This window comes from Scyliorhinus torazame, chromosome 14, assembly GCF_047496885.1.
Source record: "Scyliorhinus torazame isolate Kashiwa2021f chromosome 14, sScyTor2.1, whole genome shotgun sequence".
Taxonomy (NCBI): Eukaryota; Metazoa; Chordata; class Chondrichthyes; order Carcharhiniformes; family Scyliorhinidae; genus Scyliorhinus; species Scyliorhinus torazame.
In genome coordinates this window covers 182,944,708-183,233,065 of record NC_092720.1, presented here as the reverse complement: position 1 = coordinate 183,233,065, position 288,358 = coordinate 182,944,708, and the positions used below count along the sequence as shown (strand labels likewise).

The 288,358-nt window shown below is 57.3% G+C and overlaps 2 protein-coding genes across 7 annotated transcripts; both read right to left on the bottom strand.

Moving 5' to 3' along the window:
• Window positions 1-19,495: 19,495 nt before the first annotated feature.
• Window positions 19,496-43,820, bottom strand: LOC140390258 (major histocompatibility complex class I-related gene protein-like). Of its 5 annotated transcripts, none has more exons than XM_072475263.1 (8): window positions 43,647-43,820; window positions 40,518-40,778; window positions 40,072-40,344; window positions 38,010-38,273; window positions 24,065-24,166; window positions 23,599-23,631; window positions 23,293-23,340; window positions 19,496-21,470 (listed from the first exon to the last, which is right to left on the bottom strand). In XM_072475263.1, the coding sequence occupies exons 1-7, from the start codon at window positions 43,705-43,707 to the stop codon at window positions 23,294-23,296; spliced, it is 1,041 nt and encodes a 346-aa protein (XP_072331364.1). In that variant the 5' UTR covers window positions 43,708-43,820; the 3' UTR covers window positions 19,496-21,470; window position 23,293. The 5 variants fall into 5 exon arrangements, with proteins under 5 accessions (XP_072331364.1, XP_072331365.1, XP_072331368.1 ...); XM_072475264.1 differs by having other exon boundaries at window positions 19,496-21,399; XM_072475267.1 differs by having other exon boundaries at window positions 19,496-21,474; window positions 43,647-43,818.
• A 43,152-nt stretch (window positions 43,821-86,972) lies between these two features.
• Window positions 86,973-262,906, bottom strand: LOC140390257 (class I histocompatibility antigen, F10 alpha chain-like). Of its 2 annotated transcripts, XR_011934600.1 has the most exons (9): window positions 262,752-262,906; window positions 259,805-260,065; window positions 259,349-259,621; window positions 104,370-104,633; window positions 96,952-97,056; window positions 95,400-95,432; window positions 95,106-95,153; window positions 93,991-94,041; window positions 86,973-87,429 (listed from the first exon to the last, which is right to left on the bottom strand). XR_011934600.1 is itself a non-coding variant. In XM_072475262.1 (8 exons), exons 1-7 carry the CDS (start codon window positions 262,810-262,812, stop codon window positions 95,107-95,109), a joined length of 1,044 nt encoding a protein of 347 aa, XP_072331363.1. In that variant the 5' UTR covers window positions 262,813-262,906; the 3' UTR covers window positions 86,973-87,429; window position 95,106. The 2 variants fall into 2 exon arrangements, 1 of the variants encoding a protein (XP_072331363.1); XM_072475262.1 differs by lacking the exon at window positions 93,991-94,041.
• Between the last annotated feature and the right edge of the window lie 25,452 nt (window positions 262,907-288,358).

Genomic DNA, 288,358 nt, shown 5'->3' with positions numbered 1-288,358 from the left:
TGATACCGTCCCTCTCAGTCTATGAGCTGTGTGCTGTACTGATACTGCCCCTCTCAGTCTGTGAGCTGTGTGCTGTACTGTTACGGTCCCTCTCAGTCTGTGAGCTGTGTGCTGTACTGATCCTGTCCCTCTCTCTCTGTGAGCTGCGTGCTGTACTGATACTGTCCCTCTCAGTCTGTGAGCTGTATCCTGCACAGATACTGTCCCTCTCAGTCTGTGAACTGGGTGCTGTACTGATACTGCACTCTCAGTCAGTGAGCTGTGTGCTTTACTGATACCGTCCCTCTCAGTCTGTGAGCTGTGTGCTGTACTGATACTGTCCCTCTCAGTCTGTGAGCTGTGTGCTGCACTGATACTGTCCCTCTCAGTCTGTGAGCTGTGTGCTGTACTGATACTGTCCCTCTCAGTCTGTGAGCTGTGTCCTGCACAGATACTGTCTCTCTCAGTCTGTGAGCTGTGTGCTGTACTGATACTGTCCCTCTCAGTCTGTGAGCTGTGTGCTGTACAGATACTCTCCCTCTCAATCTGTGAGCTGTGTGCTGTACTGATACTGTCCCTCTCAGTCTGTGAGCTGTGTGCTGCACTGATACTGTCCCTCTCAGTCTGTGAGCTGTGTGCTGTACTGATACTGTCCCTCTCAGTCTGTGAGCTGTGTGCTGTACTGATACTGTCCCTCTCAGTCTGTGAGCTGTGTGCTGCACTGATACTGTCCCTCTCAGTCTGTGAGCTGTGTGCTGTACTGATACTGTCCCTCTCAGTCTGTGAGCTGTGTGCTGTACTGATACTGTCCCTCTCAGTCTGTGAGCTGTACTGATACTGTCCCTCTCAGTCTGTGAGCTGTACTGATACTGTCCCTCTCAATCTGTGAGCTGTGTGCTGTACAGATACTGTCCCTCTCAGTCTGTGAGCTGTACTGATACTGTCCCTCTCAGTCTGTGAGCTGTACTGATACTGTCCCTCTCAGTCTGTGAGCTGTGTCCTGCACAGATACTGTCCCTCTCAGTCTGTGAGCTGTGTGCTGCACTGATACTGTCTCTCTCAGTCTGTGAGCTGTGTGCTGCACTGATACTGTCCCTCTCAGTCTGTGAGCTGTGTGCTGTACTGATACTGTGCCTCTCAGTCTGTGAGCTGTGTCCTGCACAGATACTGTCCCTCTCAGTCTGTGAGCTGTGTCCTGCACTGATACTGTCCCTCTCAGTCTGTGAGCTGTATGCTGTACTGATACTGTCCCTCTCAGTCTGTGAGCTGTGTGCTGTACTGATACTGTGCCTCTCAGTCTGTGAGCTGTGTCCTGCACAGATACTGTCCCCTCTCAGTCTGTGAGCTGTGTGCTGTACTGATACTGTGCCTCTCAGTCTGTGAGCTGTGTCCTGCACAGATACTGTCCCCTCTCAGTCTGTGAGCTGTGTCCTGCACAGATACTGTCCCCTCTCAGTCTGTGAGCTGTGTCCTGCACAGATACTGTCCCCTCTCAGTCTGTGACATACATCCTGCACTGATCCTGCTGTTATCTCTCATGTTCTCGGCCGACCGAGGGTTAATACCTCGGCTTGCACTGTCGCTGACACCACATCACCTGCAGAAACACGACACAGTGAAGGATCAGCACTGTGTACGGGTCTTGCCTGTTGATTCCCTTATTTCCTCTGTATTTTTTCCGTTATGATTTTTGATCCAAGGATATTTCATGGACATGTATCTTTCAGTCAAGCAGCAGAGAGAATAAGGAATTTAAAAAGTTGCAACGTCGTATACAGTGCTGCAGAACCCAGACTCTGTGACAGTCGAGAAATGGGGTGGGATTCAGTTCAACTGGTTGGCTGTTGCCCATGAATTGGCCAAAAGTCCATGGGCGGAATTCTCCGGCGGCGGGTGCGGGAATTGTGCCGCGCCAGTCGGGGGCCGTTGGCAGTGCCGGCCCCCCCCCCCCCCCCACCCCCGGCGATTCTCCGGCCCACAATGGGCCAAGTGGCCGCCCGTTTCCGGCCGGTCCCGCCGGCGTATGTTACGACAGGTACTTACCAGTGGGACCTGGCTCTGCGGGTGGCCTTCGGGATCCTTGGGGGAGGCGCGGGCGGATCTAGCCCAAGGGGGTGCCCCATGCTGACCTGGCCCACGATCAGAGCCCAGCGATTCGCGGGCGGGCATGTGCCGTGGGGCACTCTATTCCTCCTCATCGGCCGCTGTAACAGTCCACGATGGCCGACGCGGAGACAAACCACCCCTGCGCATGCGCTGGGATGGCGCCAGCACACGCTGGTGCTCCCGCGCATGCGCCAACATGCGCCGGCCGGCGGAGGCCCTTTGGCACCAGTTGGCGTGGCGCCAAGCCCCTTCCACGCCGGCTGGCGCGACGCAAACCACTCCGCTGCCGGCCAAGCCCCTGAAGGTGCGGAGGATTCCGCACCATCGGGGCGGCTCGACGCCAGAGTAGTTCACACCACTCCTTCGCGCCGGAGTTTCCCGCCCCGCTGGATAGCGGAGAATCCTGCCCCATATTCTGCCCAGTAACAGGTGGTGATTGGATCCTGCCTGAGTGGGATGATTTCCAGAGACCGAAGGAAAGCAGAGGTGAGACCTGGACACAGAGGGACAAGGACCTGCTCCCTCTCTTCTCTCTCACTCTCACTCGATCTATCTCTCTCTCCCTCTCTCTCTCTCCAGAAAGGCTGTGAGTTGATGTATTTCTGAACCTACAGTGAACCTGAATGAATGAATCTACAGCAAATCTATTGCAGACTACAACCAGAGACCTGTATCTGAAAGCTCAATTTGAAGGAAGGTCTGCTGAATAACAACTATCTGAAAAAAACACTCATTTTCCTTTTTCTTATCATTTTCACCCCTGTCCTCTCCTGTCTTGTGTGTCTCTAGTGGGTAGAGGCAATTTAAAGTGGGGATTAGGAATTTAATAATAGTTCACCAATTCTATTTGCTGCATATTTCAGCAAAGATCTTGTTCAGAATAAAAAGTAAGTGTTTACATTTACAAACCTGGTGACTGTAATTATTGGGCAGCCGAGAGCGAAAGACCTGGCATTTTGCGAAGGATCATTAATTAATTTGGCTATTGGTTAATGTTGTGAATCTGGGGAAAGTGGGGCTGGAATTGACCGCACACTAACTCAGGGGGACGTAACAACTATCGGGTCAAGCATTGTTCCCTTCAACAAGCTTGGGGAACAATCTGTGCTCCCCGTCAGTGAATTGTACGTTGTATGATACAGTCCACTCAGTGAGCTGTGTCCTGTACTGATACTGTCCCTCTCAATTGGCGAGCTGTGTGCAGTACTGATACAGTCCCTCTCAGTCGGCGAGCTGTGTGCTGTACTGATACTGTCCCTCTCAATCGGCGAGCTATGTGCTGTACTGATACTGTCCCTCTCAGTCTGTGAGCTGTGTGCTGTACTGATACTGTCCCTCTCAGTCTGTGAGCTGTGTGCTGTACTGATACTGTCCCTCTCAGTCTGTGAGCTGTGTGCTGTACTGATACTGTCCCTCTCAGTCTGTGAGCTGTGTGCTGTACTGATACTGTCCCTCTCAGTCTGTGAGCTGTGTGCTGTACTGATACTGCCCCTCTCAATCGGCGAGCTGTGTGCTGTACTGAAACTTTCCCTCTCAATCAGCGAGCTGTGTGCTGTACTGATACTGTCCCTCTGAGTCTGTGAACTGTGTGCTGTACTGATACTGTCCCTCTCAGTCTGTGAGCTGTATGCTGTACTGATACTGTCCCTCTCAGTCTGTGAACTGTGTGCTGTACTGATACTGTCCCTCTCAGTCTGTGAGCTGTGTGCTGTACTGATACTGTCCCTCTCAGTCTGTGAGCTGTGTGCTGTACTGATACTGTCCCTCTTCGTCTGTGAGCTATGTGCTGTACTGATGTTGTTGCTCTCAGACTGTGAGATTTGTCTATCCTGACCATATCTCTTAGTATTTGAAATGTGGCCATGACTCATATTAAACCCTGTTCCTGTTAAATCTGTTAAATATATTCATATTGATTGAACACAAAGTACCATTGAATCAATCAGAATAAAAAGCGGACTCATGTTGATGAGCCCCATTTGAGCAAGATGCTGTCTTTGAAATAAATAAATTTGATAAGGCATTGTTAAATCAACAGATAAAATCCAGGCTAAGCATGAGAAATGGCAAGTTACATTCACACCACATAAGTGCCAGGCAATGATCATAGAGGGAATCTAACCATCTCCCCTTGACATTCAGTGTCATTACCATCACTGAAGCAACCATTATCAAAACCCTGGTGTTACCTTTGACCAGAAACTGATCTGGACTAGCCATATTGTAAAGAACAACTTTTCAATCCCTGCCTGAACCTGGTTACATTTTTTAATTCCTATCTTGCTGGTTGCAAATTTTGGTTTTAAACTGAACCCCCCACCCACCAGTTTAATGTGTCATCTGAACTGACCCAAGCACTCCCTTCAATCCAGCATGCAAGGTGGCAGGATCCCGTGATATAATTTTGATGGACTTGGCTAGCAGCCAATCAGCCCTTCTCTAATTTCAAGACTTATCCTACTCTCGATGTTGATTGGTCGAGCCTTCAGAAGATTCTGGAAGGAGAACAGTCTTCCTTTTGGTCAGTTCTGTTTAAAGCTCGGAGACAGCAGGTTCTATCAGCTGAGGCTGGTGATTAAAACCCTCTCCAGCCCGGCCAGTGAAGGTTTAACTGCTGAGTAAATGACTGCAAGCAGTAGCCAGGCCTGTGAAAGTAATTTCTGATTGAAATGCTGCAGGCAGTCTCTCCCACCTGGTCTTTGAAGGTAACATGAGTAATTGACTGCAAGCAGTAGTCAGGCCTGTGAAACTTTAATCCTCTGTTTGAAAGGCTGGGACACGCCCAGTCTGGTACTTCGCTTGAGAACCCTAAAAGATCCTGAAGACCATGCCCTTCTCTATCTCTTCATACCACAGCTAGAAAACCCTGCACAAAGGCTAGACAAGCAGTTGAATGGCAGAGTGGACAGTGAACCTGTCAGAATCTCTCAGGTAGAGAATTCTAATATTATCTCAGTGAGATTGACTCAGTGAGAGTCAATCTGGTGGAGGCCCGTACAAGTGAAGGAGACCTTCCAGATGAATTCCTGCAGCCCATAAGATTGAATTGATACTAAAAGGTCCATACCAACTGATAGTTTTGAACACCTCACATTCTGACAAGATCATCGCCCACAAAGACCACAACCTCAGCAGCAAAAATATTCATCTCTCATTCTAAGTGTAATCGCTCTTATTTTGATCCTTCCCTGCCCCCACCATGTGTCTGTCTTGTGTGTGTTTGGGAGGAGGGTGGGACAGCATGAGGGGAATAATAAGATTAGCAGACCGTTGCTCTATTATTGCCATTACATATTTATCTCTCACCTTGTTATAAATAATTTTTAATAACATTTACAAATCTGGTGCATGTAAGTCGATGTAGTAGTCAAGGGTCAAATATCTCATGAAAACATTTGAATTATTGGTTAATTCACTTATGTTCAGACTCTGGGATCTGTGGGGTTGGAATTGACCACGGACTCACCCAACGTGTCGTAACAATATACAAACTATGGCTACAAGAGTGGATCAGAGGCTGGGAATTCTGTGGAGAGTAACTCACCTCCTGACTCCCAAAAGCTTGTTTGACGTAACAAGGCTCGGGTCAAGAGTGTGATGGAATACTTTCCATTTGCCTGGATGAGTCGATCAACACTTAAGAAGCTCAAGACCACCCAGGACAAAGAGGTCTGCTTGATTGGCACCTTATTTACCACCTTCAATATTCACTGACACACAGTAGCAGCAGTGTGTACCATTTAATAAGATGCACTTCAGCATTGCACCAAGGCTCCTTCGACAGCACCTTTCAAACCCATGACCTCTGCCACCAAGAAGGACAAGGTCTAGTTGCATAGGAAAACTACCACCTACAAGTTGGAAATATGTCAGCCATTCCTTGACCATGACCTGGAACTCCCTCCCTTGCAGCATTTTGGGCGTACCCGGACTGCAGCGGTTCAAGAACAAAGCTCCCCACCACTTTCACAAGGGCAACCAGGGATGGCCAATCACTGCTGGCCTATCGAGCAACACCCACATCTGGTGAAAGTATATGTTGATAAGAAGTTATGTAACCCTGTGCTCCTATCTTAGATGTTCTTTTAAGCTTGCAGTTTGTGTTCTGTGAATATCACTGATGGGATTTTACTCTCTGTAATGGAACATAAAGAGGTGGGGAAACTGTCAAGAATTCGATCTGAGAGCAGTGTTAGAGAACCGCTAAATAGAGAGGGAGAGAGATAGAGAGGGAGAGAGAGAGAGAGGGAGAAAGGGAGAGATAGAGAGTGAGAGAGAGAGGGAGAGAGGGGCAAAGAGAGAGAGAGGGAGGGAGGGAGATAGAGAGAGAGAGGGAGAGAGAGAGCGGGGGAGAGAGAGGGCGAGAGAGTGAGAGAGAGGTGTTTGTTGATGATCTATGAATTTTGTGTTGAAGTTGGAAATGATGGCTGAATTGAGGCAGTTTGATGCTGTTGTCCAGATTGTAACAGCGGGGAGACAGATCTGGTGCAATGTCATTGAGATGATTTTAAAAATGAGCTGAGGAATTGATGTTTGTTAGAGAGAGAGAAAGAAAAATATGTTTAAAGTTGAAACCGTCACTGAAGCTGAAGCACCGCCCTCTATCATTCGGATGTAAGAATTTGCAATGTTTCCTTGTTGTTCTTTGTGAAATGCAGTTTTTCCCTAATTTCAGTGACAGACAGTAGTGAAGAAAGAAGGTGTGATGTCATTTATTTTCTCCCCTTTAACAGGCATGTGCTGGGTTTTGAAGATTGAAAAGATTCACAGTAAAACTAGAAGTGTTGTGAGAAAGGAGATGTGTGTGTACAGATGTGTGTGTACAGATGTGTCTGTGTGTAAACTTCCTGTTAGTGACTGAGAAAGGACTATGTGAATGTTCTGTCCTGCTGTTCCTTCAGTCCCGTTCCAACTCTGATGTGTTCGCCTGAAAATCATTCGGTCTAAAGGGGGAGAACAGTTTACAAGTTTTGAAACTGGAGGTTTATTGTCGGCTACAATTAAACTTTTGTGGTGCTGGTGAAAAATGTGGGGGGCGGGATTCCCCACCCAGCGAGACCGGAATCGCAAAATTTTACTGGGCAGAGTATCGCGCGTCCTCGGCCAAAAATAGAGGTCGGCGCTGAGCGTGCAACACAACAGAATGACATGCTCTGGTTCCTCGACAGCAACATGATTGCATTCCACGCTGCATGCCGGCATGCAAATTGTACAGTAAAGGCTATTGGCATATCATTAACGACCTGATCCGGCATTCTCTGGGGCTCCCGCAATGCTCCGTCTCTGCCAAGCGGAATTACCGATGGAAAGGTTCACTTCTGGTGTTGGAAATCGGGCATCAGACAATGTGGTTGCTGAGGGAGAGAGAGGGGGTACAAAAAGTGTCCAACATCGCTATTGTGGGCTGACAGTTATGCCGCTGGCCTGGGGGCATCTTCCAGTGCTGGAGGGGGTAACGGGGGATGGCCAGGAGTTGGGTTGTGGGGTCAGGGTGGCTGGGCACCGATCACCATTGCGCAGCCGGCAAAGCAGCAATGCGGCTGCTCATGCCACTTATTGCCCATTGTGAACTTAGCGCCACGGGTCATATGGGAGCCTCCCCAGGCCACCCCCCTCAGTACCCTCTGACCCCAGCCTACCCATCAACAGTTGGAGTTGGCTGGGGTGGGACCCAATTTGCAATGGCATTGTTGCTGGTGTGCGGGTATTCGCCCTGGCGTTGCTGTGGACACCAAAATGTTGACCGTCATTTAGAATGTTGTTCTGGATGAGGCTCGTGGCTCCGCCTGGTGCAGGTCTTTGGATCTCACTTTGAGGAATTGTGAGGTATCCATGAGAGAATGGAGAAGGCACAGGAGAGAATCATTGTATTTAACAGAGCACTTTCCCTGGTGAGGGCTCACTTTAGATTCGTTGAGGTCCTGCTGCACGGTGTGTCGTCTAGCCTGATGGGTTCGAGAGGCGGTGGCTGAACAAAGAATGTCTGTGAGTCCGCTCCTGGCGAGAAGTGAAGACCGCAGCTGAAAAGAGAACTGGGATGTTCCTCCACAAAACTACAGAACACTGGAATCGCAAACCTGACTACTTGCTGATGTCAACGCAACTGGAACCTTTAGTGGCAATGGCCGGACTGCTTAATCATTTCCTCCTCACATTAGAACATTACAGTGCAGTACAGGCCCTTCGGCCCTCGATGTTGCGCCGAACTGTGAAACCACTCTAAAGCCCAACTCACTATTCCCTTATCGTCCATATGTCTATCCAATGACCATTTAAATGCCCTTAATGTTGGCGAGTTCACTACTGTTGCAGGCAGGGCATTCCACGCCCTTACTGCTCTCTGAGTAAAGAAGCTACCTCTGACATTTGTCCTATATCTATCTCCCCTCAATTTAAAGCTATGTCCCCTCATGCGAGCCATCACCATTCGAGGAAAAAGGCTCTCACTGTCCACCCTATCTAATCCTCTGATCATCTTGCATGCCTCTATTAAGTCACCTCTTAACCTTCTTCTCTCTAATGAAAACAGCCTCAAGTCCCTCAGCCTTTCCTCATAAGATCTTCCCTCCATACCAGGCAACATTCTGATAAATCTCCTCTGCACCCTTTCCAATGCTTCAACATCCTTCCGATAATGCGGTGACCAGAACTGCACGCAATACTCCAAATGCAGCTGCACCAGAGTTTTGTACAGCTGCAACATGACCTCATGGCTCCGAAACTCAATCCCTCTACCAATAAAAGCTAACACACTGTGCGACTTCTTAACAACCCTATCAACCTGGGTGGCAACTTTCAGGGATCTATGCACATGGACACCGAGATCTCTCTGCTCATCCACACTGCCAAGAATCTTACCATTAGCCCAGTACTCAGTCTTTTGACAGTGAGAGCCTTTTTCCTCGGATAGTGATGTCTAGCACGAGGGGACATATCTTTAAATTGAGGGGAGATAGATGTAAGACAGATGTCAGAGGTTGGTTCTTTACTCAGAGTGTAGTAAGGGCGTGGAATGCCCTGCCTGCAACAGTAGTGGACTCGCCAACACTAAGGACATTCAAATGGTCATTAGATAGACATATGGACAGTAAGGGAATCGTGTAGATGGGCTTTAGAGTGGTTTCACAGGTCGGTGCAACATCGAGGGCCGAAGGGCCTGTACTGTGCTGTAATGTTCTATGTTCTATCAACAATCTTACCATTCGCCCAATACACTGTATTCCTGTTACTCCTTCCAAAATGAATCACCTCACACTTTTCTGCATTAAACTCCATTTTACACGTCTCAGCCCAGCTCTGCAGCTTATCTATGTCCCTCTGTAACCTGCAACATCCTTCTGCACTGTCCACAACTCCACCGACTTTAGTGTCATCCACAAATTTACTCACCCATCCTTCTACGCCCTCCACGAGGTCATTTATTAAAATGACAAACAGCAGTGGCCCCAAAACAGATCCTTGTGGTACACCCCTAGTAACTGAACTCCAGGCTGAACCTTTGGCCAGATACCAATAAACAAAGTGTAAAAGGGATCATTTTAGATTAAATCTTATTGAGACCAACTGAGGGGGTGGAATAAGGACAGGAAGCCAGCTCATTCCTCCTGCTCCGGGACTGTAACACTTTGGAAGTGTCCCAGCCAGACTGTGACTAAGTAAGGAGTCCAGCCCGGATTAACAACTTTGCGGAACCTGGATTGAGCTGCAATATTCCTGATCAGTGTGTTAGTTATTATTGTTTTAGTAATTAATAAACTTACTCTTTCTTTGACTTAAGAAAGCCTGGTTAAATGGGGCCATCTAAAAAGTAAATATGTTTGGACTGGGAAATGGTATCCAGAGGGGAAAGGATCACTTTTAAATTAACCTTGTTTTGACCAACCAAGGGGAGTTTGAATAAAGAAGGGGAGACAGCGAGTGCCTCCTCACCTGGGGTCATAACAAATTGGGGTCCCGTTCTGAAAGTTACATTGACGGATTCCTCTTGGAGATATTTGTGTCCATGCTGATTAGCTCTTAAATTTGATCGTCTGGCCACCGCACACTGGACATTCAGGGGAGCAGAAGCAAAGATCATGAGGCAAGATGACCAGCTTTGAACGTTTAAGAAGACAATGAAAGTCTGGAAGGTTTTGCGGGTGGTGCAACTGTGGTGTGATATGCATGACTTCACCAGGAAGAAAATAAGTTCAACGGAGACAGCATGGCTTCAATCTCCTTGAGTTTTCTCAAATGGTGCCTCTGTTTGAAGACAGTGAAAGTTCGGATGATCAAGTTGATTAGCAGGATACACCGCAGAATCCCTAAGGACCTGATAGACTTTGACAAATGCAAAATGAGGCTTTGTGGGAAAGGGCAGAAAGATTATCACTAAGCCATGATGGGTGAAATCACCAAAGCTTCACCAACAGGGAAAACAGTTCAGACCAGTATTCTTATTTCCCTGTTTTACTGGTGTTCCATTGTAAAGTATACAAGACCAGTTCATATTTTTAACAAAAATTTACAGTACCCAATTCATTTTTTCCAATTAAGGGGCAATTTAGCGTGTTCAATCCACCTAACCTGCACATCTTTGGGTTGTGGGGGCGAAACCCACACAAACACGGGGAGAATGTGCAAACTCCACAGGGACAGTGACCCAGAGCCGGGATCGAACCTGGAACCTCAGCGCCGTGAGACTGCAGTGCTAACCCACACAAGACCAGTTCAGACCAGTATTCTTATTTCCCTGTTTTACTGGTGTTCCATTGTAAAGTGTACACTGACAGCTCAGAGCAGTATTCTTGGTTGCAATGCGTTTTCCAGCAGACCGTGCACCCTTGCCTGTAGGTTTCCTGGCAGTGTGTGGTGCCTTCAATGGGAAATCCCATTGACAAGCGGCGGGTGTATTGAATCCTGCCGCCAACGAAAGACGAGTCACCGAGAAACACAAGGTTGGGGGCTCCCAGTTTTACTGATGTTCCATTTTAAAGTGTACAAGATCAGTTCAGAGCAGTAATCTTAATTCTCCGTCTTACTGTTTTTTTCTTCTGGGCTGTAAAATAAATCAATGAAGAGCAACTCCAACAGATGGGAAAATATGTAAAGATGACTTACGAATGTGAAAATCAAACAGAAGATTAAAGCAGGAATTGGAACACTAGTTAGTGTGCAGAAGTGATTCATTCAGTGTCAGTGTAACACGTTACCTGACAAACTGTGACATGAAGCTGTTTATACAACAAAAGAGTAAGAGTAAGAAAACATTTTCAGATGTTCAAGGCACTGACTTATTCTCCATGGAACAACTGACTTGAAGACAATTACAATGTTAATGGTCAGAGGGAGTAGAATCGCAGAATCTCTTCAGTGCAGAAAGAGGTAATTTGGCCCCTCGAGTCTGCACCGACAAGCTGAAAGAGCACCGTAACCTAAGCCCACTCCCCTGCCCTCTCCGCATAACACCACCTAACCTTTGGACAATTTATCATGGCCAATTCACCGAACCTGCACATCTTTGGACTGTGGGAGGAAGACGGAGCACCCGGAGGAAACCCACGTGGAGACGGGAAGAAAGTGCAAACTCCACACAGACACAAGGAGAATATGCAGACTCCACACAGACAGTGACTCAGGTTCGGAATTGAATCTGGGTCCCTGGCGCTGTGAGGCAGCAGTGCTAACCACTGTGCTACCGTGCCGCCAAAAAGGAATTTTGGCTTGGAACAATTGTAGACAAAGGAGATATAATAATTAATAAGAACTATCTACAAAGTGGATAAGGGTGATGGGAGAGCTGGGGATTCTTTAAAGTCCATGGGCGGGATTCTCTGTCAGCGGGATCCTCCGCTTTACTGGCAGTGCATCCACAACCACGGGTTTCCCGACGGCGTGGGCTGGCCACAATGGAAAACCGCATTGGCCGCCTGTGGGAATGGAGAATCTGCTGCCGGTGGGAGCGCTCCAAAAACCGGGGCTGGCGGGACGGAGAATCCCGCCCCATATATTTTCTATGGCTGAATTGCCATAGGGGCTAAAGTATATAATTGCCCCTCAGACCATATACAGGTTAGGTGGGGTTACGGGGTTAGGGTGGGGGAGTGGGCCTAGGTGGCGTGCTCTTTCAGAGGGTCGGTGCAGACTCAATGGGCCGAATAGCCTTCTTTTGCATTGTAGGGACTCTATGGATTCTTTGGATATACGCCGGAATTCTCCGGCCATTCCCTGGTGGTGGGAGTCTCTGCCACCACTAGCAGTGCACCCCTCCCGCAGGTTTTCCAATGGCGTTGGGTGGCCTCTATGAGAATTCCCATTGACCGCGGCGGGACCAGAGAACCTTGCCGCCAATAAATCACGCTACCAGGAAACACGCGGCTGGGAGCCCGAGAACCCCGCCCATAATCTGGTGTTCTATTTGAATGTTACATATGCTGATAGCAAAAAAATTAGCAGCACTCCTGTAAAAGAATAAGAAGTTAGGGAAATGAATTTATACTTTAGAAATAACTATGCTGGTCAAAGGTGAGTTATGAGAATTCATGAAGAATGTTTCCTTCTCAAATGTGGGGGAGAACTATAAGAAATAGGGGACTTCAGAAATTGTGTTTTTAGAATTGTGCAGAATTCGCATGGATTTCTCCATCCCGACTGGCCTCTCTCTCAGAATAAAAAGAACAATTCTAAAGAATCAGTGACGAAGACAGGCTACAGATAAAGGACACAAGGATTGCACTCTCTGTGATGAGGTCACAAGACTCTACAAATATTCCTGAACCAATAGCAGAAGGCCTTTACATGACCAGCATAACCAAGACAGGGTGAACAGTGTCGGGAGGTGAGGACCCTGACATCTTGGATACCGGTCCTGTATCCATTGGTCAGATGGGTTTGAACAGATGATTGACACTGGGCAAACTACATCAGCTCGAGAAATAAAACATGTTAATGACTCCTCGTCAGCGGTCCTCCTCCTTAGAGGGAAGATGGACCAGGGGAGATGGACAAAAACCAAGAGAAGTGTTCTCTAACACTTAGACTGGAGAGAAGGATGCTGTTGTCCCAGATGAACATCCTGTGTAACAGATGTCCATTTGTGCTCTGGGATCAATGAATTGCTCCTCACTGGCATGTGTTTGTTAACATTTCCTGTCGATTGAGTTAATGCACGAGATCCAAACTGTTGCTTCTTCATAAACTTCCATAAAATTACTTAGGAATATTGGACTGTCTATCTTATATTATCTGTCGCTCCAGAACCCGAAATCATGCAAATCAGTGAAATGGGAAAACACTGAGCAACAGAATCTGATGCAGAGAGTGCTTTAAGTGATGTATTTTGTAAGCAAGGATGAGTCTGCACCGACCCTCTGAAAGAGCACCCCACGCAGGCCCACTCCCCAACCACTTGCCGTAACCCCACCTAACCTTCTGGACATAAGGAGCAATTTAGCATGGCCTATCCACCTAACCTGCACATCTTTGGACTGCGGCAAGAAACCGGAGCACTCGGAGGAAACACAAACAGGGAGAAAGTGCAAATTCAGAGGCCAGAACTGAACCCAGGCCCCTGGCACGGCGAGGCAGCAGTGCTAACCGCTGTACCACCATGCCGACCTAGTAAATTAATTTTAAAAAGCACAGACTCAGGTCTCTCAGTCCCTGCACATTTAAACCTGCACTGTTGAGTTTATATTACCTCTTCTCATCCTTCTGGAGCACATGTCTTTAGTTCGGTTGCTGGAATATTTCAGGGCTCTGTGCATTTTCCAGTTCCTTCAGTTATTTCTTTGTATCGTGTGGAGTATCATGTGGAGTGAATCAAATTGGCTGAAAACCGGCAACTATGATGGTGGGGACCTCTGGGGGAGACGGAGATGGATCACCCACTCAGCACTTCTGACTAAAGATTGCTGCAAATTCTTCAGCCTTGTCTTTTGCACTGGGCTCCTCCATCATTGAGGATGTGGGTATTCGTGGAGCCCCCTCCTTCTGTGAGTTATTTGTCCCCCACCATTCACAGCTGGATGGAGGCAGGACTGCAGAGTTTATATCAAATCTATTAATTGTGAAATCGCATAACTCTGTCACTCGATGCTTATGCTGTTTGGCATTGTTGCCTTCTTGACTTTGGGGTGTACCACAAGTTTCTTATATCGACCAAATGACCACACAACCAATATGTTAGCTCAAATACACAGTTTATTAATAGCACAAGACTTGGATCTCTGTGCAATAATACACGCGGCTCCGTACTAAACTACACCTAACGACTTAACGTCGCGTGACCGGCACTGTGCGAGATAAGGTCTTTATCAGGGTCCACGTGGTCGGTTTGGGAGTGGTTGGATTCGTCTCAGCTGGGCTTGTCCTTCAGGAATGGTTGCAGGTCCTGGAACTTGGTTGTTCTGCTGCAGTTGGTCGCACACAGGCCGGTCCCATAAGAGACCGATCTCTAATGCGCAGGGCTTTTTATCCTTCGTCTCTTTCACGCCCTTTTGGGCGGTCCTTACTTCAGGTCCAATGGATCGATAGGGTTTCGATCACCCTCATCAATCTCAGCAGGGGCGGATAGCTGGGCGGGTCCAAGCTATCATTGTCCCAAGCACATTGGCCTTTCCAAATAAGAGGGGGGTGGCGACGGTTAGTCTGCTACTGTTGTAACTCCTTGATTCAAACTCTATTGTCTTGGGGGAAATGGTGATCGACATTTAATGGATACAAGTTTCAGCCAAGTCTGGTTTCTTTGCACAATACACAGAGGCTGTGTACCCGTCTGTGTCCCAAATTGACCACAATTCCCATGGTCCTTTGCAGCTGGCCATTTTACATGGCTACAGAAAGTAAGTGGACCTGTGCTGTGGCTTCACCAGTTTTATATCTCATATTTCGGTATGCCTGCTGTGGTTCCTGGCATGCCCTAGCTTGGTGGGAATGGGAAAGTGGAAGATATGCCAGGCTATGAAGTTACTGATTCTGGTTGAGTCCAATTCTGCTGCTGCTGATGTCCTGCATGCATCATGGATGCCTATGCTCGAGTTGGTAGATATTTTCAAAATCTTTTTCTTTGAGCACGGTGGTAATGCTCCGTGGGATAGATATTTGGATGCAATGGTTGCGATTTGGTTGTAATTTTCCAAATTCTCTCACCCCCCCCCCCATGTACTGATCAGATGCGTCCAGTTGACAATGATAAACTAAGACAAAGCTGCTTTCTTTCCTAGAGTTTATTGACTGAGTTCACAAGCAAAATTACTCCAACCCCCACTGGTGTCCCAGCTGTCCCCATTGATAGTTGTTCAAATACCCATCATCTATTTAATGACGTATTAGTCATTAAATGTTAACAATGTGATTATCATTGGTTCTGTTGAGAGATTCTACCACCATTTATCTCCTTTTTCAAAGACCAAAACACCATCAGTTGTTTAGCGGAGATGAGCGAGGCAGTTTTATTTACGCAGAGGGTGGTGAGTGCCTGGAACGCGTTGCCAGGGGAGGTTGTGGAAGCAGATACATTAACGGCGTTCAAAAGGCTTCTTGACAAACACATGGATAGGATGGGATATGGCACAAGGAGGTGCTGAGGGTTTTGGTCAAGGTTGGTATCGTGACCGGTATAGGCTTGGAGGGCCAAAGGGCCTCTTCCTGTATTGTTCTTTGAAGAGGACAGAAAGTGGAGAGGGTGGAGTTTAAAGAGAAATCTGGTGTTAAGAGGTGAAAATATTCACACGAAGGCCTGAATATAAGTAAAAAAGCAGTTTATGTCAGAATTCTGGGAGAGAAGGTCTCAGACTCCGCAACCTTTGACAGCTCAGGCTCACACAGGTTAATATACAGATGCAAGGGGCGGAATTAGTTGTATTCTCATTTACATACAATCAATCAACTATATTCGTATCACACTTATTACATGCAGTCAATCAATTTTCCTAGCATCCCAGTTATCACATATATAGTTAAAGTGGGTGTTGTCTTACTCGCCCCTAACTTCATACAGAAGTCATCCAAAACTAACATAATTATGTGTCCTGTCTACAGCTGTAGACCTTGCGCTTTATCAAGGATACATTGCATGTCTTGTTCTGTGAAGCTGTTATCAGCGGCTGTTGGGATACTCCCTATACATACCCACAGTTGGTTTCATGAGACAGTTTACAGGGAATGTGGCTTTTTCAGCCATTTTGTGTCTTTAATATCACAAAATAGCGAACAGCCATTTTGTGTCTTTTCTGATATTAACAGCATTGTGTATACACTCTTCATTTCTATGAATTGCCTCTTCTAAACAGGCTTCTATGCCAATGAGTACCTTTTGTTTCATCAGAGTGCTTCAAAAGCAACATAGAAGCACAAATGTAGTTACTGGGCCACCTGTAATTTATATCATAGTCCAGTATCACAAAATGCCCTCTAACATTCCCTTCTGTTGGTCATGGAAGAAGTTTACAGAACTCCAACTGACCACAATGAAATGATATGAGAGCTGCAGAATGCGTTTAATATGGCCTTTGTGGCATGTAACCTCCCAGATGTTCCATACGTACACCGTGCATGGGATTCAATGATCACCCCTTAAACGAACCCATATATGTCACATTTAATGTCTTGATATCAATCATTCCTGCCTCCCTGACCAACTCTGCTGTCATTAAATGATGTTATTCATAGCAGTTTTCAAGTAAGCTCATCCAACAGTCCCACACTCGCTGCCACTGTCACTCTGAAGTAGATCCTGTGTGTGCTTATTTTTCAAAGCGTGGATTTTTTTTGTTAACTGTTAGTAAAGCTTAACTGATTGACTGATCTTCAGTCTTCATTCCCTCAGAGTTTCTGCAAGATGTGGGACCATCTCTGGCTATTTATACTCCTCACTCAAATGATCCTTGCTAGGCCTATAGTGGTGGGCCTAAGGGGTACAAACGTTTTAGCGATAGGTTACGGGATTTTCCTTTTCTTCCATAAACTTAAAATGCATGAGGGCAGGTGTAATCTCTAAGACACAACCATGAGTTCTGATTAACACACATTCATCCAACTCTCCCTGTCCCATCGGGTGGTGGCAACCTGAGGTAGATCCCATATATTATCCCTGCGTATAGCAGAGGTCTCAAAGAGGTAGTACCGGAGGGAGTGTTAGCCCGCATGATTCCAATGTCCTCTAGTTGGTTGTGAGGGTATGGCCCCGAGTCCGGTATGATGATAGGGATCATCAGGACCATCTGTACCCCCGTTATCTCATCCATTTTACAGTCGGGGATCGCGGAGTATACTCTGGTTACGCCCTTCAGAGTACGGTTGTCATTTGGCTAGCTTAGCCAGTTGCGGGCTGTCTATTCAATCAGGCACCTCCCCCCCTTTAGATCAGATCAAGGATGTGTCTTAGCTGCCCCTGTCAGAGCCTTCCAGCTGTCTCCCTTTCTTAGTCGATGAGTTTGTTAATGTTGAATGTCTTCGTGTGTGTACCTAACACTGTTGTCCTATTCAATTATATATCCAGGCCCTCTTCCCCAAGCTGGCTAGACCTTTCTCTGCTTTCCCTAATATTCTCTTCCTTATGCCTGAAAATTGTTCCACCTTTGCATTTAACCTTTGTATGTCTAGTGACTTTACCATAGAAGTTTCTGTGTTAAGTCATGTCACTGCATCATTAATTATGCCTCTTCTAACCCTGTGTAGGTTGTCATGCCCTCAAAATCTAGTGGCACCCGTGTCATTGGCAGCCTGCTTCATAGCTACCTTACTTAAAACACAGTACATATTTATTTCATATTATAAACAATACCAGAATGCGTGAGAAGTACAGACACAAGTTGGATACGCATCCGATGTCTTTCCCCGAATGTAGCTGCAGCCAAGCATTAAAATAAACGATATCATTGTTCCAGTCTCTGGCTGCTGGGATGCGCATCCCGTCAATAAAAGTATATAAAGCACCATAGTTCATATAGCTATGTTTATCCTGTGTATGTTGTAAAATAAATGATGTTTTTGCGCTTTGAAGTGCTTGTAGTTGTTCTGAGATCTCAAGAGCCATCTCGAGTCCCCATAGCTGCTGCTGTCGTTCCAGCCTTTCTTGAATGTTTAACCTAAAAATTAAAAGGAAAAGTGTCCTGGCCGTCACCAGGTGTTAGATGTCGTCCGTATAAAGCTTTTCCTGTAAAGGCTGAACAGTGTGTTATTCAGGGGTTAGTAGCTCTTATATAGTACAACGTTTTCATATCTATTTCCCTCGTGGTTACGCACCTATTTCTGTTGTGCTTGAACCCGACCCTGTTGTGCTTTTAGCCAGTTTACAATAACTCAACTGTCTCAAATTCCTGAAGCTACTGCAAATGTAGTGGCACTTGTAGTTACTTGTAAAGTTCTGCATTGTATGTTCTAACACCAAAGATCCATTCTGCATGGGACAGAGTGGGTTAACTAATCTGAATATATCTGACAACTCAAAATTTAAGATTTGTAAGTTCCAATTAAAAATACATCTTCAGCCGTTTGTTTTTTTAAAATTACTTTCTCCGAATTACAAAGCCAGAGCTCAGAGTGTGGACAGGGGCAAAACCCAGCACGGGTCAATTCTCTGCTGGTTTGAAAAGGGGTGGAGTAAAAGTTGGATTGCTGCCAAGTTCCTGTTATCAAGTGTCTTAGAACGAAGTGTTTCCTTGGAATATAGATTTGCTTTTAATCAGAGTTGTGTGTTTTTCCTTTTTAAAAGCAGCTTCCACATTGTCTGAAGTTTTAATTTCCAAGCTAATTTTGAACATTTATTTTAAAATATCAAACACAATAAGTTATTGAATATATGACTGAACCAATTTTGCGCTGAATCTTGGTTCTCTACCAGACGTCATTTTATCACCACCCTTCTTTTGTTTAAACAAGAAACATGATCATGGACATATTTTATTTACCCGCCTGTCCTTTACACTTAATTCTGCAATCTCAGAAGTAATACATCTACATTGTGTCAGGGAAGTTTTAACCCTGAACTAATGAAACACTGGCATGGTCATATGTCATATGTATTTCAACTGTTATATGTATTTCAACTATCCTAACTTCCAATGAACACCATAAAACTAATATTTTCTTATTCTTACCTACATGATTTTGTACCCTGATTAAAATTCCTTGCGTATCAAAATTACCCTGGAAATGTCAATCATAACAAAGGTTAACTACACGCAAACTATGATCTTTAAATCACAATGTCAGACAATACACCAAAATAAGTTAGGTAAAAATCCTTCTGGAGCCGATTCTAAAATTCCAGATTATAAACCCAAGGATACTTCTCAGAAGATAAATCTTAGTAGATAGATATTAACATTCACAGACCAAACACACACACATTGTCACAGGTCGCAAATATCAGAGTAAAGAGACAGCAATTGCACAATCGTTTAATTAAAATACTGAACAAAAGCTTCCATTCTCCTTCGTCATAAAACTTTATTTGTGTTATTCTATTTTAGTTAATTTCCACTGATTAATTTTATAGACATTAACTATTCTTAGAGACGTACATTTTTTTGTGCAGATGACCTGCTTGCTGAAATGGTTACATTTTTGTACACAATCGAAGGACGCGGAGAACTTGGAAGGATGCCATTTGCGTCTGTTACGCGATCTCAAACATTATTTATTCTTTCCTTTAATGTTACTCAAATTTCTTTCTGGTTCTTTAAACTGAATTCAATTTTCAATGTTCGCTATTTAACCAGTGTTTGAAAGAGATATTACTGGATGTTGATTTTTATCTGGACGGCTTGAAACGATCTGAAGTTATTCTAGACAAGAATCCATTGTTACGTTTTTTACCTTAATCTTGTATCGACTTTTCTCCCCATTTTGTTTTTGTTTTGGGAGGGGGATTTGTCATCCTCAGATATTTCTGAACAAAAAGCTGATTGAGCGTTTCAGCCCCTTTCTGATCTTTTGGACTTCACTCAATTGATCTTTTTTCCCTTTGGACATCTCACCATTCTCTGTTCCACAGGGGCTGCGCAGGATCCCACCAGAGTATTTTGCTCTTACCCGAACGCCAGACTCATGGATCCCCGGGAGACCCCAGAAAAGCGGCCTCATGCCACTCTTTTGCATGATGTGTTAATCGTGTCATCTCTATCACCCACGTATCCGGTGTGTCTAGGCGACTGTGCTCAGAGGCATTACCTATCGTCCACTCCCAAAGGGTGGCGGTCCTGGCTTGTCACTGTGTCACGATAAATTTCGCGACCCGTTATTCACTCAACAGTCTGTGCGTCTCGGATTCCCAACTAACTCTGTCCGTCACGTGAGAGCTCAATTGCCCCCTTAATTCAGGCTCAGCATGGGTTAATGTACAGATTCAAGGGGCGGAATTAGTTGTATTTTCATTTACATACAATCAGTCAACTATATTCGCATCACACTTATTACATGCGGTCAATCAATTTTCCTAGCATCCCAGTTATCTCATATATGTTTAAAGTGGGTGTTGTCTTACTTGCCCCTGACTTCATACAGACGTCATTCAAAACTAACATAATGATGTGTCCTGTCTACAGCTGTAGACCTTGAGCTTTATCAAGGATACATTGCATGTCTTGTTCTGTGAAGCTGTTATCAGCAGCGGCTGTTGGGATACTCCCTATACATACCCACAGTTGGTTTCATGAGACAGTTTACAGAGAATGTGGCTTGGTCAGCCATTTTGTGTCTTTCATATCACAAAATCGCTAACAACCATTTGTGTCTTTTCTGATATTAACAGCATTGTGTATATACTATCTATTTCAACAAATTGCCTCTTCTGAACAGGCTTTTAAGCCAATGAGTACCTTTTGTTTCATCAGAGTGATTCAAAAGTAATATAGGAGCACAAATGTAGTTACAGGGCCACCTGTAATTTATATCATAGTCCAGTATCACAAAATGCCCTCCAACATTTGGAAATCAAACCGAGCATGAAAAAATATAATATTTGCAAGAAAAAAACAATCAACGTGCATCCAAAGATGTTTGTACATAAAGAGGTAACAAAAGGTCAATTGGAGACATAAATATTAACCTGTGTGAGGATGCACAGGGTGTGGTTAGGTTCTCAATGATTTCTTGGCAACTGTCTTCAAAGAGCAGGGAGCTGATGATGACACAATGATGTCATACAGGAAGAAGATCACGGAGGTTTCGATCCTATCAATGGGTTTGATGGCCGAAATCTTCCGTCCTCAATCATAGCTGAGATTTTCCGGTGCCACCGATTCGAATAATCTTTTGCTGGAAAACCAGATTTTCCGGTATCGCTCGCAATGGGTCCGGCCAGGGACGAGATCGAACAATCCCATCCGATGTCTTTCAAAGTAGAAGTTAGAAGAAGCAAGGGAGGAACTTTCAGAGGCTTTGACCATCATTGCATTCCCTACCTGGCTACAGGAGTGATGGAAAAAGATTGAGGGACTGAGGAATGATTGACCAGCTAATATATCAGTCTTGAAAAATTATTGGAATCCATTTTAAGGAACAGTAGACACTTTCATTTAGAAAGGCACAGATTAATCAAGGAAAGTAGCATGGATTTGTTAAGGGAAGCTCATCCCAGACTAAACGTATTGAATTTCTTTGAAGATGAGAAGGAGGGTTGATGAGGGCAGTGTGGTGGACGTTGTCAACATGGATCGCTTTAGACAAGGTTCCACATGGCAGGCTGGCCAGAAAGGACAGTGACAAATTGGATCATAAATTGGTCAGTGGTCGGCAGCAAGGGGTTAAGGGTGATTTTCTGACTGGGAGGCTGTCCCCAGTGGGGGTTCCGCAGGTCACAGCACTCAACCCCTTACTCTTCGTGGTTTATAGAAATTATTTAGATTCAAATGTAGGGGAAATGATAAAAGAAGTTTGTAGATGTACAAACACTCTCCGTGTGGTTGACAGTGACAGGAAAAAGTTCAGACTGCAGGAAGATAGAGATGGTCAAATCAGTTGGGGGAAAAGTAGGAAATGCAATTCAATGCAGAGAAGTGTGAAGTTATGGGTTTCGGAAGGTGCAACAAAGCAAAGGGAATCCCCAATAAATGGGAGAATGGTGAGTAACGTGGAGGGGCAGTGAGCCCTTGGAGTGTATGTCGATAAATTGGGAAAGGTGCCAGGACAGGACCACAATGTGGTTAAGAAGGTGTATAAAATGTTTCCATTATTATCTGAGGAATAGAGCAGTGGTTTTGCTGGAACTGTGAACAACACCAGATAGACGACAGGTGAAGCACTGCAAACCGTCTGGTCAGCATGTTACAGAAAATATGCGACTGTACTGGATAGAATGCAGAGGAGATTGTTTAATGTGGACAGGACTGGAGAATGTTCACTGGGAGGAAAGACCGGAGAGGCTGGAATAGGATTCTTTAGAATGGAGGAGGCAAGAAGGGAATTTTAATTATATATTATGAGAAGCCCTGGTAAATAAGGACATTCTATACCTTAGTAAAGGGATCCAAAAAACCAGAGGGCACACATTTAAAGTAACTGATAGAAGCAACAGACGAGAGATTAGGAAACTGTTTTTCACTCGGGGGGTGGGAGGGATCTGGAACTCTCTGCCTGAAGGATGGGAGAGGCAGAAACTCCCATCACATTTAACAAATTCTTGGATGTCGACTTGAGGAGCTGTGATCTGCAGGGCTGCAGACCGAGGACATGAAGGTGAGATTGGGCTGGGAGCTCTTCATTAATCTGCAGGGACATGATAGGCTGAATGGCCTCTTTAGTGTTGTAAATTTCTAACATTCAATTTCCAATCCTCAAATCAAACCAGCAAACCCCATCAGACCAGCAAAATTCATGAAAACCACCTTACACCACAAACATCCAGCAATCAGACCCATGACAAAACAAGACAAATGCTAAATCCTGGGGGAGTGATACACCCCAGTGAGCAACACTGAGGAAAACTCTGGGAATTCCAACTTCCTTAAGAAAATTCAGCAGCTTAGAGGAGGTTTTCGAGGGTGAGATGTTTCTGGATGTCTCAACACCCACAATATCTCCATCCTCAGACCGTAGAGGACCAACCATTTCTAGAAGACCAGTCACAAAGCTCAGTGCTGAATTGGATGAGTTTCTCTTTAGTGACTATACACGGAGAGACAGACACGGAGCTCACATTCCACCCACCAGATTATACAGTTAACACCAGCGGGAATATCCCCGTTAGAATGATCCACTCCCAATTTTAATCAACATTGCTCATACCTCAGTGATTTGCGGAGGAGCTGGATGAAGAATCCCCTTTATCAGAAGCTGTTAAAGGAAGGAGAGGCATTAAAAAACTGTTCCTTATTAGAGGCAGAGATAGTGCATGAGATAGAAGGGCAGAGAGAAAGAGACAGAGACAGAGCATGAGAGACAAAGGTAGACAGAGACACAACAGGGCAATAGAAAGAGGTTCTCACCCACACATATTCTGATGGTGACACACACAGCAATTATTAGAGAGTATCAGACACAGAATGAAGAATAATTCACACAGATCTAGAGGGTGTTTGATGATCAGCTTACTGTTTGTAGGATTGTAGGCGCTCTTCCCTCTCCCTGTAAAACAAGGAATGTTCACTAAGTGACGAAACTGACAGAAAATCAGGGAGAGTCTGAAACTCCGAGTGAAATGGACAGATGGACCGTTCCTCACACTTAGTCCTACGCCCGGACACGGCACTCACGCCCCCGCCTGGACACGGTACCAACGCTCCCGCCCGGACACGGGACCCGCGCTCCCGCCCAGACACGGGACCCACACTGATCTCTAAACTCTTTGTTCAATCAGAGACCCTTTCCTACATTTCTGACTGTCTGTTTATCATGAGCCCCTTTCTGTCCCTGCCCCAACCCTGGGGCTCTTTCACCCACTGTGTGCTACCCCACACCAACCTGAGACCCACAGACTGAGCCACCCTCACACTGGAATATTCCCTCAGGATCCCTCCAACACCCAGTGTGGAGCTGCTGTTTTCCCTCCAATTCCTACCTTTCTTGTTGTAGATGACGACAGCCACAATGATGAGAGCGATGAGCAGCACCAAGAACCCGAGCACAATCCCGACGGTAACCTGAGAGTGAGACTTTGGCACTGATAGAGAGGGAAAATCAGAGAGACAGAGTGAATCAGGGAGAGAGAAAATGTGAGCATCTGAATTTTAAAGACCTCTATTTGGTCAACCCCAGCCTCTGTTTTGCTGTGAACCGAGACCCAGCCTGTCAACCCTTCCCTGATACGTACACACACTCATTTCTGGTATCATCTCTGGAATTCATCTCTGCAGCCTCTCCTTGGCAGCACGGTAGCACAGTGGTTCGCATTGTTGCTTCACAGCTCCAGGGTCCCAGGTTCAATTCCCGGCTTGGATCACTGTCTGTGCGGAGTCTGCACATTCTCCCTATGTCTGCGTGGGTTTCCTCCGTGTGCTCAGGTTTTCTCCCACAAGTCCTGAAAGACGTGCTGTTAGGTAATTTGGACATTTTGAATTCACCCTCAGTGTACCCGAACATGTGCCGGAATGTGGTGACGAGGGGCTTTTCACAGTAACTTCATTGCAGTGTTAATGGAAGCCTACTTGTGACAATAATAATGATTATTATTATTACTGTAATCTCGGAGGATACACTGGGCCCTGTCGACCCAAAATACACTAGGACATGTCACACTGTAGTATCCCAGGATAGTGTGGGCCCTCTCATACTGTAATATCCTAGGATAGTGTGGGCCCTGTCATACTGTAATATCCCAGGACAGCGTGGGCCCTGTCATACTGTAATATCCTAGGATAGTGTGGGCCCTGTCATACTGTAATATCCCACCCAGTCATACTGTAATATCCCAGGATAGTGCGGGCCCTGTCATACTGTAATATCCCACCCTGTCATACTGTAATATCCCAGGATAGTGTGGGCCCTGTCATTCTGTAATATCCCAGGATAGTGTGGGCCCTGTCATACTGTAATATCCCAGGATAGTGTGGGCCCTGTCATACTGTAATAGCCCAGGATAGTGTGGGCACTGTGATACTGCAATATCCCAGGATAGTGTGGGCCCTGTCATACTGTAATATCCCAGGATCGTGTTGGCCCTGTCATACTGTAATATCCCAGGATCGTGTTGGCCCTGTCATACTGTAGTATCCCAGGATAGTGTGGGCCCTGTCATACTGTAATATCCCAGGATTGTGTGGGCCCTGTCATACTGCAATATCCCAGGATAGTGTGGGCCCTGTCATACTGTAATATCCCAGGATAGTGTGGGCCCTATCATACTGTAATATCCCAGGATAGTGTGGGCCCTGTCATTCTGTAATATCCCAGGATAGTGTGGGCCCCGTCATACTGTAATATCCCAGGAGAGTGTGGGCCCTGTCATACTCTAATATCCCAGGATAGTGTGGGCCCTATCATACTGTAATATCCCAGGATAGTGTGGGCCCTGTCATACTGTAATATCCCAGGATCGTGTTGGCCCTGGCATACTGTAATATCCCAGGATAGTGTGGGCCCAGTCATTCTGTAATATCCCAGGATAGTGTGGGCCCTGTCATACTGTAATATCCCAGGATAGTGTGGGCCCTGTCATACTGTAATATCCCAGGATAGTGTGGGCCCTGTCATACTGTAATATCCCACCCTGTCATACTGTAATATCCCAGGATAGTGTGGGCCCTATCAGACTGTAATATCCCAGGATAGTGTGGGCCCTGTCATACTGTATTATCCCAGGATCGTGTTGGCCCTGTCATACTGTAATATCCCAGGATCGTGTTGGCCCTGTCATACTGCAATATCCCAGAATAGTGTGGGCCCTGTCATACTGTAATATCCCAAAATACACTTGGACATGTCGCACTGTAATATCCCAGGATAATGTGGGCCCTGCCATACTGTAATATCCCAGGATAGTGTGGGCCCCGTCATACTGTAATATCCCAAAATACACCAGGACATGCCGCACTGTAATATCCCAGGATAATGTGGGCCCTGTCATACTGTAATATCCCAGGATAGTGTGGGCCCTGTCATACTGTAATATCCCAGGATAGTGAGGGCCCTGTCATATACTAATATCCCACCCTGTCATACTGTAATATCCCAGGATAGTGTGGGCCCTGTCATACTGTAATATCCCAGGATAGTGTGGGCCCTGTCATTCTGTAATATCCCAGGATAGTGTGGGCCCTGTCATACTGTAATATCCCAGGATCGTGTTGGCCCTGTCATACTGTAATATCCCACCCTGTCATACTGTAATATCCCAGGATAGTGTGGGCCCTGTCATACTGTAATATCCCAGGATCGTGTTGGCCCTGTCATACTGTAATATCCCAGGATAGTGTGGGCCCTGTCATACTGTAATATCCCACCCTGTCATACTGTAATATCCCAGGATAGTGTGGGCCCTGTCATACTGTAATATCCCAGGATAGTGTGGGCCCCATCATACTGTAATATCCCAGGATAGTGTGGGCCCTGTCATACTGTAATATCCCAGGATAGTGTGGGCCCCATCATACTGTAATATCCCAGGATAGTGTGGGCCCTGTCATACTGTAATATCCCAGGATAGTGTGGGCCCTGTCATACTGTAATATCCCAAGATAGTGTGGGCCCTGTCATACTGCAATATCCCAGGATAGTGTGGGCCCTGTCATATACTAATATCCCAAGATACATTGAGCCCGACATACATAACATCTCAGGATACACTGAGCTGACCTACTGTAACGTCCCAGCGTATACTGGACCCTGTCGCATTGTAATATCCCAGGAAACACTGGGTGCTGTTGTATTGTAATAGCCCAGGATACACCGGGCATGTCCTACTGTAATGTCCCAGGATACTTCGGGCTCTGGCCCTCCTACAATATCCCAAGGTGCTCTGGACCCTGTCACACTAATATCACAGGGTACACCGGCATGCGGAGGGATACACCAGGCCTTGCCCCAATAATAATAATAAATAAAAGCAAATTACTGCGGATGCTGGAATCTGAAACGAAAGAGAAAATGCTGGATAATAATAATAATCACTTATTGTCACAAGTAGGCTTCAATGAAGTTACTGTGAAAAGCCCCAAGTCGCCACATTCCGGCCCCCTTCTAACAATATCCCAGGATACATCCCAGGAAACTACAAAATGTTGTGAATGTAGCCCAATCCATCATGCAAACCAGCCTCCCATGCATTGACTGTCTACAATTCCCGATGCCTCGGAAAGGCAACCAGCATAATTAAGGACACCACACACCCCGGACATACTCTCTTCCACCTCTTCTGTCAGGAAAAAGATAGAAAAGTTTGATGTCACGTACCACCGACTCAAGAACAGCTTCTTCCCTGCTGCCATCAGGCTTTTGAATGGACCTACCTCGTATTAAGTTGATTTTTATTCTCTACACCCTGGATATGACTAACTCTGCAATCCCTCCTTCTTTCCCTATGTACAGTATGCGTTGTCTGTACAGCATGCAAGCAACTATACTTTTCACTGTATACCAATACATGTGACAATAATAAATCAAATCAAAAAAGAAAACAGCAGGCACTGTCCATCCTGCAATATCCCAGGTTACACCGGGCACTGTCCATCCTGCAATATCCCAGATTACACCGGGCACTGTCCATCCTGCAATATCCCAGGTTACACCGGGCACTGTCCATCCTGCAATATCCCAGGTTACACCGGGCACTGTCCATCCTGCAATATCCCAGGTTACACCGGGCACTGTCCATCCTGCAATATCCCAGGTTACACCGGGCACTGTCCATCCTGCAATATCCCAGGTTACACCGGGCACTGACCATCCTGCAATATCCCAGGTTACACCGGGCACTGTCCATCCTGCAATATCCCAGGTTACACCGGGCACTGTCCATCCTGCAATATCCCAGGTTACACCGGGCACTGTCCATCCTGCAATATCCCAGGTTACACCGGGCACTGACCATCCTGCAATATCCCAGGTTACACCGGGCACTGTCCATCCTGCAATATCCCAGGTTACACCGGGCACTGTCCATCCTGCAATATCCCAGGTTACACCGGGCACTGTCCATCCTGCAATATCCCAGGTTACACCGGGCACTGTCCATCCTGCAATATCCCAGGTTACACCGGGCACTGTCCATCCTGCAATATCCCAGGTTACACCGGGCACTGTCCATCCTGCAATATCCCAGGTTACACCGGGCACTGTCCATCCTGCAATATCCCAGGTTACACCGGGCACTGACCATCCTGCAATATCCCAGGTTACACCGGGCACTGACCATCCTGCAATATCCCAGGTTACACCGGGCACTGTCCATCCTGCAATATCCCAGGTTACACCGGGCACTGACCATCCTGCAATATCCCAGGTTACACCGGGCACTGTCCATCCTGCAATATCCCAGGTTACACCGGGCACTGTCCATCCTGCAATATCCCAGGTTACACCGGGCACTGTCCATCCTGCAATATCCCAGGTTACACCGGGCACTGACCATCCTGCAATATCCCAGGTTACACCGGGCACTGACCATCCTGCAATATCCCAGGTTACACCGGGCACTGACCATCCTGCAATATCCCAGGTTACACCGGGCGCTGTCCATCCTGCAATATCCCAGGTTACACCGGGCGCTGTCCATCCTGCAATATCCCAGGTTACACCGGGCACTGTCCATCCTGCAATATCCCAGGTTACTCCGGGCACTGTCCATCCTGCAATATCCCAGGTTACACCGGGCACTGTCCATCCTGCAATATCCCAGGTTACACCGGGCACTGTCCATCCTGCAATATCCCAGGTTACACCGGGCACTGTCCATCCTGCAATATCCCAGGTTACACCGGGCACTGACCATCCTGCAATATCCCAGGTTACACCGGGCACTGTTCATCCTGCAATATCCCAGGTTACACCGGGCACTGTCCATCCTGCAATATCCCAGGTTACACCGGGCACTGTCCATCCTGCAATATCCCAGGTTACACCGGGCACTGTCCATCCTGCAATATCCCAGGTTACACCGGGCACTGACCATCCTGTAATATCCCAGGTTACATCAGATCCTGTCGTACTGTAATATCCCTGGACATACCGGGTCTGTCCCTCTGTACTATCCCAGGATACTCTAGGCCCTGTACCTCCTATATTATCTCAGGGTATTCCAGGTACTGTCACACTAATATCACAAGATACACTGTCCCTAAAGGATACGCCAGGCACTGCCGCTTCAGCAATATCTGAGATACACCAGTTACTATCCCTCCTGCAATATTCCAGCATACACCAGGCACTATTCCTCCTGCAATATTCTAGATTACATCAGGCCCTGTCACACAGCAATATCCCAGGATATACCGGGACAATTTGTGCAGTAATTTGCCAGGATACACTGGATCCTGTCATACTGTAATATTCCAGGATCCCATGGGCACTGTCATGCTGTAATATCCAAAAATACCCAGGCCCTGATCTGCTATAATGCACAAAGATACACCAGATACTGCCTTACTCTAATATCCCATGATACACTGGATCCTCTCGACCTTTAATATCCCAGGACACACTGGGCCCAGTTATACTGTAGTACCCCAGGATAAACCAGGCCCAGTCCGACTAATATTCCATGAAACTGAATCCTGTCGCACTGCAATACTCCAGTATACACTGGGCCCTGGCCCTGCTGTTATATCCCAGAATACACTGGGCCCTGTCATACTATAATATAACAGGATACGACAGGCTCTGTCATTCTTCCAATGTCCCAGGATACAGCGGGCCCTGTCCCTGCTGTAATACCTCAGCCTACACCAGGCCCTGACCACCTGGGTGTCATGTCAGAAACATGGGAGGAAAAGATTGTATTTATTATGGTTATGCCCTGAACACTCCTTTTTTCCTTATCCCTGTTTCTTGTGAGATTGAAGAAAGGTTTAAAGGTGTTATAAAGAGGGATCTCAGAATATTTTAAAAATTAATGTTCTGTTTACATTGACCACCCTCACCGTCCACAACATAGGGTAAACCAGGCCAAACCAGGCCCTGTCCTAATGTAATACTCGAGAATACACTGTCCTGTCATATTGTAATATCCCAGAGTACCCCTACCTACTATACTATCCAATTGTTAGGGGCGAGGTGTTTTCAGAACCCCAAAATGTATCATGGAGTTCAACCAGCCTCCCCCTTTAATGTATTTGTTGCTTTTCCTAGCACATGGCTTGTTCCCTAGGTGTGGGATTACAATTATGGACACGTAGGTTTTTAAACACAAAACAATGTTTATTCCATGAACTCAACTTAATATCTTAAATAAACATTGGATCTCTTAACACCCCTTACTTCAAAGATAACTCCGAAAATATTGCAACAGTAAATAATTCCTCAAAATGTTCCTTCAAACTTCCAAGAGACTTAACACCTTTAAACAGAATCACATCAGGTTAAAGGCTTTACTATTGAGTTTAAATCACCCAAATGATCCAGAGATAGTCTTTCATGGCAGAGATCCAGCTCACTGCAAACACAGACACTTCCAAGCTCTTTTCAAACTACAAAATTAAACTGTAAAATGGCTGACCTGACCTCAGCTCCACCCACTCTCTGACATCAGTTTTCTTAAAGGTACATTGCTTAAACATCCATGTCTTAAAGGTACTCTCACATGACACCTCCCCCCAAGAAAAAAAAATAAACCATCAACTTCAAGATGGTTTCATTTTTCACTTTTGCACCATACACTAAGAAATGTACACAGTAAATATACCTTTTCGTTTTTTTTTTTAAACTACACACGCAAACAGGTATAGCAATATAGTCCATTTTTCTTTGTTCTTCTTCCTCCAACTGAAAACCTTCTCAATTGATCACATTCGTGACAAAGCATCGGCTATCACATTTTCTCGTCCGGCCACATGTACTATTTTCAAATGAAATGGCTGTAACAATAAACTCCAGCGAAACAGCCTTGCATTGTTATTCCGGAATCGCTGCAAAAACGTCAAAGCATTATGATCAGTATATATAATGGTGTCAGATGGATTGCTGGTCACATAAATGTGAAAATATTGCAAAGCCAGCACCAAACTCACTCCTTCTCAATCGTCGATTACTTTTTCTGGTGAGAATTCAATTTCTTTGAAAAATAACCAACAGGCCGCTCTAGCCCTTCGTCGTTGTCTTGTAGAAGCACCCACCTACGCCCACATCGCTCGCATCAACAGCCCTTTGAAGTGTTTGGTATAATTTGGGATGACTAACACAGGAGCAGTGGTTAACACAGCCTTCAGGCCATCAAATGCCTGTTGACAGTCCGCTGTCCACTGGAATTTGGTACGCTTCTTGAGCAAGTCTGTCAGACTGCTAAAATTTGGTACAAATTTCCGGTAAAATCCACTCATACCAAGAAATCACATTATTTCCCGTCGTGTTGACGGTATAGGAAACTCCCCAATAACTTTTGTTTTCACATCCCGTGGGACCAGTCGACCCTGTCTGATTGTATGGCCAAGGAAAGTGACTTGGGCTTTTCCAAATTCACTTTTGGCTAGATTTATCACCAAACCCGCCTCCTGAAGTCAATCGAATAACTCCCTCAGATGTTTTAAATGTTCTTTCCATGTCTGGCTGAAAACTACCAGATCGTCAATGTATACCACACAATTGGGTAATCCTGAAATAACTGTATTAGTTAACCGTTGAAATGTTGCTGGGGTGTTTTTCATGCCAAATGGCATAACTTTGAACTGGTATATACCATCTGGAGTCACAAAAGCTGAAATCTCCTTTGCCCTTTCAGATAACGGTACTTGCCAGTAACCATTCAGTAAATCTAATTTGGAAATAAATGCGGATTGTCCCACTTTCTCAATGCAATCCTCCAAACGTGGGATAGGATAAGAGTCCGTTCTTGTAACTGCATTCACCTTTTTATAGTCCACACACAACCATTGGGTACCGTCTGGTTTAGGTACCATCACTATGGGTGAGCTACATTGGCTGCAAGCCACTTCAATTATGGCATTCTTCAGCATACTCTCAATCTCTCTGTTAATCGGTGCCAATTTTAAAGGATTAAGTCTATATGGATGTTGTTTGATCGGAACAGCATTTCCCACATCTACATCATGTATAGCCATTTTAGTACTTCCCAATTTATCTCGACAAACTTGCCCATGTGATATCAATAACTCTTTCAGGTCAGTTTGTTTTTCCTCTGGAAGGTAACTTAATAATTCATCCCAATTTTTCAGAACATCCTCATTTTCAAATTTAATTTATGGTATGTCAAACTCACAGTCATCGGGATTTGGTTCGTCACTTTGAGTTAGAATCATTAAAACTTCCTTTTTCTCTCCTCCCTTTCAAAGTACCTTTTAAGCATATTCACATGACACACTCGGTGAGTCTTCCTTCTATCTGGTGTTTTTACCACATAATTCACCTCACTTCATTTCCTTTCAATCTGATATGGTCCACAAAACCTAGATTTTAAAGGCTCCCCTACCACTGGTAACAACACTAAAACTTTATCCCCACTGGCAAAACTACGAACTTTGGATTTCTTGTCCGCTACCCGTTTCATCACATTTTGTGCAACTTTCAAACGTTTTCTAGCCAATTCACCTGCTCTATTTAATCGTTCCCTAAAATTTGACACATAATCCTATAGTGTATTTTCCGATTTCTCACTCACCAATTTTTCCAAAATCAATTTAAGTGGTCCTCTTACCTCATGACCAAAAATTAGTTCAAAAGGACAACATTTGGTAGACTCATTAGGTGCATCCCTAATTGCAAACAATACGAATGGGATTCCTTTATCCCAATCCTCTGGATAATCTTGACAATACGCCCTCAACATTGTCTTTAATGTCTGATGCCACTTTTCTAACGCTCCCTGTGATTCTGGATGGTACGCAGTTGATTTAAATTGTTTTATTCCAAAGCTATCCATAACTTCTTTGATTAACTTTGAAGTAAAATTTGTTCCTTGATCAGATTGAATTTCTGTGGGTAGTCCATATCGAGTAAAGTATTTAAGTATCCCCTCCACAATCCTTTTTGCTGTAATATTATGTACTGGAACGGCCTCTGGAGGCCTAGTAGACACATCCATTATAGTCAAAAGATATTGATTCCCACTTTTTGTTTTGGGAAGCAGTCCTACACAATCGATTAGCACCCTCGTAAAAGGTTCCTCAAATGCTGGAATGGGTATTAAGGGCGCTGGTTTTATCACTGCTTGAGGGTTCCTTATCACTTGACATGTGTGACATGATTGTCAAAATGTAACTACATCTTTATGTAGTCCAGGCCAATAAAAAAAATTCTGGATTTTAGCTTGCATTTTCCATATTCCCAAATGACCTCCCACTGGTACCTCATGTGCAACTCGCAACACCTCCTTTCTATAGCCTACCGGCAATACTACTTGATGAACTTCTGCCCACTTTTCATCCACCTGCATATGTACAGGTCTCCATTTTCTCATCAAGACATCATTTTTATGGTAATAACACTCTGGTATACTTTCAGATTCCTCTTCTGTGTATGCTTTCTGATATATCCGTTTTATTTCTACATCTTTCTGTTGTAACTCTGCCAATTTTCCGGAACTAAAAATAGCTGCCTCATCCTCCACCTGTTCTTGTTCTTTTTCAACCATCTGATCAAAAATTGTTTCTGACAATTGCACGTCAACTTCATCTTCACTCTTTCACTTCTCCTCTTGTCTTAACCTGTGACTTTGCGACCTTGTTACTACACAATCCGGAAAAATCCCAGGATATTCATCCTTCAACACTTCAGTTGACTGATTTTCCAATGGCTTATCAACCACAGTAGGCATCACTCCCACCTGCGATCCAGCTATATCATTACACAAGATAAACCGTATTCCTGGACAAGATAGTTTATCTATTACTCTTACTACCACTTCACCACTCTTCACTGGACTTTCAACCTTACCTTATATAATGGAATGCTACTCCTCTCACCCTGAATTCCACATATCACCTCCTTTTCTGGCAACATTCTTCCCAAACTACATAATTCCTCATCTCTTACCATTAAAGGTTGACTAGCCCCTGTATCTCTTAAAATTGTGACTTCTTTACCTGCTCCTCCTGATACACACGAGTAAACTTTACCCACACAAGTAAATTCTTCAAAAACATCTGGCACCTTCTTAACAATTACTTTTTGAACAGGCTGTACAATCGTTTGCACCTCCGTCGCTTCCCTTGGGCTTTCCTTTAACACTTTAACAAACCCCACTGTCTTATCCTGTACCACATCAGCCTTCCCAGTGCTTTTCTTCAACCACCAACACTGTGACTTTACATGGCCTAGTTTATTACAGTGAAAACATCTGAAACTTTTCATTTCCTTTCCACCCTCCTGGATTTCTTTTTTAATCTGAGGTACACTCTCTTTATTGTCTCCCATCAGATCACCTTTACCACTTGAGTATTTCTCATGTCCCCAGTTTCTATCCCTCACCGGCTGAAACTGATGTCGGAAATCAATCTTTGATTTATGAACTAATTCATAATCATCTGCCATTTCCGTCGCTAATCTCGCAGTTTCAACCCTCTGTTCTTCCACATGAGTTCTCACTACATCAGGAATTGAATTTTTAAACTCCTCCAAAAGTATAATTTCTCTGAGAGCTTCATACGTTTGGTCCATTTTCAAAACCCTTATCCACCTATCAAAATTACTCTGTTTGAGCCTTTCAAACTCCATGTATGTTTGACCAAATGATTTCCTTAAATTTCTAAACCTTTGTCCGTAAGCTTCAGGCACTCGCTCATATGCACTTAAGATGGATTTCTTCACCTCCTCATACGTTCCAGATGCCTCCTCCGGTAGTGATGCAAACACTTCACTAGCTCTACCTACCAGCTTTGTTTGAATCAGTACCACCCACATGTCCTGTGGCCATTTCATTTGTTTAGCTACCTTCTCAAATGAAATGAAAAAGGCTTCCACTTCCTTCTCGTCAAACCTTGGCAATGCTCGGACATATTTAAATAGATTCCCACCAAGCCTTCGACGATGACGCTCTTTCGCACTATCCTCATCACTATCATCCAACTGTACGTTTCCCTTTACGTCTGCCAATTTTAACTGATTGTCATGTTGCATGGACATTTTCTGAAGTTCAAACTCCCTCTCTTTATCTTTTTCCCTGATCTGTATCTCCCTTTCTTTTTCTTTTTGTTCTGCTAGGGCTATTCTTTCTTTGCTCCTTTCTTCCCTCTCCTTTTCTTTTTCCTCTCTCTCTCTTTCTCTTTCTTTTTCCTCTCTCTCACTCTCGTATTCAAGCTGCTTTAATTCTCTCTCATGTTCCATTTGTTTAATTTGCAACTGAATTTTTGCCATTTCCAATGAGTCAAAGTCTATCTCAGGCAACTTTAAATGCTTAACGACCGCCATAGGTACCTCATCTTTTCGCATTTTGTCAGGTAATGTGAACTGCAATGTTCTAATGTTCTTGCCAAATCTAACAGTCTGCTTTTCGTTTCTGTCCGTAAAGTACTATGTGTGACATTCTCCACCCCAAAAATGCCTGAGCCTCTGAAAGAGCCATTGTTCACAACACTCTCCCCACTTAAACTAAAATACCACACCGGAAAAGCAACAATCCTTCACTGTCTTTAAGCTCACAAACGCCAATCCAATAGATAGACTTTAATCCCCCTCAAGCCCCCAATTGTTATGGGCGAGGCGTTTTCACAACCCCAAATGCATCATGGAGTTCAACCAACCTCCCCCTTTAATGTATTTGTTGCTTTTCCTAGCACACGGCTTGTTCCCTAGGTGTGGGATTACAATTATGGACACATGGGTTTTTAAACACAAAATAAGGTTTATTCCATGAACTCAACTTAACATCTTGAATAAAGATTGGATCTCTGAACACCCCTTACTTCAAAGATAACTTCGAAAATATTGCAACAGTAAATAATTCCTCAAAATGTTCCTTCAAACTTCCAAGAGACTTAACACCTTTAAACAGAATCACATCAGGTTAAAGGCTTTACTATTGAGTTTAAATCACCCAAATGATCCAGAGATAGTCTTTCATGGCAGAGATCCAGCTCACTGCAAACATAGACACTCCCAAGCTCTTTTCAAACTGCAAGACTAAACTGCAAAATGGCTGACGTGACCTCAGCTACACCCACTCGCTGTCATCACTGTTTTCTTAAAGGTACATTGCTTAAACATCCATGTCTTAAAGGTACTCTCACATCACACACCAGAAACTGTCCTATCATAAATTCCCATGACTCACTGGATCCTGTCAACCTGTAATATCCCAGGATACACTGGGCCATGTTGTACTGTAATATCCCAGGGCTGCTCGGTGCCACAGTGGTTAGCACTATTGCCTCACAGTGCCAAGGATCCGGGTTCAATTCTGTACTTGGGTGACTGTCTATGTGGAGCTTGTACATTCTTCCCATGTCTGCGTGGTTTCCTCCAGGTGCTCTGGTTTCCTCCCACAATCCAAAGATGTGCAGGGTAGATGGATTGACCAGGCAAAATTCCCCATTAGTGTCCAAAGGTTAGGTGGGGTTATGGAGAAAGGGCAGGGAATGGGCCTAGGTAGGGGGCTCTTTCAGAGGATCACTGCAGACTCGATGGGTGAATGGCCTCCTTCTGCTCTGTGGTGATTCAATGATTCTTCTACGATACACTGGGCCGTGTTGTGCTGTAATATGTTAAGATAAACCAGGCTCTTTCCTCCCGTAATATCCCAAGGTACACCATGCCTTGTCGGATTGCAATGTCCCAGGATACACTGGACCCGAGGGCCTCTCGCCCTGTAATCACCCAGAATATCCCAGGCCCCGACCAAATATAATGTCCAATGATATATCAGACACTGTCCTACCATAATATCTTATTATACACTGGATCCTGTAAACCTGTAATTTCCCAGGATACAGTACAACATGGCCCAGTGTAATACCCCAGGATAAACCAGGTGCAGTCCTACTGTAATATCCTGAGTTACACTGGATCCTGTCATACTGTGATATTCTATGAAACAATGGATACACTGCAAAATCCCAGGATAACGGAGCCCAGTCGTGCTGTGATATCCCAGGACACACTGGGCCCTATCATCCTGTAATATCCCAGGATACAGAGAGCCCTATCATACTGTAATATCCCAGGATACAGAGAGCCCTATCATACTGTAACATCCTGGATACACTGGGGCCCTGTCATACTGTACTATCCCAGGATACTCCTAACTCTGTCCATTCTTGTAATATCCTAGGATACTCCAGGTCTGTCCCTCTGTACTGCCCCAGGATACTCCAGGCCCTATCCCTCCTTGCAATATTCCAGGGTACATCTGGCCTATCCTATTATACAACTCCATGCCTTGCCCCTCCAACAATATCCCAGATACACCAGAAAGTGTCCATCCTGCAACATTGCATGATACAGCAGGCACTAACCCTCCTGTAATATCCCAGTACACAGCAGGCCCTGTTGTAATGCAACATCCAAGAATATATCTGGACCTTTCATACAGTAATTTTCAGGGTTGACTGGATCCTTTCATACTGTAGCATTCCAGTATGACAGGATCCAGTGCATCCTGGCAAATTACTGTATCAAAGGTCCAGATATAATCTTGGATGTTTCATATCCATTCCAGGGTACAACGGGCCCTGTTTTACTGTAATATCCCAGGAAATATCAGGTCATAATGGGGCATGTTGCACAGTAAATCCCAGGATACACAATTACTGTCCTCCAATAGTAGCTCCATGGTATGTCAGAGTTCAACATTTATTTGCTCTCTGTGTCGTGGGCTACAGGCTGTCCTGGTGACCCTCAACACTGACCCTCCATCCTGCGATCCTAACCTGAGGCTGTGCCTCTCTAACAGTGAGAAATGGTCTTACCATAAATCACCATCAGTGCCTCATTCAGTCCGCTGTGTTCCACCCGACAGGAATACTCGGCCTGGTCCTCCGGATCAAACTCCACCCATTTCCGGATCTGGTAGGTCCTGTCGTGATTGGGTAAGATCCCACTGGACAGGATCTCACCAATCACCACTCCGTCTCTGCACAGATTCACCTCGATGGCTTGAGGGTAAAAGCCGGTGACGACACAGGACAGCCGGTTAGAATCACCCAAACGGGTAAAGGACACGATGGGGGCAACTGAGAGAGAAAGGAAGAGGAATCAGTACAGGAAACCGGAGATAGAGAATCCCAGGCATCACCCCCTTCACCGACTCTCAGTCCCCCCTCACTCCCCCCTCACTCACTGACTCTCAGTCCCCCCCCCACTCACCGAAACTCTGCCCCCCCTCACTCACCGACTCTCAGTCCCCTCCCTCACTCACTGACTCTCAGTCCCCCCCTCACTCACCGAAACTCTGTCCCCCCTCACTCACCGAAACTCTGTCCCCCCTGACTCACCGACACTCAGTCCCCCCCTCACTCACCGACTCTCATACCCCCCTCACTCACCGACACTCAGTCCCCCCCTCACTCACTGACTCTCAGTCCCCCCCTCACTCACCGACTCTCAGCCCCCCCTCACTCACCGACTCTCAGTCCCCCCCTCACTCACCGACACTCAGTCCCACCCCCTCACTCATCGACACTCAGTTCCCCCCTCAGTCAGTCCCCCTCCTCACTCACCGACACTCAGTCCCCCCCTCACTCACCGACACTCAGTCCCCCCGTCACTCACCGACTCACTCCCCCCTAACTCACCGACTCTCAGTCCCCCCCTCACTCACCGACTCTCAGACCCCCCCTCACTCACCGACTCTCAGTCCCCTCTCACTCACCGACTCAGTCCCTCCCTCACTCACCAACTCAGACCCTCCCTCACTCACCGACACTCAGTCCCCCCTGACTCACCGACTTTCAGTCCCACCTCACTCACCGACTCAGTCCCCCCCGACTCACCGACTCTCAGTCTCCCCCCCCCTCACCGACACTCAGTCCGCCCCCTCACTCACCGACACTCAGTCCCCCCCCACACTCACCGACACTCAGTCCCCCCCACACTCACCGACACTCAGTCCCCCCTCACTCACCGACTCTCAGTCCCCCCCTCACTCACCGACTCTCAGTCCCCCACTCACTCACCGACACTCAGTCCCCCCTCACTCACCGACTCTCAGTCCCCCCTCACTCACCGTCACTCAGTCCCCCCCCCTCACTCACCGACTCTCAGTCCCCCCTCACTCACCGACTCTCAGTCCCCCCCTCACTCACCGACTCTCAGTCCCCCCCTCACTCACCGACTCTCAGTCCCCCCCTCACTCACCGACTCTCAGTCCCCCCTCACTCACCGACTCTCAGTCCCCCCCTCACTCACCGACTCAGTCCCCCCTCACTCACCGACTCAGTCCCCCCTCACTCACCGACTCAGTCCCCCCTCACTCACCGACTCAGTCCCCCCCTCACTCACGGCTCTAAGTCCCTCCCTCACTCACCGACTCAGTCCCCCCCTCACTCACCGATTCAGTCTCTCCCTCACTCACCGACTCTCAGTCCCCCCCTCACTCACGACTCTAAGTCCCCCCCTCACTCACGACTCTAAGTCCCCCCCTCACTCACCGACTCTCAGTCCCCCCCTCACTCACCGACTCTCAGTCCCCCCTCACTCACCGACTCTCAGTCGCTCCCTCACTCACCGACTCTCAGTCGCTCCCTCACTCACCGACTCTCAGTCCCTCCCTCACTCACAGACTCTCAGTCCCCCCCCTCGCTCACCGACTCTCAGTACCCCCTTCGCTCACCGACTCTCAGTCCCCCCCCTCGCTCACCAACTCTCAGTCCCCCCCTCACCGACTCTCAGTCCCCCCCTCTCACTCACCGACTCTGTCCCCCCCCCTCACTCACCCACTCTCAGTCCCTCCCTCACTCAACGACTCTCAGTCCCTCCCTCACTCAATGACTCAGTCCCCCCCTCACCGACTCTCAGTCCCCCCTCACTCACCGACTCTCAGTTCCCTCTGTCCATACTCCAGATATTTCCTCAGCCACTCGATACACTCCACCTCCAGGTAATCTTTCCATGCCTGATTGTAGGCCGTGTTCCGGTTCCACCTGTTTTTGATGCTCTCTCCCCAGGGGACCGGGGTTACCCACACGTTGTTACTCCTGTCGTAGTTGATGAAATCTTGTCCATCCCACCCCCTCTGGTTAAATCCAGTCGTTGACCCGTCATCCCTCAGTTCACAGCCAGTCATCGTCTGGTAAACATGGATCCCTGTTGATCAAAAACACAATTCACCAATCAGAGCCTTTCATACCAGGAGGCCCCATTCACAATACAAACCCAGCCAATGGGATTTGCTGCCTATTCCACAGCCAATCAGCCCGTTTCCTAGATCTCGATCCACTCAGGGCTTCTCCACATTGGCTGGGAGATTGAGGACTCACCTCCTGACTGGTTGGTCCTGGACATGATGATTCCAACATGAAATTTGCAACTCGCCTCCCGGTCCCGTGCGAGATACTTCTTCCGTTCCCAGGACTCAGGCCCCTCACTGTCCACCATCCACTGCTCCCGGGGAATCAACTCCTTCCGATCGCTGTCGTACATAATAAACTGGACACCATCCACATAACCGACAGCCACAAACTCCGGGAATCCAGGGATTGGAGTTATCCCCGTGAGGAAATACCGGAGAGAGTGAGAGCCTGAAAAACACACAGAGACATCAGGGCATGAACCCCAAAACACCCACACAGAGAGACATCAGGGTCTGAACCCCAACACCCCCACAGAGACACATCAGGGTCAACCCCAAAACACCAACACCCACACAGAGAGACATCAGGGTCTGAACCCCAACACCCACACAGAGACACATCAGGGTCTGAACCCCAAAACAGCAACACCCACACAGAGAGACATCAGGGTCTGAACCCCAACACCCCCACACAGAGAGACATCAGGGTCTGAACCCCAACACCCCCACACAGAGAGACATCAGGGTCTGAACCCCAAAACAGCAACACCCACACAGAGAGACATCAGGGTATGAACCCCAAAACACCAACACCCACACAGAGAGACATCAGGGTCTGAACCCCAAAACACCAACACTCACACAGAGAGAGACATCAGGGTCTGAACCCCAACACCCACACAGAGAGACATCAGGGTCTGAACCCCAAAACACCAACACCCACACAGAGAGACATCAGGGTCTGAACCCCAACACCCCCACAGAGACACATCAGGGTCAACCCCAAAACACCAACACCCACACAGAGAGACATCAGGGTCTGAACCCCAACACCCACACAGAGACACATCAGGGTCTGAACCCCAAAACAGCAACACCCACACAGAGAGACATCAGGGTCTGAACCCCAACACCCCCACACAGAGAGACATCAGGGTCTGAACCCCAACACCCCCACACAGAGAGACATCAGGGTCTGAACCCCAAAACAGCAACACCCACACAGAGAGACATCAGGGTATGAACCCCAAAACACCAACACCCACACAGAGAGACATCAGGGTCTGAACCCCAAAACACCAACACTCACACAGAGAGAGACATCAGGGTCTGAACCCCAACACCCACACAGAGAGACATCAGGGTCTGAACCCCAAAACACCAACACCCACACAGAGAGACATCAGGGTCTGAACCCCAAAACACCAACTCTCACACAGAGCGAGACATCAGGGTCTGAACCCCAACACCCACACAGAGAGACATTGGGGTGTGAACCCCAAAACACCCACACCCACACAGAGACATCAGGGTCTGAACCCCAAACACCAACGCCGACATTTGCAATGTTCCTCAGAACGTCAGCGTGGGAATTGTAGAAATGCTGGAGTCTCCGGCTGGGTCTGATGTCTTCTGCCGCTCTCTCTCTCGCTCCCTCTCTTTCTCTTATCCTCCGTTGGAGTCTCTACCCGGGTCTTTGCGATTTCTCTGCTCTCTCTTTCACTCTCTCTCTTCGTCATGGCTGCTGTCTGGTGTCTTTAACCAGGAACCTCCTCACCAAAACAGTAGTAGAAATCTGAAACTCTTGTCATGATATTCAAACACACACATCATGATAGACACACCAACAGACAAATCAGAACACACAACACCACAACCAATCACAGACAAAGACAGGAAACATATAAAAGCACAAACACGACACCTGGTGGACAGTATTAGCTGGAGACGAGGACAAGGACAGACCTGCTACACGACACACTCAGTGAGACAGCACGTGCAGAGTATCCAGAATGAACTGTATATAAGAGTTAAAATAAAATAGTTGTACCACATACAACTGTGTTGGCTCATCTGTGCACCAAAGCACCCAACACCACAACTCTCTTCCTCAAAAGCTGTAATGTTGGGAATCAACTGGAACTTTCATAATTGAGATGGATTCTTGTTTTGGAAGGAATATAGAGCACACGGGGGGAAATTGGAGTTTAGATACAAATCCAGCAGGATTTAATTGCGTGACAAATCAGTCTGAATATTCCCTCTTCACTGTCCAGCCCCATGCATCTGTTCTCAGATCCCTCGCAACCCACAGTTTCCCTCCCTACACAACCCCAATATCCAGCCTGGCTCTGCCCCTCTCACACCCCATCACTCACTGACCCAGGGTTAATGCTTTAAATTGAGGGGAGATAGATATAAGACAGATGTCAGAGGTAGATTCTTTACTCAAGAGTAGTAAGGGCGTGGAATGCCCTGCCTGCAACAGTAGTGAACTCGCCAACACTTAGGGCATTCAAATGGTCATTGGGTAGACATATGGACAATAAGGGAATAGTGAGTTGGGCTTTAGAGTGGTTTCACAGGTCGGCGCAACATCGAGGGCCGAAGGGCCTGTACTGCGCTGTAATGTTCTAATGCCCCAGTACCCAGCCTGGCTCTGCCCCCCTCACACCCCATCACTCACTGACCCAGGGTTAATGCCCCAGTACCCAGCCTGGCTCTGCCCCTCTCACACCCCATCACTAACTGACCCAGGGTTAATGCCCCAGTACCCAGCCTGGCTCTGCCCCTCTCACACCCCATCACTCACTGACCCAGGGTTAATGCCCCAGTACCCAGCCTGGCTCTGCCCCTCTCACGCCCCATCACTCACTGACCCAGGGTTAATGACCCAGTACCCAGCCTGGCTCTGCGCCCCTCACACCCTATCACTCACTGACCCAGGGTTAATGCCCCAGTACCCAGCCTGGCTCTGCACCTCTCACACCCCATCACTCACTGACCCAGGGTTAATGCCCCAGTACCCAGCCTGACTCTGCCCCTCTCACACCCCATCACTCACTGACCCAGGGTTAATGCCCCAGTACCCAGCCTGGCTCTGCCCCTCTCACGCTCCATCACTCACTGATCCAGGGTTAATGACCCAGTACCCAGCCTGGCTCTGCCCCCCTCACACCCTATCACTCACTGACCCAGGGTTAATGCCCCAGTACCCAGCCTGGCTCTGCCCCTCTCACACCCCATCACTCACTGACCCAGGGTTGATGCCCCACTACCCAGTCTGGCTCTGCCCCTCTCACGCTCCATCACTCACCTGCAGCCACCTCTCCACACAGAAGGAGCAGCACTATCAGTCCAATCATTGATGCTTCCATCAGAATGGAGGAAACAGTGAAGGGAAATCCTTCGAAAAGAAAAGGGAAATTTTCAGCTCGTGATTTCCGTCTTGTCTTGTTCACATTGAGCCACAATCCGATTGGTCCCAAAATATAATTGAACCGATCAGAATAAAGAGAGTTTGTGAGTCATCAGTTTCCGGCAGAACAGAAACAAAACAGGTTCGAAACAAACATTTCCGCAATATTGTGAACCACCCAATCAGGTAAAAATAACTTGTTACATCATCAGTTGCCGGGCAGAATGAGCTGAAAGGAGTTTGATACAGAGGGAAGGACGGGTTTATACAAACTCCCTTTCAGCTGTGGGATCATTCTGGTGATCAGCACTGCATCCAAGTCCAATCTCCCCTTCCTGAGGGGCGGTGACCAGAACTGAACAGCTACTCCAGATGGGGTCTGACCTGGACTCTGCAAAACTACAGATTCACTTTCATAATTTTGTATCCCAGCTCCCTCAAGGTAAAGATCAATGTTCCATTAGACAGACGGTGAAATGTGCAGACACACGGCAGATAAAGTGCAATTTTGTATAAAGTGATGCATTGAAAGGAAGAATGGGAAGAGGTTATATGAACTGCATGGTACAGTTGTAAATGGAGTGCAGAGTCTGAGAGACCTGAGAGAGTGTGTACACTAATCTCTGAAGGTGGCAGGGGAGTTTGATAAGACTGTTAAAGTAGCACAAATGGAACACTTGACTTCATAATAAAGACACAGAGAACAAACGCAAGGAGGTAATGCTGAACATTTATAAAATATTGCTTAGACCCCAAATGGAGCATTGTGTCCAATTCTGGTCAGAGTGTTTCAGGAAGGATGCCAAGACCGAGGAGAGGGTGCAGAGGAGATTTGCTGAAATATTATTGGATGAGTGACTTATGTCTTCCAACGGAACTATTCAATGTGTTGGGGAAATCAGACCTTTCAGAATTATTACATCTAAAATATGGAAATATATTGCGTCATCCAGATGCTGATCTGGAGATTTTTTTCAAAGAAGATGATGAGTTCACTTTGCGTTGGGAACAAGCCTGCCTTCACCTGACCTACCTTCACCTGACCTGACCTACTTGAGGAAGAGCTGTCTGTTTGTTTGTTTTGAACTGGAATCACTTTAATTGATGAGGGAAAAGACTGAAAAGCAAAGATTAGTGAGTTGCTGCAAAACAGAGCAGGGACAAACGGTATCCTACCTGATTCTCTCCCTCCCTCTGTCTCTGTCTGCTTTGCCTAACATTGGGTGTGGTTCGCAACCTGCTGCCAGAGAATCCTCATCTGAATGTAACTTGTCTGCATTTTGGACCTGCAAAGCTGAAACAAAACAAATTGATGCATCTCTATATTCTCCTCCACACCAAACATTGTTGATGCGAAACTCCTGACATCATGAGACAACACCAGCTCGACAGCATTGAACCCCGACAAACTTTATCCTTTATTTTATAATGCCTAGCCTCTGAAGCCCGTATTTGCAGAGCGATCCTATCTGTTTGTTCTTTGTGTGGGTGTGTGAGTGGGTGTGGCATTGAGAACTGTTCAGGGAGATGGGGCGAATATTATTCAGTCTATCCTTCAGTAACAGCATCCCACTCTCTGATACTGTACAAGGGAAATAAAGAGAGGGCAAAGTGAGAGTTAAACTCATTGTGAGTTAAGGCTGTGAGACACAGATGGGGTAACAAAGTATTGGTTCCAGGAAACGTTGCAAAGTCTGTTTTTTACCGAGAAAATTTCTATCCAAGAGACAGAAGATGCAGTTCCGTTCCTCACTGACATTGAGAGCGATTCAGTGGCCTCGCTGTGCTCGAGCGAGACCGCAACGATGCCGGCGAATCACGGGAGAGTCCAAAAATGAGAACTTACTGTGGCCACCAAACCATTTGCGATGCAACCGGCCCGCTTCCGCAGGCGAAATGGGGATCCCGCCGTAGCGTGGCGAGAAACCAATAATCACCACTTTAGCCCATTTCCATACAATTAACGGGATCCACCCCATATCCAACGGCCTCCCGTGATCTAATCACCTTCCCAGCAAGTGATCTCACGGGCGCCGATTAGTACTTTTTAGTTTTTAAAAACATGTACCTGGCAGATGGGCATCTTCGCTCGCAGGCAGTGAGCTCGGGGGCACTGGGCTTGCTGCCCCTGTTCTCAGAAGTGGGGGGGGGGAGGCTACCAGAGGGGTCCAGCCTTGGTTGGGGTGGTTTGCCAAGGGGGGAGGGCCACCGCGGGCGGGTCCGTCATGCCAACCCCTGGATTGTGTGCATCGTTCCCGGGGCAACCCCAGCCCTTAGCTGTCTCCCCCACCGACCACCCATAACTCCCACTGACCACAGAGGCCTCTGGCCACGTGGCTGAAGTTATTGCTAATAGGGAATTGGCAAGCGGAGTTAAGTCAGCACTTCACACAACCCAAGTGGATTCCCATGGGTAGGCGTGCCATGTAGCATGTGGGCCTTATTGCCAAGCATCCCAATCAGATGGTGATGCCTGGACACTGAGCCTCAACATCTAGGGAGGCAACACCGCAGATGCAGCAGCCAATATCCGAACACCCAGGGGATGGGCCGCAGCCCCGGGGACATGTCCGCTGCCGGAAGGTGGGTGAGTGCCATGGGGAGGGGGCCTGCACCTGGTCCAGGTAACGTTATGTGTGGGTGTCTGGGTGCAGGGTCTGGGGTCCAGTGAGCAAGGGCCGGGTGTGGCCGAATGTGCCTGAGCAGGGTGTAGCTGGGTGGGGGGGGTGGGGGAGGGAGAAGGCCCCAGGATGGAGACCTTCTCCCAATTCCTTACAGATATTGAATGGTATGGAGGATATTTTGGACCCTGCTGAACTTGCCCTAGTCGTGCTGCTGGGAGGCCGGGTGGCCAGGCGCCGGAGAAGGTGGCGGCAGCAGCGTCGGCAGAGCCTCGAGGCGGCGGCCCATGTTCAGGGACCCGCCACACATCCTGAGGAACTGGCCACCCATAAGGCCTGGGTGAGACCCAGAGGAGGAGGCCAGCGACAGCCCAAAGTGTACAAGTGCCACTGGTCTTTCAAGCAGATGACTGACAGCGTGTGGTAGGAGGCTCCGCCTGAACAAGCAGACGGTGCGGCTCCTGTGCCATGTCCTCGCGCACTTTGCACCACATGGAGGAGGAGGGCACCAGCTCCAGTCCTGAACGTTTGCGCCTCAGGATCATTCCAGGCTCGAGCGGGGCCCTGTGCAGTATCTCTCAAGCTGCAGCCCACAGGTTCATATGACAGGTCACGGATGCCCTATTTGCCCAGACCGCAAACTATATAAACTTTGATATGAACTGACGAATGTGATATAAAATAGCTACTTTAGAGATACTAGTTAATGTAATGTAGAAATAAGCCACTTTGATTCTGGCAGTTAGGGAGAAAGGGATTTGAGACCGCATGGAAAAAGCAGGAAGAGGTGTGTCTATGAGAGTGATGCTGCATTGATAGGGGCCAGAGAAAGGGATTGGAAGTGAGCCAATCAGAATAGTTCAAACAGGTCAGGAGGGATATAGGCTGACCTATGGGCGTCGAGTATGTGAAACTTGATACCATTTGAATTGATTTGCAGAGATCCCTTTGTTTCTTTGTTCATTCGCTTTCTGGGATATAGGAGACTGGATGTCTCTTATATTTCTATGAAATGAATCAAGCTTGCAAGCTAAATAAATAACTTCTTTTTACGTGCGAATCCATCTCAACTTTTATTGAGGCCAGACTGACAGAGAAAGAAATTTGGGAATCAACATTTGGTGCCGAAAACCGGGATTTCTCAGGGCGATCCTGATCCAACTGCGAAATCAGAATTAGACTGATTATGAACAGGAGGATGGGGAACAAAGGGCCCTCAATGTAGAACTGGAAAACGACCGCGCATTGATTGTTCCCCTCTTCTTATCGTCTGATTAGTCTGGTCACTCGCGGTTGGCACAGAAAGACCGCCTCGACGAAATCACAGGTCAGTCTGGGGATTAGCAATTTAATTGATGGGATTTCATATTGTTGTTTCGGCTTGGGTTAGGGTTTTGGGTTGATGGGACATCTCAAATGATGATTCAATTCCAAGTATAAGGGTTCAGAGGCTGATGTGACTTCATTAATGAAGGTTCAGTATATTATATGGGTTCAGAGGCTGATGTGACTTCATTAATGAAGGTTCAGTCTATTATATGGGTTCAGGGGCTGATGTGACTTCTTTAATGAAGGTTCAGTCCAGTATAACTGTTTTTAAATCTGAAGATGGTTCAACTCTATGTGTGAGTGTTTTAAATATATAGTTGATTAAGCTAAAATTGTCTCCTTGGACTGTATTGGCGGAAAACGCAGTTCCGAGGTCTAGTTGAGATTGTGAGGAATGCTGCATATTGGTTGAAGCAGAAGTCTCTCAAAGGGTTAACAGCAGCAGGCAAAGTTAAAAACAGACAGTGCTTCTCACTCAGGCTTTGAGATAACAGCAGCAGCCGTAGTGTAATCGGATACCTTTCCTTTGAGTCAGTGAACACCAGCAAAGTTACGTTTTGAATTAATTAAAGGAAACCAGTGGGTTTCTCCACCTCTTTGATAAAAGTTATTATTTTCGAAAGCAATTGATTGAAATTGCCAGAATCTTAAGTTTTACTTACTTGAAATAAGGTTTATCTCATTTTATCTGGAGATTAATAGAAACTTAAAGAAGATCATGGACACCATTTTAAAAAGTGTCAATCTGGAGATGATAGTTGATTTTGCTAATACTTATGTGTATGTAAAAGAAAAGAAAAAACTTGTTAAAAGAAAAATTGTTAAGATAAAGAAATAATTAAGTTGTAAATGTTATACAAGTTTGTGTTAAGCAAATTGTAAATTTAGTTCTGAGTTGAGATCAGAGCTAAGCTTGCAAGTTGCAGTAATTCAATTTGAATATTCAAACATTTTTAAGTTTAAAAAAAGAGAGCAAATAGAGAAAAGAAGGACACAGATCTTGAATGCGTTGAATAGCACATTTCAAAGACCCATAAATCTTTCTGTTATCTTAGACCTAAAACCTAGGAAGATTGAAGAGCCAGAGGAATTTCTGGAGCGTTTTAATGAAATCTACCGGGGGCAGTCAGGCGATTTGCTGTATCAAAATGGTCAGAATTCCCCTCAATACAGTGCTATGTTAATGCATTGCGTACCACCTTCTGTGGTTACTGCTGTGAAATGTAATAACATGAATTGGACAGAGAACGACCCTTCCCAGATGGCAAGGGCAGTCAGATTTTACTGGAAGGAGGGTGTAGGCCAAGAAGGAGGCTCAGTTACAAAGGTTAAGACTGAGTATGTAATGAAAAAGTATGATCTGCGACCCCAACAAGCGGCAGAAATGGTAGTTTACCAGCAGGAGCTCCAATATAGTGACTTTGGGTGGGTGGATCAGCGAAGAGGAGGATGAGACAACAGTGCTATATTTCTATCACCCCCCAGTGGTGGACGTTAGACGTTGAACAGTCACTGCATCACGTTACCCTGGCCTATGACAGAACTGGACGAAACAGGGAGTTGGAGGACAAATACCGGCCATTACTTGAGACCGAATGGCCAGTCAAGGTTACAGCCACAGTCACGGGAAAAGAAGGTACAGCCGATTTTGTTACAATATCACCACATTTATGGCCACAGTCAGCTTCGGTAAGCCCTCATATTACACGTCAGGTCCATGACCAGTACCATGCCAGGGATATGGGGCGAATGGTCAGGAGGGCAGTGGATCATTCGGATCCAACAGACTACGCACTTCAAGTCATGCCGGACGGCACTACCATAAAATATTTTGAGGTCCCTGAAACCATTAACACTCGACTGCAGCATCACAGGGGACATGATGTGTTGGAATATGTCAATCCACAGGTCTGGGCGGAATACCCATCACAAGTGGGAAAGACAAATGTTATACCTATTAAGGTGATGATTAAGGATCATGTAAAGCTCAGTTGCCAATTAGGGCTAGTTTTTATTTTTGTTATTTAATATTTATTTATTTGTTGTTGTTTTCTTTTGTTCTTGTTTAAATAAAAAAGGTCATTATTATCTGTATTGTTATAATGTTGTGTAAAGGATGCACAATGTACTGTGTTGGTTGACCAAAAATTTTCAATAAAATATTATTTAAAAAAAAAAAAAGGATCATGTAAAGCTACCTTCCATTCGACAATCCCCCCTGAAATCTCAAGCTGCTCCATCAATAGATAAATTAATTCAAGAGCTGTTGAAACAGGGTATTTTGGTCCCTTGCCAATCAGAATGTAACACCCCCATACTTGCTGTGCCTAAACCAGCCAAACCAGACCAGTACCGATTAGTACAGGATTTACGTTCAATCAATGCCATCGCATCGCCGTTACATGCTCTCACCCTCCAACAGGATATTACGGTGTATAGCTCCCACTCGGTCATCGCACTACTGAGGCAACTGCAGACTCAGCATCTTACTGCAGCTCGTCAGAATAGGTATGAGATATACCTTTTGAACAATCCACGTCTGACATTTAAATACTGTACCACTATCAATCCAGCCTGTTTTCTTAGTGGTCCCCCTGTCCATGAAGACGCACCTCGCCACGACTGTTTAGCCTTGATTCAGGAAACTACCACAATAAGGGGCGATTTGAGTGACATTTCGTCAGAACAACCTGACATGATTATGTGTGGTCAAATATCCCACCGGGGTTTAGTTAATGACCTACTGCAGGCCCTCCTTATGCCCGCGCAGATTTCCGTTGTTAAATGCGCTGCTCACACGAATGGTACAACCCCAGTTGACGTTGGTAATGAACGAGCAGATTGTGCAGCGCGGACAGCCGCGCAAATTCAGCAAGTGATGGTGCCTAAGATGTTAAGTCAGACTAAACGATCTACTATAAATATGTCTGCTTCTGACAAGTCAATGCCAACCATCCAAGACGTCATAAGGTTACAGGAGGACGCTCCTGAGAGTGATAAACAAATGTGGAAACGGTTAGGTTGTACATATGATTCTGTTTCCTCTTTATGGACCACGCCTGCACATCAGACTTGTATGTCTGATGTGCTGGCTTTATGGGTCATTGAATGTGTACACTTTGCAACTCATTGTGGGGCTCGAGGGACTAGTGATTTGTTGCTGGACACTTGGTGGCACCCTAAAATGCAGGGGTTGGCCCAAAGTATCAGTAATCGGTGTTTGATTTGTCAGCAATATAACACCGGAAAAGGTATCCCTTGTGGGAAGGGGCAAACCCCTTTGCCCAGTGGTCCCTTTGAGACGCTCCAAATGGATTACATTGAGTTGGAAAGGTGTCAATGTTACAAATATGTTTTGGTCATTGTGGATGTGTTCAGCAGATGGGTCGAGGCGTATCCGACTATCGATAATAAAGCTGCTACTGTGGTTAAAGTCTTGATGAGGGAAATCATTCCCCGGTACGGTATACCAGCTCAGTTAAGTTCTGATAATGGGCCTCATTTTATTGGACAAATTAACAAGGAGTTTTGCTCCCAGTTGGGCATACGCCAGCAGTTACACTGTGCTTACAGACCGCAGGCGGCCGGGTTGGTTGAGAGACACAATCAGACCCTCAAAACTAAATTGGCTAAATTAAGAGCAGACACGGGACTGACATGGCTTAAGTTGCTCCCCGTTGCCCTCTTCCAGCTGCGGGACCGGCCCGGCTCTCTCCCGCCGAGATTCTTTATGGCAGGCCTCTTAGAACTCCCTGGAGCCTGCAGGTTCCCAGACTGGTTCAGTTTCATTAGATGACTGAAGAAATTACCGCCTATGTTCTAGCCCTTACGCAAGTGCTCAAGGAACTCCATGGCCAAGTCCGCGCGGCTCACCAGCCATTGCCCCAGTACCTAGCTCACTTTCAGTCCAGCCCGGTAGTTATGTCATGGTCAAAAATTGGACTAGGAAGGGGTCGGAGCCGCGATGGGACGGGCCCTTCCAAGTTCTCCTTACCACCCCCACAGCAGTTAAAGTGGAGGGGCGAAGTGCTTGGGTCCACCTACATCACTGTAAATTGAGTCCATCTCCACTACTGTAAAAGGTCGGATACTAACCTGCCTCCCTTCTCCAGTGCTATTTTACAGGTGTGGAGCATGATGGAGTGGCTACGCATCGTCTGTCTGATATTTGGCCTCACTTCGCTTGGCGTGTTATTGGCGATGGACATGGAAAAGGGGAATATTATGTATCTGTGTAGGCCAACCAATCTACAAGGATACATCAGCTATGCAAAGGTGATGTTCTTCGCTGCCCCCATATACGAGGACATGGTATCGACTCATGGAAGGTCATCAAAGTTAAGGAGAATGCAGGAGTCATGAAGCAGTTGCACCGGTCCCGGCGATAGGAAGGGAACATTATATGGACATTGCCTTGTTTTTGGAATACATGTAAATTTGATTTTGGATGTGTTAAGAGTGGTACAATAAAGGTAAAATCAGGCTGTCAGAAGAGTGTAGGAAGAGGCTATGAGAAAGAGAAAGGGACTAGAGAGAGGACGGGGCGTATGAGAAGGGAAGTACAGCTAGAACGTAGGTTACCGGGAGATACACTTAAGTTAGTTAAAGGCCAAACTGAGAAAAACCCGGGTAGTAAACCTTGGGAGCCCTCGGGGCAATAACCAAGGAGTTGTCTCAGCTACGGTTGTTTGCAATGCAGAACCGGTATGCTCTTGACTATCTTCTGGCCCGTGAGGGTGGGGTATGCACCATAGTACAGGGCAAGTGTATCATGGGTGTTCAGGACTTGACCGCTAACATTACTAAATTTATGGATCGCATACGGGATCACTTGGACGGGATGCAGGATCCTGGCTCTTGGGGTAACTGGGGATTTGGAGGATGGAAGGACTGGTTGATAAATATGGCCATGTATCTCGTGGTAGCTATCGGCTGCATCTTTGTGGGCCTGGCCATCCTTAAATGTGTGATGGGTAGAATGCGGGGTGCACTGGATCAGATCACCGCCCCAATCACCGAAAAAAAATTTAACTGTTAAAATCCATGAGGGTGAGGCAGATGAAGGGGGGCTAAGACAGGAATTGGAAATGCAGCGACGGATCTTTTAGATGAGGAACCGTAGCTATGGATTGGATAGTTCGGTTATCATGGAATGATAAAAGGAGGGAATGACGAATGTGATATAAAATAGTTACTTTAGAGATACTAGTTAATGTAATGTAGAAATAAGCCACTTTGATTCTGGCAGTTAGGGAGAAAGGGATTTGAGACCGCATGGAAAAAGCAGGAAGAGGTGTGTCTATGAGAGTGATGCTGCATTGATAGGGGCCAGTGAAAGGGATTGGAAGTGAACCAATCAGAATAGATCAAACAGGTCAGGAGGGATATAGGCTGACCTATTGGCGTCGAGTATGTGAAACTTGATACCATTTGAATTGATTTGCAGAGATCCCTTTGTTTCTTTGTTCATTCGCTTTCTGGGATATAGGAGACTGGATGTCTCTTATATTTCTATGAAATGAATCAAGCTTGCAAGCTAAATAAATAACTTCTTTTTACGTGCGAATCCATCTCAAATTTATTGAGGCCAGACTGACAGAGAAAGAAATTTGGGAATCAACAGAACCAGGACCAACAAGGTGCCAGGGCAGTAGGATTCTCCACCATCACCGGGGTGCCCCAAGTCCAGGGGCTAATAGATAGCACGCATGTCACCCTGTGTTCACTGGGCCATCAGGGTGACCACCACCTGAAGATCATGCACGTGTGTGCACGTTTCCCAGGGAGTGTGCATGACAGTTACATCCTGGAGCAGTCAGACATCCCCCGCCTCTTCGAGGACCATCCCAGGATGGCCGGCTGCCTCTTGGGGGAAAGGGGACCCGCTGAGGACCTGGCTGAGGATGCCAGTACAGAGGCCAGTGACCTATGTGGAGACCCGATCCAAAGAGGCCCTGCAGCCAGCCAGGCTTTCAGTGAAAAACACATCGGTCTGCTCAAAATGCGGTTCCGACGCCTCGACCACTCCAGTGGTGCCCCGCAGGACACCCCCGAAGAGTTGTCCGCTTTGTGGTGGCCTGCCATGTCCTCCACAACCTGGCACAGCAGCGGAGCGACGTGCTGGAGGTGGAGAAGGAGAAACATGTGGCCGCCTCCGAGGAGGATGAGAATGCGTTGGGCCAGCAGAGGCTTGATGCACTTTCAATTACGACGAGACGAGAGTAGAGAGTAATCAAGGTTTTATTAAGCGGAGATGTGTTGCCTCCTGCAGCTGCTACCGGAAACGGCAGCAGCTCGGTGAGCACACACATTTATACTCCGCCTACTGGCGTAGCCAACAGGCAGGGATCTACCCCCGTACCTGTAGTACAGGAGCCTTACCGTATTACCTCTAATACACATATTATACAAACAGTGGGGACTACCACATTCACCCCCTGTTAAAAAAAGAGTCCAGCGGGGGTGGTGGAAAACTATTTACAGGCATGTGAGAATTTTCAAAGTGTACAGTTTGGTGAAAGTTCACAAATTTAGCCGGTCGGGTGCCTTGATCCTCCGCTGTGAGCGCCGCAGTCCCAGTGGTGATGCAGGCGCCGACTTGGTTGCCTGTGACTCCGGGAGCGTGTAGTCCTCATCTTCATCCCCGGGTGGAACCAATGGGAGGACGGATCGTCCTGGAGCGGGGGCTATAGTGAGGTGCACTGGGGGGAGGATGGGTGGCGCCGGGGCAGTGGGGGGGGGGGGGGTGGTGGTGGCCCAGCTGGTGCCAGGTCCCTGAGGGAGACTGTGTCCTGGCGGCCGTCGGGGCACGCCACGTCAGTGTACTGCATGTTCGCATGCAGCAGCTTTCGACCAACGGGTCCGCCTTGGGGAGCCGCACATGCTTGTGGGTGAGGACTCCTGGAGCTTCCAGCCACGTTGGGAGTGAAACCCCGGAAGTGGACTTCCTAGGGAAGGCAAGGAGCCGTTCATGGGGGGTTTCATTAGTCGCAGTGCAAAGTAGCGATCGGATGGAGTGGAGTGCGTCGGGGAGGACCGGCTGCCAGCGGGAGACCTTTAGACCGCAGGGCCAGCAGGACGGCCGTCCAGACCGTCCCGTCCTCCCTCTCCACCTGCCTGTTTCCCCGGGGGTTGTAGCTGGTCGTCCTGCTTGAGGCAATGCCCTTGATGAGTAGGAACTGACGCAGCTCATCACTCATAAAGGAGGATCCCCGGTCACTGTGGACGTGAGCGGGGAAACCAAACAGGGTGAAGTTTCCAATGTGGGCTTTGATGATTGTGGCAGTGGTCATATCGGGGCATGGGATGGCGAAGGGGAATCTGGAGTATTATCGACCACGTTCAGGAAGTGCGTGTTTCGGTCGGAGGAGGGGAGGGGCCCTTTGAAGGCCACGCTGAGGCTTTCAATGGGACGGGAAGCCTTCACCAGGTGCGCTCGGTCTGGCCGGTAGAAGTGCGGTTTGCACTCCGTGCAGACCTGGTAGTCTTTGCTGACCGCCCTGACTTCTGCAATGGAGTAGGGTAGGTTGCGGGCATTTATGAAGTGAAAGAACCGGGCGACCCCTAGGTGACAGAGACCATCGTGTAGGGCCCGGAGTCGGTCCACTTGTGCGCTGGCACATGTACCTCGGGATAGGGCATGGGGGGGGGGGGGGGGGGGGGTCGGGCACGTTGAGCTTACCGGGGTGATACAAAATCTTGTAATTGTAGGTGCAGAGCTCAATCCTCCACCTTCAGATTTTATCATTTTTGATCTTGCCCCGCAGTGTATATTGAACATGAAGGCAACCGACCGTTGGTCAGTGAGGAGAGTGAATCTCCTGCCGGCCAGGTAATGCCTCCAATGCCGCACAGCTTCTATGATGGCCTGGGCCTCCTTTTCGACAGGGGAGTGCCGAATGTCGGAGGCATGGAGGGTGCGGGAAAAGAATGCCACAGGCCTGCATGCCTGGTTGAGGGTGGCGGCCAGAGCGACGTCTGATACATCGCTCTCGACTTGAAAGGGGAGGGTCTCGTCGACCGCGTGCATTGCGGCCTTGCCGATGTCAGCCTTGATCCAGTTGAAGGCCTGGTGGGCCTCAGCCGTCAGGGGGAAAACTGTGGATTGGATGAGTGGGCGGGCCTTGTCAGCATTTTTCGGGACCCACTGGGCATAATAGGAGAAGAACCCCTGGCATTGTTTGAGGGCCTTGGGGCTGTGGGGGAGGGGGAGTTCCATGAGGGGGCGCTTGCGGTCGGGGTCGGGCACTAGAACTCCGTTTTGCACAACATAGCTGAGGTACCCTCAATAACGACGCTTAGAGTGTAAACGGTAAAGAAGGCTTTATTAGACTAAGAACTATGCTAGAGCTGAGACATGTGCTGACTGCTGCACAGTCCATGAGGCAACCCTTTATATATGGCTCACAGATGGGCGGAGCCAGAGGCGGAGTCCCCAGGGTTCCAAGCCTGGTCTTAAAGGGGACATCACCTTACATGATGATAAGGCAGTAACCGTTCATCACAATGGCCAAGGATGGCTACGCTGTTGGTGCTGAACACGCACTTCTCCTTGTTATACGTGAGGTTCAGGAGTTTGGCGGTGTGGAGAAATTTGAAAAGGTTAGCGCCGTGGTCCTGCTGGTCGTGGCCACAGGTGGTGACGTTATCCAGGTACTGGAAGGTGGCCCGCAGTCCGTACCGGTCAACCATTCGGTCCATCTCCCGTTGGAAGACCGACACCCTGTTAGTGACGCCGAAAGGAACCTTAAGGAAGTGGTAAAGGCGGCCGTGTGCTTCGAACGCAGTGTATTGGCGGTCCGCCTTGCGGATGCGGAGCTGGTGGTAGGCAGATTTCAGGTCCATTGTAGAGAAGACCCGATACTGTGCAATCTGATTGACCATATCAGATATGCGTGGGAGGGGGTACGCGTCGAGCTGCATGTACCGATTAATGGTCTGACTGTAGTCAACAACCATCCTGTGTTTCTCCCCAGTCTTTACAACTACCACTTGGGCTCTCCAGGAGCTGTTGCTGGCCTCGATGATGCCTTCCCGCTGCAGCCGCTGGACCTCCGAACTGATGAAGGTCCTGTCCTGGGCACTGTACCGTCTGCTCCTGGTGGCGATGGGTTTGCAATCCGGGGTGAGGTTTGCAAACAGGGAAGGTGGGCCGACCTTAAGGGTGGTGAGGCCGCATACGTTGAGGGGTGGTAGGGGTCCGCCGAATTTTAGAGTTAGACTTTGGAGGTTGCACTGGAAGTCCAGGCCGAGTAGCAAGGCAACGCAGAGGTTAGGGAGGATGTAGAGCCGGAATTTCTGAACTCTACGCCCTGGACGGTGAGGGTGGCGATGCAGTAACCCCGGATTTCCACGGAGTGGGATCTGGAGGCCAGGGAGATTCTTTGGTTAACGGGGTGTACCGCCAGTGCCTTACCATAGAGTGGTGAATAAAGCTCTCCCTGCTTCCGGAGTCGAGAAGGCAAGGTGTCTTGTGGCCATCGACTTTCACCGTCATTGTCGCAGTTGCAAGGTTGTGTGGCCGGGACTGGTCAAGTGTGATGCAGGCGAGCTGTGGCTGGTGTTGGTGGGCCCGGGCTGGTCGGCGGTGGGCGATGAGCGGCCAGATGAGGTGCCGGATGAGCAGGGGTCCTGAGGCGCCGTCCAAAATGGTGCCGAAGATGGCTGCGCCCACGGGCCGCACGTGTTCTGGTGGGAGGAAGATGGCAGTGCCCACGGGGCGCACGTGGCGGGCAGCGTTAAAGATGGTGGCACCCACAGGCCACACGTGGTCTGATAGGGGGGAGATGGCGGCGCACATGGGCTGTGGGGACGAAAATGGCGGCACCCACGGGACGCACGTGGGGGGAACAGGAACAATGGGCCTGGATACAGCGGCGATCGACCGGGACTGGCACACGGCAGCAAAATGCCCCTTCTTCCCGCAGGTCTTGCAGATTGCACTCCGTGCCGGGCAGCGCTGCCAGGGGTGCTTTGTTTGCCCGCAGAAATAGCACTTGGGGCTCCCCAGGGTTGGCTGGCTGCCACGCGGCGCAGGCTTTGGGTTGGCTGGGGGCGGCCGCTGGTGGGGCCCACGATGTCCATGAGGGGGGGGCGCCGTGTGGTCGGCGGCGTACGATTGTACATTACGCAAGGCTATCGTTATTGAGGTCGCGAGTTGCTTGGTCGCTGCGAGGTCGAGCGTACCCCCTTCTGAAAGGCGCTGGCGGATGTACGCCGACCCCATGCCCGTAATGAAAGCGTCCCTGATTAAGAGTTCAGTATGGTCAACGGCTAAAACTGCCTGGCAATCGCAGTCCCTCGCCAGAATGTGCAGGGCACGCCAGAAATCGTCCAATGACTCACCGGGGAATTGCTGCCGCGTGGAAAGGAGGTGCCTGGCATAGAGTTTCGGCCGGATGTAGTTCCCTTTAAGAAGCGCCCTGGCCTCAGTGTAGTTGGGCACATCCCGGGTTAGGCGAAAAATATTGGACCTCACCCGTGAGTACAGGATCTGGAGTTTCTGTGCTTCTGAGGGTTGTTCTGTCGCTGATCCGATGTAGCTTTCGAAGCAAGCTAGCCAATGGTCGAAGGCCGACGTGGCATTGTCTGCTTGAGGGTGTAGCTGCAGGCGATCTGGTTTGATGCGTAGTTCCATCGCTGAAATATCTCTGCCTAATAAATTGATGCACTATCAATTACGATGAGACGAGAGTAGAGAGTAATCAAGGCTTTATTAAGCAGAGATGTGTTGCCTCCTGCAGCTGCTACCGGAAATGGCAGCAGCTCGGTGAGCACACACATTTATACTCCGCCTACTGGGCAGAGCCAGCAGGCAGGGATCTACCCCCGTACCTGTAGTACAGGAGCCTTACCGTATTACCTCTAATACACGTATTATACAAACAGTGGTGACTACCACAGGGTTGGAGGGAGATCCTGGGGAAGAACTGGATGATAGGCGGCACTGGTGATGATCTGGAAAGCCCAGAGGGCCAGTGAGGCCCTCATGGTTATCTGCTTCACATAGGACGTGACCTCGTCCATCATCGCAACCCCTACCCCTCCCTCCCCTTTCCCTCTCACTCCATCCCTCTGAGCAACTCACCATCCTCCCCTCCTCCCACCCCCTCCTCTCCCGTCCTCCCAGGGTCTGTGTTACATCAATCCAGGGTTCTGGGGCACTGTCCGCAGAACACTGCCGAGGGCAGGGGGGGATGATAACCCAAGAGAACTGAGCGTTGGTGCTTCTCTTTCTCTGTCATAGTCTGACCCCTGCCCATCTCCAGGGGTCAATTCCACCCATCACCTGCAAGCGGTGTGCCAGAAGGGGGGGAGGAGGGGGGTGCAGAGGGTCCAGGGCCCCCATGTCTGGGGAGAAGGCGCATGGGTTTTGTGGTCGGCTCGCAGAGTAGAAGGAAGAGCGAGAGGCGTCATACTGGTTGTGGTAAAGGATTTTTGATGTCTCACAAAAGCGTCCTCCATTTCCCACTCTCCCCTCATCCTCTCACTCCCCCTTCAACCCCTACTTCCCCCCCCCCCCCCCCCCCCGTGCCCTCTCAGTGATTCTCGACGTGCTTAGCCTTCCGTGCTCTACCGCTGTGTCTAGGTGTTTCCCCAGGATACACATCAGAGGTGGAGGCTGCAAATTAGCAAACATGACACCGCTGTTTAAAAAAGGAGGTAGGCAGAAAGCGGGTGATTATAGGCCAGTGAGCTTAACTTCAGGAGTAGGGAAGATGCTGGAATCTATCATCAAGGAAGAAATAGCGAGGCATCTGGATGGAAATTGTCCCATTGGGCAGACGCAGCATGGGTTCATAAAGGGCAGGTCGTGCCCAACTAATTCAGTGGAAATATTTGAGGACATTACCAGTGCGGTAGATAATGGGGATGTGGTATATCTGCATTTCTAAAAAGCCTTTGACAAGGTGCTCCTAGTTCTTATGTTCTTATCCCGTGGCCTTGGGCATCCTCTGCGGGCTCTGGGGCCGAAGTGCCCCGACGCAATTGCTGGCGGCACGTGCACAGCCATGCCGCACTGTACCGGGTGCTGACTGCACGTCGCGGGGTGGTCAAGAGTGTCGAACTGTCGCCACTCCATAGGATGGGTCAAGGTTAGCAACCAGCGCCCCCTTCCCCTGGTCAGTGCCCAAAGGGCCCGAGGGTTCACCTCGGAAGGAGGAGCAGCTGGATTGAGCCCCGAATACCCCTGCGTCATCTGGCCCTGCCACCCATGTCCGCTCCCTGATGTCTGAACCATGATGTTGACACCCTTGGCGATGCTCCTCAGTGACTGGGGCATTCTGTGCAGAAACTCAGCAATGTCTACCTGAGACTGGGATAAGCTTGGCAGCACTTCGGCTATTCCCATTGAGACCGGGACTTGCCCCATAGTGCCTCACCAAGGTCCGGCTGATACTGGTTCACGTCCCCCACTGTGACAGTCTACCGAGGCCCTCAGCCATGGCCGTCACTGTCTGAGCCACACGTTGGACACCTCCAGTCATGCTGCTGACGTGCGCCAGGCACTCCACTGCGGTCACCACCCTAGTTGGCCAGTGTTGGAGTTGGTGCAGGCGCATTCGGAGTGGGTATGGGGGGGGGGCTGGAGGAACACGGGGGCACGGTCTGGTGTGAACTCACCTGTCTGGCCCGGTATTGACCTTCTTGCAGCACTGGGTGTCGCTCCTTCTGGTGACACTGCCCGAGCTGACAGCCGCTGCCACTTCCTCCCAGGTGGCACTGGCTGTCCTGTAACAACCGGAACGGGGAGGTCTCACTGTCTGGGAGACATTATCGCCTATAAGGCGCGCAGAGATAGGGAAGAGAGGGCGGCTTGGCAGCAACTGATCGACTCCATACTGGAGATCGATAGAAGGTACTCAGAGGCCCCGAACGTAGAGCTTCTGGCGGAGAGGGAAAGGTTACAAATGGACTGTACATAGAACATACAGTGGAGAAGGAGGCCATTTGGCCCATCGAGTCTGCACCGACCCACATTAAGCCCTCACTTCCACCCTATCTTCGTAACCCAATAACCCCTCCTAACCTTTTTGGACACTATGGGCAATTTATCATGGCCAATCACCTAACCTGTACACCTTTGGACTGTGGGAGGAAACCGGAGCACCCGGAGGAAACCCACGCAGACACAGGGAGAATGTGCAGACTTCGCACAGACAGTGACCCAGCGGGGAATCGAACCTGGGACCTGGCGCTGTGAAGCCACAGTGCTATCCACTTGTGCTACCGTGCTGCCCTCGACTCGAACCTGCTATCCACCAGGAAAGCAGTGCCAGACATGGGGGAACTTCTACGAACACAGAGAAAAAGCCAGCCGCCTGCTGGTTCACCAGCTGAGAAAGCAGGCAGCCATGAGGGAAATAGCGCAGGTGAAGGAAAGTAAAGGTGGACTGGTAGCTGAACCAAAAAAGGTCAACAAAGCATTTAAGGTCTTGTTTTCACTGGAAAGACGGAGGCTGAGGGGAGACGTGATAGACATCTGCAAAATTCAGAGAGGCCTTTTCCAAATGTGGAAGTGTCAATTACAAAGGGGCACAGGTTCAGGGTGGTGTACGGGGTATGTTTTTCACACAGAGAGTGGTGGGTGCCTTGTACTCTCTGACAGCGGATGTGGTGGAAGCAGGCACATTAGCAACATTTAAGAGGCATCTGGATGGGTACAGGAATAGGGAGGAAATAGAGGGATACGGACTGAGTAAGGGCAGAAGTTTTTCTTTTTAGTTGGGGCATCATGATCGGCACAGGCTTGGAGGGCCGAAGGGCCTGTTTCTGTGCTGTACTTTTCTTTGTTCTTTGTTGTTCTACCAGGGGCTGTACCCCTCAGAACCCCCGACAGAGACTCGGGGATGAAACAGTTCCTCGATGGACTGGACATGCCAGTCGTGGAGGAAGATGGGAGGAGGGGGCTGGAAATACCTCTAGAACTGGGAGACATCATGGAGAGCATCAGCTCCATGCAGGCAGGGAAGGTAACGGACCGTATGTTGGAACACCATTGGTAGATATTGTATATTTCCTATCGTTCAAGCTGTATGGTAGCTCCGCCCTGCAAGGCGGGATATCAGAGCGGTGCCACCCCAGCAGTCTTCATTCTGTACCTGAGCTGCTGGGGGGAACACCTAGCTTTTTCAAGCCTTCAGTTGGACTACAGCCTCGCTTTAGTGGTCATTGATTGAGCACCAATTTAAAAAGCTAGATTTAAAAGGATGGAGCTCCGAATCAAGCTGGAGTGTCTGCAACTCAGCCCCCACGCGGCAAACTCAGCGGCAATCTTCAAGCACTGGCTGGCGTGTTTTAAAGGGTATCTCGGAACGGCCGAAAACACACCCATGGGAGAACAGAAATTGCAAGTCCTGCACTCGAGGGTGAGCCTGGAAATTTACACCCTCATCGAGGACGCGGAAGACTTCGATGCAGCAATGGAGCTGCTAAAAGGACATTCTATTCGCCCGGTAAACCAGGTCTACGCCCGATATCTGCTAGCAACGAGGCGACAAATCCCTGGGGAATCGCTGGAAGAATTCTACCGTGCGCTCCTGGTGTTGGGGAGAAACTGCAGCTGCCCGCAAGTTTCGGCGAGCGACCACACAGAACTCTTGATCCGGGACGCTTTTGTGGCAGGAATGCTGTCCTCCCAAATCCACCAGCGATTGCTGGAAAAAGACACCCTAGGCCTCAAGGAGGCACGGGCCCTTGCAGGCTCCCTGGATGTGGCCTCCCGAAACGCCCGTGCTTATGTTCCGACCGCGTGGCAGCCCCCTGGGCAGCGTGGAACCCCTCCGCAGCCGACCCCGAGACATCCCCCATCCCCCTACAAGCTTGTGCTGCAAGGCGGCCTGGCAACCCCGGGGGGGCCCCGCTGCAACTTTTGCGGGCAGGCCAAGCACCCTCGGCAGCGCTGCCCGGCCGCACATCCACCTGCAAGGGATGCGGTAAAAAGGGCCACTTTGTTGTGGTATGCCAGGCCCGTGCAGTCGCTGCGGTCTCTGGTGGCAAATGCGGACCGCCACCACAAACCTCTCCATAGTCCCCGTGTGGCCAGCAGGTGCCGCCACGTGCGGCCCCCGGGTGCTGCCATTTTGTCCCGCGGACGCCACGTTCGATGGATGGGCGCCGCCATTTTATGCACCCCTAGCCATGTGCGACCAATGGGAGCCACCATCTTGGATGGTCTCCCAGGACCCCAGCTCGGCTGACCGCACACCGCCCGAAGAGAACACTCAACTGCTGCGACTAGCCTCGGTGACCCTGGACCAGTCCCGGCCTTGAACACTCTCAACTGCTACAACAACAGTACTAATCAACGGGCACGAGACGTCCTGCTTTATCGACTCTGGGAGCACGGGGAGCTTCATACACCCAGACACGGTAAGGTGCAGTTCTCTCCTCGTCCACCCCGTTAATCAAAAAATCTCCCTGGCCTCCGGTTTCCATTCAGTAGAGATAAAGGGGTTTTGTGTAGCAAACCTCATGGTCCAGGGTAGGGAGTTTATAAATTACCGGCTCTACGTCCTTCCCCACCTCTGTGCGGCCACACTCCTGGGTTTCGACTTCCAGTGTAATCTCCAAAGCCTAACTTTCAAATTCAGCGGCCCTATACCCGCGCCCCCCCACCCCCCCCCCCACCCGCCTCACTGTCTGCAGCCTTGCGACCCTCAAGGTCGATCTGCCTTCCCTGTTTGCGAACCTCATCCCGGATTGCAAACCCGTCGCCACCAGGAGCAGACGGTACAGTGCCCAGGATCGGATCTTTATTAGGTCAGAGATCCAAAGGCTACTTTGGGAAGGAGTCATTGAAGCTAGCAACAGTCCCTGGAGAGCTCAAGTAGTGGTGGTAAAGATTGGGGAGAAGCATAGGATGGTCATCGACTACAGTCAGACCATCAACAGGTTTACGCAGCTGGACGCGTATCCTCTCCCCCGCATATCCGACATGGTAAACAGGATCGCACAATACAAGGTCTTCTCCACGGTGGATCTTATGTCCGCCTACCACCAGCTCCCCATCCGCACTAGTGACCGCAAATACACGGCCTTTGAGGCAGATGGGCGGCTCTACGACTTCTTAAGGGTTCCCTTCGGTGTCACTAACGGGGTCTCAGTCTTCCAGCGCGAGATGGACCGAATGGTTGACCGGTACGGTTTACGGGCAACATTCCCGTATCTCGATAATGTCACCATCTGCGGCCATGACCAGCAGGAGCATGACATCAACCTCCGAAAATTCCTCCAGACCACAAAGATCCTTAACCTTACATATGACAAGGATAAATGCGTGTTTAGCACCGACCGCCTAGCCATCCTCGGCTATGTAGTGCGAAATGGAGTTATGGGTCCCACCCCCGAACGCATGTGCCCCCTTCTGGGGTTCCCCCTCCCTCACTGCTCCAAGGCCCTGATGCGCTGCCTAGGGTTTTTCTCTTACTATGCCCAATGGGTTCCCAACTATGTGGACAAGGCCCGTCCCCTGATCCAATCCACAGTTTTTCCCCTGTCGATAGAGGCCCGCCAGGCCTTCAGCCGCACCAAAGCAGGCATTTCAAAAGCCACGATGCACGCCATCGACGAATCCCTCCCCTTCCAGGTCGAGAGCGACCCGTCTGACGTAGCTCTGGTGGCCACCCTCAACCACGCGGGCAGACCCGTGGTCTTCTTCTCACGTACCAACCATGCTTTCAAAATCCACAACTCCTCAGTCGAAAAGGAGGCCCAGGCCATAGTAGAAGCTGTGCGACATTGGAGGCATTACCTGGCCGGCAGGAGATTCACTCTCCTCACTGACCAACGGTCGGTTGCCTTCATGTTCGATAATGCACAGCGGGGCAAGATAAAAAAGATAAGATCTTGCGGTGGAGGATAGAACTCTCCACCTACAACTACGAGATCTTGTATCGTCCCGGGAAGCTAAACGAGTCTCCTGATGCCCTGTCCTGTGGCACATGTGCCAACGCACAAGTGGACCGCCTCCGCGCCCTCCACGAGGACCTTTGCCACCCGGGGGTCACTCGCTTTTTCCACTTTATCAAGACCCGCAACCTGCCCTCCTCCATCGAGGAGGTCAGGACAGCCACCAGGGACTGCCAAATCTGTGTGGAGTGCAAACCGCACTTCTACCAGCCAGAGAAAGCACACCCGATAAAGGCTTCCCATCCCTTTGAACGCCTCAGCATGGACTTCAAAGGCCCCCTCCCCTCCACCGACCGCAACACGTACTTTCTGAACGTGATTGACAAGTACTCCAGGTTCCCATTCGCATTCCCTGCGCCGACATGACCGCAACCACCGTCAACAAGGCCCCCCATAACATCTTTGCACTGTTCGGGTTCCCCGCTTACATACATAATGATAGGGGTCCTCCTTTATGAGCGACGAACTGCGTCAATTCCTGCTCAGCAAGGGCATTGCCTCGAGCAGGACGACCAGTTACAACTCCCGGGGTAACGGACAGGTAGAGAGGGAGAACGGAATGGTCTGGAAGACCGTCCTACTGTCCCTACGGTCCAGTAATCTCCCAGTCTCCCGCTGGCAGGATGTCCTCCCGGATGCCCTCCACTCCTCCGATCACTGCTTTGTACCACGACCAACCAAACCACTCACGAACGTCTCCTTGTCTTCCCCAGGAGGTCCTCCTCTGGGACCTCACTCCCGACCTGGCTGGCAACATCCTGCTCCGAAAAGACATGCGGGCGCACAAGTCGGACCCTTTGGTCGAGAGGGTCCATCTTCTCCACGCTAACCCCCAGTGGCATACCCCGACGGCCGACAATATATGGTCTCCCTACGAGACCTGGTACCCACCGGATACCCACGCACAGCCCAGCCACCAGTCCCACCCTCCCTCCCACCGGTGCACCTTACAGGAGGATTGGTCCTTCCGCCGGCCCCGTTTAGGACCCCCCCCACCCACCCACCCCGCAGACGCTCCCTTCCCAGGTCAAACGTTTTCCCCACCAGCGCCATCTAGGGGTGTTGAAGCTTTAGAACATATAGAACGATACAGCGCAGTACAGGCCCTTCGGCCCACAATGTTGCACCGACACAAAAGCCATCTAACCTACACTATGCCATTATCATCCATATGCTTATCCAGTAAACTTTTAAATGCCCTCAATGTTGGCGAGTTCACTACTGTTGCAGGTAGGGCATTCCACGGCCTCACCACTCTTTGCTTAAAGAACCTACCTCTGACCTCTGTCCTATATCTGTTACCCCTCAGTTTAAAGCTATGTCCCCTCGTGCTAGCCATTTCCATCTGAGGGAGAAGGCTCTCACTGTCCACCCTATCTAAACCCCTGATCATTTTGTATGCCTCTATTAAGTCTCCTCTTAACCTTCTTCTCTCCAACAAAAACAACCTCAAGTCCATCAGCCTTTCCTCATAAGATTTTCCCTCCATACTGACGAATGTGATATAAAATAGTTACTTTAGAGATATTAGTTAATGTAATGTAGATATAAGCTACTTTGATTCTGGCAAGTAGAGACAAAGGATTTTAGACCGCATGGAAAAAAGCAGGAAGAGGTGTGTCTATGAGAGTGATGTTGCATTGATAGGGGCCGGAGAAAGGGATTGGAAGTGAGCCAATCAGAATGGATCAAACAAGTCAGGAGGGACATAGGATGACCTATGGGTGTCGAGTATGTGAAACTTGATGCCATTTGAATGTATGAATACTGATCTCTTTGTCTGGGACATTCACTTAGTCCCAGAGCTGCAGAGAGCAACATGTTATCTGTATCACTGTGGACTAGGTAGCTTGCAAACTGAATAAAATAACTTCTTTTTACTTGCAAATCCATCTCGACTTTTATTGAGGCCAGACTGATGGAGAAAGAAATTTGGGATTCAACATTTGGTGCCGAAAACCAGGATTTCTCAGGGCGATCTTGGTCCAACTGCGAAATCAGAATTAGACTGATTATGAACAGGAGGGTGGGGAACGAGGGCCCTCAATGTAGAACTGGAAAATGACCGCGCATTGATTGTTCCCCTCTTCTTATCGTCTGATTAGTCTGGTCACTCGCAGTTGGCACAGAAAGACCGCCTCGACGAAATCACAGGTCAGTCTGGGGATTAGCAATTTAATTGATGGGGTTTCATATTGTTGTTTCGGCTTGGGTTAGGGTTTTGGGTTGATGTGACATCTCAAATGATGATTCAATTCCAAGTATAAGGGTTCAGAGGCTGATGGGACTTCAGTAATGAAGGTTCAGTCTATTATATGGGTTCAGGGGCTGATGGGACTTCAGTAATGAAGGTTCAGTCTATTATATGGGTTCAGGGGCTGATGGGACTTCAGTACTGAAGGTTCAGTCCAGTATAACTGTTTTAAATCTAAAGATGGTTCAACTCTATGTGTGAGTGTTTTAAATATATAGTTGATTAAGCTAAAATTGTCTCCTTGGACTGTATTGGCGTAAAACGCAGTTCCGAGGACTAGTTGAGATTGTGGGGAATGCTGCATATTGGTTGAAGCAGAAGTCTCTCAAAGGGTTAACAACAGCAGGCAAAGTTAAAGACAGACAGTGCTTCTCACTCAGGCCTTGAGATAACAGCACCAGTCTGTAGTGTAATCGGATACCTTTCCTTTGAGTCAATGAACACCAGCAAAGTTACGTTTTGAATTAATTAAAGGAAACCAGTGGGTTTCTCCACCTCTTTGATAAAAGTTATTATATTCGAAAGCAATTGATTGAAATTGCCAGAATCTTAAGTTTTACTTACTTGAAATAACGTTTATCTCATTTTATCTGGAGATTAATAGAAACTTAAAGAAGATCATGGACACCATTTTAAAAAGTGTAAATCTGGAGATGATAGTTGATTTTGCTAATACTTCTGTGAATGTAAAAGAAAAAAAACTTGTTAAAAGAAAAATTGTTAAGATAAAGAAATAATTAAGTTGTAAATGTTATACAAGTTTGTGTTAAGCAAATTGTAAATTTGGTTCTGAGTTGAGATCAGAGCTAAGCTTGCAAGTTGCAGAAATTCAATTTGAATTTTCAAACATTTTTAAGTTTTTTAAAAAAAGCGCAAGTAGAGGAAAGACGCGGGTCAAACAAGAGAGGAGCTACGTAGTTCAATGGCTGGCCTTGAAGTGACAGAAAAAGAAAAATTCAATAATTTGGAAAAGTAAGCATATCACCTAAGTCTCTCCAAACTAAGCAGAAACCACAAGGTTCGGGAACAAAGGAAGCTGAAACAGATTCTTTTGAAGAGAAAGAACTCCCCCAAGTGACAGGGAGAGATGTTGAAGTCCTGGAACAACCAGGGGAAATAGCTAGAGTGCCCCCTGGTGACATTCGGAGACAGTTACCGATTAGGAAGATGCGAAACCCCGATGCAGTGACTGTGGGAGCGAACCCCACGATAGACGTTTACTTCCCATGGACAACCAGTGAGATGATGGCTATTATGTCTACAATCCCAGATAGAAAAAAATCTCCTGCTGCCTTCATGGATTACTTGAGGACTACCATCTCAATTTATCAAGCTGATTCAAGGGACCTCTGGGCCCTAGTCCAGCAGATTTTAACCCCAGCAGAGTACCGCAATTATCTTAACCACCTGAATTATGCAAGTCATGCCGCACTTCAGCAGGCCTATGCGTTAGACGACGATAGAAGGACACAAATCTTGAATGCGTTGAATAGCACATTTCAAAGGCCCATAAATCTTTCTGTTATCTTAGACCTAAAACCTAAGAAGACTGAAGAGCCAGAGGAATTTCTGGAGCGTTTTAATGAAATCTACCGGGGGCAGTCAGGCGATTTGCTGTATCAAAATGGTCAGAATTCCCCTCAATATTGTGCTATGTTAATGCATTGCCTACCACCTTCTGTGGTTACTGCTGTGAAATGTAAGAACATGAACTGGACAGAGAACGACCCTTCCCAGATGGCAAGGGCAGTCAGATTTTATTGGAAGGAGGGTGTAGGCCAAGAAGGAGGCTCAGTTACAAAGGTTAAGACTGAGTATGTAATGAAAAAGGATGATTGGCGATCCCAACAAGCGGCAGAAATGGTAGTTTACCAGCAGGAGCCCCAATATAGTGACTTTGGGTGGGTGGCTCAGCGAAGAGGAGGATACCAAACCCACCCAAAGGGACCCTCACCCCCTTTTTATGGCCCACCGAACGAATCAACAGCTCTACAACCACAGCCCCCTCTGAGGGGCCATTGGTCTACTGGGAGAAGAGGACGGGGCAGCCATGTCTTCTGTGCAATCAGCACTTAAATTACCATTATCCGACCACACGCAGCAATTGTCAGGGTTCCAAGGACAGGTGTGTGAGTATCCTATTTCTGAACCTGTGACAGTCACTTACGAGAATAAGTCTGCAGAGCATCAGGTTGTAGTGACTACTGGATTGGACTGTAACTTGTTGGCCTGAGATTTACTGTGTATCTTCCAGCTACAGCTAGAATGCGGAGATGAGGGGGTAACGGTTACATCATGGAGGATGAGACAACAGTGCTATATTTCTATCACCCCCCAGTGGTGGACGTTAGACGTTGAACAGTCACTGCATCACGTTACCCTGGCCTATGACAGAACTGGACGAAATAGGGAGTTGGAGGACAAATACCGGCCATTATTTGAGACCGAATGGCCAGTCAAGGTTACAGCCACAGTCACGGGAAAAGAAGGTACAGCCGATTTTGTTACAATATCACCACATTTATGGCCACAGTCAGCTTCGGTAAGCCCTCATATTACACGTCAGGTCCATGACCAGTACCATGCCAGGGATATGGGGCGAATGGTCAGGAGGGCAGTGGATCATTCGGATCCAACAGACTACGCACTTCAAGTCATGCCGGACGGCACTACCATAAAAAATGTTTGAGGTCCCTGAAACAATTAACACTCGACTGCAGCATCACAGGGGACATGATGTGTTGGAATATGTCAATCCACAGGTCTGGGCGGAATACCCATCACAAGTGGGAAAGACAAATGTTACACCTATTAAGGTGATGATTAAGGATCATGTAAAGCTACCTTCCATTCGACAATACCCCCTGAAATCTCAAGCTGCTCCATCAATAGATAAATTAATTCAAGAGCTGTTGAAACAGGGTATTTTGGTCCCTTGCCAATCAGAATGTAACACCCCCATACTTGCTGTGCCTAAACCAGCCAAACCAGACCAGTACCGATTAGTGCAGGATTTACGTTCAATCAATGCCATCGCATAGCCGTTACATGCTCTCACCCTCCAACAGGATATTACGGTGTATAGCTCCCACTCGGTCATCGCACTACTGAGGCAACTGCAGACTCAGCATCATACCGCAGCTCGTCAGAATAGGTATGAGATATACCTTTTGAACAATCCACGTCTGACATTTAAATACTGTACCACTATCAATCCAGCCTGTTTTCTTAGTGGTCCCCCTGTCCATGAAGACGCACCTGGCCACGACTGTTTAGCCTTGATTCAGGAAACTACCACAATAAGGGGCGATTTGAGTGACATTTCGTCAGAACAACCTGACATGATTATGTGTGGTCAAATATCCCACCGGGGTTTAGTTAATGACCTACTGCAGGCCCTCCTTATGCCCGCGCAGATTTCCATTATTAAATGCGCTGCCCACACGAATGGTACAACCCCAGTTGACGTTGGTAATGAACGAGCAGATTGTGCAGCGCGAACAGCCGCGCAAATTCAGCAAGTGAGACTAAACGATCTACTATAAATATGTCTGCTTCTGACAAGTCAATGCCAACCATCCAAGACGTCATAAGGTTACAGGAGGACACTCCTGAGAGTGATAAACAAATGTGGAAACGGTTAGGTTGTACATATGATTCTGTTTCCTCTTTATGGACCACACCTGCACATCGGACTTGTATGTCTGATGTGCTGGCTTTATGGGTCATTGAATGTGTACACTTTGCAACTTATTGTGGGGCTCGAGGGACTAGTGATTTGTTGCTGGACACTTGGGGGCACCCTAAAATGCAGGGGTTGGCCCAAAGTATCAGTAATCGGTGTTTGATTTGTCAGCAATATAACACCGGAAAAGGTATCCCTTGTGGGAAGGGGCAAACCCCGTTGCCCAGTGGTCCCTTTGAGACGCTCCAAATGGATTACATTGAGTTGGAAAGGTGTCAATGTTATAAATATGTTTTGATCATTGTGGATGTGTTCAGCAGATGGGTCGAGGCGTATCCGACTATCGATAATAAAGCTGCTACTGTGGTTAAAGTCTTGATGAGGGAAATCATTCCCCGGTACGGTATACCAGCTCAGTTAAGTTCTGATAATGGGCCTCATTTTATTGGACAAATTAACAAGGAGTTTTGCTCCCAGTTGGGCATACGCCAGCAGTTACACTGTGCTTATAGACCGCAGGCGGCCGGGTTGGTTGAAAGACACAATCAGACCCTCAAAACTAAATTGGCTAAATTAAGAGCAGACACGGGACTGACATGGCTTAAGTTGCTCCTCGTTGCCCTCTTCCAGCTGCGGGTTACACCTGCGGGACCGGCCCGGCTCTCTCCCGCCGAGATTCTTTATGGCAGGCCTCTTGGAACTCCCTGGAGCATGCAGGTTCCCAGACTGGTTCAGTTCATCAGATGACTGAAGAGATGACCACCTATGTTCTAGCCCTTACGCAAGTGCTCAAGGAACTCCATGGCCAGGTCCGCGCGGCTCACCAGCCATTGCCCCCAGTACCTAGCTCACTTTCAGTCCAGCCCGGTAGTTATGTCATGGTCAAAACTTGGACTAGGAAGGGGTCGGAGCCGCGATGGGACGGGCCCTTCCAAGTTCTCTTTACCACCCCCACAGCAGTTAAAGTGGAGGGGCGAAGTGCTTGGGTCCACCAACATCACTGTAAATTGAGTCCATCTCCACTACTGTAAAAGGTCGGATACTAACCTGCCTCCCTTCTCCAGTGCTATTTTACAGGTGTGGAGCATGATGGGGTGGCTACGCACCGTCTGTGTAATATTTGGCCTCACTTCGCTTGGCGTGTTATTGGCGATGGACATGGAAAAGGGGAATATTATGTATCTGTGTAGCCCCAACCAATCTACAAGGTTACATCACCTATGCAAAGGTGATGTTCTTCGCTGCCCCCATATACGAGGACATGGTATCGACTCATGGAAGGTCATCAAAGTTAAGGAGAATGCAGGAGTCATGAAGCAGTTGCACCGGTCCCGGCGATGGGAAGGGAACATTATATGGACATTGCCTTGTTTTTGGAATACATGTAAATTTGATTTTGGATGTGTTAAGAGTGGTACAATAAAGGCAAAATCAGGCTGTCAGAAGAGCGTAGGAAGAGGCTATGAGGAAGTGAAAGGGACTAGAGAGAGGATGGGGCGTATGAGAAGGGAAGTACAGCTAGAACGTAGGTTGCCGGGAGATGCACTTAAGTTAGTTAAAGGCCAAACTGAGGAAAACACGGGTAGTAAACCTTGGGAGCCCTCGGGGCAATAACCAAGGAATTGTCTCAGCTACGGTTGTTTGCAATGCAGAACCGGTATGCTCTTGACTATCTTCTGGCCCGTGAGGGTGGGGTATGCGCCATAGTGCAGGGCAAGTGTATCATGGGAGTTTAGGACTTGACCGCTAACATCACTAAATTTATGGATCGCATACGGGATCACTTAGACGGGATGCAGGATCCTGGCTCTTGGGGTAACTGGGGATTTGGAGGTTGGAAGGACTGGTTGATAAATATGGCCATGTATCTAGTGGTAGCTATCAGCTGCATCTTTGTGGGCCTGGCCATCCTTAAATGTGTGATGGGTAGAATGCGGGGTGCACTGGATCAGATCACCGCCCCAAAAAATTTAACTGTTAAAATCCATGAGGGTGAAGCAGATGAAGGGGGGCTAAGACAGGAATTGGAAATTCAGCGACGGATCTTTTTAGATGAGGAACCGTAGCTATGGATTGGATAGTTTGGTTATCATGGAATGATAAAAGGAGGGAATGACGAATGTGATATAAAATAGTTACTTTAGAGATATTAGTTAATGTAATGTAGAAATAAGCCACTTTGATTCTGGCAAGTAGAGACAAAGGATTTTAGACCGCATGGAAAAAAGCAGGAAGAGGTGTGTCTATGAGAGTGATGCTACATTGATAGGGGCCGGAGAAAGGGATTGGAAGTGAGCCAATCAGAATGGATCAAACAAGTCAGGAGGGACATAGGATGACCTATGGGTGTCGAGTATGTGAAACTTGATGCCATTTGAATGTATGAGTACTGATCTCTTTGTCTGGGACATTCACTTAGTCCCGGAGCTGCAGAGAGCAACATGTTATCTGTATCACTGTGGACTAGGTAGCTTGCAAGCTGAATAAAATAACTTCTTTTTACATGCAAATCCATCTCGACTTTTATTGAGGCCAGACTGACGGAGAAAGAAATTTGGGATTCAACAATACCAGGCAACATCCTGGTAAATCTCCTCTGCACCCACTCCAAAGCTTCCACGTCCTTCCTATAATGCGGTGACCAGAACTGTACGCAATACTCCAAATGCGGCCATACCAGAGTTTTGTACCGCTGCAACATGACCTCATGACTCCGGAACTCAATCCCTCTACCAATAAAGGCCAACACTCCATAGGCCTTCTTCACGACCCTATCAACCTGGGTGGCAACTTTCAGGGATCTATGTACATGGACACCTAGATCCCTCTGCTCATCAACACTTCCAAGATCTTTACCATTAGCCAAATATTCCGCATTCTTGTTATTCCTTCCAAAGTGAATCACCTCACACTTCTCTGCATTAAACTCCATTTGCCACCTCTCAGCCCAACTCTGCAGCTTATCTATGTCCCTCTGTAACCTGCTACATCCTTCCGTACTGACGACAACACCACCGACTTTAGTGTCGTCTGCAAATTTACTCACCCACCCTTCTGCGCCCTCCTCTAGGTCATTGATAAAAATGACAAACAGCAACGGCCCCAGAACAGATCCTTGTGGTACGCCACTTGTAACTGAACTCCATTCTGAACATTTCCCATCAACCACTACCCTCTGTCTTCTTTCAGCTAGCCAATTTCTGATCCACATCTCTAAATCACCCTCAATCCCCAGCCTCCGTATTTTATGCAATAGCCTACCGTGGGGAACCTTATCAAACGCTTTACTGAAATCCATATACACCACATCAACTGCTCTACCCTCGTCTACCTGTTCAGTCACCTTCTCAAAGAACTCAATAAGGTTTGTGAGGCATGACGTACCCTTCACAAAGCCATGCTGACTATCCCTGATCATATTATTCCTATCTAGGTGATTATAAATCTTGTCTCTTATAATCCCCTCCAAGACTTTACCCACAACAGACGTGAGGCTCACCGGTCTATAGTTGCCGGGGTTGTCTCTACTCCCTTTTTTGAACAAAGGGACCACATTTGCCATCCTCCAGTCCTCTGGCACTATTCCTGTAGCCAATGATGACATAAAAATCGAAGCCAAAGGCTCAGCATCTCTTCTCTGGCTTCCCAGAGAATCCTAGGATAAATCCCATCAGGCCCCGGGGACTTATCTCTTTTCAGCCTGTCCAGAATTGCCAACACCTCTTCCCTACATACCTCAATGCCATCTATTCTTGACGAATGTGATATAAAATAGTTACTTTCGAGATATTAATTACTGTAATGTAGAGAGATAGGCCAGTCTCATTCTGGTGAGTTCACATACAAAGGATTTCAGACCACATGGCAAAGCAAGGAGGAGGTGTGTCCACCAAAGGAGGAGAAAAGGATGCTGGGTAATAAGGGGGCCAGAGGAAGGGATGAGAAGTGAGCCAATCAGAATGTATGACCAGGTCAGGAGGGGTATAGGATGACCTATGGGAATCGTGTATGTGAAACTTGATACCATTTGAATTTATTTGCAGAAATCCCTTTGTCTCTTTGTTCATTCGCTTTCCGGGGTGTAGGAGACTGGATGTGTCCTATGCTTCTGTGAAATGAATCAGGCTTGCAAGCCAAATAAAATAACTAATGCTGTACCTGCAAATCCATCTCGAATTTTATTGAGGCTAGACTGACGGGTAAAGAAACAAGCGATTTGTCATTTGGTGCCGAAACCCGGGATTTCTCAAGACGGTTCTGACCAACCGCGAAATCAGAATTAGACTGATTATGAACAGGGAGAGTGGGAAGAAGGGGCCCACAATGTATAGCTGGAAAATGATTGCGCATTGATTGTTCCCCTCTTCTTATCGTCTGATTCGCCTGGTCACTCGCGGTTGGTACGGCAAGATCGTCTTGACAAAATCAAAGGTCAGTCTGGGGATTAGAAATTTAATTGATGGGATTTCATATTGTTGATTCGGCTTGGGTTAGGTTTTGGGTTGATGGGACATCTAAAACGATGATTCAATTCCATGTATAAGTGTTTTAAGGCTGATGGGACTTCAGTAGATGAAGGTTCAGTTAAGTGAGTGTTTTTAAGGCTGATGGGACTTCAGTAGATGAAGGTTCAGTTCAATAAGTGTTTTTAAATCTGAAGATGATTCAATTCCATGTGTGAGTGTTTTAAATCTATAGTTGATTAAGCTAAAATTGTACCCTTGGACTGTAGTGGCAAAAAACACAGTTCTGAGGACTAGTTGAGATTGTGGGGAATTGCTTGGATAAATTTCAAGACAAAGAACATCCATAGAGCTGGATGCTGCATGTTGCTTGAAGGAGAAGTCTCTCAAAGGGTTAACAGCAGCAGCCAAAGTTAAAGACGACAGACAGTGCTTCTCACTCAGGCCTTGAGATAACAGCAGCAGCCTGTAGTGTAATCGGATACCTTTCTTTTGAGTCAGTGAACTCCAGCAAAGTTACGTTTTGAATTAATTAAAGGAAACCAGTGGGTTTCTCCACCTCTTTGAAAAAAGTTATTATTTTCGAAAGCAATTGATTAAAATTGCCAGAATCTTAAGTTTTACTTACTTGAAATAATGTTTATCTCATTTTATTTGTGAATTAATAGAAACTTAAAGAAACTCACTGACACCATTTTAAAAAGTGTAAATCTGGAGATGACAGTTGACTTTGCTCCGGTATACATCACCGCAGCTAACTGCTCCCTCATTGATAGCAGCCAACATTTTTGAGAATGTAAGAAAAACTTGTTAAAAGAAAAATTGTTAAGATGAAGAATTAATTAAGTTGCAAATGTTATACAAGTTTGAGTTAAGCAAATCGTAAATTTAGTTCCGAGTTGAGATCAGAGCTAAGCTTGCAAGTTGCAGTAATTCAATTTGAATTTTCAAACATTTTAAGTTTTAAAAGAACACTGTTAGAACCTTTTCATTCGTTTTGCCAAGGAGCAAAAATTGCCATAGGATCACGTTATCAAGTTGGCAGGACAATGCCCTTAAAATGGGAATTCCAATTAGTGAACAGGGTAACCAAAAAACATTACAGGTCTTGAAAAAGGAATGTGCATTCAAAAAAAAAAATGCACAAGTAAAGACAGGAAAGGCTCGGGTCAAACAAAAGATGGGCTACGTAGTTCAATGGCTGGCCTTGAATTGACAGAAAATGACCAATTCGATAATTTGAAAATGTCAGCAAAAGATTTCGACTGCACCGGTAGCATTGTCTGCACTAATTCCAGAACCACCAGAGTATAATAATTTATATCCAGTCACTGCTCCTCAGATCCCAACCATGCCAGTCACTCCAGCCCTTTTGGTTGATAGCGTGGGTCCCGATTTGCCATCTTCACGATCAGTGGGGGAGGAGGAGCTCTGTTCCACAAGCCCAGGTAGCTCTAGGACCCGATCTCGGACAGCGAGAGAAGGGCTTGATCCTAACCAGAAACAATTAAGCATACCACCTAAATCCCTTCAGACCAAGGGGAAACCACAAATTTCGAGAACAAAGGGAGATGCCACAGATGAATTTGAAGAGAAAGAACTTCCTCTAGTGACAGGGAGGGACGTCGAAGTCTCGGAAGAACCAGAGGAAATAGCTAGAGTGCCCCCTGGTGAGACTCGGAGACAGTTGCCGATTAGGAAGATACCAAACCCTGACACGGTGACTGCCGGGGCACAGCCCACGATAGACGTTTATTTCCCACGGACACCCAGTGAGATGATGGCTATTATGGCTACAATCCCAGATAGAAAAAAATCTCCTGCTGCTTTCGTGGATTCCCTGAGAACTACCATCTCAATTTATCACGCTGATTCTAGGGACCTCTGGGCCCTAGTCCAGCAGGTTTTAACCCCAGCAGAGTACCGCAATTATCTTAATCACTTGAATTATGCTAGCCACGCCGCACTTCAGCAAGCCCATGCGTTAGACGACGATAGAAGGACACAGATCCTGAATGCGTTGAATAGCATATTTCAAAAGCCCATAAATATTTCTGCTATCTTAGACCTAAAACCTAAGAAGATTGAAGAGCCAGAGGAATTTCTGGAACGTTTTAATGAAATCTACCGTGGGCAGTCAGGCGACTTGCCATATCAAAATGGTCAGAATTCCCCTCAATATTGTGCTATGTTAATGCATTGCCTACCACCTTCCGTGGCTACTGCTGTGAAATGTAATAACATGAATTGGACAGAGAACGACCCTTCCCAGATGGCAAGGGCAGTCAGATTTTATTGGAAGGAGGGTGTAGGCCAGGAAGGAGGCTCAGTTACAAAGATTAAGACTGAGTATGTAATGAAAAAGGATGATCTGCGACCCCAGCAAGCGGCAGAAATGGTAGCTTACCAGCTGGAGCCCCAATATTGTGACTTTGGGTGGGTGGATCAGCGAGGGGGAGGATATCAAACCCACCCAAAGGGACCCTCAGCTCCTTTTTATGGCCCACCATATGCACCAACAGCTTTACAACCACCGCCCCCTCTGAGGGGCCATTGGTCTACTGGGAGAAGAGGACGGGGCAGATATAGAGGGAGCATGCATGTTTTAATTGCGGCCGTGCAGATCACTGGCAACAGGAATGCCCCTTTAAAAGACAGGCAGCAGAAGGAAGGGGTACCCACCAAGGGGAGGACAGACGAGATACACTGACTTCTCCCAGGTAAACCCTTTCCCAACACAGGATTGACTAGCTAATTTAGTCATAAGGACTCTCCAATCGGACAGGGAACCTATTATCTCTCTGCAGATAGGAGATGAACATCACCGATTTGTAATCGACACTGGAGCAGCCATGTCTTCTCTGCAATCAGAACTTTGCCTACCACTATCTGACCACACCCAGCATTTGTCGGGGTTCCAAGGACAGGTGTGTGAGTATCCTATTTCTGAACCTGTGACAGTCACTTACGAGAATAAGTCTGCAGATCATCAGTTTGTAGTGACTACTGGATTGGACTGTAACTTGTTGGCCCGAGATTTACTGTGTATCTTCCAGCTACAGATAGAGTACGGAGACGAAGGGGTAATGGTCCAATCATGGAGGATGAGACAACAGTGCTATATTTCTATCACCCCCAGTGGTGGACGTTAGACATTGAACATTCACTGCATCATGTTACCCTGGCCTATGACAGAACCGGACAAAACAGGGAGTTGGAGGACAAATACCGGCCATTAATTGGGACCGAATGGCCAGTCAAAGTTACAGCCACGGGAAAAGAAGGTACAGCCGATTTTGTTACAATGCCACCACATTTATGGCCACAGTCAGCTTCGGTAAGCCCTCATATTACACGTCAGGTCCACGACCAGTACCATGCCAGGGATCTGGGACCTATGGTAAAGAGGGCAGTGGATCATTCAGATCCAACAGAGTACGCACTTCAAGTCACGCCAGACGGCACTGCCATAAAACATTTTGAGGTCCCTGAAACGATTAACACTCGACTGCAGCCCTGTCTATGGACAAATTAATCCGAGAGCTGTTGCAACAGGGTATTTTGGTCCCTTACCAATCAGAATGTAACACCCCCATACTTGCTGTGCCTAAACCAGCCAAGCCAGACCAGTACTGATTAGTACAGGATTTACGTTCAATCAATGCCATCGCACAGCCGTTACATGCTCTCACTCTCCAACAGGATATTACGGTGTATAGCTCCCACTCGGTCATCGCACTACTGAGGCAACTGCAGACTCAGCATCATACCGCAGCTTGTCAGAATAGGTATGAGATATACCTTTTGAACAATCCACGTCTGACATTTAAACACTGTACCACTATCAATCCAGCCTGTTTTCTTAGTGGTCCCCCTGTCCATGAAGATGCCCCTGGCCACGACTGTTTAGCCTTGATTCAGGAAACTACCACAATAGGGGACGATTTGAGTGATATTTCTTCAGAACAACCTGACATGATTATGTGTGGTCAAATATCCCACCGGGGTTTAGTTAATGACTTACTGCAGGCCCTCCTTATGCCCGCGCAGATTTCCGTCATTAAATGCGCTGCCCACACAAATGGTAAGACCCCAGTTGACATTGGTAATGAACAAGCAGATTGTGCAGCACGGACAGCCGCGCAAATTCAGCAAGTGATGATGCCTAAAATGTTAAGTCAGACTAAACGTTCTGCAATAAATAGGTCTGCCTCTGACAAGCCAATGCCAACCATCCAAGACGTCATAAGGTTTCAGGAGGACGCTCCTGAGAGTGATAAACAAATGTGGAAACGGTTAGGTTGTACATATGATTCTGTTTCCTCTTTATGGACGACGCCAGCCCATCAGACTTGTATGTCTGATGTGCTGGCTTTATGGGTCACTGAATGTGTACACTTTGCAACTCATTGTGGGGCTCGAGGGACTAGTGATTTGTTGCTGGACACTTGGTGGCACCCTGAAATGCAGGGGTTGGCCCAGAGTATCAGTAATCGGTGTTTGATTTGTCAGCAATATAACCCCGGCAAAGTTATCCCTTGTGGGATGGGGCAAACCCCGTTGCCCAGTGGTCCCTTTGAGACGCGACAAATGGATTACATTGAGTTGGAAAGGTGCCAATGTTATAAATATGTTTTGGTCATTGTGGATGTGTTCAGCAGATGGGTTGAGGCGTATCCGACTACCGATAATAAAGCTGCTACTGTGGTTAAAGTTCTGATGCGGGAAATCATTCCCCGGTACGGTATGCCAGCTCAGTTGAGTTCTGATCACTGGCCTCCTTTTCTTGGGACAGATTAACCTGCCTCCCTTCCCCAGTGCTATTTTACAGGTGTGGAATATGATGGGGTGGCTACACACCGCCTGTGTGATCTACGGCCTCACCTCGCTTGGAGTGTCATCGGGGACGGACATGGAAAAGGGACATATTATCTACATTTGTAACCCCAACCAAACTACAAGGACATTTCGTTTATGCAGAGGTGATGTTCTTCGCTGCCCCCATATACGAGGACATGGTATCGACTCATGGAAGGTCATCAGGATAACGGAAAATGCAGGAGTCATGAAGCAATTGCACCGGTCCCGGCGATGGGAAGGGAACATTATATGGACATTGCCTTGTTTTTGGAGTACATGTCAATTTGATTTTAGATGTGTTAAGATTGGTGCGATAAAGGTAACATCAGACCGTCAGGAGAGCATAGGAAGAGGCTGTGAGAGAGAGGGGGGGGGACTAGAGAGAGGACATAGAACATAGAACATAGAAAATACAGCACAGAACAGGCCCTTCGGCCCACGATGTAGTGCCGAACCTTTGTCCTAGATTAATCATAGATTATCATTTAATTTACAGTGCAGAAGGAGGCCATTCGGCCCTTTGAGTCTGCACCGGCTCTTGGAAAAAGCACCCTACCCAAACTCAACACCTTCACCCAATACCAAGGGCAATTTGGACATTAAGGGCAATTTATCATTGGCCAATTCACCTAACCCGCACATCTTTGGATTGTGGGAGGAAACCGGAGCACCCGGAGGAAACCCACGCAGACACGGGGAGGACGTGCAGACTCCGCACAGTCAGTGACACAAGCCGGAATCGAACCTGGGACCCTGGAGCTGTGAAGCAATTGTGCTATCCACAATGCTACCGTGCTGCCCTTGAGAACAAATAAATCTACACTATATCATTTAACCGTAATCCATGTACCTATCCAATAGCTGCTTGAAGGTCCCTAATGTTTCCGACTCAACTACTTCCACAGGCAGTGCATTCCATGCCCCCACTACTCTCTGGGTAAAGAACCTACCTCTGATATCCCTCCTATATCTTCCACCTTTCACCTTAAATTTATGTCCCCTTGTAATGGTTTGTTCCACCCGGGGAAAAAGTCTCTGACTGTCTACTCTATCTATTCCCCTGATCATCTTATAAACCTCTATCAAGTCGCCCCTCATCCTTCTCCGTTCTAATGAAAAAAGGCCTAGCACCCTCAACCTTTCCTCGTAAGACCTACTCTCCATTCCAGGCAACATCCTGGTAAATCTTCTTTGCACCTTTTCCAAAGCTTCCACATCCTTCCTAAAATGAGGCGACCAGAACTGTACACAGTACTCCAAATGTGGCCTTATCAAAGTTTTGTACAGCTGCATCATCACCTCACGGCTCTTAAATTCAATCCCTCTGTTAATGAACGCGAGCACACCATAGGCCTTCTTCACAGCTCTATCCACTTGAGTGGCAACTTTCAAAGATGTATGAACATAGACCCCAAGATCTCTCTGCTCCTCCACATTGCCAAGAACTCTACCGTTAACCCTGTATTCCACATTCACATTTGTCCTTCCAAAATGGACAACCTCACACTTTTCAGGGTTAAACTCCATCTGCCACTTCTCAGCCCAGCTCTGCATCCTATCTATGTCTCTTTGCAGCCGATAACAGCCCTCCTTACTATCCACAACTCCACCAATCTTCGTATCGTCTGCAAATTTACTGACCCACCCTTCAACTCCCTCATCCAAGTCATTAATGAAAATCACAAACAGCAGAGGACCCAGAACTGATCCCTGCGGTACGCCACTGGTAACTGGGATCCAGGCTGAATATTTGCCATCCACCACCACTCTCTGACTTCTATCGGTTAGCCAGTTCGTTATCCAACTGGCCAAATTTCCCACTATCCCATGCCTCCTTACTTTCTGCATAAGCCTACCATGGGGAACTTTATCAAATGCCTTACTAAAATCCATGTACACTACATCCACTGCTTTACCTTCATCCACATGCTTGGTCACCTCCTCAAAGAATTCAATAAGATTTGTAAGGCAAGACCTACACCTCACAAATCCGTGCTGACTATCCCTAATCAAGCAGTGTCTTTCCAGATGCTCAGAAATCCTATCCTTCAGTACCCTTTCCATTACTTTGCCGACCACCGAAGTAAGACTAACTGGCCTGTAATTCCCAGGGTTATCCCTAGTCCCTTTTTTGAACAGGGGCACGACATTCGCCACTCTCCAATCCCCTGGTACCACCCCTGTTGACAGTGAGGACGAAAAGATCATTGCCAACGGCTCTGCAATTTCATCTCTTGCTTCCCATAGAATCCTTGGATATATCCTGTCAGGCCCGGGGGACTTGTCTATCCTCAAGTTTTTCAAAATGCCCAACACATCTTTCCTTCCTAACAAGTATTTCCTCGAGCTTACCAATCTGTTTCACACTGTCCTCTCCAACAATATCGCCCCTCTCATTTGTAAATACAGAAGAAAAGTACTCGTTCAAGACCTCTCCTATCTCTTCAGACTCAATACACAATCTCCCGCTACTGTCCTTGATCGGACCTATCCTCGCTCTAGTTATTCTCATATTTCTCACATATGTGTAAAAGGCCTTGGGGTTTTCCTTGATCCTACCCGCCAAAGATTGTTCATGCCCTCTCTTAGCTCTCCTAATCCCTTTCTTCAGTTCCCTCCTGGCTATCTTGTATCCCTCCAATGCCCTGTCTGAACCTTGTTTCCTCAGCCTTACATAAGTCACCTTTTTCCTCTTAACAAGACGTTCAACCTCTCTTGTCAACCATGGTTCCCTCACTCGACCATCTCTTCCCTGCCTGACAGGGACATACATATCAAGGACACGTAGCACCTGTTCCTTGAACAAGTTCCACATTTCACTTGTGTCCTTCCCTGCCAGCCTATGTTCCCAACTTATGCACTTCAATTCTTGTCTGACAACATCGTATTTACCCTTCCCCCAATTGTAAACCTTGCCCTGTTGCACGTACCTATCCCTCTCCATTACTAAAGTGAAAGTCACAGAATTGTGGTCACTATCTCCAAAATGCTCCCCCACTAACAAATCTATCACTTGCCCTGGCTCATTACCCAGTACTAAATCCAATATTGCCCCTCCTCTGGTCGGACAATCTACATACTGCGTTAGAAAAGCTTCCTGGACACACTGCACAAACACCACCCCATCCAAACTATTTGATCTAAAGAGTTTCCACTCAATATTTGGGAAGTTAAAGTCGCCCATGACGACTACCCTATGACTTCTGCACCTTTGCAAAATCTGTTTCCCAATCTGTTCCTCCACATCTCTGCTACTATTGGGGGGCCTATAGAAAACTCCTAACAAGGTGACTGCTCCTTTCCTATTTCTGACTTCAACCCATACTACCTCAGTAGGCTGATACTCCTCGAACTGCCTTTCTGCAGCTGTTATACTATCTCTAATTAATAATGCCACCCCCCTACCTCTTTTACCACCCTCCCTAATCTTATTGAAACATCTATAACCAGGGACCTCCAACAACCATTTCTGCCCCTCTTCTATCCAAGTTTCCGTGATGGCCACCACATCGTAGTCCCAAGTACCGATCCATGCCTTAAGTTCACCAACCTTATTCCTGATGCTTCTTGCGTTGAAGTATACACACTTCAACCCCTCTCCGTGCCTGCAAGTACTCTCCTTTGTCAGTGTTCCCTTCCCCACTGCCTCATTACACGCTTTGGCGTCCTGAATATAGGCTACCTTAGTTGCTGGACTACAAATCCGGTTCCCATTCCCCTGCCAAATTAGTTTAAACCCTCCCGAAGAGTACTAGAAAACCTCCCTCCCAGGATATTGGTGCCCCTCTGGTTCAGATGCAACCCGTCCTGCTTGTACAGGTCCCACCTTCCCCAGAATGCGCGCCAATTATCCAAATAACTGAAGCCCTCCCTCCTACACCATTCCTGCAGCCACGTGTTCAACTGCACTCTCTCCCTATTCCTAGCCTCGCTATCACGTGGCACCGGCAACAAACCAGAGATGACAACTCTGTCTGTCCTGGCTTTTAACTTCCAGCCGAACTCCCTAAACTTGTTTATTCCCTCCACACCCCTTTTCCTACCTATGTCGTTGGTACCAATGTGCACCACGACTTTTGGCTGCTCACGCTCACACGGGGCGTGTGAGAACGTAGGTCATCAGGAGATACACTTAATTTAGTTAAAGGCCAAACTGAGGAAAACCCGGGTAGTATGAATCTCTTCTACCAGATTTACCACCACTTGTATGGCCAGGGACGGGTTGTCTGCTACCCGAACCCCGCAGCGGTGTCTAGGCTATTTCTGTTTCACCGCTTTGGGGCACTCCCCAAACGGTGGTTCATTGTCAGCGTTCCGAGCCACCGCCCGAGCAAGTCACTCTTCCTTACGATCCGGGTTCAGCACCACCGGCTATTTGCCTTCCCCTTCCTCGGGATAATCCCCACTCACAGTACGATAGGCTGCAAGGGTGGAGGGCGTACATACCTAGCCACTTCACTCCCTATAGGGATTCCCGGTTGTACGAGAATTGTTTCAGAAGTGAAGGATACGGCTGTTTGCTGGTAGAGGTGGAAACGAATATAACATGTCTGTTCCCCACCTGTACGGACAGGAGGTGTCATATCACCCAGGCGTCTGGCCAATGGCCAATGCGTTTGTTATAACACCACCTGCGTTCCATTGAACGCCTGCCTCCAGCTCCTTTGTGGCTGGGCGAATGTCTCTCATATCACTGTTGGGACTAGGGCTTTCCGCATTGCTAGGCGGCCCGAATGGGCGTTTCAAAGCTGGATAAACTGGGCTACTGGGGGATCCTTACGCAACCGATATACTGATTGTGATGCTCACCTGTACACGGAGCAAGGATACCAATTTTTTTTAAAATTGGTACAGCAACTAATGTTTTGTCACCCCCATTTCCTCGCCAAATTGCTATTGGGACTCTAGTACCTACCACAGTCCCTTGCCCCTCGGCGTGGATGCTGGATAATCAGTTAGCACGCCGGGCAGTCTCAGCTGAATTCTGCGAGAACTGGAAAAAACCTCAGGTTCTCACATCCAACCGGGGCCACTCAGCCAGGTGTGGAATTCTGAGCGTCTTGTAGCTGCGGTTGTTTGCAATGCAGAACCGGTATGCTCTTGACTATCTTCTGGCCCGTAAGGGTGGGGCATGCGCCATAGTACAGGGCAAGTGTATCATGGGAGTTCAAGACTTAACCGCTAACATCACTAAATTTATGGATCGCATACGGGATCACCTGGACGGAATGCAGGATCTTGGCTCTTGGGGTAACTGGGGATTTGGAGGTTGGAAGGACTGGTTGATAAATATGGCCATGTATTTAGCAGTGGCTATTGGCTGCAACTTTGTGGGCCCAGCTATCCTTAAATGCGTGATGGGTAGAATACGGGGTGCACTGGAACAGATCAACGCCACTAAAATCTTGGCTGCCAAAATCCAAGAGGGTGCAGCAGATGAGGGGGGCTGGGGGGGGTGCGGCTACTACAGGAATTGGAAATGCAGCGACGGATCTTTTTAGATGAGGGACCGTAGCTATGGATTGGATAGTTCGGTTATCATGGAATGATAAAAGGAGGGAATGACGAATGTGATATAAAATAGTTACTTTAGAGATATTAGTTACTGTAATGTAGCGATAGGCCAGTCTCATTCTGGGGAGTTCACAGACAAAGGATTTCAGACCGCATGGCAAAGCAAGGAGGAGGTGTGTCCACCAAAGGAGGAGAAAAGGATGCTGGGTAATAAGGGGGCCAGAGGAAGGGATGAGAAGTGAGCCAATCAGAATGTATGACCAGGTCAGGAGGGGTATAGGATGACCTATGGGAATCGTGTATGTGAAACTTGATACCATTTGAATTTATTTGCAGAAATCCCTTTGTCTCTTTGTTCATTCGCTTTCCGGGGTGTAGGAGACTGGATGAGTCCTATGCTTCTGTGAAATGAATCAGGCTTGCAAGCCAAATAAAATAACTAATGCTGTACCTTCAAATCCATCTCGACTTTTATTGAGGGCAGACTGTCGGGTAAAGAAATTTGTATTTTGTCAATCACAGGACGCCCAGGGCCCCCGATCGACTGATTGCTTCATTTTAAAGTATATCGTTAATTGTGAATCTGTAAATAGTTACAAAACGTTGCACGGAGGTATTACGGTATCTCCATAACTATAATTTCTACCACGTTACCATGTTGTAATATCAGGCCACCGCCCTCGCCACTCTTTTTTAACAGGGGGTGAATGTGGTAATCTGTGTAGAGATATTACGGGACCTGGTAATGCTGGGATACCATTGGTAGATATTGTATGTTTCCTATTGGTTAAGCTTTATGGTAGCTCTGCCCTGCAAGGTGGGGTACAACAGCCCGTGCCGCCCCAGCAGCCTTCTTTCTGTACCTGAGCTGCTGGGGGAAACATCTAGCTTATTAAAGCCTTCAGTTGGACTACAACCTCACTTTAGTGGTCATTGATCGTGCATCAATATCATGCCCGCCTCTACCACCTCCGCTGGCAAAGAGTTCCAGGCACCCACCACCCTCTGCGTAAAAAACTTTCCACGCATATCTTCCTTGAATGTTGAATGTTATACATAAAAGGAAGAGTACCCATACCTTGGAATACATCGGGGAACCTTGCTAGTATGTCCTCAATGTCTTCTTGCACAGGGGCAGGACATTTGTCGGTGCTGTGAATTCATTTCACAAGGTTTAAGTCTCGACTTGCTTGAACACCTAATAGTGATGAACGTCTAGCATCAACAATTTCAAATAGCAAAGGCATCCCTGTGTCTTTGTTTCCTACCAAGATATTACATGAAGCCAAGGAAGTAATCATGTTGCCATTGTAGTCACACAACTGGCGGTCAGGGCGTTGAATCTTTGGAAGCCTACGTAGCTTGGATAAATCAAAGTTGTTAATTAAATTAGCATTTGCACCAGTGTCAAGTTTGAACACAATCTCGGATCCATTAACTTGTAATGGAATATTCCATTCATCTTCCAAGTTGATGGATTTTATGGGATGCAATATCTGTGGAGAAGAATTGCACTTCATAATTGTCTGATTCTGTTCAACAATGCTAACAAAAAAATGTATCTTCAAGACAGTATCTGTAACAGTATCAGGTTTCACCATTTTTGATATACTTTTATTCGTATTAATATTTTTACACATATTTTTGTTGAATGAAATTGATTACTTAAATTGAGGACGTTTAGTCGCTGAATGGCACTGCAGAGCGAAATGATTCTGTTTACCGCATTTGGAATAGGTTTTTTCAAAAGCTGGGCATTTTCCCTGTAGGTGGACGTGTCCACAATGTGTGGCTCCCAATTAGTGAATCAGCCGTGAGTGAGATGGATTTAAGAGTCTGTACAGGATAAACAAGTTGGGTCAGAACAGAAATTTCATCAGAGAAATCTCTGATGCCATCACTACAGATCCATTTCCGCAGATACATATGTGCAATTTGATCACTTGCTCGCTGAAATTGCATCTTCCCAGACTCTCTCATCCTCTCCTGCCGCTGATCTCGGCGACTGGTGTCCCTGGATTACAAACCGGAACACTGGAGGTCACTGGGGAAGAGAAAAAAAAACATCACTATAGAGTGAGGCAAACCCAGCAGGCCTGGAACACCCCCAACAAAATCCATCAGATCCAGCTGACACCCCACAAATACCAGCAGCAAAATCCATCAGACCCCAGATACCTAATAATGCAGAAACCTGGAAGAGTACAGAGTGTGTGGGAGTGAGATTAAAAGGGAAAGTAGGAAAGTAAAGAGGGAAAGAAAAAAATGCTAGCAAGTAAAATCAAGGAGCCTCCCGGGATGTTGAATAAGTAAATAAAGACAAAAGGAAAAGAAAGGAGTAGGGCCTATTGGAGACCAATAAGATAGTCTGTGTGAGAGGGCGGATAATGTGGTTAGGTTGTTAAATACATTGCATTTATGAAATGTAATACTTTATTTTCTTTGGAAAACATGGAACACTGATGACAGCACAGTTAAGGAAGAAGAATGTGAAATACTGGATCAGATAAACATTGTAAGAAACAATCATATTAAAGGAATTGACAACTTTAAAATTGATAAATCAGCAGGTTAAAAGCAATAAGGAGTGGTAATTTCAAGAGGCTTTGACCATCAGAATCATTCTGCGTTGGTTACACTGAGGGTTCGTTAGCTCAGTTGGCTGGCTGGCTGGCTTGTGATGCGGACTGACACCCACAGCGTGGGTTCAATTCCCGTACCGGCGGAGGTTATTCATGCCTTCTCAACCTGAAGTGTGGTGATCCTCAGGTTAAATCTCCACCAGTCAGCTCTCTCTCTCTCTCGTTCAAAGAGAAGACCAGCCACGGTCCTCTGGGACGATGGCGACTTTCACAGGAGTGGTGGAAGAGGATCGAAGGGCTGCCAAAGTTATAAGAGGATTGAAAAGGGACAAAGAGATAGTCTGAGATAGGTGGAGTTTAACCTCAGTGGTGGAATTATTATTGGAATTAATTTTCAGTTAGAATCAAGGCAAGTTAGCATGGATTTGTTCCGGATCAAACTATTTTTTGAAGAGGATTAATGAGGGCTGTGTGGTGGACATGGTCAATGTAAATTTCAACATTTTAGAGAAGATAGATTCAGAGAAGGTCCCACCTTGCAGGCTGCTCAGAAATGTAAAACCACTTGGGACCATCCAAGTGTCAAATCGGATCGAAAATTGCCTCAGGCAGCAAAGGGTTAAAAGGGTTTGTGACTGGAAGCCTGTTACCAGTCAGGGTTCCACAGAGCTCGGCCCTCACTCCCTTGCATTTTGTGATGATTTAGATTCAAATGCAGGGGGAAATGATAAGTTTGAAGATGTACAAATATTATCTCAGTGGTTGACAGCGAGGATGAAACCTTCAGACTGCAGGAAGATAGAACATAGAACAGTGCAGCACAGAACAGGCCCTTCGGCTCTCGATGTTGTGCCGAGCATTGCATCGAGGGCCGAAGGGCCTGTTCTGTGCTGTGCTGTGGTGGTCAGTTGGGAAGGAAAGTGGAAGTCAACCTGGAGAAACGCAAGATCATGGATTCTGGGCGGTGCAACAAAACAAAGGAAATCGCCAGTAAATGGGAGGATCGGGAGTAATGTGGAGGAAGAGAGAAACCTCAGAGTGTGTGTCCAAGAATGGGGAAAGCTGTGAGGACAGGGCCATAATGTGGTTAAGAAGGTGAATAACATTATTATCTGAGGATTAGAGCAGTGGCTTTGCTGGAACTGTGAACAACACCAGATAGACTACAGCTGGAACACTGCAAACAGTCTGTCAGCACGTTACAGAAAAGATGTGATTGTACTGGAGAGAATGCAGAGGAGATTGTTTAATGTGGACAGGACTGGAGAATGTTCACTGGGAGGAAAGACCGGAGAGGCTGGAATAGGATTCTTTAGAATAGGGGAGGGTGAAGGGAGCTATAATTGGGGTTTATATAACAAAGAACAAAGAACAAAGAAATGTACAGCACAGGACAGGCCCTTCGGCCCTCCAAGCCCGTGCCGACCATACTGCCCGACTAAGCTACAATCTTCTACACTTCCTGGGTCCGTATCCTTCTATTCCCATCCTATTCATATATTTGTCAAGATGCCCCTTAAATGTCCCTATCGTACCTGCCTCCACTACCTCCTCCGGTAGTGAGTTCCAGGCACCCACTACCCTCTGCGTAAAAAAATTGCCTCGTACATCTACTCTAAACTTTGCCCCTCTCACCTTAAACCTATGCCCCCTAGTAATTGACCCCTCTACCCTGGGGAAAAGCCTCTGACTATCCACTGTCTATGCCCCTCATAATTTTGTATACCTCTATCAGGTCGCCCCTCAACCTCCTTCGTTCCAGTGAGAACAAACCGAGTTTATTCAATCGCTCCTCATAGCTTATGCCCTCCATACCAGGCAACATTCTGGTAAATCTCTTCTGCACCCTCTCTAAAGCCTCCACATCCTTCTGGTAGTGTGGCGACCAGAATTGAACACTATACTCCAAGTGTGGCCTAACTAAGGTTCTATACAGCTGCAACATGACTTGCCAATTCTTATACTCAATGCCCCGGCCAATGAAGGCAAGCATGCCGTATGCCTTCTTGACTACCTTCTCCACCTGTGTAGCCCCTTTCAGTGATCTGTGGACCTGTACTCCTAGATCTCTTTGACTTTCAATACTCTTGAGGGTTCTACCATTCACTGTATATTCCCTACCTGCATTAGCCCTTCCAAAATGCATTACCTCACATTTGTCCAGGTTAAACTCCATCTGCCATCTCTCCGCCCAAGTCTCCAGACAATCTAAATCCTGCTGTATCCTCAGACAGTCCTCATCGCTATCCGCAATTCCACCAACCTTTGTGTCGTCTGCAAACTTACTAATCAGACCAGTTACATTTTCCTCCAAATCATTTATATATACTACAAAGAGCAAAGGTCCCAGCACTGATCCCTGTGGAACACCACTGGTCACAGCCCTCCAATTAGAAAAGCATCCCTCCATTGCTACCCTCTGCCTTCTATGGCCTAGCCAGTTCTGTATCCACCTTGCCAGTTCACCCCTGATCCCGTGTGACTTCACCTTTTGTACTAGTCTACCATGAGGGACCTTGTCAAAGGCCTTACTGAAGTCCATATAGACAACATCTACTGCCCTACCTGCATCAATCATCTTAGTGACCTCCTCGAAAAACTCTATCAAGTTAGTGAGACACGACCTCCCCTTCACAAAACCGTGCTGCCTCTCACTAATACGTCCATTTGCTTCCAAATGGGAGTAGATCCTGTCTCGAAGAATTCTCTCCAGTAATTTCCCTACCACTGAAGTAAGGCTCACCGGCCTGTAGTTCCCGGGATTATCCCTGCCACCCTTCTTAAACAGAGGAACAACATTGGCTATTCTCCAGTCCTCCGGGACATCCCCTGAAGACAGCGAGGATCCAAAGATTTCTGTCAAGGCCTCAGCAATTTCCTCTCCAGCCTCCTTCAGTATTCTGGGGTAGATCCCATCCGGCCCTGGGGACTTATCTACCTTAATATTTTTTAAGACACCCAACACCTCGTCTTTTTGGATCACAATGTGACCCAGGCTATCTACACCCCCTTCTCCAGACTCAACATCTACCAATTCCTTCTCTTTGGTGAATACTGATTCAAAGTATTCATTTAGTACCTCGCCCATTTCCTCTGGCTCCACACATAGATTCCCTTGCCTATCCTTCAGTGGGCCAACCCTTTCCCTGGCTACCCTCTTGCTTTTTATGTAAGTGTAAAAAGCCTTGGGATTTTCATTAACCCTATTTGCCAATGACTTTTCATGACCCCTTCTAGCCCTCCTGACTCCCTGCTTAAGTTCCTTCCTACTTTCCTTATATGCCACACAGGCTTCGTCTGTTCCCAGCCTTTTAGCCCTGACAAATGCCTCCTTTTTCTTTTTGACGAGGCCTACAATATCACTCGTCATCCAAGGTTCCCGAAAATTGCCGTATTTATCTTTCTTCCTCACAGGAACATGCCTGTCCTGTATTCCTATCAACTGACACTTGAAAGCCTCCCACATGTCAGATGTTGATTTGCCCTCAAACATCCGCCCCCAATCTATGTTCTTCAGTTCCCGCCTAATATTGTTATAATTAGCCTTCCCCCAATTTAGCACATTCATCCTCGGACCACTCTTATCCTTGTCCACCAGTACTTTAAAACTTACTGAATTGTGGTCACTGTTACCGAAATGCTCCCCTACTGAAACATCTACCACCTGGCCGGGCTCATTCCCCAATACCAGGTCCAGTACCGCCTCTTCCCTAGTTGGACTGTTTACATATTGTTTTAAGAAGCCCTCCTGGATGCTCCTTACAAACTCTGCCCCGTCTAAGCCCCTGGCACTAAGTGAGTCCCAGTCAATATTGGGGAAGTTGAAGTCTCCCATCACCACAACCCTGTTGTTTTTACTCTTTTCCAAAATCTGTCTACCTATCTGCTCCTCTATCTCCCGCTGGCTGTTGGGAGGCCTGTAGTATACCCCCAACATTGTGACTGCACCCTTCTTATTCCTGATCTCTACCCATATAGCCTCACTGCCCTCTGAGGTGTCCTCTCGCTGTATAGCTGTGATACTCTCCTGAACAAGTAGCGCAACTCCGCCTCCCCTTTTACATCCCCCTCTATCCCGCCTGAAACATCTAAATCCTGGAACGTTTAGCTGCCAATCCTGCCCTTCCCTCAACCAGGTCTCTGTAATGGCAACAACATCATAGTTCCAAGTAGTAATCCAAGCTCTAAGTTCATCTGCCTTACCCGTAATGCTCCTTGCATTAAAACATATGCACTTCAGGCCACCAGACCCGCTGTGTTCAGCAACTCCTCCCCGTCTGCTCTGCCTCAGAGCCACACTGTCCCTATTCCCTAGTTCTCCCTCAACCCTCTCACCTTCTGACCTAATGCTCCCGTGCCCACCCCCCTGCCATACTAGTTTAAACCCTCCCGTGTGACACTAGCAAATCTCGCGGCCAGGATATTTATGCCTCTCCGGTTTAGATGCAACCCGTCCATCTTATACAGGTCACACCTGCCCCGGAAGAGCTCCCAGTGGTCCAGATAACAGAAACCCTCCCTCCTACACCAGCTGTTTAGCCACGTGTTTGTCTGCTCTATCTTCCTATTTCTAGCCTCACTGGCACGTGGCACAGGGAGTAATCCCGAGATTACAACCCTCGAGGTCCTGTCTTTTAACTTTCTGCCTAGCTCCCTGAACTCCTGCTGCAGGACCTCATGCCCCTTCCTGCCTATGTCGTTAGTACCAATATGTACAACGACCTCTACCTGTTTGCCCTCCCCCTTCAGGATTCCCTCTACCCGTTCGGAGACATCCTGGACCCTGGCACCAGGGAGGCAACATACCATCCTGGAGTCTCTTTCACGTCCACAGAAGCGCCTATCTGTTCCCCTGACTATAGAGTCCCCTATAACTATTACTCTTCTGCGCTTTGACCCTCCCTTCTGAACATCAGAGCCAGCTGTGGTGCCACTGCTCTGGCTGCTGCTGTTTTCCCCTGATAGGCTATCCCCCCCGACAGTATCCAAAGGGGTATATCTGTTCAAGAGGGGGACAACCACAGGGGATTCCTGCACTGACTGCCTGCCCTTTCTGGTGGTCACCCATTTCTCTGCCTGCACCTTGGGTGTGACCACACTTACATAACTGCGATCTATGACGCTTTCCGCCACCTGCATGCTCCTAAGTGCATCCAATTGCTGCTCCAACCGAACCATGCGGTCTGTGAGGAGCTGCAGTTGGGTGCACTTTCTGCAGATGAAGCCATCCGGGACGCTGGAAGCCTCCCGGACCTGCCACATCTCACAGTCAGAGCACAGCACCCCTCTAACTGACATTGCGTCAATTAATTAAAATTAAAATTTGTCTTTTTTTTTTATATAAATACTTTTTTTTTTTTAAATTACAAAGTTACTGTCAACTATCTGTTTCCTAGCACTAGATTTCTAATAGAAATGCGATAGCTAACTATAATATTCTCCGATCTCTGGCTTAGATATCCTCTAAATTATAATTAAGTTATTATGTTTAATTAGTTCCCAAATACTCAAAAAAATTTAGGTTAGAATCCCAACTAGCCACTCAGGTCACAGCTTTTCTGTGATGTCACTTCAGTTTCCCCCCCGACACACACAATTTGAAAAAAAGGTATAAAAGTAAAAATCACTTGCTTACATTCTGAGATGTTCTCAGGTTCTCTCGCTGACAGAGACTGCTCCTCCACCTCCAATCCTTGACCTGCACAATGCTAATAATATAATAATATAATATGGCACTTACCTTACACCAATGGGTCTTATTATTAGGTTAGAGGAGGAGGGTGGGTGGGAGACACTACACGTGTAGTGTCTCGGGTTTCCTCTCCACCAGAATTTATTGGGGGGGGGGGGGAGACTTGCCAGAGGTCGAACTTCCGGTTCCCGCCGAAATCCAAAGGGCTGCTCCTGTAAAGGTAAGGTTTTTAAACTCACTACTCACCTCCAAGAAGGCCCCTGCGCACCGCTGCCGCCGAAATCCAAAGGGCTGCTCCTGTAAAGGTAAGGTTTTTAAACTCACTACTCACCTCCAAGAAGGTCCCTGCGCACCGCTGCCGCCGAAATCCAAAGGGCTGCTCCTGTAAAGGTAAGAGCTTTTAATTTATATAATTATGAGAAGCCACGGTAAATAAGGATGACGGGTGGGATTCTCTGCCACCTGATGCGTTTTCCTGCAGGGTGTGCCCTCGCTGGCAGCGAGATCCTCCATTCCGGCCGCTGACCAGCCAATGGCCATGTTGGCCAACGCCGTCAGGAAACCCCGTGGCCAGGGGTGCGCTGCCGGAGAATTCCACTGGACCCATTTACCTTGGTAGAGGGGTCCAAAAACCAGGAGACACAGATTTAAAGTAACCGATAGAAGCAACAGAGGAGAGATTAGGAAACTTTTTTCACTCAGGGGGTGGGAGGGACCTGGAACTCTCTGCCTGAAGGTTGGGAGAGGCAGAAACTCCCGCCACATTTAATAAATTCTTGGATGTCGACTTGAGGAGCTGTGATCTGCAGGGCTGCAGACCGAGGACATGAAGGTGAGATTGGGCTGGGAGCTCTTCATTAATCTGCATGGACATGATGGGCTGAATGGCCTCATTCTGTGTTGTAAATTTCTAACATTCAATTTCCAATCCTCAAATCAGCTGTCAAACTCCAGCAGACCCCCAAACCCCAGCAGACCCCCAAACACCAGCAAATCCCAGCAGACCCCCAAACACCAGCAAAACCCCATCAGATCCACCTTGCACCTGAGGATCACCACAATTCAGGTTGAGAAACAAGAGCAAAAATCAGACCCATGACACAATGTGACTATTGCTAAATCCTGGAGGACTGACACTGACCAACTGAGGGGAAACTCTGGAAATTCAGACTTCCTAAAGGAATCCGAACAGCTTTGAGGAGGTGAGATGTTTCTGGATGTCTCAACATCCACAAAATCTCCATCCTCAGACCGTAGAGGACCAACCATTTCCAGAAGACCAGTCACAAAGCTCAGTGCTGAATTGGATGGGTTTGTCTTTAATGACTATACACAGGGAGACAGACACGGAGCTCACATTCCACCCACCAGATTATACAGTTAACACCAGCGGGAATATCCCCGTTAGAATGATCCAATCCCAATTGTGTTCAACGCTGCTCATACCTTAGTGATTTGCGGAGGAGCTGGATGAAGAATCCCCTTTATCAGAAGCTGTTAAAGGAAGGAGAGGCATTAAAAAAAACTGTTCATTATTAGAGGCAGAGATAGTGCATCAGATAGAAGAGCAGAGAGAAAGAGACAGAGAATGAGAGAGACAAAGATAGACAGAGACACAACAGGGCAATAGAAACCACACATATTCAGATGGTGACACACACAGCAATTATTAGAGAGTATCAGACACAGAATGAAGAATAATTCACACAGGTCCAGAGGGTGTTTAAATGATCAGCTTACTGTTTGTAGGATTGTAGGCGCTCTTCCCCCTCCCTGTAAAACAGGAATGTTCAGTGAGTGACGAGAGATTGAAAGAAAATCAGAGTGGCTGGAACTCTGAATGTAATGGACCAATGGACTCTCCCTCACCTCAGCCCCTCTCACAGAATGTTGAGACGCTCATGCCGTGCCCCCACCCCCTCCTTGTCCCAAGCCCCATCCTTCCCCCATGAACCCAGCCCCTTCCCTCCACCGATACCAAAGCTTCACACTACACCCCTCTGAAACTCTTGCCCCACACTCTCACATCCTGCTCCCCCTCCCTGGGACCCAGCTTCCTGTCCCCCATCTGGGCCCCAGTCCTGCACTCCCCACACACCCTTGACCCCAGGGGTCACACTCTCCCCCACCTCGTGACCCCAACCTGGCACTCCCCCATGCCCGTCCCAGCCCCACACTCCTCGCTCCCCCCAGTCCACACTTCCCATCATCCCCCGGTCCCACATTACCCGTCAACCCCCCAATCCCATACTCCCCCTCCCGACCTTTATCTCACCCCCGCCTTGACTTCCCCCACCTCCCTGACCCCAGCCCCACACTGCAGCCTGACCAGACACCGTCACTCCCATACTGACCAGAGACCCTCGCTCCCGTACTGACCAGAGACCCTCGCTCCCGTACTGACCAGAGACCCTCGCTCCCGTACTGACCAGAGACCCTCGCTCCCGTACTGACCAGAGACCCTCGCTCCCGTACTGACCAGAGACCCTCGCTCCCGTACTGACCAGAGACCCTCGCTCCCGTACTGACCAGAGACGCTCGCTCCCCTACTGACCAGAGACCCTCACTCCCGTACTGACCAGAGACCCTCACTCCCGTACTGACCAGAGACCCTCACTCCCGTACTGACCAGAGACCCTCACTCCCGTACTGACCAGAGACCCTCACTCCCGTACTGACCAGAGACCCTCACTCCCGTACTGACCAGAGACCCTCACTCCCGTACTGACCAGAGACCCTCACTCCCGTACTGACCAGAGACCCTCACTCCTGTACTGACCAGAGACCCTCACTCCCGTACTGACCAGAGACCCTCACTCCCGTACTGACCAGAGACCCTCACTCCCGTACTGACCAGAGACCCTCACTCCCGTACTGACCAGAGACCCTCACTCCCGTACTGACCAGAGACCCTCACTCCCGTACTGACCAGAGACCCTCACTCCCGTACTGACCAGAGACCCTCACTCCCGTACTGACCCAAGATCCTCACTCCCATACTGACCAGAGACCCTCACTCCCGACTTGACCAGAGACCCTCGCTCCCGTACTGATCAGGGATCCTCACTGATAACCTGAACTCCTCGTCCAATCTGAGACTGACTTTTCCGACTCTCTCCCTTTACCATGAACCCCTTTCTCTCCCTGTCCCAACCCTGGGGCTCTTTCACCCACTGTGTGCTCCCCCACACCAACCAGAGACCCACAAACTAAGCCAGCCTCACACTGGAATATTCCATCAGGATCCCTCCAACACCCAGTGCGGAGCTGCTGTTTTCCCTCCAATTCCTACCTTTCTTGTTGTAGATGACGACAGCCACAATGAGAGTGATGAGCAGCAGCAGGATCCCGAGCACAATCCCGATGGTAACAGGAACCTGGGAGTGAGGCTTTGGCCCTGTTAGGGAAAGAAAATCAGAGAGACAGAGTGAATCAGGGAGAGAGAAAATGTGAGCATCTGGATTTTAAAGTCCTCAATCTGACCAACCCCAGCCTCTGTTTTCCTGAGAACAGAGACCCAGCCTGTCAACCCTTCCCTGATACGTACACACACTCATTTCTGGTATCATCGCTGGAAAACTTTTCTACAGTCTCTCCTTGTAAAAATGGTGACTGGAACTGCACACGGTATTCAAATGTGGTTTAACCAAGGTTTGATAAAGGTTTAGCCTAACCTACCTGTGGTAGTATGCATTCGGGGTCATGTGGGACTGTGAAGCCGTGATGTCATTGGCTGACAGATCCCGGGTCCTGGTTGGCTGTTGACCTCTAGCTCCGCCCTGAAGGCGGAGTATAATAACCAGGAGTTCTCCCCCGCAGGCCAGTCTGCTATTGAACTGCGGGGAACAAGTCACGCTTAATAAAGCCTCATCAACTTTAGTCTCTGGTCAGAAACTACAGGTCCTGCACTCGAGGGTAAGCCCGGAAATCTTCCCTCTCATCGAAGACGCAGAGGATTTCCAGACGGCGTTCGCAGCACTAAAGAGCATCTATGTTCGCCCAGTGAACCAGATCTACGCACGCTACCAACTCGCAACGAGACGGCAAAGTCCCGGAGAATCGATAGATGATTTCTACGCCGCGCTACTAATTTTGGGACGGGCCTGCAGCTACCCGCCGGTAAACGCGATGGAACACACGGACATGTTAATGCGTGATGCTTTTGTGGCTGGTATGAACTCTTCCCAAATCCGCCAAAGACTTTTAGAAAAAGAGTCGCTAGGACTCTCAGAGGCACGGGCCCTTGCAGCCTCACTAGATGTGGCCGCGCGAAACGCCCGCGCCGACGGCCCCGACCGCGCGGCAGCCCCTTGGGCTCCGTGGACCCCCGTCGCGACAAACCCCACCCCCCCCCCCCCCACCCCACAGGCTTGCACGGTTCAGACGCCAAGTCGTCCCGGGGGAGCCCGCTGCTATTTCTGCGGCCAGGCGAAACACCCCCGGCAGCGCTGCCCGGCCCGCGCAGCGATTTGTAAGAGCTGCGGGAAAAAGGGCCATTTCGCGGCTGCGTGCCGGTCCCGGGAGGTCGCCGCTGTCCCCGGCGAACAAGGAGTCCTGCGCGCTTCTAACGCTCCCCAACCCCCCCAGCGCCCCATGTACGACCCACAGGCGCAACCAGTTTGGGTCCCGGCCACCGCTGTCCAGCGCCCCATGTACGACCCGCAGGCGCAACCAGTTTGGGTCCCGGCCACCGCTGTCCCCAGAGAACAAGGTGACCTGCGCGTTTCTGACGCTCCCCAACCCCCCCAGCGCCCCACGTGCGACCCGCAGGCGCCGCCATTTTGGGTCCAGGCCACCACGAGGGGAGGAGGGGCGCCGCCATCTTGGGACCCCCCAGACCTGTACAACGCATGGGGACGGCCATTTTGTCCACCCCCGCCACCATCTTGTGACCCCCCAGCCATGTGCGATGCATGGGGCGGCCATTTTGTCCACCCCCACCGCCATCTTGGACGGCAACAACGGACCCCAGTGTCGACGGCTCCACTGGGTTCGAGGAAGACGCTCAAGCACTACGATCACGTCTGGCCTCAATGACGCTGGACCAAGCACGGCCCCGGACGCTCCAGACGACGACAACAACGGTGCTGATAAACGGGCACGAGACACCATGCCTGGTCGACTCCGGGAGCACGGAAAGCTTCATCCACCCCGACACGGTAAGACGCTGTTTTTTGACCATCCGTCCCAGTGCGCAAAAGATTCCCCTAGCTGCAGGATCCCACTCCGTACAGATTAAAGGCTTCTGCATAGTGACCCTAACGGTGCAAGGGAGGGAGTTTAAAAACTACAGGCTCTACGTCCTTCCCCAACTCTGCGCGCCAACATTACTGGGATTAGATTTCCAGTGCAACCTGCAGAGCCTAACGTTTCAATTCGGCGGCCCAATACCCCCACTCACTATCTGCGGCCTCGCAACCCTCAAGGTTGAGCCCCCATCCTTGTTTGCAAACCTCACCCCGGATTGCAAACCCGTCGCCACTGGGAGCAGACGGTACAGCGCCCAGGACCGGACATTCATTCGGTCCGAAGTCCAGCGGCTAATGAAGGAAGGCATAATCCAGGCCAGCAACAGTCCCTGGAGAGCACAGGTGGTAGTAGTAAAGACAGGGGAGAAGCAAAGGATGGTCATAGACTATAGCCAGACCATCAACAGGTACACACAACTAGATGCGTACCCTCTCCCCCGCATATCCGACATGGTCAATCGGATTGCCCAATATAAGGTCTTCTCCACCGTGGACCTCAAGTCCGCCTACCATCAGCTCCCCATCCGCCCAAGTGACCGCAAGTACACAGCCTTCGAGGCAGACGGGCGATTATACCACTTCCTAAGGGTCCCATTTGGTGTCACAAACGGGGTCTCGGTCTTCCAACGAGAGATGGACCGAATGGTTGATCAACACGGGTTACGGGCCACGTTCCCGTACCTCGACAACGTAACCATCTGCGGCCACGATCAGCAGGACCACAACGCCAACCTCCAAAAATTCCTCCAGACCGCTAAAGCCTTGAACGTCACATACAACGAGGACAAGTGCGTTTTTAGCACAAACCGGCTAGCCATCTTGGGATATGTAGTGCGCAATGGGATAATAGGCCCCGACCCCGAACGCATGCGCCCCCTCATGGAATTTCCCCTCCCGCACTGCTCAAAAGCCCTAAAACGCTGCCTGGGGTTCTTTTCATATTACGCCCAGTGGGTCCCCCAGTACGCAGACAAGGCCCGCCCCCTAATACAGACCACGACCTTCCCTCTGTCGACAGAGGCGTGCCAGGCCTTCAGCCGCATCAAAGCGGATATCGCAAAGGCCACGATGCGCGCCATCGACGAGTCCCTCCCCTTCTAGGTCGAGAGCGACGCCTCCGATGTAGCTCTAGCGGCCACCCTTAACCAAGCGGGCAGGCCCGTGGCCTTTTTCACCCGAACCCTCCACGCTTCAGAAATCCGCCACTCCTCAGTGGAAAAGGAAGCCCAAGCCATAGTGGAAGCTGTGCGACATTGGAGGCATTACCTGGCCGGCAGGAGATTCACTCTCCTCACGGACCAACGCTCGGTAGCCTTCATGTTCGATAATGCACAGCGGGGCAAAATTAAAAACGACAAGATCTTAAGGTGGAGGATCGAGCTCTCCACCTTCAACTATGAGATCCTGTACCGTCCCGGAAAGCTGAACGAGCCGTCCGATGCCCTATCCCGCGGCACATGTGCCAACGCACAAATTAACCGCCTCCAAACCCTCCACGAGGACCTCTGCCACCCGGGGGTCACTCGGTTCTACCACTTTATAAAGTCCCGCAACCTCCCCTACTCTGTGGAGGAAGTCCGTACAGTCACAAGGAACTGCCACATCTGCGCAGAGTGCAAACCGCATTTTTTCAGGCCGGATGGTGCGCACCTGATCAAGGCTTCCCGTCCCTTTGAACGCCTTAGTATGGATTTCAAAGGGCCCCTCTCCTCCACCGACCGCAACACATACTTCCTGAACGTGGTGGACGAATACTCCAGTTTCCCCTTCGCCATCCCCTGCCCTGGCCACAGTCATCAAAGCCCTTAACACCATATTCACACTATTCGGTTGCATCGCATACGTCCACAGCGACAGGGGGTCCTCCTTCATGAGTGACGAGCTGCGCCAGTTCCTGCTCAGCAACGGTATAGCCTCGAGCAGGACGACCAGCTACAACCCCCGGGGCAACGGGCAAGTAGAGGGGGAGAACGGCACGGTCTGGAAGACCGTCCTACTGGCCCTACGGTCCAGGGACCTCCCAGTTTCACGGTGGTAGGAGGTCCTCCCGGACGCTCTCCACTCCATCCGGTCGCTACTGTGTACTAGCACTAACCAAACGCCTCATGAGCGCCTCCTCGTCTTCCCCAGGAAGAGCCCATCTTGCTCCGAAAACATGTGCGGGCGCACAAGTCGGACCCGTTGGTCGAGAGGGTTCGCCTCCTCCACGCGAACCCGCAGTACGCTTACGTGGAGTACCCCGACGGCCGACAGGACACGCTCTCCCTGCGAGATCTGGCACCCGCCGGCAACACGCACACCCCCCCCGACACCAATCACCCCCACCCTGCCACCGGCGCACCCCGCGAGCGCCCCCTTCCCGGGAGGATCGGTCCTCCTCCCAGGTCCGACCAGAAGTGAAGCTGATGCAGAAACCGTAAGGCTCCCGGAGACGACAACACTGGAACAAGCACCACCACCGGGGCCGAGGCGATCGACGAGGACGACCAGACCGCCCGACCGACTCGTGGCATCGATGTAACACTACAATGTTGTGGACTTTAACGAGAACTCTTTCTTTTCCCCCTTTTACTGTAAATAGTTCAAAACAAAAAAACCTCTGTACATACTGTGATGACATGCAAAGGTTTTCCTCCCAGGACCAGCCTTGTAAACCCTTACCACCATACGAAGCACCACCCCGCCGGGTTCATTTTTAACAAAGGGTGAATGTGGTAGTATGCATTAGGGGTCATGTGGGACTGTGAAGCCGTGATGTCATTGGCTGACAGATCCCGGGTCCTGGTTGGCTGTTGACCTCTAGCTCCGCCCTGAAGTATAAGAACCAGGAGTTCTCCCCCGCAGGCCAGTCTTCTACTGAACTGCGGGGAACAAGTCACGCTTAATAAAGCCTCATCGACTTCATCTCTATTCGTCTCTCGTGAGTCTTTGTGCGCTACACTACCTAATTTACAATTCTATTTTTTGATAAATGAAGCCTGGTTTTCTCTTTGCTTTATTATGGCCTTCTCGAAGCTGTTGCTCTATGTTTACTGACTGGTGTACTTGTACACCGAGATCTCTTTGTCCCCGATCCCATCCGGACTTACTCCTTCCAAGTAAGATGTGATCTCCCTGTTCATCCTTAATGAAAACTCTCCCACGTTTATCTGTGCTGAACTTCATTCACCAATTATTTGCCCATTCTACAAGATTATAATGTTTATTCATTTGCTGCAATCGTGCTCAGTATCGACTATTCCCACCCAATTTGTTGTCCTCTGCAAATTGAGAAATAGTGTATCGGATTCTCATGTCCACATCATTGAATGGAAATTGTGAACAGTGGTGATCCCAGCACTGATCCTTGTGGATCACCACTTCCCACCTTCTGTCACTCTGAATAATGATCCTTCACTCTCACTCTCTGCTTTTTGTCTTCAAATCATTCTGCCATTTGTCCCCTCACTCCACATTATCTTGACAACCATTAATCTATCATGAGTCACCTTATCTATTACATTTGAAAAATCATAGAACATATAGTGCAGAAGGAGGCCATTCGGCCCATCGAGTCTGCACCGACCCGCTTCAGCCCTCACTTCCACCCTGTCCCAGGAGCCCAATAACCCCTCCTTACCTTTTTGGTCACTAAGGCCAATTTAGCATGGCCAATCCACCGAACCTGCACGTCTTTGGACTGTGGGAGGAAACCGGAGTACCCGGAGGAAACCCACGCAGACACGGTGAGAACGTGTAGACTCTGCACAGACAGTGGTCCAGCGGGGAATCGAACCTGGGACCCTGCCGCTGTGAAGCCACAGTGCTAGCCACTTGTGGTACCGTGCTGCCCAACCATATTAAATTACATCTACTATATCACCATTGTCCACTCCCTCTGTTACATCCTCAAAAAAATCCACTTATTGAGGTAAAGCAACATTTAATATTTCAGAATCCAAGCTGACTATTCATGATTATATTAATCGATTTCTAGATTTTCAAGAATTCCCTGAATAATAATCATCACTTCATGTCACAAGTAGGCTTCAATGAAGCTACTGTGAAAAGCCCCAGTCACCACATTCCGGAGCCTGTTCGGGGAGGCCGGTACAGGAATTGAACCCGCGCTGCTGTTTGTTGTGCATTACAAGCCAGCTGTTTAGCCCTATGTGTTAAACCTGCCCCTGGTAGAAGAGATTCCATTATTTTTCTGACAGCTGATTTTAAGCTGTTTGAAGTCAACTTCCGAAATATACAGGACCGTGTTCCTCCTATAATATCCCAGGATACACCGGGTCTTGTTCCTCCTACAATATCCCAGGATACACCAGGCCTGTCCCTCCTGTAATATCCCAGGACACACTGCGCCCTCTCATACTGTAATATCCCAGGATACACCAGGACACAATGGGGAATGTTGCACGGTAAATCCCAGGACACAAAATTACTGTCTTCCAATGGTGGTGTTTTGGATATTATGCATTGGAGTTTAAAATTTATTTGCACTCAGTATCCTGGGCAACAGCTGTCCTGGTGAACAGCTTGTCGTGTTAATCACCCTGGGGTAACACGGACTGCAACTGGATGCAGTTGTACTTGAAAGTAGACTCCAAACTGTGATGTTGGTTCAATACGCTTTATTGAACTTGTTAAGCAGTGTACACAGTCCGCTGTGGGTTTGAAACTCTACTAATCTAAGCGTGCTTACTATAACTAACTAGACCAGACTAGCTCTGAGCCATGTGTAGAAGGTGCTAACTGATATATACACCCTTATTGTCACTACAGTTGTCACCAGTGGAAAGAGGCAGAGTGTTGATGCCTCCTGTGTGTTATCATGCAAGACCACCTTCTAGTGTTCTGCCTGATGATTGGTTGTGTTCTGTCCTGTGCGATGATTGGCTGTACTGGGTCTCTGTCACTGTCTGTCTGAATCTCATCACAGCTCAGCACTGACCTTCCCTCTGACGAATGTGATATAAAATAGTTACTTTAGAGATATTAGTTAATGTAATGTAGAAGATAGGCCAGTTTAATTCTGGTTAGTTCACAGACAAACGATTTCAGACCGCATGGAAAAGCAGGAAGAGGTGTGTCCACCAGAGTGATGCTGAGTAATAGGGGCCAGAGGAAGGGATTGGAAGTGAGCCAAGCAGAATAGATCAAACAGGTCAGGAGGGACATAGGATGACCTATGGGCGTCGAGTATGTGAAACTTGATGCCATTTGAATGTATCAGTACAGAGTTCTTTGTCTGATAGCCTCACTTGATTCCGGAGGTACAGAGAGCAGAGAGGTGATCTTTACTGCTGTGAACTGAGAAAGACTTGCAAGTCTAATAAAATAACTAATGCTGTACCTGCAAATACATCTCGACTTTTATTGAGGCCAGACTGACGGGTAAAGAAACTGAGGATTTAACACCTCGTGTCATCCTGATCTGAGGCCGTGTCTCTCTAACAGTGAGAAATGGTCTTACCATAAATCACCATCAGTGCCTCATTCAGTCCGCTGTGTTCCACCCGACAGGAATACTCGGCCTGGTCCTCCGGATCAAACTCCACCCATTTCCGGATCTGGTAGGTCCTGTCGTGATTGGGTAAGATCCCACTGGACAGGATCTCATTAATCACCACTCCGTCTCTGCACAGATTCACCTCGATGGCTTGAGGGTAAAAGCCGGTGACGACACAGGACAGCCGGTTAGAATCACCCAGACGGGTAAAGGACATGATGGGGGCAACTGAGAGAAAAAGGAAGAGGAATCAGTACAGGAAACCGGAGATAGAGAATCCCAGGCATCACCCCCTTCACCGACTCTAAGTCCCCCCCCCTCACTCACCGACTCTCAGTCCCCCCCCCCTCACTCACCGACTCTCAGTCCCTCCCATCCCGACTCTCAGTCCCCCCTCACTCACCGACTCTCAGTCCCCCCCTCTCACTCACCGACTCTCAGTGGCTCAATCACCGACTCTCAGTCCGTCCTGACTCACCAAATCTCAGTCCCCCCCCTCACTCACCGACTCTCAGTCGCTCACTCACCGACTCTCAGTCCCTCCCCTCACTCACCGACTCAGTCCCTCCCTCCCCGACTCTCAGTCCCCCTTCACTCACCGACTCTCAGTCCCCCCCCCTCACTCACCGACTCTGAGACCCTCCTCACTCACCGACACTCAGTCCCCCTCACTCACCGACACTCAGTCCCCCCCTCACTCACCGACACTCAGTCCCCCCCCTCACTCACCGACACTCAGTCCCCCCCCTCACTCACCGACACTCAGTCCACCACTCACTCACCGACACTCAGTCCCTCCCCTCACTCACCGACTCTCAGTCCCCCCTCACTCACCGACTCTCAGTCCCCCCTCACTCACCGACTCAGTCCCTCCCATCACTCACCGACTCAGACCCTCCCTCCCCGACTCTGTCCCCCCTCACTCACCGACTCTCAGTCCCCCCTCACTCACCGACGCTCCGTCCCCCCTCACTCACCGACTCTCAGTCCCCCCTCACTCACCGACTCTCAGTCCCCCCCCTCACTCACCGACTCTCAGTCCCCCCCCTCACTCACCGACTCGCAGTCCCCCCTCACTTACTGACTCTCAGTCCCCCCTCACTCACCGATTCACAGTCCCTCCCCTCACTCACCGACACTCAGTCCACCCACTCACTCACCGACTCAGTCCCCTCCTCACTCACAGACTCTCAATCACCTCCTCACTCACCGACTCTCAGTCCCTCCCTCCCCGACTCTCAGTCCCCCGTCCCTCAGTCCCCCCCTCACTCACCGACTCTCAACCCCTCCCTCACTCACCGACTCTCAGTCCCCCCTCACTCACCGACTCTCAGTCCCCCCCTCACTCACCGACTCAGTCCCCCCCTCACTCACCGACTCTCAGTCCCCCCCCTCACTCACCGACTCTCAGTCCCCCCCCTCACTCACCGACTCTCAGTCCCCCCCCTCACTCACCGACACTCAGTCCCCCCTCACTCACCGACTCAGTCCCCCCCTCACTCACCGACTCAGTCCCCCCCTCACTCACCGACTCTCAGTCCCCCCCTCACTCACCGACTCTCAGTCCCCCCCTCACTCACCGACTCTGACCCCCCTCACTCAGCGACTCTCAGTCCCCCCTCACTCACCGACTCTCAGTCCCCCCTCAGTCACCGACTCTCAGTCCCCCCTCAGTCACCGACTCTCAGTCCCCCCTCACTCCCCGACTCTCAGTCCCCCCTCACTCCCCGACTCTGTCTCCCCTCACTCCCCGACTCTGTCTCCCCTCACTCCCCGACTCTCAGTCCCCCCTCACTCACCGATTCTCAGTCCCCACTCACTCACCGACGCTCAATCCCCTCTCACTCACCGACTCCCAGTCCCCCCTCACTCATCGACTCTCAATCCCCCCCCTCACTCACCGACACTCAGTCCCCCCCCCTCACTCACCGACACTCAGTCCCCCCCTCACTCACCGACTCTCAGTCCCCCCCCTCACTCACCGACTCACAGTCCCTCCCGTCACTCAGCGACACTCAGTCCCCCCACTCACTCAGCGACTCTCAGTACCTCCCTCCCCGACTGTGTGTCCCCCTCACTCACCGACCCAGTGTCCCCCTCACTCACCGACTCTCAGTCGCTCACTCACAGACTCTCAGTCCCTCCCCTCACTCACAGACTCTCAGTCCCCCCCCCTCACTCACCGACTCAGTCCCTCCCTCCCCGACTCTCAGTCCCCCCTCACTCCCCGACTCTCAGTCCCCCCTCACTCCCCGACTCTCAGTCCCCCCTCACTCCCCGACTCTCAGTCCCCCCTCACTCCCCGACTCTCAGTCCCCCCTCACTCCCCGACTCTCAGTCCCCCCTCACTCCCCGACTCTCAGTCCCCCCTCACTCCCCGACGCTCAGTCCCCTCTCACTCACCGACTCTCAATCCCTCTCCTCACTCACCGACTCTCAGTCCCCCCCTCACTCACCGACTCTCAGTCCCCCCTCACTCCCCGACTCTCAGTCCCCCCTCACTCCCCGACGCTCAGTCCCCCCTCACTCACCGACTCTCAATCCCTCTCCTCACTCACCGACTCTCAGTCCCCCCCTCACTCACCGACTCTCAGTCCCCCCCTCACTCACCGACACTCAGTCCCACCCTCACTCACCGACACTCAGTCCCCCCCCTCACTCACCGACACTCAGTCCCCCCCCTCACTCACCGACACTCAGTCCCCCCCTCACTCACCGACACTCAGTCCCCCCCCTCACTCACCGACACTCAGTCCCCCCCCTCACTCACCGACACTCAGTCCCCCCCCTCACTCACCGACACTCAGTCCCCCCCTCACTCACCGACTCTCAGTCCCCCCCTCACTCACCGACACCCAGTCCCCCCTCACTCACCGACACCCAGTCCCCCCTCACTCACCGACTCTCAGTCCCCCCTCACTCACCGACACTCAGTCGTCCCCCTCACTCACCGACACTCAGTCCCCCCCCTCACTCACCAAGACTCAGCCCCCCCCTCACTCACCGAATCAGTCCCCCCCCTCACTCACCGAATCTCAGTCCCCCCCTCACTCAGCGACTCTCAGTCCCCCCCCTCACTCACCGACTCTCAGTCCCCCCTCACTCACCGACTCTCAGTCCCCCCTCACTCACCGACTCTCAGTCCCCCCTCACTCACCGACTCTCAGTCCCCCCTCACTCAACGACTCTCAGTCCCCCCTCACTCAACGACTCTCAGTCCCCCCTCACTCACCGACACTCAGTCCACACCCGCACTCACCGACACTCAGTCCCCCCCTCACTCACAGACTCTCAGTCCCTCCCCTCACTCACCGACTCAGTCCCTCCCTCCCCGACTCTCAGTCCCCCCTCACTCCCCGACTCTCAGTCCCCCCTCACTCACCGACTCTCAGTCCCCCCTCACTCACCGACACTCAGTCCCCCCCTCACTCACCGACACTCAGTCCCCCCTCACTCACCGACACTCAGTCCCCCCTCACTCACCGACTCTCAGTCCCCCCTCACTCAGTCGTCCCCCTCACTCACCGACACTCAGTCGTCCCCCTCACTCACCGAATCTCAGCCCCCCCCCTCACTCACCGAATCTCAGTCCCCCCTCACTCACCGACTCTCAGTCCCCCCTCACTCACCGACTCTCAGTCCCCCCTCACTCACCGACTCTCAGTCCCCCCTCACTCACCGACTCTCAGTCCCCCCTCACTCACCGACTCTCAGTCCCCCCTCACTCACCGACTCTCAGTCCCCCCTCACTCACCGACTCACAGTCCCCCCTCACTCACCGACTCGCAGTCCCCCCTCACTCACCGACTCGCAGTCCCCCCTCACTCACCGACTCGCAGTCCCCCCTCACTCACCGACTCGCAGTCCCCCCTCACTCACCGACTCGCAGTCCCCCCTCACTCACCGACTCGCAGTCCCCCCTCACTCACCGACTCGCAGTCCCCCCTCACTCACCGACTCTCAGTCCCCCCTCACTCACCGACTCTCAATCCCCCCTCACTCACCGACTCTCAGTCCCCCCCCTCACTCACCGACTCTCAGTCCCTCCCCTCACTCACCGACTCAGTCCCGCCCTCTCCGACTCTCAGTCCCCCCTCACTCCCCGACTCTCAGTCCCCCCTCACTCCCCGACTCTCAGTCCCCCCTCACTCCCCGACTCTCAGTCCCCCCTCACTCCCCGACTCTCAGTCCCCCCTCACTCACCGACGCTCAGTTCTCCCCTCACTCACCGACTCTCAAGCCCCCCCTCACTCACTGACACTCAGTCCCCCCCTCACTCACCGACACTCAGTCCCCCCTCACTCACCAACTCCCAGTCCCCCCCTCACTCACCGACTATCAATCCCCCCCTCACTCACCGACACTCAGTCCCCCCCCTCACTCAGCGACTCTCAGTACCTCCCTCACTCACCGACTCAGTCCCTCCCTCCGCGACTCTCAGTCCCCCCTCAATCACCGACCCTCAGTCCCCCCTCACTAACCGCCTCTCAGTCCCCCCTCACTCACCGCCTCTGTCCCCCCTCACTCACCGATTCTCAGTCCCTCCCCTTACTCACTGACTCTCAGTCCCCCCTCACTCACCGTCTCTCAAACCCCCCCCTCACTCACCGATTCTCAGTCCCTCCCCTTACTCACTGACTCTCAGTCCCCCCTCACTCACCGTCTCTCAGTCCCCCCTCACTCACCGACTCTCAGTCCCCCCTCACTCACCGACTCTCAGTCCCCCTTCACTCACCGCCTCTCAGTCCCCCCTCACTCAGCGACTCTCAGTACCTCCCTCACTCACCGACTCAGTCCCTCCCTCCGCGACTCTCAGTTCCCCCTCAATCACCGACCCTCAGTCCCCCCTCACTAACCGCCTCTCAGTCCCCCCTCACTCACCGACTCTCAAACCCCCCCCTCACTCACCGATTCTCAGTCCCTCCCCTTACTCACTGACTCTCAGTCCCCCCCTCACTCACCGACTCTCAGTCCCCCCTCACTCACCGACTCTCAGTCCCCCCTCCCTCACCGACTCTCAGTCCCCCCTCACTCACCGACTCTCAGTCCGCCCTCACTCACCGACTCTCAGTCCCCCCTCACTCACTGACTCTCAGTCCCCCCTCACTCACTGACTCTCAGTCCCCCCTCACTCACCGACTCTCAGTTCCCCCTCACTCACCGACTCTCAGTTCCCCCTCACTCACCGACTCAGTCCCCCCTCACTCACCGACTCAGTCCCCCCTCACTCACCGACTCAGTCCCCCCTCACTCACCGACTCAGTCCCCCCTCACTCACCGACTCTCAGTCCCCCCCTCACTCACCGACTCTCAGTCCCCCCCTCACTCACCGACTCTCAGTCCCCCCCTCACTCACCGACTCTCAGTCCCCCCCTCACTCACCGACTCTCAGTCCCCCCTCACTCACCGACTCTCAGTCCCCCCTCACTCACCGACTCAGTCCCCCCTCACTCACCGACACACAGTCCCCCCCCTCACACACCGAGACTCAGTCCCCTCCCTCACTCAGCGACTCAGTCCCTCCCATCCCGACTCTCAGTCCCCCCTCACTCACCGACTCTCAGTCCCCCCCTCTCACTCACCGACTCTCAGTGGCTCAATCACCGACTCTCAGTCCGTCCTGACTCACCAAATCTCAGTCCCCCCCCTCACTCACCGACTCTCAGTCGCTCACTCACCGACTCTCAGTCCCTCCCCTCACTCACCGACTCAGTCCCTCCCTCCCCGACTCTCAGTCCCCCTTCACTCACCGACTCTCAGTCCCCCCCCCTCACTCACCGACTCTGAGACCCTCCTCACTCACCGACACTCAGTCCCCCTCACTCACCGACACTCAGTCCCCCCCTCACTCACCGACACTCAGTCCCCCCCCTCACTCACCGACACTCAGTCCCCCCCCTCACTCACCGACACTCAGTCCCCCCCCTCACTCACCGACACTCAGTCCCCCCCCTCACTCACCGACTCTCAGTCCCCCCTCACTCACCGACTCTCAGTCCCCCCTCACTCACCGACTCAGTCCCTCCCCTCACTCACCGACTCAGACCCTCCCTCCCCGACTCTGTCCCCCCTCACTCACCGACTCTCAGTCCCCCCTCACTCACCGACGCTCCGTCCCCCCTCACTCACCGACTCTCAGTCCCCCCTCACTCACCGACTCTCAGTCCCCCCCCTCACTCACCGACTCGCAGTCCCCCCTCACTTACTGACTCTCAGTCCCCCCTCACTCACCGATTCACAGTCCCTCCCCTCACTCACCGACACTCAGTCCACCCACTCACTCACCGACTCAGTCCCCTCCTCACTCACAGACTCTCAATCACCTCCTCACTCACCGACTCTCAGTCCCTCCCTCCCCGACTCTCAGTCCCCCGTCCCTCAGTCCCCCCCCTCACTCACCGACTCTCAACCCCTCCCTCACTCACCGACTCTCAGTCCCCCCTCACTCACCGACTCTCAGTCCCCCCCTCACTCACCGACTCAGTCCCCCCCTCACTCACCGACTCTCAGTCCCCCTCACTCACCGACTCTGACCCCCCTCACTCACCGACTCTCAGTCCCCCCCTCACTCACCGACTCTCAGTCCCCCCCTCACTCACCGACTCTCAGTCCCCCCCTCACTCACCGACTCTCAGTCCCCCCCCTCACTCACCGACACTCAGTCCCCCCTTACTCACCGACTCAGTCCCCCCCTCACTCACCGACTCAGTCCCCCCCTCACTCACCGACTCAGTCCCCCCCTCACTCACCGACTCTCAGTCCCCCCCTCACTCACCGACTCTCAGTCCCCCCCTCACTCACCGACTCTCAGTCCCCCCCCTCACTCACCGACTCTGACCCCCCTCACTCAGCGACTCTCAGTCCCCCCTCACTCACCGACTCTCAGTCCCCCCTCACTCACCGACTCTCAGTCCCCCCTCACTCACCGACTCTCAGTCCCCCCTCAGTCACCGACACTCAGTCCCCCCTCAGTCACCGACTCTCAGTCCCCCCTCACTCCCCGACTCTCAGTCCCCCCTCACTCCCCGACTCTGTCTCCCCTCACTCCCCGACTCTGTCTCCCCTCACTCCCCGACTCTCAGTCCCCCCTCACTCACCGATTCTCAGTCCCCACTCACTCACCGACGCTCAATACCCTCTCACTCACCGACTCCCAGTCCCCCCTCACTCACCGACTCTCAATCCCCCCCCTCACTCACCGACACTCAGTCCCCCCCCCTCACTCACCGACACTCAGTCCCCCCCTCACTCACCGACTCTCAGTCCCCCCCCTCACTCACCGACTCACAGTCCCTCCCGTCACTCAGCGACACTCAGTCCCCCCACTCACTCAGCGACTCTCAGTACCTCCCTCCCCGACTGTGTGTCCCCCTCACTCACCGACCCAGTGTCCCCCTCACTCACCGACTCTCAGTCGCTCACTCACAGACTCTCAGTCCCTCCCCTCACTCACAGACTCTCAGTCCCCCCCCTCACTCACCGACTCAGTCTCTCCCTCCCCGACTCTCAGTCCCCCCTCACTCCCCGACTCTCAGTCCCCCCTCACTCCCCGACTCTCAGTCCCCCCTCACTCCCCGACTCTCAGTCCCCCCTCACTCCCCGACTCTCAGTCCCCCCTCACTCCCCGACTCTCAGTCCCCCCTCACTCCCCGACGCTCAGTCCCCTCTCACTCACCGACTCTCAATCCCTCTCCTCACTCACCGACTCTCAGTCCCCCCCTCACTCACCGACTCTCAGTCCCCCCTCACTCCCCGACTCTCAGTCCCCCCTCACTCCCCGACGCTCAGTCCCCTCTCACTCACCGACTCTCAATCCCTCTCCTCACTCACCGACTCTCAGTCCCCCCCTCACTCACCGACTCTCAGTCCCACCCTCACTCACCGACACTCAGTCCCCCCCCTCACTCACCGACACTCAGTCCCCCCCCTCACTCACCGACACTCAGTCCCCCCCTCACTCACCGACACTCAGTCCCCCCCCTCACTCACCGACACTCAGTCCCCCCCCTCACTCACCGACACTCAGTCCCCCCCCCTCACTCACCGACACTCAGTCCCCCCCTCACTCACCGACTCTCAGTCCCCCCCTCACTCACCGACACCCAGTCCCCCCTCACTCACCGACACCCAGTCCCCCCTCACTCACCGACTCTCAGTCCCCCCTCACTCACCGACACTCAGTCGTCCCCCTCACTCACCGACACTCAGTCCCCCCCCTCACTCACCAAGACTCAGCCCCCCCCTCACTCACCGAATCAGTCCCCCCCCCTCACTCACCGAATCTCAGTCCCCCCCCTCACTCAGCGACTCTCAGTCCCCCCCCTCACTCACCGACTCTCAGTCCCCCCTCACTCACCGACTCTCAGTCCCCCCTCACTCACCGACACTCAGTCCACACCCACACTCACCGACACTCAGTCCCCCCCTCACTCAGCGACTCTCAGTCCCTCCCTCACTCACCGACTCTCAGTCGCTCACTCACAGACTCTCAGTCCCTCCCCTCACTCACCGACTCAGTCCCTCCCTCCCCGACTCTCAGTCCCCCCTCACTCCCCGACTCTCAGTCCCCCCTCACTCCCCGACTCTCAGTCCCCCCTCACTCACCGACTCTCAGTCCCCCCTCACTCACCGACACTCAGTCCCCCCCTCACTCACCGACACTCAGTCCCCCCTCACTCACCGACACTCAGTCCCCCCTCACTCACCGACTCTCAGTCCCCCCTCACTCAGTCGTCCCCCTCACTCACCGACACTCAGTCGTCCCCCTCACTCACAAAGACTCAGCCCCCCCTCACTCACCGAATCTCAGTCCCCCCCCTCACTCACCGAATCTCAGTCCCCCCTCACTCAGCGACTCTCAGTCCCCACTCACTCACCGACTCTCAGTCCCCCCTCACTCACCGACTCTCAGTCCCCCCTCACTCACCGACTCTCAGTCCCCCCTCACTCACCGACTCTCAGTCCCCCCTCACTCACCGACTCTCAGTCCCCCCTCACTCACCGACTCGCAGTCCCCCCTCACTCACCGACTCGCAGTCCCCCCTCACTCACCGACTCGCAGTCCCCCCTCACTCACCGACTCGCAGTCCCCCCTCACTCACCGACTCGCAGTCCCCCCTCACTCACCGACTCGCAGTCCCCCCTCACTCACCGACTCGCAGTCCCCCCTCACTCAGTCGTCCCCCTCACTCACCGACACTCAGTCGTCCCCCTCACTCACAAAGACTCAGCCCCCCCCTCACTCACCGAATCTCAGTCCCCCCCCTCACTCACCGAATCTCAGTCCCCCCTCACTCAGCGACTCTCAGTCCCCCCTCACTCACCGACTCTCAGTCCCCCCTCACTCACCGACTCTCAGTCCCCCCTCACTCACCGACTCTCAGTCCCCCCTCACTCACCGACTCTCAGTCCCCCCTCACTCACCGACTCGCAGTCCCCCCTCACTCACCGACTCGCAGTCCCCCCTCACTCACCGACTCGCAGTCCCCCCTCACTCACCGACTCGCAGTCCCCCCTCACTCACCGACTCGCAGTCCCCCCTCACTCACCGACTCGCAGTCCCCCCTCACTCACCGACTCGCAGTCCCCCCTCACTCACCGACTCGCAGTCCCCCCTCACTCACCGACTCGCAGTCCCCCCTCACTCACCGACTCGCAGTCCCCCCTCACTCACCGACTCTCAATCCCCCCTCACTCACCGACTCTCAGTCCCCCCCCTCACTCACCGACTCTCAGTCGCTCACTCACAGACTCTCAGTCCCTCCCCTCACTCACCGACTCAGTCCCTCCCTCTCCGACTCTCAGTCCCCCCTCACTCCCGACTCTCAGTCCCCCTCACTCCCCGACTCTCAGTCCCCCCTCACTCCCCGACTCTCAGTCCCCCCTCACTCCCCGACTCTCAGTCCCCCCTCACTCACCGACGCTCAGTTCTCCCCTCACTCACCGACTCTCAAGCCCCCCCTCACTCACTGACACTCAGTCCCCCCCCTCACTCACCGACACTCAGTCCCCCCTCACTCACCGACTCCCAGTCCCCCCCTCACTCACCGACTATCAATCCCCCCCTCACTCACCGACACTAAGTCCCCCCCCTCAGCGACTCTCAGTACCTCCCTCACTCACCGACTCAGTCCCTCCCTCCGCGACTCTCAGTCCCCCCTCAATCACCGACCCTCAGTCCCCCCTCACTAACCGCCTCTCAGTCCCCCCTCACTCACCGCCTCTGTCCCCCCTCACTCACCGATTCTCAGTCCCTCCCCTTACTCACTGACTCTCAGTCCCCCCTCACTCACCGTCTCTCAAACCCCCCCCTCACTCACCGATTCTCAGTCCCTCCCCTTACTCACTGACTCTCAGTCCCCCCTCACTCACCGTCTCTCAAACCCCCCCCTCACTCACCGATTCTCAGTCCCTCCCCTTACTCACTGACTCTCAGTCCCCCCTCACTCACCGTCTCTCAGTCCCCCCTCACTCACCGACTCTCAGTCCCCCCTCACTCACCGACTCTCAGTCCCCCTTCACTCACCGCCTCACTGTCCCCCCTCACTCAGCGACTCTCAGTACCTCCCTCACTCACCGACTCAGTCCCTCCCTCTGCGACTCTCAGTCCCCCCTCAATCACCGACCCTCAGTCCCCCCTCACGAACCGCCTCTCAGTCCGCCCTCACTCACCGACTCTCAAACCCCCCCTCACTCACCGATTCTCAGTCCCTCCCCTTACTCACTGACTCTGTCCCCCCTCACTCACCGTCTCTCAGTCCCCCCTCACTCACCGTCTCTCAGTCCCCCCTCACTCACCGACTCTCAGTCCCCCCTCCCTCACCGACTCTCAGTCCCCCCTCACTCACCGACTCTCAGTCCCCCCTCACTCACCGACTCTCAGTCCCCCCTCACTCACCGACTCTCAGTCCCCCCTCACTCACCGACTCTCAGTCCCCCCTCACTCACCGACTCTCAGTCCCCCCTCACTCACCAACTCTCAGTCCCCCCTCACTCACTGACTCTCAGTCCCCCCTCACTCACCGACTCTCAGTTCCCCCTCACTCACCGACTCTCAGTTCCGCCTCACTCACCGACTCAGTCCCCCCTCACTCACCGACTCAGTCCCCCCTCACTCACCGACTCAGTCCCCCCTCACTCACCGACTCAGTCCCCCCTCACTCACCGACTCAGTCCCCCCTCACTCACCGACTCTCAGTCCCCCCCTCACTCACCGACTCTCAGTCCCCCCTCACTCACCGACTCTCAGTCCCCCCTCACTCACCGACTCTCAGTCCCCCCTCACTCACCGACTCTCAGTCCCCCCTCACTCACCGACTCAGTCCCCCCTCACTCACCGACTCAGTCCCCCCTCACTCACCGACTCAGTCCCCCCTCACTCACCGACTCTCAGTCCCCCCCTCACTCACCGACTCTCAGTCCCCCCTCACTCACCGACTCTCAGTCCCCCCTCACTCACCGACTCTCAGTCCCCCCTCACTCACCGACTCTCAGTCCCCCCTCACTCACCGACTCAGTCCCCCCTCACTCACCGACACACAGTCCCCCCCCTCACACACCGAGACTCAGTCCCCTCCCTCACTCAGCGACTCAGTCCCTCCCTCCCCGACACTCACTCCCCCCTCACTCACCGACACTCAGTCCCCCCCTCACTCACCGACACTCAGAACCCCCCCATCACTCACCGACGCTCAGTCACCCCTCACTCACCGACTCTCAGTCCCCCCCATCACTCACTGACTCAGTCCCTCCTTCACCGACCCTCAGTCCCCCACCTCACTGACTCTCAGTCGTCCCCCTCAGTCACCGACTCTCAGCCCCTCCCTCACTCAGACTGTCAGTCCCCCACCCCACTCACCGACTCTGTCCCCCCCCCACTCACCGACTCTCAGTCCCCCCTCACTCACCGACTCTCAGTCCCCCCTCACTCACCGACTCTCAGTCCCCACCTCACTCACCGACTCTCAGTCCCCACCTCACTCACCGACTCGCAGTCCCCCCCTCACTCACCGACTCTCAGTCCCCCCTCACTCACCGACTCTCAGTCCCCCCTCACTCACCGACTCAGTCCCCACCTCACTCACCGACTCTCAGTCCCCACCTCACTCACCGACTCTCAGTCCCCACCTCACTCACCGACTCTCAGTCCCCACCTCACTCACCGACTCGCAGTCCCCCCCTCACTCACCGACTCTCAGTCCCCCTCACTCACCGACTCTCAGTCCCCCTCACTCTCCGACTCTCAGTCCCCCCTCACTCTCCGACTCGCAGTCCTCCCTCACTCACCGACTCGCAGTCCCCCCTCACTCACCGACTCGCAGTCCCCCCTCACTCACCGACTCGCAGTCCCCCCTCACTCACCGACTCGCAGTCCCCCCTCACTCACCTACTCGCAGTCCCCCCTCACTCACCAACTCGCAGTCCCCCCTCACTCACCGACTCGCAGTCCCCCCTCACTCACCGACTCGCAGTCCCCCCTCACTCACCGACTCGCAGTCCCCCCTCACTCACCGACTCGCAGTGCCCCTCACTCACCGACTCTCAGTCCCTCCCTCCGACTCAGTCCCGCCTCACTCACCGACTCTCAGTCCCCCCCCTCAGTCACCGACTCTCAGCCCCCCCCTCAGTCACCGACTCTGTCCCCCCCCTCACTCACCGACTCTGTCCCCCCCCTCAATCACCGACTTTCTGTTCCCCCCTTCACTCACCGACTCTCAGTCCCCCCCTCCCACCCCGACTCTCAGTCCCTCCCTCCCCGACTCGCAGTCCCCCTCACTCCCCGACTCAGTCCCTCCCTCCCCGACTCTCAGTCCCCCTTCACTCACCGACTCTCAGTCCCCCCTCACTCACCGACTCTCAGTCCCTCCCCTCACTCACCGACTCAGCCCCTCCCTCCCCGACACTCAGTCCCCCCTCACTCACCGACTCAGTCCCCCCCCTCACTCACCGACACTCAGTCCCCCCTCACTCACCGACACTCAGTCCCCCCCCCTCACTCACCGACACTCAGTCCCCCCTCACTCACCGACACTCAGTCCCCCCCCCTCACTCACCGACTCTCAGTCCCCCCCCTCACTGACCGACTCTCAGTCCCTCCCTCCCCGACACTCTGTCCCCCCCGTCACTCGCCGAATCTCAGTCCCTACCCTCACTCACCGACACTCAGTCCCCCCTCACTCACCGACACTCAGTCCCCCCCCCTCACTCACCGACTCTCAGTCCCTCCCTCCCCGACACTCAGTCCCCCCTCACTCGCCGAATCTCAGTCCCTCCCTCACTCGCCGACTCTCAGTCCGCCCCTCACTCACCGACACTGTCCCCCCCCTCACTCACCGACACTATCCCCCCCCCTCACTCACCGACTCAGTCCCCCCCCCTCACTCACCGACTCTCAGTCCCCCCCCCCCCCCTCACCGACTCTCAGTCCCCCCCCTCACTCACCGACTCTCAGACCCGCCCCTCACTCACCGACTCTCAGTCCCCCCCCTCACTCACCGACTCTCAGTCCCCCCTCACTCACCGACTCTCAGTCCCCCCTCACTCACCGACTCTCAGACCCCCCTCACTCACCGACTCTCAGTCCCCCCTCACTCACCGACTCTCAGTCCCCCCCTCACTCACCGACTCTCAGTCCCCCCTCACTCACCGACTCTCAGTCCCCCCTCACTCACCGACTCTCAGTCCCCCCTCACTCACCGACTCTCAGTCCCCCCTCACTCACCGACTCTCAGTCCCCCTCACTCACCAACACTCAGTCCCACCTCACTCACCGACTCTCAGTCCCCCCTCACGCACAGACTCTCAGTCCCCCCTCACTCACCGACTCTCAGTCCCCCTCACTCACCGACACTCAGTCCCCCCCCCCCCTCACTCACCGACACTCAGTACCCCCCCAATCACTCACCGACACTCAGTCCCCCCCCATCACTCACCGACGCTCAGTCCCCCCTCCCTCCCCGACTCTCAGTCCCTCCTTCCCCGACTCTCAGTCCCTCCTTCCCCGACTCTCTGCCCCCCCTCACTCACCGACTCTGTCCCCCCTCACTCACCGACTGTCCCCCCTCACTCACCGACTCTGTCCCCCCTCACTCACCGATAATCGGTCCCTCCCCTCACTCACCGACTCAGTCCCTCCCCTCACTCACCGACTCTCAGTCCCCCCTCACTCACCGACTCTGACCACCCCCTCACTCACCGACTCTCAGTCGCCTCCTCACTGACCGACTCTCAGTCCCTCCCTCCCCGACACTCAGTCCCCCCTCACTCACCGACTCTCAGTCCCACCTCACTCACCGAATCTCAGTCCCCCCCCTCACTCACCGACTCTCAGTCGCTCACTCACCGACTCTCAGTCCGTCCTCACTCACCGAATCTCAGTCCGCCCCTCACTCACCGACTCTCAGTCCGCCCCTCACTCACCGACTCTGTCCGCCCCTCACTCACCGACTCTGTCCGCCCCTCACTCACCGACTCTGTCCCTCCCTCCGCGACACTCAGTCCCCCCTCACTCACCGAATCTCAGTCCCCCCCCTCACTCAGCGACTCTCAGTCCTCCCCCCCCCCACACTCACCGACTCTCAGTCCCGCCCTCACTCACCGATTTTCAGTCCCCCACCTCACTCACCGACTCTCAGTCCCCCCCCCCAGTCACCGACTCTCAGTCCCGCCTCACTCACCGACTCTCAGTCCCGCCTCACTCACCGACTCTCAGTCCCCCCCCCAGTCACCGACTCTCAGCCCCTCCCTCACTCACCGACTCTGTCCCCCCCCTCACTCACCGATTTTCTGTTTCCCCCCTTCACTCACCGACTCTCAGTCCCCCCCCTCCCACCCCGACTCTCAGTCCCTCCCTCCCCGACTCTCAGCCCCCCCTCACTCACCGACTCAGTCCCCCCCTCCCTCCCCGACACTCAGTCCCCCCTCACTCGCCGACACTCAGTCCCACCCCCTCACTCACCGACTCTCAGTCCCTCCCTCCCCGACACTCAGTCCCCCCTCACTCGCCGAATCTCAGTCCCTCCCTCACTCACCGACTCGGTCCGCCCCTCACTCAGCGACTCAGTCCCTCCCTCCCCGACTCTGTCCCCCCTCACTCACCGACGCAGTCCCCCCTCACTCACCGACGCAGTCACCCCCCTCACTCACCGACACTCAGTCCCCCCCTCTCTCACCGACGCTCAGTCCCCCCCCCTCACTCACCGACTCTCAGTCCCCCCCCCTCACTCACCGACTATCAGTCACCCCCTCACTCACCGACTCTCAGTCCGCCCCTCACTCACCGACTCTGTCGCTCACTCACAGACTCGCAGTCCCTCCCCTCACTCACCAACTCAGTCCCTCCCTCCCCTGTCCCTCAGTCCCCCCTCACTCACCGACTCAGTCCCCCCTCACTCACCGACTCTCAGTCCCCCCCCTCACTCCCCGACACTCAGTCCCCCCCCTCACTCACCGACACTCAGTCCCCCCTCACTCACCGACTCTCAGTTCCCCCTCACTCACCGACTCAGTCCCTCCCTCCCCGACTCTCAGTCCCCCCTCACTCACCGACTCTCAGTCCCCCCCTCACTGACCGACTCAGTCCCCCCCATCACTCACCGACTCTCAGACCCGCCCCTGACTCACCGACTCTCAGTCCCCCCTCACTCACCGACTCTCAGTCCCCCCTCACTCACCGACTCTCAGTCCCCCCTCACTCACCGACTCTCAGTCCCCCCTCACTCACCGACTCTCAGTCCCCCCCTCACTCACCGACTCTCAGTCCCCCCTCACTCACCGCCCCTCACTCACCGACTCTCAGTCCCCCCCTCACTCACCGACTCTCAGACCCGCCCCTCACTCACCGACTCTCAGTCCCCCCTCATTCACCGACTCTCAGTCCCCTCCTCACTCACCGACTCTCAGTTCCCCCTCACTCACCGACTCAGTCCCCCCTCACTCACCGACTCAGTCCCCCCTCACTCACCGACTCAGTCCCCCCTCACTCACCGACTCTCAGTCCCCCCTCACTCACCGACTCAGTCCCCCCTCACTCACCGACACACAGTCCCCCCCCCTCACACACCGAGACTCAGTCCCCTCCCTCACTCAGCGACTCAGTCCCTCCCTCCCCGACACTCACTCCCCCCTCACTCACCGACACTCAGTCCCCCCCTCACTCACCGACTCGCAGTCCCCCCTCACTCACCGACTCGCAGTCCCCCCTCACTCACCGACTCGCAGTGCCCCTCACTCACCGACTCTCAGTCCCTCCCTCCGACTCAGTCCCGCCTCACTCACCGACTCTCAGTCCCCCCCCTCAGTCACCGACTCTCAGCCCCCCCCTCACTCACCGACTCTGTCCCCCCCTCACTCACCGACTCTGTCCCCCCCCTCACTCACCGACTTTCTGTTCCCCCCTTCACTCACTGACTCTCAGTCCCCCCCTCCCACCCCGACTCTCAGTCCCTCCCTCCCCGACTCGCAGTCCCCCTCACTCCCCGACTCAGTCCCTCCCTCCCCGACTCTCAGTCCCCCTTCACTCACCGACTCTCAGTCCCCCCTCACTCACCGACTCTCAGTACCTCCCCTCACTCACCGACTCAGCCCCTCCCTCCCCGACACTCAGTCCCCCCTCACTCACCGACTCAGTCCCCCCCCTCACTCACCGACACTCAGTCCCCCCCTCACTCGCCGAATCTCAGTCCCTACCCTCACTCACCGACACTCAGTCCCCCCTCACTCACCAACACTCAGTCCCCCCTCACTCACCAACACTCAGTCCCCCCCCCTCACTCACCGACTCTCAGTCCCCACCCTCACTCACCGACTCTCAGTCCCTCCCTCCCCGACACTCAGTCCCCCCTCACTCACCGACTCAGTCCCCCCTCACTCACCGACACTGTCCCCCCCCTCACTCACCGACACTATCCCCCCCCCCACTCACCGACACTCAGTCCCCCCCCCCCCTCACTCACCGACTCAGTCCCCCCCCCCCCTCACTCACCGACTCTCAGTCCCCCCCCCCCTCACTCACCGACTCAGTCCCCCCCCCCCCTCATTCACCGACTCAGTCCCCCCCCCCTCACTCACCGACTATCAGTCACCCCCTCACTCACCGACTCTCAGTCCCCCCCCTCACTCACCGACACTCAGTCCCCCCCCTCACTCACCGACACTCAGTCCCCCCCCTCACTCACCGACACTCAGTTCCCCCCCCCCCTCACTCACCGACTCAGTCCCCCCCCCCCTCACTCACCGACTCAGTCCCCCCCCCCTCACTCACCGACTATCAGTCACCCCCTCACTCACCGACTCTCAGTCCCCCCCCTCACTCACCGACACTCAGTCCCCCCCCTCACTCACCGACACTCAGTCCCCCCCCTCACTCACCGACACTCAGTCCCCCCCCTCACTCAGACTGTCAGTCCCCCCCCCCCCTCACCGACTCTCAGTCCCCCCCCTCACTCACCGACTCTCAGACCCGCCCCTCACTCACCGACTCTCAGTCCCCCCTCACTCACCGACTCTCAGTCCCCCCTCACTCACCGACTCTCAGTCCCCCCTCACTCACCGACTCTCAGTCCCCCCTCACTCACCGACTCTCAGTCCCCCCTCACTCACCGACTCTCAGTCCCCCCTCACTCACCGACTCTCAGTCCCCCCTCACTCACCGACTCTCAGTCCCCCCTCACTCACCGACTCCCAGTCCCCCCTCACTCACCGACTCTCAGTCCCCCCTCACTCACCGACTCTCAGACCCCCCTCACTCACCGACTCTCAGTCCCCCCTCACTCACCGACTCTCAGTCCCCCCTCACTCACCGACTCTCAGTCCCCCCTCACTCACCGACTCTCAGTCCCCCTCACTCACCAACACTCAGTCCCACCTCACTCACCGACTCTCAGTCCCCCCTCACGCACCGACTCTCAGTCCCCCCTCACTCACCGACTCTCAGTCCCCCTCACTCACCGACACTCAGTCCCCCCCCCCCTCACTCACCGACACTCAGTACCCCCCCAATCACTCACCGACACTCAGTCCCCCCCATCACTCACCGACACTCAGTCCCCCCTCCCTCCCCGACTCTCAGTCCCTCTTTCCCCGACTCTCAGTCCCTCCTTCCCCGACTCTCTGCCCCCCCTCACTCACCGACTCAGTCCCCCCTCACTCACCGACTCTCAGACCCCCCTCACTCACCGACTCTGACCACCCCCTCACTCACCGACTCTCAGTCGCCTCCTCACTGACCGACTCTCAGTCCCTCCCTCCCCGACACTCAGTCCCCCCTCACTCACCGACTCTCAGTCCCCCCTCACTCACCGAATCTCAGTCCCCCCCTCACTCACCGACTCTCAGTCGCTCACTCACCGACTCTCAGTCCGTCCTCACTCACCGAATCTCAGTACCTCCCTCACTCACCGACTCTCAGTCCGCCCCTCACTCACCGACTCTCAGTCCGCCCCTCACTCACCGACTCTCAGTCCGCCCCTCACTCACCGACTCTGTCCGCCCCTCACTCACCGACTCTGTCCGCCCCTCACTCACCGACTCAGTCCCTCCCTCCGCGACACTCAGTCCCCCCTCACTCACCGAATCTCAGTCCCCCCCCTCACTCAGCGACTCTCAGTCCTCCCCCCCCCCCACACTCACCGACTCTCAGTCCCGCCCTCACTCACCGATTTTCAGTCCCCCACCTCACTCACCGACTCTCAGTCCCCTCCCCAGTCACCGACTCTCAGTCCCGCCTCACTCACCGACTCTCAGTCCCGCCTCACTCACCGACTCTCAGTCCCCCCCCCAGTCACCGACACTCAGCCCCTCCCTCACTCACCGACTCTGTCCCCCCCCTCACTCACCGATTTTCTGTTTCCCCCCTTCACTCACCGACTCTCAGTCCCCCCCCTCCCACCCCGACACTCAGTCCCTCCCTCCCCGCCTCTCAGTCCCCCCTCACTCCCCGACTCAGTCCCTCCCTCCCCGACTCTCAGCCCCCCCTCACTCACAGACTCTCAGACCCCCCTCACTCACCGACTCAGTCCCTCCCTCCCCGACACTCAGTCCCCCCTCACTCACCGACTCAGTTCCCCCCTCCCTCCCCGACACTCAGTCCCCCCTCACTCGCCGAATCTCAGTCCCCCCCCTCACTCACCGACACTCAGTCCCCCCCCCTCACTCACCGACTCTCAGTCCCTCCCTCACTCACCGAATCTCAGTCCCTCCCTCACTCACCGACTCGGTCCCCCCCTCACTCACCGACACTCAGTCCCCCCTCACTCACCGACTCTCAGTCCCCCCCCTCACTCACCGACTCTCAGTCCCTTCCCTCACTCACCGACTCTCAGTCCCCCCCCCTCACTCACCGACTCTCAGTCCCCCCCCCTCACTCACCGACTATCAGTCACCCCCTCACTCACCGACTCTGTCGCTCACTCACAGACTCGCAGTCCCTCCCCTCACTCACCGACACTCAGTCCCCCCTCACTCACCGACTCGGTCCCCCCCTCACTCACCGACTCTCAGTCCCCCCCCTCACTCACCGACTCGGTCCCCCCCTCACTCACCGACACTCAGTCCCCCCTCACTCACAGACTCGCAGTCCCTCCCCTCACTCACCGACTCGGTCCCCCCCCTCACTCACCGACACTCAGTCCCCCCTCACTCACCGACACCCAGTCCCCCCTCACTCACCGACTCTCAGTCCCCCCTCACTCACCGACTCTCAGCCCCCCCTCACTCACCGACTCTCAGTCCCCCCCTCACTCACCGACTCTCAGTCCCCCCCTCACTCACCGACTCTCAGTCCCCCCCTCACTCACCGACTCTCAGTCCCCCCCTCACTCACCGACTCTCAGTCCCCCCCTCACTCACCGACTCTCAGTCCCCCCCTCACTCACCGACTCTCAGTCCCCCCCCTCACTCACCGACTCTCAGTCCCCCCCTCACTCACCGACACTCAGTTCCCCCTCACTCACCGACTCAGTCCCTCTCTCCCCGACTCTCAGTCCCCCCTCACTCACCGACTCTCAGACCCCCCTCACTCACCGACTCTCAGTCCCCCCCTCACTCACCGACACTCAGTTCCCCCTCACTCACCGACTCAGTCCCTCCCTCCCCGACTCTCAGTCCCCCCTCACTGACCGACTCAGTCCCCCCCCTCACTCACCGACTCTCAGTCCCCCCCTCACTCACCGACTCTCAGTCCCCCCCTCACTCACCGACACTCAGTTCCCCCTCACTCACCGACTCAGTCCCTCCCTCCCCGACTCTCAGTCCCCCCTCACTCACCGACTCGGTCCCCCCCCTCACTCACAGACTCGCAGTCCCTCCCCTCACTCACCGACTCGGTCCCCCCCTCACTCACCGACTCTCAGTCCCCCCTCACTCACCGACTCTCAGTCCCCCCTCACTCACCGACTCTCAGTCCCCCTCACTCACCGACTCTCAGTCCCCCCTCACTCACCGACTCTCAGTCCCCCCCCTCACTCACCGACTCAGTCCCTCCCTCCCCGACTCTCAGTCCCCCCTCACTGACCGACTCAGTCCCCCCCATCACTCACCGACTCGCAATCCCCCCCCTCCCTCCCCGACTCTCAGTCCCGCCTCACTCACCGTCTCTCAGCCCCTCCTTCACTCACCGACTCTCAGACCCGCCCCTCACTCACCGACTCTCAGTCCCCCCTCACTCACCGACTCTCAGTCCCCCCTCACTCACCGACTCTCAGTCCCCCCTCACTCACCGACTCTCAGTCCCCCCTCACTCACCGACTCTCAGTCCCCCCTCACTCACCGACTCTCAGTCCCCCCTCACTCACCGACTCTCAGTCCCCCCTCACTCACCGACACTCAGTCCCCCCCTCACTCACCGACTCTCAGTCCCCCCTCACTCACCGACTCTCAGTCCCCCCTCATTCACCGACTCTCAGTCCCCTCCTCACTCACCGACTCTCAGTCCCCCCCCTCACTCACCGACACTCAGTCCCCCCCTCACTCACCGACTCTCAGTCCCCCCTCACTCACCGACACTCAGTCCCACCTCACTCACCGACACTCTGTCCCCCCCCCCCTCACTCACCGACACTCAGTACGCCCCAATCACTCACCGACACTCAGTCCCCCCTCCCTCCCCGACTCTCAGTCCCTCCTTCCCCGACTCTCATTCCCTCCTTCCCCGACTCTCAGACCCCCCTCACTCACCGACTCTGTCCCCCCTCACTCACCGACTCTGTCCCCCCTCACTCACCGATTCACTGTCCCCTGTACCTCAGTCCCCCCTTACTCACCGACTCTCAGTCCCCCGTCACTCACCGATAATCGGTCCCTCCCTCACTCACCGACTCTGACCAACGCCTCACTCACCGACTCTCAGTCCCCTCCTCACTGACCGACTCTCAGTCCCTCCATCCGACTCTTAGTCCCCCCTCACTCACCGACTCTCAGTCCCCCCTCACTCACCGACTCGGTCCCCCCCTCACTCACCGACTCTCAGTCCCCCCTCACTCACCGACTCTCAGTCCCCCCTCACTCACCGACTCTCAGTCCCCCTCACTCACCGACTCTCAGTCCCCCCTCACTCACCGACTCTCAGTCCCCCCCCTCACTCACCGACTCTCAGTCCCCCCTCACTCACCGACTCAGTCCCTCCCTCCCCGACTCTCAGTCCCCCCTCACTGACCGACTCAGTCCCCCCCATCACTCACCGACTCGCAATCCCCCCCCTCCCTCCCCGACTCTCAGTCCCGCCTCACTCACCGTCTCTCAGCCCCTCCTTCACTCACCGACTCTCAGACCCGCCCCTCACTCACCGACTCTCAGTCCCCCCTCACTCACCGACTCTCAGTCCCCCCTCACTCACCGACTCTCAGTCCCCCCTCACTCACCGACTCTCAGTCCCCCCTCACTCACCGACTCTCAGTCCCCCCTCACTCACCGACTCTCAGTCCCCCCTCACTCACCGACTCTCAGTCCCCCCTCACTCACCGACACTCAGTCCCCCCCTCACTCACCGACTCTCAGTCCCCCCTCACTCACCGACTCTCAGTCCCCCCCTCATTCACCGACTCTCAGTCCCCTCCTCACTCACCGACTCTCAGTCCCCCCCCTCACTCACCGACACTCAGTCCCCCCCTCACTCACCGACTCTCAGTCCCCCCTCACTCACCGACACTCAGTCCCACCTCACTCACCGACACTCTGTCCCCCCCCCCCCTCACTCACCGACACTCAGTACGCCCCAATCACTCACCGACACTCAGTCCCCCCTCCCTCCCCGACTCTCAGTCCCTCCTTCCCCGACTCTCATTCCCTCCTTCCCCGACTCTCAGACCCCCCTCACTCACCGACTCTGTCCCCCCTCACTCACCGACTCTGTCCCCCCTCACTCACCGATTCACTGTCCCCTGTACCTCAGTCCCCCCTTACTCACCGACTCTCAGTCCCCCGTCACTCACCGATAATCGGTCCCTCCCTCACTCACCGACTCTGACCAACGCCTCACTCACCGACTCTCAGTCCCCTCCTCACTGACCGACTCTCAGTCCCTCCATCCGACTCTTAGTCCCCCCTCACTCACCGACTCTCAGTCCCCCCTCACTCACCGACTCTCAGTCCCCCCTCACTCACCAACTCTCAGACCCCCCTCACTCACCAACTCTCAGACCCCCCTCACTCACCGACTCTGACCACCCCCTCCCTCCCCGACTCTCAGTCCCCTCCTCACTGACCGACTCTCAGTCCCCCCTCACTCACCGAATCTCAGTCCCCTCCCTCACTCACCGACTCTCAGTCGCTCACTCACCGACTCTCAGTACGTCCTCACTCACCGAATCTCAGTACCTCCCTCACTCACCGACTCAGTCCCTCCCTCACTCACCGACTCTCAGTCCCTCCCTCACTCACCGACTCTCAGTCCGCCCCTCGCTCACCGACTCTCAGTCCGCCCCTCACTCACCGACTCTCAGTCCGCCCCTCACTCACCGACTCTCAGTCCGCCCCTCACTCACCGACTCTCAGTCCGCCCCTCACTCACCGACTCTCAGTCCGCCCCTCACTCCCCGACTCTCAGTCCGCCCCTCACTCCCCGACTCTCAGTCCGCCCCTCACTCACCGACTCAGTCCCTCCCTCCCCGACTCTCAGTCCCCCCTCCCTCACCGACTCTCAGTCCCCCCTCACTCACCGACTCTCAGTTTCCCCCCTCACTCAGCGACTCTCAGTCCCCCCTCACTCACCGACTCTCAGTCCCCCCTCACTCACCGACTCTCAGTCCCTCCCTCACTCACCGACTCTCAGTCCCTCCCTCACTCACCGACTCTCAGTCCCCCCTCACTCACCGACTCTCAGTCCCCCCTCACTCACCGACACTCAGTCCCACCTCACTCACCGACTCTCAGTCCCTCCTCACTCACCGACACTCAGTCCCCCCCCAATCACTCACCGACACTCAGTCCCCCCATCACTCATCGACACTCAGTCCCCCCTCCCTCCCCGACTCTCAGTCCCTCCTTCCCCGACTCTCAGTCCCTCCTTCCCCGACTCTCAGTCCCCCCTCACTCACCGACTCTGTCCCCCCTCACTCACCGACTCTGTCCCCCCTCACTCACCGACTCTCTGTCCCCTGTCCATCAGTCACCCCCTCACTCACCGACTCTCAGTCCCCCCTCACTCACCGACTCTCAGTCCCCCCTCACTCACCGACTCTCAGTCCCCCCTCACTCACCGACTCAGTCCCCCCTCACTCACCGACACACAGTCCCCCCCCTCACACACCGAGACTCAGTCCCCTCCCTCACTCAGCGACTCAGTCCCTCCCTCCCCGACACTCACTCCCCCCTCACTCACCGACACTCAGTCCCCCCCTCACTCACCGACACTCAGAACCCCCCCATCACTCACCGACGCTCAGTCACCCCTCACTCACCGACTCTCAGTCCCCCCCATCACTCACTGACTCAGTCCCTCCTTCACCGACCCTCAGTCCCCCACCTCACTGACTCTCAGTCGTCCCCCTCAGTCACCGACTCTCAGCCCCTCCCTCACTCAGACTGTCAGTCCCCCACCCCACTCACCGACTCTGTCCCCCCCCCACTCACCGACTCTCAGTCCCCCCTCACTCACCGACTCTCAGTCCCCCCTCACTCACCGACTCTCAGTCCCCACCTCACTCACCGACTCTCAGTCCCCACCTCACTCACCGACTCGCAGTCCCCCCCTCACTCACCGACTCTCAGTCCCCCCTCACTCACCGACTCTCAGTCCCCCCTCACTCACCGACTCTCAGTCCCCCCTCACTCACCGACTCGCAGTCCCCCCTCACTCACCGACTCGCAGTCCCCCCTCACTCACCGACTCGCAGTCCCCCCTCACTCACCGACTCGCAGTCCCCCCTCACTCACCGACTCGCAGTCCCCCCTCACTCACCAACTCGCAGTCCCCCCTCACTCACCAACTCGCAGTCCCCCCTCACTCACCAACTCGCAGTCCCCCCTCACTCACCGACTCGCAGTCCCCCCTCACTCACCGACTCGCAGTCCCCCCTCACTCACCGACTCGCAGTCCCCCCTCACTCACCGACTCGCAGTGCCCCTCACTCACCGACTCTGTCCCCCCCCCTCACTCACCGACTCTGTCCCCCCCCTCACTCACCGACTCTGTCCCCCCCCTCAATCACCGACTTTCTGTTCCCCCCTTCACTCACCGACTCGCAGTCCCCCTTCACTCACCGACTCTCAGTCCCCCCTCACTCACCGACTCTCAGTCCCTCCCCTCACTCACCGACTCAGCCCCTCCCTCCCCGACACTCAGTCCCCCCTCACTCACCGACTCAGTCCCCCCCCTCACTCACCGACACTCAGTCCCCCCCCCTCACTCACCGACTCTCAGTCCCCCCCTCACTCACCGACTCAGTCCCCCCCTCACTCACCGACACTCAGTCCCCCCTCACTCACCGACACTCAGTCCCCCCCGCTCACTCACCGACTCTCAGTCCCCCCCTCACTCACCGACTCTCAGTCCCTCCCTCCCCGACACTCAGTCCCCCCTCACTCGCCGAATCTCAGTCCCCCCTCACTCACCGACTCAGTCCCCCCTCACTCACCGACACTGTCCCCCCCCTCACTCACCGACACTATCCCCCCCCCCCTCACTCACCGACTCAGTCCCCCCCCTCACTCACCGACTCAGTCCCCCCCTCACTCACCGACTCTCAGTCCCCCCCCCCCCCTCACCGACTCTCAGTCCCCCCCCTCACTCACCGACTCTCAGACCCGCCTCACTCACAGACTCTCAGTCCCCCCTCACTCACCGACTCTCAGTCCCCCCCTCACTCACCGACACTCAGTCCCCCCTCACTCACCGACTCTCAGTCCCCCCTCACTCACCGACTCTCAGTCCCCCCTCACTCACCGACTCTCAGTCCCCCCCTCACTCACCGACACTCAGTCCCCCCCTCACTCACCGACTCTCAGTCCCCCCTCACTCACCGACTCTCAGTCCCCCCTCACTCACCGACTCTCAGTCCCCCCTCACTCACCGACTCTCAGTCCCCCCTCACTCACCGACTCTCAGACCCCCCTCACTCACCGACTCTCAGTCCCCCCTCACTCACCGACTCTCAGTCCCCCCTCACTCACCGACTCTCAGTCCCCCCTCACTCACCGACTCTCAGTCCCCCCTCACTCACCGACTCTCAGTCCCCCTCACTCACCAACACTCAGTCCCACCTCACTCACCGACTCTCAGTCCCCCCTCACGCACAGACTCTCAGTCCCCCCTCACTCACCGACTCTCAGTCCCCCTCACTCACCGACACTCAGTCCCCCCCCCCCTCACTCACCGACACTCAGTACCCCCCCAATCACTCACCGACACTCAGTCCCCCCCCATCACTCACCGACACTCAGTCCCCCCTCCCTCCCCGACTCTCAGTCCCTCCTTCCCCGACTCTCAGTCCCTCCTTCCCCGACTCTCTGCCCCCCCTCACTCACCGACTCTGTCCCCCCTCACTCACCGACTGTCCCCCCTCACTCACCGACTCTGTCCCCCCTCACTCACCGATAATCGGTCCCTCCCCTCACTCACCGACTCAGTCCCTCCCCTCACTCACCGACTCTCAGTCCCCCCTCACTCACCGACTCTCAGACCCCCCCCACTCACCGACTCTGACCACCCCCTCACTCACCGACTCTCAGTCGCCTCCTCACTGACCGACTCTCAGTCCCTCCCTCCCCGACACTCAGTCCCCCCTCACTCACCGACTCTCAGTCCCCCCTCACTCACCGAATCTCAGTCCCCCCCCTCACTCACCGACTCTCAGTCGCTCACTCACCGACTCTCAGTCCGTCCTCACTCACCGAATCTCAGTACCTCCCTCACTCACCGACTCTCAGTCCGCCCCTCACTCACCGACTCTCAGTCCGCCCCTCACTCACCGACTCTCAGTCCGCCCCTCACTCACCGACTCTGTCCGCCCCTCACTCACCGACTCTGTCCGCCCCTCACTCACCGACTCAGTCCCCCCCCCCCTCACTCACCGACTCAGTCCCCCCCCCCTCACTCACCGACTATCAGTCACCCCCTCACTCACCGACTCTCAGTCCCCCCCCTCACTCACCGACACTCAGTCCCCCCCCTCACTCACCGACACTCAGTCCCCCCCCTCACTCACCGACACTCAGTCCCCCCCCTCACTCACCGACACTCAGTCCCCCCCCCCTCACTCACCGACTCAGTCCCCCCCCACTCACTCACCGACTCAGTCCCCCCCCCCTCACTCACCGACTATCAGTCACCCCCTCACTCACCGACTCTCAGTCCCCCCCCTCACTCACCGACACTCAGTCCCCCCCCTCACTCACCGACACTCAGTCCCCCCCCTCACTCACCGACACTCAGTCCCCCCTCACTCACCGACTCTCAGTTCCCCCTCACTCACCGACTCTCAGTTCCCCCTCACTCACCGACTCTCAGTTCCCCCTCACTCACCGACTCTCAGTCCCCCCTCACTCACCGACTCTCAGTCCCCCCCTCACTCACCGACTCTCAGTCCCTCCCTCCCCGACTCTCAGTCCCGCCTCACTCACCGACTCTCAGCCCCTCCTTCACTCAGACTGTCAGTCCCCCCCCCCCCTCACCGACTCTCAGTCCCCCCCCTCACTCACCGACTCTCAGACCCGCCCCTCACTCACCGACTCTCAGTCCCCCCTCACTCACCGACTCTCAGTCCCCCCTCACTCACCGACTCTCAGTCCCCCCTCACTCACCGACTCTCAGTCCCCCCTCACTCACCGACTCTCAGTCCCCCCTCACTCACCGACTCTCAGTCCCCCCTCACTCACCGACTCTCAGTCCCCCCTCACTCACCGACTCTCAGTCCCCCCTCACTCACCGACTCTCAGTCCCCCCTCACTCACCGACTCTCAGTCCCCCCTCACTCACCGACTCTCAGACCCCCCTCACTCACCGACTCTCAGTCCCCCCTCACTCACCGACTCTCAGTCCCCCCTCACTCACCGACTCTCAGTCCCCCTCACTCACCAACACTCAGTCCCCCCTCACGCACCGACTCTCAGTCCCCCCTCACGCACCGACTCTCAGTCCCCCCTCACTCACCGACTCTCAGTCCCCCTCACTCACCGACACTCAGTCCCCCCCCCCCTCACTCACCGACACTCAGTACCCCCCCAATCACTCACCGACACTCAGTCCCCCCCATCACTCACCGACACTCAGTCCCCCCTCCCTCCCCGACTCTCAGTCCCTCTTTCCCCGACTCTCTGCCCCCCCTCACTCACCGACTCTGTCCCCCCTCACTCACCGACTGTCCCCCCTCACTCACCGACTCTGTCCCCCCTCACTCACCGATAATCGGTCCCTCCCCTCACTCACCGACTCAGTCCCTCCCCTCACTCACCGACTCAGTCCCCCCTCACTCACCGACTCTCAGACCCCCCTCACTCACCGACTCTGACCACCCCCTCACTCACCGACTCTCAGTCGCCTCCTCACTGACCGACTCTCAGTCCCTCCCTCCCCGACACTCAGTCCCCCCTCACTCACCGAATCTCAGTCCCCCCCCTCACTCACCGACTCTCAGTCGCTCACTCACCGACTCTCAGTCCGTCCTCACTCACCGAATCTCAGTACCTCCCTCACTCACCGACTCTCAGTCCGCCCCTCACTCACCGACTCTCAGTCCGCCCCTCACTCACCGACTCTCAGTCCGCCCCTCACTCACCGACTCTGTCCGCCCCTCACTCACCGACTCTGTCCGCCCCTCACTCACCGACTCAGTCCCCCCTCACTCACCGAATCTCAGTCCCCCCCCTCACTCAGCGACTCTCAGTCCTCCCCCCCCCCACACTCACCGACTCTAAGTCCCGCCCTCACTCACCGATTTTCAGTCCCCCACCTCACTCACCGACTCTCAGTCCCCTCCCCAGTCACCGACTCTCAGTCCCGCCTCACTCACCGACTCTCAGTCCCGCCTCACTCACCGACTCTCAGTCCCCCCCCCAGTCACCGACTCTCAGCCCCTCCCTCACTCACCGACTCTGTCCCCCCCCTCACTCACCGATTTTCTGTTTCCCCCCTTCACTCACCGACTCTCAGTCCCCCCCCTCCCACCCCGACTCTCAGTCCCTCCCTCCCCGACTCTCAGTCCCCCCTCACTCCCCGACTCAGTCCCTCCCTCCCCGACTCTCAGCCCCCCCTCACTCACAGACTCTCAGACCCCCCTCACTCACCGACTCAGTCCCTCCCTCCCCGACACTCAGTCCCCCCTCACTCACAGACTCAGTTCCCCCCTCCCTCCCCGACACTCAGTCCCCCCTCACTCGCCGAATCTCAGTCCCCCCCCTCACTCACCGACACTCAGTCCCCCCTCACTCACCGACACTCAGTCCCCCCCCCTCACTCACCGACTCTCAGTCCCCCCTTCACTCACCGACTCTCAGTCCCTCCCTCCCCGACACTCAGTCCCCCCTCACTCGCCGAATCTCAGTCCCTCCCTCACTCACCGACTCGGTCCGCCCCTCACTCAGCGACTCAGTCCCTCCCTCCCCGACTCTGTCCCCCCTCACTCACCGACTCAGTCCCCCCTCACTCACCGACACTGTCCCCCCCCTCACTCACCGACACTCAGTCCCCCCCTCACTCACCGACTCTCAGTCCCCCCCCCTCACTCACCGACTCTCAGTCCCCCCCCCTCACTCACCGACTATCAGTCACCCCCTCACTCACCGACTCTCAGTCCGCCCCTCACTCACCGACTCAGTCCCTCCCTCCCCTGTCCCTCAGTCCCCCCTCACTCACCGACTCAGTCCCCCCTCACTCACCGACTCTCAGTCCCCCCCCTCACTCACCGACACTCAGTCCCCCCCCTCACTCACCGACACTCAGTCCCCCCTCACTCACCGACTCTCAGTTCCCCCTCACTCACCGACTCAGTCCCTCCCTCCCCGACTCTCAGTCCCCCCTCACTGACCGACTCAGTCCCCCCCATCACTCACCGACTCGCAATCCCCCCCCTCCCTCCCCGACTCTCAGTCCCGCCTCACTCACCGTCTCTCAGCCCCTCCTTCACTCACCGACTCTCAGACCCGCCCCTCACTCACCGACTCTCAGTCCCCCCCTCACTCACCGACTCTCAGACCCGCCCCTCACTCACCGACTCTCAGTCCCCCCTCACTCACCGACTCTCAGTCCCCCCTCACTCACCGACTCTCAGTCCCCCCTCACTCACCGACTCTCAGTCCCCCCTCACTCACCGACTCTCAGTCCCCCCTCACTCACCGACTCTCAGTCCCCCCTCACTCACCGACTCTCAGTCCCCCCTCACTCACCGACTCTCAGTCCCCCCTCACTCACCGACTCTCAGTCCCCCCTCACTCACCGACTCTCAGTCCCCCCTCACTCACCGACTCTCAGTCCCCCCTCACTCACCGACACTCAGTCCCCCCCTCACTCACCGACTCTCAGTCCCCCCTCACTCACCGACTCTCAGTCCCCCCTCATTCACCGACTCTCAGTCCCCTCCTCACTCACCGACTCTCAGTCCCCCCCCTCACTCACCGACACTCAGTCCCCCCCTCACTCACCGACTCTCAGTCCCCCCTCACTCACCGACACTCAGTCCCACCTCACTCACCGACACTCTGTCCCCCCCCCCCTCACTCACCGACACTCAGTACGCCCCAATCACTCACCGACACTCAGTCCCCCCTCCCTCCCCGACTCTCAGTCCCTCCTTCCCCGACTCTCAGTCCCTCCTTCCCCGACTCTCAGTCCCCCCTCACTCACCGACTCTGTCCCCCCTCACTCACCGACTCTGTCCCCCCTCACTCACCGATTCACTGTCCCCTGTACCTCAGTCCACCCTTACTCACCGACTCTCAGTCCCCCCTCACTCACCGATAATCGGTCCCTCCCTCACTCACCGACTCTGACCAACGCCTCACTCACCGACTCTCAGTCCCCTCCTCACTGACCGACTCTCAGTCCCTCCATCCGACTCTTAGTCCCCCCTCACTCACCGACTCTCAGTCCCCCCTCACTCACCGACTCTCAGTCCCCCCTCACTCACCAACTCTCAGACCCCCCTCACTCACCGACTCTGACCACCCCCTCCCTCCCCGACTCTCAGTCCCCTCCTCACTGACCGACTCTCAGTCCCCCCTCACTCACCGAATCTCAGTCCCCTCCCTCACTCACCGACTCTCAGTCGCTCACTCACCGACTCTCAGTACGTCCTCACTCACCGAATCTCAGTACCTCCCTCACTCACCGACTCAGTCCCTCCCTCACTCACCGACTCTCAGTCCCTCCCTCACTCACCGACTCTCAGTCCGCCCCTCACTCACCGACTCTCAGTCCGCCCCTCACTCACCGACTCTCAGTCCGCCCCTCACTCACCGACTCTCAGTCCGCCCCTCACTCACCGACTCTCAGTCCGCCCCTCACTCACCGACTCTCAGTCCGCCCCTCACTCCCCGACTCTCAGTCCGCCCCTCACTCCCCGACTCTCAGTCCGCCCCTCACTCCCCGACTCAGTCCCTCCCTCCCCGACTCTCAGTCCCCCCTCCCTCACCGACTCTCAGTCCCCCCTCACTCACCGACTCTCAGTTTCCCCCCTCACTCACCGACTCTCAGTCCCCCCTCACTCACCGACTCTCAGTCCCCCCTCACTCACCGACTCTCAGTCCCTCCCTCACTCACCGACTCTCAGTCCCTCCCTCACTCACCGACTCTCAGTCCCCCCTCACTCACCGACTCTCAGTCCCCCCTCACTCACCGACACTCAGTCCCACCTCACTCACCGACTCTCAGTCCCTCCTCACTCACCGACACTCAGTCCCCCCTCACTCACCGACTCAGTTCCCCCCTCCCTCCCCGACACTCAGTCCCCCCTCACTCGCCGAATCTCAGTCCCCCCCCTCACTCACCGACACTCAGTCCCCCCTCACTCACCGACACTCAGTCCCCCCCCCTCACTCACCGACTCTCAGTCCCCCCCTCACTCACCGACTCTCAGTCCCTCCCTCCCCGACACTCAGTCCCCCCTCACTCGCCGAATCTCAGTCCCTCCCTCACTCACCGACTCGGTCCACCCCTCACTCAGCGACTCAGTCCCTCCCTCCCCGACTCTGTCCCCCCTCACTCACCGACTCAGTCCCCCCTCACTCACCGACACTGTCCCCCCCCTCACTCACCGACACTCAGTCCCCCCCTCACTCACCGACTCTCAGTCCCCCCCCCTCACTCACCGACTCTCAGTCCCCCCCCTCACTCACCGACTATCAGTCACCCCCTCACTCACCGACTCTCAGTCCGCCCCTCACTCACCGACTCTGTCGCTCACTCACAGACTCGCAGTCCCTCCCCTCACTCACCGACTCAGTCCCTCCCTCCCCTGTCCCTCAGTCCCCCCTCACTCACCGACTCAGTCCCCCCTCACTCACCGACTCTCAGTCCCCCCCCTCACTCACCGACACTCAGTCCCCCCCCTCACTCACCGACACTCAGTCCCCCCTCACTCACCGACTCTCAGTTCCCCCTCACTCACCGACTCAGTCCCTCCCTCCCCGACTCTCAGTCCCCCCTCACTGACCGACTCAGTCCCCCCCATCACTCACCGACTCGCAATCCCCCCCCTCCCTCCCCGACTCTCAGTCCCCCCTCACTCACCGTCTCTCAGCCCCTCCTTCACTCACCGACTCTCAGACCCGCCCCTCACTCACCGACTCTCAGTCCCCCCTCACTCACCGACTCTCAGACCCGCCCCTCACTCACCGACTCTCAGTCCGCCCCTCACTCACCGACTCTCAGTCCGCCCCTCACTCACCGACTCTGTCCGCCCCTCACTCACCGACTCTGTCCGCCCCTCACTCACCGACTCAGTCCCCCCTCACTCACCGAATCTCAGTCCCCCCCCTCACTCAGCGACTCTCAGTCCTCCCCCCCCCCACACTCACCGACTCTAAGTCCCGCCCTCACTCACCGATTTTCAGTCCCCCACCTCACTCACCGACTCTCAGTCCCCTCCCCAGTCACCGACTCTCAGTCCCGCCTCACTCACCGACTCTCAGTCCCGCCTCACTCACCGACTCTCAGTCCCCCCCCCAGTCACCGACTCTCAGCCCCTCCCTCACTCACCGACTCTGTCCCCCCCCTCACTCACCGATTTTCTGTTTCCCCCCTTCACTCACCGACTCTCAGTCCCCCCCCTCCCACCCCGACTCTCAGTCCCTCCCTCCCCGACTCTCAGTCCCCCCTCACTCCCCGACTCAGTCCCTCCCTCCCCGACTCTCAGCCCCCCCTCACTCACAGACTCTCAGACCCCCCTCACTCACCGACTCAGTCCCTCCCTCCCCGACACTCAGTCCCCCCTCACTCACAGACTCAGTTCCCCCCTCCCTCCCCGACACTCAGTCCCCCCTCACTCGCCGAATCTCAGTCCCCCCCCTCACTCACCGACACTCAGTCCCCCCTCACTCACCGACACTCAGTCCCCCCCCCTCACTCACCGACTCTCAGTCCCCCCTTCACTCACCGACTCTCAGTCCCTCCCTCCCCGACACTCAGTCCCCCCTCACTCGCCGAATCTCAGTCCCTCCCTCACTCACCGACTCGGTCCGCCCCTCACTCAGCGACTCAGTCCCTCCCTCCCCGACTCTGTCCCCCCTCACTCACCGACTCAGTCCCCCCTCACTCACCGACACTGTCCCCCCCCTCACTCACCGACACTCAGTCCCCCCCTCACTCACCGACTCTCAGTCCCCCCCCCTCACTCACCGACTCTCAGTCCCCCCCCCTCACTCACCGACTATCAGTCACCCCCTCACTCACCGACTCTCAGTCCGCCCCTCACTCACCGACTCAGTCCCTCCCTCCCCTGTCCCTCAGTCCCCCCTCACTCACCGACTCAGTCCCCCCTCACTCACCGACTCTCAGTCCCCCCCCTCACTCACCGACACTCAGTCCCCCCCCTCACTCACCGACACTCAGTCCCCCCTCACTCACCGACTCTCAGTTCCCCCTCACTCACCGACTCAGTCCCTCCCTCCCCGACTCTCAGTCCCCCCTCACTGACCGACTCAGTCCCCCCCATCACTCACCGACTCGCAATCCCCCCCCTCCCTCCCCGACTCTCAGTCCCGCCTCACTCACCGTCTCTCAGCCCCTCCTTCACTCACCGACTCTCAGACCCGCCCCTCACTCACCGACTCTCAGTCCCCCCCTCACTCACCGACTCTCAGACCCGCCCCTCACTCACCGACTCTCAGTCCCCCCTCACTCACCGACTCTCAGTCCCCCCTCACTCACCGACTCTCAGTCCCCCCTCACTCACCGACTCTCAGTCCCCCCTCACTCACCGACTCTCAGTCCCCCCTCACTCACCGACTCTCAGTCCCCCCTCACTCACCGACTCTCAGTCCCCCCTCACTCACCGACTCTCAGTCCCCCCTCACTCACCGACTCTCAGTCCCCCCTCACTCACCGACTCTCAGTCCCCCCTCACTCACCGACTCTCAGTCCCCCCTCACTCACCGACACTCAGTCCCCCCCTCACTCACCGACTCTCAGTCCCCCCTCACTCACCGACTCTCAGTCCCCCCTCATTCACCGACTCTCAGTCCCCTCCTCACTCACCGACTCTCAGTCCCCCCCCTCACTCACCGACACTCAGTCCCCCCCTCACTCACCGACTCTCAGTCCCCCCTCACTCACCGACACTCAGTCCCACCTCACTCACCGACACTCTGTCCCCCCCCCCCTCACTCACCGACACTCAGTACGCCCCAATCACTCACCGACACTCAGTCCCCCCTCCCTCCCCGACTCTCAGTCCCTCCTTCCCCGACTCTCAGTCCCTCCTTCCCCGACTCTCAGTCCCCCCTCACTCACCGACTCTGTCCCCCCTCACTCACCGACTCTGTCCCCCCTCACTCACCGATTCACTGTCCCCTGTACCTCAGTCCACCCTTACTCACCGACTCTCAGTCCCCCCTCACTCACCGATAATCGGTCCCTCCCTCACTCACCGACTCTGACCAACGCCTCACTCACCGACTCTCAGTCCCCTCCTCACTGACCGACTCTCAGTCCCTCCATCCGACTCTTAGTCCCCCCTCACTCACCGACTCTCAGTCCCCCCTCACTCACCGACTCTCAGTCCCCCCTCACTCACCAACTCTCAGACCCCCCTCACTCACCGACTCTGACCACCCCCTCCCTCCCCGACTCTCAGTCCCCTCCTCACTGACCGACTCTCAGTCCCCCCTCACTCACCGAATCTCAGTCCCCTCCCTCACTCACCGACTCTCAGTCGCTCACTCACCGACTCTCAGTACGTCCTCACTCACCGAATCTCAGTACCTCCCTCACTCACCGACTCAGTCCCTCCCTCACTCACCGACTCTCAGTCCCTCCCTCACTCACCGACTCTCAGTCCGCCCCTCACTCACCGACTCTCAGTCCGCCCCTCACTCACCGACTCTCAGTCCGCCCCTCACTCACCGACTCTCAGTCCGCCCCTCACTCACCGACTCTCAGTCCGCCCCTCACTCACCGACTCTCAGTCCGCCCCTCACTCCCCGACTCTCAGTCCGCCCCTCACTCCCCGACTCTCAGTCCGCCCCTCACTCCCCGACTCAGTCCCTCCCTCCCCGACTCTCAGTCCCCCCTCCCTCACCGACTCTCAGTCCCCCCTCACTCACCGACTCTCAGTTTCCCCCCTCACTCACCGACTCTCAGTCCCCCCTCACTCACCGACTCTCAGTCCCCCCTCACTCACCGACTCTCAGTCCCTCCCTCACTCACCGACTCTCAGTCCCTCCCTCACTCACCGACTCTCAGTCCCCCCTCACTCACCGACTCTCAGTCCCCCCTCACTCACCGACACTCAGTCCCACCTCACTCACCGACTCTCAGTCCCTCCTCACTCACCGACACTCAGTCCCCCCTCACTCACCGACTCAGTTCCCCCCTCCCTCCCCGACACTCAGTCCCCCCTCACTCGCCGAATCTCAGTCCCCCCCCTCACTCACCGACACTCAGTCCCCCCTCACTCACCGACACTCAGTCCCCCCCCCTCACTCACCGACTCTCAGTCCCCCCCTCACTCACCGACTCTCAGTCCCTCCCTCCCCGACACTCAGTCCCCCCTCACTCGCCGAATCTCAGTCCCTCCCTCACTCACCGACTCGGTCCGCCCCTCACTCAGCGACTCAGTCCCTCCCTCCCCGACTCTGTCCCCCCTCACTCACCGACTCAGTCCCCCCTCACTCACCGACACTGTCCCCCCCCTCACTCACCGACACTCAGTCCCCCCCTCACTCACCGACTCTCAGTCCCCCCCCCTCACTCACCGACTCTCAGTCCCCCCCCTCACTCACCGACTATCAGTCACCCCCTCACTCACCGACTCTCAGTCCGCCCCTCACTCACCGACTCTGTCGCTCACTCACAGACTCGCAGTCCCTCCCCTCACTCACCGACTCAGTCCCTCCCTCCCCTGTCCCTCAGTCCCCCCTCACTCACCGACTCAGTCCCCCCTCACTCACCGACTCTCAGTCCCCCCCCTCACTCACCGACACTCAGTCCCCCCCCTCACTCACCGACACTCAGTCCCCCCTCACTCACCGACTCTCAGTTCCCCCTCACTCACCGACTCAGTCCCTCCCTCCCCGACTCTCAGTCCCCCCTCACTGACCGACTCAGTCCCCCCCATCACTCACCGACTCGCAATCCCCCCCCTCCCTCCCCGACTCTCAGTCCCCCCTCACTCACCGTCTCTCAGCCCCTCCTTCACTCACCGACTCTCAGACCCGCCCCTCACTCACCGACTCTCAGTCCCCCCCTCACTCACCGACTCTCAGACCCGCCCCTCACTCACCGACTCTCAGTCCCCCCTCACTCACCGACTCTCAGTCCCCCCTCACTCACCGACTCTCAGTCCCCCCTCACTCACCGACTCTCAGTCCCCCCTCACTCACCGACTCTCAGTCCCCCCTCACTCACCGACTCTCAGTCCCCCCTCACTCACCGACTCTCAGTCCCCCCTCACTCACCGACTCTCAGTCCCCCCTCACTCACCGACTCTCAGTCCCCCCTCACTCACCGACTCTCAGTCCCCCCTCACTCACCGACTCTCAGTCCCCCCTCACTCACCGACTCTCAGTCCCCCCTCACTCACCGACTCTCAGTCCCCCCTCACTCACCGACACTCAGTCCCCCCCTCACTCACCGACTCTCAGTCCCCCCTCACTCACCGACTCTCAGTCCCCCCTCATTCACCGACTCTCAGTCCCCTCCTCACTCACCGACTCTCAGTCCCCCCCCTCACTCACCGACACTCAGTCCCCCCCTCACTCACCGACTCTCAGTCCCCCCTCACTCACCGACACTCAGTCCCACCTCACTCACCGACACTCTGTCCCCCCCCCCCTCACTCACCGACACTCAGTACGCCCCAATCACTCACCGACACTCAGTCCCCCCTCCCTCCCCGACTCTCAGTCCCTCCTTCCCCGACTCTCACTCCCTCCTTCCCCGACTCTCAGTCCCCCCTCACTCACCGACTCTGTCCCCCCTCACTCACCGATTCACTGTCCCCTGTACCTCAGTCCCCCCTTACTCACCGACTCTCAGTCCCCCCTCACTCACCGATAATCGGTCCCTCCCTCACTCACCGACTCTGACCAACGCCTCACTCACCGACTCTCAGTCCCCTCCTCACTGACCGACTCTCAGTCCCTCCATCCGACTCTTAGTCCCCCCTCACTCACCGACTCTCAGTCCCCCCTCACTCACCGACTCTCAGTCCCCCCTCACTCACCAACTCTCAGACCCCCCTCACTCACCGAATCTCAGTCCCCTCCCTCACTCACCGACTCTCAGTCGCTCACTCACCGACTCTCAGTACGTCCTCACTCACCGAATCTCAGTACCTCCCTCACTCACCGACTCAGTCCCTCCCTCACTCACCGACTCTCAGTCCCTCCCTCACTCACCGACTCTCAGTCCGCCCCTCACTCACCGACTCTCAGTCCGCCCCTCACTCACCGACTCTCAGTCCGCCCCTCACTCACCGACTCTCAGTCCGCCCCTCACTCACCGACTCTCAGTCCGCCCCTCACTCCCCGACTCTCAGTCCGCCCCTCACTCCCCGACTCTCAGTCCGCCCCTCACTCCCCGACTCTCAGTCCGCCCCTCACTCACCGACTCAGTCCCTCCCTCCCCGACTCTCAGTCCCCCCTCCCTCACCGACTCTCAGTCCCCCCTCACTCACCGACTCTCAGTTTCTCCCCTCACTCAGCGACTCTCAGTCCCCCCTCACTCACCGACTCTCAGTCCCCCCTCACTCACCGACTCTCAGTCCCTCCCTCACTCACCGACTCTCAGTCCCTCCCTCACTCACCGACTCTCAGTCCCCCCTCACTCACCGACTCTCAGTCCCCCCTCACTCACCGACACTCAGTCCCACCTCACTCACCGACTCTCAGTCCCCCCTCACTCACCGACTCTCAGTCCCCCCTCACTCACCGACACTCAGTCCCACCTCACTCACCGACTCTCAGTTCCCCCTCACTCACCGACTCTCAGTTCCCCCTCACTCACCGACTCTCAGTTCCCCCTCACTCACCGACTCTCAGTCCCCCCTCACTCACCGACTCTCAGTCCCCCCCTCACTCACCGACTCTCAGTCCCTCCCTCCCCGACTCTCAGTCCCGCCTCACTCACCGACTCTCAGCCCCTCCTTCACTCAGACTGTCAGTCCCCCCCCCCCTCACCGACTCTCAGTCCCCCCCCTCACTCACCGACTCTCAGACCCGCCCCTCACTCACCGACTCTCAGTCCCCCCTCACTCACCGACTCTCAGTCCCCCCTCACTCACCGACTCTCAGTCCCCCCTCACTCACCGACTCTCAGTCCCCCCTCACTCACCGACTCTCAGTCCCCCCTCACTCACCGACTCTCAGTCCCCCCTCACTCACCGACTCTCAGTCCCCCCTCACTCACCGACTCTCAGTCCCCCCTCACTCACCGACTCTCAGTCCCCCCTCACTCACCGACTCTCAGACCCCCCTCACTCACCGACTCTCAGTCCCCCCTCACTCACCGACTCTCAGTCCCCCCTCACTCACCGACTCTCAGTCCCCCTCACTCACCAACACTCAGTCCCCCCTCACGCACCGACTCTCAGTCCCCCCTCACGCACCGACTCTCAGTCCCCCCTCACTCACCGACTCTCAGTCCCCCTCACTCACCGACACTCAGTCCCCCCCCCCTCACTCACCGACACTCAGTACCCCCCCAATCACTCACCGACACTCAGTCCCCCCCATCACTCACCGACACTCAGTCCCCCCTCCCTCCCCGACTCTCAGTCCCTCTTTCCCCGACTCTCAGTCCCTCCTTCCCCGACTCTCTGCCCCCCCTCACTCACCGACTCTGTCCCCCCTCACTCACCGACTGTCCCCCCTCACTCACCGACTCTGTCCCCCCTCACTCACCGATAATCGGTCCCTCCCCTCACTCACCGACTCAGTCCCTCCCCTCACTCACCGACTCAGTCCCCCCTCACTCACCGACTCTCAGACCCCCCTCACTCACCGACTCTGACCACCCCCTCACTCACCGACTCTCAGTCGCCTCCTCACTGACCGACTCTCAGTCCCTCCCTCCCCGACACTCAGTCCCCCCTCACTCACCGACTCTCAGTCCCCCCTCACTCACCGACTCTCAGTCCCTCCTCACTGACCGACTCTCAGTCCCTCCCTCCCCGACACTCAGTCCCCCCTCACTCACCGAATCTCAGTCCCCCCCCTCACTCACCGACTCTCAGTCGCTCACTCACCGACTCTCAGTCCGTCCTCACTCACCGAATCTCAGTACCTCCCTCACTCACCGACTCTCAGTCCGCCCCTCACTCACCGACTCTCAGTCCGCCCCTCACTCACCGACTCTCAGTCCGCCCCTCACTCACCGACTCTGTCCGCCCCTCACTCACCGACTCTGTCCGCCCCTCACTCACCGACTCAGTCCCCCCTCACTCACCGAATCTCAGTCCCCCCCCTCACTCAGCGACTCTCAGTCCTCCCCCCCCCCACACTCACCGACTCTAAGTCCCGCCCTCACTCACCGATTTTCAGTCCCCCACCTCACTCACCGACTCTCAGTCCCCTCCCCAGTCACCGACTCTCAGTCCCGCCTCACTCACCGACTCTCAGTCCCGCCTCACTCACCGACTCTCAGTCCCCCCCCCAGTCACCGACTCTCAGCCCCTCCCTCACTCACCGACTCTGTCCCCCCCCTCACTCACCGATTTTCTGTTTCCCCCCTTCACTCACCGACTCTCAGTCCCCCCCCTCCCACCCCGACTCTCAGTCCCTCCCTCCCCGACTCTCAGTCCCCCCTCACTCCCCGACTCAGTCCCTCCCTCCCCGACTCTCAGCCCCCCCTCACTCACAGACTCTCAGTCCCCCCTCACTCACCGACTCAGTCCCTCCCTCCCCGACACTCAGTCCCCCCTCACTCACAGACTCAGTTCCCCCCTCCCTCCCCGACACTCAGTCCCCCCTCACTCGCCGAATCTCAGTCCCCCCCCTCACTCACCGACACTCAGTCCCCCCTCACTCACCGACACTCAGTCCCCCCCCCTCACTCACCGACTCTCAGTCCCCCCTTCACTCACCGACTCTCAGTCCCTCCCTCCCCGACACTCAGTCCCCCCTCACTCGCCGAATCTCAGTCCCTCCCTCACTCACCGACTCGGTCCGCCCCTCACTCAGCGACTCAGTCCCTCCCTCCCCGACTCTGTCCCCCCTCACTCACCGACTCAGTCCCCCCTCACTCACCGACACTGTCCCCCCCCTCACTCACCGACACTCAGTCCCCCCCTCACTCACCGACTCTCAGTCCCCCCCCCTCACTCACCGACTCTCAGTCCCCCCCCCTCACTCACCGACTATCAGTCACCCCCTCACTCACCGACTCTCAGTCCGCCCCTCACTCACCGACTCAGTCCCTCCCTCCCCTGTCCCTCAGTCCCCCCTCACTCACCGACTCAGTCCCCCCTCACTCACCGACTCTCAGTCCCCCCCCTCACTCACCGACACTCAGTCCCCCCCCTCACTCACCGACACTCAGTCCCCCCTCACTCACCGACTCTCAGTTCCCCCTCACTCACCGACTCAGTCCCTCCCTCCCCGACTCTCAGTCCCCCCTCACTGACCGACTCAGTCCCCCCCATCACTCACCGACTCGCAATCCCCCCCCTCCCTCCCCGACTCTCAGTCCCGCCTCACTCACCGTCTCTCAGCCCCTCCTTCACTCACCGACTCTCAGACCCGCCCCTCACTCACCGACTCTCAGTCCCCCCCTCACTCACCGACTCTCAGACCCGCCCCTCACTCACCGACTCTCAGTCCCCCCTCACTCACCGACTCTCAGTCCCCCCTCACTCACCGACTCTCAGTCCCCCCTCACTCACCGACTCTCAGTCCCCCCTCACTCACCGACTCTCAGTCCCCCCTCACTCACCGACTCTCAGTCCCCCCTCACTCACCGACTCTCAGTCCCCCCTCACTCACCGACTCTCAGTCCCCCCTCACTCACCGACTCTCAGTCCCCCCTCACTCACCGACTCTCAGTCCCCCCTCACTCACCGACTCTCAGTCCCCCCTCACTCACCGACACTCAGTCCCCCCCTCACTCACCGACTCTCAGTCCCCCCTCACTCACCGACTCTCAGTCCCCCCTCATTCACCGACTCTCAGTCCCCTCCTCACTCACCGACTCTCAGTCCCCCCCCTCACTCACCGACACTCAGTCCCCCCCTCACTCACCGACTCTCAGTCCCCCCTCACTCACCGACACTCAGTCCCACCTCACTCACCGACACTCTGTCCCCCCCCCCCTCACTCACCGACACTCAGTACGCCCCAATCACTCACCGACACTCAGTCCCCCCTCCCTCCCCGACTCTCAGTCCCTCCTTCCCCGACTCTCAGTCCCTCCTTCCCCGACTCTCAGTCCCCCCTCACTCACCGACTCTGTCCCCCCTCACTCACCGACTCTGTCCCCCCTCACTCACCGATTCACTGTCCCCTGTACCTCAGTCCACCCTTACTCACCGACTCTCAGTCCCCCCTCACTCACCGATAATCGGTCCCTCCCTCACTCACCGACTCTGACCAACGCCTCACTCACCGACTCTCAGTCCCCTCCTCACTGACCGACTCTCAGTCCCTCCATCCGACTCTTAGTCCCCCCTCACTCACCGACTCTCAGTCCCCCCTCACTCACCGACTCTCAGTCCCCCCTCACTCACCAACTCTCAGACCCCCCTCACTCACCGACTCTGACCACCCCCTCCCTCCCCGACTCTCAGTCCCCTCCTCACTGACCGACTCTCAGTCCCCCCTCACTCACCGAATCTCAGTCCCCTCCCTCACTCACCGACTCTCAGTCGCTCACTCACCGACTCTCAGTACGTCCTCACTCACCGAATCTCAGTACCTCCCTCACTCACCGACTCAGTCCCTCCCTCACTCACCGACTCTCAGTCCCTCCCTCACTCACCGACTCTCAGTCCGCCCCTCACTCACCGACTCTCAGTCCGCCCCTCACTCACCGACTCTCAGTCCGCCCCTCACTCACCGACTCTCAGTCCGCCCCTCACTCACCGACTCTCAGTCCGCCCCTCACTCACCGACTCTCAGTCCGCCCCTCACTCCCCGACTCTCAGTCCGCCCCTCACTCCCCGACTCTCAGTCCGCCCCTCACTCCCCGACTCAGTCCCTCCCTCCCCGACTCTCAGTCCCCCCTCCCTCACCGACTCTCAGTCCCCCCTCACTCACCGACTCTCAGTTTCCCCCCTCACTCAGCGACTCTCAGTCCCCCCTCACTCACCGACTCTCAGTCCCCCCTCACTCACCGACTCTCAGTCCCTCCCTCACTCACCGACTCTCAGTCCCTCCCTCACTCACCGACTCTCAGTCCCCCCTCACTCACCGACTCTCAGTCCCCCCTCACTCACCGACACTCAGTCCCACCTCACTCACCGACTCTCAGTCCCTCCTCACTCACCGACACTCAGTCCCCCCTCACTCACCGACTCAGTTCCCCCCTCCCTCCCCGACACTCAGTCCCCCCTCACTCGCCGAATCTCAGTCCCCCCCCTCACTCACCGACACTCAGTCCCCCCTCACTCACCGACACTCAGTCCCCCCCCCTCACTCACCGACTCTCAGTCCCCCCCTCACTCACCGACTCTCAGTCCCTCCCTCCCCGACACTCAGTCCCCCCTCACTCGCCGAATCTCAGTCCCTCCCTCACTCACCGACTCGGTCCGCCCCTCACTCAGCGACTCAGTCCCTCCCTCCCCGACTCTGTCCCCCCTCACTCACCGACTCAGTCCCCCCTCACTCACCGACACTGTCCCCCCCCTCACTCACCGACACTCAGTCCCCCCCTCACTCACCGACTCTCAGTCCCCCCCCCTCACTCACCGACTCTCAGTCCCCCCCCTCACTCACCGACTATCAGTCACCCCCTCACTCACCGACTCTCAGTCCGCCCCTCACTCACCGACTCTGTCGCTCACTCACAGACTCGCAGTCCCTCCCCTCACTCACCGACTCAGTCCCTCCCTCCCCTGTCCCTCAGTCCCCCCTCACTCACCGACTCAGTCCCCCCTCACTCACCGACTCTCAGTCCCCCCCCTCACTCACCGACACTCAGTCCCCCCCCTCACTCACCGACACTCAGTCCCCCCTCACTCACCGACTCTCAGTTCCCCCTCACTCACCGACTCAGTCCCTCCCTCCCCGACTCTCAGTCCCCCCTCACTGACCGACTCAGTCCCCCCCATCACTCACCGACTCGCAATCCCCCCCCTCCCTCCCCGACTCTCAGTCCCCCCTCACTCACCGTCTCTCAGCCCCTCCTTCACTCACCGACTCTCAGACCCGCCCCTCACTCACCGACTCTCAGTCCCCCCCTCACTCACCGACTCTCAGACCCGCCCCTCACTCACCGACTCTCAGTCCCCCCTCACTCACCGACTCTCAGTCCCCCCTCACTCACCGACTCTCAGTCCCCCCTCACTCACCGACTCTCAGTCCCCCCTCACTCACCGACTCTCAGTCCCCCCTCACTCACCGACTCTCAGTCCCCCCTCACTCACCGACTCTCAGTCCCCCCTCACTCACCGACTCTCAGTCCCCCCTCACTCACCGACTCTCAGTCCCCCCTCACTCACCGACTCTCAGTCCCCCCTCACTCACCGACTCTCAGTCCCCCCTCACTCACCGACTCTCAGTCCCCCCTCACTCACCGACTCTCAGTCCCCCCTCACTCACCGACTCTCAGTCCCCCCTCACTCACCGACACTCAGTCCCCCCCTCACTCACCGACTCTCAGTCCCCCCTCACTCACCGACTCTCAGTCCCACCTCACTCACCGACACTCTGTCCCCCCCCCCCTCACTCACCGACACTCAGTACGCCCCAATCACTCACCGACACTCAGTCCCCCCTCCCTCCCCGACTCTCAGTCCCTCCTTCCCCGACTCTCAGTCCCTCCTTCCCCGACTCTCAGTCCCCCCTCACTCACCGACTCTGTCCCCCCTCACTCACCGATTCACTGTCCCCTGTACCTCAGTCCCCCCTTACTCACCGACTCTCAGTCCCCCCTCACTCACCGATAATCGGTCCCTCCCTCACTCACCGACTCTGACCAACGCCTCACTCACCGACTCTCAGTCCCCTCCTCACTGACCGACTCTCAGTCCCTCCATCCGACTCTTAGTCCCCCCTCACTCACCGACTCTCAGTCCCCCCTCACTCACCGACTCTCAGTCCCCCCTCACTCACCAACTCTCAGACCCCCCTCACTCACCGAATCTCAGTCCCCTCCCTCACTCACCGACTCTCAGTCGCTCACTCACCGACTCTCAGTACGTCCTCACTCACCGAATCTCAGTACCTCCCTCACTCACCGACTCAGTCCCTCCCTCACTCACCGACTCTCAGTCCCTCCCTCACTCACCGACTCTCAGTCCGCCCCTCACTCACCGACTCTCAGTCCGCCCCTCACTCACCGACTCTCAGTCCGCCCCTCACTCACCGACTCTCAGTCCGCCCCTCACTCACCGACTCTCAGTCCGCCCCTCACTCCCCGACTCTCAGTCCGCCCCTCACTCCCCGACTCTCAGTCCGCCCCTCACTCCCCGACTCTCAGTCCGCCCCTCACTCCCCGACTCTCAGTCCGCCCCTCACTCACCGACTCAGTCCCTCCCTCCCCGACTCTCAGTCCCCCCTCCCTCACCGACTCTCAGTCCCCCCTCACTCACCGACTCTCAGTTTCCCCCCTCACTCAGCGACTCTCAGTCCCCCCTCACTCACCGACTCTCAGTCCCCCCTCACTCACCGACTCTCAGTCCCTCCCTCACTCACCGACTCTCAGTCCCTCCCTCACTCACCGACTCTCAGTCCCCCCTCACTCACCGACTCTCAGTCCCCCCTCACTCACCGACACTCAGTCCCACCTCACTCACCGACTCTCAGTCCCTCCTCACTCACCGACACTCAGTCCCCCCCCAATCACTCACCGACACTCAGTCCCCCCATCACTCATCGACACTCAGTCCCCCCTCCCTCCCCGACTCTCAGTCCCTCCTTCCCCGACTCTCAGTCCCCCCTCACTCACCGACTCTGTCCCCCCTCACTCACCGACTCTGTCTCCCCTCACTCACCGACTCTCTGTCCCCTGTCCATCAGTCACCCCCTCACTCACCGACTCTCAGTGCCCCCTCACTCACCGACTCTCAGTCACTCCCTCACTCACCGACTCTCAGTCACTCCCTCACTCACCGACACTCAGTCCCCCCTCACTCACCGACACTCAGTCCCCCCTCACTCACCGACACTCAGTCCCCCCTCACTCACCGACTCTGTCCCCCCTCACTCACCGACTGTCCCCCCTCACTCACCGACTGTCCCCCCTCACTCACCGACTCTGTCCCCCCTCACTCACCGACTCTCTGTCCCCTGTCCATCAGTTCCCCCTCACTCACCGATACTCAGTCCCTCCCCTCACTCACCGACACTGTCCCCCCCTCACTCACCGACTCAGTCACCCCCTCACTCACCAACTCTCAGTCCCCCCTCACTCACCGACTCTCAGTCCCCACTCACTCACCGACACTCAGTCGTCCCCCTCACTCACCAAGACTCAGTCCCCCCCCATCACTCACCGACTCTCAGTCCCCCGCATCACTCACTGACTCTCAGTCCCTCCCTCCGACTCTCAGTCCCGCCTCACTCACCGACTCTCAGCCCCTCCCTCACTCACCGACTCTGTCCCCCCCTCACTCACCGACACTGTCCCCCCCCCTCACTCACCGACACTCAGTCCCCCCCCTCACTCACCGACTCTCAGTCCCTCCCCTCACTCACCGACTCAGTCCCTCCCTCCCCGACACTCAGTCCCCCCTCACTCACCGACTCAGTCCCCCCCCTCACTCACCGACTCTCAGTCCCTCCCTCCCCGACACTCAGTTCCCCCTCACTCGCCGAATCTCAGTCCCTCCCTCAGTCACCGACTCTCAGTCCCTCCCTCACTCACCGACTCTCAGTCCCTCCCTCACTCACCGACACTGTCCCCCCCCCCTCACTCACCGACACTCAGTCCCCCCCCTCACTCACCGACTCTCAGTCCCCCCCCCTCACTCACCGACTCACAGTCCCCCCCCCCTCACTCACCGACTATCAGTCACCCCCTCACTCACCGACTCTCAGTCCCCCGTCCCTCAGTCCCCCCCCTCACTCACCGACTCTCAGCCCATCCCTCACTCAGACTGTCAGTCCCCCCCCCCAAACTCACCGACTCTCAGTCCGCCCCTCACTCACCGACTCTGTCGCTCACTCACAGACTCCCAGTCCCTCCCCTCACTCACCGACTCAGTCCGTCCCTCCCCGACTCTCAGTCCCCCCTCACTCACCGACTCTGTCCCCCCTCACTCACCGACTCCCTGTCCCCCCTCACTCACCGACTCCCCGTCCCCCCTCACTCACCGACTCCGTCCCCCCTCACTCACCGACTCCCTGTCCCCCCTCACTCACCGACTCTGTCCCCCCTCACTCACCGACTCCCTGTCCCCCCTCACTCACCGACTCCCTGTCCCCCCTCACTCACTGATTCCCTGTCCCCCCTCACTCACCGACTCAGTCCCCCACCTCACTCACCGACACTCAGTCCCCCCACTCACTCACCGACACTCAGTCCCCCCCTCACTCACCGACTCAGTCCCCCCATCACTCACCGACTCAGTCCCCCCTCACTCACCGACTCTCAGTCCCCCCTCACTCACCGACTCTCAGTCCCCCCTCACTCACCGACTCTCAGTCCCCCCTCACTCACCGACACTCAGTCCCCCCCTCACTCACCGACTCTCAGTCCCCCCTCACTCACCGACTCTCAGTCCCCCCTCATTCACCGACTCTCAGTCCCCTCCTCACTCACCGACTCTCAGTCCCCCCCTCACTCACCGACTCTCAGTCCCTCCCTCCCCGACACTCAGTCCCCCCTCTCTCACCGACTCGGTCCGCCCCTCACTCAGCGACTCAGTCCCTCCCTCCCCGACTCTGTCCCCCCTCACTCACCGACCCAGTCCCCCCTCACTCACCGACACTGTCCCCCCCCTCACTCACCGACACTCAGTCCCCCCCTCTCTCACCGACTCTCAGTCCCCCCCCCTCACTCACCGACTCTCAGTCCCCCCCCCTCACTCACCGACTATCAGTCACCCCCTCACTCACCGACTCTCAGTCCGCCCCTCACTCACCGACTCTGTCGCTCACTCACAGACTCGCAGTCCCTCCCCTCACTCACCAACTCAGTCCCTCCCTCCCCTGTCCCTCAGTCCCCCCTCACTCACCGACTCAGTCCCCCCTCACTCACCGACTCTCAGTCCCCCCCCTCACTCACCGACACTCAGTCCCCCCCCTCACTCACCGACACTCAGTCCCCCCTCACTCACCGACTCTCAGTTCCCCCTCACTCACCGACTCAGTCCCTCCCTCCCCGACTCTCAGTCCCCCCTCACTCACCGACTCTCAGTCCCCCCCTCACTGACCGACTCAGTCCCCCCCATCACTCACCGACACTCAGTCCCCCCCCTCACTCACCGACACTCAGTCCCCCCTCACTCACCGACTCTCAGTTCCCCCTCACTCACCGACTCAGTCCCTCCCTCCCCGACTCTCAGTCCCCCCTCACTCACCGACTCTCAGTCCCCCCCTCACTGACCGACTCAGTCCCCCCCATCACTCACCGACTCTCAGACCCGCCCCTCACTCACCGACTCTCAGTCCCCCCTCACTCACCGACTCTCAGTCCCCCCTCACTCACCGACTCTCAGTCCCCCCTCACTCACCGACTCTCAGTCCCCCCTCACTCACCGACTCTCAGTCCCCCCTCACTCACCGACTCTCAGTCCCCCCTCACTCACCGACACTCAGTCCCACCTCACTCACCGACACTCAGTCCCACCTCACTCACCGACACTCAGTCCCACCTCACTCACCGACACTCAGTCCCACCTCACTCACCGACACTCAGTCCCACCTCACTCACCGACACTCAGTCCCACCTCACTCACCGACACTCAGTCCCACCTCACTCACCGACACTCAGTCCCACCTCACTCACCGACACTCAGTCCCACCTCACTCACCGACACTCAGTCCCACCTCACTCACCGACACTCAGTCACACCTCACTCACCGACACTCAGTCCCACCTCACTCACCGACACTCAGTCCCACCTCACTCACCGACACTCAGTGCCCCCTCCCTCCCCGACTCTCAGTCCCTCCCTCCCCGACTCTCAGTCCCTCCCTCCCCGACTCTCAGTCCCTCCCTCCCCGACTCTCAGTCCCTCCTTCCCCGACTCTCAGTCCCTCCTTCCCCGACTCTCAGTCCCTCCTTCCCCGACTCTCAGTCCCTCCTTCCCCGACTCTCAGTCCCTCCTTCCCCGACTCTCAGTCCCTCCTTCCCCGACTCTCAGTCCCTCCCTCCCCGACTCTCAGTCCCTCCCTCCCCGACTCTCAGTCCCTCCCTCCCCGACTCTCAGTCCCTCCCTCCCCGACTCTCAGTCCCTCCCTCCCCGACTCTCAGTCCCTCCCTCCCCGACTCTCAGTCCCTCCTTCCCCGACTCTCAGTCCCTCCTTCCCCGACTCTCAGTCCCTCCTTCCCCGACTCTCAGTCCCTCCTTCCCCGACTCTCAGTCCCTCCTTCCCCGACTCTCAGTCCCTCCTTCCCCGACTCTCAGTCCCTCCTTCCCCGACTCTCAGTCCCTCCTTCCCCGACTCTCAGTCCCTCCTTCCCCGACTCTCAGTCCCTCCTTCCCCGACTCTCAGTCCCTCCTTCCCCGACTCTCAGTCCCTCCTTCCCCGACTCTCAGTCCCTCCTTCCCCGACTCTCAGTCCCTCCTTCCCCGACTCTCAGTCCCTCCTTCCCCGACTCTCAGTCCCTCCTTCCCCGACTCTCAGTCCCTCCTTCCCCGACTCTCAGTCCCTCCTTCCCCGACTCTCAGTCCCTCCTTCCCCGACTCTCAGTCCCTCCTTCCCCGACTCTCAGTCCCTCCTTCCCCGACTCTCAGTCCCTCCTTCCCCGACTCTCAGTCCCTCCTTCCCCGACTCTCAGTCCCTCCTTCCCCGACTCTCAGTCCCTCCTTCCCCGACTCTCAGTCCCTCCTTCCCCGACTCTCAGTCCCTCCTTCCCCGACTCTCAGTCCCTCCTTCCCCGACTCTCAGTCCCTCCTTCCCCGACTCTCAGTCCCTCCTTCCCCGACTCTCAGTCCCTCCTTCCCCGACTCTCAGTCCCTCCTTCCCCGACTCTCAGTCCCTCCTTCCCCGACTCTCAGTCCCTCCTTCCCCGACTCTCAGTCCCTCCTTCCCCGACTCTCAGTCCCTCCTTCCCCGACTCTCAGTCCCTCCTTCCCCGACTCTCAGTCCCTCCTTCCCCGACTCTCAGTCCCTCCTTCCCCGACTCTCAGTCCCTCCTTCCCCGACTCTCAGTCCCTCCTTCCCCGACTCTCAGTCCCTCCTGTACCTCAGTCCCCCCTTACTCACCGACTCTCAGTCCCCCCTTACTCACCGATAAACGGTCCCTCCCCTCACTCACCGACTCTCAGTCCCCCCCCTCACTCACCGACTCAGTCCCCCCCTCACTCACCGACTCTCAGTCCCTCCCTCACTCACCGACTCAGTCCCTCCCTCACTCACCGACTCTCAGTCCCTCCCTCACTCACCGACTCTCAGTCCCTCCATCCGACTCTTAGTCCCCCCTCACTCACCGACTCTCAGTCCCCCCTCACTCACCGACTCTCAGTCCCCCCTCACTCACCAACTCTCAGACCCCCCTCACTCACCAACTCTCAGACCCCCCTCACTCACCGACTCTGACCACCCCCTCACTCACCGACTCTCAGTCCCCTCCTCACTGACCGACTCTCAGTCCCTCCCTCCCCGACACTCAGTCCCCCCTCACTCACCGACTCTCAGTCCCCCCTCACTTACCAAATCTCAGTCCCCTCCCTCACTCACCGACTCTCAGTCGCTCACTCACCGACACTCAGTCCGTCCTCACTCACCGAATCTCAGTACCTCCCTCACTCACCGACTCAGTCCCTCCCTCACTCACCGACTCTCAGTCCCTCCCTCACTCACCGACTCTCAGTCCGCCCCTCACTCACCGACTCTCAGTCCGCCCCTCACTCACCGACTCAGTCCCTCCCTCCCCGACTCTCAGTCCCCCCTCAATCACCGACTCTCAGTCCCCCCCCTCACTCACCGACTCTCAGTCCGCCCCTCACTCACCGACTCTCAGTCCGCCCCTCACTCACCGACTCAGTCCCTCCCTCCCCGACTCTCAGTCCCCCCTCCATCACCGACTCTCAGTCCCCCCTCACTCACCGACTCTCAGTTTCCCCCCTCACTCACCGACTCTCAGTCGCCCCTCACTCACCGACTCTCAGTCCCCCCTCACTCACCGACTCTCAGTCCCCCCTCACTCACCGACTCTCAGTCCCCCCTCACTCACCGACTCTCAGTCCCCCCTCACTCACCGACTCTCAGTCCCTCCCTCACTCACCGACTCTCAGTCCCCCCTCACTCACCGACTCTCAGTCCCCCCTCACTCACCGACACTCAGTCCCTCCTCACTCACCGACACTCAGTCCCACCTCACTCACCGACTCTCAGTCCCCCCTCACTCACCGACACTCAGTCCCCCCCCACTTACTCACTGACACTCAGTCCCCCCCCAATCACTCACCGACACTCAGTCCCCCCCATCACTCATCGACACTCAGTCCCCCCTCCCTCCCCGACTCTGTCCCCCCTCACTCACCGACTCTGTCCCCCCTCACTCACCGACTCTGTCCCCCCTCACTCACCGACTCTGTCCCCCCTCACTCACCGACTCTGTCCCCCCTCACTCACCGACTCTGTCCCCCCTCACTCACCGACTCTGTCCCCCCTCACTCACCGACTCTGTCCCCCCTCACTCACCGACTCTGTCCCCCCTCACTCACCGACTCTGTCCCCCCTCACTCACCGACTCTGTCCCCCCTCACTCACCGACTCTGTCCCCCCTCACTCACCGACTCTCTGTCCCCTGTCCATCAGTCACCCCCTCACTCACCGACTCTCAGTTCCCCCTCACTCACCGACTCTCAGTCACTCCCTCACTCACCGACTCTCAGTCCCCCCTCACTTACCGACTCTCAGTCCCTCCCTCCGCGACACTCAGTCCCCCCTCACTCATCGACACTCAGTCCCCCCTCACTCACCGACACTCAGTCCCCCCTCACTCAGCGACTCTCGGTCCCCCCTCACTCAGCGACTCTCGGTCCCCCCTCACTCACCGACTCTCAGTCCCCCCTCACTCACCGACTCTCAGTCCCCCCTCACTCACCGACTCACAGTCCCCCCTCACTCACCGACTCTGTCCCCCCTCACTCACCGACTCTCTGTCCCCTGTCCATCAGTCTCCCCTCACTCACCGATACTCAGTCCCTCCCCTCACTCACCGACACTGTCCCCCCCTCACTCACCGACACTGTCCCCCCCTCACTCACCGACTCTCAGTCCCCCCTCACTCACCGACTCTCAGTCCCCCCTCACTCACCGACTCTCAGTCCCCCCTCACTCACCGACTCTCAGTCCCCCCCCTCACTCACCGACTCTCAGTCCCCCCTCACTCACCGACTCTCAGTCCCCCCCTCACTCACCGACTCTCAGTCCCCCCTCACTCACCGACTCTCAGTCCCCCCTCACTCACCGACTCTCAGTTTCCCCCCTCACTCACCGACTCTCAGTCGCCCCTCACTCACCGACTCTCAGTCCCCCCTCACTCACCGACTCTCAGTCCCCCCTCACTCACCGACTCTCAGTCCCCCCTCACTCACCGACTCTCAGTCCCCCCTCACTCACCGACTCTCAGTCCCTCCCTCACTCACCGACTCTCAGTCCCCCCTCACTCACCGACTCTCAGTCCCCCCTCACTCACCGACACTCAGTCCCTCCTCACTCACCGACACTCAGTCCCACCTCACTCACCGACTCTCAGTCCCCCCTCACTCACCGACACTCAGTCCCCCCCCACTTACTCACTGACACTCAGTCCCCCCCCAATCACTCACCGACACTCAGTCCCCCCTCCCTCCCCGACTCTGTCCCCCCTCACTCACCGACTCTGTCCCCCCTCACTCACCGACTCTGTCCCCCCTCACTCACCGACTCTGTCCCCCCTCACTCACCGACTCTGTCCCCCCTCACTCACCGACTCTGTCCCCCCTCACTCACCGACTCTGTCCCCCCTCACTCACCGACTCTGTCCCCCCTCACTCACCGACTCTGTCCCCCCTCACTCACCGACTCTGTCCCCCCTCACTCACCGACTCTGTCCCCCCTCACTCACCGACTCTCTGTCCCCTGTCCATCAGTCACCCCCTCACTCACCGACTCTCAGTTCCCCCTCACTCACCGACTCTCAGTCACTCCCTCACTCACCGACTCTCAGTCCCCCCTCACTTACCGACTCTCAGTCCCTCCCTCCGCGACACTCAGTCCCCCCTCACTCATCGACACTCAGTCCCCCCTCACTCACCGACACTCAGTCCCCCCTCACTCAGCGACTCTCGGTCCCCCCTCACTCAGCGACTCTCGGTCCCCCCTCACTCACCGACTCTCAGTCCCCCCTCACTCACCGACTCTCAGTCCCCCCTCACTCACCGACTCACAGTCCCCCCTCACTCACCGACTCTGTCCCCCCTCACTCACCGACTCTCTGTCCCCTGTCCATCAGTCTCCCCTCACTCACCGATACTCAGTCCCTCCCCTCACTCACCGACACTGTCCCCCCCTCACTCACCGACACTGTCCCCCCCTCACTCACCGACTCTCAGTCCCCCCTCACTCACCGACTCTCAGTCCCCCCTCACTCACCGACTCTCAGTCCCCCCTCACTCACCGACTCTCAGTCCCCCCCCTCACTCACCGACTCTCAGTCCCCCCTCACTCACCGACTCTCAGTCCCCCCCTCACTCACCGACTCTCAGTCCCCCCTCACTCACCGACTCTCAGTCCCCCCTCACTCACCGACTCTCAGTCCCCCTCTCAATCACCGACTCTCAGTCCCCCCCTCACTCACCGACTCTCAGTCCCTCCCTCCCCGACTCTCTGTCCCCCCTCACTCACCGACTCTCTGTCCCCCCTCACTCACCGACTCTCTGTCCCCCCTCACTCACCGACTCTCAGTCCCCCCTCACTCACCGACTCTCAGTCCCCCCTCACTCACCGACTCTCAGTCCCCCCTCACTCACCGACTCTCAGTCCGCCCCTCACTCACCGACTCAGTCCCTCCCCTCACTCACCGACTCTCAGTCCCTCCCTCCCCGACTCTCAGTCCCCCCTCACTCACCGACTCTCAGTCCCCCGTCCCTCAGTCCCCCCCCCTCACTCACCGACTCTCAGTCCCCCCTCACTCACCGATACTCAGTCCCTCCCCTCACTCACCGATACTCAGTCCCCCCCTCACTCACCGACTCAGTCCCCCCCCTCACTCACCGACTCTCAGTCCCCCCCTCACTCACCGACTCTCAGTCCCCCCCCTCACTCACCGACTCTCAGTCCACCCCCTCGTCACCGACGCTCCGTCCCTCCCTCCCCGACTCTCAGTCCCCCCTCACTCACTGACTCTCAGTCCCCCGTCCCTCAGTCCCCCCCACTCACCGACTCTCAGTCCCTCCCTCACTCACCGACTCTCAGTCGCTCCCTCACTCACCGACTCTCAGTCCCCCCCTCACTCACCGACTCCCAGTCCCATCGTCACTCACCGACTCTCAGTCCCTCCCTCCCCGACACTCAGTCCCATCGTCACTCACCGACTCTCTGTCCCCCGTCCCTCAGTCCCACCCCCTCACTGACTCTCAGTCCCCCCTCACTCACCGACTCAGTCCCCCCCTCACTCACTGACTCTCAGTCCCTCCCGCCCCGACACTCAGTCCCCCCTCACTCACGGTCACTCAGACACCTCTCACTCACCGACTCTCAGTCCGCTCCTCACTCACCGATTCAGTCCCTCCCTCCCCGACTCTCAGTCCACCCCCTCACTCACCGACTCTCAGTCCCGCCTCACTCACCGACTCTCAGTCCCCCGTCCCTCAGTCCCCCCCCTCACTCACCGACTCTCAGCCCCTCCCTCACTCAGACTGTCAGTCCCCCCCCCACTCACCGACTCTGTCCCCCCTCACTCACCGATACTCAGTCCCTCCCCTCACTCACCGACTCTCAGTCCCTCCTCACTCACCGATACTCAGTCCCTCCCCTCACTCACCGATACTCAGTCCCTCCCCTCACTCACCGATACTCAGACCCCCCCTCACTCACCGACTCAGACCCCCCCTCACTCACCGACTCTGTCCCCCCCTCACTCATCGACTCTCAGTCCCCCCCTCACTCACCGACTCTCAGTCACCACCTCACTCACCGACTCTGTCCCCCCTCACTCACCGACACTGTCCCCCCTCACTCACCGACTCTCAGTCCCCCCTCACTCACCGACTCTCAGTCCCCCCTCACTCACCGACTCTCAGTCCCCCCTCACTCACCGACTCTGTCCCCCCTCACTCACCGACTCTGTCCCCCCTCACTCACCGACTCAGTCCCTCCCTCCCCGACTCTCAGTCCACCCCCTCACTCACCGACTCTCAGTCCCCCGTCCCTCAGTCCCCCCCCTCACTCACCGACTCTCAGTCCCCCCTCACTCACCGATACTCAGTCCCTCCCCTCACTCACCGACACTCAGTCCCACCTCACTCACCGACACTCAGTCCCACCTCACTCACCGACACTCAGTCCCACCTCACTCACCGACACTCAGTCCCACCTCACTCACCGACACTCAGTCCCACCTCACTCACCGACACTCAGTCCCACCTCACTCACCGACACTCAGTCCCACCTCACTCACCGACACTCAGTCCCACCTCACTCACCGACACTCAGTCCCACCTCACTCACCGACACTCAGTCCCACCTCACTCACCGACACTCAGTCCCACCTCACTCACCGACACTCAGTCCCACCTCACTCACCGACACTCAGTCCCACCTCACTCACCGACACTCAGTCCCACCTCACTCACCGACACTCAGTCCCACCTCACTCACCGACACTCAGTCCCACCTCACTCACCGACACTCAGTCCCACCTCACTCACCGACACTCAGTCCCACCTCACTCACCGACACTCAGTCCCACCTCACTCACCGACACTCAGTCCCACCTCACTCACCGACACTCAGTCCCACCTCACTCACCGACACTCAGTCCCACCTCACTCACCGACACTCAGTCCCACCTCACTCACCGACACTCAGTCCCACCTCACTCACCGACACTCAGTCCCACCTCACTCACCGACACTCAGTCCCACCTCACTCACCGACACTCAGTCCCACCTCACTCACCGACACTCAGTCCCACCTCACTCACCGACACTCAGTCCCACCTCACTCACCGACTCTCAGTCCCTCCCTCCCCGACTCTCAGTCCCTCCCTCCCCGACTCTCAGTCCCTCCTTCCCCGACTCTCAGTCCCTCCTTCCCCGACTCTCAGTCCCTCCTTCCCCGACTCTCAGTCCCTCCTTCCCCGACTCTCAGTCCCTCCTTCCCCGACTCTCAGTCCCTCCTTCCCCGACTCTCAGTCCCTCCTTCCCCGACTCTCAGTCCCTCCTTCCCCGACTCTCAGTCCCTCCTTCCCCGACTCTCAGTCCCTCCTTCCCCGACTCTCAGTCCCTCCTTCCCCGACTCTCAGTCCCTCCTTCCCCGACTCTCAGTCCCTCCTTCCCCGACTCTCAGTCCCTCCTTCCCCGACTCTCAGTCCCTCCTTCCCCGACTCTCAGTCCCTCCTTCCCCGACTCTCAGTCCCTCCTTCCCCGACTCTCAGTCCCTCCTTCCCCGACTCTCAGTCCCTCCTTCCCCGACTCTCAGTCCCTCCTGTACCTCAGTCCCCCCTTACTCACCGACTCTCAGTCCCCCCTCACTCACCGATAAACGGTCCCTCCCCTCACTCACCGACTCAGTCCCCCCCTCACTCACCGACTCTCAGTCCCTCCCTCACTCACCGACTCTCAGTCACTCCCTCACTCACCGACTCTCAGTCCCTCCATCCGACTCTTAGTCCCCCCTCACTCACCGACTCTCAGTCCCCCCTCACTCACCGACTCTCAGTCCCCCCTCACTCACCAACTCTCAGACCCCCCTCACTCACCAACTCTCAGACCCCCCTCACTCACCAACTCTGACCACCCCCTCACTCACCGACTCTCAGTCCCCTCCTCACTGACCGACTCTCAGTCCCTCCCTCCCCGACACTCAGTCCCCCCTCACTCACCGACTCTCAGTCCCCCCTCACTCACCGAATCTCAGTCCCCTCCCTCACTCACCGACTCTCAGTCGCTCACTCACCGACACTCAGTCCGTCCTCACTCACCGAATCTCAGTACCTCCCTCACTCACCGACTCAGTCCCTCCCTCACTCACCGACTCTCTGTCCCCCCTCACTCACCGACTCTCAGTCCCCCCTCACTCACCGACTCTCAGTCCCCCCTCACTCACCGACTCTCAGTCCCCCCTCACTCACCGACTCTCAGTCCCCCCTCACTCACCGACTCTCAGTCGGCCCCTCACTCACCGACTCAGTCCCTCCCTCCCCGACTCTCAGTCCACCCCCTCACTCACCGACTCTCAGTCCCCCGTCCCTCAGTCCCCCCCCCTCACTCACCGACTCTCAGTCCCCCCTCACTCACCGATACTCAGTCCCTCCCCTCACTCACCGACACTCAGTCCCACCTCACTCACCGACACTCAGTCCCACCTCACTCACCGACACTCAGTCCCACCTCACTCACCGACACTCAGTCCCACCTCACTCACCGACACTCAGTCCCACCTCACTCACCGACTCTCAGTCCCCCCCCTCAGTCACCGACTCTCGTCCCCCCCCTCACTCACCGACTCTGTCCCCCCCCTCACTCACCGACTCTGTCCCCCCCCTCAATCACCGACTTTCTGTTCCCCCCTTCACTCACCGACTCTCAGTCCCCCCCTCCCACCCCGACTCTCAGTCCCTCCCTCCCCGACTCGCAGTCCCCCTCACTCCCCGACTCAGTCCCTCCCTCCCCGACTCTCAGTCCCCCTTCACTCACCGACTCTCAGTCCCCCCTCACTCACCGACTCTCAGTCCCTCCCCTCACTCACCGACTCAGCCCCTCCCTCCCCGACACTCAGTCCCCCCTCACTCACCGACTCAGTCCCCCCCCCTCACTCACCGACACTCAGTCCCCCCTCACTCACCGACACTCAGTCCCCCCCCCCTCACTCACCGACTCTCAGTCCCCCCCTCACTCACCGACTCAGTCCCCCCCTCACTCACCGACACTCAGTCCCCCCTCACTCACCGACACTCAGTCCCCCCACCTCACTCACCGACTCTCAGTCCCCCCCCTCACTCACCGACTCTCAGTCCCTCCCTCCCCGACACTCAGTCCCCCCCCTCACTCGCCGAATCTCAGTCCCTACCCTCACTCACCGACACTCAGTCCCCCCTCACTCACCGACACTCAGTCCCCCCCCTCACTCACCGACTCTCAGTCCCTCCCTCCCCGACACTCAGTCCCCCCTCACTCGCCGAATCTCAGTCCCTCCCTCACTCGCCGACTCTCAGTCCGCCCCTCACTCACCGACACTGTCCCCCCCCTCACTCACCGACACTATCCCCCCCCCTCACTCACCGACTCAGTCCCCCCCCCTCACTCACCGACTCTCAGTCCCCCCCCCCCCCCCTCACCGACTCTCAGTCCCCCCCCTCACTCACCGACTCTCAGACCCGCCCCTCACTCACCGACTCTCAGTCCCCCCCCTCACTCACCGACTCTCAGTCCCCCCTCACTCACCGACTCTCAGTCCCCCCTCACTCACCGACTCTCAGACCCCCCTCACTCACCGACTCTCAGTCCCCCCTCACTCACCGACTCTCAGTCCCCCCTCACTCACCGACTCTCAGTCCCCCCTCACTCACCGACTCTCAGTCCCCCTCACTCACCAACACTCAGTCCCACCTCACTCACCGACTCTCAGTCCCCCCTCACGCACAGACTCTCAGTCCCCCCCTCACTCACCGACTCTCAGTCCCCCTCACTCACCGACACTCAGTCCCCCCCCCCCTCACTCACCGACACTCAGTACCCCCCCAATCACTCACCGACACTCAGTCCCCCCCCATCACTCACCGACACTCAGTCCCCCCTCCCTCCCCGACTCTCAGTCCCTCCTTCCCCGACTCTCAGTCCCTCCTTCCCCGACTCTCTGCCCCCCCTCACTCACCGACTCTGTCCCCCCTCACTCACCGACTGTCCCCCCTCACTCACCGACTCTGTCCCCCCTCACTCACCGATAATCGGTCCCTCCCCTCACTCACCGACTCAGTCCCTCCCCTCACTCACCGACTCTCAGTCCCCCCTCACTCACCGACTCTCAGACCCCCCTCACTCACCGACTCTGACCACCCCCTCACTCACCGACTCTCAGTCGCCTCCTCACTGACCGACTCTCAGTCCCTCCCTCCCCGACACTCAGTCCCCCCTCACTCACCGACTCTCAGTCCCACCTCACTCACCGAATCTCAGTCCCCCCCCTCACTCACCGACTCTCAGTCGCTCACTCACCGACTCTCAGTCCGTCCTCACTCACCGAATCTCAGTCCGCCCCTCACTCACCGACTCTCAGTCCGCCCCTCACTCACCGACTCTGTCCGCCCCTCACTCACCGACTCTGTCCGCCCCTCACTCACCGACTCTGTCCCTCCCTCCGCGACACTCAGTCCCCCCTCACTCACCGAATCTCAGTCCCCCCCCTCACTCAGCGACTCTCAGTCCTCCCCCCCCCCACACTCACCGACTCTCAGTCCCGCCCTCACTCACCGATTTTCAGTCCCCCACCTCACTCACCGACTCTCAGTCCCCCCCCCCAGTCACCGACTCTCAGTCCCGCCTCACTCACCGACTCTCAGTCCCGCCTCACTCACCGACTCTCAGTCCCCCCCCCAGTCACCGACTCTCAGCCCCTCCCTCACTCACCGACTCTGTCCCCCCCCTCACTCACCGATTTTCTGTTTCCCCCCTTCACTCACCGACTCTCAGTCCCCCCCCTCCCACCCCGACTCTCAGTCCCTCCCTCCCCGACTCTCAGCCCCCCCTCACTCACCGACTCAGTCCCCCCCTCCCTCCCCGACACTCAGTCCCCCCTCACTCGCCGACACTCAGTCCCCCCCCCTCACTCACCGACTCTCAGTCCCTCCCTCCCCGACACTCAGTCCCCCCTCACTCGCCGAATCTCAGTCCCTCCCTCACTCACCGACTCGGTCCGCCCCTCACTCAGCGACTCAGTCCCTCCCTCCCCGACTCTGTCCCCCCTCACTCACCGACGCAGTCCCCCCTCACTCACCGACGCAGTCCCCCCCCTCACTCACCGACACTCAGTCCCCCCCTCTCTCACCGACGCTCAGTCCCCCCCCCTCACTCACCGACTCTCAGTCCCCCCCCCTCACTCACCGACTATCAGTCACCCCCTCACTCACCGACTCTCAGTCCGCCCCTCACTCACCGACTCTGTCGCTCACTCACAGACTCGCAGTCCCTCCCCTCACTCACCAACTCAGTCCCTCCCTCCCCTGTCCCTCAGTCCCCCCTCACTCACCGACTCAGTCCCCCCTCACTCACCGACTCTCAGTCCCCCCCCTCACTCCCCGACACTCAGTCCCCCCCCTCACTCACCGACACTCAGTCCCCCCTCACTCACCGACTCTCAGTTCCCCCTCACTCACCGACTCAGTCCCTCCCTCCCCGACTCTCAGTCCCCCCTCACTGACCGACTCAGTCCCCCCCATCACTCACCGACTCTCAGACCCGCCCCTGACTCACCGACTCTCAGTCCCCCCTCACTCACCGACTCTCAGTCCCCCCTCACTCACCGACTCTCAGTCCCCCCTCACTCACCGACTCTCAGTCCCCCCTCACTCACCGACTCTCAGTCCCCCCACACTCACCGACTCTCAGTCCCCCCACACTCACCGACTCTCAGTCCCCCCTCACTCACCGACTCTCAGTCCCCCCTCACTCACCGACACTCAGTCCCCCCCTCACTCACCGACTCTCAGTCCCCCCTCACTCACCGCCCCTCACTCACCGACTCTCAGTCCCCCCCTCACTCACCGACTCTCAGACCCGCCCCTCACTCACCGACTCTCAGTCCCCCCTCATTCACCGACTCTCAGTCCCCTCCTCACTCACCGACTCTCAGTTCCCCCTCACTCACCGACTCAGTCCCCCCTCACTCACCGACTCAGTCCCCCCTCACTCACCGACTCAGTCCCCCCTCACTCACCGACTCTCAGTCCCCCCTCACTCACCGACTCAGTCCCCCCTCACTCACCGACACACAGTCCCCCCCCTCACACACCGAGACTCAGTCCCCTCCCTCACTCAGCGACTCAGTCCCTCCCTCCCCGACACTCACTCCCCCCTCACTCACCGACACTCAGTCCCCCCCTCACTCACCGACTCGCAGTCCCCCCTCACTCACCGACTCGCAGTCCCCCCTCACTCACCGACTCGCAGTGCCCCTCACTCACCGACTCTCAGTCCCCCCCCTCAGTCACCGACTCTCAGCCCCCCCCTCACTCACCGACTCTGTCCCCCCCTCACTCACCGACTCTGTCCCCCCCCTCACTCACCGACTTTCTGTTCCCCCCTTCACTCACTGACTCTCAGTCCCCCCCTCCCACCCCGACTCTCAGTCCCTCCCTCCCCGACTCGCAGTCCCCCTCACTCCCCGACTCAGTCCCTCCCTCCCCGACTCTCAGTCCCCCTTCACTCACCGACTCTCAGTCCCCCCTCACTCACCGACTCTCAGCCCCTCCCCTCACTCACCGACTCAGCCCCTCCCTCCCCGACACTCAGTCCCCCCTCACTCACCGACTCAGTCCCCCCCCTCACTCACCGACACTCAGTCCCCCCTCACTCACCGACACTCAGTCCCCCCCCTCACTCACCGACTCTCAGTCCCCCCCTCACTCACCGACTCAGTCCCCCCCTCACTCACCGACACTCAGTCCCCCCTCACTCACCGACACTCAGTCCCCCCACCTCACTCACCGACTCTCAGTCCCCCCCCTCACTCACCGACTCTCAGTCCCTCCCTCCCCGACACTCAGTCCCCCCCTCACTCGCCGCATCTCAGTCCCTACCCTCACTCACCGACACTCAGTCCCCCCTCACTCACCAACACTCAGTCCCCCCCCCTCACTCACCGACTCTCAGTCCCCCCCCTCACTCACCGACTCTCAGTCCCTCCCTCCCCGACACTCAGTCCCCCCTCACTCGCCGAATCTCAGTCCCTCCCTCACTCGCCGACTCTCAGTCCGCCCCTCACTCACCGACTCAGTCCCCCCTCACTCACCGACACTGTCCCCCCCCTCACTCACCGACACTGTCCCCCCCCTCACTCACCGACACTATCCCCCCCCCCTCACTCACCGACACTCAGTCCCCCCCCCTCACTCACCGACTCTCAGTCCCCCCCCCTCACTCACCGACTCTCAGTCCCCCCCCCCTCACTCACCGACTCAGTCCCCCCCCCCCCTCACTCACCGACTCAGTCCCCCCCCCCTCACTCACCGACTATCAGTCACCCCCTCACTCACCGACTCTCAGTCCCCCCCCTCACTCACCGACACTCAGTCCCCCCCCTCACTCACCGACACTCAGTCCCCCCCCTCACTCACCGACACTCAGTTCCCCCCCCCCCTCACTCACCGACTCAGTCCCCCCCCCCCCTCACTCACCGACTCAGTCCCCCCCCCCTCACTCACCGACTATCAGTCACCCCCTCACTCACCGACTCTCAGTCCCCCCCCTCACTCACTGACACTCAGTCCCCCCCCTCACTCACCGACACTCAGTCCCCCCCCTCACTCACCGACACTCAGTCCCCCCTCACTCAGACTGTCAGTCCACCCACCCCTCACCGACTCTCAGTCCCCCCCCTCACTCACCGACTCTCAGACCCGCCCCTCACTCACCGACTCTCAGTCCCCCCTCACTCACCGACTCTCAGTCCCCCCTCACTCACCGACTCTCAGTCCCCCCTCACTCACCGACTCTCAGTCCCCCCTCACTCACCGACTCTCAGTCCCCCCTCACTCACCGACTCTCAGTCCCCCCTCACTCACCGACTCTCAGTCCCCCCTCACTCACCGACTCTCAGTCCCCCCTCACTCACCGACTCTCAGTCCCCCCTCACTCACCGACTCTCAGTCCCCCCTCACTCACCGACTCTCAGTCCCCCCTCACTCACCGACTCTCAGTCCCCCCTCACTCACCGACTCTCAGTCCCCCTCACTCACCAACACTCAGTCCCACCTCACTCACCGACTCTCAGTCCCCCCTCACGCACCGACTCTCAGTCCCCCCTCACTCACCGACTCTCAGTCCCCCTCACTCACCGACACTCAGTCCCCCCCCCCCCTCACTCACCGACACTCAGTACCCCCCCAATCACTCACCGACACTCAGTCCCCCCCATCACTCACCGACACTCAGTCCCCCCTCCCTCCCCGACTCTCAGTCCCTCTTTCCCCGACTCTCAGTCCCTCCTTCCCCGACTCTCTGCCCCCCCTCACTCACCGACTCTGTCCCCCCTCACTCACCGACTGTCCCCCCTCACTCACCGACTCTGTCCCCCCTCACTCACCGATAATCGGTCCCTCCCCTCACTCACCGACTCAGTCCCTCCCCTCACTCACCGACTCAGTCCCCCCTCACTCACCGACTCTCAGACCCCCCTCACTCACCGACTCTGACCACCCCCTCACTCACCGACTCTCAGTCGCCTCCTCACTGACCGACTCTCAGTCCCTCCCTCCCCGACACTCAGTCCCCCCTCACTCACCGACTCTCAGTCCCCCCTCACTCACCGAATCTCAGTCCCCCCCCTCACTCACCGACTCTCAGTCGCTCACTCACCGACTCTCAGTCCGTCCTCACTCACCGAATCTCAGTACCTCCCTCACTCACCGACTCTCAGTCCGCCCCTCACTCACCGACTCTCAGTCCGCCCCTCACTCACCGACTCTGTCCGCCCCTCACTCACCGACTCTGTCCGCCCCTCACTCACCGACTCAGTCCCTCCCTCCGCGACACTCAGTCCCCCCTCACTCACCGAATCTCAGTCCCCCCCCTCACTCAGCGACTCTCAGTCCTCCCCCCCCCCACACTCACCGACTCTCAGTCCCGCCCTCACTCACCGATTTTCAGTCCCCCACCTCACTCACCGACTCTCAGTCCCCTCCCCAGTCACCGACTCTCAGTCCCGCCTCACTCACCGACTCTCAGTCCCGCCTCACTCACCGACTCTGTCCCCCCCCCTCACTCACCGATTTTCTGTTTCCCCCCTTCACTCACCGACTCTCAGTCCCCCCCCTCCCACCCCGACTCTCAGTCCCTCCCTCCCCGACTCTCAGTCCCCCCTCACTCCCCGACTCAGTCCCTCCCTCCCCGACTCTCAGCCCCCCCTCACTCACAGACTCTCAGACCCCCCTCACTCACCGACTCAGTCCCTCCCTCCCCGACACTCAGTCCCCCCTCACTCACCGACTCAGTTCCCCCCTCCCTCCCCGACACTCAGTCCCCCCTCACTCGCCGAATCTCAGTCCCCCCCCTCACTCACCGACACTCAGTCCCCCCTCACTCACCGACACTCAGTCCCCCCCCCTCACTCACCGACTCTCAGTCCCTCCCTCACTCACCGAATCTCAGTCCCTCCCTCACTCACCGACTCGGTCCCCCCCCTCACTCACCGACACTCAGTCCCCCCTCACTCACCGACTCTCAGTCCCCCCCCTCACTCACCGACTCTCAGTCCCTTCCCTCACTCACCGACTCTCAGTCCCCCCCCCTCACTCACCGACTCTCAGTCCCCCCCCCTCACTCACCGACTATCAGTCACCCCCTCACTCACCGACTCTGTCGCTCACTCACAGACTCGCAGTCCCTCCCCTCACTCACCGACACTCAGTCCCCCCTCACTCACCGACTCGCAGTCCCTCCCCTCACTCACCGACTCGGTCCCCCCCTCACTCACCGACACTCAGTCCCCCCTCACTCACCGACACCCAGTCCCCCCTCACTCACCGACTCTCAGTCCCCCCTAACTCACCGACTCTCAGTCCCCCCTCACTCACCGACTCTCAGTCCCCCCCTCACTCACCGACTCTCAGTCCCCCCCTCACTCACCGACTCTCAGTCCCCCCCCTCACTCACCGACTCTCAGTCCCCCCCTCACTCACCGACTCTCAGTCCCCCCCTCACTCACCGACTCTCAGTCCCCCCCTCACTCACCGACTCTCAGTCCCCCCCTCACTCACCGACTCTCAGTCCCCCCCCTCACTCACCGACTCTCAGTCCCCCCCTCACTCACCGACACTCAGTTCCCCCTCACTCACCGACTCAGTCCCTCCCTCCCCGACTCTCAGTCCCCCCTCACTCACCGACTCTCAGACCCCCCTCACTCACCGACTCTCAGTCCCCCCCTCACTCACCGACACTCAGTTCCCCCTCACTCACCGACTCAGTCCCTCCCTCCCCGACTCTCAGTCCCCCCTCACTGACCGACTCAGTCCCCCCCCTCACTCACCGACTCTCAGTCCCCCCCTCACTCACCGACTCTCAGTCCCCCCCTCACTCACCGACACTCAGTTCCCCCTCACTCACCGACTCAGTCCCTCCCTCCCCGACTCTCAGTCCCCCCTCACTCACCGACTCGGTCCCCCCTCACTCACAGACTCGCAGTCCCTCCCCTCACTCACCGACTCGGTCCCCCCCTCACTCACCGACTCTCAGTCCCCCCTCACTCACCGACTCTCAGTCCCCCCTCACTCACCGACTCTCAGTCCCCCTCACTCACCGACTCTCAGTCCCCCCTCACTCACCGACTCTCAGTCCCCCCCCTCACTCACCGACTCTCAGTCCCCCCTCACTCACCGACTCAGTCCCTCCCTCCCCGACTCTCAGTCCCCCCTCACTGACCGACTCAGTCCCCCCCATCACTCACCGACTCGCAATCCCCCCCCTCCCTCCCCGACTCTCAGTCCCGCCTCACTCACCGTCTCTCAGCCCCTCCTTCACTCACCGACTCTCAGACCCGCCCCTCACTCACCGACTCTCAGTCCCCCCTCACTCACCGACTCTCAGTCCCCCCTCACTCACCGACTCTCAGTCCCCCCTCACTCACCGACTCTCAGTTCCCCCTCACTCACCGACTCTCAGTCCCCCCTCACTCACCGACTCTCAGTCCCCCCTCACTCACCGACTCTCAGTCCCCCCTCACTCACCGACACTCAGTCCCCCCCTCACTCACCGACTCTCAGTCCCCCCTCACTCACCGACTCTCAGTCCCCCCTCATTCACCGACTCTCAGTCCCCTCCTCACTCACCGACTCTCAGTCCCCCCCCTCACTCACCGACACTCAGTCCCCCCCTCACTCACCGACTCTCAGTCCCCCCTCACTCACCGACACTCAGTCCCACCTCACTCACCGACACTCTGTCCCCCCCCCCCCTCACTCACCGACACTCAGTACGCCCCAATCACTCACCGACACTCAGTCCCCCCTCCCTCCCCGACTCTCAGTCCCTCCTTCCCCGACTCTCATTCCCTCCTTCCCCGACTCTCAGACCCCCCTCACTCACCGACTCTGTCCCCCCTCACTCACCGACTCTGTCCCCCCTCACTCACCGATTCACTGTCCCCTGTACCTCAGTCCCCCCTTACTCACCGACTCTCAGTCCCCCGTCACTCACCGATAATCGGTCCCTCCCTCACTCACCGACTCTGACCAACGCCTCACTCACCGACTCTCAGTCCCCTCCTCACTGACCGACTCTCAGTCCCTCCATCCGACTCTTAGTCCCCCCTCACTCACCGACTCTCAGTCCCCCCTCACTCACCGACTCTCAGTCCCCCCTCACTCACCAACTCTCAGACCCCCCTCACTCACCAACTCTCAGACCCCCCTCACTCACCGACTCTGACCACCCCCTCCCTCCCCGACTCTCAGTCCCCTCCTCACTGACCGACTCTCAGTCCCCCCTCACTCACCGAATCTCAGTCCCCTCCCTCACTCACCGACTCTCAGTCGCTCACTCACCGACTCTCAGTACGTCCTCACTCACCGAATCTCAGTACCTCCCTCACTCACCGACTCAGTCCCTCCCTCACTCACCGACTCTCAGTCCCTCCCTCACTCACCGACTCTCAGTCCGCCCCTCGCTCACCGACTCTCAGTCCGCCCCTCACTCACCGACTCTCAGTCCGCCCCTCACTCACCGACTCTCAGTCCGCCCCTCACTCACCGACTCTCAGTCCGCCCCTCACTCACCGACTCTCAGTCCGCCCCTCACTCCCCGACTCTCAGTCCGCCCCTCACTCCCCGACTCTCAGTCCGCCCCTCACTCCCCGACTCTCAGTCCGCCCCTCACTCACCGACTCAGTCCCTCCCTCCCCGACTCTCAGTCCCCCCTCCCTCACCGACTCTCAGTCCCCCCTCACTCACCGACTCTCAGTTTCCCCCCTCACTCAGCGACTCTCAGTCCCCCCTCACTCACCGACTCTCAGTCCCCCCTCACTCACCGACTCTCAGTCCCTCCCTCACTCACCGACTCTCAGTCCCTCCCTCACTCACCGACTCTCAGTCCCCCCTCACTCACCGACTCTCAGTCCCCCCTCACTCACCGACACTCAGTCCCACCTCACTCACCGACTCTCAGTCCCTCCTCACTCACCGACACTCAGTCCCCCCCCAATCACTCACCGACACTCAGTCCCCCCCATCACTCATCGACACTCAGTCCCCCCTCCCTCCCCGACTCTCAGTCCCTCCTTCCCCGACTCTCAGTCCCCCCTCACTCACCGACTCTGTCCCCCCTCACTCACCGACTCTGTCCCCCCTCACTCACCGACTCTCTGTCCCCTGTCCATCAGTCACCCCCTCACTCACCGACTCTCAGTCCCCCCTCACTCACCGACTCTCAGTCCCCCCTCACTCACCGACTCTCAGTCCCCCCTCACTCACCGACTCTCAGTCCCCCCTCACTCAGCGACTCAGTCCCTCCCTCCCCGACACTCACTCCCCCCTCACTCACCGACACTCAGTCCCCCCCTCACTCACCGACACTCAGAACCCCCCCATCACTCACCGACGCTCAGTCACCCCTCACTCACCGACTCTCAGTCCCCCCCATCACTCACTGACTCAGTCCCTCCTTCACCGACCCTCAGTCCCCCACCTCACTGGCTCTCAGTCGTCCCCCTCAGTCACCGACTCTCAGCCCCTCCCTCACTCAGACTGTCAGTCCCCCACCCCACTCACCGACTCTGTCCCCCCCCCACTCACCGACTCTCAGTCCCCCCTCACTCACCGACTCTCAGTCCCCCTTCACTCACCGACTCTCAGTCCCCACCTCACTCACCGACTCTCAGTCCCCACCTCACTCACCGACTCGCAGTCCCCCCCTCACTCACCGACTCTCAGTCCCCCCTCACTCACCGACTCTCAGTCCCCCCTCACTCACCGACTCTCAGTCCCCCCTCACTCACCGACTCTCAGTCCCCCCTCACTCACCGACTCTCAGTCCCCCCTCACTCACCGACTCGCAGTCCCCCCTCACTCACCGACTCGCAGTCCCCCCTCACTCACCGACTCGCAGTCCCCCCTCACTCACCGACTCGCAGTCCCCCCTCACTCACCAACTCGCAGTCCCCCCTCACTCACCAACTCGCAGTCCCCCCTCACTCACCGACTCGCAGTCCCCCCTCACTCACCGACTCGCAGTCCCCCCTCACTCACCGACTCGCAGTGCCCCTCACTCACCGACTCTGTCCCCCCCCTCACTCACCGACTCTGTCCCCCCCCTCACTCACCGACTCTGTCCCCCCCCTCAATCACCGACTTTCTGTTCCCCCCTTCACTCACCGACTCGCAGTCCCCCTTCACTCACCGACTCTCAGTCCCCCCTCACTCACCGACTCTCAGTCCCTCCCCTCACTCACCGACTCAGCCCCTCCCTCCCCGACACTCAGTCCCCCCTCACTCACCGACTCAGTCCCCCCCCTCACTCACCGACACTCAGTCCCCCCCCCTCACTCACCGACTCTCAGTCCCCCCCTCACTCACCGACTCAGTCCCCCCCTCACTCACCGACACTCAGTCCCCCCTCACTCACCGACACTCAGTCCCCCCCGCTCACTCACCGACTCTCAGTCCCCCCCTCACTCACCGACTCTCAGTCCCTCCCTCCCCGACACTCAGTCCCCCCTCACTCGCCGAATCTCAGTCCCCCCTCACTCACCGACTCAGTCCCCCCTCACTCACCGACACTGTCCCCCCCCTCACTCACCGACACTATCCCCCCCCCTCACTCACCGACTCAGTCCCCCCCCTCACTCACCGACTCAGTCCCCCCCTCACTCACCGACTCTCAGTCCCCCCCCCCCCCCTCACCGACTCTCAGTCCCCCCCCTCACTCACCGACTCTCAGACCCGCCTCACTCACAGACTCTCAGTCCCCCCTCACTCACCGACTCTCAGTCCCCCCCTCACTCACCGACACTCAGTCCCCCCCTCACTCACCGACTCTCAGTCCCCCCTCACTCACCGACTCTCAGTCCCCCCTCACTCACCGACTCTCAGTCCCCCCCTCACTCACCGACACTCAGTCCCCCCCTCACTCACCGACTCTCAGTCCCCCCTCACTCACCGACTCTCAGTCCCCCCTCACTCACCGACTCTCAGTCCCCCCTCACTCACCGACTCTCAGTCCCCCCTCACTCACCGACTCTCAGACCCCCCTCACTCACCGACTCTCAGTCCCCCCTCACTCACCGACTCTCAGTCCCCCCTCACTCACCGACTCTCAGTCCCCCCTCACTCACCGACTCTCAGTCCCCCTCACTCACCAACACTCAGTCCCACCTCACTCACCGACTCTCAGTCCCCCCTCACGCACAGACTCTCAGTCCCCCCTCACTCACCGACTCTCAGTCCCCCTCACTCACCGACACTCAGTCCCCCCCCCCCTCACTCACCGACACTCAGTACCCCCCCAATCACTCACCGACACTCAGTCCCCCCCCATCACTCACCGACACTCAGTCCCCCCTCCCTCCCCGACTCTCAGTCCCTCCTTCCCCGACTCTCAGTCCCTCCTTCCCCGACTCTCTGCCCCCCCTCACTCACCGACTCTGTCCCCCCTCACTCACCGACTGTCCCCCCTCACTCACCGACTCTGTCCCCCCTCACTCACCGATAATCGGTCCCTCCCCTCACTCACCGACTCAGTCCCTCCCCTCACTCACCGACTCTCAGTCCCCCCTCACTCACCGACTCTCAGACCCCCCCCACTCACCGACTCTGACCACCCCCTCACTCACCGACTCTCAGTCGCCTCCTCACTGACCGACTCTCAGTCCCTCCCTCCCCGACACTCAGTCCCCCCTCACTCACCGACTCTCAGTCCCCCCTCACTCACCGAATCTCAGTCCCCCCCCTCACTCACCGACTCTCAGTCGCTCACTCACCGACTCTCAGTCCGTCCTCACTCACCGAATCTCAGTACCTCCCTCACTCACCGACTCTCAGTCCGCCCCTCACTCACCGACTCTCAGTCCGCCCCTCACTCACCGACTCTCAGTCCGCCCCTCACTCACCGACTCTGTCCGCCCCTCACTCACCGACTCTGTCCGCCCCTCCGCGACACTCAGTCCCCCCTCACTCACCGAATCTCAGTCCCCCCCCTCACTCAGCGACTCTCAGTCCTCCCCCCCCCCACACTCACCGACTCTCAGTCCCGCCCTCACTCACCGATTTTCAGTCCCCCACCTCACTCACCGACTCTCAGTCCCCCCCCCCAGTCACCGACTCTCAGTCCCGCCTCACTCACCGACTCTCAGCCCCTCCCTCACTCACCGACTCTGTCCCCGCCCTCACTCACCGATTTTCTGTTTCCCCCCTTCACTCACCGACTCTCAGTCCCCCCCCTCCCACCCCGACTCTCAGTCCCTCCCTCCCCGACTCTCAGTCCCCCCTCACTCCCCGACTCAGTCCCTCCCTCCCCGACTCTCAGCCCCCCCTCACTCACCGACTCAGTCCCCCCCTCCCTCCCCGACACTCAGTCCCCCCTCACTCGCCGACACTCAGTCCCCCCCCCTCACTCACCGACTCTCAGTCCCCCCCTCACTCACCGACTCTCAGTCCCCCCCTCACTCACCGACACTCAGTCCCCCCTCACTCGCCGAATCTCAGTCCCTCCCTCACTCACCGACTCGGTCCGCCCCTCACTCAGCGACTCAGTCCCTCCCTCCCCGACTCTGTCCCCCCTCACTCACCGACCCAGTCCCCCCTCACTCACCGACACTGTCCCCCCCCTCACTCACCGACACTCAGTCCCCCCCTCTCTCACCGACTCTCAGTCCCCCCCCCTCACTCACCGACTCTCAGTCCCCCCCCCCTCACTCACCGACTATCAGTCACCCCCTCACTCACCGACTCTCAGTCCGCCCCTCACTCACCAACTCAGTCCCTCCCTCCCCTGTCCCTCAGTCCCCCCTCACTCACCGACTCAGTCCCCCCTCACTCACCGACTCTCAGTCCCCCCCCTCACTCACCGACACTCAGTCCCCCCCCTCACTCACCGACACTCAGTCCCCCCTCACTCACCGACACTCAGTTCCCCCTCACTCACCGACTCAGTCCCTCCCTCCCCGACTCTCAGTCCCCCCTCACTCACCGACTCTCAGTCCCCCCCTCACTGACCGACTCAGTCCCCCCCATCACTCACCGACTCTCAGACCCGCCCCTCACTCACCGACTCTCAGTCCCCCCTCACTCACCGACTCTCAGTCCCCCCTCACTCACCGACTCTCAGTCCCCCCTCACTCACCGACTCTCAGTCCCCCCTCACTCACCGACTCTCAGTCCCCCCACACTCACCGACTCTCAGTCCCCCCTCACTCACCGACTCTCAGTCCCCCCTCACTCACCGACTCTCAGTCCCCCCTCACTCACCGACACTCAGTCCCCCCCTCACTCACCGACTCTCAGTCCCCCCTCACTCACCGCCCCTCACTCACCGACTCTCAGTCCCCCCCTCACTCACCGACTCTCAGACCCGCCCCTCACTCACCGACTCTCAGTCCCCCCTCATTCACCGACTCTCAGTCCCCTCCTCACTCACCGACTCTCAGTTCCCCCTCACTCACCGACTCAGTCCCCCCTCACTCACCGACTCAGTCCCCCCTCACTCACCGACTCAGTCCCCCCTCACTCACCGACTCTCAGTCCCCCCTCACTCACCGACTCTCAGTCCCCCCTCACTCACCGACTCAGTCCCCCCTCACTCACCGACACACAGTCCCCCCCCTCACACACCGAGACTCAGTCCCCTCCCTCACTCAGCGACTCAGTCCCTCCCTCCCCGACACTCACTCCCCCCTCACTCACCGACACTCAGTCCCCCCCTCACTCACCGACTCGCAGTCCCCCCTCACTCACCGACTCGCAGTCCCCCCTCACTCACCGACTAGCAGTGCCCCTCACTCACCGACTCTCAGTCCCCCCCCTCAGTCACCGACTCTCAGCCCCCCCCTCACTCACCGACTCTGTCCCCCCCCTCACTCACCGACTCTGTCCCCCCCCTCACTCACCGACTTTCTGTTCCCCCCTTCACTCACTGACTCTCAGTCCCCCCCTCCCACCCCGACTCTCAGTCCCTCCCTCCCCGACTCGCAGTCCCCCTCACTCCCCGACTCAGTCCCTCCCTCCCCGACTCTCAGTCCCCCCTCACTCACCGACTCTCAGTCCCTCCCCTCACTCACCGACTCAGCCCCTCCTTCCCCGACACTCAGTCCCCCCTCACTCACCGACTCAGTCCCCCCCCTCACTCACCGACACTCAGTCCCCCCTCACTCACCGACACTCAGTCCCCCCCCCTCACTCACCGACTCTCAGTCCCCCCCTCACTCACCGACTCAGTCCCCCCCTCACTCACCGACACTCAGTCCCCCCTCACTCACCGACACTCAGTCCCCCCACCTCACTCACCGACTCTCAGTCCCCCCCCTCACTCACCGACTCTCAGTCCCTCCCTCCCCGACACTCAGTCCCCCCCTCACTCGCCGAATCTCAGTCCCTACCCTCACTCACCGACACTCAGTCCCCCCTCACTCACCGACACTGTCCCCCCCCTCACTCACCGACTCTCAGTCCCCCCCCTCACTCACCGACTCTCAGTCCCTCCCTCCCCGACACTCAGTCCCCCCTCACTCACCGACTCAGTCCCCCCTCACTCACCGACACTGTCCCCCCCCTCACTCACCGACACTATCCCCCCCCCCCTCACTCACCGACACTCAGTCCCCCCCCCTCACTCACCGACTCTCAGTCCCCCCCCCCCTCACTCACCGACTCAGTCCCCCCCCCCCTCACTCACCGACTCAGTCCCCCCCCCCTCACTCACCGACTATCAGTCACCCCCTCACTCACCGACTCTCAGTCCCCCCCCCTCACTCACCGACACTCAGTCCCCCCCCTCACTCACCGACACTCAGTCCCCCCCCCCCCTCACTCACCGACTCAGTCCCCCCCCACTCACTCACCGACTCAGTCCCCCCCCCCTCACTCACCGACTATCAGTCACCCCCTCACTCACCGACTCTCAGTCCCCCCCCTCACTCACCGACACTCAGTCCCCCCCCTCACTCACCGACACTCAGTCCCACCTCACTCACCGACTCTCAGTCCCTCCTCACTCACCGACACTCAGTCCCCCCCCAATCACTCACCGACACTCAGTCCCCCCATCACTCATCGACACTCAGTCCCCCCTCCCTCCCCGACTCTCAGTCCCTCCTTCCCCGACTCTCAGTCCCTCCTTCCCCGACTCTCAGTCCCCCCTCACTCACCGACTCTGTCCCCCCTCACTCACCGACTCTGTCCCCCCTCACTCACCGACTCTCTGTCCCCTGTCCATCAGTCACCCCCTCACTCACCGACTCTCAGTCCCCCCTCACTCACCGACTCTCAGTCCCCCCTCACTCACCGACTCTCAGTCCCCCCTCACTCACCGACTCAGTCCCCCCTCACTCACCGACACACAGTCCCCCCCCTCACACACCGAGACTCAGTCCCCTCCCTCACTCAGCGACTCAGTCCCTCCCTCCCCGACACTCACTCCCCCCTCACTCACCGACACTCAGTCCCCCCCTCACTCACCGACACTCAGAACCCCCCCATCACTCACCGACGCTCAGTCACCCCTCACTCACCGACTCTCAGTCCCCCCCATCACTCACTGACTCAGTCCCTCCTTCACCGACCCTCAGTCCCCCACCTCACTGACTCTCAGTCGTCCCCCTCAGTCACCGACTCTCAGCCCCTCCCTCACTCAGACTGTCAGTCCCCCACCCCACTCACCGACTCTGTCCCCCCCCCACTCACCGACTCTCAGTCCCCCCTCACTCACCGACTCTCAGTCCCCCCTCACTCACCGACTCTCAGTCCCCACCTCACTCACCGACTCTCAGTCCCCACCTCACTCACCGACTCGCAGTCCCCCCCTCACTCACCGACTCTCAGTCCCCCCTCACTCACCGACTCTCAGTCCCCCCTCACTCACCGACTCTCAGTCCCCCCTCACTCACCGACTCGCAGTCCCCCCTCACTCACCGACTCGCAGTCCCCCCTCACTCACCGACTCGCAGTCCCCCCTCACTCACCGACTCGCAGTCCCCCCTCACTCACCAACTCGCAGTCCCCCCTCACTCACCAACTCGCAGTCCCCCCTCACTCACCGACTCGCAGTCCCCCCTCACTCACCGACTCGCAGTCCCCCCTCACTCACCGACTCGCAGTCCCCCCTCACTCACCGACTCGCAGTGCCCCTCACTCACCGACTCTGTCCCCCCCCTCACTCACCGACTCTGTCCCCCCCCTCACTCACCGACTCTGTCCCCCCCCTCAATCACCGACTTTCTGTTCCCCCCTTCACTCACCGACTCGCAGTCCCCCTTCACTCACCGACTCTCAGTCCCCCCTCACTCACCGACTCTCAGTCCCTCCCCTCACTCACCGACTCAGCCCCTCCCTCCCCGACACTCAGTCCCCCCTCACTCACCGACTCAGTCCCCCCCCTCACTCACCGACACTCAGTCCCCCCCCCTCACTCACCGACTCTCAGTCCCCCCCTCACTCACCGACTCAGTCCCCCCCTCACTCACCGACACTCAGTCCCCCCTCACTCACCGACACTCAGTCCCCCCCGCTCACTCACCGACTCTCAGTCCCCCCCTCACTCACCGACTCTCAGTCCCTCCCTCCCCGACACTCAGTCCCCCCTCACTCGCCGAATCACAGTCCCCCCTCACTCACCGACTCAGTCCCCCCTCACTCACCGACACTGTCCCCCCCCTCACTCACCGACACTATCCCCCCCCCCTCACTCACCGACTCAGTCCCCCCCCTCACTCACCGACTCAGTCCCCCCCTCACTCACCGACTCTCAGTCCCCCCCCCCCCCCCTCACCGACTCTCAGTCCCCCCCCTCACTCACCGACTCTCAGACCCGCCTCACTCACAGACTCTCAGTCCCCCCTCACTCACCGACTCTCAGTCCCCCCCTCACTCACCGAAACTCAGTCCCCCCCTCACTCACCGACTCTCAGTCCCCCCTCACTCACCGACTCTCAGTCCCCCCTCACTCACCGACTCTCAGTCCCCCCCTCACTCACCGACACTCAGTCCCCCCCTCACTCACCGACTCTCAGTCCCCCCTCACTCACCGACTCTCAGTCCCCCCTCACTCACCGACTCTCAGTCCCCCCTCACTCACCGACTCTCAGTCCCCCCTCACTCACCGACTCTCAGACCCCCCTCACTCACCGACTCTCAGTCCCCCCTCACTCACCGACTCTCAGTCCCCCTCACTCACCAACACTCAGTCCCACCTCACTCACCGACTCTCAGTCCCCCCTCACGCACAGACTCTCAGTCCCCCCTCACTCACCGACTCTCAGTCCCCCTCACTCACCGACACTCAGTCCCCCCCCCCCCTCACTCACCGACACTCAGTACCCCCCCAATCACTCACCGACACTCAGTCCCCCCCCATCACTCACCGACACTCAGTCCCCCCTCCCTCCCCGACTCTCAGTCCCTCCTTCCCCGACTCTCAGTCCCTCCTTCCCCGACTCTCTGCCCCCCCTCACTCACCGACTCTGTCCCCCCTCACTCACCGACTGTCCCCCCTCACTCACCGACTCTGTCCCCCCTCACTCACCGATAATCGGTCCCTCCCCTCACTCACCGACTCAGTCCCTCCCCTCACTCACCGACTCTCAGTCCCCCCTCACTCACCGACTCTCAGACCCCCCCCACTCACCGACTCTGACCACCCCCTCACTCACCGACTCTCAGTCGCCTCCTCACTGACCGACTCTCAGTCCCTCCCTCCCCGACACTCAGTCCCCCCTCACTCACCGACTCTCAGTCCCCCCTCACTCACCGAATCTCAGTCCCCCCCCTCACTCACCGACTCTCAGTCGCTCACTCACCGACTCTCAGTCCGTCCTCACTCACCGAATCTCAGTACCTCCCTCACTCACCGACTCTCAGTCCGCCCCTCACTCACCGACTCTCAGTCCGCCCCTCACTCACCGACTCTCAGTCCGCCCCTCACTCACCGACTCTGTCCGCCCCTCACTCACCGACTCTGTCCGCCCCTCACTCACCGACTCTGTCCCTCCCTCCGCGACACTCAGTCCCCCCTCACTCACCGAATCTCAGTCCCCCCCCTCACTCAGCGACTCTCAGTCCTCCCCCCCCCCACACTCACCGACTCTCAGTCCCGCCCTCACTCACCGATTTTCAGTCCCCCACCTCACTCACCGACTCTCAGTCCCCCCCCCCAGTCACCGACTCTCAGTCCCGCCTCACTCACCGACTCTCAGCCCCTCCCTCACTCACCGACTCTGTCCCCCCCCTCACTCACCGATTTTCTGTTTCCCCCCTTCACTCACCGACTCTCAGTCCCCCCCCTCCCACCCCGACTCTCAGTCCCTCCCTCCCCGACTCTCAGTCCCCCCTCACTCCCCGACTCAGTCCCTCCCTCCCCGACTCTCAGCCCCCCCTCACTCGCCGACACTCAGTCCCCCCCCCTCACTCACCGACTCTCAGTCCCCCCCTCACTCACCGACTCTCAGTCCCCCCCTCACTCACCGACACTCAGTCCCCCCTCACTCGCCGAATCTCAGTCCCTCCCTCACTCACCGACTCGGTCCGCCCCTCACTCAGCGACTCAGTCCCTCCCTCCCCGACTCTGTCCCCCCTCACTCACCGACCCAGTCCCCCCTCACTCACCGACACTGTCCCCCCCCTCACTCACCGACACTCAGTCCCCCCCTCTCTCACCGACTCTCAGTCCCCCCCCCTCACTCACCGACTCTCAGTCCCCCCCCCCCTCACTCACCGACTATCAGTCACCCCCTCACTCACCGACTCTCAGTCCGCCCCTCACTCACCAACTCAGTCCCTCCCTCCCCTGTCCCTCAGTCCCCCCTCACTCACCGACTCAGTCCCCCCTCACTCACCGACTCTCAGTCCCCCCCCTCACTCACCGACACTCAGTCCCCCCCCTCACTCACCGACACTCAGTCCCCCCTCACTCACCGACACTCAGTTCCCCCTCACTCACCGACTCAGTCCCTCCCTCCCCGACTCTCAGTCCCCCCTCACTCACCGACTCTCAGTCCCCCCCTCACTGACCGACTCAGTCCCCCCCATCACTCACCGACTCTCAGACCCGCCCCTCACTCACCGACTCTCAGTCCCCCCTCACTCACCGACTCTCAGTCCCCCCTCACTCACCGACTCTCAGTCCCCCCTCACTCACCGACTCTCAGTCCCCCCTCACTCACCGACTCTCAGTCCCCCCACACTCACCGACTCTCAGTCCCCCCTCACTCACCGACTCTCAGTCCCCCCTCACTCACCGACTCTCAGTCCCCCCTCACTCACCGACACTCAGTCCCCCCCTCACTCACCGACTCTCAGTCCCCCCTCACTCACCGCCCCTCACTCACCGACTCTCAGTCCCCCCCTCACTCACCGACTCTCAGACCCGCCCCTCACTCACCGACTCTCAGTCCCCCCTCATTCACCGACTCTCAGTCCCCTCCTCACTCACCGACTCTCAGTTCCCCCTCACTCACCGACTCAGTCCCCCCTCACTCACCGACTCAGTCCCCCCTCACTCACCGACTCAGTCCCCCCTCACTCACCGACTCTCAGTCCCCCCTCACTCACCGACTCTCAGTCCCCCCTCACTCACCGACTCAGTCCCCCCTCACTCACCGACACACAGTCCCCCCCCTCACACACCGAGACTCAGTCCCCTCCCTCACTCAGCGACTCAGTCCCTCCCTCCCCGACACTCACTCCCCCCTCACTCACCGACACTCAGTCCCCCCCTCACTCACCGACTCGCAGTCCCCCCTCACTCACCGACTCGCAGTCCCCCCTCACTCACCGACTAGCAGTGCCCCTCACTCACCGACTCTCAGTCCCCCCCCTCAGTCACCGACTCTCAGCCCCCCCTCACTCACCGACTCTGTCCCCCCCCTCACTCACCGACTCTGTCCCCCCCCTCACTCACCGACTTTCTGTTCCCCCCTTCACTCACTGACTCTCAGTCCCCCCCTCCCACCCCGACTCTCAGTCCCTCCCTCCCCGACTCGCAGTCCCCCTCACTCCCCGACTCAGTCCCTCCCTCCCCGACTCTCAGTCCCCCCTCACTCACCGACTCTCAGTCCCTCCCCTCACTCACCGACTCAGCCCCTCCTTCCCCGACACTCAGTCCCCCCTCACTCACCGACTCAGTCCCCCCCCTCACTCACCGACACTCAGTCCCCCCTCACTCACCGACACTCAGTCCCCCCCCCTCACTCACCGACTCTCAGTCCCCCCCTCACTCACCGACTCAGTCCCCCCCTCACTCACCGACACTCAGTCCCCCCTCACTCACCGACACTCAGTCCCCCCACCTCACTCACCGACTCTCAGTCCCCCCCCTCACTCACCGACTCTCAGTCCCTCCCTCCCCGACACTCAGTCCCCCCCCTCACTCGCCGAATCTCAGTCCCTACCCTCACTCACCGACACTCAGTCCCCCCTCACTCACCGACACTGTCCCCCCCCTCACTCACCGACTCTCAGTCCCCCCCCTCACTCACCGACTCTCAGTCCCTCCCTCCCCGACACTCAGTCCCCCCTCACTCACCGACTCAGTCCCCCCTCACTCACCGACACTGTCCCCCCCCTCACTCACCGACACTATCCCCCCCCCCTCACTCACCGACACTCAGTCCCCCCCCCTCACTCACCGACTCTCAGTCCCCCCCCCCCTCACTCACCGACTCAGTCCCCCCCCCCCCACTCACCGACTCAGTCCCCCCCCCCTCACTCACCGACTATCAGTCACCCCCTCACTCACCGACTCTCAGTCCCCCCCCTCACTCACCGACACTCAGTCCCCCCCCTCACTCACCGACACTCAGTCCCCCCCCTCACTCACCGACACTCAGTCCCCCCCCTCACTCACCGACACTCAGTCCCCCCCCCCCTCACTCACCGACTCAGTCCCCCCCCACTCACTCACCGACTCAGTCCCCCCCCCCTCACTCACCGACTATCAGTCACCCCCTCACTCACCGACTCTCAGTCCCCCCCCTCACTCACCGACACTCAGTCCCCCCCCTCACTCACCGACACTCAGTCCCCCCCCTCACTCACCGACACTCAGTCCCCCCCCTCACTCACCGACTCTCAGTTCCCCCTCACTCACCGACTCTCAGTTCCCCCTCACTCACCGACTCTCAGTTCCCCCTCACTCACCGACTCTCAGTCCCCCCTCACTCACCGACTCTCAGTCCCCCCCTCACTCACCGACTCTCAGTCCCTCCCTCCCCGACTCTCAGTCCCGCCTCACTCACCGACTCTCAGCCCCTCCTTCACTCAGACTGTCAGTCCCCCCCCCCCCTCACCGACTCTCAGTCCCCCCCCTCACTCACCGACTCTCAGACCCGCCCCTCACTCACCGACTCTCAGTCCCCCCTCACTCACCGACTCTCAGTCCCCCCTCACTCACCGACTCTCAGTCCCCCCTCACTCACCGACTCTCAGTCCCCCCTCACTCACCGACTCTCAGTCCCCCCTCACTCACCGACTCTCAGTCCCCCCTCACTCACCGACTCTCAGTCCCCCCTCACTCACCGACTCTCAGTCCCCCCTCACTCACCGACTCTCAGTCCCCCCTCACTCACCGACTCTCAGACCCCCCTCACTCACCGACTCTCAGTCCCCCCTCACTCACCGACTCTCAGTCCCCCCTCACTCACCGACTCTCAGTCCCCCTCACTCACCAACACTCAGTCCCACCTCACTCACCGACTCTCAGTCCCCCCTCACGCACCGACTCTCAGTCCCCCCTCACGCACCGACTCTCAGTCCCCCCTCACTCACCGACTCTCAGTCCCCCTCACTCACCGACACTCAGTCCCCCCCCCCCTCACTCACCGACACTCAGTACCCCCCCAATCACTCACCGACACTCAGTCCCCCCCATCACTCACCGACACTCAGTCCCCCCTCCCTCCCCGACTCTCAGTCCCTCTTTCCCCGACTCTCAGTCCCTCCTTCCCCGACTCTCTGCCCCCCCTCACTCACCGACTCTGTCCCCCCTCACTCACCGACTGTCCCCCCTCACTCACCGACTCTGTCCCCCCTCACTCACCGATAATCGGTCCCTCCCCTCACTCACCGACTCAGTCCCTCCCCTCACTCACCGACTCAGTCCCCCCTCACTCACCGACTCTCAGACCCCCCTCACTCACCGACTCTGACCACCCCCTCACTCACCGACTCTCAGTCGCCTCCTCACTGACCGACTCTCAGTCCCTCCCTCCCCGACACTCAGTCCCCCCTCACTCACCGACTCTCAGTCCCCCCTCACTCACCGACTCTCAGTCCCTCCTCACTGACCGACTCTCAGTCCCTCCTCACTGACCGACTCTCAGTCCCTCCCTCCCCGACACTCAGTCCCCCCTCACTCACCGAATCTCAGTCCCCCCCCTCACTCACCGACTCTCAGTCGCTCACTCACCGACTCTTAGTCCGTCCTCACTCACCGAATCTCAGTACCTCCCTCACTCACCGACTCTCAGTCCGCCCCTCACTCACCGACTCTCAGTCCGCCCCTCACTCACCGACTCTCAGTCCGCCCCTCACTCACCGACTCTGTCCGCCCCTCACTCACCGACTCTGTCCGCCCCTCACTCACCGACTCTGTCCGCCCCTCACTCACCGAATCTCAGTCCCCCCCCTCACTCAGCGACTCTCAGTCCTCCCCCCCCCCACACTCACCGACTCTAAGTCCCGCCCTCACTCACCGATTTTCAGTCCCCCACCTCACTCACCGACTCTCAGTCCCCTCCCCAGTCACCGACTCTCAGTCCCGCCTCACTCACCGACTCTCAGTCCCGCCTCACTCACCGACTCTCAGTCCCCCCCCCAGTCACCGACTCTCAGCCCCTCCCTCACTCACCGACTCTGTCCCCCCCCTCACTCACCGATTTTCTGTTTCCCCCCTTCACTCACCGACTCTCAGTCCCCCCCTCCCACCCCGACTCTCAGTCCCTCCCTCCCCGACTCTCAGTCCCCCCTCACTCCCCGACTCAGTCCCTCCCTCCCCGACTCTCAGCCCCCCCTCACTCACAGACTCTCAGACCCCCCTCACTCACCGACTCAGTCCCTCCCTCCCCGACACTCAGTCCCCCCTCACTCACAGACTCAGTTCCCCCCTCCCTCCCCGACACTCAGTCCCCCCTCACTCGCCGAATCTCAGTCCCCCCCCTCACTCACCGACACTCAGTCCCCCCTCACTCACCGACACTCAGTCCCCCCCCCTCACTCACCGACTCTCAGTCCCCCCCTCACTCACCGACTCTCAGTCCCTCCCTCCCCGACACTCAGTCCCCCCTCACTCGCCGAATCTCAGTCCCTCCCACACTCACCGACTCGGTCCGCCCCTCACTCAGCGACTCAGTCCCTCCCTCCCCGACTCTGTCCCCCCTCACTCACCGACTCAGTCCCCCCTCACTCACCGACACTGTCCCCCCCCTCACTCACCGACACTCAGTCCCCCCCTCACTCACCGACTCTCAGTCCCCCCCCCTCACTCACCGACTCTCAGTCCCCCCCCCCTCACTCACCGACTCTCAGTCCGCCCCTCACTCACCGACTCTGTCGCTCACTCACAGACTCGCAGTCCCTCCCCTCACTCACCGACTCAGTCCCTCCCTCCCCTGTCCCTCAGTCCCCCCTCACTCACCGACTCAGTCCCCCCTCACTCACCGACTCTCAGTCCCCCCCCTCACTCACCGACACTCAGTCCCCCCCCTCACTCACCGACACTCAGTCCCCCCTCACTCACCGACTCTCAGTTCCCCCTCACTCACCGACTCAGTCCCTCCCTCCCCGACTCTCAGTCCCCCCTCACTGACCGACTCAGTCCCCCCCATCACTCACCGACTCGCAAACCCCCCCTCCCTCCCCGACTCTCAGTCCCGCCTCACTCACCGTCTCTCAGCCCCTCCTTCACTCACCGACTCTCAGACCCGCCCCTCACTCACCGACTCTCAGTCCCCCCCTCACTCACCGACTCTCAGACCCGCCCCTCACTCACCGACTCTCAGTCCCCCCTCACTCACCGACTCTCAGTCCCCCCTCACTCACCGACTCTCAGTCCCCCCTCACTCACCGACTCTCAGTCCCCCCTCACTCACCGACTCTCAGTCCCCCCTCACTCACCGACTCTCAGTCCCCCCTCACTCACCGACTCTCAGTCCCCCCTCACTCACCGACTCTCAGTCCCCCCTCACTCACCGACTCTCAGTCCCCCCTCACTCACCGACTCTCAGTCCCCCCTCACTCACCGACACTCAGTCCCCCCCTCACTCACCGACTCTCAGTCCCCCCTCACTCACCGACTCTCAGTCCCCCCTCATTCACCGACTCTCAGTCCCCTCCTCACTCACCGACTCTCAGTCCCCCCCCTCACTCACCGACACTCAGTCCCCCCCTCACTCACCGACTCTCAGTCCCCCCTCACTCACCGACACTCAGTCCCACCTCACTCACCGACACTCTGTCCCCCCCCCCTCACTCACCGACACTCAGTACGCCCCAATCACTCACCGACACTCAGTCCCCCCTCCCTCCCCGACTCTCAGTCCCTCCTTCCCCGACTCTCAGTCCCTCCTTCCCCGACTCTCAGTCCCCCCTCACTCACCGACTCTGTCCCCCCTCACTCACCGACTCTGTCCCCCCTCACTCACCGATTCACTGTCCCCTGTACCTCAGTCCCCCCTTACTCACCGACTCTCAGTCCCCCCTCACTCACCGATAATCGGTCCCTCCCTCACTCACCGACTCTGACCAACGCCTCACTCACCGACTCTCAGTCCCCTCCTCACTGACCGACTCTCAGTCCCTCCATCCGACTCTTAGTCCCCCCTCACTCACCGACTCTCAGTCCCCCCTCACTCACCGACTCTCAGTCCCCCCTCACTCACCAACTCTCAGACCCCCCTCACTCACCGACTCTGACCACCCCCTCCCTCCCCGACTCTCAGTCCCCTCCTCACTGACCGACTCTCAGTCCCCCCTCACTCACCGAATCTCAGTCCCCTCCCTCACTCACCGACTCTCAGTCGCTCACTCACCGACTCTCAGTACGTCCTCACTCACCGAATCTCAGTACCTCCCTCACTCACCGACTCAGTCCCTCCCTCACTCACCGACTCTCAGTCCCTCCCTCACTCACCGACTCTCAGTCCGCACCTCACTCACCGACTCTCAGTCCGCCCCTCACTCACCGACTCTCAGTCCGCCCCTCACTCACCGACTCTCAGTCCGCCCCTCACTCACCGACTCTCAGTCCGCCCCTCACTCACCGACTCTCAGTCCGCCCCTCACTCCCCGACTCTCAGTCCGCCCCTCACTCCCCGACTCTCAGTCCGCCCCTCACTCCCCGACTCAGTCCCTCCCTCCCCGACTCTCAGTCCCCCCTCCCTCACCGACTCTCAGTCCCCCCTCACTCACCGACTCTCAGTTTCCCCCCTCACTCAGCGACTCTCAGTCCCCCCTCACTCACCGACTCTCAGTCCCCCCTCACTCACCGACTCTCAGTCCCTCCCTCACTCACCGACTCTCAGTCCCCCCTCACTCACCGACTCTCAGTCCCCCCTCACTCACCGACACTCAGTCCCACCTCACTCACCGACTCTCAGTCCCTCCTCACTCACCGACACTCAGTCCCCCCTCACTCACCGACTCAGTTCCCCCCTCCCTCCCCGACACTCAGTCCCCCCTCACTCGCCGAATCTCAGTCCCCCCCCTCACTCACCGACACTCAGTCCCCCCTCACTCACCGACACTCAGTCCCCCCCCCTCACTCACCGACTCTCAGTCCCCCCCTCACTCACCGACTCTCAGTCCCTCCCTCCCCGACACTCAGTCCCCCCTCACTCGCCGAATCTCAGTCCCTCCCTCACTCACCGACTCGGTCCGCCCCTCACTCAGCGACTCAGTCCCTCCCTCCCCGACTCTGTCCCCCCTCACTCACCGACACTGTCCCCCCCCTCACTCACCGACACTCAGTCCCCCCCTCACTCACCGACTCTCAGTCCCCCCCCCTCACTCACCGACTCTCAGTCCCCCCCCTCACTCACCGACTCTCAGTCCCCCCCCTCACTCACCGACTATCAGTCACCCCCTCACTCACCGACTCTCAGTCCGCCCCTCACTCACCGACTCTGTCGCTCACTCACAGACTCGCAGTCCCTCCCCTCACTCACCGACTCAGTCCCTCCCTCCCCTGTCCCTCAGTCCCCCCTCACTCACCGACTCAGTCCCCCCTCACTCACCGACTCTCAGTCCCCCCCCTCACTCACCGACACTCAGTCCCCCCCCTCACTCACCGACACTCAGTCCCCCCTCACTCACCGACTCTCAGTTCCCCCTCACTCACCGACTCAGTCCCTCCCTCCCCGACTCTCAGTCCCCCCTCACTGACCGACTCAGTCCCCCCCATCACTCACCGACTCGCAATCCCCCCCCTCCCTCCCCGACTCTCAGTCCCCCCTCACTCACCGTCTCTCAGCCCCTCCTTCACTCACCGACTCTCAGACCCGCCCCTCACTCACCGACTCTCAGTCCCCCCCCTCACTCACCGACTCTCAGACCCGCCCCTCACTCACCGACTCTCAGTCCCCCCTCACTCACCGACTCTCAGTCCCCCCTCACTCACCGACTCTCAGTCCCCCCTCACTCACCGACTCTCAGTCCCCCCTCACTCACCGACTCTCAGTCCCCCCTCACTCACCGACTCTCAGTCCCCCCTCACTCACCGACTCTCAGTCCCCCCTCACTCACCGACTCTCAGTCCCCCCTCACTCACCGACTCTCAGTCCCCCCTCACTCACCGACTCTCAGTCCCCCCTCACTCACCGACTCTCAGTCCCCCCTCACTCACCGACTCTCAGTCCCCCCTCACTCACCGACTCTCAGTCCCCCCTCACTCACCGACTCTCAGTCCCCCCTCACTCACCGACACTCAGTCCCCCCCTCACTCACCGACTCTCAGTCCCCCCTCACTCACCGACTCTCAGTCCCCCCTCATTCACCGACTCTCAGTCCCCTCCTCACTCACCGACTCTCAGTCCCCCCCCTCACTCACCGACACTCAGTCCCCCCCTCACTCACCGACTCTCAGTCCCCCCTCACTCACCGACACTCAGTCCCACCTCACTCACCGACACTCTGTCCCCCCCCCCCTCACTCACCGACACTCAGTACGCCCCAATCACTCACCGACACTCAGTCCCCCCTCCCTCCCCGACTCTCAGTCCCTCCTTCCCCGACTCTCAGTCCCTCCTTCCCCGACTCTCAGTCCCCCCTCACTCACCGACTCTGTCCCCCCTCACTCACCGATTCACTGTCCCCTGTACCTCAGTCCCCCCTTACTCACCGACTCTCAGTCCCCCCTCACTCACCGATAATCGGTCCCTCCCTCACTCACCGACTCTGACCAACGCCTCACTCACCGACTCTCAGTCCCCTCCTCACTGACCGACTCTCAGTCCCTCCATCCGACTCTTAGTCCCCCCTCACTCACCGACTCTCAGTCCCCCCTCACTCACCGACTCTCAGTCCCCCCTCACTCACCAACTCTCAGACCCCCCTCACTCACCGACTCTGACCACCCCCTCCCTCCCCGACTCTCAGTCCCCTCCTCACTGACCGACTCTCAGTCCCCCCCCTCACTGACCGACTCTCAGTCCCCCCCCTCACTCACCGAATCTCAGTCCCCTCCCTCACTCACCGACTCTCAGTCGCTCACTCACCGACTCTCAGTACGTCCTCACTCACCGAATCTCAGTACCTCCCTCACTCACCGACTCAGTCCCTCCCTCACTCACCGACTCTCAGTCCCTCCCTCACTCACCGACTCTCAGTCCGCCCCTCACTCACCGACTCTCAGTCCGCCCCTCACTCACCGACTCTCAGTCCGCCCCTCACTCACCGACTCTCAGTCCGCCCCTCACTCACCGACTCTCAGTCCGCCCCTCACTCACCGACTCTCAGTCCGCCCCTCACTCACCGACTCTCAGTCCGCCCCTCACTCCCCGACTCTCAGTCCGCCCCTCACTCCCCGACTCTCAGTCCGCCCCTCACTCCCCGACTCTCAGTCCGCCCCTCACTCACCGACTCAGTCCCTCCCTCCCCGACTCTCAGTCCCCCCTCCCTCACCGACTCTCAGTCCCTCCTCACTCACCGACACTCAGTCCCCCCTCACTCACCGACTCAGTTCCCCCCTCCCTCCCCGACACTCAGTCCCCCCTCACTCGCCGAATCTCAGTCCCCCCCCTCACTCACCGACACTCAGTCCCCCCTCACTCACCGACACTCAGTCCCCCCCCCTCACTCACCGACTCTCAGTCCCCCCCTCACTCACCGACTCTCAGTCCCTCCCTCCCCGACACTCAGTCCCCCCTCACTCGCCGAATCTCAGTCCCTCCCTCACTCACCGACTCGGTCCGCCCCTCACTCAGCGACTCAGTCCCTCCCTCCCCGACTCTGTCCCCCCTCACTCACCGACACTGTCCCCCCCCTCACTCACCGACACTCAGTCCCCCCCTCACTCACCGACTCTCAGTCCCCCCCCCTCACTCACCGACTCTCAGTCCCCCCCCTCACTCACCGACTATCAGTCACCCCCTCACTCACCGACTCTCAGTCCGCCCCTCACTCACCGACTCTGTCGCTCACTCACAGACTCGCAGTCCCTCCCCTCACTCACCGACTCAGTCCCTCCCTCCCCTGTCCCTCAGTCCCCCCTCACTCACCGACTCAGTCCCCCCTCACTCACCGACTCTCAGTCCCCCCCCTCACTCACCGACACTCAGTCCCCCCCCTCACTCACCGACACTCAGTCCCCCCTCACTCACCGACTCTCAGTTCCCCCTCACTCACCGACTCAGTCCCTCCCTCCCCGACTCTCAGTCCCCCCTCACTGACCGACTCAGTCCCCCCCATCACTCACCGACTCGCAATCCCCCCCCTCCCTCCCCGACTCTCAGTCCCCCCTCACTCACCGTCTCTCAGCCCCTCCTTCACTCACCGACTCTCAGACCCGCCCCTCACTCACCGACTCTCAGTCCCCCCCTCACTCACCGACTCTCAGACCCGCCCCTCACTCACCGACTCTCAGTCCCCCCTCACTCACCGACTCTCAGTCCCCCCTCACTCACCGACTCTCAGTCCCCCCTCACTCACCGACTCTCAGTCCCCCCTCACTCACCGACTCTCAGTCCCCCCTCACTCACCGACTCTCAGTCCCCCCTCACTCACCGACTCTCAGTCCCCCCTCACTCACCGACTCTCAGTCCCCCCTCACTCACCGACTCTCAGTCCCCCCTCACTCACCGACTCTCAGTCCCCCCTCACTCACCGACTCTCAGTCCCCCCTCACTCACCGACTCTCAGTCCCCCCTCACTCACCGACTCTCAGTCCCCCCTCACTCACCGACTCTCAGTCCCCCCTCACTCACCGACACTCAGTCCCCCCCTCACTCACCGACTCTCAGTCCCCCCACACTCACCGACTCTCAGTCCCCCCTCATTCACCGACTCTCAGTCCCCTCCTCACTCACCGACTCTCAGTCCCCCCCCTCACTCACCGACACTCAGTCCCCCCCTCACTCACCGACTCTCAGTCCCCCCTCACTCACCGACACTCAGTCCCACCTCACTCACCGACACTCTGTCCCCCCCCCCCTCACTCACCGACACTCAGTACGCCCCAATCACTCACCGACACTCAGTCCCCCCTCCCTCCCCGACTCTCAGTCCCTCCTTCCCCGACTCTCAGTCCCTCCTTCCCCGACTCTCAGTCCCCCCTCACTCACCGACTCTGTCCCCCCTCACTCACCGATTCACTGTCCCCTGTACCTCAGTCCCCCCTTACTCACCGACTCTCAGTCCCCCCTCACTCACCGATAATCGGTCCCTCCCTCACTCACCGACTCTGACCAACGCCTCACTCACCGACTCTCAGTCCCCTCCTCACTGACCGACTCTCAGTCCCTCCATCCGACTCTTAGTCCCCCCTCACTCACCGACTCTCAGTCCCCCCTCACTCACCGACTCTCAGTCCCCCCTCACTCACCAACTCTCAGACCCCCCTCACTCACCGACTCTGACCACCCCCTCCCTCCCCGACTCTCAGTCCCCTCCTCACTGACCGACTCTCAGTCCCCCCCCTCACTGACCGACTCTCAGTCCCCCCCCTCACTCACCGAATCTCAGTCCCCTCCCTCACTCACCGACTCTCAGTCGCTCACTCACCGACTCTCAGTACGTCCTCACTCACCGAATCTCAGTACCTCCCTCACTCACCGACTCAGTCCCTCCCTCACTCACCGACTCTCAGTCCCTCCCTCACTCACCGACTCTCAGTCCGCCCCTCACTCACCGACTCTCAGTCCGCCCCTCACTCACCGACTCTCAGTCCGCCCCTCACTCACCGACTCTCAGTCCGCCCCTCACTCACCGACTCTCAGTCCGCCCCTCACTCACCGACTCTCAGTCCGCCCCTCACTCACCGACTCTCAGTCCGCCCCTCACTCCCCGACTCTCAGTCCGCCCCTCACTCCCCGACTCTCAGTCCGCCCCTCACTCCCCGACTCTCAGTCCGCCCCTCACTCACCGACTCAGTCCCTCCCTCCCCGACTCTCAGTCCCCCCTCCCTCACCGACTCTCAGTCCCTCCTCACTCACCGACACTCAGTCCCCCCTCACTCACCGACTCAGTTCCCCCCTCCCTCCCCGACACTCAGTCCCTCCTCACTCACCGACTCTCAGTCCCCCCCTCACTCACCGACTCTCAGTCCCTCCCTCCCGGACACTCAGTCCCCCCTCACTCGCCGAATCTCAGTCCCTCCCTCACTCACCGACTCGGTCCGCCCCTCACTCAGCGACTCAGTCCCTCCCTCCCCGACTCTGTCCCCCCTCACTCACCGACACTGTCCCCCCCCTCACTCACCGACACTCAGTCCCCCCCTCACTCACCGACTCTCAGTCCCCCCCCCTCACTCACCGACTCTCAGTCCCCCCCCTCACTCACCGACTATCAGTCACCCCCTCACTCACCGACTCTCAGTCCGCCCCTCACTCACCGACTCTGTCGCTCACTCACAGACTCGCAGTCCCTCCCCTCACTCACCGACTCAGTCCCTCCCTCCCCTGTCCCTCAGTCCCCCCTCACTCACCGACTCAGTCCCCCCTCACTCACCGACTCTCAGTCCCCCCCCTCACTCACCGACACTCAGTCCCCCCCCTCACTCACCGACACTCAGTCCCCCCTCACTCACCGACTCTCAGTTCCCCCTCACTCACCGACTCAGTCCCTCCCTCCCCGACTCTCAGTCCCCCCTCACTGACCGACTCAGTCCCCCCCATCACTCACCGACTCGCAATCCCCCCCCTCCCTCCCCGACTCTCAGTCCCCCCTCACTCACCGTCTCTCAGCCCCTCCTTCACTCACCGACTCTCAGACCCGCCCCTCACTCACCGACTCTCAGTCCCCCCCTCACTCACCGACTCTCAGACCCGCCCCTCACTCACCGACTCTCAGTCCCCCCTCACTCACCGACTCTCAGTCCCCCCTCACTCACCGACTCTCAGTCCCCCCTCACTCACCGACTCTCAGTCCCCCCTCACTCACCGACTCTCAGTCCCCCCTCACTCACCGACTCTCAGTCCCCCCTCACTCACCGACTCTCAGTCCCCCCTCACTCACCGACTCTCAGTCCCCCCTCACTCACCGACTCTCAGTCCCCCCTCACTCACCGACTCTCAGTCCCCCCTCATTCACCGACTCTCAGTCCCCTCCTCACTCACCGACTCTCAGTCCCCCCCCTCACTCACCGACACTCAGTCCCCCCCTCACTCACCGACTCTCAGTCCCCCCTCACTCACCGACACTCAGTCCCACCTCACTCACCGACACTCTGTCCCCCCCCCCCTCACTCACCGACACTCAGTACGCCCCAATCACTCACCGACACTCAGTCCCCCCTCCCTCCCCGACTCTCAGTCCCTCCTTCCCCGACTCTCAGTCCCTCCTTCCCCGACTCTCAGTCCCCCCTCACTCACCGACTCTGTCCCCCCTCACTCACCGATTCACTGTCCCCTGTACCTCAGTCCCCCCTTACTCACCGACTCTCAGTCCCCCCTCACTCACCGATAATCGGTCCCTCCCTCACTCACCGACTCTGACCAACGCCTCACTCACCGACTCTCAGTCCCCTCCTCACTGACCGACTCTCAGTCCCTCCATCCGACTCTTAGTCCCCCCTCACTCACCGACTCTCAGTCCCCCCTCACTCACCGACTCTCAGTCCCCCCTCACTCACCAACTCTCAGACCCCCCTCACTCACCGACTCTGACCACCCCCTCCCTCCCCGACTCTCAGTCCCCTCCTCACTGACCGACTCTCAGTCCCCCCCCTCACTGACCGACTCTCAGTCCCCCCCCTCACTCACCGAATCTCAGTCCCCTCCCTCACTCACCGACTCTCAGTCGCTCACTCACCGACTCTCAGTACGTCCTCACTCACCGAATCTCAGTACCTCCCTCACTCACCGACTCAGTCCCTCCCTCACTCACCGACTCTCAGTCCCTCCCTCACTCACCGACTCTCAGTCCGCCCCTCACTCACCGACTCTCAGTCCGCCCCTCACTCACCGACTCTCAGTCCGCCCCTCACTCACCGACTCTCAGTCCGCCCCTCACTCACCGACTCTCAGTCCGCCCCTCACTCACCGACTCTCAGTCCGCCCCTCACTCACCGACTCTCAGTCCGCCCCTCACTCCCCGACTCTCAGTCCGCCCCTCACTCCCCGACTCTCAGTCCGCCCCTCACTCCCCGACTCTCAGTCCGCCCCTCACTCACCGACTCAGTCCCTCCCTCCCCGACTCTCAGTCCCCCCTCCCTCACCGACTCTCAGTCCCCCCTCACTCACCGACTCTCAGTTTCCCCCCTCACTCAGCGACTCTCAGTCCCCCCTCACTCACCGACTCTCAGTCCCCCCTCACTCACCGACTCTCAGTCCCTCCCTCACTCACCGACTCTCAGTCCCTCCCTCACTCACCGACTCTCAGTCCCCCCTCACTCACCGACTCTCAGTCCCCCCTCACTCACCGACACTCAGTCCCACCTCACTCACCGACTCTCAGTCCCTCCTCACTCACCGACACTCAGTCCCCCCCCAATCACTCACCGACACTCAGTCCCCCCATCACTCATCGACTCTCAGTCCCCCCTCACTCACCGACTCTGTCCCCCCTCACTCACCGACTCTGTCTCCCCTCACTCACCGACTCTCTGTCCCCTGTCCATCAGTCACCCCCTCACTCACCGACTCTCAGTGCCCCCTCACTCACCGACTCTCAGTCACTCCCTCACTCACCGACTCTCAGTCACTCCCTCACTCACCGACACTCAGTCCCCCCTCACTCACCGACACTCAGTCCCCCCTCACTCACCGACACTCAGTCCCCCCTCACTCACCGACTCTGTCCCCCCTCACTCACCGACTGTCCCCCCTCACTCACCGACTCTGTCCCCCCTCACTCACCGACTCTCTGTCCCCTGTCCATCAGTTCCCCCTCACTCACCGATACTCAGTCCCTCCCCTCACTCACCGACACTGTCCCCCCCCTCACTCACCGACTCAGTCACCCCCTCACTCACCAACTCTCAGTCCCCCCTCACTCACCGACTCTCAGTCCCCACTCACTCACCGACACTCAGTCGTCCCCCTCACTCACCAAGACTCAGTCCCCCCCCATCACTCACCGACTCTCAGTCCCCCGCATCACTCACTGACTCTCAGTCCCTCCCTCCGACTCTCAGTCCCGCCTCACTCACCGACTCTCAGCCCCTCCCTCACTCACCGACTCTGTCCCCCCCTCACTCACCGACACTGTCCCCCCCCCTCACTCACCGACACTCAGTCCCCCCCCTCACTCACCGACTCTCAGTCCCTCCCCTCACTCACCGACTCAGTCCCTCCCTCCCCGACACTCAGTCCCCCCTCACTCACCGACTCAGTCCCCCCCCTCACTCACCGACTCACAGTCCCCCCCCCCCTCACTCACCGACTCTCAGTCCCTCCCTCACTCACCGACACTGTCCCCCCCCCTCACTCACCGACACTCAGTCCCCCCCCTCACTCACCGACTCTCAGTCCCCCCCCCTCACTCACCGACTCACAGTCCCCCCCCCCTCACTCACCGACTATCAGTCACCCCCTCACTCACCGACTCTCAGTCCCCCGTCCCTCAGTCCCCCCCCTCACTCACCGACTCTCAGCCCATCCCTCACTCAGACTGTCAGTCCCCCCCCCCAAACTCACCGACTCTCAGTCCGCCCCTCACTCACCGACTCTGTCGCTCACTCACAGACTCCCAGTCCCTCCCCTCACTCACCGACTCAGTCCGTCCCTCCCCGACTCTCAGTCCCCCCTCACTCACCGACTCTGTCCCCCCTCACTCACCGACTCCCTGTCCCCCCTCACTCACCGACTCCCCGTCCCCCCTCACTCACCGACTCCGTCCCCCCTCACTCACCGACTCCCTGTCCCCCCTCACTCACCGACTCTGTCCCCCCTCACTCACCGACTCCCTGTCCCCCCTCACTCACCGACTCCCTGTCCCCCCTCACTCACCGATTCCCTGTCCCCCCTCACTCACCGACTCAGTCCCCCACCTCACTCACCGACACTCAGTCCCCCCACTCACTCACCGACACTCAGTCCCCCCCTCACTCACCGACTCAGTCCCCCCATCACTCACCGACTCAGTCCCCCCTCACTCACCGACTCTCAGTCCCCCCTCACTCACCGACACTCAGTCCCCCCACTCACTCACCGACACTCAGTCCCCCCCTCACTCACCGACTCAGTCCCCCCTCACTCACCGACTCTCAGTCCCCCCTCACTCACCGACACTCAGTCCCCCCTCACTCACCGACACTCAGTCCCCCCCTCACTCACCGAATCTCAGTCCCCCCTCACTCACCGACTCTCAGTCCCCCCTCATTCACCGACTCTCAGTCCCCTCCTCACTCACCGACTCTCAGTCCCCCCCTCACTCACCGACTCTCAGTCCCTCCCTCCCCGACACTCAGTCCCCCCTCTCTCACCGACTCGGTCCGCCCCTCACTCAGCGACTCAGTCCCTCCCTCCCCGACTCTGTCCCCCCTCACTCACCGACCCAGTCCCCCCTCACTCACCGACACTGTCCCCCCCCTCACTCACCGACACTCAGTCCCCCCCTCTCTCACCGACTCTCAGTCCCCCCCCCTCACTCACCGACTCTCAGTCCCCCCCCCTCACTCACCGACTATCAGTCAGTCCGCCCCTCACTCACCGACTCTGTCGCTCACTCACAGACTCGCAGTCCCTCCCCTCACTCACCAACTCAGTCCCTCCCTCCCCTGTCCCTCAGTCCCCCCTCACTCACCGACTCAGTCCCCCCTCACTCACCGACTCTCAGTCCCCCCCCTCACTCACCGACACTCAGTCCCCCCCCTCACTCACCGACACTCAGTCCCCCCTCACTCACCGACTCTCAGTTCCCCCTCACTCACCGACTCAGTCCCTCCCTCCCCGACTCTCAGTCCCCCCTCACTCACCGAATCTCAGTCCCCCCCTCACTGACCGACTCAGTCCCCCCCATCACTCACCGACTCTCAGACCCGCCCCTCACTCACCGACTCTCAGTCCCCCCTCACTCACCGACTCTCAGTCCCCCCTCACTCACCGACTCTCAGTCCCCCCTCACTCACCGACTCTCAGTCCCCCCTCACTCACCGACTCTCAGTCCCCCCTCACTCACCGACTCTCAGTCCCCCCTCACTCACCGACTCTCAGTCCCCCCTCACTCACCGACTCTCAGTCCCCCCTCACTCACCGACTCTCAGTCCCCCCTCACTCACCGACTCTCAGTCCCCCCTCACTCACCGACACTCAGTCCCCCCCTCACTCACCGACTCTCAGTCCCCCCTCACTCACCGCCCCTCACTCACCGACTCTCAGTCCCCCCTCACTCACCGACTCTCAGTCCCCCCTCACTCACCGACTCTCAGTCCCACCTCACTCACCGACACTCAGTCCCACCTCACTCACCGACACTCAGTCCCACCTCACTCACCGACACTCAGTCCCACCTCACTCACCGACACTCAGTCCCACCTCACTCACCGACACTCAGTCCCACCTCACTCACCGACACTCAGTCCCACCTCACTCACCGACACTCAGTCCCACCTCACTCACCGACACTCAGTCCCACCTCACTCACCGACACTCAGTCCCACCTCACTCACCGACACTCAGTCCCACCTCACTCACCGACACTCAGTCCCACCTCACTCACCGACACTCAGTCCCACCTCACTCACCGACACTCAGTCCCACCTCACTCACCGACACTCAGTCCCACCTCACTCACCGACACTCAGTCCCACCTCACTCACCGACACTCAGTCCCACCTCACTCACCGACACTCAGTCCCACCTCACTCACCGACACTCAGTCCCACCTCACTCACCGACACTCAGTCCCACCTCACTCACCGACACTCAGTGCCCCCTCCCTCCCCGACTCAGTCCCTCCCTCCCCGACTCTCAGTCCCTCCTTCCCCGACTCTCAGTCCCTCCTTCCCCGACTCTCAGTCCCTCCTTCCCCGACTCTCAGTCCCTCCTTCCCCGACTCTCAGTCCCTCCTTCCCCGACTCTCAGTCCCTCCTTCCCCGACTCTCAGTCCCTCCTTCCCCGACTCTCAGTCCCTCCCTCCCCGACTCTCAGTCCCTCCCTCCCCGACTCTCAGTCCCTCCCTCCCCGACTCTCAGTCCCTCCCTCCCCGACTCTCAGTCCCTCCCTCCCCGACTCTCAGTCCCTCCCTCCCCGACTCTCAGTCCCTCCCTCCCCGACTCTCAGTCCCTCCTTCCCCGACTCTCAGTCCCTCCTTCCCCGACTCTCAGTCCCTCCTTCCCCGACTCTCAGTCCCTCCTTCCCCGACTCTCAGTCCCTCCTTCCCCGACTCTCAGTCCCTCCTTCCCCGACTCTCAGTCCCTCCTTCCCCGACTCTCAGTCCCTCCTTCCCCGACTCTCAGTCCCTCCTTCCCCGACTCTCAGTCCCTCCTTCCCCGACTCTCAGTCCCTCCTTCCCCGACTCTCAGTCCCTCCTTCCCCGACTCTCAGTCCCTCCTTCCCCGACTCTCAGTCCCTCCTTCCCCGACTCTCAGTCCCTCCTTCCCCGACTCTCAGTCCCTCCTTCCCCGACTCTCAGTCCCTCCTTCCCCGACTCTCAGTCCCTCCTTCCCCGACTCTCAGTCCCTCCTTCCCCGACTCTCAGTCCCTCCTTCCCCGACTCTCAGTCCCTCCTTCCCCGACTCTCAGTCCCTCCTTCCCCGACTCTCAGTCCCTCCTTCCCCGACTCTCAGTCCCTCCTTCCCCGACTCTCAGTCCCTCCTTCCCCGACTCTCAGTCCCTCCTTCCCCGACTCTCAGTCCCTCCTTCCCCGACTCTCAGTCCCTCCTTCCCCGACTCTCAGTCCCTCCTTCCCCGACTCTCAGTCCCTCCTTCCCCGACTCTCAGTCCCTCCTTCCCCGACTCTCAGTCCCTCCTTCCCCGACTCTCAGTCCCTCCTTCCCCGACTCTCAGTCCCTCCTTCCCCGACTCTCAGTCCCTCCTTCCCCGACTCTCAGTCCCTCCTTCCCCGACTCTCAGTCCCTCCTTCCCCGACTCTCAGTCCCTCCTTCCCCGACTCTCAGTCCCTCCTTCCCCGACTCTCAGTCCCTCCTTCCCCGACTCTCAGTCCCTCCTTCCCCGACTCTCAGTCCCTCCTTCCCCGACTCTCAGTCCCTCCTTCCCCGACTCTCAGTCCCTCCTTCCCCGACTCTCAGTCCCTCCTTCCCCGACTCTCAGTCCCTCCTTCCCCGACTCTCAGTCCCTCCTTCCCCGACTCTCAGTCCCTCCTTCCCCGACTCTCAGTCCCTCCTTCCCCGACTCTCAGTCCCTCCTTCCCCGACTCTCAGTCCCTCCTGTACCTCAGTCCCCCCTTACTCACCGACTCTCAGTCCCCCCTCACTCACCGATAAACGGTCCCTCCCCTCACTCACCGACTCTCAGTCCCCCCCCTCACTCACCGACTCAGTCCCCCCCTCACTCACCGACTCTGTCCCTCCCTCACTCACCGACTCAGTCCCTCCCTCACTCACCGACTCTCAGTCCCTCCATCCGACTCTTAGTCCCCCCTCACTCACCGACTCTCAGTCCCCCCTCACTCACCGACTCTCAGTCCCCCCTCACTCACCGACTCTCAGACCCCCCTCACTCACCAACTCTCAGACCCCCCTCACTCACCGACTCTGACCACCCCCTCACTCACCGACTCTCAGTCCCCTCCTCACTGACCGACTCTCAGTCCCTCCCTCCCCGACACTCAGTCCCCCCTCACTCACCGACTCTCAGTCCCCCCTCACTTACCAAATCTCAGTCCCCTCCCTCACTCACCGACTCTCAGTCGCTCACTCACCGACACTCAGTCCGTCCTCACTCACCGAATCTCAGTACCTCCCTCACTCACCGACTCAGTCCCTCCCTCACTCACCGACTCTCAGTCCCTCCCTCACTCACCGACTCTCAGTCCGCCCCTCACTCACCGACTCTCAGTCCGCCCCTCACTCACCGACTCAGTCCCTCCCTCCCCGACTCTCAGTCCCCCCTCAATCACCGACTCTCAGTCCCCCCCCTCACTCACCGACTCTCAGTCAGCCCCTCACTCACCGACTCTCAGTCCGCCCCTCACTCACCGACTCTCAGTCCGCCCCTCACTCACCGACTCAGTCCCTCCCTCCCCGACTCTCAGTCCCCCCTCCATCACCGACTCTCAGTCCCCCCTCACTCACCGACTCTCAGTTTCCCCCCTCACTCACCGACTCTCAGTCGCCCCTCACTCACCGACTCTCAGTCCCCCCTCACTCACCGACTCTCAGTCCCCCCTCACTCACCGACTCTCAGTCCCCCCTCACTCACCGACTCTCAGTCCCCCCTCACTCACCGACTCTCAGTCCCTCCCTCACTCACCGACTCTCAGTCCCCCCTCACTCACCGACTCTCAGTCCCCCCTCACTCACCGACACTCAGTCCCTCCTCACTCACCGACACTCAGTCCCACCTCACTCACCGACTCTCAGTCCCCCCTCACTCACCGACACTCAGTCCCCCCCCACTTACTCACTGACACTCAGTCCCCCCCCAATCACTCACCGACACTCAGTCCCCCCCATCACTCATCGACACTCAGTCCCCCCTCCCTCCCCGACTCTGTCCCCCCTCCCTCACCGACTCTGTCCCCCCTCACTCACCGACTCTGTCCCCCCTCACTCACCGACTCTGTCCCCCCTCACTCACCGACTCTGTCCCCCCTCACTCACCGACTCTGTCCCCCCTCACTCACCGACTCTGTCCCCCCTCACTCACCGACTCTCTGTCCCCTGTCCATCAGTCACCCCCTCACTCACCGACTCTCAGTTCCCCCTCACTCACCGACTCTCAGTCACTCCCTCACTCACCGACTCTCAGTCCCCCCTCACTTACCGACTCTCAGTCCCTCCCTCCGCGACACTCAGTCCCCCCTCACTCATCGACACTCAGTCCCCCCTCACTCACCGACACTCAGTCCCCCCTCACTCAGCGACTCTCGGTCCCCCCTCACTCAGCGACTCTCGGTCCCCCCTCACTCACCGACTCTCAGTCCCCCCTCACTCACCGACTCTCAGTCCCCCCTCACTCACCGACTCTCAGTCCCCCCTCACTCACCGACTCTGTCCCCCCTCACTCACCGACTCTCTGTCCCCTGTCCATCAGTCTCCCCTCACTCACCGATACTCAGTCCCTCCCCTCACTCACCGACACTGTCCCCCCCTCACTCACCGACACTGTCCCCCCCTCACTCACCGACTCTCAGTCCCCCCTCACTCACCGACTCTCAGTCCCCCCTCACTCACCGACTCTCAGTCCCCCCTCACTCACCGACTCTCAGTCCCCCCCCTCACTCACCGACTCTCAGTCCCCCCTCACTCACCGACTCTCAGTCCCCCCCTCACTCACCGACTCTCAGTCCCCCCTCACTCACCGACTCTCAGTCCCCCCTCACTCACCGACTCTCAGTCCCCCTCTCAATCACCGACTCTCAGTCCCCCCCTCACTCACCGACTCTCAGTCCCTCCCTCCCCGACTCTCTGTCCCCCCTCACTCACCGACTCTCTGTCCCCCCTCACTCACCGACTCTCTGTCCCCCCTCACTCACCGACTCTCAGTCCCCCCTCACTCACCGACTCTCAGTCCCCCCTCACTCACCGACTCTCAGTCCCCCCTCACTCACCGACTCTCAGTCCGCCCCTCACTCACCGACTCAGTCCCTCCCCTCACTCACCGACTCTCAGTCCCTCCCTCCCCGACTCTCAGTCCCCCCTCACTCACCGACTCTCAGTCCCCCGTCCCTCAGTCCCCCCCCCTCACTCACCGACTCTCAGTCCCCCCTCACTCACCGATACTCAGTCCCTCCCCTCACTCACCGATACTCAGTCCCCCCCTCACTCACCGACTCAGTCCCCCCCCTCACTCACCGACTCTCAGTCCCCCCCTCACTCACCGACTCTCAGTCCCCCCCCTCACTCACCGACTCTCAGTCCACCCCCTCACTCACCGACGCTCCGTCCCTCCCTCCCCGACTCTCAGTCCCCCCTCACTCACTGACTCTCAGTCCCCCGTCCCTCAGTCCCCCCCACTCACCGACTCTCAGTCCCTCCCTCACTCACCGACTCTCAGTCGCTCCCTCACTCACCGACTCTCAGTCCCCCCCTCACTCACCGACTCCCAGTCCCATCGTCACTCACCGACTCTCAGTCCCTCCCTCCCCGACACTCAGTCCCATCGTCACTCACCGACTCTCTGTCCCCCGTCCCTCAGTCCCACCCCCTCACTGACTCTCAGTCCCCCCCTCACTCACCGACTCAGTCCCCCCCTCACTCACTGACTCTCAGTCCCTCCCACCCCGACACTCAGTCCCCCCTCACTCACGGTCACTCAGACACCTCTCACTCACCGACTCTCAGTCCGCTCCTCACTCACCGATTCAGTCCCTCCCTCCCCGACTCTCAGTCCACCCCCTCACTCACCGACTCTCAGTCCCGCCTCACTCACCGACTCTCAGTCCCCCGTCCCTCAGTCCCCCCCCTCACTCACCGACTCTCAGCCCCTCCCTCACTCAGACTGTCAGTCCCCCCCCCACTCACCGACTCTGTCCCCCCTCACTCACCGATACTCAGTCCCTCCCCTCACTCACCGACTCTCAGTCCCTCCTCACTCACCGATACTCAGTCCCTCCCCTCACTCACCGATACTCAGTCCCTCCCCTCACTCACCGATACTCAGTCCCTCCCCTCACTCACCGATACTCAGACCCCCCCTCACTCACCGACTCAGACCCCCCCTCACTCACCGACTCTCAGTCCCCCCCTCACTCATCGACTCTCAGTCCCCCCCTCACTCACCGACTCTCAGTCACCCCCTCACTCACCGACTCTCAGTCCCCCCTCACTCACCGACTCTCAGTCCCCCCTCACTCACCGACTCTCAGTCGGCCCCTCACTCACCGACTCAGTCCCTCCCTCCCCGACTCTCAGTCCACCCCCTCACTCACCGACTCTCAGTCACCCCCTCACTCACCGACACTCAGTCCCACCTCACTCACCGACACTCAGTCCCACCTCACTCACCGACACTCAGTCCCACCTCACTCACCGACACTCAGTCCCACCTCACTCACCGACACTCAGTCCCACCTCACTCACCGACACTCAGTCCCACCTCACTCACCGACACTCAGTCCCACCTCACTCACCGACACTCAGTCCCACCTCACTCACCGACACTCAGTCCCACCTCACTCACCGACACTCAGTCCCACCTCACTCACCGACACTCAGTCCCACCTCACTCACCGACACTCAGTCCCACCTCACTCACCGACACTCAGTCCCACCTCACTCACCGACACTCAGTCCCACCTCACTCACCGACACTCAGTCCCACCTCACTCACCGACACTCAGTCCCACCTCACTCACCGACACTCAGTCCCACCTCACTCACCGACACTCAGTCCCACCTCACTCACCGACACTCAGTGCCCCCTCCCTCCCCGACTCTCAGTCCCTCCTTCCCCGACTCTCAGTCCCTCCTTCCCCGACTCTCAGTCCCTCCTTCCCCGACTCTCAGTCCCTCCTTCCCCGACTCTCAGTCCCTCCTTCCCCGACTCTCAGTCCCTCCTTCCCCGACTCTCAGTCCCTCCTTCCCCGACTCTCAGTCCCTCCTTCCCCGACTCTCAGTCCCTCCTTCCCCGACTCTCAGTCCCTCCTTCCCCGACTCTCAGTCCCTCCTTCCCCGACTCTCAGTCCCTCCTTCCCCGACTCTCAGTCCCTCCTTCCCCGACTCTCAGTCCCTCCTTCCCCGACTCTCAGTCCCTCCTTCCCCGACTCTCAGTCCCTCCTTCCCCGACTCTCAGTCCCTCCTTCCCCGACTCTCAGTCCCTCCTTCCCCGACTCTCAGTCCCTCCTTCCCCGACTCTCAGTCCCTCCTGTACCTCAGTCCCCCCTTACTCACCGACTCTCAGTCCCCCCTCACTCACCGATAAACGGTCCCTCCCCTCACTCACCGACTCAGTCCCCCCCTCACTCACCGACTCTCAGTCCCTCCCTCACTCACCGACTCTCAGTCACTCCCTCACTCACCGACTCTCAGTCCCTCCATCCGACTCTTAGTCCCCCCTCACTCACCGACTCTCAGTCCCCCCTCACTCACCGACTCTCAGTCCCCCCTCACTCACCAACTCTCAGACCCCCCTCACTCACCAACTCTCAGACCCCCCTCACTCACCAACTCTGACCACCCCCCTCACTCACCGACTCTCAGTCCCCTCCTCACTGACCGACTCTCAGTCCCTCCCTCCCCGACACTCAGTCCCCCCTCACTCACCGACTCTCAGTCCCCCCTCACTCACCGAATCTCAGTCCCCTCCCTCACTCACCGACTCTCAGTCGCTCACTCACCGACACTCAGTCCATCCTCACTCACCGAATCTCAGTACCTCCCTCACTCACCGACTCAGTCCCTCCCTCACTCACCGACTCTCTGTCCCCCCTCACTCACCGACTCTCAGTCCCCCCTCACTCACCGACTCTCAGTCCCCCCTCACTCACCGACTCTCAGTCCCCCCTCACTCACCGACTCTCAGTCCCCCCTCACTCACCGACTCTCAGTCGGCCCCTCACTCACCGACTCAGTCCCTCCCTCCCCGACTCTCAGTCCACCCCCTCACTCACCGACTCTCAGTCCCCCGTCCCTCAGTCCCCCCCCTCACTCACCGACTCTCAGTCCCCCCTCACTCACCGATACTCAGTCCCTCCCCTCACTCACCGACACTCAGTCCCACCTCACTCACCGACACTCAGTCCCACCTCACTCACCGACACTCAGTCCCACCTCACTCACCGACACTCAGTCCCACCTCACTCACCGACACTCAGTCCCACCTCACTCACCGACACTCAGTCCCACCTCACTCACCGACACTCAGTCCCACCTCACTCACCGACACTCAGTCCCACCTCACTCACCGACACTCAGTCCCACCTCACTCACCGACACTCAGTCCCACCTCACTCACCGACACTCAGTCCCACCCTCACTCACCGACTCTCAGTCACTCCCTCACTCACCGACTCTCAGTCCCTCCATCCGACTCTTAGTCCCCCCTCACTCACCGACTCTCAGTCCCCCCTCACTCACCAACTCTCAGACCCCCCTCACTCACCAACTCTGACCACCCCCTCACTCACCGACTCTCAGTCCCCTCCTCACTGACCGACTCTCAGTCCCTCCCTCCCCGACACTCAGTCCCCCCTCACTCACCGACTCTCAGTCCCCCCTCACTCACCGAATCTCAGTCCCCTCCCTCACTCACCGACTCTCAGTCGCTCACTCACCGACACTCAGTCCGTCCTCACTCACCGAATCTCAGTACCTCCCTCACTCACCGACTCAGTCCCTCCCTCACTCACCGACTCTCTGTCCCCCCTCACTCACCGACTCTCAGTCCCCCCTCACTCACCGACTCTCAGTCCCCCCTCACTCACCGACTCTCAGTCCCCCCTCACTCACCGACTCTCAGTCCCCCCTCACTCACCGACTCTCAGTCGGCCCCTCACTCACCGACTCAGTCCCTCCCTCCCCGACTCTCAGTCCACCCCCTCACTCACCGACTCTCAGTCCCCCGTCCCTCAGTCCCCCCCCTCACTCACCGACTCTCAGTCCCCCCTCACTCACCGACACTCAGTCCCACCTCACTCACCGACACTCAGTCCCACCTCACTCACCGACACTCAGTCCCACCTCACTCACCGACACTCAGTCCCACCTCACTCACCGACACTCAGTCCCACCTCACTCACCGACACTCAGTCCCACCTCACTCACCGACACTCAGTCCCACCTCACTCACCGACACTCAGTCCCACCTCACTCACCGACACTCAGTCCCACCTCACTCACCGACACTCAGTCCCACCTCACTCACCGACACTCAGTCCCACCTCACTCACCGACACTCAGTCCCACCTCACTCACCGACACTCAGTCCCACCTCACTCACCGACACTCAGTCCCACCTCACTCACCGACACTCAGTCCCACCTCACTCACCGACACTCAGTCCCACCTCACTCACCGACACTCAGTCCCACCTCACTCACCGACACTCAGTCCCACCTCACTCACCGACACTCAGTCCCACCTCACTCACCGACACTCAGTCCCACCTCACTCACCGACACTCAGTCCCACCTCACTCACCGACACTCAGTGCCCCCTCCCTCCCCGACTCTCAGTCCCTCCCTCCCCGACTCTCAGTCCCTCCTTCCCCGACTCTCAGTTCCTCCTTCCCCGACTCTAGTCCCTCCTCCCCCGACTCTCAGTCCCTCCTTCCCCGACTCTCAGTCCCTCCTTCCCCGACTCTCAGTCCCTCCTTCCCCGACTCTCAGTCCCTCCTTCCCCGACTCTCAGTCCCTCCTTCCCCGACTCTCAGTCCCTCCTTCCCCGACTCTCAGTCCCTCCTTCCCCGACTCTCAGTCCCTCCTTCCCCGACTCTCAGTCCCTCCTTCCCCGACTCTCAGTCCCTCCTTCCCCGACTCTCAGTCCCTCCTTCCCCGACTCTCAGTCCCTCCTTCCCCGACTCTCAGTCCCTCCTTCCCCGACTCTCAGTCCCTCCTTCCCCGACTCTCAGTCCCTCCTTCCCCGACTCTCAGTCCCTCCTGTACCTCAGTCCCCCCTTACTCACCGACTCTCAGTCCCCCCTCACTCACCGATAAACGGTCCCTCCCCTCACTCACCGACTCAGTCCCCCCCTCACTCACCGACTCTCAGTCCCTCCCTCACTCACCGACTCTCAGTCCCTCCCTCACTCACCGACTCTCAGTCCCTCCATCCGACTCTCAGTCCCCCCTCACTCACCGACTCTCAGTCCCCCCTCACTCACCGACTCTCAGTCCCCCCTCACTCACCAACTCTCAGACCCCCCTCACTCACCAACTCTCAGACCCCCCTCACTCACCGACTCTGACCACCCCCTCACTCACCGACTCTCAGTCCCCTCCTCACTGACCGACTCTCAGTCCCTCCCTCCCAGACACTCAGTCCCCCCTCACTCACCGACTCTCAGTCCCCCCTCACTCACCGAATCTCAGTCCCCTCCCTCACTCACCGACTCTCAGTCGCTCACTCACCGACACTCAGTCCGTCCTCACTCACCGAATCTCAGTACCTCCCTCACTCACCGACTAAGTCCCTCCCTCACTCACCGACTCTCAGTCCCTCCCTCACTCACCGACTCTCAGTCCGCCCCTCACTCACCGGCTCTCAGTCCGCCCCTCACTCACCGACTCAGTCCCTCCCTCCCCGACTCTCAGTCCCCCCTCAATCACCGACTCTCAGTCCCCCCCCTCACTCACCGACTCTCAGTCCGCCCCTCACTCACCGACTCTCAGTCCGCCCCGCACTCACCGACTCTCAGTCCGCCCCTCACTCACCGACTCAGTCCCTCCCTCCCCGACTCTCAGTCCCCCCTCCATCACCGACTCTCAGTCCCCCCTCACTCACCGACTCTCAGTCCCACCTCACTCACCGACTCTCAGTCCCCCCTCACTCACCGACTCTCAGTCCCCCCCCACTTACTCACTGACACTCAGTCCCCCCCCAATCACTCACCGACACTCAGTCCCCCCCATCACTCACCGACACTCAGTCCCCCCCATCACTCATCGACACTCAGTCCCCCCTCCCTCCCCGACTCTGTCCCCCCTCCCTCCCCGACTCTGTCCCCCCTCCCTCCCCGACTCTGTCCCCCCTCCCTCCCCGACTCTGTCCCCCCTCACTCACCGACTCTGTCCCCCCTCACTCACCGACTCTGTCCCCCCTCACTCACCGACTCTGTCCCCCCTCACTCACCGACTCTGTCCCCCCTCACTCACCGACTCTGTCCCCCCTCACTCACCGACTCTGTCCCCCCTCACTCACCGACTCTGTCCCCCCTCACTCACCGACTCTGTCCCCCCTCACTCACCGACTCTGTCCCCCCTCACTCACCGACTCTGTCCCCCCTCACTCACCGACTCTGTCCCCCCTCACTCACCGACTCTGTCCCCCCTCACTCACCGACTCTGTCCCCCCTCACTCACCGACTCTGTCCCCCCTCACTCACCGACTCTGTCCCCCCTCACTCACCGACTCTGTCCCCCCTCACTCACCGACTCTCTGTCCCCTGTCCATCAGTCACCCCCTCACTCACCGACTCTCAGTTCCCCCTCACTCACCGACTCTCAGTCACTCCCTCACTCACCGACTCTCAGTCCCCCCTCACTTACCGACTCTCAGTCCCTCCCTCCGCGACACTCAGTCCCCCCTCACTCAGCGACTCTCGGTTCCCCCTCACTCACCGACTCTCGGTCCCCCCTCACTCACCGACTCTCGGTCCCCCCTCACACACCGACTCTCAGTCCCCCCTCACTCACCGACTCTCAGTCCCCCCTCACTCACCGACTCTCAGTCCCCCCTCACTCACCGACTCTCAGTCCCCCCTCACTCACCGACTCTGTCCCCCCTCACTCACCGACTCTCTGTCCCCTGTCCATCAGTCTCCCCTCACTCACCGATACTCAGTCCCTCCCCTCACTCACCGACACTGTCCCCCCCTCACTCACCGACACTGTCCCCCCCTCACTCACCGACTCTCAGTCCCCCCTCACTCACCGACTCTCAGTCCCCCCTCACTCACCGACTCTCAGTCCCCCCTCACTCACCGACTCTCAGTCCCCCCTCACTCACCGACTCTCAGTCCCCCCCCTCACTCACCGACTCTCAGTCCCCCCTCACTCACCGACTCTCAGTCCCCCCCTCACTCACCGACTCTCAGTCCCCCCTCACTCACCGACTCTCAGTCCCCCCTCACTCACCGACTCTCAGTCCCCCTCTCAATCACCGACTCTCAGTCCCCCCCTCACTCACCGACTCTCAGTCCCTCCCTCCCCGACTCTCTGTCCCCCCCTCACTCACCGACTCTCTGTCCCCCCTCACTCACCGACTCTCAGTCCCCCCTCACTCACCGACTCTCAGTCCCCCCTCACTCACCGACTCTCAGTCCCCCCTCACTCACCGACTCTCAGTCCGCCCCTCACTCACCGACTCAGTCCCTCCCCTCACTCACCGACTCTCAGTCCCTCCCTCCCCGACTCTCAGTCCCCCCTCACTCACCGACTCTCAGTCCCCCGTCCCTCAGTCCCCCCCCTCACTCACCGACTCTCAGTCCCCCCTCACTCACCGATACTCAGTCCCTCCCCTCACTCACCGATACTCAGTCCCCCCCTCACTCACCGACTCAGTCCCCCCCCTCACTCACCGACTCTCAGTCCCCCCCTCACTCACCGACTCTCAGTCCCCACCCTCACTCACCGACTCTCAGTCCACCCCCTCACTCACCGACGCTCCGTCCCTCCCTCCCCGACTCTCAGTCCCCCCTCACTCACTGACTCTCAGTCCCCCGTCCCTCAGTCCCCCCCACTCACCGACTCTCAGTCCCTCCCTCACTCACCGACTCTCAGTCGCTCCCTCACTCACCGACTCTCAGTCCCCCCCTCACTCACCGACTCCCAGTCCCATCGTCACTCACCGACTCTCAGTCCCTCCCTCCCCGACACTCAGTCCCATCGTCACTCACCGACTCTCTGTCCCCCGTCCCTCAGTCCCACCCCCTCACTGACTCTCAGTCCCCCCCTCACTCACCGACTCTCAGTCCCTCCCTCCCCGACACTCAGTCCCCCCTCACTCACGGTCACTCAGACACCTCTCACTCACCGACTCTCAGTCCGCTCCTCACTCACCGACTCAGTCCCTCCCTCCCCGACTCTCAGTCCACCCCCTCACTCACCGGCTCTCAGTCCCGCCTCACTCACCGACTCTCAGTCCCCCGTCCCTCAGTCCCCCCCCTCACTCACCGACTCTCAGCCCCTCCCTCACTCAGACTGTCAGTCCCCCCCCACTCACCGACTCTGTCCCCCCTCACTCACCGATACTCAGTCCCTCCCCTCACTCACCGACTCTCAGTCCCTCCTCACTCACCGATACTCAGTCCCTCCCCTCACTCACCGATACTCAGTCCCTCCCCTCACTCACCGATACTCAGTCCCTCCCCTCACTCACCGATACTCAGACCCCCCCTCACTCACCGACTCCCAGTCCCCCCCTCACTCATCGACTCTCAGTCCCCCCCTCACTCACCGACTCTCAGTCCCCCCCTCACTCACCGACTCTCAGTCACCCCCTCACTCACCGACTCTCAGTCCCCCCCCTCACTCACCGACTCTCAGTCCCCCCTCACTCACCGACTCTCAGTCCCCCCTCACTCACCGACTCTCAGTCCCCCCTCACTCACCGACTCTCAGTCCCCCCTCACTCACCGACTCTCAGTCCCCCCTCACTCACCGACTCTCAGTCCCCCCTCACTCACCGACTCTCAGTCCCCCCTCACTCACCGACTCTCAGTCCCCCCTCACTCACCGACTCTCAGTCCCCCCTCACTCACCGACTCTCAGTCCCCCCTCACTCACCGACTCTCAGTCCCCTCCTCACTGACCGACTCTCAGTCCCTCCCTCCCCGACACTCAGTCCCCCCTCACTCACCGACTCTCAGTCCCCCCTCACTCACCGAATCTCAGTCCCCTCCCTCACTCACCGACTCTCAGTCGCTCACTCACCGACACTCAGTCCGTCCTCACTCACCGAATCTCAGTACCTCCCTCACTCACCGACTCAGTCCCTCCCTCACTCACCGACTCTCAGTCCCTCCCTCACTCACCGACTCTCAGTCCGCCCCTCACTCACCGGCTCTCAGTCCGCCCCTCACTCACCGACTCAGTCCCTCCCTCCCCGACTCTCAGTCCCCCCTCAATCACCGACTCTCAGTCCCCCCCCTCACTCACCGACTCTCAGTCCGCCCCTCACTCACCGACTCTCAGTCCGCCCCTCACTCACCGACTCTCAGTCCGCCCCTCACTCACCGACTCAGTCCCTCCCTCCCCGACTCTCAGTCCCCCCTCCATCACCGACTCTCAGTCCCCCCTCACTCACCGACTCTCAGTTTCCCCCCACACTCACCGACTCTCAGTCGCCCCTCACTCACCGACTCTCAGTCCCCCCTCACTCACCGACTCTCAGTCCCCCCTCACTCACCGACTCTCAGTCCCCCCTCACTCACCGACTCTCAGTCCCCCCTCACTCACCGACTCTCAGTCCCCCCTCACTCACCGACTCTCAGTCCCTCCCTCACTCACCGACTCTCAGTCCCCCCTCACTCACCGACTCTCAGTCCCCCCTCACTCACCGACACTCAGTCCCTCCTCACTCACCGACACTCAGTCCCACCTCACTCACCGACTCTCAGTCCCCCCTCACTCACCGACTCTCAGTCCCCCCCCACTTACTCACTGACACTCAGTCCCCCCCCAATCACTCACCGACACTCAGTCCCCCCCATCACTCATCGACACTCAGTCCCCCCTCCCTCCCCGACTCTGTCCCCCCTCACTCACCGACTCTGTCCCCCCTCACTCACCGACTCTGTCCCCCCTCACTCACCGACTCTGTCCCCCCTCACTCACCGACTCTGTCCCCCCTCACTCACCGACTCTGTCCCCCCTCACTCACCGACTCTGTCCCCCCTCACTCACCGACTCTGTCCCCCCTCACTCACCGACTCTGTCCCCCCTCACTCACCGACTCTGTCCCCCCTCACTCACCGACTCTGTCCCCCCTCACTCACCGACTCTGTCCCCCCTCACTCACCGACTCTGTCCCCCCTCACTCACCGACTCTGTCCCCCCTCACTCACCGACTCTCTGTCCCCTGTCCATCAGTCACCCCCTCACTCACCGACTCTCAGTTCCCCCTCACTCACCGACTCTCAGTCACTCCCTCACTCACCGACTCTCAGTCCCCCCTCACTTACCGACTCTCAGTCCCTCCCTCCGCGACACTCAGTCCCCCCTCACTCAGCGACTCTCGGTCCCCCCTCACTCACCGACTCTCGGTCCCCCCTCACTCACCGACTCTCGGTCCCCCCTCACACACCGACTCTCGGTCCCCCCTCACTCACCGACTCTCAGTCCCCCCTCACTCACCGACTCTCAGTCCCCCCTCACTCACCGACTCTCAGTCCCCCCTCACTCACCGACTCTGTCCCCCCTCACTCACCGACTCTCTGTCCCCTGTCCATCAGTCTCCCCTCACTCACCGATACTCAGTCCCTCCCCTCACTCACCGACACTGTCCCCCCCTCACTCACCGACACTGTCCTCCCCTCACTCACCGACTCTCAGTCCCCCCTCACTCACCGACTCTCAGTCCCCCCTCACTCACCGACTCTCAGTCCCCCCTCACTCACCGACTCTCAGTCCCCCCTCACTCACCGACTCTCAGTCCCCCCCCTCACTCACCGACTCTCAGTCCCCCCTCACTCACCGACTCTCAGTCCCCCCCTCACTCACCGACTCTCAGTCCCCCCTCACTCACCGACTCTCAGTCCCCCCTCACTCACCGACTCTCAGTCCCCCTCTCAATCACCGACTCTCAGTCCCCCCCTCACTCACCGACTCTCAGTCCCTCCCTCCCCGACTCTCTGTCCCCCCCTCACTCACCGACTCTCTGTCCCCCCTCACTCACCGACTCTCAGTCCCCCCTCACTCACCGACTCTCAGTCCCCCCTCACTCACCGACTCTCAGTCCCCCCTCACTCACCGACTCTCAGTCCGCCCCTCACTCACCGACTCAGTCCCTCCCCTCACTCACCGACTCTCAGTCCCTCCCTCCCCGACTCTCAGTCCCCCCTCACTCACCGACTCTCAGTCCCCCGTCCCTCAGTCCCCCCCCTCACTCACCGACTCTCAGTCCCCCCTCACTCACCGATACTCAGTCCCTCCCCTCACTCACCGATACTCAGTCCCCCCCTCACTCACCGACTCAGTCCCCCCCCTCACTCACCGACTCTCAGTCCCCCCCTCACTCACCGACTCTCAGTCCCCACCCTCACTCACCGACTCTCAGTCCACCCCCTCACTCACCGACGCTCCGTCCCTCCCTCCCCGACTCTCAGTCCCCCCTCACTCACTGACTCTCAGTCCCCCGTCCCTCAGTCCCCCCCACTCACCGACTCTCAGTCCCTCCCTCACTCACCGACTCTCAGTCGCTCCCTCACTCACCGACTCTCAGTCCCCCCCTCACTCACCGACTCCCAGTCCCATCGTCACTCACCGACTCTCAGTCCCTCCCTCCCCGACACTCAGTCCCATCGTCACTCACCGACTCTCTGTCCCCCGTCCCTCAGTCCCACCCCCTCACTGACTCTCAGTCCCCCCCTCACTCACCGACTCTCAGTCCCTCCCTCCCCGACACTCAGTCCCCCCTCACTCACGGTCACTCAGACACCTCTCACTCACCGACTCTCAGTCCGCTCCTCACTCACCGACTCAGTCCCTCCCTCCCCGACTCTCAGTCCACCCCCTCACTCACCGACTCTCAGTCCCGCCTCACTCACCGACTCTCAGTCCCCCGTCCCTCAGTCCCCCCCTCACTCACCGACTCTCAGCCCCTCCCTCACTCAGACTGTCAGTCCCCCCCCACTCACCGACTCTGTCCCCCCTCACTCACCGATACTCAGTCCCTCCCCTCACTCACCGACTCTCAGTCCCTCCTCACTCACCGATACTCAGTCCCTCCCCTCACTCACCGATACTCAGTCCCTCCCCTCACTCACCGATACTCAGTCCCTCCCCTCACTCACCGATACTCAGACCCCCCCTCACTCACCGATACTCAGACCCCCCCTCACTCACCGACTCTCAGTCCCCCCCTCACTCATCGACTCTCAGTCCCCCCCTCACTCACCGACTCTCAGTCACCCCCTCACTCACCGACTCTCAGTCACCCCCTCACTCACCGACTCTCAGTCACCCCCTCACTCACCGACTCTCAGTCCCCCCCCTCACTCACCGACTCTCAGTCCCCCCTCACTCACCGACTCTCAGTCCCCCCTCACTCACCGACTCTCAGTCCCCCCTCACTCACCGAATCTCAGTCCCCCCTCACTCACCGACTCTCAGTCCCCCCTCACTCACCGACTCTCAGTCCCCCCTCACTCACCGACTCTCAGTCCCCCCTCACTCACCGACTCTCAGTCCCCCCTCACTCACCGACTCTCAGTCCCCCCTCACTCACCGACTCTCAGTCCCCCCTCACTCACCGACTCTCAGTCCCTCCCTCACTCACCGACTCTCAGTCCCCCCCTCACTCACCGACTCTCAGTCCCCCCTCACTCACCGACTCTCAGTCCCCCCTCACTCACCGACTCTCAGTCCCCCTCTCAATCACCGACTCTCAGTCCCCCCCTCACTCACCGACTCTCAGTCCCTCCCTCCCCGACTCTCTGTCCCCCCTCACTCACCGACTCTGTCCCCCCTCACTCACCGACACTGTCCCCCCTCACTCACCGACTCTCTGTCCCCCCTCACTCACCGACTCTCAGTCCCCCCTCACTCACCGACTCTCAGCACCCCCTCACTCACCGACTCTCAGTCCCCCCTCACTCACCGACTCTCAGTCGGCCCCTCACTCACCGACTCAGTCCCTCCCTCCCCGTCCCTCAGTCCCCCCCCTCACTCACCGACTCTCAGTCCCCCCTCACTCACCGATACTCAGTCCCTCCCCTCACTCACCGATACTCAGTCCCCCCCTCACTCACCGACTCAGTCCCCCCCCTCACTCACCGACTCGCAGTCCCCCCTCACTCCCGACTCTCAGTCGCTCCCTCACTCACCGACTCGCAGTCCCTCCCTCACTCACCGTCTCTCAGTCCCTCCCTCACTCACCGACTCTCAGTCCCTCCCTCACTCACCGACTCTCAGTCCCTCCCTCACTCACCGACTCTCTGTCCCACCCCTCACTCACCGACTCTCTGTCCCACCCCTCACTCACCTACTCAGTCCCCCCTCACTCACCGGCTCTCAGTCCCTCCCTCACTCACCGACTCTCAGTCCCCCCTCACTCACCGACGCTCAGTCCCCCCTCCCTGACACTAAGTCCCCCCTCACTCACCGACTCTCTGTCCCCCGTCCCTCAGTTACCCTCACTCACCGACTCTCAGTCCCCCCTCACTCACCGATACTCAGTCCCTCCCTCACTCACTGACTCTCAGTCCCTCCCTCACTCACCGACTCGCAGTCCCTCCCTCACTCACCGACTCTCAGTCACTCCCTCACTCACCGACTCAGTCCCCCCCTCACTCACCGACTCTCTGTCCCACCCCTCACTCACCGACTCTCTGTCCCACCCCTCACTCACCGACTCTCTGTCCCACCCCTCACTCACCGACTCTCTGTCCCACCCCTCACTCACCTACTCAGTCCCCCCTCACTCACCGACTCTCAGTCCCCCCTCACTCACCATCTCAGTCCCCCCCTCACTCACCGACGCTCAGTCCACCCCCTCACTCACCGACGCTCAGTCCCCCCCTCCCTGACACTAAGTCCCCCCTCACTCACCGACTCTCTGTCCCCCGTCCCTCAGTTACCCTCACTCACCGACTCTCAGTCCCCCCTCACTCACCGATACTCAGTCCCACCCCTCACTCACCGACACTCAGTCCCCCCCCTCACTCACCGACACTCAGTCCCCCCCCTCACTCACCGACACTCAGTCCCCCCCCTCACTCACCGACACTCATTCCCCCCCTCACTCACCGACTCTCAGTCCCCCCTCACTCACCGACACTCAGTCCCCCCCCTCACTCACCGACACTCAGTCCCCCCCCTCACTCACCGACACTCAGTCCCCCCCCTCACTCTCCGACACTCAGTCCCCCCCTCACTCACCGACTCTCAGTCCCCCCCTCACTCACCGACACTCAGTCCCCCCCCTCACTCACCGACTCTCAGTCCCCCACACTCACCGACTCTCAGTCCCCCCTCACTCATCGACTCGCAGTCCCCCCTCACGCACCGACTCTGTCCCCCCTCACTCACCGACTCTCAGTCCCCCCCTCACTCACCGACTCTCAGTCCCTCCCTCCCCGACTCTCAGTCCCCCCTCACTCACTGACTCTCAGCCCCCCGTCCCTCAGTCCCCCCCCCACTCACCGACTCACAGTCCCCCGTCCCTCAGACGCCCCCCCCTCACTCACCGACTCTCAGTCGCTCCCTCACTCACCGACTCTCAGTCCCCCCCCTCACTCACTGACTCTCAGTCCCCCCCTCACTCACCGACTCTCAGTCCCCCCTCACTCACCGACTCAGTCCCCCCTCACTCACCGACGCTCAGTCCACCCCCTCACTCACCGACACTCAGTCCCCCCCCCCCTCACTCACCGACACTCAGTCCCCTCGTCACTCACCGACTCTCAGTCCCTCCCTCCCCGACACTCAGTCCCCCCTCACTCACCGACTCTCTGTCCCCCGTCCCTCAGTCCCCCCCCCCACTCACCGACTCTCAGTCCCCCCCTCACTCACCGACTCTGTCCCCCCTCACTCACCGACTCTCAGTCCCCCCTCACTCACCGACTCTCAGTCCCCCCTCAATCACCGACTCTCAGTCCCCCCTCACTCACCGACTCTCAGTCCCCCCTCACTCACCGACTCTCAGTCCCCCCCCTCACTCACCGACTCCCAGTCCCATCGTCACTCACCGACTCTCAGTCCCCCGCTCACTCACCGACACTGAGTCCCATCGTCACTCACCGACTCTCAGTCCCTCCCTCCCCGACACTCAGTCCTACTCACTCACCGACTCTCTGTCCCCCGTCCCTCAGTCCCACCCCCTCACTGACTCTCAGTCCCCCCCTCACTCACCGACTCAGTCCCCCCCTCACTCACCGACTCTCAGTCCCTCCCTCCCCGACACTCAGTCCCCCCTCACTCACGGTCACTCAGACACCCCTCACTCACCGACTCTCAGTCCGCCCCTCACTCACCGACTCTCAGTCCCGCCTCACTCACCGACTCTCAGTCCCCCGTCCCTCAGTCCCCCCCCTCACTCACCGACTCTCAGTCCCTCCTCACTCACCGATACTCAGTCCCTCCCCTCACTCACCGATACTCAGTCCCCCCTCACTCACCGACTCAGTCCCCCCCCTCACTCACCGACTCTCAGTCCCCCCCTCACTCACCGACTCTCAGTCCACCCCCTCACTCACCGACTCTCAGTCCCGCCTCACTCACCGACTCTCAGTCCCCCGTCCCTCAGTCCCCCCCCTCACTCACCGACTCTCAGTCCCTCCTCACTCACCGATACTCAGTCCCTCCCCTCACTCACCGATACTCAGTCCCCCCCTCACTCACCGATACTCAGTCCCCCCCTCACTCACCGAATGTCAGTCCCCCCCCTCACTCACCGACTCTCAGTCGCTCACTCACCGACTCTCAGTCCCCCCTCACTCACCGACTCTCAGTCCCCCCTCACTCACCGACTCTCAGTCCCCCCTCACTCACTGACTCTCAGTCCCCCCTCTCTCACCGATTCTCAGTCCCCCCTCTCTCACCGACTCTCAGTCCCCCCTCACTCACCGACTCTCAGTCCCTCCATCACTCACCGACTCTCAGTCCCCCCTCAATCACCGACTCTCAGTCCCTCCCTCACTCACCGACTCGCAGTCCCCCCTCACTCACCGACTCAGTCCCTCCCTCCGCGACACTCAGTCCCCCCTCACTCACCGACTCTCAGTCCCCCCTCACTCACCGACACTCAGTCCCACCTCACTCACCGACACTCAGTCCCACCTCACTCACCGACACTCAGTCCCACCTCACTCACCGACACTCAGTCCCACCTCACTCACCGACACTCAGTCCCACCTCACTCACCGACACTCAGTCCCACCTCACTCACCGACACTCAGTCCCACCTCACTCACCGACACTCAGTCCCCCCCCCTACTCACCGACACTCAGTCCCCCCCCAATCACTCACCGACACTCAGTCCCCTGTCCCTCAGTCCCCCCTCACTCACCGACACACAGTCCCCCCCGAATCATTCACCGACACTCAGTCCCCCCTCCCTCCCCGACTCTCAGTCCCTCCTTCCCCGACTCTCAGTCCCTCCTTCCCCGACTCTCAGTCGCTCCTTCCCCGACTCTCAGTCCCTCCTTCCCCGACTCTCAGTCCCTCCTTCCCCGACTCTCAGTCCCTCCTTCCCCGACTCTCAGTCCCTCCTTCCCCGACTCTCAGTCCCTCCTTCCCCGACTCTCAGTCACTCCTTCCCCGACTCTCAGTCCCTCCTTCCCCGACTCTCAGTCCCTCCTTCCCCGACTCTCAGTCCCTCCTTCCCCGACTCTCAGTCCCCCCTCACTCACCGACACTCAGTCCCACCTCACTCACCGACTCTCAGTCCCCCCTCACTCACCGACTCTCAGTCCCCCCTCACTCACCGACTCTCAGTCCCCCCTCACTCACCGACTCTCAGTCCCCCCTCACTCACCGACTCAGTCCCCCCCTCACTCACCGACTCTCAGTCGCTCACTCAACGACTCTCAGTCCTCTCTCACTCACCGACTCTCAGTCCCCCCTCACTCACCGACTCTCAGTCCCCCCCTCACTCACCGACTCTCAGTCCCCCCTCACTCACCGACTCTCAGTCCCCCCTCACTCACCGACTCTCAGTCCCCCCTCACTCACCGACTCTCAGTCCCCCCTCACTCACCGACTCTCAGTCCCCGCCCTCACTCACCGACTCTCAGTCCCCCCCCTCACTCACCGACTCTCAGTCCGACTTCACTCACCGACTCTCAGTCCCTCCCTCACTCACCGACTCTCAGTCCCCCCCCCTCACTCACCAACTCTCAGTCCCTCCCTCACTCACCGACTCTCAGTCCCCCCCCCTCCCTCCCCGACTCTCAGTCCCTCCCTCCCCGACTCTCAGTCCCCCCTCACTCACCGACTCTGTCCCCCCTCACTCACCGACTCTCAGTCCCCCCTCACTCACCGACTCTCAGTCCCCCCTCACTCACCGACTCTCAGTCCCCCCTCACTCACCGACTCTCAGTCCCCCCTCACTCACCGACTCTCAGTCCCCCCTCACTCACCGACTCTCAGTCCCACCTCACTCAGTCGTCTCCCTCACTCACCGACACTCAGTCCCACCTCACTCACCGACACTCAGTCGTCTCCCTCACTCACCGACACTCAGTCGTCTCCCTCACTCACCGACACTCAGTCCCCTGTCCCTCAGTCCCCCCTCACTCACCGACACTCAGTCCCCCCCCCCTACTCACCGACACTCAGTCCCCCCCAGTCACTCACCGACACTCAGTCCCCCCTCCCTCCTAGACTCTCAGTCCCTCCTTCCCCGACTCTCAGTCCCCCCTCACTCACCGACTCTCAGTCCCCCCTCACTCACCGACTCTCAGTCCCCCCTCACTCACCGACTCTCAGTCCCCCCTCACTCACCGACTCTCAGTCCCCCCTCACTCACCGACTCTCAGTCCCCCCCTCACTCACCGACTCTCAGTCCCCCCTCACTCACCGACTCTCAGTCCCCCCTCACTCACCGACTCTCAGTCCCCCCTCACTCACCGACTCTCAGTCCCCCCTCACTCACCGACTCTCAGTCCCCGCCCTCACTCACCGACTCTCAGTCCCCCCCCTCACTCACCGACTCTCAGTCCGACTTCACTCACCGACTCTCAGTCCCTCCCTCACTCACCGACTCTCAGTCCCCCCCCCTCACTCACCAACTCTCAGTCCCTCCCTCACTCACCGACTCTCAGTCCCCCCCCCTCCCTCCCCGACTCTCAGTCCCTCCCTCCCCGACTCTCAGTCCCCCCTCACTCACCGACTCTGTCCCCCCTCACTCACCGACTCTCAGTCCCCCCTCACTCACCGACTCTCAGTCCCCCCTCACTCACCGACTCTCAGTCCCCCCTCACTCACCGACTCTCAGTCCCCCCTCACTCACCGACTCTCAGTCCCCCCTCACTCACCGACTCTCAGTCCCCCCTCACTCACCGACTCTCAGTCCCCCCTCACTCACCGACTCTCAGTCCCCCCTCACTCACCGACTCTCAGTCCCACCTCACTCAGTCGTCTCCCTCACTCACCGACACTCAGTCCCACCTCACTCACCGACACTCAGTCGTCTCCCTCACTCACCGACACTCAGTCGTCTCACTCACTCACCGACACTCAGTCCCCTGTCCCTCAGTCCCCCCTCACTCACCGACACTCAGTCCCCCCCCCCTACTCACCGACACTCAGTCCCCCCCAGTCACTCACCGACACTCAGTCCCCCCTCCCTCCTAGACTCTCAGTCCCTCCTTCCCCGACTCTCAGTCCCCCCTCACTCACCGACTCTCAGTCCCCCCTCACTCACCGACTCTCAGTCCCCCCTCACTCACCGACTCTCAGTCCCCCCTCACTCACCGACTCTCAGTCCCCCCTCACTCACCGACTCTCAGTCCCCCCTCACTCACCGACTCTCAGTCCCCCCTCACTCACCGACTCTCAGTCCCCCCTCACTCACCGACTCTCAGTCCCCCCTCACTCACCGACTCTCAGTCCCCCCTCACTCACCGACTCTCAGTCCCCCCTCACTCACCGACTCTCAGTCCCCCCTCACTCACCGACTCTCAGTCCCCCCTCACTCACCGACTCTCAGTCCCCCCTCACTCACCGACTCTCAGTCGCCCCTCACTCACCGACTCAGTCCCCCCTCACTCACCGACACTCAGACCCACCTCACTCACCGACTCTCAGTCCCCCCTCACTCACCGACACTCAGTGCCCCCCCCCTACTCACCGACACTCAGTCCCCCCCAATCACTCACCGACACTCAGTCCCCCCTCCCTCCCCGACTCTCAGTCCCTCCTTCCCCGACTCTCAGTCCCTCCTTCCCCGACTCTCAGTCCCTCCTTCCCCGACTCTCAGTCCCTCCTTCCCCGACTCTCAGTCCCTCCTTCCCCGACTCTCAGTCCCTCCTTCCCCGACTCTCAGTCCCTCCTTCCCCGACTCTCAGTCCCTCCTTCCCCGACTCTCAGTCCCTCCTTCCCCGACTCTCAGTCCCTCCTTCCCCGACTCTCAGTCCCTCCTTCCCCGACTCTCAGTCCCTCCTTCCCCGACTCTCAGTCCCTCCTTCCCCGACTCTCAGTCCCTCCTTCCCCGACTCTCAGTCCCTCCTTCCCCGACTCTCAGTCCCTCCTTCCCCGACTCTCAGTCCCTCCTTCCCCGACTCTCAGTCCCTCCTTCCCCGACTCTCAGTCCCTCCTTCCCCGACTCTCAGTCCCTCCTTCCCCGACTCTCAGTTCCTCCTTCCCCGACTCTCAGTTCCTCCTTCCCCGACTCTCAGTCCCCCCTCACTCACCGACTCAGTCCCCCCTCACTCACCGATACTCAGTCGTCTCCCTCACTCACCGACACTCAGTCCCCTGTCCCTCAGTCCCCCCTCACTCACCGACTCTCAGTCCCCCCTCACTCACCGACACTGTCCCCCCCCTCACTCACTGACTCAGTCCCCCCCCTCACCTCACCGACTCTCAGTCCCCCCCCTCACTCACCGACTCTCAGTCCCCCCCTCACTCACCGACTCTCAGTCCCCCCCTCACTCACCGACTCTCAGTCCCCCCCTCACTCACCGACTCTCAGTCCCCCCTCACTCACCGACTCTCAGTCCCCCCCTCACTCACCGACTCTCAGTCCCCCCCTCACTCACCGACTCAGTCCCCCCCTCACTCACCGACTCTCAGTCCCCCCCTCACTCACCGACTCTCAGTCCGTCCTCACTCACCGACTCTCAGTCCGTCCTCACTCACCGACTCTCAGACCCCCCTCACTCACCGACTCTCAGTCCCCCCTCACTCACCGACTCTCAGTCCCCCCTCACTCACCGACTCTCAGTCCCCCCTCACTCACCGACTCTCAGTCCCCCCTCACTCACCGACTCTCAGTCCCCCCTCACTCACCGACTCTCAGTCCCCCCTCACTCACCGACTCTCAGTCCCCCCTCACTCACCGACTCTCAGTCCCCCCTCACTCACCGACTCTCAGTCCCCCCTCACTCACCGACTCTCAGTCCCCCCTCACTCACCGACTCTCAGTCCCCCCTCACTCACCGACTCTCAGTCCCCCCTCACTCACCGACTCTCAGTCCCCCCTCACTCACCGACTCTCAGTCCCCCCTCACTCACCGACTCTCAGTCCCCCCTCACTCACCGACTCTCAGTCCCCCCTCACTCACCGACTCTCAGTCCCCCCTCACTCACCGACTCTCAGTCCCCCCTCACTCACCGACTCTCAGTCCCCCCTCACTCACTGACACTCAGTCCCCCCTCACTCACCGACTCTCAGTCCCCCCTCACTCACCGACTCTCAGTCCCCCCTCACTCACCGACTCTCAGTCCCCCCCTCACTCACCGACTCTCAGTCCCCCCCTCACTCACCGACTCTCAGTCCCTCCCTCCCCGACTCTCTGTCCCCCCTCACTCACCGACTCTGTCCCCCCTCACTCACCGACTCTCTGTCCCCCCTCACTCACCGACTCTGTCCCCCCTCACTCACCGACTCTCTGTCCCCCCTCACTCACCGACTCTCAGTCCCCCCTCACTCACCGACTCTCAGTCCCCCCTCACTCACCGACTCTCAGTCCCCCCTCACTCACCGACTCTCAGTCCCCCCTCACTCACCGACTCTCAGTCCCCCCTCACTCACCGACTCTCAGTCCGCCCCTCACTCACCGACTCAGTCCCTCCCTCCCCGACTCTCAGTCCACCCCCTCACTCACCGACTCTCAGTCCCCCGTCCCTCAGTCCCCCCCCTCACTCACCGACTCTCAGCCCCTCCCTCACTCAGACTGTCAGTCCCCCCCCCACTCACTGACTCTGTCCCCCCTCACTCACCGATACTCAGTCCCTCCCCTCACTCACCGATACTCAGTCCCCCCCTCACTCACCGACTCAGTCCCCCCCCTCACTCACCGACTCTCAGTCCCCCCCTCACTCACCGACTCTCAGTCCCCCTCCTCACTCAACGACTCTCAGTCCCCCCTCACTCACCGACTCTCAGACCCCCCCTCACTCAGAGACTGTCCCCCCCCCTCACTCACCGAATCTCAGTCCCCCCCCCTCAATCACCGACTCTCAGTCCCTCCCTCACTCACCGACACTCAGTCCCCTCCTCCCTCCGCGACACTCAGTCCCCCCTCACTCACCGACTCTCAGTCCCACCCCTCACTCACCGCTTCTCAGTCCCCACTCACTCACCGAGACTCAGTCCCCCCCCTCACTCACCGAATCTCAGTCCCCCCCTCACTCACCGACTCTCAGTCCCCCCCTCACTCACCGACTCTCAGTCCCCCCCTCACTCACCGACTCTCAGTCCCCCCTCACTCACCGACTCTCAGTCCCCCCTCACTCACCGACTCTCAGTCCCTCCTCACTCACCGACTCTCAGTCCCTCTCTCAATCACCGACTCAGTCCCCCCCTCACTCACCGACTCTCAGTCCCCTCCTCACTCACCGACTCTCAGTCCCCCGTCCCTCAGTCCCCCCCCCCACTCACCGACTCGCAGTCCCCCCTCACTCCCGACTCTCAGTCCCTCCCTCACTCACCGACTCTCAGTCCCTCCCTCACTCACCGTCTCTCAGTCCCTCGCTCACTCACCGACTCTCAGTCCCTCCCTCACTCACCGACTCTCAGTCACTCCCTCACTCACCGACTCTCAGTCACTCCGTCACTCACCGACTCAGTCCCCCCCTCACTCACCGACTCTCTGTCCCACCCCTCACTCACCGACTCTCTGTCCCACCCCTCACTCACCGACTCTCTGTCCCACCCCTCACTCACCGACTCTCTGTCCCACCCCTCACTCACCTACTCAGTCCCCCCTCACTCACCGACTCTCAGTCCCCCCTCACTCACCATCTCAGTCCCCCCCTCATCACCGACGCTCAGTCCACCCCCTCACTCACCGACGCTCAGTCCCCCCTCCCTGACACTAAGTCCCCCCTCACTCACCGACTCTCTGTCCCCCGTCCCTCAGTTACCCTCACTCACCGACTCTGTCCCCCCTCACTCACCGATACTCAGTCCCACCCCTCACTCACCGACACTCAGTCCCCCCCCTCACTCAGTCCCCCCCCTCACTCAGTCCCCCCCCTCACTCACCATCTCAGTCCCCCCCTCACTCACCGACGCTCAGTCCACCCCCTCACTCACCGACGCTCAGTCCCCCCCTCCCTGACAGTAAGTCCCCCCTCACTCACCGACTCTGTCCCCCGTCCCTCAGTTACCCTCACTCACCGACTCTCAGTCCCCCCTCACTCACCGATACTCAGTCCCACCCCTCACTCACCGACACTCAGTCCCCCCCCCTCACTCACCGACACTCAGTCCCCCCCCCTCACTCACCGACACTCAGTCCCCCCGCTCACTCACCGACACTCAGTCCCCCCCCTCACTCACCGACTCTCAGTCCCCGCTCACTCACCGACACTCAGTCCCCCCCCTCACTCACCGACACTCAGTCCCCCCTCACTCACCGACACTCAGTCCCCCCCCTCACTCACCGACACTCAGTCCCCCCCCTCACTCACCGACTCTCAGTCCCCCACACTCACCGACTCTCAGTCCCCCCTCACTCATCGACTCGCAGTCCCCCCTCACTCACCGACTCTGTCCCCCCTCACTCACCGACTCTCAGTCCCCCCCTCACTCACCGACTCTCAGTCCCCCCCTCACTCACCGACTCTCAGTCCCCCCTCACTCACCGACTCAGTCCCCCCTCACTCACCGACGCTCAGTCCACCCCCTCACTCACCGACGCTCAGTCCACCCCCTCACTCACCGACTCTCAATCCCCCCCCTCACTCACCGACACTCAGTCCCCTCGTCACTCACCGACTCTCAGTCCCTCCCTCCCCGACACTCAGTCCCCCCTCACTCACCGACTCTCAGCCCCCCGTCCCTCAGTCCCCCCCCCACTCACCGACTCACAGTCCCCCGTCCCTCAGACGCCCCCCCTCACTCACCGACTCTCAGTCGCTCCCTCACTCACCGACTCTCAGTCCCCCCCTCACTCACCGACTCTCAGTCCCCCCCTCACTCACCGACTCTCAGTCCCCCCCTCACTCACCGACTCTCAGTCCCCCCCTCACTCACCGACTCTCAGTCCCCCCTCACTCACCGACTCAGTCCCCCCTCACTCACCGACGCTCAGTCCACCCCCTCACTCACCGACGCTCAGTCCACCCCCTCACTCACCGACTCTCAATCCCCCCCCCCCCTCACTCACCGACACTCAGTCCCCTCGTCACTCACCGACTCTCAGTCCCTCCCTCCCCGACACTCAGTCCCCCCTCACTCACCGACTCTCTGTCCCCCGTCCCTCAGTCCCTCCCCTCAATCACCGACACTCAGTCCCCCCCCCTCACTCACCGACTCAGTCCCCCCCCTCACTCACCGACTCTCAGTCCACCCCCTCACTCACCGACGCTCCGTCCCTCCCTCCCCGACTCTCAGTCCCCCCTCACTCACTGACTCTCAGTCCCCCGTCCCTCAGTCCCCCCCACTCACCGACTCTCAGTCCCCCGTCCCTCAGTCCCCCCCCCCACTCACCGACTCTCAGTCCCTCCCTCACTCACCGACTCTCAGTCGCTCCCTCACTCACCGACTCTCAGTCCCCCCCCTCACTCACCGACTCTGTCCCCCCCTCACTCACCGACTCTCAGTCCCCCCTCACTCACCGACTCTCAGTCCCCCCCTCACTCACCGACTCCCAGTCCCATCGTCACTCACCGACTCTCAGTCCCTCCCTCCCCGACACTCAGTCCTACTCACTCACCGACTCTCTGTCCCCCGTCCCTCAGTCCCACCCCCTCACTGACTCTCAGTCCCCCCCTCACTCACCGACTCAGTCCCCCCCTCACTCACTGACTCTAAGTCCCTCCCTCCCCGACACTCAGTCCCCCCTCACTCACGGTCACTCAGACACCCCTCACTCACCGACTCTCAGTCCGCCCCTCACTCACCGACTCAGTCCCTCCCTCCCCGACTCTCAGTCCACCCCCTCACTCACCGACTCTCAGTCCCGCCTCACTCACCGACTCTCAGTCCCCCCTCACTCAGACTGTCAGTCCCCCCCCCACTCACCGACTCTCAGTCCCTCCTCACTCACCGATACTCAGTCCCTCCCCTCACTCACCGATACTCAGTCCCCCCTCACTCACCGACTCTCAGTCCCACCCTCACTCACCGACTCAGTCCCCCCCCTCACTCACCGACTCTCAGTCCCCCCCCTCACTCACCGACTCTCAGTCCCCCCCCTCACTCACCGACTCTCAGTCACCCCCTCACTCACCGACTCTGTCACCCCCTCACTCACCGACTCTCAGTCCCCCCCCCCTCACTCACCGACTCTCAGCCCCTCCCTCACTCAGACTGTCAGTCCCCCCCCCACTCACCGACTCTCAGTCCCTCCTCACTCACCGATACTCAGTCCCTCCCCTCACTCACCGATACTCAGTCCCCCCTCACTCACCGACTCTCAGTCCCCCCCTCACTCACCGACTCTCAGTCCCCCCTCACTCACCGACTCTCAGTCCCCCCTCACTCACCGACTCTCAGTCACCCCCTCACTCACCGACTCTCAGTCCCCCCTCACTCACCGACTCTCAGTCCCCCCTCACTCACCGACTCTCAGTCACCCCCTCACTCACCGACTCTCAGTCACCCCCTCACTCACCGACTCTCAGTCCCCCCCCTCACTCACCGACTCTCAGTCCCCCCCTCACTCACCGACTCTCAGTCCCCCCTCACTCACCGACTCTCAGTCCCCCCTCACTCACCGACTCTCAGTCCCCCCTCACTCACCGACTCTCAGTCCCCCCTCACTCACCGACTCTCAGTCCCCCCTCACTCACCGACTCTCAGTCCCCCCCCGCACTCATCGACTGTCAGTCCCCCCCCTCACTCAGACTGTCAGTCCCCCCCCTCACTCACCGACTCTCAGTCCCCTCCTCACTCACCGACTCTCAGTCCCCCCCTCACTCACCGACTCTCAGTCCCCCCTCACTCACCGACTCTCAGTCCCCCCTCAATCACCGACTCTCAGCCCCCCCTCACTCACTGACTCTCAGTCCCCCCTCAATCACCGACTCTCAGCCCCCCCTCACTCACCGACTCTCAGTCCCCCCCTCACTCACCGACTCTCAGTCCCCCCTCACTCACCGACTCTCAGTCCCCCCTCACTCACCGACTCTCAGTCCCCCCTCAATCACCGACTCTCAGTCCCCCCTCAATCACCGACTCTCAGTCCCCCCTCAATCACCGACTCTCAGTCCCCCCTCAATCACCGAATCTCAGTCCCCCCTCACTCACCGACTCTCAGTCCCCCCTCAATCACCGACTCTCAGCCCCCCCTCACTCACCGACTCTCAGTCCCCCCCTCACTCACCGACTCTCAGTCCGTCCTCACTCACCGACTCTCAGTCCCCCACACTCACCGACTCTCAGACCCCCCTTCACTCACCGACTCTCAGTCCCCCCCCTCACTCACCGACTCTCAGTCCGCACCTCACTCACCGACTCTCAGTCCCCCCCTCACTCACCGACTCTCAGTCCCCCCCCTCACTCACCGACTCTCAGTCCGCACCTCACTCACCGACTCTCAGTCCCCCCCCTCACTCATCGACTCTCAGTCCCCCCCTCACTCACCGACTCTCAGTCCCCCCCCTCACTCACCGACTCTCAGTCCGCACCTCACTCACCGACTCTCAGTCCCTCCCTCACTCACCGACTCTCAGTCCCTCCCTCAAACACCGACTCTCAGTCCCTCCCTCACTCACCGACTCTCAGTCCCCCCCCTCACTCACCGACTCTCAGTCCGCACCTCACTCACCGACTCTCAGTCCCCCCCTCACTCACCGACTCTCAGTCCCCCCCCTCACTCACCGACTCTCAGTCCGCACCTCACTCACCGACTCTCAGTCCCTCCCTCACTCACCGACTCTCAGTCCCCCCCGCACTCATCGACTGTCAGTCCCCCCCCTCACTCAGACTGTCAGTCCCCCCCCTCACTCACCGACTCTCAGTCCCCCCTCACTCACCGACTCTCAGTCCCCCCTCAATCACCGACTTTCAGCCCCCCCTCACTCACTGACTCTCAGTCCCCCCTCAATCACCGACTCTCAGCCCCCCCTCACTCACCGACTCTCAGTCCCCCCCTCACTCACCGACTCTCAGTCCCCCCTCACTCACCGACTCTCAGTCCCCCCTCACTCACCGACTCTCAGTCCCCCCTCACTCACCGACTCTCAGTCCCCCCTCAATCACCGACTCTCAGTCCGCCCTCAATCACCGACTCTCAGTCCCCCCTCAATCACCGACTCTCAGTCCCCCCTCAATCACCGACTCTCAGCCCCCCCTCACTCACCGACTCTCAGTCCCCCCCTCACTCACCGACTCTCAGTCCGTCCTCACTCACCGACTCTCAGTCCCCCACACTCACCGACTCTCAGACCCCCCTTCACTCACCGACTCTCAGTCCCCCCCCTCACTCACCGACTCTCAGTCCGCACCTCACTCACCGACTCTCAGTCCCCCCTCACTCACCGACTCTCAGTCCCCCCCCTCACTCACCGACTCTCAGTCCGCACCTCACTCACCGACTCTCAGTCCCCCCCCTCACTCATCGACTCTCAGTCCCCCCCTCACTCACCGACTCTCAGTCCCCCCCCTCACTCACCGACTCTCAGTCCGCACCTCACTCACCGACTCTCAGTCCCTCCCTCACTCACCGACTCTCAGTCCCTCCCTCAATCACCGACTCTCAGTCCCTCCCTCACTCACCGACTCTCAGTCCCCCCCCTCACTCACCGACTCTCAGTCCGCACCTCACTCACCGACTCTCAGTCCCCCCCTCACTCATCGACTCTCAGTCCCCCCCTCACTCACCGACTCTCAGTCCCCCCCCTCACTCACCGACTCTCAGTCCGCACCTCACTCACCGACTCTCAGTCCCTCCCTCACTCACCGACTCTCAGTCCCTCCCTCACTCACCGACTCTCAGTCCCCCCCCTCACTCACCGACTCTCAGTCCCTCCCTCACTCACCGACTCTCAGTCCCTCCCTCACTCACCGACTCTCAGTCCCCCCCCTCACTCACCGACTCTCAGTCCCTCCCTCACTCACCGACTCTCAGTCCCCCCTCAATCACCGACTCTCAGTCCCTCCCTCACTCACCGACTCTCAGTCGCCTCCTCACTCACCGACTCGCAGTCCGCCCCTCACTCACCGACTCGCAGTCCGCCCCTCACTCACCGACTCTCAGTCCCCCCTCACTCACCGACTCTCAGTCCCCCCTCAATCACCGACTCTCAGTCCCCCCTCAATCACCGACTCTCAGTCCCCCCTCAATCACCGACTCTCAGTCCCTCCCTCACTCACCGACTCTCAGTCCCCCCCTCACTCACCGACTCGCAGTCCGCCCCTCACTCACCGACTCGCAGTCCCCCCTCACTCACCGACTCTCAGTCCCCCCTCACTCACCGACTCTCAGTCCCCCCTCAATCACCGACTCTCAGTCCCCCCTCAATCACCGACTCTCAGTCCCCCCTCAATCACCGACTCTCAGTCCCTCCCTCACTCACCGACTCTCAGTCCCCCCCTCACTCACCGACTCGCAGTCCGCCCCTCACTCACCGACTCGCAGTCCGCCCCTCACTCACCGACTCTCAGTCCCCCCTCACTCACCGACTCTCAGTCCCACCTCACTCAGTCCCACCTCACTCACCGACACTCAGTCCCCCCCCCTACTCACCGACACTCAGTCCCCTGTCCCTCAGTCCCCCCTCACTCACCGACTCTCAGTCCCCCCTCACTCACCGACTCTCAGTCCCACCTCACTCAGTCCCACCTCACTCACCGACACTCAGTCCCCCCCCCTACTCACCGACACTCAGTCCCCTGTCCCTCAGTCCCACCTCACTCACCGACACTCAGTCCCCCATCCCTCCCCGACTCTCAGTCCCCCCCCCTCACTCACCAACTCTCAGTCCGACTTCACTCACCGACTCTCAGTCCCTCCCTCACTCACCGACTCTCAGTCCCCCCCCCTCACTCACCAACTCTCAGTCCCTCCCTCACTCACCGACTCTCAGGCCCCCCCTCCCTCCCCGACTCTCAGTCCCTCCCTCCCCGACTCTCAGTCCCCCCTCACTCACCGACTCTGTCCCCCCTCACTCACCGACTCTCAGTCCCCCCTCACTCACCGACTCTCAGTCCCCCCTCACTCACCGACTCTCAGTCCCCCCTCACTCACCGACTCTCAGTCCCCCCTCACTCACCGACTCTCAGTCCCACCTCACTCACCGACACTCAGTCGTCTCCCTCACTCACCGACACTCAGTCCCCTGTCCCTCAGTCCCCCCTCACTCACCGACACTCAGTCCCCTCCCCCTACTCACCGACACTCAGTCCCCCCCAGTCACTCACCGACACTCAGTCCCCCCTCCCTCCCCGACTCTCAGTCCCTCCTTTCCCGACTCTCAGTCCCCCCTCACTCACTGACTCTCAGTCCCCCCTCACTCACCGACTCTCAGTCCCCCCTCACTCACCGACTCTCAGTCCCCCCTCACTCACCGACTCTCAGTCCCCCCTCACTCACCGACTCTCAGTCCCCCCTCACTCACCGACTCTCAGTCCCCCCTCACTCACCGACTCAGTCCCCCCTCACTCACCGACTCTCAGTCCCCGCCCTCACTCACCGACTCTCAGTCCCCCCCCCTCACTCACCAACTCTCAGTCCGACTTCACTCACCGACTCAGTCCCTCCCTCACTCACCGACTCTCAGTCCCCCCCCCTCCCTCCCCGACTCTCAGTCCCTCCCTCCCCGACTCTCAGTCCCCCCTCACTCACCGACTCTCTTTCCCCCCTCACTCACCGACTCTCTGTCCCCCCTCACTCACCGACTCTCAGTCCCCCCTCACTCACCGACTCTCAGTCCCACCTCACTCACCGACTCTCAGTCCCACCTCACTCACCGACACTCAGTCCCACCTCACTCACCGACACTCAGTCCCACCTCACTCACCGACACTCAGTCCCACCTCACTCACCGACACTCAGTCCCACCTCACTCACCGACACTCAGTCCCACCTCACTCACCGACTCTCAGTCCCCCCTCACTCACCGACTCTCAGTCCCCCCCTCACTCACCGACTCTCAGTCCCCCCCTCACTCACCGACTCTCAGTCCCTCCCTCCCCGACTCTCTGTCCCCCCTCACTCACCGACTCTGTCCCCCCTCACTCACCGACTCTCTGTCCCCCCTCACTCACCGACTCTCTGTCCCCCCTCACTCACCGACTCTCAGTCCCCCCTCACTCACCGACTCTCAGTCCCCCCTCACTCACCGACTCTCAGTCCCCCCTCACTCACCGACTCTCAGTCCCCCCTCACTCACCGACTCTCAGTCCGCCCCTCACTCACCGACTCAGTCCCTCCCTCCCCGACTCTCAGTCCACCCCCTCACTCACCGACTCTCAGTCCCCCGTCCCTCAGTCCCCCCCCTCACTCACCGACTCTCAGCCCCTCCCTCACTCAGACTGTCAGTCCCCCCCCCACTCACCGACTCTGTCCCCCCTCACTCACCGATACTCAGTCCCTCCCCTCACTCACCGATACTCAGTCCCCCCCTCACTCACCGACTCAGTCCCCCCCCTCACTCACCGACTCTCAGTCCCCCCCTCACTCACCGACTCTCAGTCCCCCCCCTCACTCAACGACTCTCAGTCCCCCCTCACTCACCGACTCTCAGACCCCCCCTCACTCAGAGACTGTCCCACCCCCTCACTCACCGAATCTCAGTCCCCCCCCCTCAATCACCGACTCTCAGTCCCTCCCTCACTCACCGACACTCAGTCCCCTCCTCCCTCCGCGACACAAAGTCCCCCCTCACTCACCGACTCTCAGTCCCACCCCTCACTCACCGCTTCTCAGTCCCCACTCACTCACCGAGACTCAGTCCCCCCCCTCACTCACCGAATCTCAGTCCCCCCCTCACTCACCGACTCTCAGTCCCCCCCTCACTCACCGACTCTCAGTCCCCCCCTCACTCACCGACTCTCAGTCCCCCCTCACTCACCGACTCTCAGTCCCCCCTCACTCACCGACTCTCAGTCCCTCCTCACTCACCGACTCTCAGACCTCCCCTCACTCACCGGCTCTCAGTCCCTCTCTCAATCACCGACTCAGTCCCCCCCTCACTCACCGACTCTCAGTCCCCTCCTCACTCACCGACTCTCAGTCCCCCGTCCCTCAGTCCCCCCCCCCACTCACCGACTCGCAGTCCCCCCTCACTCCCGACTCTCAGTCCCTCCCTCACTCACCGACTCTCAGTCCCTCCCTCACTCACCGTCTCTCAGTCCCTCGCTCACTCACCGACTCTCAGTCCCTCCCTCACTCACCGACTCTCAGTCACTCCCTCACTCACCGACTCTCAGTCACTCCGTCACTCACCGACTCAGTCCCCCCCTCACTCACCGACTCTCTGTCCCACCCCTCACTCACCGACTCTCTGTCCCACCCCTCACTCACCGACTCTCTGTCCCACCCCTCACTCACCGACTCTCTGTCCCACCCCTCACTCACCTACTCAGTCCCCCCTCACTCACCGACTCTCAGTCCCCCCTCACTCACCATCTCAGTCCCCCCCTCATCACCGACGCTCAGTCCACCCCCTCACTCACCGACGCTCAGTCCCCCCTCCCTGACACTAAGTCCCCCCTCACTCACCGACTCTCTGTCCCCCGTCCCTCAGTTACCCTCACTCACCGACTCTCAGTCCCCCCTCACTCACCGATACTCAGTCCCACCCCTCACTCACCGACACTCAGTCCCCCCCCTCACTCAGTCCCCCCCCTCACTCAGTCCCCCCCTCACTCACCATCTCAGTCCCCCCCTCACTCACCGACGCTCAGTCCACCCCCTCACTCACCGACGCTCAGTCCCCCCCTCCCTGACAGTAAGTCCCCCCTCACTCACCGACTCTCTGTCCCCCGTCCCTCAGTTACCCTCACTCACCGACTCTCAGTCCCCCCTCACTCACCGATACTCAGTCCCACCCCTCACTCACCGACACTCAGTCCCCCCCCCTCACTCACCGACACTCAGTCCCCCCCCTCACTCACCGACACTCAGTCCCCCCGCTCACTCACCGACACTCAGTCCCCCCCCTCACTCACCGACTCTCAGTCCCCGCTCACTCACCGACACTCAGTCCCCCCCCTCACTCACCGACACTCAGTCCCCCCTCACTCACCGACACTCAGTCCCCCCCTCACTCACCGACACTCAGTCCCCCCCCTCACTCACCGACTCTCAGTCCCCCACACTCACCGACTCTCAGTCCCCCCTCACTCATCGACTCGCAGTCCCCCCTCACTCACCGACTCTGTCCCCCCTCACTCACCGACTCTCAGTCCCCCCCTCACTCACCGACTCTCAGCCCCCCGTCCCTCAGTCCCCCCCCCACTCACCGACTCACAGTCCCCCGTCCCTCAGACGCCCCCCCTCACTCACCGACTCTCAGTCGCTCCCTCACTCACCGACTCTCAGTCCCCCCCTCACTCACCGACTCTCAGTCCCCCCCTCACTCACCGACTCTCAGTCCCCCCCTCACTCACCGACTCTCAGTCCCCCCTCACTCACCGACTCAGTCCCCCCTCACTCACCGACGCTCAGTCCACCCCCTCACTCACCGACGCTCAGTCCACCCCCTCACTCACCGACTCTCAATCCCCCCCCTCACTCACCGACACTCAGTCCCCTCGTCACTCACCGACTCTCAGTCCCTCCCTCCCCGACACTCAGTCCCCCCTCACTCACCGACTCTCAGCCCCCCGTCCCTCAGTCCCCCCCCCACTCACCGACTCACAGTCCCCCGTCCCTCAGACGCCCCCCCTCACTCACCGACTCTCAGTCGCTCCCTCACTCACCGACTCTCAGTCCCCCCCTCACTCACCGACTCTCAGTCCCCCCCTCACTCACCGACTCTCAGTCCCCCCCTCACTCACCGACTCTCAGTCCCCCCCTCACTCACCGACTCTCAGTCCCCCCCTCACTCACCGACTCAGTCCCCCCTCACTCACCGACGCTCAGTCCACCCCCTCACTCACCGACGCTCAGTCCACCCCCTCACTCACCGACTCTCAATCCCCCCCCCCTCACTCACCGACACTCAGTCCCCTCGTCACTCACCGACTCTCAGTCCCTCCCTCCCCGACACTCAGTCCCCCCTCACTCACCGACTCTCTGTCCCCCGTCCCTCAGTCCCTCCCCTCAATCACCGACACTCAGTCCCCCCCCCTCACTCACCGACTCAGTCCCCCCCCTCACTCACCGACTCAGTCCCCCCCTTCACTCACCGACTCTCAGTCCCCCCCTCACTCACCGACTCTCAGTCCCCCCCTCACTCACCGACTCTCAGTCCACCCCCTCACTCACCGACGCTCCGTCCCTCCCTCCCCGACTCTCAGTCCCCCCTCACTCACTGACTCTCAGTCCCCCGTCCCTCAGTCCCCCCCACTCACCGACTCTCAGTCCCCCGTCCCTCAGTCCCCCCCCCCACTCACCGACTCTCAGTCCCTCCCTCACTCACCGACTCTCAGTCGCTCCCTCACTCACCGACTCTCAGTCCCCCCCCTCACTCACCGACTCTGTCCCCCCCCCTCACTCACCGACTCTCAGTCCCCCCTCACTCACCGACTCTCAGTCCCCCCCTCACTCACCGACTCCCAGTCCCATCGTCACTCACCGACTCTCAGTCCCTCCCTCCCCGACACTCAGTCCTACTCACTCACCGACTCTCTGTCCCCCGTCCCTCAGTCCCACCCCCTCACTGACTCTCAGTCCCCCCCTCACTCACCGACTCAGTCCCCCCCTCACTCACTGACTCTCAGTCCCTCCCTCCCCGACACTCAGTCCCCCCTCACTCACGGTCACTCAGACACCCCTCACTCACCGACTCTCAGTCCGCCCCTCACTCACCGACTCAGTCCCTCCCTCCCCGACTCTCAGTCCACCCCCTCACTCACCGACTCTCAGTCCCGCCTCACTCACCGACTCTCAGTCCCCCCTCACTCAGACTGTCAGTCCCCCCCCCACTCACCGACTCTCAGTCCCTCCTCACTCACCGATACTCAGTCCCTCCCCTCACTCACCGATACTCAGTCCCCCCTCACTCACCGACTCTCAGTCCCACCCTCACTCACCGACTCAGTCCCCCCCCTCACTCACCGACTCTCAGTCCCCCCCCTCACTCACCGACTCTCAGTCCCCCCCCTCACTCACCGACTCTCAGTCACCCCCTCACTCACCGACTCTGTCACCCCCTCACTCACCGACTCTCAGTCCCCCCCCCCTCACTCACCGACTCTCAGCCCCTCCCTCACTCAGACTGTCAGTCCCACCCCCACTCACCGACTCTCAGTCCCTCCTCACTCACCGATACTCAGTCCCTCCCCTCACTCACCGATACTCAGTCCCCCCTCACTCACCGACTCTCAGTCCCCCCCTCACTCACCGACTCTCAGTCCCCCCTCACTCACCGACTCTCAGTCCCCCCTCACTCACCGACTCTCAGTCACCCCCTCACTCACCGACTCTCAGTCCCCCCTCACTCACCGACTCTCAGTCCCCCCTCACTCACCGACTCTCAGTCACCCCCTCACTCACCGACTCTCAGTCACCCCCTCACTCACCGACTCTCAGTCCCCCCCCTCACTCACCGACTCTCAGTCCCCCCCTCACTCACCGACTCTCAGTCCCCCCTCACTCACCGACTCTCAGTCCCCCCTCACTCACCGACTCTCAGTCCCCCCTCACTCACCGACTCTCAGTCCCCCCTCACTCACCGACTCTCAGTCCCCCCTCACTCACCGACTCTCAGTCCCCCCCCGCACTCATCGACTGTCAGTCCCCCCCCTCACTCAGACTGTCAGTCCCCCCCCTCACTCACCGACTCTCAGTCCCCTCCTCACTCACCGACTCTCAGTCCCCCCCTCACTCACCGACTCTCAGTCCCCCCTCACTCACCGACTCTCAGTCCCCCCTCAATCACCGACTCTCAGCCCCCCCTCACTCACTGACTCTCAGTCCCCCCTCAATCACCGACTCTCAGCCCCCCCTCACTCACCGACTCTCAGTCCCCCCCTCACTCACCGACTCTCAGTCCCCCCTCACTCACCGACTCTCAGTCCCCCCTCACTCACCGACTCTCAGTCCCCCCTCACTCACCGACTCTCAGTCCCCCCTCAATCACCGACTCTCAGTCCCCCCTCAATCACCGACTCTCAGTCCCCCCTCAATCACCGACTCTCAGTCCCCCCTCACTCACCGACTCTCAGTCCCCCCTCAATCACCGACTCTCAGCCCCCCCTCACTCACCGACTCTCAGTCCCCCCCTCACTCACCGACTCTCAGTCCGTCCTCACTCACCGACTCTCAGTCCCCCACACTCACCGACTCTCAGACCCCCCTTCACTCACCGACTCTCAGTCCCCCCCCTCACTCACCGACTCTCAGTCCGCACCTCACTCACCGACTCTCAGTCCCCCCCTCACTCACCGACTCTCAGTCCCCCCCCTCACTCACCGACTCTCAGTCCGCACCTCACTCACCGACTCTCAGTCCCCCCCCTCACTCATCGACTCTCAGTCCCCCCCTCACTCACCGACTCTCAGTCCCCCCCCTCACTCACCGACTCTCAGTCCGCACCTCACTCACCGACTCTCAGTCCCTCCCTCACTCACCGACTCTCAGTCCCTCCCTCAAACACCGACTCTCAGTCCCTCCCTCACTCACCGACTCTCAGTCCCCCCCCTCACTCACCGACTCTCAGTCCGCACCTCACTCACCGACTCTCAGTCCCCCCCTCACTCATCGACTCTCAGTCCCCCCCTCACTCACCGACTCTCAGTCCCCCCCCTCACTCACCGACTCTCAGTCCGCACCTCACTCACCGACTCTCAGTCCCTCCCTCACTCACCGACTCTCAGTCCCCCCCGCACTCATCGACTGTCAGTCCCCCCCCTCACTCAGACTGTCAGTCCCCCCCCTCACTCACCGACTCTCAGTCCCCCCCTCACTCACCGACTCTCAGTCCCCCCTCACTCACCGACTCTCAGTCCCCCCTCACTCACCGACTCTCAGTCCCCCCTCAATCACCGACTCTCAGCCCCCCCTCACTCACTGACTCTCAGTCCCCCCTCAATCACCGACTCTCAGCCCCCCCTCACTCACCGACTCTCAGTCCCCCCCTCACTCACCGACTCTCAGTCCCCCCTCACTCACCGACTCTCAGTCCCCCCTCACTCACCGACTCTCAGTCCCCCCTCACTCACCGACTCTCAGTCCCCCCTCAATCACCGACTCTCAGTCCCCCCTCAATCACCGACTCTCAGTCCCCCCTCAATCACCGACTCTCAGTCCCCCCTCAATCACCGACTCTCAGCCCCCCCTCACTCACCGACTCTCAGTCCCCCCCTCACTCACCGACTCTCAGTCCGTCCTCACTCACCGACTCTCAGTCCCCCACACTCACCGACTCTCAGACCCCCCTTCACTCACCGACTCTCAGTCCCCCCCCTCACTCACCGACTCTCAGTCCGCACCTCACTCACCGACTCTCAGTCCCCCCCTCACTCACCGACTCTCAGTCCCCCCCCTCACTCACCGACTCTCAGTCCGCACCTCACTCACCGACTCTCAGTCCCCCCCCTCACTCACCGACTCTCAGTCCCTCCCTCACTCACCGACTCTCAGTCCCTCCCTCAATCACCGACTCTCAGTCCCTCCCTCACTCACCGACTCTCAGTCCCCCCCCTCACTCACCGACTCTCAGTCCGCACCTCACTCACCGACTCTCAGTCCCCCCCTCACTCATCGACTCTCAGTCCCCCCCTCACTCACCGACTCTCAGTCCCCCCCCTCACTCACCGACTCTCAGTCCGCACCTCACTCACCGACTCTCAGTCCCTCCCTCACTCACCGACTCTCAGTCCCTCCCTCACTCACCGACTCTCAGTCCCCCCCCTCACTCACCGACTCTCAGTCCCTCCCTCACTCACCGACTCTCAGTCCCTCCCTCACTCACCGACTCTCAGTCCCCCCCCTCACTCACCGACTCTCAGTCCCTCCCTCACTCACCGACTCTCAGTCCCCCCTCAATCACCGACTCTCAGTCCCTCCCTCACTCACCGACTCTCAGTCGCCTCCTCACTCACCGACTCGCAGTCCGCCCCTCACTCACCGACTCGCAGTCCGCCCCTCACTCACCGACTCTCAGTCCCCCCTCACTCACCGACTCTCAGTCCCCCCTCACTCACCGACTCTCAGTCCCCCCTCAATCACCGACTCTCAGTCCCTCCCTCACTCACCGACTCTCAGTCCCCCCCTCACTCACCGACTCGCAGTCCGCCCCTCACTCACCGACTCGCAGTCCCCCCTCACTCACCGACTCTCAGTCCCCCCTCACTCACCGACTCTCAGTCCCCCCTCAATCACCGACTCTCAGTCCCCCCTCAATCACCGACTCTCAGTCCCCCCTCAATCACCGACTCTCAGTCCCTCCCTCACTCACCGACTCGCAGTCCGCCCCTCACTCACCGACTCTCAGTCCCCCCTCACTCACCGACTCTCAGTCCCACCTCACTCAGTCCCACCTCACTCACCGACACTCAGTCCCCCCCCCTACTCACCGACACTCAGTCCCCTGTCCCTCAGTCCCCCCTCACTCACCGACTCTCAGTCCCCCCTCACTCACCGACTCTCAGTCCCACCTCACTCAGTCCCACCTCACTCACCGACACTCAGTCCCCCCCCCTACTCACCGACACTCAGTCCCCTGTCCCTCAGTCCCACCTCACTCACCGACACTCAGTCCCCCCTCCCTCCCCGACTCTCAGTCCCCCCCCCTCACTCACCAACTCTCAGTCCGACTTCACTCACCGACTCTCAGTCCCTCCCTCACTCACCGACTCTCAGTCCCCCCCCCTCACTCACCAACTCTCAGTCCCTCCCTCACTCACCGACTCTCAGGCCCCCCCTCCCTCCCCGACTCTCAGTCCCTCCCTCCCCGACTCTCAGTCCCCCCTCACTCACCGACTCTGTCCCCCCTCACTCACCGACTCTCAGTCCCCCCTCACTCACCGACTCTCAGTCCCCCCTCACTCACCGACTCTCAGTCCCCCCTCACTCACCGACTCTCAGTCCCACCTCACTCACCGACACTCAGTCGTCTCCCTCACTCACCGACACTCAGTCCCCTGTCCCTCAGTCCCCCCTCACTCACCGACACTCAGTCCCCTCCCCCTACTCACCGACACTCAGTCACCCCCCCCTACTCACCGACACTCAGTCCCCCCCAGTCACTCACCGACACTCAGTCCCCCCTCCCTCCCCGACTCTCAGTCCCTCCTTTCCCGACTCTCAGTCCCCCCTCACTCACCGACTCTCAGTCCCCCCTCACTCACCGACTCTCAGTCCCCCCTCACTCACCGACTCTCAGTCCCCCCTCACTCACCGACTCTCAGTCCCCCCTCACTCACCGACTCTCAGTCCCCCCTCACTCACCGACTCTCAGTCCCCCCTCACTCACCGACTCTCAGTCCCCGCCCTCACTCACCGACTCTCAGTCCCCCCCCCTCACTCACCAACTCTCAGTCCGACTTCACTCACCGACTCAGTCCCTCCCTCACTCACCGACTCTCAGTCCCCCCCCCTCCCTCCCCGACTCTCAGTCCCTCCCTCCCCGACTCTCAGTCCCCCCTCACTCACCGACTCTCTTTCCCCCCTCACTCACCGACTCTCTGTCCCCCCTCACTCACCGACTCTCAGTCCCCCCTCACTCACCGACTCTCAGTCCCACCTCACTCACCGACTCTCAGTCCCACCTCACTCACCGACACTCAGTCCCACCTCACTCACCGACACTCAGTCCCACCTCACTCACCGACACTCAGTCCCACCTCACTCACCGACACTCAGTCCCACCTCACTCACCGACACTCAGTCCCACCTCACTCACCGACACTCAGTCCCACCTCACTCACCGACACTCAGTCGTCTCCCTCACTCACCGACACTCAGTCGTCTCCCTCACTCACCGACACTCAGTCCCCTGTCACTCAGTCCCCCCCCCCTACTCACCGACACTCAGTCCCCCCCAATCACTCACCGACACTCAGTCCCCCCTCCCTCCCCGACTCTCAGTCCCTCCTTCCCCGACTCTCAGTCCCTCCTTCCCCGACTCTCAGTCCCTCCTTCCCCGACTCTCAGTCCCTCCTTCCCCGACTCTCAGTCCCTCCTTCCCCGACTCTCAGTCCCTCCTTCCCCGACTCTCAGTCCCTCCTTCCCCGACTCTCAGTCCCTCCTTCCCCGACTCTCAGTCCCTCCTTCCCCGACTCTCAGTCCCCCCTCACTCACCGACTCAGTCCCCCCTCACTCACCGATACTCAGTCGTCTCCCTCACTCACCGACACTCAGTCCCCTGTCCCTCAGTCCCCCCTCACTCACCGACTCTCAGTCCCCCCTCACTCACCGATACTCAGTCCCTCCCCTCACTCACCGATACTCAGTCCCTCCCCTCACTCACCGACACTGTCCCCCCCCTCACTCACTGACTCAGTCCCCCCCCCTCACCTCACCGACTCTCAGTCCCCCACCTCACTCACCGACTCTCAGTACCCCCCCTCACTCACCGACTCTTAGTCCCCCTCTCACTCACCGACTCTCAGTCCCCCCCTCACTCACCGACTCTCAGTCCCCCCCCTCACTCACCGACTCTCAGTCCCCCCCTCACTCACCGACTCTCAGTCCCCCCCTCACTCACCGACTCTCAGTCCCCCCCCTCACTCACCGACTCAGTCCCCCCCTCACTCACCGACTCTCAGTCCCCCCCTCACTCACCGACTCTCAGTCCCCCCCTCACCTCACCGACTCTCAGTCCCCCTCTCACTCACCGACTCTCAGTCCCCCTCTCACTCACCGACTCTCAGTCCCCCCCTCACTCACCGACTCACAGTCCGTCCTCACTCACCGACTCTCAGACCCCCCTCACTCACCGACTCTCAGTCCCCCCTCACTCACCGACTCACAGTCCGTCCTCACTCACCGACTCTCAGACCCCCCTCACTCACCGACTCTCAGACCCCCCTCACTCACCGACTCTCAGACCCCCCTCACTCACCGACTCTCAGTCCCCCCTCACTCACCGACTCTCAGTCCCCCCTCACTCACCGACTCTCAGTCCCCCCTCACTCACCGACTCTCAGTCCCCCCTCACTCACCGACTCTCAGTCCCCCCTCACTCACCGACTCTCAGTCCCCCCTCACTCACCGACTCTCAGTCCTCCCTCACTCACCGACTCTCAGTCCCCCCTCACTCACCGACTCTGTCCCCCCTCACTCACCGACTCGCAGTCCCCCCTCACTCACCGACTCGCAGTCCCCCCTCACTCACCGACTCGCAGTCCCCCCTCACTCACCGACTCGCAGTCCCCCCTCACTCACCGACTCGCAGTCCCCCCTCACTCACCGACTCGCAGTCCCCCCTCACTCACGGACTCGCAGTCCCCCCTCACTCACCGACACTCAGTCCCACCTCACTCACCGACACTCAGTCCCACCTCACTCACCGACACTCAGTCCCACCTCACTCACCGACACTCAGTCCCACCTCACTCACCGACACTCAGTCCCACCTCACTCACCGACACTCAGTCGTCTCCCTCACTCACCGACACTCAGTCCCCTGTCACTCAGTCCCCCCCCCCTACTCACCGACACTCAGTCCCCCCCAATCACTCACCGACACTCAGTCCCCCCTCCCTCCCCGACTCTCAGTCCCTCCTTCCCCGACTCTCAGTCCCTCCTTCCCCGACTCTCAGTCCTTCCTTCCCCGACTCTCAGTCCCTCCTTCCCCGACTCTCAGTCCCTCCTTCCCCGACTCTCAGTCCCTCCTTCCCCGACTCTCAGTCCCTCCTTCCCCGACTCTCAGTCCCTCCTTCCCCGACTCTCAGTCCCTCCTTCCCCGACTCTCAGTCCCTCCTTCCCCGACTCTCAGTCCCTCCTTCCCCGACTCTCAGTCCCTCCTTCCCCGACTCTCAGTCCCTCCTTCCCCGACTCTCAGTCCCTCCTTCCCCGACTCTCAGTCCCTCCTTCCCCGACTCTCAGTCCCTCCTTCCCCGACTCTCAGTCCCTCCTTCCCCGACTCTCAGTCCCCCCTCACTCACCGACTCAGTCCCCCCTCACTCACCGATACTCAGTCGTCTCCCTCACTCACCGACACTCAGTCCCCTGTCCCTCAGTCCCCCCTCACTCACCGACTCTCAGTCCCCCCTCACTCACCGATACTCAGTCCCTCCCCTCACTCACCGACACTGTCCCCCCCCTCACTCACTGACTCAGTCCCCCCCCCTCACCTCACCGACTCTCAGTCCCCCACCTCACTCACCGACTCTCAGTACCCCCCCTCACTCACCGACTCTTAGTCCCCCTCTCACTCACCGACTCTCAGTCCCCCCCTCACTCACCGACTCTCAGTCCCCCCCTCACTCACCGACTCTCAGTCCCCCCCTCACTCACCGACTCTCAGTCCCCCCCTCACTCACCGACTCTCAGTCCCCCCCCTCACTCACCGACTCAGTCCCCCCCTCACTCACCGACTCTCAGTCCCCCCCTCACTCACCGACTCTCAGTCCCCCCCTCACCTCACCGACTCTCAGTCCCCCCCTCACTCACCGACTCTCAGTCCCCCTCTCACTCACCGACTCTCAGTCCCCCCCTCACTCACCGACTCACAGTCCGTCCTCACTCACCGACTCTCAGACCCCCCTCACTCACCGACTCTCAGACCCCCCTCACTCACCGACTCTCAGACCCCCCTCACTCACCGACTCTCAGTCCCCCCTCACTCACCGACTCTCAGTCCCCCCTCACTCACCGACTCTCAGTCCCCCCTCACTCACCGACTCTCAGTCCCCCCTCACTCACCGACTCTCAGTCCCCCCTCACTCACCGACTCTCAGTCCCCCCTCACTCACCGACTCTCAGTCCCCCCTCACTCACCGACTCTCAGTCCCCCCTCACTCACCGACTCTCAGTCCCCCCTCACTCACCGACTCTCAGTCCCCCCTCACTCACCGACTCTCAGTCCTCCCTCACTCACCGACTCTCAGTCCCCCCTCACTCACCGACTCTGTCCCCCCTCACTCACCGACTCTGTCCCCCCTCACTCACCGACTCGCAGTCCCCCCTCACTCACCGACTCGCAGTCCCCCCTCACTCACCGACTCGCAGTCCCCCCTCACTCACCGACTCGCAGTCCCCCCTCACTCACCGACTCGCAGTCCCCCCTCACTCACCGACTCGCAGTCCCCCCTCACTCACCGACTCGCAGTCCCCCCTCTCTCACCGACTCGCAGTCCCCCCTCACTCACGGACTCGCAGTCCCCCCTCACTCACCGACACTCAGTCCACCCTCACTCACCGACACTCAGTCCACCCTCACTCACCGACACTCAGTCCCCCCTTCACTCACCGACACAGTCCCCCCCCGCCTCACTCACCGACACTCAGTCCCCCCTCACTCACCGACTCTGAGTGCCCCCTCAATCACCGACTCTCAGTCCCCCCTCACTCACCGACTCTCAGTCCCCCCTCACTCACCGACTCTCAGTCCCCCCTCACTCACCGACACTCAGTCCCACCTCACTCACCGACACTCAGTCCCACCTCACTCACCGACACTCAGTCCCACCTCACTCACCGACACTCAGTCCCACCTCACTCACCGACACTCAGTCGTCTCCCTCACTCACCGACACTCAGTCCCCTGTCACTCAGTCCCCCCCCCCTACTCACCGACACTCAGTCCCCCCCAATCACTCACCGACACTCAGTCCCCCCTCCCTCCCCGACTCTCAGTCCCTCCTTCCCCGACTCTCAGTCCCTCCTTCCCCGACTCTCAGTCCCTCCTTCCCCGACTCTCAGTCCCTCCTTCCCCGACTCTCAGTCCCTCCTTCCCCGACTCTCAGTCCCTCCTTCCCCGACTCTCAGTCCCTCCTTCCCCGACTCTCAGTCCCTCCTTCCCCGACTCTCAGTCCCTCCTTCCCCGACTCTCAGTCCCTCCTTCCCCGACTCTCAGTCCCCCCTCACTCACCGACTCAGTCCCCCCTCACTCACCGACACTCAGTCCCCTGTCCCTCAGTCCCCCCTCACTCACCGACTCTCAGTCCCCCCTCACTCACCGATACTCAGTCCCTCCCCTCACTCACCGACACTGTCCCCCCCCTCACTCACTGACTCAGTCCCCCCCCCTCACTCACCGACTCTCAGTCCCCCCTCACTCACCGACTCTCAGTCCCCCCTCACTCACCGACTCTCAGTCCCCCCTCACTCACCGACTCTCAGTCCCCCCTCACTCACCGACTCTCAGTCCTCCCTCACTCACCGACTCTCAGTCCCCCCTCACTCACCGACTCTGTCCCCCCTCACTCACCGACTCTGTCCCCCCTCACTCACCGACTCGCAGTCCCCCCTCACTCACCGACTCGCAGTCCCCCCTCACTCACCGACTCGCAGTCCCCCCTCACTCACCGACTCGCAGTCCCCCCTCACTCACCGACTCGCAGTCCCCCCTCACTCACCGACTCGCAGTCCCCCCTCACTCACCGACTCGCAGTCCCCCCTCACTCACCGACTCGCAGTCCCCCCTCACTCACGGACTCGCAGTCCCCCCTCACTCACCGACACTCAGTCCACCCTCACTCACCGACACTCAGTCCACCCTCACTCACCGACACTCAGTCCCCCCTTCACTCACCGACACAGTCCCCCCCCGCCTCACTCACCGACACTCAGTCCCCCCTCACTCACCGACTCTGAGTGCCCCCTCAATCACCGACTCTCAGTCCCCCCTCACTCACCGACTCTCAGTCCCCCCTCACTCACCGACTCTCAGTCCCCCCTCACTCACCGACTCTCAGTCCCCCCTCACTCACCGACTCTCAGTCCCCCCTCACTCACCGACTCTCAGTCCCCCCTCACTCACCGACTCACAGTCCCCCCTCACTCACCGACTCACAGTCCCCCCTCACTCACCGACTCACAGTCCCCCCTCACTCACCGACTCTCAGTCCCCCCTCACTCACCGACTCTCAGTCCCCCCTCACTCACCGACTCGCAGTCCCCCCTCACTCACCGACTCAGTCCCCCCTCACTCACCGACTCAGTCCCCCCTCACTCACCGACTCTCAGTCCCCGCCCTCACTCACCGACTCTCAGTCCCCCCCCCTCACTCACCAACTCTCAGTCCCTCCCTCCCCGACTCTCAGTCCCCCCTCACTCCCCGACTCTCAGTCCCCCCTCACTCACCGACTCTCAGTCCCTCCCTCACTCCCCGACTCTCAGTCGCTCCCTCACTCACCGACTCTCAGTCCCCCCTCACTCACCGACTCTCAGTCCCCCCTCACTCACCGACACTCAGTCCACCCTCACTCACCGACACTCAGTCCACCCTCACTCACCGACACTCAGTCCCCCCTTCACTCACCGACACAGTCCCCCCTCACTCATCGACTCTCAGTCCCCCCTCACTCACCGACTCACAGTCCCCCCTCACTCACCGACTCACAGTCCCCCCTCACTCACCGACTCGCAGTCCCCCCTCACTCACCGACACTCAGTCCATCCCTCCCTGACGACTCTCAGTCCCCCCCCCTCACTCACCGACTCTCGGTCCCCCCTCCTCACTCACCGACACTCAGTCCCCCCTCACTCACCGACACTCAGTCGCTCACTCACCGACTCTCAGTCCGTCCTCACTCACCGACTCTCAGTCCCTCCCTCACTCACCGACTCTCAGTCCCTCCCTCACTCACCGACTCTCAGTCCCTCCCTCACTCACCGACTCTCAGTCCCTCCCTCACTCACCGACTCTCAGTCCCTCCCTCACACACCTACTCTGTCCCTCCCTCCCCGACTCTCAGTCCCCCCTCACTCACCGACTATCGGTCCCCCCTCACTCACCGACACACATTCCCCCCCCTCACTCACCGACTCAGTCCCTCCCTCCCCGACACTCAGTCCCCCCTCACTCACGGTCACTCAGACACCCCTCACTCACCGACTCTCAGTCCACCCCTCACTCACAGACTCAGTCCCTCCCTCCCCGACTCTCAGTCCCCCTCCCTCACTCACCGACTCTGTCCCCCCCCTCACTCACCTACTCTGTCCCCCCCTCACTCACCGACTCTCAGTCACCCCCTCACTCACCGACTCTGTCCCGCCTCACTCACCGACTCTGTGTCCCCCGTCCCTCAGTCCCCCCCCTCACTCACCGACACTCAGTCCCCCCCCTCACTCACCGACACTCAGTCCCCCTCCCTCACTCACCGACACTCAGTCCCCCTCCCTCACTCACCGAGACTCAGTCCCCCCCCTCACTCACCGAATCTCAGTCCCCCCCTCACTCACCGACACAGTCCCCCCTCACTCATCGACTCTCAGTCCCCCCTCACTCACCGACTCACAGTCCCCCCTCACTCACCGACTCACAGTCCCCCCTCACTCACCGACTCGCAGTCCCCCCTCACTCACCGACACTCAGTCCATCCCTCCCTGACGACTCTCAGTCCCCCCCCCTCACTCACCGACTCTCGGTCCCCCCTCCTCACTCACCGACACTCAGTCCCCCCTCACTCACCGACACTCAGTCGCTCACTCACCGACTCTCAGTCCGTCCTCACTCACCGACTCTCAGTCCCTCCCTCACTCACCGACTCTCAGTCCCTCCCTCACTCACCGACTCTCAGTCCCTCCCTCACTCACCGACTCTCAGTCCCTCCCTCACACACCTACTCTGTCCCTCCCTCCCCGACTCTCAGTCCCCCCTCACTCACCGACTATCGGTCCCCCCTCACTCACCGACACACATTCCCCCCCCTCACTCACCGACTCAGTCCCTCCCTCCCCGACACTCAGTCCCCCCTCACTCACGGTCACTCAGACACCCCTCACTCACCGACTCTCAGTCCACCCCTCACTCACAGACTCAGTCCCTCCCTCCCCGACTCTCAGTCCCCCTCCCTCACTCACCGACTCTGTCCCCCCCCTCACTCACCTACTCTGTCCCCCCCTCACTCACCGACTCTCAGTCACCCCCTCACTCACCGACTCTGTCCCGCCTCACTCACCGACTCTGTGTCCCCCGTCCCTCAGTCCCCCCCCTCACTCACCGACACTCAGTCCCCCCCCTCACTCACCGACACTCAGTCCCCCTCCCTCACTCACCGACACTCAGTCCCCCTCCCTCACTCACCGAGACTCAGTCCCCCCCCTCACTCACCGAATCTCAGTCCCCCCCTCACTCACCGACTCTCAGTCCCCCCTCACTCACCGACTCTCAGTCCCCCCGTCACTCACCGACTCTCAGTCCCCCCTCACTCACCGACTCTCAGTCCGACTTCACTCACCGACTCTCAGTCCCCCCCCCCCGCTCCCTCCCCGACTCTCAGTCCCCCCTCACCTCACCGACTCACTGTCCCCCCCCTCACTCACCGACTCTCAGTCCCCCCCTCACTCACCGACACTCAGTCCCCCCTCACTCACCGACTCTCTGTCTCCCGTCCCTAAGTCACCCTCACTCACCGACTCTCAGTCCCCCCTCACTCACCGATACTCAGTCCCTCCCCTCACTCACCGACACTCAGTCCTTCCCCTCATTCACCGACTCTCAGTCCCCCCTCACTCACCGACTCTCTGTCTCCCGTCCCTAAGTTACCCTCACTCACCGACTCTCAGTCCCCCCTCACTCACCGATACTCAGTCCCTCCCCTCACTCACCGACACTCAGTCCCTCCCCTCATTCACCGACTCTCAGTCCGTCCTCACTCGCCGACTCTGTTCCCCCTCACTCACCGACACTCAGTCCCCCCCCTCACTCACCGACACTCAGTCCCCCCCTCTCACTCACCGACACTCAGTCCCCACTCACTCACCGACACTCAGTCCCCCCCCTCACTCACCGAATCTCAGTCCACCCCTCACTCACCGACTCTCAGTCCCCCCTCACTCACCGACTCTCAGTCCCCCCTCACTCACCGACACTCAGTCCCCCCTCACTCACCGACTCTCTGTCTCCCGTCCCTAAGTTACCCTCACTCACCGACTCTCAGTCCCCCCTCACTCACCGATACTCAGTCCCTCCCCTCACTCACCGACAATCAGTACCTCCCCTCATTCACCGACCCTCAGTCCGTCCTCACTCGCCGACTCTCAGTCCCTCACTCACCGACTCTGTCCCCCCCCTCACTCACCGACACTCAGTCCCCCCCTCTCACTCACCGACACACAGTCCCCACTCACTCACCGACACTCAGTCCCCCCTCACTCACCGACACTCAGTCCCCCCTCACTCACCGACACTCAGTCCCCCCTCACTCACCGACACTCAGTCCCCCCTCACTCACCGACACTCAGTCCCCCCTCACTCACCGACACTCAGTCCCCCCTCACTCACCGACACTCAGTCCCCCCTCACTCACCGACACTCAGTCCCCCCTCACTCACCGACACTCAGTCCCCCCTCACTCACCGACACTCAGTCCCCCCTCACTCACCGACACTCAGTCCCCCCTCACTCACCGACACTCAGTCCCCCCTCACTCACCGACACTCAGTCCCCCCTCACTCACCGACACTCAGTCCCCCCCCACTCACTCACCGACACTCAGCCCCTCCTCTCACTCACCGACTCTCAGTCCCCCCTCACTCACCGACTCTCAGTCCCCCCTCACTCACCGACTCTCAGTCCCCCCTCACTCACCGACTCTCCGTCCCCCCCTCACTCACCGACTCAGTCCCCCTCTCACTCAGCGACTCGCAGTCCCCCCTCACTCACCGACTCGCAGTCCCCCCTCACTCACCGACTCGCAGTCCCCCCTCACTCACCGACTCGCAGTCCCCCCTCACTCAGCGACTCTCAGTCACCCCCCTCACTCACCGAATCTCCGTCCCACCTCACTCACCGTCACTCAGTCCCCCCTCACTCAGTGCCCCCTCACTCACCGACTCTCAGTCCCCCCCCTCACTCACCGACTCTCAGTCCCCCCTCACTCACCGACTCTCAGTCCCCCCTCACTCACCGACTCTCAGTCCCCCCTCACTCACCGACTCTCCGTCCCCCCCTCACTCACCGACTCAGTCCCCCTCTCACTCAGCGACTCGCAGTCCCCCGTCCCTCAGTCCCCCCCCCTCACTGACTCTCAGTCCCGCCTCACTCACTGACTCTCAGTCCCCCCCTCACTCACCGACTCTGTCCCCTCTCACTCACCGACTCTCAGTCCCCCCTCACTCAGACTCTCAGTCCCTCCCTCCCTCAACGATCCGCAGTCCCCCCCTGATGCACTAAGCGTCAAGAACCACAAAGACATTTGAGACTTTAACTAAGACTTAATATACCTCATGGGAGGCTTACCCGACACAGACGACCCCAGACAGAATGGGGCCGGTCCCAGAAGAGGGTTCTTATACGTAACTCCCGGGGGAGTGGCTCAGTGCCCCCTCACTCACCGACTCTCAGTCCCCCCCCTCACTCACCGACTCTCAGTCCCCCCTCACTCACCGACTCTCAGTCCCCCCTCACTCACCGACTCTCAGTCCCCCCTCACTCACCGACTCTCAGTCCCCCCTCACTCACCGACTCTCCGTCCCCCCCTCACTCACCGACTCAGTCCCCCTCTCACTCAGCGACTCGCAGTCCCCCGTCCCTCAGTCCCCCCCCTCACTGACTCTCAGTCCCGCCTCACTCACTGACTCTCAGTCCCCCCCTCACTCACCGACTCTGTCCCCTCTCACTCACCGACTCTCAGTCCCCCCTCACTCAGACTCTCAGTCCCTCCCTCCCTCAACGATCCTCAGTCCCCCCCTGATGCACTAAGCGTCAAGAACCACAAAGACATTTGAGACTTTAACTAAGACTTAATATACTACATGGGAGGCTTACCCGACACAGACGACCCCAGACAGAATGGGGCCGGTCCCAGAAGAGGGTTCTTATACGTAACTCCCGGGGGAGTGGCTAAGGCGGAGCTCTCCGTGGCCAGGTCGGGTTACCTATCAGTGACCGAACCTCTGCAGAGCTACAGTACAATACACAGTATTACAGGGCCACCTTACACACAACTATTATACACTATGTACAACGGTAGGGAAGTACAGTGGTGTATCACCACATTCACCCCTTGTTTAGAAGGAAGTCCGGGGTGAAAATATGGAGTAGCAAACAGTGAACAGAGTCCATCAGGAGGTTCCGTGTCGTCAAAGGTCGAGACGAACGATGGGTTTGGTCGATCTCTTTGAACGTCGGAGCTGCGGCGCTGAGGTAGTGTCCGGCGGTATCCGTGCGGTCGGTGGTGCTGGTTCGCGAGGCGGCATGACTTCCCCCACTGCTTCGGCTGGCTCGAGGCGAAACTGCGGGATGACAGCGGCTGGCACGGAGTAGTAACAGGCCGAGTGATCGACGGGAGCAGAGAGGGAGTGGGGTGGAGTTTGCGGAGCGGGGGCGGCAGGGGCCCCAGAGGGGGCCAGGTCCTTGATGGAGACGGTCTCCTCACGCCCGTCGGGGTACGCTATGTACGCGTACTGTGGGTTGGCGTGGAGGAGATGGACTCTCTCCACCAGGGGCTCCGCCTTAGAGGTCCGCACGTGCTTGCGGAGCAGTACGTCTCCCGGGGACAGGAGCCAGGATGGAAGCGATGTCACGGATGCCGATCTCCTGGAGAAGAGAAACATCCGCTCATGAGGGGTAGCATTCGTTGCAGTACACAAAAGAGACAGGATGGAGTGGAGTGCGGCCGGGAGGGCCTCCTGCCAACGGAAGACTGGTAGGCCTTTGGACTTGAGGGCTAGCAGCACGGCCTTCCAAACTGTCGCGTTCTCCCTCTCCACCAGTCCATTCCCCCGGGGGTTGTAACTGGTCGTCCTGCTCGAGGCAACGCCCCTGGCAAGCAGGTACCGACGCAGCTCCTCACTCATGAAGGAGGAGCCCCGGTCACTGTGAATGTAATTGGGATAACTGAACAGCATGAAGAGGTCGTGAACGCTTTGATGATGGTGGCGGTGGTCGTGTCGGGGCAGGGAATGGCGAAGGGGAACCGCGAGTACTCATCGATGACGTTGAGGAAGTAAGTGTTGCGGTTGTGGGTGGGGAGGGGCCCTTTGAAGTCAATGCTGAGACGTTCAAAGGGGCGGGTAGCCTTGATTAGGTGCGCCTTGTCTGGCTTGTAGAATTGCGGCTTGCACTCCGCACAGACTTGGCAGTTCCTAGTCACGGCCTTGACCTCCTCGACTGAGAAGGGTAGGTTGTGGCCCTTGATGTAGTGGTAGAGCCGCCTGACGCCCGGGTGACAGAGGTCATTATCTAGTGCCCGCAGTCGGTCATCCTGTGCGTTGGCACAAGTACTACGGGACAGGGCATCAGGAGGATCATTGAGCTTACCTGGCCGGTATTAGATAGTATAATTGTAAGTGGAGAGTTCGATCCTCCACCGTAATATAACAAAGAACAAAGAAATGTACAGCACAGGAACAGGCCCTTCGGCCCTCCAAGCCCGTGCCGACCATGCTGCCCGACTGAACTACAATGTTCTACACTTCTTGGGTCCATATCCTTCTATTCCCATCCTATTCATGTATTTGTCAAGATGCCCCTTAAATGTCCCTATCATCCCTGCTTCTACCACCTCCCCCGGTAGCGAGTTCCAGGCACCCACTACCCTCTGCGTAAAAAAAACTTGCCTCGTACATCTACTCTAAACCTTGCCCCTCTCACCTTAAACCTATGCCCCCTAGTAATTGACCCCTCTACCCTGGGGAAAAGCCTCTGACTATCCACTCTGTCTATGCCCCTCATAATTTTGTATACCTCTATCAGGTCTCCTCTCAACCTCCTTCGTTCCAGTGAGAACAAGCCGAGTTTATTCAACCGCTCCTCATAGCTAATGCCCTCCATACCAGGCAACATTCTGGTAAATCTCTTCTGCACCCTCTCTAAAGCCTCCACATCCTTCTGGTAGTGTGGCGACCAGAATTGAACACTATACTCCAAGTGTGGCCTAACTAAGGTTCTATACAGCTGCAACATGACTTGCCAATTCTTATACTCAATGCCCCGGCCAATGAAGGCAAGCATGCCATATGCCTTCTTGACTACCTTCTCCACCTGTGTTGCCCCTTTCAGTGACCTGTGGACCTGTACTCCTAGATCTCTTTGACTTTCAATACTCGAGGGTTCTACCATTCACTGCATATTCCCGACCTGCATTAGACCTTCCAAAATGCATTACCTCACATTTGTCCGGATTAAACTCCATCTGCCATCTCTCCGCCCAAGTCTCCAGACAATCTAAATCCTGCTGTATCCTCCGACAGTCCTCATCGCTATCCGCAATTCCACCAACCTTTGTGTCGTCTGCAAACTTACTAATCAGACCAGTTACATTTTCCTCCAAATCATTTATATATACTACAAACAGCAAAGGTCCCAGCACTGATCCCTGCGGAACGCAACTGATCGTTGGTCAGTAACGAGGGTAAATGGTTTTCCGGCGAGGTAGTGCCTCCAGTGCCAGACGGCTTCCACTATGGCCTGTGCCTCCTTCTCAACAGAGGAGTGGCTGATCTCGGGGCCTTGGAGTGTGCGGGAAAAGAAGGCGATGGGCCTGCCCGCCTGGTTGAGGGTGGCACCCAGGGCAAAGTCGGAGGCATCGCTCTCGACTTGGAATGGTGCAGACTCGTCTACCGCATGCATGGCGGCTTTGGCGATAGTGGTTTTTAGGAGGTGGAAGGCCTGGCAGGCCTCGGGCGGGAGGGGGAATGAGGGGGAACGGAGGAGGGGTCGGGCCTTGTCAGCGTACTCGGGCACCCACTGGGCATAGTAGGCAAAGAACCCAAGGCATCGCCTCAATTCTTTGGGGCAGGTGGGAATGGGGAGTTCGAGAAGGGGGCGCAGACGGTCGGGATCGGGGCCGAGGACACCGTTCTCCACCACGTAGCCGAGTATGGCGAGGCGGGTGGTGCCGAAAACACATTTTGCCTCGTTGTACGTGAGATTGAGGCGTTTGGCAGTTTGGAGGAACTTACTGAGGTTGATGTCATGGTCCTGCTGGTTGTGGCCGCAGATGGCGACGTTGTACAGATACGGGAAGGTAGCCCGCAGTCTGTTCTGGTCCACCATTCGGTCCACCTGCCGTTGGAAGACCGAGACTCCATTGGTGACGCCAAAGGGTACCCTAAGAAAGTGGTAGAGGCGGCCGTCCGCCTCGAAGGCCGTGAAGTTACGGTCCTCCGGGCAGATAGGGAGCTGGTGGCAGGCGGATTTCAAGTCTATGGTGGAGAACACCCGGTACTGTGCAATCCGGTTGACCATGTCAGATATGCGGGGGAGGGGATACGCATCAAGCAGCGTGTACCGGTTGATGGTCTGACTGTAGTCAGTGACCATGCGGTGTTTCCCGCTAGACTTGACTACCACCACTTGAGCTCGCCAGGGGCTGGTGCTGTGAGCAATGATCTTTTCCGAGAGAAGGCGCTTAATCTCCGCTCGAATGAATTGGCGGTCCCCGAAACTGTAACACAGACTTTTAGTAGCCACGGGCTTGCAGTCGGGGGTGAGATTAGCAAACAGTGAAGGGGGGGGATCCTGAGCGTGGAGAGACTACAGGTGGGACCCGGTGGAGGGGGGGGGTCAGGGAAGAACTGGGGGTTGGAGACCGTGAGGGGGAGAGGGGGCCGTTAAAATGCAAGGTGAGGCTGTGCAGGTGGCATTGGAAGTCCAGGCCGAGGATCGCGGGGTTACAGAGGTGAGGGAGGACCATGAATTTGAAATCCTGGAACACCGCGCCGTTCGCTGAGAGGGTGACGACGCAGTAGCCCCAAACCTCGGCCGACTGGGAGTTGGAGGCCATGGAAATATGCCTGCGCGTGGGTCGTACCTTGAGGGAGCAGCGGCGCACGGTGTCTTGGTGGAGGAAGCTCTCCGTGCTGCCGCTGTCGAAGAGGCAGGTAACAGTGAAACAATTTACCTGCACCTCCATGGTGGATCTGGCGAGCTGATGCGGTCGGTCCTGGTCGAGGACGATGGATGCGATGGTGGAGCTGTTGGAGAAGGGTGCCGGATCCGGGGAGCAGCCTGCGGAAGAAGGTGGCGGCGCCCAGGCGTTGGAGGCTGCTGTTGGAGGCCAGGTTGCTGTCGTTGGCTGCATCTCAGTTGTTTGCAGCATTTCGGTCGAGTGCGCAGGACCGGAAGTGACGATCGGCGGGGGACCGTAAGGGACGTAATTCTGTGTTCCGGGCGGCGCCCATGCACACCACGTGGAGAGGGGGCCTGAGGTCGAGTGCCCAGGATCTGAAGTGACGGTCGGCGGCGGGGCGGACCCGTAAGCGACGATCGGTGGCGGATCGCAAGTCACGATCGGCGAACCGGAAGTCACGATCAGCGAACCGGAAGTGACGATCAGCGAACCGGAAGTGAAGTGAGCCGGGCCGGGGATGATCAAAGATGGCGGCGCCCTTGCGTCGCACGTGTCGAATAGCGAGCCGGGAACGGAGGATGGCGGCACCCAGGAGTAGCAGGCCGCGGCGTTGGACCCCGAGGCAGTAGTGGAGCGGCAGACGTTTGCAAAGTGGCCTTTCTTACCACAGGCTGAACAGGTAGCATCTCTAGGAGGGCAGCGTTTCCTGGGGTGTTTTGCCTGGCCACAAAAGTAACACTGGGGCCCAGGCATTATTTTTACTGCTGGTGTGGCTGGGTGAGCTGTGACTTGCAGGGGTTGTTGCTGGGCGGGCGGCAGGGAGGTAGCGGCCACGTAGGGAACGTGGGCAGGCGTATAGGAAGTTTGGGCAGGCGTGTAGGACGCATTATTGTCGTAGGCTGCCTGTTGGGCCTCTGCCATAGTGACTGCCGTGTCCAGAGTCAGGGTAGTTTGTTCCAGTAGGAGTTGGCGAATTGGGACGGAAGTGATGCCGGCTACAAAGGCATCGAGCGCCAGGGCCTCAGTGTTCCGCTCAGCGCGTTGCAGGTGAGCGCGAGGGCACGGAGGTCCCGAGCGAACACGGGTAGGGGTTCACCCGGCTGCTGGTGCCGGGAGGCAAGGCGGTGGCGAGCGTAAATAGAATTAACAGTTCGTGCATACCGGCTTTTGAGCTTCACGATGGCATCGGCGTAGGTCGTTGTGATGAGGTCGAAAAGCCCGTAGTCGAGCCGTGAGTACAGGAGGTGGAGTCGGTCGGCGTCCGTTTTGGCGAAGGCTGAGGATGCTTCCAGGTAGGCCTCGAAACACCGGAGCCAGCAGTTGAAAAGCTGATTGGAGCGTGGGGGTCGAGCGAGAGCTTGTCGGGTTTCAGAGCAGCCTCCATTATAACTGCAGTATATTAAATTGATGCACTAAGCGTCAAGAACCACAAAGACATGTGAGACTTTAACTAAGGCTTTAATATTCTACATGGGAGGCTTACCCGACACAGACGACCCCAGACAGAATGGGGCCAGTCCCAGAAGAGGGTTCTTATACTGACTCCCGGGGGAGTGGCTAAGGCGGAGCTCTCCGTGGCCAGGTCGGGTTACCTATCAGTGACCGAACCTCTGCAGAGCTACAGCACAATACACAGTATTACAGGGCCACGTTACACACAACTATTATATACTATGTACAATGGTAGGAAAGTACAGTGGTGTATCACCACACCCCCTCACACAACGACTCTCAGTCCCCCCTCACTCACCGACTCTCAGTCCCTTCCTCCCCGACTCTCAGTTCTCCCCTCCCTCACCGACTCTCAGTCCCTCCCTCCCTCCCTCACCGACTCTCAGTCCCTCCCTCCCTCCCTCACCGACTCTCAGTCCCTCCCTCACCGACTCTCCGTCCCTCCCTCCCTCCCTCACCGACTCTCAGTCCCTCCCTCCCTCACCGACTCTCAGTCCCTCCCTCCCTCACCGACTCTCAGTCCCTCCCTCCCTCACCGACTCTCAGTCCCTCCCTCCCTCACCGACTCTCAGTCCCTCCCTCCCTCACCGACTCACAGTCCCTCCCTCCCTCACCGACTCTCAGTCCCTCCCTCCCTCACCGACTCTCAGTCCCTCCCTCCCTCACCGACTCTCAGTCCCTCCCTCCCTCACCGACTCTCAGTCCCTCCCTCCCTCACCGACTCTCAGTCCCTCCCTCCCTCACCGACTCTCAGTCCCTCCCTCCCTCACCGACTCTCAGTCCCTCCCTCCCTCACCGACTCAGTCCCTCCCTCCCTCACCGACTCAGTCCCTCCCTCCCTCACCGACTCTCAGTCCCTCCCTCCCTCACCGACTCTCAGTCCCTCCCTCCCTCACCGACTCTCAGTCCCTCCCTCCCTCACCGACTCTCAGTCCCTCCCTCCCTCACCGACTCTCAGTCCCTCCCTCCCTCACCGACTCTCAGTCCCTCCCTCCCTCACCGACTCTCAGTCCCTCCCTCCCTCACCGACTCTCTGTCCCTCCCTCCCTCACCGACTCTCTGTCCCTCCCTCCCTCACCGACTCTCTGTCCCTCCCTCCCTCACCGACTCTCTGTCCCTCCCTCCCTCACCGACTCTCTGTCCCTCCCTCCCTCACCGACTCTCTGTCCCTCCCTCCCTCACCGACTCTCTGTCCCTCCCTCCCTCACCGACTCTCTGTCCCTCCCTCCCTCACCGACTCTCTGTCCCTCCCTCCCTCACCGACTCTCTGTCCCTCCCTCCCTCACCGACTCTCTGTCCCTCCCTCCCTCACCGACTCTCTGTCCCTCCCTCCCTCACCGACTCTCTGTCCCTCCCTCCCTCACCGACTCTCTGTCCCTCCCTCCCTCACCGACTCTCTGTCCCTCCCTCCCTCACCGACTCTCTGTCCCTCCCTCCCTCACCGACTCTCTGTCCCTCCCTCCCTCACCGACTCTCTGTCCCTCCCTCCCTCACCGACTCTCTGTCCCTCCCTCCCTCACCGACTCTCTGTCCCTCCCTCCCTCACCGACTCTCTGTCCCTCCCTCCCTCACCGACTCTCTGTCCCTCCCTCCCTCACCGACTCTCTGTCCCTCCCTCCCTCACCGACTCTCTGTCCCTCCCTCCCTCACCGACTCTCTGTCCCTCCCTCCCTCACCGACTCTCTGTTCCTCCCTCCCTCACCGACTCTCTGTCCCTCCCTCCCTCACCGACTCTCTGTCCCTCCCTCCCTCACCGACTCTGTCCCTCCCTCCCTCACCGACTCTCTGTCCCTCCCTCCCTCACCGACTCTCTGTCCCTCCCTCCCTCACCGACTCTCTGTCCCTCCCTCCCTCACCGACTCTGTCCCTCCCTCCCTCACCGACTCTCTGTCCCTCCCTCCCTCACCGACTCAGTCCCTCCCTCCCTCACCGACTCTCAGTCCCTCCCTCCCTCACCGACTCTCAGTCCCTCCCTCCCTCACCGACTCTCAGTCCCTCCCTCCCTCACCGACTCTCAGTCCCTCCCTCCCTCACCGACTCTCAGTCCCTCCCTCCCTCACCGACTCAGTCCCTCCCTCCCTCACCGACTCTCAGTCCCTCCCTCCCTCACCGACTCAGTCCCTCCCTCCCTCACCGACTCTCAGTCCCTCCCTCCCTCACCGACTCTCAGTCCCCCCTCACTCACCGACTCTCAGTCCCCCCTCACTCACCGACTCTCAGTCCCCCCTCACTCACCGACTCCCAGTCCCCCCTCACTCACCGACTCCCAGTCCCCCCTCACTCACCGTCTCCCAGTCCCCCTCACTCACCGACTCTCAGTCCCCCCCTCACTCACCGACTCTCATTCCCCCCTCACTCACCGACTCTCAGTCCCCTCTCACTCACCGACTCTCAGTCCCTCCCTCACTCACCGACTCTCAGTCCCCCCTCACTCACCGACTCTCAGTCCCCCCCTCACTCACCGACTCTCAGTCCCCTCTCACTCACCGACTCTCAGTCCCCCCTCACTCACCGACTCTCAGTCCCTCCCTCACTCACCGACTCCCAGTCCCCCCTCACTCACCGACTCGCAGTCCCCCCTCACTCACCGACTCTCAGTCCCCCCTCACTCACCGACTCTCAGTTCCCCCTCACTCACCGACTCTCAGTCTCCCCCCCCCCCTCACTCACCGACTCGCAGTCCCCCCTCACTCACCGACTCTCAGTCCCCCCTCACTCACCGACTCTCAGTCCCCCCTCACTCACCGACTCTCAGTCCCCCCTCACTCACCGACTCTCAGTCCCCCCTCACTCACCGACTCTCAGTCCCCCCTCACTCACCGACTCTCAGTCCCCCCTCACTCACCGACTCTCAGTCCCCCCTCACTCACCGACTCTCAGTTCCCTCTGTCCATACTCCAGATATTTCCTCAGCCACTCGATACACTCCACCTCCAGGTAATCTCTCCATGCCTGATTGCCGACCGTGTTCCGGTTCCGCCTGTTTTTGATGCTCTCTCCCCAGGGGACCGGGGTTACCCACACGTTGTTACTCTTGTCGTAGTTGAGGAAATCTTGTCCATCCCACCCCCTCTGGTTAAATCCAGTCGTTGACCCGTCATCCCTCAGGTCACAGCCAGTCATCATCTGGTAAACATGGATCCCTGTTGATCAAAAACACAATCCACCAATCAGAGCCTTTCATACCAGGAGGCCCCATTCACAATACAAACCCAGCCAATGGGATTTACTGCCCCATCCACAGCCAATCAGCCTGTTTCCTAGATCTCGATCCACTCAGGGCTTCTCCACATTGGACCCCGAGTGCTGGGAGATTGGGGACTCACCTCCTGACTGGTTGGTCCTGGACATGAGGATCGGAACATAATATTTGAAACTCTCCTCCCGTTCCCGTGCGAGATACTTCTTCCGTTCCCAGGACTCAGGCCCCTCACTGTCCACCATCCACTGCTCCCGGGGAATCATCTCCTTCCGATCGCTGTCGTACATCACAAACTGGACATCATCCACATATCCGACAATCATAAACTCCGGGAATCCAGGGATTGGAGTTATCCCCGTGAAGAAATACCGGAGAGAGTGAGAGCCTGAAAAACACACAGAGACATCAGGGTCTGAATCCCAAAACAGCAACACCCACACAGAGATACATCAGGGTCTGAACCCCAAAACACCAACACCCACACAGAGACATCAGGGTCTGAACCCCAACACCCACACAGAGACATCAGGGTCTGAACCCCAAAACACCCACACAGAGAGACATCAGGGTCTGAACCCCAAAACACCCACACAGAGAAACATCAGGGTCTGAACCCCAAAACAGCAACACCCACACAGAGAGACATCAGGGTCTGAACCCCAAAACACCCACACAGAGAAACATCAGGGTCTGAACCCCAAAACAGCAACACCCACACAGAGACACATCAGGGTCTGAACCCCAAAACAGCAACACCCACACAGAGAGACATCAGGGTCTGAACCCCAAAACCCCAACACCCACACAGAGAGACATCAGTGTCTGAACCCCAAAACAGCAACACCCACACAGAGAGACATCAGGGTCTGAACCCCAAAACACCAACACCCACACAGAGAGACATCAGGGTCTGAACCCCAAAACAGCAACACCCACACAGAGACATCAGGGTATGAACCCCAAAACACCAACACAGAGAGACATCAGGGTCTGAACCCCAAAACAGCAACACCCACACAGAGAGACATCAGTGTCTGAACCCCTAAACACCCACACAGAGAGACATCAGTGTCTGAACCCCAAAACAGCAACACCCACACAGAGAGACATCAGTGTCTGAACCCCTAAACACCAACACCCACACAGAGACATCAGGGTCTGAACCCCTAAACACCCACACAGAGAGACATCAGGGTCTGAACCCCAACACCCACACAGAGAGACATCAGGGTCTGAACCCCCAAACACCAACACCGACATTTACAATGTTCCTCAGAACGTCAGCGTGGGAATTGTAGAAATTCTGGAGTCTGCGGCTGGGTCTGATGTCTTCTCCCGCTCTCTCTCTCGCTCCCTCTCTTTCCCTTATCCTCCGTTGGAGTCTCTACCCGGGTCTTTGCGATTTCTCTGCTCTCTCTTTCACTCTCTCTTCGTCTTGGCTGCTGTCTGGTGTCTTTAACCAGGAACCTACTCACCAAAACAGTAGTAGAAATCTGAAACTCTCTTCCTCAAAATGCTGTAATGTTTGGAATCAACTGGAACTTTCATAATTGAGATGGATTCTTGTTTTGGAAGGAATATAGCGCACACGGGGGGAAATTGGAGTTTAGTTACAAATCCAGCAGGATTTAATTGCGTGACAAATCGGTCTGAATATTCCCCCTGTATTCCTCCGTCTCCTCTCTCCGTTTCCCTCTTCACTGTCCAGCCCCATGCACCTGTTCTCAGTTCCCTCACAACCCACAGTTTCCCTCCCTCCACAACCCCAATATCCAGCCTGGCTCTGCCCCTCTCACACCCCATCACTCACTGACCCAGGGTTAATGCCCCAGTACCCAGCCTGGCTCTGCCCCTCTCACACCCCATCACTCACTGACCCAGGGTTAATGCCCCAATACCCAGCCTGGCTCTGCCCCTCTCACACCCCATCACTCACTGACCCAGGGTTAATGCCCCAGTACCCAGCCTGGCTCTGCCCCTCTCACACCCCATCACTCACTGACCCAGGGTTAATGCTTTAAATTGAGGGGAGATAGATATAAGACAGATGTCAGAGGTAGATTCTTTACTCAGAGAGTAGTAAGGGCGTGGAATGCCCTGCCTGCAACAGTAGTGGACTCGCCAACACTAAGGGCGTTCAAATGGTCATTGGATAGACATATGGACGGTAAGGGAATAGTGAGTTGGGCTTTAGAGTGGTTTCACAGGTCGGCTCAACATCGAGGGCCGAAGGGCCTGTACTGCGCTGTCATGTTCTATGCTCCAATGCCCCAGTACCCAGCCTGGCTCTGCCCCTCTCACGCCCCATCACTCACTGACCCAGGGTTAATGCCCCAGTACCCAGCCTGGCTCTGCCCCTCTCACGCCCCATCACTCACTGACCCAGGGTTAATGCCCCAATACCCAGCCTGGCTCTGTCCCTCTCACACCCCATCACTCACTGACCCAGGGTTAATGCCCCAGTACCCAGCCTGGCTCTGCCCCTCTCACACCCCATCACTCACTGACCCAGGGTTAATGCCCCAATACCCAGCCTGGCTCTGCCCCTCTCACACCCCATCACTCACTGACCCAGGGTTAATGCCCCAGTACCCAGCCTGGCTCTGCCCCTCTCACACCCCATCACTCACTGACCCAGGGTTAATGCCCCAGTACCCAGCCTGGCTCTGCCCCTCTCACACCCCATCACTCACTGACCCAGGGTTAATGCCCCAATACCCAGCCTGGCTCTGCCCCTCTCACACCCCATCACTCACTGACCCAGGGTTAATGCCCCAGTACCCAGCCTGGCTCAGCCCCCCTCACACCCCATCACTCACTGACCCAGGGTTAATGCCCCAATACCCAGCCTGGCTCTGCCCCTCTCACACCCCATCACTCACTGACCCAGGGTTAATGCCCCAATACCCAGCCTGGCTCTGCCCCTCTCACACCCCATCACTCACTGACCCAGGGTTAATGCCCCAATACCCAGCCTGGCTCTGCCCCTCTCACACCCCATCACTCACTGACCCAGGGTTAATGCCCCAATACCCAGCCTGGCTCTGCCTCTCTCACACCCCATCACTCACCTGCAGCCACCTCTCCACACAGAAGGAGCAGCACCATCAGTCCACTCATTGTTGCTTCCATCAGGCTGGAGGAAACATTGAAGGGAAATCCTTCGACAAGACAAGGGAGGGAAATTTTCAGCTCGTGATTTCCGTCTTGTCTTGTTCACAGTGAGCCACAATCCGATTGGTCCCAAAATATAATTGAACCGATCAGAATAAAGAGAGTTTGTGAGTCATCAGTTTCCGGCAGAATAGACACAAAACAGGTTCAGAAACAAACATTTCCGCAATATTGTGAACCACCCAATCAGGTAAAAATAACTTGTTACATCATCAGTTGCCGGGCAGAATGGCCTGAAAGAAGTTTGAGACAGAGGGAAGGAAGGACATGAGGAACAGGAGGGGATCTGTGCTAACCATTCAATCAGATCACTGCTGGTCTGAACTCCAGTTCCTGACTTTCCTCCATATTCTAAATAATGTTACCCGATATAAATCTATCAATCTGAGATTTAATAATTCCAACTGTCTGGACATCCATAATTTTTTGAGGAGAATGGATGTGGAATCTACCACTGCGGAATCATTTTAACATTATAAACAGATCAATCCGATCACCCCTCAACAGTCTAAACTCTGGGAATAAAAGCCAGGTTTATACAAACTCCCTTGCAGCTGTGGGATCATTCTGGTGATCAGTGTCATGATATTCAAACACACATCACAACACACACATCATGATAGACAGACCAACAGACCAATTAGCACACATAACACAACAGCCAATCACAGACAAGAGCAGACACAGTATAAGACAAGGAACACAACACCTCCTGGCCAGTCCACCTGAAAACAGCACAGGGCCAGGACCTCATTATCAAGACACTCACTTTGTCACCACGTGCTGAGTATCAAGTCAGATGTGTAAATAACTAGTTGGAATAAAACAGCGTTGTACCAATCGCAACCGTGTTGGTTCGTCTGTACCTCAGAGCACCCAACACCACAATCAGCACTGCATCCCTTCCAAGACCAATCTCCCCTTCCTGAGGGGCGGTGACCAGAACTGAACAGCTACTCCAGATGGGGTCTGACCTGGACTCTGCAAAACTACAGATTCACTTTCATAATTTTGTATCCCAGCTCCCTCAAGGTAAAGATCAATGTTCCATTAGACAGACGGTGAAATGGGCAGACACACGGCAGATAAAGTGCAATTTTATATAAAGTGATGCATTTGAAAGGAAGAATGGGAAGAGGTTATATGAACTGCATGGTACAGTTGTAAATGGAGTGCAGAGTCTGAGAGACCTGAGAGAGTGTGTACGCAAATCACTGAAGGTGGCAGGGGAGTTTGATAAGACTGTTAAAGAAGCACAAATGGAACACTTGACTTCATAATAAAGATACAGAGAACAAACGCAAGGAGGTAATGTTGAACATTTATAAAATATTGCTTAGACCCCAAATGGAGCATTGTGTCCAATTCTGGTCAGACTGTTTCAGGAAGGATGCCAAGACCGAGGAGAGGGTGCAGAGGAGATTTGCTGAAATATTATTGGATGAGTGACTTATGTCTTCCAACGGAACTATTCAAAGTGTTGGGGAAATCATGGATGAAATTCTCCATTATCGGCGCAAAGTCCGCCGATCGGCGCAAAAAACGGCGCAAAGCTGACTTGCGTCACGCCGGGAAAATGGTTGCAAAGTCTCCGGCCCGAAATGGGCTAGCAGCGACGTGACGGGGTCCGCGCTTGCACACATGGTTCATGCCGTGCAGCGTCATACACGCCGCACGGCGTGACGGCTCATAAGGACGCGCTGCTCCCCCCCCCACCCGACCGGAACACCCGACCGGAACACCCGACTGGATGGCTGGCGGCCGCTCAGCCCCGAGGTTCCAGTCACGGGATGTGGAGGCGCTCCTGGACGCAGTGGAGCAGAGGGAGGCCCTGTATCCCGGGCACGGCCGCAGAGTTGCCCCACGCCACAGCCGGCGTCTGTGGAGGGAGGTGGCAGAGGCCGTCACCGCTGCGGCCCTGACACCACGGACAGGCACCCAGTGCGACAAGAAGGTGAACGACCTCGTCAGAGCAGGCAGGGTGAGCCTCCCCATATCCCCCCTCCCCCATATCCCCCCTCCCCCATATCCCCTCCCCCATATCCCCCCTCCCCCATATCCCCCCTCCCCATACCCCCCATATCCCCATATCCCCTCTCCCTCATATCCCCTCTCCCTCATATCCCCTCTCCCCCATATCCCCTCTCCCCCATATCCCCCATATCCCCCCTCCCCCATATCCCCCTCCCCCATATCCCCCCTCCCCCATATCCCCCCTCCCCCATATCCCCCCTCCCCCATATCCCCCCTCCCCCATATCCCCCCTCCCCCATATCCCCCCTCCCCCATATCTCCCCCTCCCCCATATCTCCCCCTCCCCCATATCTCCCCCCTCCCCCATATCTCCCCCTCCCCCATATGCCCCCCTCCCCATATCCCCCCCTCCCCCATATCCCCCCTCCCCATATCCCCCCTCCCCCATATCTCCCCCCTCCCCCATATCTCCCCCCTCCCCCATATCTCCCCCCTCCCCCATATCTCCCCCCTCCCCCATATCTCCCCCTCCCCCATATCTCCCCCCTCCCCAATATCTCCCCCCTCCCCCATATCTCCCCCTCCCCCATATCTCCCCCCTCCCCCATATCTCCCCCCCTCCCCCATATCTCCCCCCTCCCCCATATCTCCCCCCTCCCCCATATCTCCCCCTCCCCCATATCTCCCCCTCCCCCATATCTCCCCCTCCCGCATATCTCCCCCCTCCCCCATATCTCCCCCCTCCCCCATATCTCCCCCCTCCCCCATATCTCCCCCCCTCCACCATATCTCCCCCCTCCCCCATATCTCCCCCCTCCCCCATATCACCCCCCTCCCCCATATCTCCCCCCTCCCCCATATCTCCCCCCTCCACCATATCTCCCCCTTCACCATATCTCCCCCCTCCACCATACCTCCCCCTCCACCATATCCCCCATACCCCCTCCCCAATATCCCCAAGTGAATGCAGCCCTAACCTTAACCTTTGTAATACACGCGCAACCGATGGCGTGCATTCATATACCTGCCTAACACTGTTGCCTTTTATCCCTGCCACCCCCCCCCCCCCCGCCACAGGAGAAACGCGCACACAACACCAGGGAGCATGTGAGGACTGGAGGAGGCCCCACTGATGAGAGGCCACTGACCGAACACGAGGAAAGGACCCTGGAACTGGCTGGCGGACCTGAGGACCGTGAGGTTGCTGATGCAGAGGTCGCGGGCGTACTAGCAAGTGAGCCACTGACAGCCCGTCCCCATATCCCCCCTCCCCCATATCACCTGATCACTGCCTGCGTGTCTAACCATGCATGCTTCATTGTGTATCGCAGGAGCAAACGTCGAGGCACCCATCCCCGCAGATGCAGACCACCCGCAGGGTGCCTCTCGGAGGCCACGGGAGTCGGAGAGACCCGGACCCTCCGGCATGCGACGCCCGCAGGATGCCCCTCGGAGGCCACGGGAGACGGAGAGACCTGGACCCTCCGGCATGCGACGCCCGAAGGATGCCCCTCGCACACCACGGGAGACGGAGAGACCCGGACCCTCCGGCATGCGACGCCCGCAGGATGCCCCTCGCACACCACGGGAGATGGAGAGACCCGGACCCTCCGGCATGCGACGCCCGCAGGATGCCCCTCGCACACCACGGGAGATGGAGAGACCCGGACCCTCCAGCATGCAACGCCTGCAGGATGTCCCTTGGAGACCACGGGAGACGGAGAGACCTGGAGCAACAGGGAGACGACGCCCCCGTCACGTGCGGGTGCGACGACGCAGGCGTGTGCCACCCAGCGACGAGAGGGGCAGCCACAGGCCCCCGTCACAGCCGAGCCAGGGCACCACTACCCAGGACACCACTACCCAGGAAGACGAAATACCGGACAGTGACTCAGAGTGGATGGGTGGAGACGAACCCCCACCCCAAAGTGCCATGGACTCAGAGTGGGATGAAGAGCATGACACAACGCCACTGCTGTCACCAACACCCTCCACCATCGCAGAAACACTCACCTCGGTTGGGCACTTTAGTGATGAGGCGTCTGGTACACTCACTGGTGCGCACAACACAGCCGTCGCGGTACAGCAGGTGGAGGTAGGACCAGCAGAGGGGCCGGGCGGTCGGAGGGCAGCCCAGCCCAAGCGAACATCTGCCGCCCAGATGGATCCCGGGTTCCTGGAGTTACCACACCCACACATAGATCCGATGCAACCACCGACCCGGAGATGAGCGAAGAGGGTGACGGCCGGCTTGCGGCGGCTGCAGTCGCAGGTGGAGGAGTCCACCCGCGTCCAGGAGGTGGGAGTGGTGCCGGTCATACGTGCCACCCAGGCTGACACCGCACGGGTGGCGTCCGCGGTGGAGGCAATGGGTGCGACGGTGTCAGACATGGGGAACGGTTTGCGAGGCCTGGGGCTTTCCGTGCAGGCGGCGTCTGTGGCCCAGGACATGGCTGCCCTCTCACAGGAGGCCATGAGCCAGTGCCAGCGCCAGATGGCAGAGGCGCTAAACGCCATGGCCCAGTCTCAGCAGACCATGGCCCAGTCTCAGCAGGCCATAGCCCAGTCTCAGTAGGCCCTAGCCCAGTCTCAGCAGGCCATGGCCCAGTCTCTGCAGGCCATGGCCCAGTCTCTGCAGGCCATGGCCCAGTCTCTGCAGGCCATGGCCCAGTCTCTGCAGGCCATGGCCCAGTCTCTGCAGGCCATGGCCCAGTCTCAGCAGGCCATCACTGAGGGCATCGGCGCCAGTGGCCATGTGCGAGCCGGCGTCGCACTGTCACAGACAGGGTTTGACAACCCCCTGGGCTCCATGGCTGCAAACCTGCAGACCCCTGTCGATACCAGCACGGGCCTCCAGGACTAGCAGCGCCAGATGTCAGGGGGGCGTCGGATGGCCAGTCTGTTCGCATCCCCCACCCATGTAGAGGCCTGGGGGCCATCGGGCACCCCGAGGGAGGAGGAGGTGGTGTGGTCCGTCCCGGGTCCCCCTGTAGGGGAGGTGCCGGAACACCGCGACACCTCGGACTCCCCCCCTTCCGTCCCAGGTGCATCGGGTGGGCAACGGGCAGGACAGGCTGGCAGCTCGCCATCCCAGTTGCCCGGGCCGCAGCCTGGCCCATCTAGGCCAGGACGCCCCAGGAAACGGCCGCCAAAGGGATCCAGTGTCAGAGGGCAGGAATCACAGGAGGCCACCTCCAGTTCTGCTGTACCATCTGGGGAACCACGTAGACGTAGTCAAAGGGCCCGTAAGGCCAAACAATTAGACACTGAGTAACTTGGCACGGGTGCAGGGCACAGATGAGTTTTAGGGGCTAGGGCACGTGCATGAACTCCTTTGGTTATTAAAGTCAATGTTACACCTACAGAAGCTGCCTTTGTGCTCTGTCCAAAGCGTGCGGGGGTGTCATGTACATTGAGCGCAAGTGTGTGTGTGAGGGGTGGTCTTACCTCAGCCCCAGGTGAGTCTGCCCCCTTCCCCCTGGGCCGCCATCAACATCCCCCCGGGCAGAGGACGGGACCGTGCGCTGCAGTGTCACAGCCGCATGCAGGGATGGTCCGGGTGGATGGTGGTACTGTGGCCATGGGTCAGACATAGTCCAACGATGTGGAGCCAGGAGCTCACCGCAGGGCGGGTTGTCATCATCCTCCATGGCCTGCAATAGACACGCGTCCACCCGCAACTGTGTGAGCCCGGCCCGTTGTGCCGCAGGTGGATCGGCAATGGGGGGGGGTGGTGTGCATGCGGGTAGGGTGGGTGGCTTTGGGGAGGGGGGTGAGGGTGCTGGGTGGATGGATGGGTGGGGGTTGTGGGTGGTCGGCTGTTGCCATGGTGTGCGGTCTGTAGCCATACTACCCGATTCCCACGCCCATCTAGTCAGTGAAGCGGGCGGCTATCAGTCTGTCCCGTGCCCGCTGGGACAGCCGGTAACGGTGGACAGCCACCCGCCTGTGTCTAGCCCGTCTGCCCTGACCATTGCCCCCATTCCCCTCATCTGGGGAGGACTGCGCCACTTCCTGCTGCTCCTCCACTCCGCCCTCCTCTGGCTGCGGCATATCGCCCCTCTGCTGGGCTATGTTGTGCAGGACGCAGCACACCACAATGATGCGGCCGACTCTATCTGACAGATACTGGAGGGCGCCCCCAGAGAAGTCCAGGCACCTGAAACGCATCTTCAGCACGCCAAAGCACCTCTCTATCACTCCCCTTGTCGCTACATGGGCATCATTGTAGCGGTTCTCCGCCTCATTGCGTGGCCTCCGTATAGGCGTCATCAGCCACGATCGCAATGGGTAGCCCCTGTCGCCCAGCAACCAGCCCCTCAGCCGGGGATGGCGTCCCTCGTTCATGCCGGGGATGGATGACCGCGACAACACGTATGAGTCATGTACACTGCCTGGGTAACGGGCGCAGACGTGCAGGATCATCATGCGGCGGTCGCAGACCACCTGTATGTTCATCGAATAGGTCCCCTTCCTATTGGTATACACGGCCCTGTTATCTTCAGGTGGCCGCACGGCGACCTGCATCCCATCAATCGCCGGTAGTGCCACGCGGTGACAGGTGTGCCAGCAGGTGGCAGATGTGTGCCACGGTTTCCCGGCTCATCCAGTGTCTCCTCCTGCATTCCCAGTCTGTGAGGTCCTGGTATGACTGCCGGGGCCGGTACACACGGGGCGCCCTCGGGTGCGTCCGTTGCCGTGTGGCCGCGACGTCCTCCTCCCCCTCCTCGTCCTGTCGGTCAGGTGTCCCTCCAATCTGGGCGGCTGCCGCCTGCCCCTCTGCGGCAGCCTGCGCCGCCTCTCTGGCACGCTCCTCCTCCTCATCCAGGGCAACATAGATATTAGCGGCTGCCGCCACGGCGGCCAACATCGCTGGATGATCGGAAAACATGACGGTCTGGTGGTGGGGGGGGGGGGGGGGGCGGGGGGGGGGGGGGGGGGGGGGGAAACGACGACATGTCATCATTGCCCATATCCCCTCCTTCCCCCCCAGCCAGGTGGAATGGACCGCATGGGTCCAACTGTTGGCTCCTCCCCGGCACGGACCCCCCCATCCTCCTCCCCTGCACGGATACCCCATCCCCCTCCCCGGCACGGGCCCCCCTCATCCCCCTCCCCGGCACGGACGCCCCCATCCCCCTCCCCGGCACGGACCCCCCCCATCCCCCTCCCCGGCACGGACCTCCCATCCCCCTCCCCGGCACGGACCCCCCCATCCCCCTCCCTGGCACGGACCCCCCCATCCCCCTCCCTGGCACGGACCCCCCCATCCCCCTCCCCGGCACGGACCCCCCATCCCCCTCACCGGCACGGACCCCCCATCCCCCTCCCCGGCACGGACGCCCCATCCCCCTCCCCGGCACGGACCCCCCCATCCCCCTCCCCGGCACGGACCCCCCCATCCCCCTCCCCGGCACGGACCCCCCCATCCTCCTCCCCGGCACGGACCCCCCCATCCCCCTCCCCGGCACGGACCCCCCCATGCCCCTCCCCGGCACGGACCACCCATCCCCCTCCCCGGCACGGACCCCCCATCCCCCTCCCCGGTACGGACCCCCCCCCATCCTTCTCCCTGGCACGGGCCCCCCCATCCCCCTCCCCAGCACAGGCCCCCCCCATCCTCCTCCCTGGCACGGCCCCCCCCCATTTCCCCTCACCGCACGGACCCCCCATTCCCCTCACCGACACGGACCCCCCATCCTCCTCCCCGGCACGGACCCCCCATCCTCCTCACCGGCACGGGCCCCACCCCCCCCATCCCCCTCCCCGGCATGGGCCCCCCCCATCCCCCTCCCCGGCACGGACCCCCCATCCCCCTCCCCGGCACGGACCCCCCTCCCAGCACTCCCCCGGAGCCTAGCCTACTCTAACCACCCCCCCCCCCCCCGCCGCACACACACACACAAAACCCTACACACACCTCTCCCCACACATTCAGACTGCGGCCACGCTATCGCCTGCCCAGCGGCCAACCCCCCAGGCTGTCACCCACCTCCACGCTGGTCGGCGTGAACCTGGAGCACAGGGTCACGCCGATGAAAAGGAGGTTTGATTTACGTCGACGTGACCGGTCATCACGTCGACGGGACTTCGGCCCATCCGGAAGGGAGAATATCGGCAGGCCCAAAATCGGCTGCCTTGCGCACACCCGTGCCATTCTCCGACGTCTGCGGCGCCATTAACGCCCCGCCAACTTTTCTCCCTTCGGAGACTTCGGCAACCGGCGGGGGCGGGATTCACGGCGGCCAACGGCCATTCTCCGACCCTCTGGGGGGGTGGGAGAATGGCGCCCCACACCTTTCAGAATTATTACATCTAAAATATGGAAATATATTGCATCATCCAGATGCTGATCTGGAGATTTTTTCAATGAAGATGATGAGTTCACTTTGCACCGGGAACAAGCCTGCCTTCACCTGACCTGCCTTTACCTGACCTGACCTACTTGAGGAAGAGCTGTTTCTTTGTTTGTTTTGAACTGGAATCACTTCATTGATGATGGAAAAAACTGAAAAGCAAAGATTAGTGAGTTGCTGCAAAACAGAGCAAGGACAAACGGTACCCTACCTGATTCTCTCCCTCCCTCTGTCTCTGTCTGCTTTGCCTAACATTGGGTGTGGTTCACAACCTGCTGCCAGAGAATCCTCATCTGAGTGTAACTTGTCTGCATTTTGGACCTGCAAAGCTGAAACAAAACAAATTGATGCATCTCTATATTCTCCTCCACACCAAACATTGTTGATGTGAAACTCCTGACATCATGAGATAACACCAGCTCGACAGTATTGAACCCCGACAAACTTTATCCTTTATTTTATAATGCCTAGCCTCTGAAGCCCATATCTGCAGAGCGATCCTATCTGTTTGTTCTTTGTGTGGGTGTGTGTGAGTGGGTGTGGCATTGAGAACTGTTCAGGGAGATGGGGCGAATATTTTTCAGTCTATCCTTCAGTAACAGTATCCCACTCTCTGATACTGTACAAGGGAAATAAAGAGAGGGCAAAGTGAGAGTTAAACTCATTGTAAGTTAAGGCTGTGAGACACAGATGGGGTAACAAAGTATTGGTTCCAGGAAACGTTGCAAAGTCTGCTTTTTACCGAGAAAATTTCTATCAAAGAGACAGAAGATGCAGTTCCGTTCCTCACTGACATTGAGAGCGATTCAGTGGCCTCGCTGTGCTCGAGCGAGACCGCAACGATGCCGGTGAATCACGGGAGAGTCCAAAAATGAGAACTTACTGTGGCCACCAAACCATTTGCGATGCAACCGGCCCGCTTCCGCAGGCGAAATGGGGATCCCGCCGTAGCGTGGCGAGAAACCAATAATCACCACTTTAGCCCATTTCCATACAATTAACGGGATCCACCCCATATCCAACGGCCTCCCGTGATCTAATCACCTTCCCAGCAAGTGATCTCACGGGCGCCGATTAGTACTTTTTAGTTTTTAAAAACATGTACCTGGCAGATGGGCATCTTCGCTCGCAGGCAGTGAGCTCGGGGGCACTGGGCTTGCTGCCCCTGTTCTCAGAAGTGGGGGGGAGGCTACCGGAGGGGTCCAGCCTTGGTTGGGGTTGTTTGCCAAGGGGGGAGGGCCACCGCGGGCGGGTCCGTCATGCCAACCCCTGGATTGTGTGCATCGTTCCCGGGGCAACCCCAGCCCTTAGCTGTCTACCCCACCAACCACCCATAACTCCCACTGACCACAGAGGCCTCTGGCCACGTGGCTGAAGTTATTGCTAATAGGGAATTGGCAAGCGGAGTTAAGTCAGCACTTCACACAACCCAAGTGGATTCCCATGGGTAGACGTGCCATGTAGCATGTGGGCCTTATTGCCAAGCATCCCAATCAGATAGTGATGCCTGGACACTGAGCCTCAACACCTCGGGAGGCAACACCGCAGATGCAGCAGCCAATATCCGAACACCCAGGGGATGGGCCGCAGCCCCGGGGACATGTCCGTGGCCGGAAGGTGGGTGAGTGCCACGGGGAGGGGACCTGCATCTGGTCCAGGTAACGTTATGTGTGGATGTCTGGGTGCAGGGTCTGGGGTCCAGTGAGCAAGGGCCGGGTGTGGCCGAATGTGCCTGAGCAGGGTGTAGCTGGGTGGGGGAGGGAGAAGGCCCCAGGATGGAGACCCTCTCCCAATTCCTTACAGATATTGAATGGTATGGAGGATATTTTGGACCCTGCTGAACTTGCCCTAGTCGTGCTGCTGGGAGGCCGGGTGGCCAGGCGCCGGAGAAGGTGGCGGCAGCAGCGTCGACAGAGCCTCGAGGCGGCGGCCCATGTTCAGGGACCCGCCACACATCCTGAGGACCTGGCCACCCATAAGGCCTGGGTGAGACCCAGAGGAGGAGGCCAGCGACAGCCCAAAGTGTACAAGTGCCACTGGTCTTTCAAGCAGATGACTGACAGCGTGTGGTAGGAGGCTCCGCCTGAACAAGCAGACGGTGCGGCTCCTGTGCCATGTCCTCGCGCACTTTGCACCACATGGAGGAGGAGGGCACCAGCTCCAGTCCTGAACGTTTGCGCCTCAGGATCATTCCAGGCTCGAGCGGGGCCCTGTGTAGTATCTCTCAAGCTGCAGCCCACAGGTTCATATGACAGGTCACGGATGCCCTATTTGCCCAGACCGCAAACTATATAAACTTTGATATGAACTGACGAATGTGATATAAAATAGTTACTTTAGAGATACTAGTTAATGTAATGTAGAAATAAGCCACTTTGATTCTGGCAGTTAGGGAGAAAGGGATTTGAGACCGCATGGAAAAAGCAGGAAGAGGTGTGTCTATGAGAGTGATGCTGCATTGATAGGGGCCAGAGAAAGGGATTGGAAGTGAGCCAATCAGAATAGATCAAACAGGTCAGGAGGGATATAGGCTGACCTATGGGCGTCGAGTATGTGAAACTTGATACCATTTGAATTGATTTGCAGAGATCCCTTTGTTTCTTTGTTCATTCGCTTTCTGGGATATAGGAAACTGGATGTCTCTTATATTTCTATGAAATGAATCAAGCTTGCAAGCTAAATAAATAACTTCTTTTTACGTGCGAATCCATCTCAACTTTTATTGAGGCCAGACTGACAGAGAAAGAAATTTGGGAATCAACATTTGGTGCCGAAAACCGGGATTTCTCAGGGCGATCCTGATCCAACTGCGAAATCAGAATTAGACTGATTATGAACAGGAGGATGGGGAACAAAGGGCCCTCAATGTAGAACTGGAAAACGACCGCGCATTGATTGTTCCCCTCTTCTTATCGTCTGATTAGTCTGGTCACTCGCGGTTGGCACAGAAAGACCGCCTCGACGAAATCACAGGTCAGTCTGGGGATTAGCAATTTAATTGATGGGATTTCATATTGTATTTTCGGCTTGGGTTAGGGTTTTGGGTTGATGGGACATCTCAAATGATGATTCAATTCCAAGTATAAGGGTTCAGAGGCTGATGTGACTTCATTAATGAAGGTTCAGTATATTATATGGGTTCAGAGGCTGATGTGACTTCATTAATGAAGGTTCAGTCCATTATATGGGTTCAGGGGCTGATGTGACTTCTTTAATGAAGGTTCAGTCCAACTGTTTTTAAATCTGAAGATGGTTCAACTCTATGTGTGAGTGTTTTAAATATATAGTTGATTAAGCTAAAATTGTCTCCTTGGACTGTATTGGCGGAAAACACAGTTCCGAGGTCTAGTTGAGATTGTGAGGAATGCTGCATATTGGTTGAAGCAGAAGTCTCTCAAAGGGTTAACAGCAGCAGGCAAAGTTAAAAACAGACAGTGCTTCTCACTCAGGCTTTGAGATAACAGCAGCAGCCGTAGTGTAATCGGATACCTTTCCTTTGAGTCAGTGAACACCAGCAAAGTTACGTTTTGAATTAATTAAAGGAAACCAGTGGGTTTCTCCACCTCTTTGATAAAAGTTATTATTTTCGAAAGCAATTGATTGAAATTGCCAGAATCTTAAGTTTTACTTACTTGAAATAAGGTTTATCTCATTTTATCTGGAGATTAATAGAAACTTAAAGAAGATCATGGACACCATTTTAAAAAGTGTCAATCTGGAGATGATAGTTGATTTTGCTAATACTTATGTGTATGTAAAAGAAAAAAAAAAACTTGTTAAAAGAAAAATTGTTAAGATAAAGAAATAATTAAGTTGTAAATGTTATACAAGTTTGTGTTAAGCAAATTGTAAATTTAGTTCTGAGTTGAGATCAGAGCTAAGCTTGCAAGTTGCAGTAATTCAATTTGAATTTTCAAACATTTTTAAGTTTAAAAAAAAAAGAGAGCAAATAGAGAAAAGAAGGACACAGATCTTGAATGCGTTGAATAGCACATTTCAAAGGCCCATAAATCTTTCTGTTATCTTAGACCTAAAACCTAGGAAGATTGAAGAGCCAGAGGAATTTCTGGAGTGTTTTAATGAAATCTACCGGGGGCAGTCAGGCGATTTGCTGTATCAAAATGGTCAGAATTCCCTTCAATACAGTGCTATTTTAATGCATTGCGTACCACCTTCTGTGGTTACTGCTGTGAAATGTAATAACATGAATTGGACAGAGAACGACCCTTCCCAGATGGCAAGGGCAGTCAGATTTTACTGGAAGGAGGGTGTAGGCCAAGAAGGAGGCTCAGTTACAAAGGTTAAGACTGAGTATGTAATGAAAAAGGATGATCTGCGACCCCAACAAGCGGCAGAAATGGTAGTTTACCAGCAGGAGCTCCAATATAGTGACTTTGGGTGGGTGGATCAGCGAAGAGGAGGATGAGACAACAGTGCTATATTTCTATCACCCCCCAGTGGTGGACGTTAGACGTTGAACAGTCACTGCATCACGTTACCCTGGCCTATGACAGAACTGGACGAAACAGGGAGTTGGAGGACAAATACCGGCCATTACTTGAGACCGAATGGCCAGTCAAGGTTACAGCCACAGTCACGGGAAAAGAAGGTACAGCCGATTTTGTTACAATATCACCACATTTATGGCCACAGTCAGCTTCGGTAAGCCCTCATATTACACGTCAGGTCCATGACCAGTACCATGCCAGGGATATGGGGCGAATGGTCAGGAGGGCAGTGGATCATTCGGATCCAACAGACTACGCACTTCAAGTCATGCCGGACGGCACTACCATAAAATATTTTGAGGTCCCTGAAACGATTAACACTCGACTGCAGCATCACAGGGGACATGATGTGTTGGAATATGTCAATCCACAGGTCTGGGCGGAATACCCATCACAAGTGGGAAAGACAAATGTTATACCTATTAAGGTGATGATTAAGGATCATGTAAAGCTACCTTCCATTCGACAATACCCCCTGAAATCTCAAGCTGCTCCATCAATAGATAAATTAATTCAAGAGCTGTTGAAACAGGGTATTTTGGTCCCTTGCCAATCAGAATGTAACACCCCCATACTTGCTGTGCCTAAACCAGCCAAACCAGACCAGTACCGATTAGTACAGGATTTACGTTCAATCAATGCCATCGCATCGCCGTTACATGCTCTCACCCTCCAACAGGATATTACGGTGTATAGCTCCCACTCGGTCATCGCACTACTGAGGCAACTGCAGACTCAGCATCTTACCGCAGCTCGTCAGAATAGGTATGAGATATACCTTTTGAACAATCCACGTCTGACATTTAAATACTGTACCACTATCAATCCAGCCTGTTTTCTTAGTGGTCCCCCTGTCCATGAAGACGCACCTCGCCACGACTGTTTAGCCTTGATTCAGGAAACTACCACAATAAGGGGCGATTTGAGTGACATTTCGTCAGAACAACCTGACATGATTATGTGTGGTCAAATATCCCACCGGGGTTTAGTTAATGACCTACTGCAGGCCCTCCTTATGCCCGCGCAGATTTCCGTTATTAAATGCGCTGCCCACACGAATGGTACAACCCCAGTTGACGTTGGTAATGAACGAGCAGATTGTGCAGCGCGGATAGCCGCGCAAATTCAGCAAGTGATGGTGCCTAAGATGTTAACTCAGACTAAACGATCTACTATAAATATGTCTGCTTCTGACAAGTCAATGCCAACCATCCAAGACGTCATAAGGTTACAGGAGGACGCTCCTGAGAGTGATAAACAAATGTGGAAACGGTTAGGTTGTACATATGATTCTGTTTCCTCTTTATGGACCACGCCTGCACATCAGACTTGTATGTCTGATGTGCTGGCTTTATGGGTCATTGAATGTGTACACTTTGCAACTCATTGTGGGGCTCGAGGGACTAGTGATTTGTTGCTGGACACTTGGTGGCACCCTAAAATGCAGGGGTTGGCCCAAAGTATCAGTAATCGGTGTTTGATTTGTCAGCAATATAACACCGGAAAAGGTATCCCTTGTGGGAAGGGGCAAACCCCTTTGCCCAGTGGTCCCTTTGAGACGCTCCAAATGGATTACATTGAGTTGGAAAGGTGTCAATGTTACAAATATGTTTTGGTCATTGTGGATGTGTTCAGCAGATGGGTCGAGGCGTATCCGACTATCGATAATAAAGCTGCTACTGTGGTTAAAGTCTTGATGAGGGAAATCATTCCCCGGTACGGTATACCAGCTCAGTTAAGTTCTGATAATGGGCCTCATTTTATTGGACAAATTAACAAGGAGTTTTGCTCCCAGTTGGGCATACGCCAGCAGTTACACTGTGCTTACAGACCGCAGGCGGCCGGGGTGGTTGAGAGACACAATCAGACCCTCAAAACTAAATTGGCTAAATTAAGAGCAGACACGGGACTGACATGGCTTAAGTTGTTCCCCGTTGCCCTCTTCCAGCTGCGGGACCGGCCCGGCTCTCTCCCGCCGAGATTCTTTATGGCAGGCCTCTTAGAACTCCCTGGAGCCTGCAGGTTCCCAGACTGGTTCAGTTTCATTAGATGACTGAAGAAATGACCGCCTATGTTCTAGCCCTTACGCAAGTGCTCAAGGAACTCCATGGCCAAGTCCGCGCTGCTCACCAGCCATTGCCCCAGTACCTAGCTCACTTTCAGTCCAGCCCGGTAGTTATGTCATGGTCAAAAATTGGACTAGGAAGGGGTCGGAGCCGCGATGGGACGGGCCCTTCCAAGTTCTCCTTACCACCCCCACAGCAGTTAAAGTGGAGGGGCGAAGTGCTTGGGTCCACCTACATCACTGTAAATTGAGTCCATCTCCACTACTGTAAGAGGTCGGATACTAACCTGCCTCCCTTCTCCAGTGCTATTTTACAGGTGTGGAGCATGATGGAGTGGCTACGCATCGTCTGTCTGATATTTGGCCTCACTTCGCTTGGCGTGTTATTGGCGATGGACATGGAAAAAGGGAATATTATGTATCTGTGTAGCCCCAACCAATCTACAAGGATACATCACCTATGCAAAGGTGATGTTCTTCGCTGCCCCCATATACGAGGACATGGTATCGACTCATGGAAGGTCATCAAAGTTAAGGAGAATGCAGGAGTCATGAAGCAGTTGCACCGGTCCCGGCGATAGGAAGGGAACATTATATGGACATTGCCTTGTTTTTGGAATACATGTAAATTTGATTTTGGATGTGTTAAGAGTGGTACAATAAAGGTAAAATCAGGCTGTCAGAAGAGTGTAGGAAGAGGCTATGAGAAAGAGAAAGGGACTAGAGAGAGGATGGGGCATATGAGAAGGGAAGTACAGCTAGAACGTAGTTTACCGGGAGATACACTTAAGTTAGTTCAAGGCCAAACTGAGGAAAACCCGGGTAGTAAACCTTGGGAGCCCTCAGGGCAATAACCAAGGAGTTGTCTCAGCTACGGTTGTTTGCAATGCAGAACCGGTATGCTCTTGACTATCTTCTGGCCCGTGAGGGTGGGGTATGCGCCATAGTACAGGGCAAGTGTATCATGGGTGTTCAGGACTTGACCGCTAACATTACTAAATTTATGGATCGCATACAGGATCACTTGGACGGGATGCAGGATCCTGGCTCTTGGGGTAACTGGGGATTTGGAGGATGGAAGGACTGGTTGATAAATATGGCCATGTATCTCGTGGTAGCTATCGGCTGCATCTTTGTGGGCCTGGCCATCCTTAAATGTGTGATGGGTAGAATGCGGGGTGCACTGGATCAGATCACCGCCCCAATCACCGAAAAAAATTTAACTGTTAAAATCCATGAGGGTGAGGCATATGAAGGGGGGCTAAGACAGGAATTGGAAATGCAGCGACGGATCTTTTAGATGAGGAACCGTAGCTATGGATTGGATAGTTCGGTTATCATGGAATGATAAAAGGAGGGAATGACGAATGTGATATAAAATAGTTACTTTAGAGATACGAGTTAATGTAATGTAGAAATAAGCCACTTTGATTCTGGCAGTTAGGGAGAAAGGGATTTGAGACCGCATGGAAAAAGCAGGAAGAGGTGTGTCTATGAGAGTGATGCTGCATTGATAGGGGCCAGAGAAAGGGATTGGAAGTGAGCCAATCAGAATAGATCAAACAGGTCAGGAGGGATATAGGCTGACCTATGGGCGTCGAGTATGTGAAACTTGATACCATTTGAATTGATTTGCAGAGATCCCTTTGTTTCTTTGTTCATTCGCTTTCTGGGATATAGGAAACTGGATGTCTCTTATATTTCTATGAAATGAATCAAGCTTGCAAGCTAAATAAATAACTTCTTTTTACGTGCGAATCCATCTCAACTTTTATTGAGGCCAGACTTTATTGAGAAAGAAATTTGGGAATCAACAGAACCAGGACCAACAAGGTGTCAGGGCAGTAGGATTCTCCACCATCACCGGGGTGCCCCAAGTCCAGGGGCTAATAGATAGCACGCATGTCACCCTGTGTTCACTGGGCCATCAGGGTGACCACCACCTGAAGATCATGCACGTGTGTGCACGTTTCCCAGGGAGTGTGCATGACAGTTACATCCTGGAGCAGTCAGACATCCCCCACCTCTTCGAGGACCATCCCAGGATGGCCGGCTGCCTCCGGGGGAAAGGGGACCCGCTGAGGACCTGGCTGATGATGCCAGTACGGAGGCCAGTGACCGATGTGGAGACCCGATCCAAAGAGGCCCTGCAGCCAGCCGGGCTTTCAGTGAAAAACACATCGGTCTGCTCAAAATGCGGTTCCGACGCCTCGACCACTCCAGTGGTGCCCCGCAGGACACCCCCGAAGAGTTGTCCGCTTTGTGGTGGCCTGCCATGTCCTCCACAACCTGGCACAGCAGCGGAGCGACGTGCTGGAGGTGGAGAAGGAGAAACATGTGGCCGCCTCCGAGGAGGAGGATGAGAATGCGTTGGGCCAGCAGGGGCTTGATGCACTTTCAATTACGACGAGACGAGAGTAGAGAGTAATCAAGGTTTTATTAAGCGGAGATGTGTTGCCTCCTGCAGCTGCTACCGGAAACGGCAGCAGCTCGGTGAGCACACACATTTATACTCCGCCTACTGGCGTAGCCAACAGGCAGGGATCTACCCCCGTACCTGTAGTACAGGAGCCTTACCGTATTACCTCTAATACACATATTATACAAACAGTGGGGACTACCACATTCGCCCCCTGTTAAAAAAAGAGTCCAGCAGGGGTGGTGGAAAACTATTTACAGGCATGTGAGAATTTTCAAAGTGTACAGTTTGGTGAAAATTCACAAATTTAGCCGGTCGGGTGCCTTGATCCTCCCCTGTGAGCGCCGCAGTCCCAGTGGTGATGCAGGCGCCGACTTGGTTGCCTGTGACTCCGGGAGCGTGTAGTCCTCATCTTCATCCCCGGGTGGAACCAATGGGAGGACGGATCGTCCTGGAGCGGGGGCTGTAGTGAGGTGCACTGGGGGGAGGATGGGTGGCGCCGGGGCAGTGGAGGGGGGGGGGGGTTGGCCCAGCTGGTGCCCGGTCCCTGAGGGAGACTGTGTCCTGGCGGCCGTCGGGGCACGCCACGTCAGTGTACTGCATGTTCGCATGCAGCAGCTTTCGACCAACGGGTCCGCCTTGGGGAGCCGCACGTGCTCGTGGGTGAGGACTCCTGGAGCTGCCAGCCACGTTGGGAGTGAAACCCCGGAAGTGGACTTCCTAGGGAAGGCAAGGAGCCGTTCATGGGGGGTTTCATTAGTCGCAGTGCAAAGTAGCGATCGGATGGAGTGGAGTGCGTCGGGGAGGACCGGCTGCCAGCGGGAGACCTTTAGACCGCAGGGCCAGCAGGACGGCCGTCCAGACCATCCCGTTCTCCCTCTCCACCTGCCTGTTTCCCCGGGGGTTGTAGCTGGTCGTCCTGCTTGAGGCAATGCCCTTGATGAGTAGGAACTGACGCAGCTCATCACTCATAAAGGAGGATCCCCGGTCACTGTGGACGTGAGCGGGGAAACCAAACAGGGTGAAGTTTCCAATGAGGGCTTTGATGATTGTGGCAGTGGTCATATCGGGGCATGGGATGGCGAAGGGGAATCTGGAGTATTATCGACCACGTTCAGGAAGTGCGTGTTTCGGTCGGAGGAGGGGAGGGGCCCTTTGAAGGCCACGCTGAGGCTTTCAATGGGACGGGAAGCCTTCACCAGGTGCGCTCGGTCTGGCCGGTAGAAGTGCGGTTTGCACTCCGTGCAGACCTGGCAGCCTTTGCTGACCGTCCTGACTTCTGCAATGGAGTAAGGTAGGTTGCGGGCATTTATGAAGTGAAAGAACCGAGTGACCCCTGGGTGACAGACCATCGTGTAGGGCCCGGAGTCGTCCACTTGTGCGCTGGCACATGTACCTCGGGATAGGGCATGGGGGAGGTTGGGGGGGGGGGGGGGGGGGTGGGGGGCACGTTGAGCTTACCGGGGTGATACAAAATGTTGTTATTGTAGGTGCAGAGCTCAATCCTCCACCTTCAGATTTTACCATTTTTGATCTTGTCCCGCAGTGTATTATTGAACATGAAGGCAACCGACCGTTGGTCAGTGAGGAGAGTGAATCTCCTGCCGGCCAGGTAATGCCTCCAATGCTGCACAGCTTCTACGATGGCCTGGGCCTCCTTTTCGACAGAGGAGTGCCGAATGTCGGAGGCATGGAGGGTGCGGGAAAAGAATGCCACAGGTCTGCCTGCCTGGTTGAGGGTGGTGGCCAGAGCGACGTCTGATACATCGCTCTCGACTTGAAAGGGGAGGGTCTCATCGACCGCGTGCATCGCGGCCTTGCCAATGTCAGTCTTGATCCAGTTGAAGGCCTGGTGGGCCTCAGCCGTCAGGGGGAAAACTGTGGATTGGATGAGTGGGCGGGCCTTGTCAGCATTTTTCGGGACCCACTGGGCATAATAGGAGAAGAACCCCTGGCATCGTTTGAGGGCCTTGGGGCTGTGGGGGAGGGGGAGTTCCATGAGGGGGCGCTTGCGGTCGGGGTCGGGCACTAGAACTCCGTTTTGCACAACATAGCTGAGGTACCCTCAATAACGACGCTTAGAGTGTAAACGGTAAAGAAGGCTTTATTAGACTAAGAACTATGCTAGAGCTGAGACATGTGCTGACTGCTGCACAGCCCATGAGGCAACCCTTTATATATGGCTCACAGATGGGCGGAGCCAGAGGCGGAGTCCCCAGGGTTCCAAGCCCGGTCTTAAAGGGGACATCACCTTACATGATGATAAGGCAGTAACCGTTCATCACAATGGCCAAGGATGGCTACGCTGTTGGTGCTGAACACGCACTTCTCCTTGTTATACGTGAGGTTCAGGAGTTTGGCGGTGTGGAGAAATTTGAAAAGGTTAGCGCCGTGGTCTTGCTGGTTGTGGCCACAGGTGGTGACGTTATCCAGGTACTGGAAGGTGGCCCGCAGTCCGTACCGGTCAACCATTCGGTCCATCTCCCGTTGGAAGACCGACACCCTGTTAGTGACGCCGAAAGGAACCTTAAGGAAGTGGTAAAGGCGGCCGTGTGCTTCGAACGCAGTGTATTGGCGGTCCGCCTTGCGGATGCGGAGCTGGTGGTAGGCAGATTTCAGGTCCATTGTAGAGAAGACCCGATACTGTGCAATCTGATTGACCATATCAGATATGCGTGGGAGGGGGTACGCGTCGAGCTGCATGTACCGATTAATGGTCTGACTGTAGTCAACAACCATCCTGTGTTTCTCCCCAGTCTTTACAACTACCACTCGGGCTCTCCAGGAGCTGTTGCTGGCCTCGATGATGCCTTCCCGCTGCAGCCGCTGGACCTCCGAACTGATGAAGGTCCTGTCCTGGGCACTGTACCGTCTGCTCCTGGTGGCGATGGGTTTGCAATCCGGGGTGAGGTTTGCAAACAGGGAAGGTGGGCCGACCTTAAGGGTGGTGAGGCCGCATACGTTGAGGGGTGGTAGGGGTCCGCCGAATTTTAGAGTTAGACTTTGGAGGTTGCACTGGAAGTCCAGGCCGAGTAGCAAGGCAACGCAGAGGTTAGGGACGATGTAGAGCCGAAATTTCTGAACTCTACGCCCTGGACGGTGAGGGTGGCGATGCAGTAACCCCGGATTTCCACGGAGTGGGATCTGGAGGCCAGGGAGATTCTTTGGTTAACGGGGTGTACCGCCAGCGCCTTACCATAGAGTGGTGAATAAAGCTCTCCCTGCTTCCGGAGTCGAGAAGGCAAGGTGTCTTGTGGCCATCGACTTTCACCGTCATTGTCGCGGTTGCGAAGTTGTGTGGCCGGGACTGGTCAAGTGTGATGCAGGCGAGCTGTGGCTGGTGTTGGTGGGCCCGGGCTGGTCGGCGGTGGGCGATGAGCGGCCAGATGAGGTGCCGGATGAGCAGGGGTCCTGAGGCGCCGTCCAAAATGGTGCCGAAGATGGCGGCGCCCACGGGCCGCACGTGTTCTGGTGGGAGGAAGATGGCAGTGCCCACGGGGCGCACGTGGGGGGGAACAGGAACAATGGGCCTGGATACAGCGGCGTTCGACCGGGACTGGCACACGGCAGCAAAATGCCCCTTCTTCCCGCAGGTCTTGCAGATTGCACTCCGTGCCGGGCAGCGCTGCCAGGGGTGCTTTGTTTGCCCGCAGAAATAGCACTTGGGGCTCCCCAGGGTTGGCTGGCTGCCACGCGGCGCAGGCTTTGGGTTGGCTGGGGGCGGCCGCTGGTGGGGCCCACGATGTCCATGAGGGGGGGGCGCCGTGTGGTCGGCGGCGTACGATTGTACATTACGCAAGACTATCGTTATTGAGGTCGCGAGTTGCTTGGTCGCTGCGAGGTCGAGCGTAACCCCTTCTGAAAGGCGCTGGCGGATGTACGCCGACCCCATGCCCGTAATGAAAGCGTCCCTGATTAAGAGTTCAGTATGGTCAACGGCTAAAACTGCCTGGCAATCACAGTCCCTCGCCAGAATGTGCAGGGCACGCCAGAAATCGTCCAATGACTCACCGGGGAATTGCTGCCGCGTGGAAAGGAGGTGCCTGGCATAGAGTTTCGGCCGGATGTAGTTCCCTTTAAGAAGCGCCCTGGCCTCAGTGTAGTTGGGCACATCCCGGGTTAGGGGAAAAATATCGGACCTCACCCGTGAGTACAGGATCTGGAGTTTCTGTGATTCTGAGGGTTGTTCTATCGCTGATCCGATGTAGCTTTCGAAGCAAGCTAGCCAATGGTCGAAGGCCGACGTGGCCTTGTCTGCTTGAGGGTGTAGCTGTAGGTGATCTGGCTTGATGCGGAGTTCCATCGCTGAAATATCTCTGCCTAATAAATTGATGCACTATCAATTACGACGAGACGAGAGTAGAGAGTAATCAAGGCTTTATTAAGCAGAGATGTGTTGCCTCCTGCAGCTGCTACCGGAAATGGCAGCAGCTCGGTGAGCACACACATTTATACTCCGCCTACTGGGCAGAGCCAGCAGGCAGGGATCTACCCCCGTACCTGTAGTACAGGAGCCTTACCGTATTACCTCTAATACACGTATTATACAAACAGTGGTGACTACCACAGGGTTGGAGGGAGATCCTGGGGAAGAACTGGATGATAGGCGGCACTGGTGATGATCTGGAAAGCCCAGAGGGCCAGTGAGGCCCTCATGGTTATCTGCTTCACATAGGACGTGACCTCGTCCATCATCGCAACCCCTACCCCTCCCTCCCCTTTCCCTCTCACTCCATCCCTCTGAGCAACTCACCATCCTCCCCTCCTCCCATCCCCTCCTCTCCCGTCCTCCCAGGGTCTGTGTTACATCAATCCAGGGTTCTGGGGCACTGTCCGCAGAACACTGCCGAGGGCAGGGGGAATGATAACCCAAGAGAACTGAGCGTTGGTGCTTCTCTTTCTCTGTCATAGTCTGACCCCTGCCCATCTCCAGGGGTCAATTCCACCCATCACCTGCAAGCGGTGTGCCAGAAGGGGGGGAGGAGGGGGGTGCAGAGGGTCCAGGGCCCCCATGTCTGGGAAGAAGGCGCATGGGTTTTGTGGTCGGCTCGCAGAGTAGAAGGAAGAGCGAGAGGCGTCATACTGGTTGTGGTAAAGGATTTTTGATGTCTCACAAAAGCGTCCTCCATTTCCCACTCTCCCCTCATCCTCTCACTCCCCCTTCAACCCCTACTTCCCCCCCCCCCCCCCCCCCCGTGCCCTCTCAGTGCTTCTCGACGTGCTTAGCCTTCCGTGCTCTACCGCTGTGTCTAGGTGTTTCCCCAGGATACACATCAGAGGTGGAGGCTGCAAATTAGCAAACATGACACCGCTGTTTAAAAAAGGAGGTAGGCAGAAAGCGGGTAATTATAGGCCAGTGAGCTTAACTTCAGGAGTAGGGAAGATGCTGGAATCTATCATCAAGGAAGAAATAGCGAGGCATCTGGATGGAAATTGTCCCATTGGGCAGACGCAGCATGGGTTCATAAAGGGCAGGTCGTGCCCAACTAATTCAGTGGAATTATTTGAGGACATTACCAGTGCGGTAGATAACGGGGATGTGGTATATCTGCATTTCTAAAAAGCCTTTGACAAGGTGCTCCTAGTTCTTATGTTCTTATCCCGTGGCCTTGGGCATCCTCTGCGGGCTCTGGGGCCGAAGTGCCCTGACGCAATTGCCGGCGGCACGTGCACAGCCATGCCGCACTGTACCGGGTGCTGACTGCACGTCGCGGGGTGGTCAAGAGTGTCGAACTGTCGCCACTCCATAGGATGGGTCAAGGTTAGCAACCAGCGCCCCTTCCCCTGGTCAGTGCCCAAAGGGCCCGAGGGTTCACCTCGGAAGGAGGAGCAGCTGGATTGAGCCCCGAATACCCCTGCGTCATCTGGCCCTGCCACCCATGTCCGCTCCCTGATGTCTGAACCATGATGTTGACACCCTTGGCGATGCTCCTCAGTGACTGGGGCATTCTGTGCAGAAACTCAGCAATGTCTACCTGAGACTGGGATAAGCTTGGCAGCACTTCGGCTATTCCCATTGAGACCGGGACTTGCCCCATAGTGCCTCACCAAGGTTCGGCTGATACTGGTTCACGTCCCCCACTGTGACAGTCTACCGAGGCCCTCAGCCATGGCCGTCACTGTCTGAGCCACACGTTGGACACCTCCAGTCATGCTGCTGACGTGCGCCAGGCACTCCACTGCGGTCACCACCCTAGTTGGCCAGTGTTGGAGTTGGTGCAGGCGCATTCGGAGTGGGTATGGGGGGGGGGGGGGGGGGCTGGAGGAACACGGGGGCACGGTCTGGTGTGAACTCACCTGTCTGGCCCGGTATTGACCTTCTTGCAGCACTGGGTGTCGCTCCTTCTGGTGACACTGCCCGAGCTGACAGCCGCTGCCACTCCCTCCCAGGTGGCACTGGCTGTCCTGTAACAACCGGAACGGGGAGGTCTCACTGTCTGGGAGACATTATCGCCTATAAGGCGCGCAGAGATAGGGAAGAGAGGGCGGCTTGGCAGCAACTGATCGACTCCATACTGGAGATCGATAGAAGGTACTCAGAGGCCCCGAACGTAGAGCTTCTGGCGGAGAGGGAAAGGTTACAAATGGACTGTACATAGAACATACAGTGGAGAAGGAGGCCATTTGGCCCATCGAGTCTGCACCGACCCACATTAAGCCCTCACTTCCACCCTATCTTCGTAACCCAATAACCCCTCCTAACCTTTTTGGACATTATGGGCAATTTAGCATGGCCAATCACCTAACCTGTACACCTTTGGACTGTGGGAGGAAACCGGAGCACCCGGAGGAAACCCACGCAGACACAGGGAGAATGTGCAGACTCCGCACAGACAGTGACCCAGCGGGGAATCGAACCTGGGACCTGGTGCTGTGAAGCCACAGTGCTATCCACTTGTGCTACCGTGCTGCCCTCGACTCGAACCTGCTATCCACCAGGAAAGCAGTGCCAGACATGGGGGAACTTCTACGAACACAGAGAAAAAGCCAGCCGCCTGCTGGTTCACCAGCTGAGAAAGCAGGCAGCCATGAGGGAAATAGCGCAGGTGAAGGAAAGTAAAGGTGGACTGGTAGCTGAACCAAAAAAGGTCAACAAAGCATTTAAGGTCTTGTTTTCACTGGAAAGACGGAGGCTGAGGGGAGACGTGATAGACATCTGCAAAATTCAGAGAGGCCTTTTCCAAATGTGGAAGTGTCAATTACAAAGGGGCACAGGTTCAGGGTGGTGTACGGGGTATGTTTTACACACAGAGAGTGGTGGGTGCCTTGTACTCTCTGACAGCGGATGTGGTGGAAGCAGGCACATCAGCAACATTTAAGAGGCATCTGGATGGGTACAGGAATAGGGAGGAAATAGAGGGATACGGACTGAGTAAGGGCAGAAGGTTTTCTTTTTAGTTGGGGCAACATGATCGGCACAGGCTTGGAGGGCCGAAGGGCCTGTTTCTGTGCTGTACTTTTCTTTGTTCTTTGTTGTTCTACCAGGGGCTGTACCCCTCAGAACCCCCGACAGAGACTCGGGGATGAAACAGTTCCTCGATGGACTGGACATGCCAGTCGTGGGGGAAGGTGGGAGGAGGGGACTGGAAATACCTCTAGAACTGGGAGACATCATGGAGAGCATCAGCTCCATGCAGGCAGGGAAGGTAACGGACCATATGTTGGAACACCATTGGTAGATATTGTATATTTCCTATCGTTCAAGCTGTATGGTAGCTCCGCCCTGCAAGGCGGGATATCAGAGCGGTGCCACCCCAGCAGCCTTCATTCTGTACCTGAGCTGCTGGGGGGAACACCTAGCTTTTTCAAGCCTTCAGTTGGACTACAGCCTCGCTTTAGTGGTCATTGATTGAGCATCAATTTAAAAAGCTGGATTTAAAAGGATGGAGCTCCGAATCAAGCTGGAGTGTCAGCAACTCAGCCCCCACGCGGCGAACTCAGCGGCAAACTTCAAGCACTGGCTGGCGTGTTTTAAAGGATATCTCGGATCGGCCGAAAACACGCCCACGGGAGAACAGAAATTGCAAGTCCTGCACTTGAGGGTGAGCCTGGAAATTTACACCCTCATCGAGGACGCGGAAGACTTCGATGCAGCAATGGAGCTGCTAAAAGGACATTCTATTCGCCCGGTAAACCAGGTCTACGCCCGATATCTGCTAGCAACGAGGCGACAAATCCCTGG

Coding starts and splice junctions, on each gene's coding strand:
- LOC140390257 (XM_072475262.1), bottom strand. CDS start 262,812: ATGGAAGCAACAATGAGTGGACTGATGGTGCTGCTCCTTCTGTGTGGA. Junction 97,057..104,369: donor GGCACTGATGGTGATTTATG/GTAAGACCATTT, acceptor TTTCCCTAACAG/GGCCAAAGCCTCACTCCCAG. Junction 95,154..95,399: donor CGCCTACAATCCTACAAACA/GTAAGCTGATCA, acceptor TTCCTTTAACAG/CTTCTGATAAAGGGGATTCT.
- LOC140390258 (XM_072475263.1), bottom strand. CDS start 43,707: ATGGAAGCATCAATGATTGGACTGATAGTGCTGCTCCTTCTGTGTGGA. Junction 40,779..43,646: donor GTGTGGAGAGGTGGCTGCAG/GTGAGTGATGGA, acceptor TGTGTTTTTCAG/GCTCTCACTCTCTCCGGTAT. Junction 24,167..38,009: donor GGCACTGATGGTGATTTATG/GTAAGACCATTT, acceptor CCTCTCTATCAG/TGCCAAAGTCTCACTCTCAG.